Below are 288,358 nucleotides of genomic sequence, written 5' to 3' on the forward strand. Positions count from 1 at the left end.
CGATAAAGTAGGACTTAAGCATCCTCTTAATATATAAACTCGTACTCAAGATTCATCTACAGTGCATATAAAGTGTAGCTAGTGGCTTTATTAAGCTTATTAGTTTAATACAATAATCTGATACAATCCCCATAAAAGATTCAGAATATTAAACTGATTTTTGAAATTGAAAATCCGCCGCGAGTTGACCCGATATTGCAGTGATTTCGGGATTTGGCCTAATAAAGGACCCCGCACATTTTATATAAAAAAAGTAGCTTCGGTCAAATTGGCTGAAATTGAAATATGTTTTAGTTTAGGTGATGCTGATCAAAAGTTTCCTCTGGCAAAAAATCCGAAAATTAAAAGTATAAAAGATACAATGATTTGAAGTGAGTGCTATTGGAGTTTAAGAAATGCCTGTTTTTGAATACATAGATTAAGTTAATATATGAATGTTTGAAAATATACATATAAATGATGTACTTATGCCACTTCTACAATATTTAATGACTCCAAATTTTCTCTGGCTTAAGTGTGTGTATGTGTGAGTGCGCGCGCCTGATCTCTGCGTAACACACACACACGCACGACAGAAAGGGTTTGGAGTCATTAAGTACTGTAGAAGTGGCACACATTATATATGTGTATATTTTTTTAAACATTTATATATTAACCCATTAAGTCCCGAACGGACGTTTTTTCGTGGCTTTTTTTAGCGACTGTCTTTTCTATTAAACCGGTCCGGAAAAAATTTTAGAACAATTATTTCTGACGTAAAATTATTTGAACTTTCCGAATCTGTCTTTAGAATTTTTCCAAAATGTGATCCGAAAAAGTTACGTTTGTTTATTTAAAAAAAAGGGATTTTTTCGCATCGAAATCGGATGAGGATATCTCTGGGAAGTGAAAATCTTGCGTCCATGGACCCTAAGTTTCAAAATGTATGAATGAGTATTTTGAAATTTAAAATGGCGATGTCCAATATGGCGGTCCAAAGCCATAAATTTGACGCTTTTTTCGATTATTCTGAGCACAACAATTTCTTTTGATGAATTCTCAATGAAAATGGGTCTACTGAGGTAGATCCATTTTTGGGTCGCTGATTACAAATCTCTTATCAGATTTCCAGAATTCAAGATGGCGGATCCAACATGGCGGAAAATTCTCAAAATTGTTTAATTTTTATAAAAATTTGTATATAAGGGTTTTTTGGATCATTGATTACAAATCTGTTATCAGATTTCCCAAATTCAAGATGGCGGACGAAAATTTTCAAAATGGTTTAATTTTAATACAAATTTGTATATAGGGGTTTTTTGGGTCGCTGATTACGAATCTGTTATTATTTTTTTCCGAACTCAAGATGGCAGATCCAACATGACGGACGGAAATTCTCAAAATTTTTAAATTTTTATAAAAATTTGTATATAGGGCGTTTTTCGGTTGCTGACATTCTTCTTTTTACTTGGAATAAAAATCGCTGAGTTATTGCTTTTCTTGCTTTTCTTGGTCCGAAAACTACACATTGGCTCTTATGGGAAGGCTCTCTCCAGTATGTTATAGATGGCACACAGCGACAATTTGGTACGCGATTGGTTGCCTTTGTCAAAGAAGACGGTGATTGGCTCAGCGCTAGCTGATGCAACAGGCTGATGCCAGAGAGAAGACGATTTCCGCAAGGAAGGTTCTTGGTCGTAGTCATGGACGTAAGAATATATGAACGGAGCGATAGCGTGAGGGGTTGAAACTAGAAAGGCAAGGGGAAAACTAGCCAACTAAAATGGCCGCTACGGGTAACTAATGAGCGTGAAATTTATAATATATAAATATTATTTATAATTATAATATATAAATACATAAAAGTAGAGGTAATAAGTTCAAATCTTCAAATTGCTCGGTTTTCTATAAGCCATGTGAACGCGATCGCCAAGTCAAGGTTAGATTAGATTACTAACACCGCCATTTTTCTAATCAACCAACATACTGCTGCATGATTTCCTCCTGCCGCTCAGGCTTCATCCCCCTCGCCTTTTAGACCACTTATCATTCCATCCAGGTATTCATACATTTATGATTGTAGCGCAGTATATACAGTAGAGCACTAAAGATGTAGGTATTCTCACGTTTGAGCCATTTTTGGCCCATTTCCCCACTCCTTGCCCTCTCGCCCATTTACTGCTGAGCTAAGAAGTTACTTCTTAGAGCTAAGAAGTTACTTCTTAGAGCTAAGAAGTTACTTCTTAGCTCAGCGGTAAATGGGCGAGAGAGCAAGGAGTGAAGGAATGGGCCAAAAATGGCGCAGACGTGAGAATACTCACGTTTATAGTGCCTTACCTGGTCCAAAAAACGGACCGGGTCACGCAAAGTAGGGGAGATGGAATAACTCCAGGGAGCTATGCCAGTCATTTGTCACATGGCGATGCCCCGGGCTCGCCCATCTCCCCTGGGTAAGAACAGGGTGCATTGGTAGACGCGCAAGGTCGGGAAGATCCCCCGTGATTGCATACACGCGCGCCGATATATCCGTGAACGTCACCGCGGAGCACGCGGCAACCCTACGAACTTTATGAGGGCTATCGCGCAAAGCGAGCAGCCCTCAAGCTAGTCATAAAAACGGCTAAGGCCAAGATCTGTGATAAGCTCTTGAGAATTCTGAGTAGGGACTCCTGGGGCGCTCATATAGGTTCGTGCTTAGCAAGATCCGCCAGTGACCGAGATCCTAGACCCCCAACCCTTGGAGGATGCAATGTCTGCTCTCTTCCCGGCAGGGGAGGGGGTGGTGTGTCCTTCGGAGGGTAAGGCAGAACATATCCATTGGTCCGCCGAGCTAGAGATCTCGGTTCAGGAGCTGGCCATCGCGATCAAATGGATGCGTGCCCGTAACGGCATCGGGACCGGACGACATCCCAGACCGCGCATGGGCCTTGGCCATGGGCATCCCCAGAGATCGGCTTAGGCTGCTGTTCAACAGCTACCTGAGATCTGGGGAATTTTCCCACTCATGAAAGATGGTGCGCTTGGTCCTACCAAAGGTGGACCGACCCGCAGAGTCTCCCTCTGCGCTCCGGCCGATTTCTTCCCTCGATGAGAGGGGCAAGCTATTTGAAAGTATAATAGTGGCTCGCCTCTCGAGCCACCTGTCCAATGTAGGCCCCGATCTTGCGGATGCACAGTTCGAGTTTTGCGAGGGCAAATCAACGACAGACGCGATCAGACACGTCCGCGCTCTTGCGGACTCGGCTGTGTCCTGGGAGAAGGGAAGAGAGGTAGCATTGGCGATAAGTCTCGACATCAACATTCTAATAGCGTTTTCGATTATACGGATTTTGATAGACCCAAGGTTGATTAATGACGTTATTGCATTGTCTCCACCAATAAAAGACGAAGATAAATTCATAGTAAAATAGTGATTGATCAACCTTGTATCGATCAAAATTCGTATAATCGAAAACGTTATAACAAAAGCAGCACGCATGGAGCACACGACGCACTCTGTTGAAAGTTTTGGATTACTTATAGATTTTTCATGCCTAATTTCGACGGTGCGTAAGGTAGTCGGCGATTAATTTCTTTATCGTTTCGTGCTTTGTTGCTCGCGAAGATGAATAATTGCTGCAGTGTTTCTATCGCTGTTGCAGTTCTGTATTTGCGTTCCGTTGCTTGCGGAACAGATGCTGCATCGGTTCGAAAACTCGAGCGCGCTTTCGTTGGAAATTTTGTGGCTCGCAAAAATTCACTGAAACTTGTAAATAACTGTGTAAAAAGTCTGTACATAATTTGTGATCGGTGTTGTTTTCGTTCTTTATTAAAAATTGTGCCATCAAATCAAAAGAGAGAAGTTTTTTTTTCTCCGAGCCTTTTCCTTTGAACCAATTCGCTTACGCGCTCGCTCGCGCAATTGTAATCTCGCAAACACTAGCAGAAGACCTTAACGCGAGAACCGGAAGAAAGGGTAGGGTTATGGAAGAAGAGGGAGAAAGAGTCGGGGGGGGGGGTGGGGGGGGGGGGGAGGGAAGACAAGGCAATTGGAGGATGGGAAAATGAATAAAAAGAGCAGTAGTTTAGTAGAATTTATTGAGGAAAATGGATGGAGTCTCTTTTTAACGAACATAAAGGGAGATGAAGAGAGGGAACACACATTCATAGGCAGAAAGGGGTTTATAGTACTATACTCTGTCCAGCGAAAAAAGGGCCCGCAATTTGCGCATAGGAGAAGTATAGCGGCCAAAGTGGGGAGAGCATTGGCATTGGCAACGCAGTATTGTATTGCACAAGCAGTTACAGTTCTGTAGAGTGGAGGGCTTTCTAAGCGTCCCATGAGGGGAGATCTGCGCGAAACGGACGAGTTTTCGTCCTATCCGCGGGTTCTTCTCTTGTTGGACAGAGTATGTTATGGGGGATGAAGAGGTGAAGAATAGGATAGAAAGCATGAGGATAAGAGATAATATAGATAATATAGACCATCAGCCTTATTGGAGGTTTGGGTTAAAGGGAACGTAGAGAGAAGAAAGGAGGGTAAGAAAGGGAGTGGGAAACTAAAGAAGAGTGTGAAATGAGAAGGGGAATAACGTTTAGGGAGTAGGGAGTAGAGTTTAATAAAAGAATAGGGAGGATTATACTGGGGGGAAAAGAAGTAAGAGAAGAATAGAAAAGAATGAAAGCGTTGGCGAGAATAGTGAAAGAAGCCTTAAAAGAGACAGAGAAGGAGGGTGGGGCAGGAAGGAGGAAAGCAGGATGGTGGGATGAGGAGTGTGTGTGGAGAAGAAGAAGGAGGTTAGAAGGGAATTGCGGGATTGAAGGCGTGAGAAGGACAATGGGCAGAGAAAAAAGAAGCAGGTATATAAGGAATATAGGCTATAAGGCTATAAGGCTATAAGGAACTGTAAGAAGGAAAAAAGAGGGAGAAGAATGAGAAATGAGAAAGGCTGGCGGCAAAGGCTAAGAGAGAATATGAAGTGTGGGAAATAGTTAATAAAGAAAGAGGATAAACAAGAACAAAAAAATAAAAAAATGGAAGGAAAATTTCATGAGGCTGTTGAAGGGAGTGGAAGATAGGGTAGTTAGGGGTGGAAGGGTAGGAAGATAGGATGAAAATACAGAAAAAGAAATTAGTAGAGATGAAATAAAAAAGACAATAAGGGGACTGAAGGATGGGAAGTCAGAAATAGACGGGATTCCGAATAAGTTAGGAGATTAAGGAAAAAGTAGAGAAAAAGAAGATTGTACCACATAATCAGATTTAGAATCGGATTTAGAAAAAGCATAGAAACAATGGACAACATTTACGTAATTAATTATTTAATTAATAGGCAGCTAGAGAGAAAAGGGGGAAAATTGACAGCCATGTTTATAGATTTAAAAGCTGCGTTTGACTCGGTAGAGAGAAGAGTACTGATAAAGGCAATGAGGGAACGGGGAATCAGGGAAGAGTTAATTGGGAGGGTGGGAGAATTGAAAAATTCAATCGCACAAAATGCATCCATGGAACAATTTTTTATGTTATGCCATTACATTTTTTCCTTTACTACTTTTTTTATCTTTAACGGGACAAGTGCTATTATATATAAAGAGTTTAAGACTGAACATTCTAGACCGCAAATAATATAAGTGATAAATTTAGATGCGTATAAAAATGTTATTTGAGTTCTCAAGTTATGTTAAATAAATTTTTTGCAATGTCTAAAATTGACAATTTTAAGTTGTTCATGATAAATCGTTCTTGTACTATTTTGAAATAAAAAAGCTTGTACTATTTCGAAATAAAGAAATAAAGAACCAAAAAATTTTAAACATGAAATATCTATAAAAGTTTTTATAAGAGAATGTTTTTGTTAAGATTATTGAACAAACAAACAGACAGATTTCACGGAAAGGCTTATTAACTTTATTGCACAAAAGTAAAGAAGAACGAACGTATAATTATTCACGTGTGTAGAGAGCGCTCTTAGTCAATCAACTGACTAGACGAACTAGAACTAAAAACAAGGATAAAGGAACATAGTAACTTTACAAGTAACTTTACAAGTACGGTAGTTGCATCGCAAAACATAATAATTCAACTAAATTTAACTTAAAAATTGCAATCAAAATATGTCAAGAAAAATTACAATATATACATTTATATACATTTACAATTTTCCAGACATTTGTTTTATAGCTGCAACCTATTCATAATTACATACATAGCACTCTCTATGATAGTTCAGTTGACAACTTGCATTTCCAACAGTTTTTATAAAAGTTGTTTTGTTTAACAATCAATTTGTTCTATTTGAAAATTTCTATAATTTTTAATTTTCTTGTTATAATTGTATACAGAAAGTACACTGTAAGTAAAAGTAAAAAAAGTTAAAAGTAAGGATAAAGGGGATAAAAATAATCCCATAATTAAATCCAATAATAAAATTTATTTCAAATTTGCATCGCAAAACATAATAATTCAACTAAATTTAACTTAAAAATTGCAATCAAAATATGTCAAGAAAAATTACAATATATACATTTATATACATTTACAATTTTCCAGACATTTGTTTTATAGCTGCAACCTATTCATAATTACATTTTTCTTATTAATGCCTGTATTTTGTCTTCCTTCATGTAAAATATTTTGTGTAACATTTTCGTGTGAAGATGAAGGAATTGTGACAACAATCATTTCATCTCTTCGTAGTGTGCAAATATTGTGTGAATCACGCAACATGATATAATATATTCTGCCATTAAATCTATTCTTGACATGGGTAACCGATCCAATAAACTTCTCATTTGTCTTTTCAGCAAACTAATACATCTTTCTACAGCTACCCTGGCTGCTGAATGGCGGTAGTTGTAACTTCTTTGCCTCTCAGTTAAATGGCCATTGTCCCGGAAAGAAGTAAGCAAGTGTTGATGCAGCTCATATGCAGCATCACCCAGAATATGGCTGCTATTTGCAGAAAACTTTTCTGTATCATTTAAGAAATCTGCCACTTCCGACTGCCGAAAAACTTTCTGGTCATGAACAGAACCAGGATGTCCAGTGTAGCAATGCGTGATTAGAGTCCTGTGATCGCATACCAACTGCAAATAAATGTATGCAAATGTATGATATATGCCAACGTTTATAATATTACTTTATTGTGATTCGATATTACATTTACTTACCTGCAATTGAATGGAATGGTATCCTTTGCGGTTTATGTAATCTGCAGGGTTCTCTTTTGGAGTGTTGATATGAATATGAGTGCCATCAATGGCCCCGATGACTCTTGGAAATTCACTAGCTGTTTCAAAGCCTCGCATGACACTAACAACTTGATCACCACTGGGTCATTGAATGAATTGGGTACATCTTGAGAACAGAGCATAGGTGACTCTCCGCACAGCTCTAACAGCTGTAGCTCTCCCAAGCTCACATTAAACCGATCACAGATTGATCTGTAATAAAACAGAGTTGTATATCAAAGTAGAGCAAACATGAGAATCTTTTTTAATTATAATTTAATTATAATATTTAAATTTAATTATAATATTTAAATTAATAAATAATAATATTATTAAGAGAGAGGTCTGAAATAGCACTCACCAGCTGCTCACCTGTATGAATTCATAGTAGCCATTTTCCATAGCGCTATCATTAATTGTTGATGACAAGGAATAGTAGGGCAGCCTTTCACTTTCCTAAATTTTCACCAATAATTTCGAGAAGGTATTCAAATGTTGCCTTTGACATTCTGAAAAGAACGGAAGCATAGGCCAATATAAATTATATTTATTCTGAAGCTGTAAATGCGATCAAAAATAAAATGCATTCCATTCAGAAACAAGTACAAACCTACTGATATAAAAATTTGGAAAAAATTAAAGTTGTCATGCTCACTTACCTAAAATGACTTTTGAACTCATGATCCATAACGGTGGACAACATCGTCGTAGCCTACAATTCGTGGACGAAGTTTACGCTTTCCTCTCTTTCGCATAGCTATTTCCCACTTGCTTTCGGAGCTTGAGGAACTTTCTGACTCTTTTCTTCTTCGACGCATCAGCAACATACATAGTAGCTATTTCAGTAATTATGTTTGGTGTTGTCGACACGACACCGGCCATGTTGTTTCGCCTGTCTCCGTGGTCGTCTAATGCGTTCCATTAAAACTTCGCTCGTGACGTTTGCGAGCTAGTGGAACGCGCAATTTTGCGGTCGTAATCGCGGTCGTTGCAGGTGTTAAGTGGAACGCACCCCTGAAGTGTTGATATGTTGTAGATTTTGACTGGTTTTCAATGTTAGACTGGCACGTATCGTACTTTTGCACCGAAGATATTCGAAGCCTTCAGTAGGTACCCACACGTAACAAAAACCTCTAATGGATATCCACTAGATGTTCATCATGGAGATTCGAAACCTCTATTAGATGTCCATGTAATCTCCTGTAGATGTCTACTAGACATCTACAGTTCCGCATTACATACTTCCATTCGACATCCATTAAATATATTCATAGATATCATATGGAGCAATCATAGATGTTCCATAGATATTTCATAGAGCTTTGATGGATTGTAGTTTCAATTTGTCATTAATAAAATTATTTGGAAGTAAAGTCACAAATGTGATTGCGAGATAGTCTTGTTTATGTAGGTGTTAACAAGACTATCTCACAATCACATTTGTGACTTTACTTCCAAATAATTTTATTAATGACAAATTGAAACCACAATCTTTCTACTAAACAGATTTGTAACGTTAACACTGAAGATGGCTGAATGATCAGCCGAAACGTTTGACATCGACGATGTCCTAACAATATTCGTTACTATGGATACTGATATTTCTATTAAACAGATGTCTAATAGACATCTATGATGGACTTATATCGTCATTTATCATGGAAATAATATGGATTTCTAATAGAAATCTATCTAATATCCATCGTAGAGATAGATGTAGTATGGAGTTATGGAGATTATATGGACATCCATTGGATATTATGTTCCGTGTGGGTAGGCAACCCGTTACTTTGTATTTCTTGCAAGCAAAGTGCATCGGCCATATCTATATACGCCTGCCGTGTACGGGATCGAAAGCCTAATCCTATATCTATCTTTGCTCCACTTCGGTATCGTTATATTGCTGATTGCTTTATTATTATTTCTACGTTACTTTAGAATTGTCTTTCGATTCTTGCGAAATAACTTATATACGACAGGACTGCGATCATGGTCTTTAGGAATGTCCTGTTATGTATGTGATAGAGTGTTTCGTCCAGGTCTGATGTCGCGACTTTATGGTGACGATAATGTTAATAAACAGGAAATCGCTTTCACACGCCGTGAAGAAACTGGCAGATCACCAATTGCCATTGAGAACGTTACCAGATTGTGTATGAACTGCAATTGATCAATTAACAATGAAATAGCTATGATTGAAAATAATCCGTCTTGTTTGCGATTGAATGTTTTGACTCAAACATCCAGTCACACTTGTCTCATTTGTAATAGTCCCGTTAATGTAGAGCAGTTATCAATCAAATGTCAAGTTAATGTATTGTTACGTCCTGATAGAAGTACAATTTTTTCGTTGGGCTCGGCGATCAACGTAAACGGGCCTGACCGCACGAGCCAAGCGGCACGTTTAGAACTTGCAACGGGTCAGCGACTGGAAGAGTCATTTTTAGGGTGCCGTCACATACAGCCCGTAATCCGTAATCCGCACCAAAAGTCCGCAAAAGTTACTAGGTATTTCGTCCGTAACGTTACGTGTGTTTTTATCTCCTTGTGTCCCATGGAGCCGTAAATACAGTCGTAACGGTAGTACTATTTTTTATTTGACAAATTATAATTATTTATTTGTATTTTATTCATAAGAAAACTACGGAATATATTATAATTTTAACAAAAGTTTTAATTAAATCGTCAAATTTAGTTAAATAAATAAAATTAGAAAAAGCATTATTAGTAATAACTAGTAACTTGTAGTAACTTTTACGAAAATTTCATGGAATTACGGCTCCATGGGACACAAGAAGATAAAAACACACGTAACGTTACGGACGAAATACCTAGTAACTTTTGCGGACTTCCGGTGCGGATTACGGATTACGGGCTGTATGTGACGGCACCCTTACTCCGTCGACAGGTCAACCGCTCGTGGTTCCCTTTTTGGGTTAAGGAATTGAATCCCTTTTACCCGGGACGGAACCTTTGTGCGCAATTTGAGAGAGAAGATGTAAGGGGGTGACGAACGAGGAGGGTGTGGTTAAATAAAAAAGAACAAAAGTTTAATTTATTAAAGACTTAACATTTTAATTTAATTGAATTTTTAATTTGGATACAAAAACTTAACTCTTAATCGCATGTGTTTATAATTTTGTTTGTGTATTTCCTACAATAGTGTGTGTGTGTGTGTGTGAGTGTTTCATTCTTCCGGAAAGAGGACAGAGGAAATAATAAAATAAAGAAGAATGAACTGACTTACTCGTTGCAGAGTAGTTTCGGAGCGGGTTGAATAGGTTCGGTGGTTCTGAGCGGGCACCCTGCTGCGGGATGGTGTCGTCAGGGCGATGGACCCTCTACTCGAGATGCACCACTTGGTCGCTACAAAGTATCAACTAATTTTACTTTTTTAATTCGCGCCTCCGAACTACTCGAAAAACTGTTTCAAGAAACTGAGCTAAACGGAATAAACTGCGCAAAAACTGCTTGAAGAACTGTGTGTAATTGTGTGTGGAGCCACCAGAACACGGATTTTTATACCCTTTTCTTGAAATAGATCCCTTTGGAAAATCTTAGGCTTTTGAGGCGGGGATCGAATAGGAATTAGTCTTGCGAGAAGATTTTTAATGTGGGGGAGGATGGCGTCATTTTTAGCTAATAGGATTGGGTTTAGATAATTAGGTTACTTGAAATGGGGTAGGAAGAAAGGGGCCCTAACGAATAAGGAATAGCGTCGTTTCGGGTCCATATATGATGGGGGTAGGTTTTTGAGGTGGCGTAACCCGGTTGATGTTAATTAGTATAGGTGGGGTGCATCTCAGTGTCTTAAGATCTGGGTGGGCGTAGTCTTTAGACCATACGATGGAATGATGGGTGGTCTATAGAGGTGCTTGCCCCGATTCCCGGCTTTCGGATTGGATGGTTAAGAATCGGTATATAAGTTCGCAAAGCCTTGGGTCACTGATCTAATAAATTTGACAGTTTACGACTGTCGCGTGCCCTTGGTGTCGCGTGGAGAGTGCGACTAATGCATCTCGGTTTCCCAGACCTACTGAACACGTGCGCCGTATCAGGTATCGCGCCTTCTCGGCATGCGACTGCGGTCATTGCCCGATCGTTACTCGGTAAAACCCTATCTATTAGCTAGGGTTCCCGTAGGTGGAATTCAAGAATATGACTAGCTGATGCCAGTTTTTCTTTTTATCTCTTACTCTAACCGTCTAGAGTCGGTTAAGGACTCCAGCTACCGCAAAGTTTTGACTTTTACGGTTTTTCTGGCAACGATAGGCACGCTGAGCGGCCAAGGTATTTTGAAATATCCATGCCCCTTGCTATTTTTCTTTGTGAGAAGATTCGAGCTCCTGGTGTTTCATGAGAAAAACAGCTCTGGCGTTATAATATTCCTTAAGAGTTTTTGTTGGTCCCGCGTTTACTAGGTCTGGTATTTAATGAAAAGAAAAAAATCGTGAAGTTTGATCAGGACGTAACAGTATTTATAGTTTCGAATATATATTTCTTGAATAATGTAAGATCATGCAGGCATCACTTGAATGATCAAGGTCTTCTACAGTACTTACTCGGTGGATTACGGTTTGTTAATAGGCCATATGTGATAAAAAGATTAGAATTACACGCATTTCTACAGGAATTTCGAAACGTTGCAAATAGTCGATGGATTTATGAAGATGAGAACAGTTTCACGGATGATGAATTTAAAACAATGTTTCCTTTAAGCAAATCGCAATTTCAAGAGCTCTTTACATTCTATGATCCTGTACTGACAGAAGAAGGTCACAGATACATTGCTAAAAGAGATCTGTTAACTTTTTTGTGTAAGTTGCGACAAGGTAGCAGTTATCGGAGCAATAACTTTTTAAAAATTATATTTTAATTTTTGAGTACGCAAGCAGTAAGTATGGCCATCGCTACCTCTCATAAGCTGGCAGGACCAAATCAGCAGAATCGAATGCGACTTATCGGAAAATTTAGTACTCATTTTGTACTATTTTTTATCACAAAAAATAATTTTGTACCCCGTGCCATTTAAGAAAAAATCGTGGCGCTGCCAACTTCATATTAAGCTAGCAAAACCAAAAAAAAGAAAATATATATATAAATAAAAAACACAACGTATAAGTTAGCGTTGAATTTGTACCACCCAAAAAAAGTCAAAATATTTCCATTAACCTTTTAAAACAACCCTTATTTCGTTTATCCTAGAAAATAGGACATTTCTCTTCCGATCTTTTAAGAATTTAACTAGCAAAATTGAACTAAATTTATCTTATTATTTACCACTTGTCATGTACTATTTTGTACCACCAGAAAGAATTTTGTACCCCGTGTTATTTGAAAAAAATCGTGGTCCTGCCAACATAATGTGGAACTAATTGAATAAAATTTATTAAAAAATAATAAATAACGATAGATTCTATTAGTACTAAATACTAAACTAAACTAAACTAAACTAAATTATTATAAATGATATAAATGATATAAATTTTAATTTTAACAATTATACATATATACTGTATATCAATAAGGCAGGTGTTATTAAAGATTTTTCTTTAAGATTTTTTTCTTTTTTTTTTAGGTCATTATATTCGACCCATGTTTGTCCAACTCTTACGATAAGCGCATAGCTGTATAATGTCCGAGTGTTCGTATGCCTCTTGTTAAAATGGGTCTTTTATATGTTACAATGCCGAGTAACTTATGTATCATTCCATTCAATGGATTTTTGAATGACTTATTGATGTTGTTCAATTTTATTTGTGAATCAATGTCTGTGGTGGAGAAGATTTCAAAAACAACAATATCTCCTGGAAAATAAACAATTATTAAATCAAAAGAAAGTAAGTATAGTATACTTCTATAAAAAAAAGTACTAATAGAAGAAAGATTATAAGTAATAAAACGCAAAATATGTAACGAAACATAAAATAAAACTTTTTTATTATAAAAAAAAAAACAAAGTTAAAAATAATATTTTGGTTTAATTTCGAATCCTCCTCAGTTTAGCAATATTACTAGTAGTGTATTTTGTATCTCAACATCCGCGCTTTGATTCTTATAGTCTTTCTTTTAATATTTTTAAAGTTGATTAAAATTGATTAATTAAACGAACTTACGTGAAGTTCGATTACAATTATGCTGTCTCGTCCGGATGGATAATCGTAGTAGCGTTCCGCTGCGCTATCCTCAACAGGTTTTTAACTAAATTTAAAAAAGGCGCCGCTCTGTTACACTCAGGCGCGCCTAACTGCACTCACGAGCCTTCATTAGTTCAAAGCAAACAAATCTGAAATATATGGTGTGGGTGGGAGGGACTCTCCATCCGGACGAGACAGCATAATTGTAATCGAACTTCACGTAAGTTCGTTTAATTAATCAATTATGCAATGTCTCGTCCGGATGGATAATCGTAGATGTTTAAAGCTCAGATTTGTAATGGAGTTAAAAGTAAATAAAGTACAACTTTATTTGCCTTTTAAACTTCTTGTCTATTTTATTATAAATGAACATATGATCCAACATACATGTGTAAGTCCGAAACACAAACTATATTTTTTTTTTTTTTTTTTTACGAGAACTAGTATCTAGCCTTATGAAATATTCAGGATCTTAGCCTGAAAAGATGAGTCTGTAATTATTGGTCGATTATAAAATCGAGCAAAAACATCCGAGGACCTGCTCCAACCAGCCGTCCGTCTGATTTCATCTAAGCTAATGCCCCTACTTGCCGCGAGAGATGTTAAAGCATGGCGAGTAGAATGTGCTAAAAAAATACTTATGTCCACTTTCGCTGCGTCTAGTTCTGTCTTGACTCAACGACCTAGTGTCTGGGAAGAGACTGAATTGTGTGGCACACGAAAAGAGATAAAAAAAGAGTCGCAGCCTCTCTAACGGAGATTGCAAGTGACTTGAAGATAAAGTTTTATTAAGGAAACAATACAAAGTTCTGGTTTGTCCAGGAAGGGTTTGAATGTGAGTAAAGGCTGAACTTTCCCAACGCCGGAAGTTTTAAGCTTAGCCGGGATTTTTATGATTATGGAATCTGATATGATAACATTCGATAATTGAATAGCTGCAAGCGTTTGCATTCTTTGAGCCGTTGTGAGAGCAAGGAGTGTTACCAACTTCCTCGATATCTGTTCTAGCGAAAGATCTCCATGTGGATATAAAGTGGCCAAATGATCAATTACTGGAGATGGGTCCCAGATGAAATCATAACGAGGGCGTTGTGGTTATAAAGTTGCGACACCCTTGAAAAATCTCTTTATTAAAGGGTGAGACCCTATCTCTTCCGAAGAAATAAGAGATATGGCTGAACGATATGTATTTAAGGTAGCATAAGAGCCTACCTCCGAAAAGAAAGCGGATAAGAAATCTAGAAAAACGGGAACCGACGGGGCAAAGCAGCTGATCCCCTTCTGTTTACAGAAAGACCACCATAATCTAAGGGGTTTTGATTATTGCGCTATTGTAGCGTCCGAAACTGATGCAAGCGTTGCAGTCAGTACTGAGAACGGTGTCCCCTTGAGCAAAAAGGCTTGCCGGATAATTTCGCGGCTACCAGGGAAATCCTGTTCCAAGCTGGGTGAACGTCTCTGAAAGGAGATGATAACATGTTAATGTCCGGTTCAAATTGGATTGGTTGGTTGACTATAAGTTGATTGAATAAAGGAAACCATGGCTGGGCTGGCCACCAAGGAACAACGACAACTCCTTCAGCCTTATCAGTAATGATCTTCCGTAAGACCTTGAGAATCAAAATGAAAGGGGGGAATGCATAAAAATAAAATTTGCTCCAATTTAATGAAAACGCATCAACTGCTTGTGCTAAAGGATCCGGATGCCAAGAGACAAAGCGCTGGCACTTACTGTTAATCGATGTAGCGAACAAGTCAATATCGAAACGACCAAAATAACAATAAATAAGAAGTTAATTCTGTCAAAATACTCCTGTCCAAGAGCTCACTCTGTTTCTTCCGACACAACTCGTGATTCAGCGTCTGCCTCAATATTCTGAGCCGAAGGGATATATGAGGCATATATGAATATATCTCGCTTTGCGCACCAATACCAGATTTTACGGGCAAGTTCGGATAAAATGGGGAATTTGACCGAACCCATACGATTAATATACGAAAGAGCCGTGGAATTATCTACCCTTAAAAGAATGTTAGATCCTTGTAAGTGGGAGGCAAAGCATCTCAGTGCGTGAAATGTGGCTAAAAGTTCCAAATAATTAATATGATGTTGTTTGTCCTCTGGTGACCAAAATCTATGAGTCCGAGCTCCACCAGACGCGGCTCCCCATCCTGTTAAGGAAGCATCAGAGGAAATCTCAATATCGAAACGACCTGATCGAATATAATTGCGTTGTGACTTGTTTTTAAAAACAGCCTTCCACCATAAAAGATCCTCTCTGAGCGAAGCTGGGAGGGGCATCTGGGCTTCAAAATTATTGTTTGTTGCTTCAAGAGCTAGAAACTTTTTTCTTTCTAGAATTTTGGTATGCAGCATACCATACTGTACAGCCGGGCAAACAGATATCAGAGAACCAATATAACTTGCCAAAAAACGAATCTTGCAGCTGCTTTTACCTAACATGGTAAGAGTCATCTGTAGAAGATTATCTCTTTTGTCGGGCGGAATCGAGACCGCAAAATATTGGGTATCAAAAATAAAACCCAAAAATCGGCAAGAGTTCGTCGGCGTGAGTACACTCTTACGTCTGTTAATAATAAAGCCTAGAGAGGATAACAGGTTCATCGTTGTAGTGACATTTTTTGCACATTGATCATATGTGGGTGCGATGAGAAGAAAGTCGTCCAAGTAAACCACCGAGAAAAAACCCTCTTTCCTAAGGGAATATAAGACTGGTTTTAAGATCTTTGTGAAGATATACGGGGCTGAAACCAGTCCAAAAGGTAGGGCTTTAAACTGGAAGAGTTGATTCTGGAAACGAAATCGCAGAAATTTTCTATCATCCTGGTGAATAGATAAAAGAAGGTATGCATCCTCCAAATCAATTGAGGCCAAAAAATCATCTGCGGAGAGGAGGCGAATTACCGTTTTCCAGTCCTCTAGTTTGAAATGCGGAGCTAAAATAAATTGATTGAGACGTTTTAAATTGAGAATAAATCTCCAATCTCCCGATGATTTCTTAATAACAAAATATGGAGAAAGAAATTGATCCTTGCATTCCGTCACAATCTCGATTGCTCCTCTAACGAGAAGTCGAGAAATTTCCTGGGAGCAAATTTGCTCCTCAAACTTAGATAGGTGGATAGGAGGATCATTAACCTGAGAAGGCGGGTGTTGTGTGAACGGTAGTCTATAGCCAGCAATGGTCTGTAGGATTTTCTGGTCTGATGTAATTTCCTTCCACCGGGGAAGAAAATACGATAACCTGCCGGCAATATTTACCTCCTCCTGGCTTAGTGTTTCCTCGACCTGGAGCGATATGATGACCGGCGATTGTTGTTCGCCGCCCCTGTTTTCCTCGTCGCCGATCTCGGGTATCTCACAGGGGCGCGGGTGTTTCTCGATCTAACAGGGGCTACCTGCGTCGGTTGTTTGATCGGCTGCTGAACTCTCCGAGATATTGCTAACAGCGTTTTAATGATATCTTTGGATGATTTTTCTATAGAGGCCGCTTTCTTAATCTGTTCTCCGAAGGAAGAACCAAAAAGGAGATCGTCAGCTGGAATGGCATCCGCTATATTTTTAGCGATCAAATTAAGGGCGGGTGTGACCTGCGCCCTTCTAGTCAGAGAGAGCCGATAAAAAAGGTCCGCCAGAATCCTTGCTCCCTCATTGACCTTTGTAACCGCTATGCGAGCTTCAGGGCCGAGAGAATTTTGCGTAACTGGCCTAAGGAAGTCTGATATGACTTCGCCTAAGGCGCACAGTGCTATGCCCACCTGATCTTGGTTTTTACCTCCATATTCATCCCTCTTGACCATGGAGTTGTTTTTGAGTGCTATTTTACACTCTTGATTCAAGGTGGGGGCCTTAAGAAAAGCTGCTGTCTCGGGGGGGGGGGGGGGTATTTTCTTAACAAGAGCTTTTATTTTTAATACTTTTCTTAATTATTTATTCAAGTAATTACTATATTGCATATGTAAAAAATAAAATTATCATGACAATAAAATTCTTATATAGAATATTTCAATACCACTTTTTTATAATTTACCAAAACTAAATAAAACAAAAAAATCTATAGTTTTTCTCAAACATTTCATTTCTTCTTTTCATGTCGTTTTGTATTTTGATTTATCCGATCTCCAGCATGCTGTAGCCAGTTTTTAATTACAGTTTGGATGGAATGGGAAGAAATACTCTTTCCACTAATACTGATGATTACATCTGAAAAAATTCTGTTAATGAATTTTATATAATAAAAAGTTAAAATTATAAATTATTATAAAATTATTAAAATTATAAATTTTTATTTTTATTATATATTTACTATTTTCTAAAAAGATATTCAGAATATATTATATAAAAAATATATTCAGAATATATATTTCAGTATATTATACTCAGAAATTATTAATTAAGAAACGTAAAAATAAATAAATTAATTAACTAATTCTTGAACGTTAAAAATATGTAATAAATAGATGAAAAAAATTTAATTAATAATAATAATCTCTATAATAATAATAATGATTAAAATATTATGGAAAAATTACAACAAAAATATGTTATTAACTATTTCTTTTTTACATTTTATTAGATTACAGTACACAAAGTATCCAAAAAGTGACACAATTGGTGTGTAGTGGATGTCGGACGATAGAATTTAAATTTTAAAAAACTTGAGTTTTTTTTTACAATATTTAATAAAGGAGATGTTATTAATCATAGTTTAGCTAATCTGCGCAACTCTTTAGATGGATATTATCTCTGTAAGTCACACGTTTGTTAGAATGCATAGCAAAGCATTAAGTACACTACTAAGTGCATAGCTCATACGTAATGTCCACCTAAAAAATGGTGCAGATTGGTTAAACTATGTTTAATATCATTTATATGACAATTGCTTATTTCTGGAACTTTGTGTATCTCTTTATATATTTTAAAATGTAAAATAATTTAACTAATTAATAAAATAATTTAATAAATTAATTTTACTTTTACTTTGAATTAATTTTTTTCCAATTTTTAATAATTTTTATCAAAAATAATAATTATATAATAATTAGTTAAAAGTAATAAATAAAACTATAAGAAAACAAAAATACCGATAATGACGTCAACAAATTTCATGTCTCTCGTTTGTATAGTATTTTTTTGTCCGGTCCATGAGAGTTTGTAAGCTGGATGATCAGTTAGAGTAAGTTTTAATGCGTTTCTTACATGTTGTTCCGCATCTTTTCTTCCTATAATTCTAATTATCCTTTTCTGTAACAAAATTTATATAATTTAACTTTTATACATGTATTTTTATTTTTTAAATTTAATTGACAAAGAGTACTTACATATTGTGATAATGATACGGAGTCTTGTGTTATCAATTTATTAAATTCTTCTAGTGCCTCAGGTGTTCCAATCGGTAAATTCAAATTTATTGTGTTCTCTTGTGAAGAATATGGATGTATATCTAACAATAATTGTTAGATTGTAACCAATAATCGTGTAATTTTTTTAATGTCATTCTGACAAGCTCCTATTTAAGAAAAACATTGTGTGTGTGTGTGTGTGTGTGTGTGTGTGTGTGCGCGCGCGCGCGCGCGCGCGCGTGTGTGTGTGTGTGTGTGTGTGTGTGTGTGTGTGTGTGTGTGTGTGTGTGTGTGTGTGTGTACATATGTATATAATTATAAATATGTGTACATATATTATAATTAATTAATATATAGGAAGAGACAATAACTATTGCCACCTTGGATATTTTCAAAAGTATTAGAGTAGGAGAAAAATTTGCTTAACAGAAATTATATGATATAGAAGATATTCGAGAAACCAATAATTATTACTTTACCTTATATATAACTATAGTTAAATCATATTTATTGGAATATGAATTAATAAAAATTTATTTTTATACACTTACTACAACATAATTCATTATGAGATTCTTCTTTTCTTGTGATATTTTGTTCAATCTTTTGTTGATTGGTTTTATTAGGTGTTCCTAAATAACAATTCCTCCAAGTTTAGGTTATTTTACGTTTTATGGCTGGTTTATGCTTCGGTCTTAATCTTAATCTTAGTCTTAGTCTTAACTTAATCTTAAGGACTCGTTTATGCTTCCCTGGAAATTCGGACTACGCATGTGCAAATGTAACAAAACCTAACCACTAATTTATTTTTATAATTTGGATTTTTTTTATTCCAAACAACATCGAATTGTTGGACACATTCAATTAAATCAGCATCACTCATTTTCGTATTTTACAAAAATCGAAAACCATTATTTCGCGTGGTTTCGTGCTGCGTCGGACGTCAGACTTACCTCATTGGCCCGGCCTTAGGACATTAGGGACTAAAGTTAAAAGATGGGATCTTTCCAAGATTAAGATTAAGACTAAGATTAAGACTAGGGAAGTATAAACGCCCTTATGGCATTCTACGTTATCAACTCTTAAGATTAAGATTAAGACCGAAGCATAAACCGCGCGCGCGCGGCCAATACTTGGGCTATGTCACTTGGCGCGCACAACGCGAGCGTTTATTATTGTTTATTATCCTTGACGACCGTATCGAACTACCGGTTGTCATTGGTTCAAGAGCTTATTTACTAGAGACATCTATAAGTGGACATCATAAATTTTTTGAAAGACGTCTTATAAAAAGATAATTTATTGATATCATTTTTAAGAGATGTTAATGAGGTCTTCAAAAAGTCCTCTTAAAGAGCTCTTCCTCTTAATAATGCTCACTGGGTTTACATTTATTTATATTTATATCTTTATACATTTATATTTTTATTTATATCTTTAAAATTACAATCTAGAACAAATATAAATGGAAGTAAAAATTACCAAAATCTATTAATAATAAATTTAACAGAATAAATTTAACGAAAACAAATTCTATTAACAATCAACTTACCATTAATAACGCCAGATTTAGCATCTGCAGAAATGTAATGATTTTTAAATTGAAACTCACATTTTATGTGTGTAGCTTTCAAAAATTTGTCAGTTATCATTTCTTGCCACATGCCAGGTTGTAAAACTTTACGCAAACGATAATATGTTTTTCCTACATTATTAATGTTACGTTTATATACTTTTTCCGTCAGAAGATTTGTAAATTCCTCTCTCAGTAAAGAAATGACATAAAAATGCTGTTTCATGTTGTTATCATCTGACGAAATATTTACAGAACTTTCAATCCAGTTCAAGTCACTTAATGCACTTTCATTTGCGTTTTTGTCATTGCACACTTTATCAAAAATAATATCTTTTATATTATATCGATTGCACATTGTAAATACATATAAATTATTTGTTGTCACTTTATTTTCTAAGTCTTTTGCTATAACATTCCACACATCATGCGTTTTCGAAACAATATTCCCACACAGCACAGAAAGTTGAAATAACGTCGCTGAGACGTTGCAATGTTGAATGTTGAAGTATAAAGGTTTTTTCAACATTGAATCTATGTTGATTTTGCTATATTGATTGTTAAATGTTGCTATAACGTAGAAACAACATTTAACAATTATTATCTTTTGAAATAATATAATAATTATTACAATAATTATTAATAAGAAATAATAATATAATTATATATATATATATATATATATATATATATATATATATATATATATATATTTAAATAAAAATTAATTTTAAACATTTATTTCGTTCAATTTTTCAAAACATTATTATAATGCATAATATATATAAATTCTGCATTGAATAAATGTTGAATCAATATTGAATTAATGTTTCTTGTCTTGCAGACATTGCAATTCAGCGGACATTAGACATTTCTTCAATATTTTTTCAACATTGAATCTATATTTTGCAACGTTGCTGAAACATTTATAATGTTACAATTCTACGTTTTTTAGATATTGATTCAACGTTTGTGTGCTGTATGGGATTGCTATTGTTTTTTACTATATCTTTATATTTTAATATAGCTGATTTTATTTTTTCGGGATCTACTTTTCCCGGTCTACCACGTACTGGAGGCATGATAAAAATTACGTATTGCTCATGAGTTGTTAGACACTAAAGAACGAACAATGTCGCGTTGATCCTGTATGAGCTGCACTGATCGTCTAAACTGTTCTTAGTCGTTTGATACCAACACTAGAAATACACTTGAAACAAATGCCAAGCAGCAGGATCGCGCTTCATTTGTCTTATGCATTGAGTAAAAAGAAACAGGAGGGAGCGTTTGGTCGTAAAAGTGCGGACGGAAGTGACTATATAAAGTGGTCGCTCAAGATGGCCGCTCAAGGGCGCCAATATTGAATGACTTGTTATGTTTAATTAGGAAATAATGTACAATTAAAAGAAAATAACTATAATATGCAACAATAATACCAAATTTTAATGGCGTTTTTCATTGGGATTGCACTCGTGCAGTATTTCCATAAGAGCAATGTTAAAATCTAAAATCTAAATTTATATTAAATCCTTCGTCCTTACAAAAATTTATCTATGCATTTCTTTGATCCGGATTTTTCGGAAACCTGTTTGTGAGTGAAAATTATTTAGTAATTATTGTGAATCTACAATTTCACAATACTATACATATGATTATAATCTCCAAAATAAAAATCTCATTATTGTTGATAATACTAACCGATGAAACGTCATTCCATGATTTCGAGCTGCTGCTGTTATGCCACAAGCTCTACAGTATACCATTTTGATCGTTTATTTCCATACACTGTTGCATAAAAGACTATACACTGCATATTAATGCGTACGGCGTACGGTATGCTGCTTGCCGCTATGCTCGAGCATTCCCTCTCACTTTCAAAAAGTGGTCGCTCAAGATGGCTGCCATGACGTACATCCGTCCGCGGATTTACCTAGTCCTGGCTAGTATATGCTCCCTCCTGTTTCTTTTTACTCAATGGTCTTATGTCGATCCAACAACGCAAACGCACAACGCGATCGCGCTTCCACTGTTTTATGACGAAAACAGCTAAGTAGCGCGATATTATAAAATTAATTTTGATTTAATATAGTAAGATTTTGTATAGTATAGTATAGTATGATATTACAAATAATTCCATAATTTTAATGATATAATGTATGTATTATAATGTATGTCAGGGCTCGGAATTATTTCATCTTTTCGGCCGATTCTCGTGGTATACGCCTCCTTTCTTCTCCTTACCGCGCGTGCGGCAGCCAGCGCCGCCGAGCGTTAGGAACGGCGCTATTCGATAAATGTTGGGTTCTTCTCTTTGATCATTAAAAGTTAAAAAAATTATCAAAAATATTTTTTTTATTTTAAAATTTATTATGTGGAAATATTTTAATAGATTTCCACGTCACCCATGAGGTACTATTGCTATTAAAAAAAAAAATATTTTTAATAAAATTTTTAACATTAATTAAATAGCGCCGCTCCTAACGCTCGGCGGCGCTGGCTGCCGCGCGCGCGGTAAGGAGAAGAAAGGAGGCGTATACCACGAGAATCGGCCGAAAAGATGAAATAACTCCGAGCCCTAATGTATGTTATAATATAATTATTTCGAATGTAATTCATATCAATTATGCAAATACATATTTATTTTATCTATATATTATTTATCATATTTATTTTATTATTAAATAAAATCATAAAACAATATTAATTATTAAACATCGTACAAATACGAACATTTTTCAGAAAAATTAGTACAAATTCAGTACTAATAGAATCTATCGTTATTTGTCATTTTTTAATAATTTTTATTCGGTTAGTTCCACATCATGTTGGCAGGACCACGATTTTTTTCAAATAACACGGGGTACAAAATTCTTTCTGGTGACACAAAATAGTACATGACAAGTGGTAAATAATAAGATAAATTTAGTTCAATTTTGCTAATTAAATTCTTAAAAGATCGGAAGAGAAATGTCCTATTTTCTAGGATAGACGAAATAAGGGTTGTTTTAAGAGGTTAATGGAAATATTTTGACTTTTTTTGAGTGGTACAAATTAGTACAAATTCAGCGCTAACTTATACGTTGTGTTTTTTATATATATATATATATATATATATATATATATATATATTTTTTTTTTTTGGTTTTGATAGCTTAATATAAAGTTAGCAGCGCCACGATGTTTTCTTAAATGGCACGGGGTACAAAATTATTTTTTGTGGTACAAAATAGTACAAAATGAATACTAAATTTTCCGATAAGTTGCATTCGATTCTGTTGATTTGGTCCTGCCAGCTTATGAGAGGTGCCATCGTTATAGTTAGACAACCTTTAATGCAAAAATTCGTACCAGCAAACATTGAATTTGAATCGATTTCTAGATAAGAATATATTGCAAGACATGTTACAGATTTTGGAAATGAATTATATAACCTTTAACCTGATATTCGCAGAGCTATAGCTTACTCTGGAACTTACTCTTACATAGGTAAGAGCAGCAACTTTCGTGCGTTAAGACAGTCTTATAGTATGCATAAAAATCGACACTTGGTAAAACCGCTTTAATTGTAGCTCCAGATGGCTATATTCTAGCAATTCAAGGAGCGTACTTTGACTCGTACTCAGACTCCCGTGACAATGATGCAGAAATGCTACGTCATAAGTTTGATCGAGATGTTGCTGGTATGAGAGCGTAGTTTCATGATGGTGATATCTTGATAGTTGACAGGGGATATAGAGATGCTCTTCCTCTCTTTGAACGCTTAGGTATTGAATTTAAAATGCCAGCACTTCTTGAATGTGGACAGCATCAATTATTAACAGAAGACGCCAATAAATCGCGGATCATTATTAAAACACGATGGATTGTAGAAGTACGAAATGGACATATCAAATCAATGTTTAAATTCTTTGCTCAAATCATTGCCATGCCCCATGTACCTAGCATTGGCGATTTCTATCGCATTGCTGGCGCAATTATAAATCGATATCATCCTCCTATTTCAATGAAAGGAGCTAACGCTGATCTAGCAAAACAATTATTGGATAGGTCATAGAATGTTAATGTTGTACAAGCGCTTGTTGAAGAAAAAAATCTTCGAGCTAGGTTTGGTCAATGGCTGCAGTTAAACCAGCAACATGTGCCGCACTTTCCACGTCTTACGTTAGATTATCTGCGAGATCTCATCATTGACATTTATCAAGTTAATTTTGCTCCTTTTTACGTACAAGACAAACTTGAACGAGAAGCAAATGAAGAGTTAGACATTAACAACAATAAACCTGGTTTGTTGAGAGTCCGAGTTTTTTCTCGTTTTCGGAATGCCACAAAACACCAGTTGTGGATCTGTTTGAGCGAAGTGAACAAGCTATCTCTTCTTCGAACTTTGGAAAGCGGAAGATATTTGAGTATGTGCTTCCGTTCATGGGATCTGTATAAATTTCCTATGCTGCAAAACACGACCAAGCATTCTTGGGCGGTCAAAGCCGCGACGCAATTAGAAAAACTGCGATACGTAATCCTTGTTCTTCAAACCGATCGAAAAAATGTGCTCTCTGAAAACGCTACTCAATTTGATGCTTGTAAACTCATCAATGTGAGACTGCATCTAAATTCAGATTTTTATCCGTACGACGATATGAACTTGGATTTCGACAGGAATCGATACGCTATACTGTATAACATGTATGCGCGTTTCCGCAAAGCTTATTACGAATGCGATAATACGTATTTGGATATTGACGAATTCTTGAAAGCCGGTCTGTTTGTAGTCATAGATTGTTTGCGACAAAACGACTCTGAGTCAAAAGAGCCACCGTCGACGTGCGAATAGAATTTGATTGTAAAGAAAATATACCGGCCAACACCACCGCCTATTGTCTCATTATACACGATCGAATAGTAAAATATAACCCGTTAGTTAAACAACATTGTACGCAAAATATGTCGTATAAAAAGGTATAAATTTGACGTGTAAGAATGGGAACGTTAGTTTTCCGATGATCGACAACGATGTCGGACGTATCAAACGACGATTTCGTCGACTTGCAAAGTTTGCGTTCAACATTTTTATTGTGAAAGAAGCAGCGGTACTTCGTGATCGATGTGAATTATGAGGATATTGCATGACTTGGACGTAATCGAAACCTTGCGTTGTGGATATCACATGAGACATTGCGTTATGCAGAATGTTTGCAAATTGTACAAGTGGTGGTTCGAGCGTAACAAACTTGTAAAATAATTATGCTTTATATTAATAAAAATATGTATATTGCACTCGTATGACTTTTATTTCACCTTTTACCCGTTACATGATCCTTCATGTAATATAACCTATCGTTTATCCCACGAGGTATAATAGATTATACGTAGAAAGAACATCTTTCAACGTCTATCGAACATCCATCGAACATCCATCGAACATCCATCGAACATCTATTGAACGTCTATGGAACATCCATCGAACATCTATCAAACGTCTTTCGAACGACTATGGAACATCTATGAAACATCCATTGAACATCCATCGAACATCTATTGAATGTCTATGGAACATCTATCGAACGTCTTTGAATGTCTATCGTACGTCTACTGAATATTTATCGTAAGTTAATTGAACATCTTTGACCGTCTATCGAACATCTATCGAACGACTTTTAACATTTTTTGTTCTTTTATCAAATTACATATGATGGAATATTCTTCTAGAATGTTTTTCAAGAGAGGAATTACATTTTGAGATTGCAATAAAAATTAGGAGTGCGTGCCTTTGTCATTTTATGTTGAGTTTGAAAAGATGACTCTCCGTAGAGTAGCCATATAGATTTACAACACATCTATGGGATGCGTTATATTCCTCCTCCTTCTCAAAGAAGAATTAATATTATGTTACATTTTAAGATTACGTTAGAACTTAAGAGTATATCTTTACATATTATTCAACTATATCTTTTGTTTTATGCTGAGTTTGGAAAAGATAACCTCCATAGGGTACCCACATAGATTTGCAACACATCTAAGGGATGCGTTATAAAAGACATCGGAGGCTGGGACAATCACAAGTTCTCCTATAGATCACGAGAAAAAATGGAGTTATAGAACCTTGAAATTGGGCAAATCGCAACATTGGCAGCAACTGTAGCCGAAAGAGTTACCACCCACACGGAAGATAATATCCAATAGACGTCCATATAATCTCCATAACTCCATACTACATCTATCTCTACGATGGATATTGGATAGGTTTCTATTAAAAATCCATATTATTTCTATGATAAATGACGATATAAATCCATCATAAATGTCTATTAGACATCTGTTATCGATGTTTGATAGAAGTATCAGTATCCATAGCAGTGATGCGATCTTTCCCACAGCGGTCCCGGCTCGGCTGTGCTCGGCTGCCTCACACAACCTTACAGAAGCGCTACGTCACGTATCTGTGTGCACACGGATACGTGACGTAGCGCTTCTGTAAGGTTGTGTGAGGCAGCCGAGCACAGCCGAGCCGGGACCGCTGTGGGAAAGATCGCATCACTGATCCATAGTAACGAATATTGTTAGGGCATCGTTGATGTCAAACATTTCGGCTGATCATTCAGCCATTTTCAGTGCTAACGTTACAAATCTGTTTAGTAGAAAGATTGTGGTTTCAATTCGTCATTAATAAAATTATTTGGAAAAATCACAAATGTGATTGCGAGATAGTCTTGTTTATGTAGGTGTTAACAGAATGTCATCATGTTCTCGACTGTCTCACAGTTCTCGACTGTCTCACAGTCGTGACATTCTGTTAACACCTATATAAACAAGACTATTTCGCAATCATATTTGTGACTTTACTTCCAAATAATTTTTTTAATGACGAATTGAAACTACAATCTATCAGCTCTATGAAATATCTATGGAACATTATGATTGCTCCATATGATATCTATGAACATATTTAATGGATGTCGAATGGAGGTATGTAATGCGGAACTGTGGATGTCTAGTAGACATTTATAGGAGATTACATAGACATCTAATAGAGGTTTCGAATCTCCATGATGGACATCTAGTGGATATCCATTAGAGCTTTTTGTTCCGTGTGGACACTTTGATTAACACAATGCACCGCTTTCAAACTTTGGTGCAAGAAATGCAACGCTATGTCCCCGGATCGTTCCAGATCACATATGATGTGGATGAAAATGGACATGGAACAATAATACTCTCCGTGTAAGTATAATATTATTATATTCAATTACTGATCCCATATTATTAACACACGCACGCACGCACGCACGCACGCACGCACGCACGCACGCACGCACGCACGCACGCACGCACGCCTTTAACTTTTTAAATAAAAAACAAATTTTTTAATAATGTATCAAATAAAATAAGTTAACCCAGGGAGAAACGTAAAGTCGAATAGATGTCTAGTTGACGTCTATTCGATAGATCTAAAATAAGTTGATTTTTGCATCTCGGTAGACGTCAAAATGGTTTCTATTAGACACATCTATTAGACGTCTTGTAGATGTCTTATAAATGTTGATTAGACGCCATATATAAAGCTTATATAAAGCTCGTATCAAACCATGCATTAACAATTAAAATTGAAATTTGACTAAACAGAACAAAGAAATTTTAGTCTTCTGTCCTGATTAATTAAATTCCAATCTTCAATCTTTAATACGTAGTCTGATATGGGCTTAACCCAACGGATTGTTAATATATATTAATGAACTGTCAAAATTATAGCCTCGTGTAATGTAATGTCAGATTTATTTATATGTAGTACATAAGTACATTGTTTTATTATAATATGCAATATTGTTTTAAGGATCACTGAAACATATACTGAGAAAAAATACAGCATTGTAGGATGCTTGCGCATTTATATCTTTAATATCATTTGACGCATACACTACAATGCTGTATTTTTTCTTAGTATATGTTTCACTGAGCCTTAAAACAATACTGCATAATATACATTTAACACAGTACATAATTGTAATATAATAATATAATATAATATAATAATATTTATAAGATTTCTAAAGTAGGTACTTATATTACTACAGTAGAATATATTATACGATACATTTCTACATTATTCAAATTTCTTTGCGAATACATACACAATATTTAATTATATTTATTATAAAATTTGTTAAGTTCAATTTTACTAATACTCTAAGATAAAAAATAATCTAATATTTTCTAGATCTAAAATTTTAATAAGACAAAGTTGACAAAATCTTTAAAGAAGTATAATCTAAAAATTGAGTTTATACATTATTAGAAGTAAAACAAACAAAAGGTTTGTTATTGTTGCGTTGCTATTTTGTACACTTGTATACAATTCGCACTTAAAATGAGAAGAACGTTATATTCAGGCGTTGGAGAGAAAAAAGAACTAAAGAGTGTACAATGCGATGCAACGCGAACTTTTGCAAATGCGAACTAACCTAAAAGCGTAATATTTTACTTTAAAGTACACAAAGATATTAAATCACAAGATAAAGCACAATCAATTTTTCCTTGGGAAAAAAATCGTGCACTTACCGGTTTCTTTTCATTATCCATTTTTCACTGTTTTATAGCAGCACACACGAGACACAAGACAGCACAGCACGTGAACACGTGAATAGGTTACGGCATTCGCGCGGCAATACTTGTTGAGCCTGAGCGGTATGAAAGGCAACGTAACCAATCATATAAATGATCGATATTGATTGGTCAATATAGCACCCGCAAAAATCAAAATTACTAAAACAATTTTTCCGTAAAAATATTATATATATATATAATATTAATATAATATAATATTAAAGAACAATTTATAATCGATTATAATTATACAGGGTGAGTCATTTTAATCTATGGATTCGAATATCTTCCAAATTACGGTATCTACAAAAAAATGGTTTAGATAAAAGTTGACCAGGACAGAGGGGGTTATTTAATTGTATATGCTGCTGACAGCCTCGGGTAAAAGAGGACAGACATAATGCTATCTCTTTCTTTTTGCAGGTATAGCTATCGACCATATATGTAGACATCATTATTAATTTTATAATCTCCAAAATCATGACAGACAGAAATTAATTCGCGCAAATACAAAGTAAATATTAATATTAGAAAATACATTTTATGAGATTATTTTTTTAACCACAAAATTTTTGTGTTTTTATCCTGATGAGGCTATATTGCATTAATATATTTACTTATTGTTAGAAGTCTATTAGACATCTATTAGATGCCCAAAGGTAATTTGTAATCTAAACAGTGTTTGATAAACAATACATCGCTATTGTGTAAATATTAAGTTTTAATTTTGTATAAGGAAATAAATGACACAAAATTACATGGCATCTAATTTAGATATTTCTAGACATTATTTTAGACTAGATGGCTCCGACATCTAATAGACGTATATTCGATCTTGTGTTTCTCCCTGGGAATCTTGAAAAAATTTTTTAAAAATATTTTAAATATAGTCCCAGGAATTATAGACTTTAGTTTTATTATGAAATAAATATTAAACAATTTTTAAAATAATACATTAACTTTCTCTAATTTAAAAACCCACAGATTGCACGGGTTCCGTCCCAAGTAATTGAGATCGCTATCTCATTATAAGTTAAAATAATTTATAGCTATTTTTACTATTATTATACATTTCTTGTAATTTTGTATGCACTAATTCAAATTTTCCGTCAAAAAATGTAAACACAGCCACAAACTATAATGGTGCTTGGTTTGGAACTATAATTGGCTGGCTCACATTTGTCTATACTATATTTTGACTGCAAACATTGGTCTTTACTATTACAAAGCTTTATTCAATCTTCTTGTATAAGTTCTCTACAATTTAGATATTATCAAAAATGAGCCTTTTAATGTTTGATTTCTTTACAGTAAATTATATTAACAATAATTTTGAAAAAATTTAAAAAGGTTTATAAACACAATTCCAATAATTTGATGTTTTAGCTTGAATAGTACAACATTAGAAAAAGACAGATTAATATTTATTTTTTGTCCCTAATATTCGGGCCTGTTCCATTTGAGTGAGCGTTCCAGTATAATATGAAATTAATTGATTTTTGCTGAATGCGACCAATGTAAATATTCACAAAAAGTTTTAACATTTTTTTCATGAATTCAAGAATGCGCAAAAATTATAAAACCATCTTTAGTACGCATTTAAATATTTGTGAGATAATTTTATTATTATTTTTAAAAATGACAAATTATGTATACAGATTAAGGTCACGTTAGCACGGCTAAATTAAAAAAATAACGGATTCTAGTTTACTTAACATAACTTAACATAAATGAGATGTCGTTAGTCTAGTTGTTTAAATATTTATGTATTTGCCATATTTGTTGTGTATTTTTTTAATCTTGCAAAATTAAGACATACAAATTTTTAGTTTTTCTTTATTTTAACATATGTATTTCGCGTCGCATCTATCATCTATACTGTCTATAGATGTATAGATGTATTTTTACGTTACCAACGCAAAAATTGTTAAACGTGTTTTTTCGCAAGTGCTAATAAAACGAAAAAGTAAAAAAGAAGAAAGACGAACAGTGAAAAAGTGATAAACTTAAATAAGTTTTTTATTCTGCATTTCGAAATTTCTTATCTTTATCAAGGATTAAAAAGTAGATGGTTGCAATATGCATAATAATCAGTTCATTCGGAACGATTCATGTTTATTTCGTCAATAATTATATATTATATCTTATCGATTTGATTTCGCCACTTGCGTCATTTTATCAGTTTAAATTGATTTCTAACGTTCACATTTCTTTCTACTATCTAAAAATATGATATATTAGCGCTAATAGTTTTTTTTTCTTTTGTTATTAGTGTTCCCTCGACAGAAATTCGACAAGTGAAATATTCAAGTAATTCGGTCCCCATTTTATATGTCGTTGGACTAGAGGAACGCAGAAATAATCGAATCACGCTAATTCCGAGAAACAACGATTCTCCACGAGAGTACATTTTGCCAAAGTTTTGGACAATAGTTGTTTTTCGAAGAGGTAAGATTCGAATTGATTATTATTCTATGCGACGACACATCGACAAGTAGTTTATGATTTGCACTAGTGTTTTCGACTTAGTATTCATACGATCGGTTTTTTGGTACAACAGTTACAGTTATTCTAAGATTAATGGTTTTTTAAAATTTTTTATTAAATAACGATTCGACCGACTCACCCGATCGTAATTGATATGTAAACCGTATAAGCATCATTAAAGCCTTACAATTCTGGTCAAGCATTTTCAGATCACACTTATTGTATTTGAATATTTGCATATAATGATTGTTGACCTAAAACTAAAGCAGTCTAAAGTCTTTTGTTAAGAATTGTTTAAAAAATTCAAAGTTAATTTCGAAACAACAAATTTTGAAACCAGAAATGTAAAACGTTAATGACACTTAGCATATTTTTAATTTTGTATAACTTTAAACAAAAAAAGAGTAAAATACAATAATCTGTGCATATTTCATGACGAAAACTGCGTATGCAATGTTCATATTTTATAAAATAGTCGCTTTGTTGTACAAGTATATCTTTAATCTTAATCTTAATTCATATATGTAAGAACTCAATTGAATAACTGCGAAACGCTCAAAATATCACACATCATTCTTTGTGAGCTTAATAATTAATATAGAAAGAAATCAAGTGTGCGATTGTATTGTTTTTTAAAAATATGCAAAAATATTCAACGAGAGAGAAAAGGCAACAAAACGTCTCGTATCATTTATGTTGCATATTATTACGGTTGTGTGTGTCACACACGTTACAATGCTTTCAAAGTATTGATCTTATCTTTTTTTCTTCATGGATGCCTATTGAGTTGGTCACACTTTATCGTTCTTAACTCGAAACAGCAGCATTTTGTTTGGGAACATACAAAAATATCTTTTATAGGCTTTTTGCATTAGGATATCATATTTATATTTATTGAAAAAAATAAATGAAAATATATCAAAGACAAGCGCATTTAAAATAAAAATTGACAATTACAGTTTCGTAAAATCTCTTACATACTCCGTTATTTTTGTAAGATACTGTTGATACTGTTTAGGGTTAAAGTCACGATATAACAACACAATAGCATTTCTGGTTGCATAATTTATGTGCAAGAGATGTATGCGACTAGAGGTCTATTCGTTTATAACACATGCACATCTCTGCATATACGTTTCTATGTAACTCTGGTGTGTATATGTGTGTATTGCTTTATAGTAGATAATCTCTATATATACGCGACGCGAAACGCGCATACTATAACTACAATGCGTGCGCGCGCTTGCCCATCGCGCATTATAAATAGATCGAGGTTGGTCCACTCACTTGTAAATACGCTAGGATTATAATTGCTCCACAATGTGCATCTATTTGCTTTGACATAGACGCGTCGCTCCGACGACATAATTCAACGTTACGATGAATTGTCTAGGTTTCGTAGTATTTTTCAAGATCCAAATTTGATTACAAACTAGTTTTGATTATGCAAACAATGTTTCATTGAAATGTTCAATTAAATTTGAAATTAATACATAAAATCTTAAATATAATAAAGCAAGAGAATTAACACGCTAATTCTTTCAAGAAATATGATTTTGGGAGATAGATTCGAGTTATTAATATCGGAGCAATCGTGATAAGATTAGAGAAACGATTCTAGCGAACTTGTGCAAAGGGCTTCGCGCCAGTCCTTTTGTCCACCACTTGAAAATTTAATGGGCCAGCAAATTCTTAGGAGAGAATAAAAGAAGGGCGTCCGAAAAAATGGAAGGAGTATATCGAGTGCCACTAGAATTCTTGCTGAGAAGTGTAAAAAGTGCTGAAATTCCTTTTTTTTTTCACCCGTGCCCATTGTCTGTTACTCGTATCCATCGTGCGGCGCGATTTCTTAACAAGTTTCGGTATCAGTTTCGAGCTACTTTGATTGTCACCAACTATATGTTAAAGATTTGTGTTCCAAGAATAACTCTCGCGAGTAGGACAGGTTTAGGCCTCGATTAGGCCTCGCGATGTGTTTCCCGACGTTATCGTTGCAACGTTTGGTACCCGCTATTTTCCAAGTTTAAAGTGTATTTTATCAGATACATTAATGAAACATTAATGAAAAGTCAGTTGAAAAGTTACGATAAATAAAGATATTAACGTGATATTAAAACGTGAGAAAAACAACTTTAAATTCTATCTGCACTAAATTTCGGTATATTTCTTAAATAGAATTTTCCTTCGTAACCCTCGAACTGTTTACGAGAGCTGAAAGCCATTAATTTCTATTAAATTTATTTTAGTAAATCGGAATTGCGGCGAAAATATTGGTGCGTATTAATTATTTGCGTAATCGAAAATATACCTTTTAATGAGATAGAAATGGCTTATACATTAAACGTAATTCGTACTCGCGGCGCAGCACAGAAATCTGAAGCCGCTGCGAAAATAGGACGATTGTCGATCCCTGTTACTGTTCCATCGGTTCATCCTCCGTGTTCCATTGTTCCGATTGATTTTGTTCCCAGGATTGTGAAGAGCCACGGGTTTCTCTGGGGAGAATCAGAAAAGAAAATTTTACGGCTTAAGTTATTACTTTGCTGCGACGCGGCTGTGCGCGTAAAGATAAATGGGAAAACCCTAAACTTTCCGAAATCACATCGCGAATTTTGAAAAGTATCAAAAATATAAAAATTACAGTACAATAAAAACCATATAATTAATTTTCAGATTCTTTTTTCTTAAAAATAGATAGATAATATGTTTCTCACAAAAAGCGTAAAAAATGGCAGAGAGAAGGTCGCGCGCGCGCATCTGTCTTTTCCTCTTTTAAACCCTGTTGAAAAGACAACTTAATTCCGCTAACGTGATCCGACAATCACTATAAATCGCAATACCATTGGAGTCTCCTCCGGATAACGTCAGTCGCGACAGGAATATGAAATTTTGCGAGAGATTGAGAGCGTACAAGGATAATGTCACGAGGTTTGACGTTAACGCGTACGAGAAAGATGTCGGACCGCTTGCGTTAATCTTAAACAATATAATATATTCCGCTTATTTTTAGACAAATTCTCTCTCTCTCTCCGTTTTTCTCTTTTCTCTCCTTCTCTCTCTCTCTCTCTTTCTCTCTCTCTCTCTCTTTTTCCTTTTCTTTCTCTCCTTCGTCCGCCCAATTAATGACTATATTTCTATCTATTCCAATAATATGTAATTAATTTCACTTCCCCAGCGATTTTGACTTTTATGATACGCGAAGTGGGTTCGAGTAAAATAACATGTAATCACAGAAATTTCAACAAATCGCAAATTTATTAAAAATTTTTCTAGGAGTCAAAATTTATTAAAAATTTTCTTTACTACTCCCACTATTCTTTATACTATGTATTATTCCTAAATGCTGTCGACAGAGGAAAACTTGAAATATTCGAGGCACTGATAAAACCAAACGATAAATAACAATCTTGTTCGGTTTCATGTTGCGATAAAATTGGATTAATTGTGTGCCTCAACAAAGCATATTGTATTAGCTAGTGCTAAATTAATCGGACGTGGCTGTATTGCAAAAGTGAGAAAGAGAGAGAGGGGCTGATAAAGAGGAAGGGGGAGGGGGAGGAAGAGGGAGAGAGAGGGAGAGGGAGAGGGGGGGGGGAGAGAGAGAGAGAGAGAGAGAGAGAGAGAGGGAGGGAAGGGAGAAAGAGACTGGGCAAAAGAGATATAGAAGGTAGTAATTCCTTCTCTGCATCATATTTTGGGCGAAAATATTTATGGATATTCAATTCTCGTTTCATAGCGGCGGGGCAATAGGATTGTTTTACAAATGTACGAGATTTGCCAATTGATCTCGCAAAGTATTGTATATTGCTCGCTAAGTTGTAGTTCTTTTTAAAGAAAATTTGTATGCGTAATACAGTGTGCTTTTATATCTTGATGTTTTTCGCCGCACTTTGTCGGCCGCTGTGTTTTGTGCTTTTCCAGTATTTTCCGGAATTTTCGCGTTTCTCGCGAGCAAAAACTCGATTTCGCGACTTGTTACCTTGACCCGTATCCTGTATTTTGTGTCACAAACGTTGTTCCTCTCTTGATAACCGAGCCATGTCCGCGCGGACTCGTTGCGCCATTTGACGCGCATCGAAAGCCGAATCCATCGGCTGCGACCTTGCTGCGGAATTACGGCGCGCACGGTTTCAACCCTCACTGACCGTTAATTACTAATTTAACCGCGAATACGTTTGCAAAATAAGCTCTCTCCCCGCGCTGCGGTGCGCATTAAAATCGATTAAAATTCAGCCGTCGAGTGAAAACCATTACACGGCCGGAATCAGGTGAAACGAGCTCGTTTGCGTATTTAATTGTGACATTTAGCAAACCTGTGAAATGATTAAAATTTTTTGTGCCAAAAGCCACGCTCCTTTTAACCATGAAAAAATATAACGATTGTCGTTTCTCGGCCACTGACAAATTCACAACTGGAATGCAGATAATCGCGATATATGAAAACTCTTCGATATTGTTTCCATAAATTCTGGATTGCGTCGCATGTGCAGTTTTCTCCTCTCGCATTCGTTAGTCTGGTTTTTGTCATTGTTCTTTTTTCCCCAATTTGCCAAAAATTTTCGTATTTACGTCCGCAATATCATAACGCATTGCGCTGATTGCCATGTTGGCGCCAAAATAAGATTTATGCGATTGTAGTTTGTAATCTTATGATGAAAATATCACACCTATCGGAGGTATGAATTATTCTTGTATGATAATTGTTTTATTAAGCATGCTTGCGCGCTCGTGTGTGTATGTGTGCAGGTGTATAAAAAAGATCGGGACCCCAGAATATCTCGAAAAATATAAGTTTCATAAAAAATGTTTCAGATAAAAGTTGTAGGGCTTAAAAAGATCTGTTTGCTGACTTTATCAATTTGATTTTGGGTGGCGTCATCAAGGTTAGAGCAAAGTCACTTTGAATTTTTAATATGGAATCCTCTATTTTTTATTGCATATTCTTATAGCCCTTCTTGGAACCTTTCCAAAACACTAATTTTATCCACTTTGGGTCAGTCGTTTCAAAGTTATCGAGGTTTTGATATCTAGATGGTAAGATGTCCAGCCAACGAAGACAAGATCGAAGGATGATCCAGCAATGAAGGCAAGATCGCGATGGTTATGAAGACGTCAAAATAAAAACTGATCCTTGTTCAGGATATGACAATTATAGCCTAGCAAACACATTCCGCTGATGCTTAAGTATCATAATAATTCGATATACAGGGTAAGTCAGTTAAAGTGTTACAAATTTATATCTCGGAAACAAAGCATTTTAGAGAAAAATGTTTCATATAAAAGTTTTGTGACTTCGAGGGGGACATAAGATGGTGTCATTGGTTTGACCTTGGATAGTCGTTTGAAGATCACATGAAGGTCACCTTCAATTTCTTAAATGAAAACTCCCATTTTTTATTGCATATTTTTGTAGCTTATCTCAAAAGCTTTTCAAAACACTATAATAAAATATTTTTTCATTAAGTACTTTTCGAGTTATGAGGCTTGAAAGTTACGGTAGAGTGAGAAAGAGAATGAGGCAACGCGCTTCTTTAAATAACATATATATAATATATAACACTCGGGAATAAATAAAAGTAATGTCGTTTATTATAAACGTACGAAGAGAAAATACAAATAGGCGGTTGAAGTTTTTTCAAGATAATACTTGGATAAATTAATACACACATGAACAAAAAGTCATAACAAAAAATGGAAATTATTTTCGATTAAATAATAAATTTTATGTCGACTATTTGTATCTTTTCTGATCACGTGATTATTCTTTAATATTTCTAATATTTATTATTTATATATAACTTGACATTCAGACTTGAAAACGTTTACAGAATATTCCGGATCTGCCAAATGTATTAATAATACGGTCATCTCTCAAGTATAATTTTGTCATTGTTTCTCGCCACATTGATTTATGAAAGAGAAACACAATCTAATTCGAGCTTAAACCACCCTTTCGTTTCCATCGTCTCCCGCTTCCTCGCTCGCCTCCCCGGTTCTGCGCTTAAGTCAACTCCTGACAGCACAATAGAAAGTAATATTTATCGAACAGCCGGGGCGAGATTGTTTTACAAACGGCAAGAGCGTAGATTTGTTGACCGACGAACAGTTTTTTAACAGCGTCCTCTTTTTCCTCTTTTTCTTCTTTTCTCGTTTTCTGCTCATTTTTTTGCCCTTTGGCATTTACCACTTTCGCTCGTCATGCTTTCTTTCACGGACCGGAGGAATGCAGGTCGGGCAAACGGATTTTACGGAACAAATTGTCCTTGACCCAATGTATTATCAGGGTCTAAGGTCGCGCGAACGGCGTTCTCTCGCGCGCACTTAGTCCACCATTCGCGCGACGTGTTTGCAGTGTACGCACTAACGATACGGTGCTCAGAGCTAGCCCACACAAATTTGCTTTGCTATTCTATACATTATATTGACCAAGCTTATTTCATATCTCGTTTTCTCGTTTAAAAAAATCAAGTCTTACAGATCTTTTCCGATCTATTTATTTCATCCCTCGACTTCTTTAATCTCGTCCCACCCGAAACAAGTCGCAAAATTTTAACTTTTATTAGTCATCCGACAAAAATATACTGAAATAAAATTAAAAAATTATTTTGGGGAATACAGACTTTTCCTCTCGCTATAAGTTACCGGATAAATTTAAACGATGATAAATTTGACTCTTTCGCTGTTATTTCACAGTATTTGGAAGACCTTTTGTGCTATAAAACAAGAAAAACATACATATATATATATAGTTGTACTGATTTATCTATAGAAAAAAACTATGCTTAGTAAATTGTCATTTATTAAAATATTTCCTATTTTGTTTAATATGTCGCTCCATGTCACGTGGCCCGTATACATATACGGGCAAGCACAATACTGATCTTTATCGATCCCGTATACGTATACGGGTTAACAGCAAAAGAGTTAGAAACCATAATTGATACATTTGCGGGAGAATCGTTCGATTACGCAAATATCTTAAAGTGATTCCGGAGTCGTCTGTTTGACCGATTTCTTTTAAATAGACTACTTTTTTTTGGCTGTGTAGAATGAAAAATCCTTTTTTGTAATTAAAGTACATATGCTAATACAGGGTGGACGGTCAATTTTAAAGAATTTTTCATTCCATGCAGCCAAAAAAAAAGAATTTTACGAAAAATAGAAGGTAAAACAAGTACGATCTGTTCCACCCTGTATTAGCATATGTACTTTAATTACAGAAAAGAATTTTTCATTCTACACAGCCAGAAAAAAGTAAAGTCTATTTAAAAGAAATCGGTAAAACAAACGACTCCGGGATCCTCTTAAGCGCAACGTAAATGAAGATATTGACATAATTGTACCCGTGTCAGCTTCGGATTGGGGCATGAATTCTTGTAACTCTGCTATCAGCCGGCCGATCTCCTCCGAGTCCTTACGGATGCTGCACAGCTCCTCCTCGTTAAAGTCCGGCCTAATCTGTTTGCACAGAAGGATCTGCGAGACCACGTTGCCGATATACGAAGGCCCGGCGCGGCTTTCTGTAACGCAACAATGCAAACATCGTGTTTTTAGATTTTTTTAGATTTCCATTCAATGTCGACATTGTCAGAAAGTATTATGCTGACCTCTTTCTTGTTTTCGAATTCGCGAATATTTTAAACGAAACAGGAGAGGTGGATAATAATTGCAGGTTTTATTATCATAATATATAACGCTCTGTTTAGCTAGGCTTTAAGGTAAAAGTGCATAGGGTATTTTATACTCTTTTTTTTTCACCACAAGATTTGAGAAAAAAAGCTTTTATAAACGTGCAGCCAAGAAAGAAGTAGACGAGGAAATGTCAAGGATCAAATAGTTATAAATTATTCGGGGCATAAGTTTTACTTGTAAGAGGTGCGCTCAATATCGCAGTTTACTCGTAGCAAATACTGTTAAAAGTTACAAAAACACGTATTAACGTGACAGATTTTTCCTCCACGCACGTACGTCGTGCACAATTCGTAGAGAATTCGACTCGATTGACGGAAGTGATATCTAGTTGAAAATTGCGATCTGTTGAATACATAGCCAGCCTACAACCGTGTACACGATAGTTTTGCGAGTTATGGTCCGTTGGGATGCACCGCCGTAAATCAGTCTATCCTGCTGGGCTCTCAAAGCGACCGCAGAAACTGATTTAACGTTGCGCTTCGATGCGAGCCGATAACGTGCCGACTCGATCCCGATGAGGACGCCTTTACACTTACTCGTTTGCTTACTATTTTTTCACGTACAAAATGTGAAATTAAAATCAATTGAAAATATTATTCAAAAAAAAAGAAGAAGAAGAAAAGAAAAGAAAAACCGAGTGTAAGCAATGTAAATTAAATTCTGTTTCGATCGACGAATATTCCTTCGTCTCTCGAGATTAAAATCGTCCGCGATCGTGTTGTAATAGTTCATAAAAAAAGTTATACTCGGTGGTGTGCCCCAGATTTCTCGGCACTTCCCCACGTTTACACACACAGACTGTTCGTGCAATTTAGAAACTATTATTGTAACACTACCGATTAAAACTCCGCCGCGAACGTGCGCGACTTACCGTAATATCCGGACATGTCCATGGGTACGATTTGTATAAGGTTTTTGCTTTTGTGCAGTTCGCGTAGGAAGAGTTGCACCACGTAGAATAACAAGACCAGATTCGGACTGTCCACCGGTATTCCGACATCCATGGCGCTGTAACGAAATGCATTTCCAAAAGATTTACAGTCATCTAAGAAATTAATCCAATAAGATTATAGTAATATATACGTACAGCAAAGCCCACTTTGGACGATCTACAATTCGTTTCAGAATTTGAAGAAAATCTACGATTCTACACTTTTATTTATTTATATATTTTCAATTTTATTTACAATTATTTTTATCTACAATGTTATATAAGAAGAAATATTTGGAAAATTGCATTGTACACGTACCAAACACAAATTACTGATATATATTTTCTAAATGTGTATTTTAAATGTGTTCTTAAATACTTTCTATATTACAGAGTACAAAATTGTACATAGATAACGTAGATCGTTCAAATCGTGAGATTAACGTTGAATATTTTATTTCCATTTTTCATTAATTAAAACAATAGAAAATAATACAGAAAAAGGGCATGAGAATATAGGATGTAATGCTGATAATGAGAAGCCATGATGTAAAACTCTTGTTATCGTTACCGAATCGCCAGCGCGATAAAGCTTGCGTTATCGCGCAAGGGGATACGAATCGCTTTAACGACTTTCTTGGGTCGGAGAGACTGATTTTACTTGAAAGTCCATAAATCCGATTTCCTTCGCTCCGTCTCTGGCCGCAGTACCCCGAGTTAATTACATTAAAAACATAATTACCGTTGCTTACGCGAAGGAGCCTATACCGCGCGGCACTAGTACTGACCTCATTAACACGCGCGCGCCTTTCGCAAACGTGTTCAAGTGTTGACGCGCTGCTCGCGTTCCACGGACATTTCGCTACTGTTGTTGGCACAATCCTGTTCCTTCAGCGGTATTCGTGAGTAAAAATGTCATGTAGATTATGTAGAGTTTTCAAAAACGAAGGGAGACTTTTGGGATGATCTCATGGCACGTCTTCTAGTCCTAGATGACGTATTATCTCGAATGAAGAATAAAAGGGGGCGAAAAACGTGCAGCGGATCTCGTGTAAAAATTATCATCTGTAAATTTCTACAGTAACCGAGGATATCTTGCCGCGAAACCATAATCTGATAAGGGAAAACTAGCGACGGGACAGCTAGTAAAAAAAGCCGTGAAGGAAGAGCCCGAGTACTCCGATTAACCTGTTTTACGTCAATTACCTCATCGGTCGAGCGATGAACCAAGTCCTTGCGCGGGAAGCATTTCGGTTGGCTTTCGGTTAATGAGATTCCGATTAACGTGCGAAATAGATTGGCACGGCCGAGGGCGACCGACCTCAATCTGCGAATATTTCACCCGTGACTGCTTCTGGCCGCTGCTAAGATGGCTATTTATCGAGGTTCTCCGCGAAATTTTTTCCTCTTTCTTTTACATTAGCTATAGTCCTTTATCATCCATCTATTATCATATGATCAATAGCCGTGCTCTCCAATGAAACATTCGAGTTGTATTATAGTGAAAAATGCAAATGAGTGATTTGGAAATGAGTTTACTTTCGGCTTCCGTAATTCGTAGCGACTACGGACGATTCGGACGTTTCGACACGTCGAGATTTTTAAATTCTTTTGTGCGCAAACCCGCCCGCTATGCTGCATAGCATTTGCACAGGGGGAAAAAGAAAGCTATTGATTTCACAGATTGGTTCCTCACAAAAAGTTAAGCGAAGTGAGCCAAAGGCAGAAGTGGGTTTCGCAAAAAAGATTAGACTGCTACTCGCAATTACTGATTTTCTCTCTCTCTTCTTTTTCCCCTTTTCTTTCGCATCTCTTCCTCCCCCTCCCCCTCTCCTTTCTTTCCTTCTTCTCTCCTCCCCTCTTTCTTTCCCCCCTTTTCCGCCCTGTTTTTCCCTCCCGTTTCTTCCACTTCCCCCTCTCCCCCTCATCTCACTCAGTCGCCTTTGAATAATTCTTTCCGGGGCTTTGCACATCTTGATGAAAATATAAATGTTTCACGACTTCGTTTCTTTCGAAATTTCTTTCATACACTCTCACGTTGGAGCGAAGAGACAAGAGCGTACAATACACTCGCGGATATCGTATCGCAGCTTAAGTACGGTCGCTGGCACGAGGCATTATTCCAAATTTTTGGACTTGCTCCGCCGAACAATGAATTCCAAGTTTAGTCTTATCGAACTATTTAATGCGGCAAAAATAAACTTGCTTTAGACGAGTTGAGGGCTGGGCGATGTGGATAGACAACGGAATTTCATTTTCTCTCATTAATCTACAGCAAACTTCTCCTCAACTGAAAGTTGACCAACTACGTTAGCATTATGTCGTGCTTGTGTATATACGTGCAACAACATCCGGTATCCGAAAAATTCAAGTCGAAATTTAAGGCAAATAATTACGCTAAGTATCCAAAATATGTTTCCCAAGTTAAAAATAATTATTTGCGTTGAACGAGGAAATTAGTTTAGCATCACTGAAATATGTAACCATGACGGGATTTTCAATGAGCGGCGTTTAATTAGATACTGCTTCGAATAGCATATCGCACCGCAAATGCCCGACGCACACGCACCTCATTTTATCTACTTCGCTTAAGCTGGATCACCGTCGGCCGTCACGAGACGATCATTATTGCATTGCCCCGTTGTACAGTATTGTTTCTCTCTTGTCCGCAATAATATTGCCACGTGACCAGTGTATGCGTTTCCTCCGTTTCATTACATTAATAGCACGTACTGCGGCGATGTGATGCAACAGTTCAATTATTCGAGACATTATTGTAATAAATTGATTACAATTACATTATTTCTGAGCCTGTCTCTCTCCGTTATCGACTGTTATCACTCGTTTGCATGCACCGTTATTCTTTAATTGTTCCCTTTATTTTGATCTGTATTATTTCTATAATGTAAAGTTTTTTATTTCTCTTGTATATAATTATGCACAGTATTCTCGGGACGCAATCTACAATCAATCGATCATTTTCATATGTACGTTCGATTACACGTATAGCATTGCTCGATTCATGTTCTCGCGTAGACGTCGCCGAGCACTTTGTGCGCCGTATCGCCGCGAAACACGCAAACCGCTGCATCGATTATGCAAAATACACACCGGTGCTTTATTCGAACAGCTTTTTTTAGAGATCAACAATGGCCGCCCGCCGCCATTCGCTCATCTACGTTAATCTGTGATTACGAGAAACTCCGGTAGTTTTTCGAGTTCAACGAACTACCGGGTTCGAACTCGCGACTTTTACATGTTAAAACAAATTTCAAATTTCATATTGTACAGAGTATATCTCGAAAATCTTTTCGTGACGATTAAATTATTGATACAAGATTATTCCGCAAACACACACACACACACGCGCGCGCGCGCGCGCCGGCATTCAAATATGTCGTCTCGAGTGCTTTTTCTATTTATTCCAAATTTATATTACTTGTTTATTGTGCAATTTTTATTATTTTATTTTATCTCTAAAAATTATTCTAAAATTGTTGTACTTTAAAGCATCGTTTTCACTTTATTGACTATTTCTGTTCAATGTTGTTCGATATCTTGCCAAGAGCCGCGTCTATCTAGTCTAGAATCTCGTAGTCGAGAGCGTATCAAGTAAGCTGTTCACCAAGTTTAGAGTCTCGAATCGCGAACAAATCATTCAATTTTCACTCACGGAGCGATACTTTACACGATGTCGCAAGCGTCGCAAACTTTTGCACAGGAAATTTGCATTCTTGCGACAAAGTCACGCTATGCACAAACGACGTAAAAGCAAACAAAGAAAAACACAATCCGCCGTCATTAATACTTGATCGACGCTCAAGTAAGCTCGCAGCTTTGCGAGTGCGGAACTTTCCGTGAGCGAGTGTTACCGCGATCCGGATTAAACGAGATCGACGAAACACCAGCCGCGCATGTATGTATATACGCGATACAACAGCACGTATATATATTTGACTTCATGTAAATCCTCGCATTATGCTGACACTACGATGATATTTTCATGTCAGGTTTTTTCTCGCGGCTGTGTCACCGTTACAATGTGTCCAAAATGGACGACGTGCTGAAATTTTCCTGCGAGTTTGAATAACTATAAGGGTAAATTATTCTAAAAGATCTTTATGTTGCAAACAATCGGAAGCTTTTTTGGGATAAAAAGCTGTTTTTCTGCCAAAAGAAATTCGTTAAAAAATACGATCATTACGTAGGGAAAGAAATTTTTATAATAAATCTATATTTATATTTATTAATAGCTATTTTCTGAAAACACATTTTGACTCATTCTCAAATATTTAAAAAATATGTTACCAGCACTAACTCATTATTATATTAATAATATGTTATATTAATTATATTAATAATAACAATATATTAATAATAATTGACGCGTAAATTAGATTGTATTGGAGATAAATAAGATGATTAAATCCGTTGATTGAAGTTACGTCATGGAAGTGCATTTTATTAAATTCTTGTCGGTTAGATGAGGGCTGTCGAGAGGTGATTGTAAAGTCAATCGAAAGTCTCCCGGACGGCGGAAATCCCGCCTAAACCGGGTGATAAAGGGCACGGTGGAACGCGCGCCCAGCAAACTTACGGAATGAAAGTTATTGCAAGTGCTTGGCGACGGCACGTGACGCTTTTCTCACGATCATGATTCTTCAGACGGCGGAGTCGTCGTATTTGTCGTCTCTCCGCGACCTGCATTGTGCGAAACGCGCGAGGGGAATGATGGAAACGATGTAGTAAGAAGTCAAGGAAAAAGTTTTTTCTTTCCGCTCATTTTCATCCCTCCCTCTCTCTCCCTCTCTTTCTTCACTCCCTCCCTCTTTATCGTTATTAAGCTAACAAACTAACTTGAATCTGGAGTTTAGGATGATGAAACCTTGTTCTATATGCACAACGCTCCTCGTTAATTTCGCGGTTTACATTCGCACATCTTTCCGTCATCATCACGCAAAGAAACATCACTCGTGCGACCATTGCGCATAGGTCAAAAAACCGTCCTTGTTATCGTTATCGGAAAATTACCGGAGTAATCTCGAAAGTACGTAGAACGTCTGAAAAAAGAGTGTACCATCTTGACTGCATTAATTTTTTTATTATGCGCAATAGGCGAGTAATTGGTTTACCGAATTAACACATTGATCGAACGCACAAATTTTAAGAATCAGTGGATCGAATCAGTGGATTAATTCGGTCGATGATGACAAAGTAATGCTCAAACTGTGTTTAAATGTAAGTTTCAATTTTGTTGAACGAAAATTCAAGTAATATAAAATTAATATTTTTAATTCTTACATTAGCTCTTTGCGATACACGTTAAATGCATGATAGATGAGTGGATCGGTCACATCAGATGAATTATAGTTGGAGTGAAATCAGAGTAGAATAAAAGCGGATATACACGAACGAACACCGAACGAATAGCGCATGTGTATGTTCGTTGTCAAAGTTCGAAAGATGTAGAGTGGAACGAAAAAGTGAAGTTTGAGATATCGTTTTACAACTTATGTTAAGGAAAAGTTGCCTCTTGTATACAGTAAACTACGTGCAAAATTTGAACGAAATCGAACAACATTTTCTCTCGCCTTTAAAACGGTAAAAGTTTTATATTATATATATGTCTCCCTCGAAGTCATAAAACTTTTGTACGAAACATTTTCTTCTAAAATCCCGTGATTTCCAGATATTTGACTGTTTAAAATAAAATGGCACGCCCTATATAAGGGTAAATCACTAAAGGTATTACAGGCTAATATTTCAGAAACTGAACGAGATATGAAATTCTTATTTTCCAACTGTTTAGAATCGAAACATTGTGTGATAAAGTTAATCTTTTTTAAACGAAGTCGTTAAGATCGTTTCAAAGACACCTTGATTTTTTTATAACTTAACTTTTATAATTTAACTAAAAACATATACTTTTTATTGTGTACAATTGTAGCCTATCCCTTGACGAATAAAATGACCATACATAGTCATATCAAGGTCATACTAAGGTTACAATGAAAAAACATTGTAAAAAGGAGTGAAAGTGTTCAGTTTTTGTGAACAGTTTTCCAAACAAATGCTCGACATCACTGTCATTCGCAAATAAACATACGTAAAAATTAACTTCATCACGCAATGCCCGCTTCAATACCAAACAGTCACTGGAAAATAAGAATTTCATACCTCATTCAGTTTCAGAAATATTAACCTATAACACCTTTAGTGATCCACACTGTATATAATATAAAACTTTGATCGTTTTAGGGACAAGAGAAGATGTTGTTCGATTTTGCTCAAATTTTGCATGTAATTTATTGCATATGAGAGGCAACTATGTGCAAAATTAGAACAACATCTTCTCTCGCTCCAAAACAGTCAAAGTTTATATTATACAGAGTGAAGCATCTCTAAAATAGGCCACCTGAATAACTCGTCTGCTTTTGGCGATAAAAAAAATGCATCAGACCAATCTTGCTTGGTTTCAAGAGGGACATAATCTGATGTCAATAATTTTCTTGTAGGCGGAGGTGCAGAGGCGATGCAAAAGTCAACTTCGTTTTTTTAAATGGAGTGATGTTTTTTACTTACTTTCTAAGAGCATTTTAAGACGCATATAATGACCTATAAAGGTCATTCAAGGTCGTTAAAGGTCAACTGTGATGATGAATAATTTACTTGAAGGAACCAATCGAACACTTTCGTATTTTCTTTGGTTGTTGACATATCGCTCTTGTAATCGCTATCTGTATAGCTCTGTTAGAAGATGAGTAAAAAAACATAGCATTCCATTTAAAAAAACAAAGTTGACTTTCAGATTTACACCTCTTGTGTGTGTGTGTGTATGTGTGTCACAGCAAAGATGAGAAGTGAGTTTTAGTGATTAGTCACTTTATCGTTAAAAAGAACGCGACTCCAATCTGCGTAAGTCCAATTACAACAATGTTATATATAGAAACAATCAAATTTGCTAGCATACACGCATCCACTCAGATGCTTCACACAGTTCCATACGTGTATGTGTGTATTCAGATAGAGCAGAGCTTGACAAAATGTATGTACAATTCCGCCGTTCCCGTAATCACGTAGTCTACTATCTCTCTCTTATCTTTCGCATCTTTAGCAACAAGCGTGCGGTACTTCGCCACACATCACTATCGCGTAGCTCGACTTAATTTTGCAACTGTGCAATAGTAATTGGACTTGCGCAGGCTGGAGTCGCGTTCTTTTTAGTGATAAATCTCGTTTTTGTCTTTGTTTTGCCGATGGACGAGAACGTATTTACCGACGCGTTTTGCAGACTGTACTGTGAGTGAAAGATACAGCTACAACGGAGGATCTGTCATGGTTTGGGCAGGGATTTCTGCAAATGCTCACACAGACCTTCATTTCTTTGAACGTACCATGAATGCAGATGTACATGTGGAAGGTGTACTGATACCGCATGTTGCACCTTATGCCCACTTCATCGGGGAAAATTTCTTGTTTATGCAAGACAATGCTCGACCCTATGTCGAACCCGATTGAAAACCTGTGGGACAATTTTGGTAGGAAAGTACGGAATCACCAACTCCACAAACACTGCGAAAACTTAGAGGAGTTCTTGAAAGAGCGTGGAATGAGATCAAGTGGAAATAAAAGCACTGATTACAAGTATGTCTCGTCGTATGGAAGAGATAATCCGGGTCCGTGGAAGTCACACTCATTACTAAACACACAAACACACAGCAGAGAAAATTTGGAATCATAAAATACTGCGGGAGTGACGAATCGTGGGGTCCTCTCTCATCTCTGCTGTAACACACGCACACACACACACACACGCGCGCGCGCGCGATATATCTTGGACAGAATTGCAATGGTTTGAATTAATAACGACAACATTTTAAATCACAATTTATCATTATTAAAATCCATATTTCTTTAGATTGACATAACTCAGCGAGAAATTATCATATCAAGGTCTGCTATAGGGCATTTTGAAGGCGAGAATTTGAGCTTTCACGCGCTTTTTATTCCATTGAGCAATTAATTCACTCCGTTCAACTCAGGAAACTGGACTTTCTATTAATCAATTTTGCAGGTCTTTACTGTGTCATCCGTCATTGGAAAACTAATCATTCCACGCAATCGACATTAAAAGTATATATATGTATATAAAGGATATAAAACTGATCATTTTGAGAGGAGAGATGATTCCGATTTTGTTCAAATTTACACGTAGTTTATTGCATATGAGAAGTAGCTTTTCGCCAAGTTGCAAAAACGATATCTCGAAATTTTTCTTTGTTTCACCCTAATGTAACGAATCTGAATATTGAGATGCATATGTACTGTGCGAACAAACAATAAATGAATAAAGAATGCAAATACTTGTTGTTAAAGTCGGAAAATGTATATGTCATAACAAATGCGAACAAAATGTTCGATTCGCTTACAAGACGGTACATCGCAGACAATTCATTGAACGTTTCGCATTCGTTACGATGTATACATCTTACGATTTAAAAAATAAACATTCGCATACGTTCGTTGTTCGTTTGCGCAATAAATACGCATCTGAACGTTCTGTTCAGATTCATTACTACGTATACACCTTCCGAACTTTATCAACGAACATACATATTCGCTGTTCGTTCGCCTAGTATATATCCGCCTAAACGAACGAATATACCAAATCTAACTGAATGCGACTGATCAGTGCAAACGTTTAAAGAAACGAGCAAATACAAACACGAACATTCGAACATTCGTATTTACTGTTCGTTCGATGTTTGTTCGCCTAGTGTACATCCACCTTAACTCAATTTGCGTGTCAGACAAACTCAGACAGACACGCCCAAATGCGCTTTCATTTTCTTTCGGAAAATTCGAATAACACAATATTCTTTTAATTCTTATGCCGGCGCCATACTGTGCGTATTCGTAATTTATGATTCGTCATTCGCGATTCGTAGCAATTTATGAAAAATCTTTGTTCAATAGTATGGATCCGCCACACTATTCGCGATTCGTAATTAATCATTTGTGATTCGTGATTCGTCATTGTATTGATTCTCTTTCTCGCATCTTTCGAAGTACCTAACCTAGTAACCTCGAACGTGAGCACGAAGATGCACGAATAACTACGAATTATCGCTCATAGTGTAGCGCTATACACGAATGGGTTGATTCGTTATGACTCGCTCTTTGATTTCGTGGAAAAACCGCTCCGCTGCTGATGAATCAGCACGAATGACGAATCACGAATGTGAATTTTACGAATTCTCTCTCCACACTATTCGCGAATTACATACGAACCACGAATTACGAATGCGCGCATAGTCTGGCGCCAGCATTACAATTACGTATCTCGATTCATGTACCGAGTTGAGTTGAGACGCTTGAAAAAATTTTGGAAGTTTGAGATGAAATTTGTTTTTTTATTGTACATTGAACACTCACCTTTGCACATGCGGCAGTACCAGTTGAGATGTGTTCTTGCAAGCATCCACGCAGTTACGACGCAACTTCCGTATTTTCTCTCGTAGCTCCGGAGAGTCGCGCGGTTGTCCAATATTAATGAGCAGATCTCGAAACTGCGCTACTTGGCTGTTTATGTCCTGAATTTGCTAAAATGCACGCACGAAAAATGAAACTCGCGATTGGCTCCATCGATTATTCGATGCGAAATAACGGAAACGGCCGGATATGTGCTTCAACGTGGAATATATTGTTCTCTCGTTTATATATATTCGCTGTTATTATATTTCTCCCGTGGAGCAATTTTCCTCGTTCACGCTTGTCTAAACATTGCGAGCAATGATATGTTTGTGCGCGCGGTGAGCTGAGCTCGCCACATAATTCGACATTCGAAGAACATTATTAAATAATTGAGAGTGACAGAGTGATAATGGCTGTGTTGCTGATAATTTATGAATCGATTGCGTTACGAATAATTATTAATGTCCAGTATACGATCCACGAGGAGCATGGCTCAAAAATTGAAAAATAACATTACGTTAATCACATACACGTACACACTTACACTTGTAATTTATGCAAAATCTGATTACGTATTATTCCTACCGGTTAATTATTAACCACGAATAATAAACCTCCAGTATTAATTGCATTCATGCATGTGTAAAAATTGAAATGGAAAGATAACAACGGCGAGAGAAATTTGAAAGAAATGAATTAAGGAGAAATATGCATATCAGATTAAAGATTTTAACGATGCGATAACATGAAAAATAGTGTGAGTTGGTCGCGAAAACTCATTAACTGATTTTTCGACTCTAGATTAGTCTCATGTCAGTTTTTTTCCCACAAATATTATTTTAACGTATATTTAACACATATATATGTGTAGCACATTTCATTAAATTTAAACGTAAAAAATTATTTATAAATGTTCTTATGTTACACAAAAGCAAGGGTTATAAAATAAATTTACATGCAAAGCATTCATTATTAATAAAATTTCTCAATTTTAAAAAAGAAAAGTGAGCGTACATTTATAGCCTAAATAAAAACTTTACATTTCTATATTCGTCGCAGATGCAAATTAAACATTCTGACTTTAAAATTAAAAAAGTTTGCGTTTCACACGGTTTCTAAAGATTAAAATTAGATAAACGGGAGGTAGTTTCGTTATCGCGAACTCGGTCGCGAATTTGAATACGAATCAAGATTAAAATTACGCTTACCAGTAACACTGACTTGTCGGATCTTTCGTGCTTGTCGCATTTATCGTCGTGATGTCTACTGCTCGATGGTGTCGGCGAATCCGTCATCATCTGGATCTTGTGTGTTACGGACAATACGCGCGCCAATCGTCATCCGCCGGCGTCAGAGTAACGAATCCCGCCAACATTTCCGTAATTGCAAGATGCGGGATACACACCTGTCAGCGGTGATACGCAAGATACAATTGCCGCCCGTGACCGGAAGTCACCCTCATGCACGCGCACGGTGTTGACGATCGCGTAACGCGCACCAATACAGTCGCCGCCGCCGTAGGATGCACTTCGCGCGCATTCCCGCCACGTGATTCTCTCTCTTTTTTTTGTGCCGCGCGTCGGTTATTTTTACGCGATCAATCTCGCTTCACTTAAAGCTGCCTGATAATAGGCTTATCGCTCTCGGCGACCTGATGGTATAGTCATCTCTCGGGTACCACCGGAGCGGTGCTGCAGTCACCGAAGCGACGTGCTCGACCTTTTCCTCTCGTGTGCTTTTTAAAGACTCACGCGACATTATTTTAATCGGACGTCGGCGCGAATAGAATTGTGCGTTGAAATTCGTTACAAATCAGATCAATGGTGACTTTTCGGCGTGATTTTTCAATCTCAGTCTCTCGGGACTGGATCGACGAGGATCGGCGTTCGTCTTCCCATCGAGTCGCGGATCTCCCGCGGGATCAATTCCACGTCTGCTACATACAAACTGCGATTTTTATCTCGCGTGTCAGGTTTGCCATGCCTCGCGTATCATTTCGCGGAAACGTTCCCGTAAATTTCCGGCGGCTCTCAGTATCAAACGAGATCGGACGTCGATGTCGCGCGAACAGAAATTTCCACGAAGCTGGGATTTACGCGCGAGGAACGGTGATTTCCGAATGACGACGACAATGTCGCACGATGCTCCGTCGGGACATCATCTTGCGTCCTGACGTGGAGATGATCCGCGTGGGATTTGCGCACCTTCTCTCTCTCTCTTGCTCTGTCTCTCTCTCTCTCTCTCTCTCTCTCTCTCTCTCTCTTTCTCGGTCGCGTATATATAACGTGACTCTTGCGAACGTTCCGCTTCTGTCACGGCATCGCGTTATCACCACCGCGATTCGAGAGCATCAGGAGAGTTGCAGCAGCTACAGCGGCAGCAGCAGCAACAACGAGTGGTATATATCCTATATGCGCCGTAGCAACACACGCGACAGACTGAAACTCGTGGGTTTCGCCCCCGAGCTCTTTCACTGCCGCGCGCCACCCTGCGCCATACGCGCATGCCTGACTCGCGCTACGGCGTTCCACTGCCGCCACTGCGACCGTCTTCTGACATGAGTTTCGCGGAGCCTGCGAAAAGTAGGCAATTTGTCTCTTCGCCTCGACGAACGTTACCGCCAAGCAATGAGATCAGAATGGGCAGGGATTCGATTTCGCCTCACTCGGCCGTTGATGATCCGTTTCCGACCGCGATAAGGCAACGCGATACTCTCGATATATTCATATCAGCGCCAACTTAATTCAATATTGGCAAAGTCCGACAATCTCGGCATTCATAATCGCATACATTCGACAGAAAGAGCGGCAACTATTGCGAGCGTGATGACTGGACTGTAATAATCGCGTCCTGAATGTTGTCAATTTGTATAATTATACAATGCAGCTGCGGATACTGTCGCGTGCACACGTCCATGAATCACGAAACGTGTATACGCTATTGAATGCAACTTGATACAAGCTGATGCGCGCTGCTAATACAACTGGCAACTAAATTATTATTATGCAAAAGTTTGTGAATGTGTCGCACGTGTAAATTTGTCGGCGTAAATGCTACATGCACATTTATCGTGTAATTTATTGCAACTTAATATATTGTAATATTTTTACACGTTATATCTGTTAATATATTTTGTGAGGATTTTCGTTTTGCACATTTCTAATCAGATTTTATCGATCTGCGCTATTTACTGGTCTTTCCTATGTAGTCTTGAAATTCCCGATTCAAAATTCAATCTCCTTTTAACATCCTAAAGCCATAAGAAATAACGGAGGAGAAACGAGAACTCTTGAACATTGAAAGAAAATTTCAAAGACTTTATAATCATACGCGCAAAGGCTACATTTAATATTTATTTCATAAAAAAATTTATATAAATGCCTTGATTTTTCCTAACTGTAAAAAGTGATGATGACATCACTGAAAGTTTGTCGGGACGAAATGGTTCAAGGCACGTCTCGTGCGGTTTGGATGGCGAAAATATCGTCGACGTGCAACGGGATGCAATGACGTCGATTAATGCATCAAAATTGCGTTATGCTGATATATATATATATGTATATATATATATATACCTTTACGGCATACCAAGTATCTGCTTCGCGTAAAGTGCCTCAGCGAGACGCGGCACAGCGGAACGGGGAATTGTATATGTTTCCTTGGCTAAAAGTGTGTTTGCGGCTGTGATGTAACGCGATGGAGTGCACCAGTGCACCAGTTGTGCACGCCAAAACTAGCACGGAGCTCTCCTTACTCAATTAACTTGCTATACTTGTAGACAGTATTATTTACATTATATTTTTATATTGCATTATTTTATGTTATTATTTTAATTATACGTAAAGTTGTTTTCGCACATAATTATTTCTCCATGGCGTTCGATCCAGAAACGACTAGTTGATTTAAATCAAGGACCTTTTCATCCACTTCTCGCGTCTTTCTTATTCATCCCGCGCTTCTCATGCCACTCTTGCCGCGACTTTTCCATCCTCCCGAAGAGGGCCCTTCAAGCTGCCCTTTCCCTTGTATCATCATTCCTCCAGGATCGGAAACATCGATTATCTTGATAGAAAATAAATTTAACGCTCGATTGTGCGAATGCTTAACGTTGAAAATTAACAGCCTCTAAAATAGACAACAGTCGCCTTCTCCTGCATCTGGCTCGATAAACTTTTCGTTAGAATTTACTTCCAAGTTTGTCATAGAATTCGAAAAAGCATTCCGTGCACGTCTTCTGTGTGTGCCGCATGATACATGATTCGCAGGATGCACGCATCCGCGGCGGTTTCCAGGACTGCCAGCGGTCCTTTGGGAGAAGCGGATAAAGTGGGTTCCGCGGGAACTGTGGCTTTCGCCGAGACCGACGAAGCAGTCCTCGAACAAAGGGGTGACGTGGCGTATACGGCAACAACGCGACGGCTAATGGTCGCAAAATAGCTGAGCGACCCCCATGGGAGCTGCGGCCCGATCGAATCGACTTCCACTCGTTTCACTCGGCTAGCTCGGTCGCTGTACACTATGCATACATGTAGGTATTCGTAAGAACGATCGAAATTTCGTGAAAAATTCCAAACTTTCCTGGAACCGTCGCGGTTCTCTCTTTTCTCCCCTCTCTCTCTTTCTCTCTCTCCCCCTTTCTCTCCGCTCTCTCTCCCTCTTCGCGTTTCTCTCCGAGCTATTGTCGACGAGTACCGAGCGGTAGTTCGCGGTAGCTTCCGTTCCTGGTACGATCGATAGCGCCTTCTCGAATTACTTCCTGACAATGGCACCCAGGTACGATCACCGGACGATTCAATTTGCCGGGACGTCCCGTGAAAGAATCATCCGGGAGCGGTGTAAGAACGAGGTTCTCGAATGGCCACGGATAATGCGTTGTCGAGTAGTGAGATAGACCTGGTGATTTTCCTTTGGAGATGAGGAACAAATTATTATATAATATAAAGCTTCTTATATAATATTAAACAGATTAAAATAAAATTAGAGATATAATATGTGATCTTTCACAAGATACAACTGATTAATTTCTTATGATAACAATAATTGCATTTTGTACATTTGTTCCATTTCAGACAAGCGTTGTTCCCCTCTTAAGCTCGTTTAATTAAAAGAACCATGATTACACGAAGCTTCTGACATTGAATCGAATTAAAAGAATTGAATGCAATGAGTGATATTTTTTGCGGGACGTAACTATTTAATTTCTCATTACATACAACAATAATCGTCCCGGCTTAGTCACTCGCGCCCTGATACTTTTTTCTCTTCTTTTTTTCTTTTCTTTCAATAATAATTTTCCATTTAATTCATACATTCTGACTCTCCAAAGTGAGATCAATGTACTTGATTTTCGTACACTTTAAGTATTTTGAATCTGAGATTGGTGAACACTTTAATATGTCTCGAAAGGTTTCTATATGAAACATAAGAAAATTTCCGCATCAACAATCAGCGATGGCTCGGTAAGCCATTATGATATTACATTAACAATAATTGCGTTTCTCGGTAGTTTTCTTGTTTCCCAAGTCACTCTATTAAGAAGGCTTTATCCAATTACAAGAGCAATGGATATACGTTAATCCAGCTATCGCAAACCGGTGTGTTCGTGACAACTCTTAACTGCCTTTTTAATGATTCTGTCGTCGTTTGAGAAATCGTTAGTTTCTGCGGCGAATTGGGGGCGCCGGCACACAACGCGAATTGCGAATGTCGGCGGTTTCCTATAAACGGATTACAAATGCGTCGCGCCCCTTTAGTCTCTCGCGGAAAATTATTAGCTCCGTAAATTTCAGTTTTACACCGTTACAGCTTTTCACGTACGGGACGCGCAAAGGGCGACGGCTACAGTTGATTTTTACGCGCGCGGCGAGGGTCGGCCCTTCCCTACATTTTTACTACGCCGCGCACTCCCTTTATTCCGCACAGGTTAGAGTTCATTATACGCGATCGTAATTGTAGATTTGCGTATGTATCGCGTGACACTCGCGTGAAACCACAATGAGATCTTGGAATGACCGCGAGATCGACGCTCGGAGGTCACATTTCGAGAGACCGACGTTGTGCGCACGAAAGCATAACGTCGAGGCGGTACAATCGTTATTATCACAAATTCCAAAACGCTGCACATAAGTATCGGCTTGCAGATTACATGTACATAGCCGCCAGCGGAATTGCATTATGCTATTTGGCACGATGGCACTACGCGGTAGCTTCGCACACGTCATTAACATGCGGAGGATAAGCGACATGACGAAGATGTTCAAGACGTGTCTTCACAGTTATCTTACTTCTCGCGGAAGCACGTACATGTACACCTACATATGCGTATCCATCTCTGTACATTGCGCCCTTAGTGTGCTATTTCCATTCCCATTCTCTTAATTAAAGATAGAGATTTTGCTCCAGATACAATATAAATTTGCGCGATATATTGTAATACAATCTGCGACTCTTTCTAGCGACAATTTATTATTTATCAAGGAAAATTTTATTTTTTTTTATCAATTTTCCGTTCTTTCGAAACTGCGTCCGCCGCTAAGCCTTCGTCGGGACGAGATGGAAAAGCGCAAAAGGTAGAATTATAAGCTTCAAAGTATATTAAACGATTATCCGGTATTAATTACTGAATGCGAACGTGTTCGATTACGGCCGAGAGAACGTCAGCCCGGAGGGATGCAGGCAGGGAATGGTTATCGACCATTCCTGCTACATGCCACAAATTATCTCATTGGCCATATACGGCCTTGGCCGCAGATTCTGTTCGCGTTACTTTCGCACTCCGCAATCTAAGCTTCGGCGCCAAAACGATATCGATATTTGATATTGCACGAAACCACAAACGAGATCGAGAGAAAAGAGGGAGGGGGGAGGGGGGAGGGAGGGAGGGAGGGAGAGAGAGAGGGGGGGGAGAGAGAGAGGGAGAGAAGGAGAGAGAGAGAGAGAGAGAGATTTCTATTATATCTATTATTTGATCCAGTTACACTTATCGACAAGAGTTGAGACACTGATGAGCCAAAACATTATGGCCACCTACATATTATTGCGTTGATCCTCCATGTGCTGTCAAAACCGTTATTATACTGGGCATCAAACCACTCCGCAAGACCTCTAATTATGTATGTCCACTGAGATGTGATTAGACCAAGACATTAACAGCAGTTCCTTTAATTACTGTAAATTACGAAGGAGTTGTGCGAAGCGAGCTTGTTGGTCCAACACATTTTGCAAATACTTAATGGGATTAAGATCGGATGAATTTGGTGTGGCCAGAACAGAACTGTGAAGTCTCCCTCACGTACCTCAAATTCATTTTCGAACAATCCGTGCAGTGTGGCAGGACGCATTGTCCCGCAGAAAGATACCACTGCCATCGTAGAAAACCGTTGGGCCATGAAGGGGTCATACCTCGTTTTCAATGAGGTACGTGGTACGCGTCAGATCGGATCTACAATAAGTGCAGTAAGTTTTAAGTCGTAAGAAATTGTCCAATCACAGACGAATGTGTAAAGAATAATTGACTATGATTGGTCAATATCTTACGGTTTAAAGCTTACTACACCTATTGTAGATCCGGCCGAAAAGTACCTTCCACACGAATAATAGGACGCAGGATAAGAGCAGTTTCAGTAGCACATGGAGGATCAACACGATATTAGATAGGTGATCATAATGTTTTGGTTCATCGATATAAGATTGTAAGATTTTCGGAAAATTACAGGCCGGCGTTGCTTTCGAAATAATCAACTTCGAACCTGCAATTTAATCATTTGCAAGTTTGATATGTGTGTTTATTGTGCAATAAAAATACGTGTGCATGTTTTCCCGTATATTGTATGTATATTCAAGTGAATTTTATCACGTTACCTCTCACGCAATTGAAAATTCCAAATATTTTTAATATTATTTCCATCTGGATTTTATTTACCTTCTCCATTTCTTTCTGACAAATTTCAAAACAATGCAGAACACGAGCAATTCCTCGCTTTCCGCTTTGATCCATCCACCTGATTTCTGCTCAAAGAGCTCCTCTCTCTTTCTCTCTCTCTCTCTCTCTTTCTCTCACTCCTTCTCTCACGTTTACTCTCTGCCTTTTCACCTCTCCACTTATTTGCTGCGAGGGTAATTCGTCGTGTAAACGTACTTGGAAAAATCCAATCGCAGACCACATTCGACTTGAAACTTTACCGATGTTTCCACCGGGAGTGCATTTTCTCAAAGAGAGCACGATTGCGCCTAACGACATCTTTTTTATGATCGTTTAACAGCAGTACGCTCGGAATATAATGTATTTGGCTACAAATTCGCGAGAAAAAGTTCTCGTAGAGTCATCGATCAATCAAATTGACCCGCTTTTGCGAAAGAAAGGGAAATCACGTATATCATTTGCAAATAATGAGATATCCCTTGTAATAAGAAAATAGAATCTCTGTTAAGGAAAAGCCGTTCCTTCGAAGTGGAATCGCGAAAGTGCTCGCGCAGAATCGGTAAACCAACCGCGAAGCGCGCTGAACAGATACGATAAATGAGACGAAAGAATTGTAACAAAAAATCCTTCCATTTCCCGAAACCAAATTGTTTCTCGCGTGTGGAATTGTTATGGCGCTCGGTAATTGGATCTCACCACTAGAGCCATACGCGATCCGTCAGAATTTCACTTTGGAGAAAAATAAAACCTCGACAATAAAATTGCGAAACGCACAAATGAGGCGCACTCTATAACTATCAATATTTTTCTCATCGTCAGTTTTGTCTCAGAGATTCGAATAATTTCGTGGAATATTGGCTGTATCTTTATCACGATGAATAAAGACAGAAAATATATCTCGTCGAACAAATAAACATGTGAAAACAAATAAATATGTTGCAGTAGCAAAAATAATTGCCGAGCACTTTCTCGGTATGTAATTACAGAAGCTTTTCTCTTATTTGCGAAAAAAAAAACATGAAAAATGTGCAATTCATCGCACAGTTGTTATCGTTACAAGCGGCGATGTTGGCGAGCTTCAAATGAAACTAATAACACGCTATCACTCCGTACCACGATGATAGAATGCAAAGTTCGTCAACATTCGGGGTAGGGGGTTATTTCGCGGAACGTTTAATCAGGCTGCGTGTACGTGTGTATGTGTAACGCAGTTTACAATGCGGTATTATCCCACCAAATTATCCCGAACTATCAGCTCGGCCGGGAATAACGGGCGAACGAAATCGCCTGCCATCAAATGTGCATCGTGCGACAGCAGCGAGAATAATTATATTTTATTAGTCGACTCGGCTCGCTTTTTGTTTGCGTGCAATTATCGCGGATACGGTCAATACGGCGTGTTGCCGACAATCAAATTGAAACGTGCGAGTGAAAGGAGCAATACGCTTTTAGCGAAACGTATAATCAAAAGTGCGCGCATTCGAGGCGAGTGCAAAGGCAGATCTTCTTCTTCGCAAATAACTCTCTTGTTTTCAATACAAAGACTCGACTTGGTGATTTGAAGCATCAGTTTGTAAAGAGTTTCTTTCCGTCCGTCTTTGAGCTCGCGGTCTGTAGACAATCAAAGGCCTCCTCCGCTTCTCGGAGGAGCGGATCTCAAAGCGACGCCAGAAACTGAGGTAAACTTTACGGATAACCATAGTCGCGGGTCGATACTTCCTCGTCCTTAATCCACCCCAACGTCTCCCAGAAGACGACCGCGGCAGCCTGACTCCCGCGACCGTATATTATACCCTAAACTAATCATCATTCTCGCATCCAAGGACCGGCTTAGACATTCAGACATGTCTTACGTTTATGACAGCGACGGATTTCTCCCCCATCTTGCCGAATAAGCCTCATCTCTTCTTCTCTTGGGTCTATCGTCGGGACCAGGATTACTTCGAATATCCCAGAAACGTCCCGCTTGAAAAAATTCAATAAATTGTGTATGTATGTCGTTGAATATGGAAACAAATGCTTTTTCATATGAAAATAATACCCCCTCTCCTCTCTCTCTTTCTCTCTCTTAATGCGCCCTGTGACGTAACCTTCTAATAAACAAGTACATCAAGATAATATTTATTTATTTATTTAATTTTATTTTATTATAAAATTTTTGTATATTTTTTTATATAAAGTCTATATATAAATTTATATACGTTGTTGTTTTACTTCCTGAGGCAATAAAAAGAGTTAAATAACCGATGACGTGCTGAGATCCGGCAAATTAGCGCGAGAAATAAAGTTTTTGAAAGAAGTATTAATTACGACTTCCGCCCGCGCGGGCAGTAGCTATTCCCTTATGAGACCTACGTAAACACCATTTAATCGAGGTGGAAGGCGCGATCACACACACATCGGACCGGCGGAGACCGGTACTTCGGTAAATTAGTGCCAATTAAGCCGCAACTTTTTAGCTAGCGCGCCGCGTAAATACCGCCACTCTCGCCACATAATTTTCTTTCTTCGTGTGAGAGAAAACTAGTGTGCCATAGGTCGTCGTTTCCCCTTTCACCTTTCTTGTATATGGAATTTATTATATTATATTTTACAAGGCGTACTCAAATGTCCTTTTTTGGCAAAACTTGATTTTTCTTCTTGTGTGAGTAAAAAACAAGGTGACTTTAAAATTAATTATTTGTGTGTGCTTTGCGAGGAATTTTCGCTCTAATAAATCACGCTAAACTTTCGTCGATACTTCAAGATATCGCAAGGACACAAATACCGGTTATAAGCACGAATCAAGATGCGTTATAGACGAGCGAAAAAATTTATCGACAATCCGTCACTCTGCAGAGCTCGTTGAAAACTCGAAACTATCTCGGCAGATTTCTTCCAAGATCCATTTAAGAGGATCTTCGTCGGCACTTTAATGGATGCATCGGATAATTGAGGACCGTTTTGGAGCGCCTTCTTCTCGACTTGGATTAAGTTATATTCACATAGATTCGCACCACCACGCGCGCGCGTGCACTCGAGGAGGATTACTTTCCCTTCGAGCGGCATCTTCATCCTGCTGAATCCTCTCTTTCTCATCCTTTGTATCTCCGTCATTGAAATTAAAAGACTCAGGCGAGAACCGGCAATAAATAATACGATGTCGTCTTATATGTTTATCTTCCTGAACGCTTAATCAGTTGTGTTACATTATGGTAATTTTATGTGCCTTATAAATACACTGTGTGGAGAATGTGTTGAATTAAACAGAAATGTTGCAAATATGTAACATTTGTTTTTCAGTAATATGTCCGATACATAATTGTCTGCTTATTGCTGAATTTAAGCATTGAAAATAAAGATAATAAAAAAATCCTTTATTTATCTCCATAATAAATATATTATGATACGTTTATCTGATTATACATCCGGCGAGTCGTCATTCAGCTTGTCCCCTCTGATTTACAAGTGAGAGAAGCCACAGCTGATCGAGCGAATATAATGTACGGGTGCAAACGCCTGTGAAAAGATCAGCTCGCGCATAAAAGTTTCATAGCGTTGCATAAAATATCGCCATTTTTGAATTGTAGATACCCGCCAACGGTATCGGGAAAAAAGTTAAAAGCCAGCGATAAAGCGTTAACCGATTATTGCTACTCACGCCTCGAGGATAAACGATGATTGTCAGGAGAATAACTCAACAATAACGAACGAGAATTTGTACCTTTTCACAAATTTCATAAATTAATACGGAGATATATAGAGTGACACCCGATACATGACTTGCAAAGTGGAATTAATTGCGACAGCAGAAATAATTCAAGAATGTAAAATACATAAAGTGAAAGCAAAACAGTAAAGAAGTTTAAAGAGCGGGTAAAAAATTTTTTTTTTTTTAACTTAGAATATATTTCTAAAGGACATGTAAGAAAACTGTTGCGATGACCTAAGAATACATCGAAGCGGTGAATCGCTTATTGGATTAACGGTCTAATGGATTACTCCGATGAATGGCTCTATACACGCTGCGTGTCCGTGCGTAAATTGAACAAATTATAGAAGAATGCCTTTGGTGTTCGTGGGTGAACACCCCTATGTCCCCATAGCAGTAGCGGCTTTGCGATAGAAGACGGTGGTTCTCAATCCGGCTTATGGAAACGTCATGGAGCGTGAAACACCATCGATCATTCTGTAAAATCTTTTCGTTCGCATAAAAGTATCTTAAATAAAATCGAATTGATTGATTTGAACACATAACATGTATAATTTATTTATTTGTATACCTTATATTTTTTCGAAGGTAAGTAATTAATTCTTAATTTTAGTCGCAAGATAAAAGTATAAATATCTGAAGTATAAAAGTATTATATTTTGTGATATTTAATGGACATTTCGTAAAGATGAAATGAGATTGGCGAAAAATGATCGATCGGGCTTCTATCATGCTGCCCAATATGAGTATCCCTGAGTCTGCTGACAACTGCTCATTATTTCGAGCGATGATACATACGTGTGCGTCTTGATGCGATGATACGTGCGTGTGTATGCCTTGGTGCGTGTGCGTATGTCAAGATCGTACAGACCACGAATCACATCTTAAAGCGAGATCAGTGTCTCGTGAAAACCCGAGGAAATCGCGCGCACGAAAAGAAACGGTTGAGTACTATTTTTCGGTGTAATTTCGATGCAAAGTTCGTGTGTACCGACAGTTTCAGTGTAACGCATATATAATTACAAGAAATGGTGCTCTACATTTGGATATTTTACATCTGCACGATTGGTAATATACGAAATATACTAGTGAATATCGAAATTATGAGGCGTATACTTTTAGGGAATGACGTGTTTTGTTGGAGCTGTTTTACGAATTTCGGTGTATTATTTTTACAAATATTTACGCTCGTAGAAGAATTAAAACACAAGAATGAGAAACAACTTACGTGAGAATATGTTGTCAAAATTACTTTTCTGACGTCAGAATCTGCAACAGAGAAAAATATAACAAAATTACGGACATTATTTTTGAGAAGTGAGGAAAATGTTTATTTCATAACAGTTTTTTTTTCGTGCACAAATATAATCTCATGCGGCGTATACAAATGATTGATTCAGTTTTCCACTTTATTGTTTTCTTACTTTAGATAATCATCGCGTGATAACAAGGAACACATTCGAGCAATTCACTCTCTCTCATAATTGAGATAGCACGGAAATTGGACTATAATATCTACATCACAAAGTTGTATAATTATTGTCGCATTTTCGTGTATCAATCGATGTTCTTTTGAGCAGAAAAACTGTTGCGGAGGTATAAATAAAACTTTGCGCCACATCGTTTGTTCGCTAGCGCACGCAACTTCGGCAATCGATTCTGTTCCGGCCGGCCGACGAGAGTTTCCAGAAGTGCGTGAGGTGCGAGATAATCGCGCTAGGTGGTTTCATTTTTGTATACCACGCGAAGGTTGCCTAGTGTGTTATGCACGCCGCTGGTGTAATGTATAGTAATCGATCATAAAAAAAGAAAAGGGAAAAAGAATCTCCGCGCGCGTGCACGTCCGAGATTACTGTGGAAATAAATTTTGCGCGGTCACGCACGCGTGCGGGACAAACGCGAGAATTTTTATTCGAATTAAAACAAATAAGGAAGAAAGAGAAGAAAAAAAAAATGCAGAGCGCGAATGTTTTGCGGCGATTCGCTTGGCGCAGGGTTGCCGTTAAATGCTGCAATTTAATTATTATTATATTATTATATTTCTTGACATTGTGTGTTGTAGGCTCTTATGCTGCGACGAACAACGTGAGCAGCTTTCAAAATCACCCAATAAAAATCATGGAGAACGAAACGACATTGCTGCCGTGTAACGTGGAGAATCAGGGTACGAGTGTGTCGTTGTTAACGATCAGTTATGCGTTCAGTTTCGCGTTCTTTTCGTTTCTTCCCTTTTGTACCGACTAATGATTAACACGTGAAACCGGGGTCATCCGTGACGGGCGGTTTTCATAAAATAATAATTGAGGCCTGGTGGATAAGACATATAAAAGCGTGGCATTCAACGTGTTAATTACTCAGTTTCTCTACATCTCTCTTCTCCATGTGGTTTTCTCATTTTGTCAACTCTATCTATACTTTTTGCATTCTACCTTTGTAAAAAATTGCCTGACACTCTGCCCAAACCGTAATCGCATCACCGTGATAACGCGAGAGTGTCTTTTGAAACATCGTTATTTTTACCTATGCGGGCGTGCAAAATCAGGATAAAGTGGCACGGGTGAGTGAAAAAGAGGGTACAGATATTTCCGCTCACACAGCCACACTAGTATGTTTCATCTCGCTACAAAGCGTCAATGTTTCGTCATGAGTCTTTTGTGTGCGGTGAAGCTTTACTTAGGACGGTATTTATAGTCCGTTCTTATATTTAATTGTGATTGTCTTAAGTAATCTTAAGATGCTACGAACCAATCAGAAAGCTATATTAATATCTTAAGACAGTACTTAGGATAATCTTGGAATAAGAACGGACTATGAATACCGACCTTAATTAAGATAAAACGTTACTATTTACAAATTTGCAAGTTTGTTTTCTTTTCTCGTTCTCTCTTTGCATTATTTTAAACGGGATGGAAAAAGCTCCACCGACGATCCGCTTTCCTCTCGACTTGTCAGTAGATAATAACTATCCCGCGTCGAATGTCGGCCTTAGGATGTAAGTTTTAGGACGATATTTGTCGGAGCGTACGGAAACGGTTGTTATTTCTGTAGACGCGGAAAAGCCCAGGGTGAAGTGGTGGCGAGAGGGGAACCTGCTGGTCGACAGCTACGACCAGAAGCTATCGAACGATAAGGTCACCCTGTATGGCAACGGTAGCCTGCAGATCCGCAACGTGCAACAGGAAGACAGTGGCCAGTATGTGTGTCAGACGATCCGGCCGATTCCCTGGGGATACGTTACGCAAGTACACGAGATCGAAGTGATGTGTGAGTACGCCTCCGTCACGATGTGAACCGAGATAGGCGTTTCTCCCTCTTGCACCGCGTCCCAACAGGGAATCCATCTCTATACATCCCGAGACAAATCGACGCGTCGAAAGGGGATTCTCCGAGAGCCTCGTATTCGCGCATCCAAACCGGACATTCGTCCATCGATCTTCTTTCGGCTCTTATCTAGAATCGCTTCCCCGCTTAGAGTCAGTAAAAAATGCATTTACACGCGACATTTTTTTCGAAATTACTTTTGCGCAAAGACGAAAAATGTTTGGCCGCAAAGTGTTTCATTTTAATGCAAATAAAAACAACTTATTTCGATAAAAACATCTGGAAGTGATATTTTTTCGTGCAAAATTATTCCAAAAAAGGTGAGATATGCAAATGTTTTTTTTTTATCCATTTTGTACCTTTCTCAGAATTCTTATCTGTCGAATGTGGCGAAGGTCTGAATTTTACATAAGTGCAAGACAACGTAAAGCCGGCTGATAATATAACGAGAAATTTATTCATCCGTTTTTTTTTTTCTTTCTAGATCCATCGAGTGTGAAGACAGTGCCAGAGTCCGGCCAGTTGGAAGTCAATTTCGGCGAGACGGTGGACATGCAATGCGTGGCGGAGGGAGTACCGAGCCCCGTCATAACTTGGATGACCAAGGTAATCGATATCCTCCGTCACATTATCGTCCATGCCGATGATATTAAATGATTAGTGCGAAAGAGTAACAACGAGAAGTGTTTTCGGTAAAAAAAAAGAGGAAGAAAGAGAAAAAAACAGAAAAGTAGGAAAAAAGAAAAAAAGTAGCGCAAGCCTCCGTTTCTCGCGCAGCGAAAACGCCTGCCTCGTACAATAAGCCAATTATATTGAAGTGGATCGTGTGTTTTACGAAAGGTAAAGCGCATCGCGTCGTCTTTCTCTTCTTCGCAGGACGAAGTGATCCCGTTGTTGGACGCCAGACCGCAATTGAGATTTCACGCTGACAATCGGAATCTTTCCGGCAAATACACTTGCATTGCCGATAACAAAATCGGCGATCCCGCCATGGCGCACATAGATCTGCGTATTAGATGTGAGTCGATTTGTCAATTCGAACGTATATTCTTAAATACGTAAAAAGAATTTGCGCAAATTCTTCTACGGAACATCCCCTTTAAACTGCTATATACCTTTCGCATTTTATTAAATAATGAAAAATACTTAATAATCTTCTGATTTTTCTGTATACTTTATTTACGCTTTAAAAGAAATTTAGCCAGCAAGTTTTCCGCTCATATCACAATTTTCCTTATATTTCCCGGAGATTTGTAACTTTACTTTTCTTTTTTTCGTGAAATTTTCTTATTTTTTACCTCGGAATTGTTTACCCTTTTTATCTCGAGTTTGTGTCCTTCGCGCTCATCTCACTACAATTTTCTTTGCATGTGAATGTTCGCATTTGTTCATTTATTACAGTTGTAACACAAGTTTCGCAAAATTGCATCGAGTGCACTTATAATTAATCGGCAGTTTAATTACGATCACCCACATCAAAACGATCATGTAAATCGCACTTTATCCTTTCTGCACTGTGCAACAACATAATTAAGAAATTGTTGCAGATTGGTCTCTTTAGTATTCTAATCCAACACACACGAGTGAGTCCATTATGTTCATTGCGCATTCGCAGCGAGTGTTTTGCAGACATTAATCAACCTTCATAACGTTACAATCTAACAATCCGCTCTCGTGGTATCAAAAAGATTTTATATGCGTTTCAAAAACAACTTCAAAGCTACAAAGTACAAAATTGCATGCATCTTTGATTAAACGATTGAATATATAACAATAAATATTTCTTTTCTCACCGTGTCATTTTTTCCCTCTTTACAATTTCATTGTTCTGTCTGAATATTGACGTGGTGAAATCGGTGCAGACAAACCGGAGATCTACGCGGAGAAGCAATGGGTACACGCATATCCGGGAATACGAGTACAGCTAACTTGCAGAGTGATCGCTTGGCCTGAGGCTAAGGTGAGGAACTATCTCTCTCTAAGACTGTCAACACCAAGTGTAATTGCCGCGTGGTTAATTAACAGTTCGAACAGTAATTAACGCAACGGCGATGCACGTGCGCTTCAACGGCGCAGCTTGGACTTTTAATTACTTTCGCAAATGCAGAAGCGGACTTTAGCAGCGGAGACGCCTGCACTGTGGAGTATAAAAGCCGTATTTTAGTGCGCCCTTTTTTTTTAGAGCGCAGCTCTTAAATCCCGCTCAGAATCCTCCGTGAAAAATATACAAGTCGAAATGGGCGAAAGGGATTTATTTTCCCGAGAATAAATAGTTAATTCACCTCTCTTTTGCAAAAGGCCAATGAGAAATTGTATCCGCGTGATTACTCGCGCCGGTTGAATAATCTCGACAGCTTCATTAAACTCCTAAACGACGTGAAATACTTTGAAAGATGAAAAAGGGACCTAAAAAAAGGGACAGGGGCTTCGAATCCCGCATAGGTATATATTGTAAAAATAAATTCACGCTCGCGTTCCGAAAACGGATTACAAAGCTGCGATTAAAAACTTGATCTCTTACGTCATACGGTATCGGAGTGCACGATGCAATCGATCGACGGCTCTCCCTCGAACGTCTAATACAAATACGAAATATTTTCCTGGTGTGTACGAGAAATCGTCTCTCTTCAAGATTTCAACGAGTCCTTCGCTCGGTAACTAAATGAAACCTGCCTCTCCTATCTGCCGAGCAATTTCTCACTGTGATCCCTTAAAGCCAGTCGCACGTGACAAATCGATTCGCTGGGGCACGTGACTTATGATGTTCTTTTTTTTTATTTTCCCGCAAAAAAAAGTACCAAGTGAGCCAGGCAGAGTTATGTTGCCGCAATACTGTCTCTTTATAAAAAAGATTAGATAAGCGTATATTAAGTTAAATTAATGTAGGGATATAAATTACGGAAATTACAACTTGTCCTTACGTCTTATTTCGTTAATTGCCGTTTTTCCAGGTTGAATGGTACCTGAAGAACAAAACATTGACATACACGTCGCGAATAGTGAAGCACAACGTCGGAAGCGATCACAATCTCTTGATAAGAGTAGTGCAATCGAGCGATTACGGTTCCTACCGCTGCAAAGCATCGAATTCCTTAGGAACTACGGAGAAGAACATAGAGCTGTCGGGAATCGCGAATCCGGCGGTATTCAAGAAGGCCGGTCTTCGAGAAGAAGACGGCACGTCCAGAACGTCGTACAATTTTATCTGGCAAGTCGACAGTTACAGTCCCGTCATCGAATATCAGTTCTGGTTTCGTAAATACAAGGTGAGATTTCATGAAAAACAGTTGATTCATCAATCATTAAAAAAGCACAGCCTCCCACGTGTAATGTCGAGAAAATCAACGTAAAGTAAACCAACCATCTGATTTCTCAGAATAAAGAATCTATTTCGTGCGTCGCTCACGTTATGATTTCGATGGTTGCTGTACATGCAAAGGCAATTGTAGAAACACAATTGAACGAAAGGGTAATTTTGGTGCCGTTATTATTAGAATCTTCCACCATATAATATTGTGAATTTTGTACTCTTTTTATTCTTTTTATTCGAATCTTGTAGTTCTTTTTATTTTGATCGGTCCGCGAAAAGACGGCAAAAAAGAAAGCTGAAGAAAAGGTATAAATGCTAACATGTGAAATTACATGAAAATCGAAAGTTAGAAAAAAAGGTGACAAAATGTAGAATTAGAACACATTAACTTCAAATATAATGAAATATTTGATAAAAAATAAATCTTCTGCGACCTGCGCTTGCTTGGCTCTTTAAAAACAGATTTTGGTATTTTATTAATGAAATTTAAATACTCATTTTTAACTGCCACACATTATTTATGCGTGATAATCATATCGTCGTTACAATCCTATTAGATTGAAAAGGGAATTCGAAATTGAGATTGAAACGTTTCGATAACTGTATCGTCGCTTTGTACTGATTGATGAAGCAATTTTTTTTTTTTTTTTGCGCTTTGGTTCTTGTAGTCTTTTTTATGTTAATTTATGTTAATGTATAATAGAGAGGTAATGGCGGCGAATGGCGCAAATTATTTATACCCGGTAACAACGACAACTGGTATATACCCGGCATCAGCTCGGTGCACGTTCGCTCCTTTAATCTGACGGGCCTGGACGCGGCGACCCATTACGAGGCGGTCGTTTTGTCCAGAAATCATTACGGATGGAGCCATCCCTCGGAGATAGTGCGCTTCCACACTGAAGGAGCCCGTAAGTAATAAAGATAAGTCGTTCGCGCATACATTCGCTATATATCGCTGTCCTTCTTATCACAATATACTCAATATCGCAGAGATATATCGCGCTTTATTTTGCACGTTGCAGTTGTCGATTCCAGCGAAAATTTTGAGACAAATGACGGTCAAGAGCAGGACAAATTGCCAGGTAAATATGGCGATTTAATTTGAAATTAATCTTCATCTGGTTAATCGCTAACCATCTTTAAAAATAAGAACCAAAGTAACGAAAGAATTCTTGAGATATAAAATAATAAAAGTTGATAATTTTTTGACGTGTTGTTTGTAAATGAATAGTTTGATGTGTTGTTTGTTTGCTGTAAGTTAACAGTGTGCATGTTGTTTATTTGTGTGAATTAATAGTTTACGTTGCTTGTTTGTTGCTATAGTAATATCCATGACGAAGCCCCATCTCTTGAAAGCGGATGCAAATCGGTCAATGTATAATCAAGCGAGAGCCTTATTGTTGATATTAAATACGTTATGTACCTTAATTATAACATTCAACAATAGATTTTAAGATTATGTAAAGTGCGAAAAAATGTAAAATGAACCATATTAATTTATGCCTAAAGGTACGGACTGTCATTGAACGTGTCGTCCTTATCAGTCGCATCATTCGTTCAGTAAATTCCATTCTTGAAGACGACGCAACCCAAAAAAAATTTGATACAAATTTTTTATATAAACGTTTTGTGATTTTATCTAAAAAATTAGTCGCGCAATTATAGACAATTTATGTAATTTACGATAAACAAAATGGACACCAACAAGACTTGAAATATATCTGTGAACTGAATTCGTTGATAAGCTCTTTTACTGCACAGTTTAGAAGAAAATTCTTTACCATTTAAAGAACCAGTACCGTCAGTTGAATCCAGTTGGCGCGACTTTGCTTTGCGCAGAATCTCATTCCGGTAAACCGCAGTGACCTCCATGACAAGATTGAAGTCTGCATTATCAATTAATATTTTTTTACATATTTTATTTGTCTCACCACACCTTTTGTATCTTCTAATTTTGTGCGAAATACTTGATGAAAAACATGCGAATGTGGGGAATATAATGGATATCGCCGAATCATAATAAAATGAATTTAATTTAAACGTCGTACAGCCTGTGAGAAAAAAAATGTAATAATTCCGTTCTTTTACTGCTTGACTGGTTGTAAATTGTCTTGTATTCTTGTACAATTATCTTATATAATAATAGTATAATATTAATATTATATCAGATAGATTCACATAATGTCCGCGATTATGAAAAAGAGTGCTTATCTCCCGCTGTTTATTCTTTTTTTCTCATTCTTGTTCACTTTTGCTAATAATGCTTCCACTCCCCTGATGACTAACATATGTAGCATAAAATACTTGATAAACGGTCTCGTTTAAAAGTGAAAAATGTGTAAAAACGTGAACCCTCGATGCAACGACAGTATAGAGAATTACTGTTTTTTTTTTCTGTTTTTGGGAAGTTAATTCGCGATGTATCGTATTCCACTTGGCTTTCTTTTTCTTATCTCGTAATAGTAGTTTTGGGATTCGCTGGAATACTCCTAATTTCTGTCGGTGGCTCGAAGTTTCTCCTCGACAGCCTCCTCGGAAGCCTCCGACAGATCTGTCGCCTGTATGTACTTTTGTACACCGACCAACGACTTTTTCAGAGCATCGAAGGAACTCGAGTACAACATCTTCTTCTTGACCTTGGCCGTGTCAGGACACCACGACATCAGGAATAATTTTTGTTTCTTGGATGCCTGTAAAAAAAAAAAAAAGAACAGTAATGATGATACATCCAAGACTTTCTGTTGGGAGAAGGCTTTCGTTGCACTTGAAATATGTATATCACAGAGAATACTATTAATAATTACCTCGGAAGTACCCTGACACTGATGAGTATACTCAAAGTCGAACAGACCATAACGGCACTCCCCGCTACCGCCTTTTTGCAGATCTTCGAGGAAGGCGTCGTAAGCCGCATCACGAGGTCCGATGACTTCCACATCTATCTGTCTCTCGTCTTTAATGTAGAAGATCACATACCGGTGCTTTTTGTCTTTCTTTATCTCCTCGTACGTTGTCTTACAAACGTCTGCGACCGTCACGCCAGATGCCTAATGAAACATCGATAGATATCATTTATTATGGATAATGAGAAAGAAGCGAGATATGAGTTCGCGATGACTCAGCTGATGCTTGTCGGTGTTTTCTAGAAATACCAAGTGACATATCGATGCAGTTATCGTCGTATATATATTTCAAGATATTTTCTTTTCAATTTACAAAATATTTTTTAAATCTCGACATTTTATCTCGTCCAAGTTTCATTTTACTTTATTAAAAAGACTAAATATGTACAGAACCGTGAATTCATTTTTCTCGGTATATCCATGCTGTGATGAAAAAAAAATGGTGCGAATTTCTGCTGAGTGACTATCGCGTTCTGCCACGGCTAAGTTAATTGATACAGATATTGCGACATCTCGCGTCAATTTGATACGTCGAGATTTGGCAATCGGCACGCCGTGTTTGCCGTGTCAATTGAGGGGCCCCCGTTTGAACTTATTTCGCGGACAAAATTATATGGACTACGCTACCGAAATAAATTCTTCCCACGCGCGAATCCCGAGCTAAAAGAGATCTGACGATCCACTTCTAAAGTTATCCCCTGATTCGCGAGCACGTGCCACGCGATACGAGCTTTCGACTCCGTTCGTCTCCGCGCCGTGGAAATTAGCGAAATACAACTAATGGATGTTTTTGTAGCCGGATACAAACGGAGCGAATACCTACAATTAAAAATGGCGAAAATACTTGCGAAATTTTCTCGAGTCTAAAAATTTAAAAATTTTCAATATTATCCTTTTTAAAAAAATCCAATGTTCTACATTATTGCGAATCATTTTCCCAACTTCTGGCACATGCATGAAGGTAAAATTGGCACTCGAAGAGTAAACAAGTGGCACTCAAACTGCCACGTCACGCGTACACGGATAACGCCTGTATTTTCTTGAGAATTATAACATTCGCGTGTATGATATTATTTCCAACTTCAAAATAAGATACTTAATTATATTCGAGACGATAGTCAAACCGTTGAGCCGTAATCCGCAACGACAGTGCAGGCATCGGTTCGGATTTCACAAAAGCGAACGAATAAAGATTCGCAATGTAGATTTATGATCGACAATTCCGGCGAGAGAAGGATGCTCAAATATGGATGCGCTCAATAGCCGATACTAACACCAACGTATCGCCCTGACTGTTCTACATGACTGAAGGACTGCGGGTCGGATGAGAATCGGGGTGCGAAGGGGTCCTGCGAGAAGTGCGACGGTTGGGGGAGCGGCCGGCAAACGCCGAGGATGCAACTTCTGGGTCGATATCCTGACGGGGCGGCGGCGGCGACAAGGGACACCGGTTAAAGGGATGATAGCGGAGAGTACTGCTCCCTCTTCTGGGGCGTGTTGTAGGCCTTCTCGAGCTCAAATCGCGCACACAAGGTCAAGCGAAAAATGATTCATCGGGCTCAGCTAACTTCGTGTAACATTCCGAGCGATAAATCAACTCGTTCTAACTACATTTTGTATAATTGTAGTTTCTACATTTGAAATAACAAATATTTAGCGTATTTCAGCTTACGCGTAAACAAGTGCGAATAAGAGAAAAGAAACAAAATTATAATTGATTATTATCGATTTAAGGAATATTTGTCGCACGCAGCTTTTATTTTACATCTCTTATCGATGAAATTCGACCGCGGGGAAACGTCACTATAAATCTGTCGCGCGATTTTTAAACGCGGCGTTAAAACCGTCGTAATGGCGAAAGGTTAATCAACTGGCGGTTCGCCGCGTTCGCGTAAGAGACGTCAGTGAACTTCGAGAGTCGCTGGCCCGCAAGAAAATAACCGACCTCCTTACAGGCTCATTGAATTTTTCCCTCTCTTCTCGCGCTACCGGCACACCGGCGCTGCAGCGTGCACTGTTCCTCTCTCTAGTTCACTGTCATCCACCAAGTGCCGGCAGAAGCGAAAGAATATCAGAGGAGAGAAAGGGAACAATTTCGCAATCAGAGTCAACTCTCAGAAGACAGATATGAATATATTCAATAAAAAACGATGAAAAATTGACGAGAAAAAATGTTGAAAATTGCACACCTAGAAATATATATTTTTCACAAGAATCTCACTAAGTTTCAAGACGCGATTCTTCGCGTTCCATTGTGAAGTTTGTTATTATCGAGTTATCTTAACATGAAGTATGCGTTTTGTCGCGAGGTTTCCAGCTGAAACAAGTACCCGATGTTTCCGCGACGAGTCGTATTTGGACAGTGAAGTTTTGCTCGGAGTTGAGATACCATCACACCACTGTATAAACTATTTCACGGCGGTAAGGTCGACGGCGAAAAGGTAGTGCCGTAGTCGCGAAAGAGTTAAGGTCGTGTTTGATCGCGCGGATGGGAAACAACGCGGCAGCAATGCGCCGCATGATAGCGCGCGACTCTCCGCTCTGAGTCGTACTCTTATTTATATCCACGCGAGCCGCAAGTGGTTTTGATAAAGGAAACACAATCGTCGTTGAACAACGCAATTGCAATTTTTCGCGATAAACTACTTAGACGTCTCACTTATCGCACATTCATTTATTTTTGTTTTGCAATTTTGCGTAAGCGCTCTCTCTCTCTCTCTCTCTCTCTCTCTCTCTCTCTCTCTCTCTCTTCCCATCGCATCAGTCACGCTTACCGGAGTCGTGTCGTCAGTGGTTTGAATTTTGCAGGGTGACATTCGAGAAAGTGTCAATATGTCAAAAGAAGCTGATAAAAGAACAACTAACTACAACATAAAATTATAATATTCGGTTAAACATTATTTTTGCGACAAACTTTGAATATTGTTAAAAATAAAATCAAACTTTTTAATAATAAAATAAAACATGTTCTTTCAATTATCGTATAATATTTGTTATTCTTTAAAAGTAAAACTCTTGCAAATTATTATCTCTATTATATCCATCATAAAAAAATCGAAAGGTAAATTAAATTAATAGAGAGAAATTAATACATGATTCTTCCTTCGCACACAAATTTGTTAATCGAGAGATACTGAAAATCTTTGTTTCTTCGATTCTGGATGTTTATTTATAAGTTAGTATTTTACAAATCGTAAGGGTTAATCGATATATGGCAAAATCGGTTTGAAACTCGATTCGCTTTATGCACTTGTGAGATTTTTCATAAATTGTGACGCGTTTCAAGCTAATTATAATAACATGCACCGCATATGCTTGATGTATTCGATGCGATGGTGTGATAATAGAAATCGATTAACAGCTCGAAAGCTTTCTCGATTATCTTAACATAAATTTTGACACATTTTTTATGGCAATCAAAATAATACAAAACACTTTTCATGTATTTATCCGATTTTCATTGATCAGAAATTGACTTTTCCAACTATTCTTTCTTTTTTTCCTCAAATGTCTGAACATGTGCTTATTTGGAATTAAAAAGTGCAATTAAAAAGAATAGGTTTACTGTCTTGTTAACAACGGTAATCTACAGCATGTCTCATCGCAAATTACTAATAGATCGCAATACGCTTCAGCGAATCGAGATAATGCGTGAGCTCGTTGACGATTTCTCTCTCTCTCTCTCTCTCTCTCTCCTCCCCTCGCTCTCTCTCTCTCTCAGTGGCACGGAACGAGTGAATATTCGAATAGAAATAGACAGCGACAACATGACACGCGCGACTTGAAACACCGACCGAAATAAATACGTGATGCTTCCTTCTCACACGAATTTATTAATCAACAGAGTCCCAAAGTCTTGTTTCTTCAATCCTGGAATTTTATTTATTATTAGTGTTATTCGATATTTCACAAATCGTGATGTGCCTCGAGCTTACACGAAATTTTAGTGTACGTGTTATATTTATATATTTTATGTGTTATAAAATTTTTTAAACATTCTTTAAATGCACATACGAAACAAATTTCAATAAATCTGCCCGAAAAACTGAAGAAAATCGCTTTTGAATACGTCTCAGGATAAAAATAATACACCATGACACCCCTCCTCCCCCCCCACTCCTATCTAAGTGGAGCTTGATAGTAGGCGATATCTTCGATACAACGAAGCCGGGCGTGCCGCGTGCGAGCAGTCAACTTTTTTTTTTTAACGACAGATAGTAGACCGGCCGATAAACATATTGTCGCTGTCTATTCTACTGGATTTGTACAGATGCACAGCATCAACAATATTATGATTGTACGATGAATCAAGGACGGAGCTGCCGAGGACGATTCTTTACTCGAACAACATATCGCGATATATTTTTGGAATGTCCTGAAGCAACTTCAACAAGTGTAGAGGTGTTTTCGATGCAGCATCGAAATAAATTCTGTCACTAGTGACTTTCTCTTTTCAAGACAGAGTTAAGCAGAACGAAAATTGTAATGTTAATTAGTTACGAAACGAATCACGATTAAGGCGCGAGTCGTGTATCTCTTCTTGGCAACACACTGAAAAGTTAAACGGAAAGTCGTACCGGTTACAATCGGATGCACCGCTCGGAAAGGCGAAAGAGATAGGAATCGAGAGAGAAGGAGAGCGAGAAAGCATGAGACAAAGAGCAAGAGAAAACGCAATCGCACCCAGCACAAAAGCACGATCTCACATCGGTGCACGGTGACGCGCGATTTTAGACGATCGGTCAATCGGCTTGCCAGAGCGGAGATGAATCATACGCTTCCTGGAAGTAACGGCGAGACTGCGCGCATTATCGCAAGTATCGCCGCCAAGGAATTTGCACTCGAAGGGGGGCAAACATGTACGCAAATGAAAAAGACGAGGAATCGAGTATAACGACCGGTCGAGGAGCAAAGATCGTTGCTCATCATCGTCGTCAAACGAGAAACGCAACACGACGATGCCGAATTCCTCTTCCGGTCTCGCGAGGAAAGGAGGCGTATCTCCGTCGTGCCGGGGCCTGCACAGGCAGAAATGGCGACCGGCGCGTCTGCTGGCGGCCATAACCACAAAAAAGTACCGTCGTCGAGATGCCGGGCGGCCTCGCCCGTTGCGCACGGAGCGCGCCGCCGTCACCGTCGCGCGTTTAGAGACGTCGCCGGGCGGCTGATACGCGGATACGTCGCGCAATACATTTTCGCATTTGCCGGATATTTACCATTTTCCGTAGGTAGCCGTGTAGCCGGTGGGCAGAGTCACGTGAATGAGCACTTTAACCGACACTTTACCGGAGTATCTCGGCCGTGATGGAACTGGATAGCGGCGTAGTGTCCAGTCGAAGGGGTCGCGCGGCTGGCTTACGGGCGAAACGGGAAGGGAGGCTCCTCTCTCACGACCAGCCGGCTCTCTCTTAACACTCCGTCCCTCTCTCTCGCTCCCCGTGAATCCTGTATCCCTACGCCTGCGCGCGCAGCGCCATCGCGATCGGCCGCGCTGATTGGCCCGCGTGCCGGCCCCTCATCCTATGCACGCGTCATCGAAAAATTCGCGGTTGCGCGCCGACTGTACATTACGTTACAATAAACGCTCGCGAAGACAGAAAATTGCACAACTTTGCAAATGCCTTCGGCATTCACGAGAGACGCTGGCCACCAAGACAGCGAGTGCGATGAATGGATAAATGGAGAGGCGGGCAGACAGGTGGACACGTCGCGTACTACGCACATGTTCACGAGGCATTGCGCGACGCGACCATACAATGCGTGGCGGTATACATCGATATGATATCGATAAGCGGATCGCACGATATTAGATGATAAGGAACAATTGACTGCCGGCGCTCTCGAGCCAGTCTTCCCATATACGTACGCAAAATCGATTTACAGACACGCGTTTCGAGCGGAATTAGTCATTGACGCGGGACATGCAGTCGCGTGGCCCAATCGCCGCCAGGGACGTGGGGAAATTACCTTATATGGGCAGCCAGCGTGCGAACGATCTGTCGGGGCGCACACATGTCGCGACTGCGCGCCGTGAATCTTCACATTTTGAAATGCGCGACTGCGTCGCGTTCGAGTGCACCGCTCAGTCGATAAAATAGAATGCATCAAGAACGTATTGAAATTTTTGGCACCAATCGCGCTGATAAAAAAATTTAATACATTTTTACATTTGAACCTTATTCGGATAAATTACACACACAAGTAAAAAGATGATAGGAAATACTGATTAGACTGAAACATTTGGTACAAAAGCATCGAATAATAAAAAAGTATAACAACTTAATGTACAATCTTGAATATAACATGGTATGCCCATCTTTTGGATTTAACATATCTAATAGAATAAGCGAAGAATGCGAGTATACGTACGCAGTTTTGTGTATGTATGTTTTCTTTTTAATACTGTTAGTAATTATACACTTTATAATAAACGCGTTATCTTCGTAGGCAAGAATGACAAATGCAGTTACATGTTCATTATAAAAAAATTAAAAATTAATGTTTTCTAAATAAACACTCTTTACAATTTGCAGTAAATATAATCGTCAGTAGTAATGATTTATACATGCTTTTAATTTGTTGTTTAATATATTGTAGCGATAAAACCTATTACAATATGATAGAAGAGGAAACACATGATAGAATATATAATAATGAAATCCACGTTAGATATATTACAATAATAACGTATCATCGAATAAAAAGCTATTGCTACATTAGAAATATCAAGTCTTACATGTATTTCGATATATCTAAAAAAAAATATATTTAATATATAAGAGAGCTTAATTTTTTTGTAATCTTACTCATTCCTCGTTTTTGAGTATTACAAATAGTGTTATGTTTACTCTACGTTAATGTTCCGGCGCCCTAATCTCTACGTAAATATTTCATACAAATAATATATTACAGAAATACATTGATTGCTCTCTACAATTATAATGCACTCAGAATTCTTTTCACGATTACGATCTCTTTGAAACAATTTTTCAATAAAAAACATAGCAATCAAACGATGAAAAGAAAGATGTTCCTAAAATACTACATGTACATCTATCTTAAAACAAAAATATATTTCTAAATACATGTATATACAATTTCAACAGTACAAAACAAAAAATCTATGGATAATGAAAGTATCTTGTTGCAATAAAGTACACAATTTTCATTTTTCACGTAGATATTTTCTACATATCAAAATCATAAATAGAAATTACAAACTCATAATGTATTGTATCGTTTTTAAATTCGTAAAAAAATAATCTAATCAAATGAATGATACATATTAGCCTATTTTATTATATTAGTTAATATCAGCTAGTTTCTTTTAACTTAGATGACATAATTAATATTGATAAAAAAAATTCCTAACAATTTCATTGTCCTATATAATAATATTACAATGTTAATATTTAAGACTTCAAATTATAAAAAATCATAATTTGACAATATTCAAATATTTATGTACAATTTCGTTTTGCAATAGAAAATATTGAAATGATATTGGCAGTATAAATTGCGAAACATGTTAAAAAATAATAACGTACTGTACATCAGTGAACTATATCAGCAGTGGAATATACATATAGACTATGTGCAATTTAGAAATATAAACTAATTGATATCGATATAGCGTTAGTATCTATGTTAACTACATGTATCCCATTTTCTGACAAAGTGGCTTTTCACTGAAATTTTTTTCTATCATATACAACATAAAATCGCCATCTGTGTCATTGTACTATAATTGGAATCGTTTTTCATACAAATGATATTTCTATTTATAAGAAGTTTAATTATTTGGCAAATGTGATTTTGTCATTATAGGTACAAATACATCTTTCTTCCTCCTTATGGTTTCTTATTCATGTATAAAATACATGAACGTGTTATAGCATTGGAAGATGTAAAACAAAGCGTTGTATTCTTCTCGATATCCATAAAACATCTCGTCCGTTAAGTACCGTAACGCTCAAAGCTTCAATCATTGTTTGTGATATAATTGTTTCTCGTAACATAGTTCGTAATATATTCACTGGCAATTTTATGCAATAGGAACCGCTTGGTCGTAATTGGAACCATATTTAATATGTTGAGTGTGATTTATGAACGGATGCTGGTAGCACCTATTGATACTCTATGGATGGAAAACTGTGATACCAAGTCTAAACTTCTAATTATAAATCTCTAAAAACCACCAGGCATCTGTGTATTTCGTTAACGTTCCTTTATTTATTACGTAATCACAGTACAGCTATTCAGCGCATAAAATGAGCAAACCATCATCAGCACTCAACATATTAAACAGATGGAGTCGTTAGTAATAATATAATGCTACAAATGTTATAAATAAACTTCTCAGTCAATCAGTACAACTCTATCAATCGGAACATTCAGTAAACGAGGGGATATCGTTAATTATTACAAGACTACCTCGGCAACTTAACCTTATCATGTCTTTACGTTGTCTAAGACATATGAACTGTTAGATAAGACCGCGTTTCTTTTTGTAATCTTCTAGATTTAACGATCGGCGAGGTCCTGTGTCTTTGATGTTGTTAATAGGCTTTGGTAGGACACTAACAGGATTATCTAAAAATAAAATGCACAGTTATATAAATATATACTCTGTGCAGTACCTTTGTATAAATATTGATTTCTTTTTGTAGACTAATTTTCAGATTTCAGAAAGTTTATAATTATGATATTTGTCGCGCAACTTACTTGGAATAGGAACTTCCAAATCGATTGTTATATCGAAATCATGCGCGTTGAACAGGTCTTGCGTACTTTGCTTTTTCTTAGACTCCTGTCCATTTTCCTTATCAATAGCAGTTGATACAGAATCGCCAGCTGGATGAGAATTCAACTTATCGTTTACCGTGACTGTTGTCACTATCTCGGGTTCATCATCTGGCTTATAAACCATCCTGGGTTTAGTGCTTCGTCTAGTGAACGGATCGTCGATCTTCTTGCCTTTGTTAGCCTTCAATTCTTCCTGTTATAATTATTTCAATTAATGAATTGACATTAATTCAAAACAAACAATATGTCCTAACAATTACCATTATAGCCTTTTCAGCCTCTTCCACATTCTTTTTTCTGTTGCGATCATTTATATACGATATACTGGAAATGGTTGCTGTGCGCATTTTATCTAATTCGGATGCACGTTCCTCCAGTTCACTCAATTCTTGATTAAGACGACTAGCAGTCTCGTCATCTCCTCTGCAGTTAGCTGCGTCGCGTTCCCTCATAAGTTGGGCTTTCTTCATCGCATAATTATAGGGAGTTTGCTTGAATCTCTCTTTCTCTCGGACTATCTTTTCTATGTCTTCCTCTTTAAATTCATACACCAACGCCTCTTTAATATCCTTTAACTTCTGTTCTACTTCGTCGAACGTAGGCATGGAAATTCCTTGCAGCGCGCACGTCTCTTTCCACTTAAAGAATTCAGAGTCTGTAAATTCCTGATTCGAAACAAACTCCAACCTGAATACACGTTCCTGTGCGCCGTGACGCAATTTTAGTCCCTTATTCGTTCTCGTGCCGCCAAGCTGATAAATCTTTCCCGTCTCGCATACACCGCTTATCTCAGCTACTCTATAAACGGGTTTACCATTATTATTGCCGATTCCGATTCTAACAAAGCAGCCTTGCACTACTCTATCAAAGAAAGGCAAATGAACGAATCTCTCCATCTTGTGGCGGGACAGTCGGATTTTGTTTAGGTCTTCCTTCGTACTGATGTATACAGGTTTTTTCGGCTTAACTTTACTATTAGTAACCGATCTGAAATATTATTAAACATAAGTAAAATTAATCGAGAAAAAGAGATCAAAGATTTCACCTGCAAAAAGCAAAAGATCAACTGACTTTTTATCATTATCGGAATCTGAATCGCGGCTCTCGCTCGAAGACGATCTGCGTTGAGACGCCGGTTTAGTCACTTCTTCTTCTTCTGCGCTGTCTGATGAGCCGCTATCATCTGAATATATATCGGACGCTTTAAGTTTTGTCTTATTTCCGCTGCCTTTATGATCATCGTCCAATTCTTCTTCCTCCATAACCTTCGATTGTTGTTGTTGCTGCTCTATCCTCTGTTTCTCTTTTTCCTCTAATTAAAAGCGGCATTTAAAAAGCATCAAGTGTATATAGGAAATTTTAATCTACAGATAATGTTCTTACCTCGTTCTTTCTTTTCTTCACGTCTGGCTTTAAGCAATGACATTGCATGGAACTTTTTGTCTTGCTTTTCTTCAATCGTCTTTTTACGATCCTTACTTCTCTCTTTAGGATCTGGCGCTCTATCCACTTTCTGTTTCTCTTCAATGCCTTTTTCTTTCTTTTTCGATTCCTTTTGTTTCTTTAATTCCTGTTTCTTGGCCATCCTCAGTTTCTTCTCAATTTCAAATCTTGTCTTCATAATTTCACGTTGTTCAATCCGCTTAAAAATTTCCTGTTCACGCTCTTTCTCAGTCATTTGAGCAAGTCTAGCTTGATCCTCAGCATCTCCCATGAGTTTATCATCGTAACCATCATTGAATTCTTCTTGACTGGAGTCGGAAACACTTGCATCAGAATCAGATACTTCACCTATTACAAATGTATAATTATTAATCATTATCACAATATTAGAAAGATTTATAAGAACCATATACATTTAAACTGCAAAACATTTATAAAGTATATTTAATTTTTAAATACCTTCTTCTGGCTCTGAATGTTGTTTAGCTGGTTCCTTTTCACTGGCACTATCCTCTGTGCTAGATTTTGTCATCTTTCGTTTGCTTCTTTTCGCTGACACTTTCTTTTTCTTTGTTTTTCCAGTCTTATTGGCCCAGTTGTTTTCAGATTCTGAGTCTGTGTTTGAGTCATGTTTAGCTTCTTTCTTAATGGATCCATTATCTTCGTTTGATTGAGAATCATCTTGGGAAATTCCTTTTTTTTTCTTTGCCAGTGATAATAAATCCTGATAAAGTATAGATAAAAAAATATATAATCAGTTTTGAATTACCATAATAAAATTGCTAAAGAAATTCCAATGGCAGCTGTGTTAAGGAAAAGTTTCAAAAAATTGTTTTAGAATATGATAAATCCATTTGTCTAACAAATAAACGTTATTTACGATAAGAACTAAAAGTGCATTAATTTATTAGGTATTGCCATAGATTATGAAAAGTTACTTCAAACACTTAAACATACTTCGAAGTTTGTCGTGCATCAAAGCCCAATCTACAATGAGTTTTTTAATTTTTGTTTTCTGCCTTTTTGCCTTTATGTAAAGGCATATTTTTCTTCAGAAATTTTGAAAGGAGAAATTATAAATTACAGTGTTTCTTGACTCCATGCGACAAACACGCAAAAAGCAAAAATACGATAGGCAAGGAGTAAGAAACAATACGCAAGAAGCACCTTATAGTTCAGGCCTAAAAATCTGCGAATGTTAAAGAACCGCGAAAATGAATGACTATAGGTTTTTTATGCTGGAAAGGTTAGGCTATTTACATTATCCAAGTCTGAGCCGCTTTCCGATGCGCTCCCGCTACTGTCGGAATCTATGAGTGTCTGATTCTTCCTCTTCGGCATCCTGGCAGAGTATATCTCTCGATGAGGAATGTGAATAGCGCACAGCCCCGCGACAAAATTTCACCGGACGTCATACGAGAGACACAAACACGAATAATTGACCACCAACAGAAAATTAGAAACTACATGAACTACGATCACAACCATCAACGAACCGTTTACGTAGTAATCTCTGATCATAGCTATTCCCGCGCATGCGCATACTTTAAGGCATATTCATACAATCCGCACAAAGATAAGGCCATCGAATATTTAATATAAAATAGAAATTAAATATTTCAAACTGTTTGACAAATTTTGTTTGCAGAAAAATCGATGCTTGGGTTTATGCAATCGGCTTACTTTATAAATTTGTAAAAAAGTAATCAATATTTATTTCTATTCCTATTATTTTCTCCATTGTGAACTAAACTTTTTCTATTGTAAATACTTTCTTTTGTTATTTCTTTCTTCCATGATTTTGCTGGATATTGATGTAGTGTCAATTTTTATTATACATTATATAAGAATTTATATACATTGGACGAGACTATAAAAAAATTATTTTATTCAGTAAACTTTATACATACTGGAATGAGCACCGAGTAGAGATTTGCCTGGCTCCGAGCCGAGAGAGTAACAAGTAATGTTTATATTCTGTCTCGTACGTTTATCTAAATGGAAAAATAATAATAATCTTCATAGCAGCACTAAAATATAAGTATACTGGAAGAGGCACTGACATAAACAACCCGTGGATGGAAAACGTGGTTGAGATAGATAAAGTTTCGAGGCAAGCTGTCTCACTTTATCCGTCGCTGCGCCTGCGCAGAACGCAGCAAAACTTTTGGACTTGACATTAGGTTTGTTCTTTATTGCTGCACTGAGTTCACACTGCACTGAACTGAATTGAAATAGTGCAAGCGGGGACAAGTTAGTAGGTCTGTTATTTGGTAGTTTTCCACCAAGAGACACAAGCGACACAAAAGTATTATTCTCTCTGTTGCTCATTGAATATCGAACAAAGACAGAGTAATGCTTGTGTCGATTTGTGTCAACTTGTGTCCTTTGCTGGAAAACATACTTTATAGCTGAACTGGCTGCACTAGTTCAGAGTTTATCTTTCTCCTTCCAATGTAAAGGGAAAAAGATAAACTCTGAACTAGTGCAGCCAGTTTAGCTATAAAGAACAGACCTAGTGTAAGTAAGTATAAAGAACGTTTTAGTGCAGTAATCAACATGACGCACCGCGTAATTATTAAATGAATTATTAAAGTGCCGTCACATACAGCCCGTCACATACAGTAATCCGTAATCCGCACCTGAAGTCCGCAAAAGTTACTAGGTATTTCGTCCGTAACGTTACGTGTGTTTTTATCTCTTTGTGTCCCATGGAGCCGTAAATACAGACATAACGGTAGTACTATTTCTTATTTAACAGATTATAATGGTTTATTTGTATTTTATTCAAAAAAAAAAAAAACTACAGAATATATTATGATTTTAACAAAAGTTTTAATTAAATCGTCAAATTTAGTTAACTAAATAAAATTAGAAAAAGCATTACTAGCAGAGAGAAACCTGAGAGGGGCCACGCTGCCGTTTTTCGTACGACGCTTTTACTAGGCCGTACACTAGCGGCGCGTACATCCATTTTACAGCCTGCCTAGAACTACATGGCCACATCCATTTTCCGAGATGGTAAAAAAGCCCTGGTTGGTTCATGTCCGTGTTACATCCATTTTCCGGAATGGTAAAAAAGAAATGCGAACTCGAGCTCCGTGCAACAAACAACTGCAAACAACGTGAAAGGCAGGGCCCCCACCATACGAGCACCACACAAGCGAGAACGTCACGCGTCCGTGTGTATTCGGCCGTTCAGTCGACACAGCGTACGATAAATGTTAAGAACCAAGCGTTTCTAATCGAGTAAGGCAAGTCGCGCTAGAATATTAAACATTCAAGACCTGCTTTTTGCAACTTTTTTCCGCATTTCCGCTTTTCTTTCTAACTGTGCACAATCAAATAAATGATTAGATAATGTTTTTCTTGCTAAAAAATATTATTTTATATTTATTAAAAATAATCGCATATGTTAAATTAATAACTCTAGAAAGAAATACTGAATACTCGTAATTGTCAATAGAAAAATAAAAAATAATTTTACAATTTTGCAATAAAATGCAAGTTTGACATATACGAATATTATAAATAAATATAAAATAATATTATTTGGTCGAAAATATTATTTAATAATTTAATCGATTACTGTTAGAAACTAATGTGTAAAAACGGTAAAAAAGTTGTAAGAAGCAATTTTCAAATACGATACCTTCAATATTCTAGCGACTCGTCTTACTTGGCATTTACCTCTATCAACTAAAAATAGAAAGATTTACGAATAATTAATTAGTAATAACTAATAGTGGTCTTCCACGCTATCCATGAGGTGCCACTAATAGCGCGCTAAATTTTTTAAAAGTGGATCTTTGCCTGTAGCCCTATTATATCACATTTTATTATATTCTATGTTTACAAAAAAGAGATATATAAGATAGATACAAGGTGTAAGGATGAAAGAAAGTCTTATGAACGTGGCTCCGGAAATGCTTCCTTTCCAAGTTATAAACGCTTTTTAATAAAATTTCTGTTAACGTAGAACGCATGTTAAAAATAATTCTGAATATTGTATTAACAATTGAGGGCCCGGATCAAAGAACTCGTCCAGCGCTCGAAATCCTGTAAAAGTATTGTCTCAGAGCATGAAAATTTTGAAAGTCGCAAAATTTTTTTTTTTTTTAAATAAGCTTATAGAGAATGACAAAACGGAACTTTTTCTATTTGCCGTTTTTTTGTTTAATGCTTATTTTTAATAATAAAAATAAAAAACTGAAAAATTTTTATCCCCAAATTCAATAAGATTTTAAGATATAAATCGTCGTAATTTGGCCAAATTTTGTTGAAATTGTTTGAAATTTGGTATACGCATGCAATATAGTTTAGCAATGCCTACAAAACAATAAAGAAGCTGAAAATCGCCTATTGTTTAATAATAATTAATTGCAAATTGAGGCCAGTCGGTACCACGTTTTTTTAGCTTCGCCGACAAAAAGTATCGAGGGAACTTGAAATTTGAAACAACCTCCAGTGAAACATTTGTTCATCACTATAGAAAGAAGGTTTCTGGAAATTTTCAGATCGATTCATTGAAAATTCGCAGAAATATGCATTTATAAGAAAACACGTGACGCCGCCAATGACAGCTCCGTGAGCGCTGAGCACCATCAGGCAGCGTACTCACCATTCGGCTTTCCAGGACTCCATTTTACGATGATTTTATTTTATTATACACATAATAATATAATGTGGAGAAGAATATAAAAATGAGTAAGTCATTTTATTTATAAACATTTATGTATTTTATGTTTACATACAAAATATATTTTTTTTTTCATATATATCCTTCAATATATTATTTGTTACAGTATTTTAAAAATAAATTAAATAGAACTATACACTGCGAAAACAAAATAGTTACAATTACCATAATTACACTATAATTTATAGTGTGTAAAAGAAACAACCACATTTTTATAATTATTTCAACCATACGGATTATAGCTGATTCAATCATATTTTTATAGTTAATTCAACCATAATGGATTATGGTTGGGCCAACCATAATTTTATAGTTGAATAATTGGTATAATGAAAACAAATTGGTATAAAGAAAACACATTGGTTTTCAAAAAAAGTATGCAGTTGCATGTCGCAAATTACATATTTTTTCTTGAAAGCAACTATGTGTTTTCTTTATACCAATTGATTCGTCTCATTATTTTGTGCATAAAAGTATTAAGGTAAGATTTCCGAAAACTGAATGTTTTACAAGATATTTTGTATTTTATGTCAAAATGCTGTAACTTTCAAGCCTCATAACTCGAAAAGTACTTAATAAAAAATAACTTCATTATAGTGTTTTGAAAAGCTCTTGATACCAGCTATTAGATTTTGGAATCAAAAATAGGGGTTTCTATTTAAAAAATTTGATTTGACCTTGAAATGACCTTGAAGGTCACGGGCAAGGCCAAATCTAAGGTCACCATCGGATTGCCCGAAAAAAATCCTACAACTTTTGTCGAGGTCATTTTCCTCTGTGATGCGTATTTTTCAAATTATCCAGCCGTCCCGGAACTTTTGACACACGCTGTATATTATTACACTTGATAATTTTACGATTATCGTTATATGTGAATGTTATCGACAAAATGTTGTGTAATCAAATCATCTATACTGTTCATATCTTTGTGTCTTACTAAGAAACATTTTTTACATAATATGCTATTCCCCACACAGCACAATGCTCCGATAAAGCACTCAGGGAGTTTATTTTGCTGAGCTCCGGGGGAGCTTACAAAATTCGACAAAATAAGCTCCCCGGAAGTTTATATCCTTAAGCTTCCTGGGAGTAAGCACCTAGGGAGCTCATTTTGCTGAGCTCCGGAAGAGCTTATAAAATTCGATAAAATAAACTCTTAGGCAGCTTATTTTGTTGAGCTGGAATACCTGTAAGATTTTTATAGAATAAAAATTTTGTTTCAATTTGACTATTTAACTTTATTCAGCATTTTTTGACATATTGAATTGTATAATATGCAATCCAATGTGTTAAATATTGCGCCGCTGGAATTAATTGTATGCGTTGCGCATACGCGAAAGAAGACGTCCTGTCTAGTAACACTGCTCGCCGCCGCCATTTCGCAATCCCACGAGCCGCAAGCACGTGTTAGATATTCGATAATTCATCATAATTTATTTCCAAATTATATATTTACCTGTGTGTGAAATCTGCGTGAGGCAAGACGTGCAAGAGGTACAAGGATTTTGGCAGGGATTTTCAAAAGGTGAGTACTATAACTATAATATTTTCATCATTTGTTAGTTTTTTAAGGTTAGAGAGCTTTATATATTGCAAAAAGATGAAAGATATCGGTGCAAGGTCTCTTTATGCAATAATTGATGTATTGAAATATATTTTTTTCAAAGCAACATTGTAGCATTAAAGCAATGGACGAACGTAAACCTTTTTTACAATTGTCTGAGAGACAGCAACGTAGACGACTTGCAGCCGTAGTTGTACATGTTAATAATGCTGCTTCGGTATCTGAGGTTGACGTTACAAATAATGACATAAATGTTGAAAGCCGTAGTGTCGAAAACGAATTAATCGCGGAATCTGAGAATGAGAGTATTGGAGAAACATGTACAAGTTGTTCTTCACAAGAAAGAATGGATGAGATAGAAGATAATATAGATATAGACGACAATATTAATATGGATGTAGATGAGGAAGATGTTATTGGTAACGAAGAATGTTTGGCCGCAAAACTGTGCGATTGGGCACTTTTATTTGGAATAAGCCATGTGGCTTTATCAGCTTTGCTAATAATATTAAGAATTTATTTACCCATGGAACAATTACCAAAGGATGCACGCACTTTACTGTGTACTCCTAGAAAAACTGTAATACGGAAGGTTGCACGTCTGTGTTGGTGGCCACCAAAAACCGTTAATTTATCAAAAGCAATTGCTAAAGGTATAGCGCATGAAGACCATTGGGACATACATCCTTTTCACAAATTGTGGGGACCATACGGTAAATCGATTTCTATACAATAGTGAAAAAATATGATATAAAATTTGGATTTTTATAACAACTATTTAGGTTGAAATTAATTAATGCATATCGCGTATTATTATCCACTCTTTAAAAATGAGTACAAATAATATACGTTATGTATATTACGAAGCTCAATAAATTCTAATTGTCAATGATATCTATGGGCAATAACAGTAATTAATTAAAGCGTCTCCGCCGAGAAATTTAGCTTAAATGTTTTATTTCATCAATAAGAGTCAAGAAGTTTGCATTATTATTATCAATCGATTTATTTGTTGATTGGCAACAATTAATAAAATAAATAGATAAAATAAATAGATTACCATTATTCGATAGATATAAGATTACCATTATAAGATAAATATAAAAAATCGATGAATTATGTGTAATAAACGTACACTTATCGTACATTTATTGTTGTAAACATTATTAGATATTTTTGGTATATAATTATGTAGAGACATATACTATTGCGAAACAAGCGGAGAAGGATTCCGTAGAGTGGTCGACAGGAGATGAAAACGTTATCACGACACCAAAACCCCTTGGAAAAAGAATAATCACAAAGTCTTGCAAAGTTCTTTCAAATGAAAGTAACGACGAAGAAAGTAGTTCCTCAGGTATCCTTATACCTATGGGCGGAATTTATAGTCCGTTTTTGTTTCAAGATCATTTTAAGTATTGTCTTAAGGTACTAATATGGCTTTCTGATTGGTACAAAGTATTTTAAGATCATACTTAAGACAATCATAAATGTAAGAACAGACTATGAATACCAATAACCCTTAGTTTTGTCCATTTTCTGACATATATAGACTATGTTTACACCGATCATTTGGTACATGTACCAAATACAAAATCTATTTCAACAATTGGTATAAATCGTTTAGGGTAAAATCTACACCAATCAAAGAAACAGATTTAATACTTGGTACACGTACCAAACAATTGGTATAAATTAAGTCATAATCCTTATTACCTAGTTCTTATATTTCTAAACTGTAAAACGCTGAGAAAAAAATTAAAAATTAAGAAATACGTAGATCCAATTGTTATATATAGAAATACTTATTATTAATATTTTATATAATATTAATATCGTAATTGGTAATTACGTAATTAGTTAATGAAATGAACATATTCTTTTTCAAATATTGGTTGACTATAAAGTAATTTATATTTTTTTTCAGATAAGCAAAAACGCTATAAGCAAAAACTGAATACTCTGCCTCCGTCAGGTTATATAAATGATACAAACAAGAAAAAAAGGTTTAAACAATTAGGTAAAATACAAATTTATTTTCCACTTTGCCTTTATGTGCAACTTTTCACATGCATAAGCTTTTCACGTTACATAAATATATCATACAACAAATTATAAGTATATCATACAACAAATTATTTTCAACCACTATTTTTTAATATTACAATTATTACATATTTATCATTATAATCTATTTAAATTCCATAATTATACCTAAATTTAGACATTTTAACAACATTCCTGTATTTGTTTTTATTAACTTTTGAATGGTACTCTTGTACTAATATTACATTCGTATTATTTCAATTAACATACTTTCTGAATTTTGTTTATTTCAATTTAAATCCAAATATTATCGTTTCACTCCCCTTGTATTATTTTGTTGTTATATTTTTATAACTACTTATCATTTGTACTTTTATTATTTTTATACGATTCACGATTCTAACAATTTTTAAATTCAAATAAAAATAATTTTAAGAATCACGCTAAAGTTTGAAAATAAAAATTATATATAAATTTTTCTGAACATAAACATGGTTCAAAAAAGAAACATTGTTAACTAATTAAAATTGCAAAAACAAATCGATTTATTTACCGACGTTTGTAAATAATATGCATATTTTTTTATCACTATGAACATACATGCATGCGTGCGGATACGCGTAAATGTGTCAATGTGATTATAGATGTAGTATAGTGAAAATTCTCTTTTTGCAGATTCAAATAGTAAGTCAAGCGTCAAGGATAACTCCAACGAATCAGGTAGTTTTACTTTTTATTTTAACAAACGTTATTTATTTTTCAATTTTATTAATTAGACATGTTATATGTGTAAATAATAAAAATATTTTTTTAATAGTGACAACTGAAGAATATACAGCAGATACAGATACAGATGATCAGAAAGAAAAAGAACTCTTTGAGGAAACATTATATGATGGAAACACATCATTCAAAGATCGCCGACCGGTTCAAGTGCAGGCAAGCCTGAGCAAAAACAAAGGTATATGTTACTATATAATATTGTGGTAATGTATGTGGCTATCCGGTGTAGCTATTTATGTCTTTTTTGGCAAATTATTGAAATTGCAGTCAGTTGAGAAATGTATAGTTTTGATACTTTGCAGCTTAAGGGGCCTGGATCACTATTATTTATTTATTTTATATACTTTCCTCTGAAATTAGGCATACATTTTTTTTACTATTAGTACTACATATGCTGCATGAAAAGTATTTTTAAGAAGTATACTTTTTTGGTATTAACATTGTGATGTGTATGAAAGAAAATGTGACAAAATTTTAGCTGTTTCGACGGTTGGCGCATACACAGGTCTGACCATAAGATTAATTATGACGTGTGACAATTTATTCTCTTTGTAAAGAAAAGAATTATAAAACATTCAGCCATTTTTTTTAAATTTTGTTTAAAAGTTATAACTAAATATACGTTACAATTTTTTAATAAAATGACAAATTTTAATACAAATTAAAAAAAAAGAGAAAATAAAAAAACGACGTATAAAGAAAAAAAATTAAATTTACCATTAGGGAATTATATCTGTAATTATAGTTAAAATTATTATCTAAAACTATCTAAAACTATAGTACATTGACAATGAAATATGAAGAAAAATGTACGATTACTATTAATACTTGATAATTGCTAATATAATTTCAAATTACCAGTAATTCCGTTATTAATAAAACCGTAATTCAAGATTGTAATTTTAATTATAATTATCTATGGTCCCTTTTTTCCATTATTAGCACATAATTAATGTTTTTTTCTTCTCTGTGTGCTTTTTTCTCAGACTCATTAATTCAGCCCTGGATAAACTGTTATTAACATTTTAAATATATATATTTTTCCCCTTTCAGTGTCATTTAACAATTTGCCTCAGAAAATTATCCAGAAGGAAATAGCCAAGTGTTCCTGCTGTGGTAAGAATATCTGCTTTTCCTCCAATTTTCTACAGCATTTTTGATACATATAATTATACGCTATTTTGGATTACACGCTATTTACAGAATATTGCCGACAGGAGCATAGGGAACGCTTCTTGAAATTGGAAAAGAAAATTAATTACCTCATTGAAGTGGCTCGGTCGGAAAGTAAAACTCGCAACCTGTCACAAAGACAGACTGAAATAGATGCAATGCCGGACTTCTACCTTGAATCGAAAAATGCAGTAGATGCATTCGAAAGCCAACTAATATCATGTAATGCTGTTTGTGAACAATTTGTGAGTATATCTTAAGTATTTCAGTCGATATGTTATAGTCAGCTAAAAATTAAAATTATATATTAACGATCTTATTAATACTTATTTTATTATGTTGTAGAAACACTTTATAATACGAATTGGTGGTACAACTGCAACCAAACACGTGAATAACATTTTGAGTGCCATATTTTCGGATGAGTTGGCACGTGATTATTCATGGACAGGACGGAAAAATACATTTGCCTTCCAAGGGATGAGAATGGCAAAAATTCTCATTGGTATATAATTTATCTATACATGTGTTATGCATATATATTCTCATTATTGTGTATATATTTCATTAAAGAATGATATATTATAATTTTACAGAGACGGTTCTAAAAGAATATCCCAATACGACGAAGAATGAGATACAAAAAAAAATTATGGTATGGTTTCACCATGCTGGTGATAGATGGAAAAGAAAACATATCATCCATGTGGGATCCACGGCTGTTACGTCTCAAGAAAAGAACTGAATCCACATAATGTGCAATTTATTAACTCACTCTCTCTCTCTCTCTCTCTCTCTCTCTCTCTCTCTCTCTTTCATGAAACAAGCAATATATATATGTATTGATTTATTTTTTTTATTATTATAATTTATTATCATTAAAATGCGATGTTTCAAAATGTTGTTCAAAATGTTCCTTTTATTTTATGTTATAAATTTTTGTAATAAAAATAAATTTATATTGTAATAAAAATTTATTGGAAATCTATTCATTATTCTTATAATATTTATAATTCTTAATAATAATAATTGTTATTATTATTTATAATTATTATTTGGAAGTTGCCCGGGAACTACTTTAAAGCTCGCTGGGAGCTCTTAAAACATGATTTTTGAGCTTCCTTTGAGCTTAAATAAAGCTTCCAGTGAGCTCTTAAAAGCGGACATAGGAGCTCCCAGAAAGCTCCATGCAAGTTCTTTTGAAGGTTAATTTAAGCTTACAAAAAATTTTATGAGCTCCCCGGGAGTTTCCCGGGAGTTCCTCGTGCTGTGTGGGTCATTAATCTGCAAATGTACATAATTTGACTTGCCTAATGAACTGGTGCACCATAAAAGAGTATTGCCGAGTAATATGAGCGGCGGTGGTCCTGGTATTTGATCGATAAGTTGCCAAAATCTTCCATGATAAATAAGGTAATGGCACAGTAAAATGAGAAAGATGCATAAAAGCAGTGAAATGATAATCATTTTTTGTTGAACAAACTACAGTTTTCTTAATTTTGCTTTTATCTCTTTTGTGGGTTCCTTAATTGCTCCTAAATGTCAATACGTTATATAATACTTAAAAACGTTATATAATACTTATTACGTTATATTATGCTTAAAAAAGGTAAATAATTTAGTAATTTTTTAACCCCTTTGGCACGGCGGACATGTACCACGTAGTGTTTATCTGACAGCCAAGAGCAACTTCATGAGAGAGGATTTATCGCTACGCGGATATTTTTGTGTAATACGTGTCTTCTAATAATGTATTATTGATTTGTATAAAATTTTCTATTTGTTGCAATTGGTGGCTGTCGACTATAGTCAACGCTCGTATTAAAAAGGTTAACGTAAAAAAATACATTTAATAAATTACATAAATACCCAGTAAACATTTTTGCTGGTGGAAGTTCTAAAAGATATCTAAAAGATATCTTTAGCAAGATATCTTGAAGGCACTTTGAAAAGAACTCTAAACGGTATCGCAAAGACGTCGTGTTGCACGACGCGACTGCTTGATGGCGCGGCAGTCGTTTTCGCCTATAAGTATTTGGCACGGTACGTGTGTTAAAGATATTGATTGTTTGTTTGTTTGATCGATGCAACTAAGGGTGCGTTCGGGGAGCTCGCTACCGCACTATCAACGCTAACGCTACTAGCTCTGTTCACGAAGCCAAGATAGCGCTAGCGAATGCGAGCTGCGTGAACAGCAATAGCGTAGCGTGGTAGCGTGCGTTAAAACAGCTACAGTTGCTTAGCAATCGAAAAAAAATAAGTGTATAAAAATAAAATTTAAAATAATTACAATTTATAAAAATAAAAATCTCCAATAACAGATAAAGCCACATATATTCGTACCTTATCAGTTAGAATCTAACTGATAAAATTGATTTCTAAAACGCTTGCAATATATTATATTTTATATTTATATTTCAATTTTTAATCAATTATATGATGATAAATCTTTTAATCTAAATTACTTTTTAGAATAAAACAAAAATCTTCTTTATAAGAAAACTAAACTGAAAAATTAAAATTATTATAAAATAAAGTTTTTATAAATTTCACATAAAATTATTGCAATTTTAATACTGTTGATTTTATATAATATGACACATAGAAGTATAAAAGATATTGTTTTTATTTTTATGTTGCATATCAATACATTGAATATGAGAGTTAATTTGGCATTTCATATAAAACTGTAACTTTCAAGACAAGTCCTTTAGCAAATGTAATAATACATTAAACGCGCACATATTGAATAAAATATCATTTTACACTACACAAATCCTTTTCAAAATCCTAAAAAAAATCACATAATAGATGACATAATTACAACATATAATTATATTGAGAATGTAACAGTTTAATATCAATAGTATTTAACATCAAAAACTGACATATTCTAAATGTGGATTGATATTGTTTTATGAATTTTGAATTTTTCTTTGTAATTACTGTGAAATATAAGTCCTGTATATTAATTAATATACATACAAATTCAATACAATTCAATTAATATCGGTTTTATAAAAATTTAACACAAAATACATACATAATTTTTATTTACAAGTTTAAAGATTTCTCAAAATTAAAAACCATAAAAAAAAGTTGTCTTATATAACAATTAATCAATCCATAATTATTGTTGTAATCATCATGTGCACAGTAAATCACAAATTTCACCCACTGCTACATGAGATCATTTCTTTCCAGATTTCTTTATACCACCAGTAACTAATGGGCCTTTTTGACTGGCTTTCTTCGCTGCTTCTGCTAATGCTTTTTGCTGTTCCTTCTGCTTTTGTTTAAATGCTACATCCTGATCATCTAAAACTTTCGATTCCTTCTTTGGTGCCTTCAAGGGCTTCTTTTTACCTCCATCCCAACCAGACATTCTAAAATACATAAAAATGGTCAGATATTACAAATAAATAATAATTGCTTAAGAAAAATACATATTTTTAACAATGAATATAACATATTAAATCAATATAACCTCTAACAAAACAGAAAATAATTAGATAAATTGCTTAACAAACAAACATAAAAATAAAATTTAAAATGATTACAATTCATATTGTAAAATTTCCTTACTTTCTTTGTTTTCAAACAATGAATCTTCTCTCATTTCCTCTTTCATTTCTCTTTGAGATTGTTCCTGAGAAGGTAACATATATATATCATCTACAAAAACAATACATATAATTAATTACCAAATTACCTTACAATGTTAAGAAGAAATTAAATTAATCACATACCAGAATCTGGTAACCAGATGCTTCCTCCAACGGAGTATCATATGATATTGTAGTCTGCATATGCTCAGTTTCTAAAAAATAATCATTTTTTTTTTAATACAAAGAAAGACAGATACAGTTAGCACAGATTGTTTCATACATGCATCAAGCAATAGATATAAACTATATTATTACTATGAGTGACGATTGTTAAAACAATTCTTACCAGAACATGCACTGTTTTGACCAAAGCATGCACCTTGATGTGCAACATTCAATAATGTAGTCGCAAAATTCAAATCTGCATGTAAAATAATTAAAGCACATAAAAAAACGTTCTCTTTATTCTGTAACTTATAATGACAATTTCGTTATTTTTCCTACTTATTGCATAGCTACTTTATGATATATTTTGTCTACATAAAAATATTTGTAATGTATGCATTAAAAGTTACAAAATAGATTTGCAGAAAATGACAAAGAAGATAAAGGATTAATATTTTAAAATTAAATTAACATTGTGATAAAAGCCAAAACCCCATATATTAAATTAATTACAACTATATAAAATTATATAAAAATATGTAAAAATATGTAATTATATAAAAAAAACTAAAAATAAGAATAATAATACTAAAACAAATAAGTAAAATCACAATCATCAAACAACCATAACCTAATAGTTACGTAGAAATACTTACCGGTTTCTGCTTTAAAAGCATTAGTCGGTGAAAGTCGTAACTTGAATTCTTCTTCAGTTTCAGCATCTTTTAGAGTTATTTCGATGGAATTATCCATTGTACATATGTAATAAATATTAATATATCGCTGCCGTTCAATAGATTTCAAATAATGGTTAGACAATTTTACACAATTTACAGCGTTCACGGAGCTCGTAAACGCTAACGCTACCAACACACTACCTCGGAAGGAATAGCGTTGATAGCGCGCAGTTATGACGTCACACACCACCATTGATGACGTCATGATAGCGTTTGCTAGCGCTACCATCTAGCTCCGCGAACAGTTCGTAGCGCTAAATAGCGCTAATAGCGTCTCCCCGAACGCACCCTAAGTGCTACTGTAATCTGCGATTTTTATTGTTTTTAACAAGTGAGTGCAAAAACAGTGACTATTTTTTTAAACAATTTGTGTCTTTGAACTCAATCTGAAAAAAAATTACAAAAGTTTAGTCAGTATTTTTTTATAAAGCCTTTAATTCTTTTATGTATGATTAGCACGTGATATTTCAATAGGTTATGTATTCCTATTAAGCGAAGATTAATCTGATATGATAAATAATATATACCTTTACAAATTTACAAACAGCTAAACATTATTTAATCAAATTTCTTTTGTTACGAAGATTTTTTGAAATAACTAAATCTGTACATTTTCTAATCTTTAAGCTCCTCAGGATATAACCATCAAAGAGTATTGTCCATCTGCGACAACAATATATATTTCTTACATGTTAACGTAGACAATTTTTCAATTTACAATTAAACAATTCAGCAAAATAAAGTAATGTTAACAAGTTAATAATATGGATCTCTAAGTAAATGTCGTTCAAGATAAACAGTTTAAGAACAATAAATATAATATATACAATAAAATATAATACATAAAAATATAATACTTACTTTTTGGCATCTAATCTACATATTAGCGAGCTATAGTTTGTTTCTCAATTGGTTACATACTTAGATAATTAAAAACAGTAAATATTTATAAAAATTAATCAAATTTATATTAATCGTTAGATGTCCGGCTATTGAAACATTTACCTTAAATAAATATTGATGATAAATATTAGATTTATGCAATAAATAACATGTTATATTAATAATATCAAATGTCACAATAAGCTAACTTAATTTTTTTACTCTACTGTTTTGGCATGATTTTGGCATTCAATATTTATTGGCGATTATTCCTTCAGTTAGAAAAATTTTAAATACATAAGTTTATATAACGTTAATATATTAAGCTTTATTTTAGCGCTATAGTCTTTCGCATGACACTTTGTGTGTTTCAAACCATACGTTTTAAAAGAAAACAATTCTGTTTAAAAAACGAGAAAATATTTTTAAAAAGTCTTATTTACATTAAACTTTATTTTGGTTTTCTAAAATATTTGCTATTATAAATTTATTAACATTGAAGTTATTGAATCGATAATAGCAAATATTTAAAAAAAATTTACATTTAGTTTTATTTTTGTTTTTTAAAATATTTGCTTATCAATAATCGATGATGTTAACATTAAAGTTTTAACATTGTTAACATTAAAGTTTTAGAACGGCCAAAATTATGCCAAAGCGTAAAAAATATATTGATCTTTCTCGATCTCAACAATGGCGTTGACGAAAGGAAATATCAGACTTTGATAAAAATAAAATTTTCAATCATACGAAAGAGAAACATTGTGAAAAAATTGATGTTTCTTAAGCATCCGAGGCAAACGACGATAATGGGTGTTTACGATAATTCAAGTTCGAGTTAGTTTCACTAGAACCGAAAAATGAGATATACATAACCATCTAAAACCTTTATGATTCATGACAACTCGACGCTGTCTTGTATTGCTTGAGTTAAATTCATTGAATTTGTTGAGTTTCATAAATATAATTATATACATATATATATAATTATATCTATTAAAGAGGTATACCAACATACATACCAACATTATTTGTTTCTTTCATAGACTGATTTGCAGTTGACATTTTTTTATTACAATAAAATTTGCTCTATAAATTCAACAAATTCAATTAATTTAACTCAAGCAATACAAGACAGCGTCGAGTTGTCATAAATCATAAAGGTTCTAGATGGTTATGTCTATCTCATTTTTCGGTCCTAGTGAAACTAACTCGAACTTGAATTATCGTAAACACCCAATGTCAATGCATTGAATATATGTTTAAAACATGTCAAATATATATATGTGAACGGTGTATGTGTAACGGTAACATTGAGTGACATATACATACATGTCACTCATCAATGTCACCGTTACACACACCGTTCACACATATATATTTGACATATTTTAAACATATATTTTTAAAATATTTTAACGATACCTCGAAATTGTCTGAAAGATATCTTTATGAAGATCGTAAAGAATAATTCAAGATATCTTTAAAATTTCTTAAAGAAGTCTAAAAGTGTTGCATGAGACATCTATTAGATTTCTTTTCAAGGTCTTTTGGGCAATTTCTAAGATATCTAAAAGACATGCAAGACATCTTTTAGGCATCTAAAAGATATCTTTTTGTTTACTGGGTAGTATGTTTAAAATTTTCGAGACCTTTTAAATAACATATAATGCATTCCCATTCGCGATTAACATTTCGTACTTTGCTCTTCTAAATTAAATATAAAAATTGTACATAATTTTAAAAAATATTAAGAAAAGATTAACAAGTTGCATTGTGTTACTGCAATTTTGCAATTTTCCTTATATCACAGCTTTTTTTAGTAGAATTATATTTAAAATCATTTATCTTGTAATAAATATTTATAACAAATTGTTATGTAGTTTACGAATTGTAACAATGAATAATATTCTTCATAAAAAATATGTTATTGTAACAAATAAATATCTTACAATCGAATAAAAATGTCATTTTTCGAATGGATACAAATAATTTATATAAAATATACATTTTAGTTATGCATGAATTATGTTTTACAAAAAGATTAAAAACTTTTTTTAATACCCAGGTACAATGATATAACTAATTCTCTAATGTTATGCATTATTGTTAATATAAGAGTTTACTTTGTTAAGAATTATTTTAATACGTTTCTTTTCTAAAGGTCTCAGCATAAAAGATGTTGCTTTATTTCTAAGCAAACTTGTAAATCCTTCAATATTAATTCTTCTAAAACCACCAACCACTTCTAACACAACTTCTAATATTTTTATAACAATCTCAATGTAGCGACTTAAACACTGTCACTGCCATCAAGTTTCTGTTTGACGGCAATATAAGACAGATTCTATATAGACGTAGCAAATAATACATTAAATAAAAAAACATTATCTGAACACATATTGAATATAACGTTTACTAACAATGAGTGAAGTGAATAAAACGTATTGAATAAAGTGTTGTGCAAGGGTCCTTTCGAGATGCGATGTCTCTAAGCGCGCGAAATTCTGACAAGCTGATTGGTAAGCTTTAAACCTTTCCTATTCAAATACTATAGTAGCCTCGACATTTTGGCATTAAGATTTTCGTCTCCAAATGACCTCAGGAATCTGCCATTAACGGGTGATACGGTAAGTCTGGGACACCCTGTATAATAAGTATATACATACATACATATATACAGGATGTCCGGTAATTACTGAATCACCTTTCGGGGGCAGGTAGAGCGGGTTAAACCGAGTAGAAAAGTCCTCTACCGTTTTGCGATTTTCGCAATAATTAATGAGAAATTAATTAAAGAAGATCGGCTAATTTGCGCGAATCTACCCCGAGTAGAAAATGGTTACGGTTTGCCTGAATTTTATTCCGGGCGCTATCAGGTAATGTTCCGGCATGCCTTATTGTGGAAAGCCTGATCCGGCTCTGTCAACGCCGGATAATGGCTGCTCTATTAGCGCCAAATTCAGGCAATTCTAACAGTGCCCTGATCAGGTTTTCTCTAAAATTCTTTATCGAATGTGCGCATGACCATTTTATGAACCTAACCTAACCATTATATGATAGTTAAGCTCATTGAGTAAAAAGAAACAGGAGGGAGCATATACTAGCCAGGACTAGGTAAATCCGCGGACGGATGTACGTCATGGCAGCCATCTTGAGCGACCACTTTTTGAAAGTAAGAGGAAATGCTCGAGCATTGCGGCAAGCGGCATACCGTACGCCGTACGCATTAATATGCAGTGTATAGTCTTTTATGCAACAGTGTATGGAAATAAACGATCAAAATGGTATACTGTAGAGCTTGTGTCATAACAGCAGCAGCTCGAAATCATGGAATAACGTTTCATCGGTTAGTATTATCAACAATAATGAGATTTTTATTTTGGAGATTATAATCATATGTATAGTATTGTGAAATTGTAGATTCACAATAATTACTAAATAATTTTCACTCACAAACAGGTTTCCGAAAAATCCGGATCAAAGAAATGCATGGATAAATTTTTGTAAGGACGAAGAATTTAATATAAATTTAGATTTTAGATTTTAACATTGCTCTTATGGAAATACTGCACGAGTGCAATCTCAATGAAAAACGCCATTAAAATTTGGTATTATTGTTGCATATTATAGTTATTTTCTTTTAATTGTACATTATTTCCTAATTAAACATAACAAGTCATTCAATATTGGCGCCCTTGAGCGGCCATCTTGAGCGACCACTTTATATAGTCACTTCCGTCCGCACTTTTAAGACCAAACGCTCCCTCCTGTTTCTTTTTACTCAATGGTTAAGCTAGTTGACATCAAGAGTTTAATAAACAGTTTAATTTACAGTTACGTTACAATATTGTGTAGTGCGTATCGTGTATATTGTGTTTGAAATAAAGTAATAATCATACAGAATGGATCATACAGAAAGAAATCGGAAATTAACACGAATGCGTGTTAAAAGATTTCGTGCAATTCGGAAACAAGGTACGTACATATACTATATTATTATTTGTAGATAAAGTTACTATTTTTTTATAAATGTTCTGAAGCTGTAAACTTGTTCTCAAATCTAGAAACATATATTCGAATATTTCGAACCCGTTTTATTGGATCTGAATGTAAATTATAATAGTTAAATTTGAGAAATAATTTTGAACAATTTAGGTTAACCGCAAAGATCATTTAAAGGATTATTTATACAAAAATTGATTTTAGATAAAAATTATTCAATATCAAAACCATCGACATCTACGGTTAGTAAAAAACGCTGTTTATCGATGGAAAATTTTGATACAAATAAAAGCTCTGATAAAAATCAAGAGAACTGTCAGATGCCTTATATAAGTAGAAGTGCTAACGAAGAAAATATAAATGAAGTTGACAGCAGCGTTGGGTAAGTTAATATATATATATCTTCATTTTTCAGCTTTTTTCATTCTACGTGTGTTAAAGATGGCACTTATGTGTTATATCTTATAAAAGCTCGTTTTAATACTGGTAGATAATCTTTTATATTATCATATTTATTGCTATAAAGGTAATTTTTAATAATCGAAAATATACTATTAGACTGTGCTATGTAAAAGTTCTTCGTCCTGATTAGTCAAATTTTAATCTTTAATCTTCAATTTCAATTTTTATATTTAAAATTAACATATAATTAAAAGGCCTTATAAAAAAAGGTTTTTCAATTATATGTTAATTTAAAAAAAAATTAATTTTGGAAAAAAAGTTTATAAGTTAAAATTAAAAAATAACTAATTAAAGTTATAAATTAATATTTAAAATTTAACTAAATTGAGTTAAAAGTTATTAACTTTTTAACTTTTTCTTCAACTTTTTATTTTTTAATTAGTTATTATCCAAACATGGACATTAGCAATGACAATAATGATGATGACATTAGCAATAACAATAATGATGATGACATTAGCAACGACAATAATGATGATGACATTAACAATGACAATAATGACAATGATGAAGATGATGTTGAAATAAACTGCAGTGAACATGATCAGCATAGTGATGATGATCAGTATAGTAATGATAATCAGTATAGTGATGAAGATATTGAGGATTTTAATGAGATTGAAGCGCTTAGAGAATGGGCTATAAAATATAATATTAAGCACACACATTTAGATTCTCTACTGCAAATTCTTAGGAAAAAAATGCTACCAGAGTTGCCAAAATCACCCAAAACTTTTTTAAAAACAACATCTGCTGAATATGAAATAAAACAATTAAAAGTATTCAAAAAAGTCTCTAATGTTAAAACAATTAAAAAAAAAGGAGAATCCAAAGCCCGAAACGTGGATATTTTATTTCGTAAAAATTTTTTATTTTTGAATCGTATATGTTTCGGTCAATATTATGATCATCCTCAGTACATATAATCTGAATAAATTAATTAAATTACATAATTGGAAAAACAATTGTTCAAATTTACGATCATTAATGTTTATGACTTATTTGCTGAAAAATTATAATTCTATAATTTTATTTTTGACGTCTGAAATTGTGAGAGTGGTTAGTTATTAAAACTGCAAGTATCTGTCAAGACTGTTAGTGGAAGACTGCTTTGTAACAGTTTTGGACGTCATAAAATAATAAAATTATAATTTTGTAGCTTATAAGTCGTAAACATTAATGATTGTAAATTTGAAAAACTGTTTTTCCAATTATATATTTTAATCAATTTATTCAAATTATATGTACTGAGGATATAGTTATGTATTGACCGAAATGATTGAAAAATAAAAAAAAGACTTTTACGAAATAATATCCACGTTTCATGCTTTGAATTCCACATTTTTTTTTAATTGTTTTATTTATATTGAATTATTAAATTTGTGAGGGGCCTGGTTAATGATATATGTTATGTTAGTATTATCAAAAAGATGTCATTTTGTCATCAACGATGACTGATATATATTTATAAGTTTAATTCCAGATATTATAGTTGCTGAATACAAAAATAACCATTCACAAGCTTCGCCAGTCACTGAGAAATGTATTTGCAAAAGCGTGGCCGCGATAATTAATAGCGCAAAGATTGGGAGGGCCATCGGCTATTTAGAGCCAAAAAAGGCAGTACAACAAAAAACACGGAGGATACTTTATCAGATAAAGACAACTAGATGTCTTAGCAGGTTTTTATCATATTTTATTGTCCAAATTTTTATTTTATTTTTTATTATACTTAAATTTCGATAATTTTTTTTTCAGTTAGTAATTGTTGCTAAATTATTTTTATATTTTTATTTTGGATTATTTTTATATTTTTAATATAAAATTAGATATATTTAAAATTTTTTAAATATTTTTTAAATATACTTTTAATAAATATAAATACTTTTAATAAATTGGACAAAGCAATATGTTTAAAAAGTAAGAACTTTTTATATCTTTTTATTTAAATATTATATTTTTTTCGTTAATTTTCTTTGGTTATTTTTGTTAACGTATATTGCCGCTTATATATTATACAGTTAATATATGTTATATATATTATATTTAATACATTTTTTTTATCATATGTGTGTCATACTTGTTTGTGATTTTAAAACTTACACACATTTTATATATTATATAAATAAATAAATATATTATGTAAATAAAAAAAATCTAAAAATCAATTCTTTAACCTTCTTCTCCTTTTCCTTCACAGGCCCTGATCAGGGCCTTAATAAATGCCTGATCAGGGCCATATAGAACGTATCGTTACATTTTGGATCAGGCGCCTTATCAGGCTGCCTTAATAGAGCCTGATGAGGCAATAAGGCAAAAGCTAACAGGCCCGTACTAGGGCCGTATTTCATTTTCTACTCGGGTACGCTGTTAAATGTAAAGAATTAAATTTAAACCAATTTCTTGAGTAACATTTTTTTAACTAAATGTTTAGTTAAATGTGTGTCAAAGTTATTATTTTAACATAAAATATATAGTTAAAAAATAACTACCTCTATTCTGTGGTTAAATTGCTTACTTTCAAAGAAAGCAATTGAGTCGTTGAGTCCGAATAGTAAACGCCATCACACACAAAATTCCGTAGCGACGTAAGATGCATTCATACTCAATTATAATTAATCGATTTCCTTACGGTTACATCGCTACGGAATTCTCTGTGTGATGGCGTTTGTACATGTTTGTAACAATTTAAACATGAATTGTGAGTTTCATCTTGGCATTGATCTAAATGTATATCAGATACAAGAGTACATCGTGCTTTTGGATGCACCCAATAACATGAATAATGGTTTCTGCACACAGGATAATGCTTGCCGCGCGGCAAGACGCGACGCGGTAGCCAATCAACTTATAACTTTTCTATAAGAGCAGAAAATTGATTGGTTACCGCGTCGCATCTTGCCGCGCGGCAAGCATTACCGCGTTCTGTGTGCAGAAGCTATAATGGCTGCAATGAGTAATAACAAGCGCGTTATCAACGCGATCTGCGTATGGCAAGATTTTAGATTCAACGCGCATTAATCATACATTTATTGTCGGTTTCAATAAGGTATACAATACGGTACGTCTTATCAAATTAAAAAGTGTTTTAAAACTATAATTGTGAAAAAGCAAATAACATATTGTACTAGATAAAATATAAAATATCCATATTATCCATAACCATAAATATTTATAATACATGTGACAACTGAGTTAATAACTCTTTTAATGATGTAACAAATTATTTGTTTACTTTTTTAAAATTTGACTAAATAATTAAAAATGACTTTATTTAAGACTTAAAAAGTATATTATAATTTAAAAATGACAGTAATTAGTCCTGCATTGAAATTAAGATTCCACATCTTACAATTATGTGTACTTAAATACAGAATTTAGAATACAGAATACGGAATTTATATAAATATAAAAAAATAAAAAATACAATTTTTATAAACTTGAATTTTTTATAAACGACAATTTTTATACATTTTTGATTCGAAATATTATACATATTAGAAATGAGAATTATGTTACCTTCACTAGTAAGTAGTATAAATAAGAGTAATATGAGGAAGATGCATAATAGCAGTAAAGTAATAACTATTTTTTGTCAAATAAATTACAATTTAAAAAATTCTTTTTTTATTACTTCTTTGGGTTCTTTAATTGGTCTTGAATGTTAATACGTTATATAATATTTAAAAAAGGTAAAAGATTTAGTAATTTTTTTAACCTCTTCGACATGGCAAACATGCGCCATGTGGTGTTTATCTGACGGTTGAAAGCAACTCGGCGCGAGAAGATTTATCCCTACGCGAATACTTTTGTGTAATACATGTCTTCTAATAATATATTCACAATAATATGTTATCAGATTTGTATAAAATTTTCTATTTGTTGCATCTGATTTGTAATTCTATTTGTTGAAAGAAGCACTTGTGTATTTAGATATCATATGTACTTTAGATATCTGTTATCTAAAATGTTCTTATCATGGAAATTTTATTTATAATATTTATCGATACATTTAGTATATCTATTATGTATGACACGCACAAGTTAATTTATAATTTTCTTTTTTATTACGACAATTTATATTCGTAGATATGTACTCTAAATCTAAATTAAATGTAATGTTTTCACACATACATTCTGTTTTATTCATAGCATTAGTTAGTCTGTTACCTTGCTAGAATTTGTTGTTGCTTCACATAATTTAATGCGGTCAATTGGGATGAATTATAAGAAGATTTATAATTGGACTGGATCTTTTGTCCAGCATTTAACGTGTTGAAAATAATAACACCTAATTTTGTTACAAACATTCATCTGATAATTCAACGGAAAATGTGAGAAATGCCGATATTTTAATTTTTAATGTTGAGACATAGTACATGTTTTCTTACATTTATACTCTATTCTATCATTTTTCATTCTTCACCATTATCACTATCAGACGATGAATCTATTAATTCTTGCATTATAAGTGCTACTGCTGTTAATATTGCTTTTTTACGATCTTGTTCCATTTTTATTAGCAGAAGCGTGCTACCACGCTATGCTATTGCTGTTCACGGAGCTCGCAAACACTACCAACACATTACCTCGGAATAGCGTTGATAGCGCGCAGTTATGACGTATCACACTACCATTAATGACGTCATAATTGCGTTTGGTAGCACTACCAGCTAGCTCCGTGAACAGTCGATAGCGCTAAATAGCGCTAATAGCGTCTCTCCGAACGCACCCTAGGTATACTATAGGGCAGTGCTCGGAATTAGTTGAACAATTCAGCCGATTTCCGCGCTATACGCCTCCTTTCCTCTCCTTACCGCGCGCGCCGCAGTCGCTAGGGCCAGCGCCGCCGAGCGCTAGGAGCGGCACTATCTGATTATGGGTGCCGTCACATACAGCCCGTAATCCGTAATCCGCACGGGAAGTCCGCAAAAGTTACTAGGTATTTCGTCCGTAACGTTACGTGTGTTTTTATCTCCTTGTGTCCCATGGAGCCGTAAATACAGACGTAACGGTAGTACTATTTTTTATTTAACAGATTATAATTGTTTATTTGTATTTTATTCATAAAAAAACTACAGAATATATTATGATTTTAACAAAAGTTTTAATTAAATCATCAAATTTAGTTAATTAAATAAAATTAGAAAAAGCATTACTAGTAATAACTAGTAATTTGTAGTAACTTTTACGGAAATTTCATGGAAGTACGGCTCCATGGGACACAAGGAGATAAAAACACAAGATCTATAGAGAGAAGGTTACCTCACGCGCAAAGAGGGACGCGCGGCAAGAGGGGCACATGCCGAGCGGGGTGAGCGGCAAGAGGGGCACATGCTGAGCGGGGTGAGCGGCAAGAGGGGCAATGATGATCTCATCGACTAACAGTAGCTGTCTCTCTCGCACGCTTTAGTGTTTTCTCTCTCGCTCCTTTAATATAGAAATGCTTTGTGAATGCAAATGCAAATGTGAATATTTATATGATAAAATTTACAGTGTTAATAATTTTCAAATATTTGCTAATAAAATATTATTGAAATGTTTCTGTTGAAATCTTAAAATAATTCTTTAAAACAAATATGGGATATATATTAGGGATCATTAAATATGCGGCAATATTGTGATTATAAAATTATATAATTATCTATAATAAAAATTAAGTATAATAAATATAATAAGTATAATAAGTATAATAATAATAAGTATAATAGCATAATATAATAATAATAAAAGTATAATAATAAAATTTTTATAAGTATCTATAATTATAAAAATACATATATATTATATTAATCTGTTAATATAAAGAAATTTATTAGCGTTAAATTAATTAATAATTTTTTTATATTTATTAGCGACTCTTCTTTCATTATCATCTGCTTTTCTCTTATTACCTACGTGCTTGCGATTTTTTTTGGCAGTATTATAAAATTTAATACGTACATAGGTTCTTTGGAGAATAAATGCACGTACTAGCTCCTCAGGTATGTCGATATTTTTCTTCTTTACTATTGCCATAGTTAAGTTTTTAACAACGGCAGGTCCTTTTTGTAAACCATCTTTATGAAATTTACAAAAATATTTATCCATTTTTTTAACTTGGTTCAGCCATTCTGTAGATGGCTGTGTCAGTCCACCATAAGAAATGTGTTGCAACCAATTCGGGAATACATAATTATGTTCAATATTTGACTCATATGTATAGCACCCCAAAGTTGGATATTTTGTTTTATATTTTCTGGCCAACCAACCTGCTAAATAAAGTAGACCATCTGCTTCACTATCACATTTTATATTTACTGTCATAACGTTATAATCGCAATGTGTAATGGAGGAAATAGTCGATAAACTCTGGACTTCGAATGGTTTTTCTTCGTAATCTGAAGGTTCATCAGTTTTTTCATCACATTCAGGTATTGGAATACCTGAAGCTTTAATAACGGACGAAGACATATATTCGTCATGCACTGCTTCATGCACGTTGCGGTTTTTTTGGACTACACCTGGATTCTTACCAAGGATAATCATACGTATTCTATATTGAGCATCTAATGGGGTAGGGTGTTCATTAGAACCACCTTTTCCACGTACTTGCGAAAAAAAATTTTCAAGACCATCCTGATTTAATTTATAAGTAGCAATATACGATATGCCATATTTAAGTTTCATTTCAACATATAACTGTTTTAATGAAGCAATTGATATAAGAAGTCCTTTTTGAAATATTTGAAGAACTTTTTTCGATTGACAACGCATTGCATTTATCATGTTGTAGACCGTATCGAGAACTTCATTTTGGACGTTGATATTGAGACCATATGGTTTTTTACAATCTACCTTTCCTCCAGTAACATACGAATTCATAAGGTCCCACCACTGGCTGATCTGTTCAATGAAGTTTGCAGTATCGATTGCCACTTTATTATCCAAACCTGGACGATATTGTTTCAGAGCAGTTGCAGTCGTATGCGACAATAATTGAGCTGCTAATGCAACATTTTGTCGTTTAATTTTTTCACAATAAACGTGACCATTTGTTAATTTATGGCAAGAATTAATCTCAGAATTAGTTTCGGCGATTAAACATCGTAATGGTTCTGCTGTTATTATAGTTTTATCTGCTAATACAAAACCAGTATCCAATAGCCAATTTCTAATTAATTTTAGAATGTGTGGTGCATCTGCGAACACATAAACATTTTCTTTGGTTATCGGATGCGGAAAATATGTTTTTCCAGTAGATATTCCTAAAGTTTTCCATAGACCGACGTTGCCACCACCACAGTCTGATACAATTGCTACAACTGAATACGCGAAATATCATTCAATTCTTTTATTATTTGATATATAATTGTTTCAGTCATTTTTGTATCGAATTGGACGTATACTGGTTGCTTCCAATTTCCGAACAAGCTCCGAACCATTGCTATATGCATGTATTGATGTGGTCCAATAATTTCGTCGTATTTCCGATCATACTCGTATAAAGCGTTGACTTTCATTTCACCGAAATTTAATACCGTAACTTTCTCAATTTCGGACAAAGATTCTCCTTTTATTTTCATTAAATGTAACACATCTTTCAAAATACCTTGCCGCATATTAATAGTAGAGGCCCATCTCTGTAGTGAAGAAATTCCAGGCAAAGGGTAATGTAATTTTTCTTTTAAATATCTGTAACCTTGTTGACTATAATACCGTAAAGCAAATGCCCGTGATATATCATCTTTTGACCAAATTACGTATTTTTTTTTGTTTAGTGCTATATCAATTTGACATTGCGTTAATAATTTATTTAAACAACTATTCAGTCGATTATTATTATTTTTAAGTTCTATTATTTCTGAATTTGTCGCATTCAATTCGGTAATCGCTGCTTCGTACTTAGCTTTGAATTCATTTAATTCTATTTCTAAATTCTTACGAGATTCTTCACTCTCCTCGAATTTTTTGGTTACGCAGTTGAGTCTTATATTAATAATATCACAGAAATGTTCTTCTGTTTGAGTTATTGCATCTTCATAACATCTTAATTGATTATTATTATTTTTAAGTTCTATTATTTCTGAATTTGTCGCATTCAATTCGGTAATCGCTGCTTCGTACTTAGCTTTGAATTCATTTAATTCTATTTCTAAATTCTTACGAGATTCTTCACTCTCCTCGAATTTTTTGGTTACGCAGTTGAGTCTTATATTAATAATATCACAGAAATGTTCTTCTGTTTGAGTTATTGCATCTTTATAACATCTTAATTGATTATTATTATTTTTAAGTTCTATTATTTCTGAATTTGTTGCATTCAATTCGGTAATCGCTGCTTCGTACTTAACTTTGAATTTATTTAATTCTATTTCTAAATTCTTACGAGATTCTTCACTCTCCTCGAATTTTTTGGTTACGCAGTTGAGTCTCATATTAATAATATCACAGAAATGTTCTTCTGTTTGAGTTATTGCATTTTTATAACATGTATTTAGCAATGGATTTTCATCATGTGTTGGTGAGGACTGTTTGAAAATTGTGTGACCTGATTCAATGTTCTCCTTATCTAATGAAGATTGCGTGAAGATTATGTCACTTAATTCAGTGTTCTCCTTGTTTGCATTTAAATCATCAGATATTGGTAAATGCAATGATGGCATTGCTGCAATAAAAGAATCAGAAAAAGAGATTAATAGAGTGCGATTATATATAAACATTCAAAAAATTAGTGTAATACCTTAATACAAAACAAATTAATTTTTCAGCATTACCTGTACACTTTAATCGAGGTTTTGATGATTCGCCCAGTGCTTCTGCAAGACCTCTCTCGTAATCATTTTTTTAAAAATGATTTGAGCAGATAAAACCGGTAAACTTTTCAAGACTTTTCCCACATACATGTGCCCACTGTTCTTTTAATTGGATGTTCTTGGGCACTTTATGAAATCGAATATGTGGATTCTTTACAATTGCTTTGCAATAAACATTGCCACATCCTGGTACAATGCACTTTGACCGTGCTCCACAACTTGACATCCTTGCTAAAAAGAATAATAATACACAATACAATATTTGTAAAGGAATTGTGATTTCAGTCATTACAATAATAATACCAGATCGACTTAAAAATTATAAAAATTGTATGTATTTTAGATAAAAGAAATATTGTTTAGGTTTAGGTTATATGGGTTAAATATTTATAATTATATATAATTATTTATAAATATATATAATTATTTCTTCGGTTTTGTTCATTTGAATATGTTAGGGGAAATAACAGACAAAATAATTAATATACGTACCTTCGATTTTTACTATATAACCTCTTCAACTTGAACTTGACACATGAAAGTCAATAATGAGAGCGAGTGACAGAGTTAGAAAAGTAAGAACTTTGAAAGAGAGAGACAGCTATTGTTTGTCGATGAGATCATCATGCTCCCCCCTTACTTCGTGTCCCCTCGCCTACAAGCTGTATCTAGCTCCCCCCTTACTTCGTCGCCCCTCGCCTACAAGCTGCTTCTAGCTCCCCCCTTACTTCTTCGTCCCTCGCCCATAACCGGTTTGCCTGAGGTAACCTTCTCTCTATAGATCTTGATAAAAACACACGTAACGTTACGGACGAAATACCTAGTAACTTTTGCGGACTTCCGGTGCGGATTACGGATTACGGCTGTATGTGATGGCACCCTAAGAGTGGGTTTTTCTCCCTATTTATTAAAATTTAAAAAAACTTATTAAAATTTATTAAAAATAAATTTTTTATTTTTAAATTTATTAAGTGGAAATATTTCAATAAATTTCCACGTCACTCATGAGGTACTAATGCTGACGCGTTTTTTTTTAAGTGGTTTTCTCAGTAGGTCTATTCCACTAAAGATAAAAATAACAAATTCTTAATTAAAAAAAAAAAAAATATATAAAAGAGATTTTCTTAATTACATTTTCTTGGCCTTTTATGAGAATGAACAATTGATGCAATATAATGTAGATAGAAACCACTATTTTTAAAAAACCGCGTCAGCATTAGTACCTCATGGGTGACGTAGAAATCTATTGAAATATTTCCACTTAATAAATTTAAAAATAAAAATTTATTTTTAATAAATTTTAATAAATGTTTTTAAATTTTAATAAATAGGGAAAAGAACCTACTTATAATCAGATAGTGCCGCTCCTAACGCTCGGCGGCGCTGGCCCTAGCGGCTGCAGCGCGCGCGATAAGGAGAGGAAAGGAGGCGTATACTGCGGAAATCGGCTGAAATGTTCAACTAATTCCGAGCACTGCTATAAGGGATATGATAGTTTTCCCGCGTTTTTAGTGACACACGACATATTGTAGTGCATTATAATCAATTACAATTGAAATCAGCTGATATTGTGAAAGAAGAGGGTGAATTACTGAGGGTTCAAAGCGTTTGCTTATGGCCGGTTTATGCTTCGGTCTTAATCTTAATCTTAAGAGTTGATAACGTAGAATGCCATAAGGGCGTTTACACTTCCCTAGTCTTATGGCCGGTTTATGCTTCGGTCTTAATCTTAATCTTAAGAGTTGATAACGTAGAATGCCATAAGGGCGTTTATACTTCCCTAGTCTTAATCTTAGTCTTAATCTTAATCTTGGAAAGATCCCATCTTTTAACTTTAGTCCCTAATGTCCTAAGGCCGGGCCAATGAGGTAAGTCTGACGTCCGACGCAGCACGAAACCGCGCGAAATAATGGTTTTCGATTCTTGTAAAATACAAAAATGAGTGATGCTGATTTAATTGAATGTGTCCAACAATTCGATGTTGTTTGGAATAAAAAAAATCCAAATTATAAAAATAAATTAATGGTTAGGTTTTGTTACATTTGCACATGCGTAGTCCGAATTTCCAGGGAAGCATAAACGAGTCCTTAAGATTAAGTTAAGATTAAGACTAAGATTAAGATTAAGACCGAAGCATAAACCAGCCATTAATCTTAGTCTTAATCTTAATCTTGGAAAGATCCCATCTTTTAACTTTAGTCCCTAATGTCCTAAGGCCGGGCCAATGAGGCCCTTGAAGGGCCCTTGAAGGAATGAGTAAGTCTGACGTCCGACCAGCACGAAACCGCGCGAAATAATGGTTTTCGATTCTTGTAAAATACAAAAATGAGTGATGCTGATTTAATTGAATGTGTCCAACAATTCGATGTTGTTTGGAATAAAAAAAATCCAAATTATAAAAATAAATTAGTGGTTAGGTTTTGTTACATTTGCACATGCGTAGTCCGAATTTCCAGGGAAGCATAAACGAGTCCTTAAGATTAAGTTAAGACTAAGACTAAGATTAAGATTAAGACCGAAGCATAAACCAGCCATTAGTGCGCAGACGCAACTTTATTCCCACAACAGCGCATCACTGATTACATATCTTATATAATAAAGATAATTGATATGAAGAAACATAAAACTGACCTATATAAGGAGTCACAGAGAATATTGCGACGCATTACATTGAATATACAGAAACACTGACCGAGTTGTGAAGCAAGTTAAAGTTGCAATTGTTAAAGTTGTAAATATGGTAAACTCAAGAGATTATGCTTCATCTGACAATATTCAAAGATACAATGTATCACGTTTAATCGATAAATTTGCTGATGATTTAAAGAAAATCTCCGGAAAATGTATGGATATCGGTTGTGGACCGGGAGATGTAACGAATGATATTCTTTTGTCATCTCTTGACCCAAATGCAGTAATAATTGGTAAGTAAACAAATAAATTGTTTATATATAACTACAAATTGTCGTGCATTATTATTACTTATTGTTAATCTGATTATTGTATATCATGCAGGTACGGATATTTTACAAAGCATGATCGAATATGCAAATATGACGTACAGTGACGAGAAACGACTTGGATTCGAAGTATTAGATATCCAAACTAAAAATTTGCCTGAGAAATATGTATTGGAATTTAACCACATTTTTTCATTTCACACTTTGCATTGGTGCAAAGACATTCGGTAAGTAAGATTATTAAGCAGATATAAATTAATAAATTTCTTATAAAAATATAATTTTTTCTTATAGGAAAATTTGGTATTTATTAAATAAAAAATTTCTATTAACAAAATTTAAAACTGGTCTAAATAAATAATTTCTGTGTAATTTTTAATTTGAAATAATTGGTTTTAGTAACATCTTTTGCGTGATTTGTCATAATACTATAAACACAATTTTAATTCACAAATATTATAATGATGTATACTTCAAAAATTATTTACATTTATCTTCTTTATTCAACAGACAAGCGTTTGAAAACATTTATCGCATGCTTCGACCTGGTGGAACTATGGTTACATTATTTGTAGCATCTTATGATGCATATAATGTTTTTGAACTAATGGCACAAGATAATCACTTTGCATCGTACAAGGAAGTAATTATTATATATAATGTATTTGTTTCTAATTTTTTAACTACAAGTTGCTAATTATTATTTTTACGTAGGACGTAAAAACAAATGTGGATATGGACATTATCCCAGCTGTTAAAGTAATCAATAATTAAAATTAAAATTTTTAATGTATTAATATATTAATAATGCAAAAGATTTATAACACGGATAATAATTATGCAAAAAATTTATAATTTTAATAAGTTCTTAATAAGACTTACATAAAAACTTGTTTGAATCTTTAGCGAAAAATGTCGCTTCTCGATGACTGCAATGGCAAACTTCAAATCTAATATTTTTAAGTAACTCTTTTACTCCTTCGCGAAGATTTTTTGAATAAAAATACGGTGAAATGTACCTTTTTACGTAGTTCTTTTTACGTAAAAATTTTTTTTTAATAAGTTCTTAATATGACTTACATAAAAACTTGTTTGAATCTTTAGCGGAAAATGTCGCTTCTCGATGACTGCAATGGCAAACTTCAAGTCTAATATTTTTAAGTAACTCTTTTACTTCTTCGCGAGGATTTTTTGAATAAAAATACGGTGAAATGCACCTTTTTACGTAGTTCTTTCTACGTAAAAATTTTTTTTTATAAGTTCTTAATAAGACTTACATAAAAACTTGTTTGAATCTTTAGCGGAAAATGTCGCTTCTTGATGACTGCAATGGCAAACTTCAAATCTAATATTTTTAAGTAACTCTTTTACTCCTTCGCGAAGATTTTTTGAATAAAAATACGGTGAAATGTACCTTTTTACGTAGTTCTTTTTACGTAAAAATTTTTTTTTAATAAGTTCTTAATATGACTTACATAAAAACTTGTTTGAATCTTTAGCGGAAAATGTCGCTTCTCGATGACTGCAATGGCAAACTTCAAGTCTAATATTTTTAAGTAACTCTTTTACTTCTTCGCGAGGATTTTTTGAATAAAAATACGGTGAAATGCACCTTTTTACGTAGTTCTTTTTACGTAAAAATTTTTTTTAATAAGTTTTTAATAAGACTTACATTAAAACTTGTTTGAATCTTTAGCGGAAAATGTCGCTTCTCGATGACTGCAATGGCAAACTTCAAATCTAATATTTTTAAGTAACTCTTTTACTTCTTCGCGAGGATATTTTGAATAAAAATACGGTGAAATGCACCTTTTTACGTAGTTCTTTCTACGTAAAAATTTTTTTTTAATAAGTTCTTAATAAGACTTACATAAAAACTTGTTTGAATCTTTAGCGGAAAATGTCGTTTCGCGATGACTGCAATGGCAAACTTCAAATCTAATATTTTTAAGTAACTCTTTTACTTCTTCGCGAGGATATTTTGAATAAAAATACGGTGAAATGCACCTTTTTACGTAGTTCTTTCTACGTAAAAATTTTTTTTTAATAAGTTCTTAATAAGACTTACATAAAAACTTGTTTGAATCTTTAGCGGAAAATGTCGCTTCTCGATGACTGCAATGGCAAACTTCAAATCTAATATTTTTAAGTAACTCTTTTACTCCTTCGCGAGGATTTTTTGAATAAAAATACGGTGAAATGCACCTTTTTACGTAGTTCTTCCTACGTAAAAATTTTTTTTTAATAAGATCTTAATAAGACTTACATAAAAACTTGTTTGAATCTTTACCGGAAAATGTCGCTTCTCGATGACTGCAATGGCAAACTTCAAATCTAATATTTTTAAGTAACTCTTTTACTTCTTCGCGAGGATTTTTTGAATAAAAATACGGTGAAATGCAGCTTTTTACGTAGTTCTTTCTACGTAAAAATTTTTTTTTAATAAGTTCTTAATAAGACTTACATAAAAACTTGTTTAAATTTTTAGCGGAAAATGTCGCTTTTCGATGACTGCAATGGCAAACTTTAAATCTAATATTTTTAAGTAACTCTTTTACTCCTTCGCGAGGATTTTTTGAATAAAAATACGGTGAAATGCATCTTTTTACGTAGTCCTTTCTACGTAAAAATTTTTTAATAAGTTCTTAATAAGACGAAGAAAGAAGTTTGCTATTGCAGTCATCCAGAAGCGACATTTTCCGCTAAAGATTCAAACAAGTTTTTATGTAAGTCTTATTAAAAACTTATTAAAGTTATAAATTTTATGCCTAATTATTATCCGTGTTATAAATCTTTTGCATTATTTATATATTGATACATTAAAAATTTTAATTTTAATTATTGATTACTTTAACAGCTGGGATAATGTCCATATCCACATTTGTTTTTACGTCCTACGTAGAAATAATAATTAGTAACTTGTAGTTGAAAAATTAGAAACAAATACATTATATATAATAATTACTTCCTTGTACGATGCAAAGTGATTATCTTGTACCATTAGTTCAAAAACATTATATGCATCATAAGATGCTACAAATAATGTAACCATAGTTCCACCAGGTCGAAGCATGCGATAAATGTTTTCAAACGCTTGTCTGTTGAATAAAGAAGATAAATGTAAATAATTTTTAAAGTATACATCATTATAATATTTGTGAATTAAAATTGTGTTTATAGTATTATGTCAAATCACGCAAAAGATGTTACTAAAACTAATTATTTCAAATTAAAAATTACACAAAAATTATTTATTTAGACCAGTTTTAAATTTTGTTAATAGAAATTTTTCATTTAATAAATACCAAATTTTCCTATAAGAAAAAATTATATTTTTATAAGAAATTTATTAATTTATATCTGCTTAATAATCTTACTTACCGAATGTCTTTGCACCAATGCAAAATGTGAAATAAAAAAATGTGGTTAAATTCCAATACATATTTCTCAGGCAAATTTTTAGTTTGGATATCTAATACTTTTAATCCAAGTCGTTTCTCGTCACTGTACGTCATATTTGCATATTCGATCATGCTTTGTGAAATATCCGTACCTGCATGATATATAATAATTGGATTAACAATAAGTAATAATGCACGACAATTGGTAGTTATATATAAACAATTTATTTGTTTATTTACCAATTATTACTGCATTTGGGTCAAGAGATGACAAAAGAATATCATTCGTTACATCTCCCGGTCCACAACCGATATCCATACGTTTTCCGAAGATTTTCTTTAAATCATCAGCAAATTCATTGATTAAACGTGATACATTGTATTTTTGGATATTGTCAGATGAAGCATAATCCCTTGAGTTTACCCCATATTTACAACTTTAACAATTGCAACTTTAACTTGCTTCACAACTCGGTCAGTGTTTCTGTATATTCAATGTAATGCGTCACAGGGTGCGTTCGGGAAGCGCACTTTTGGCGCTATGAGCGCGCTTTGGTCATTCGTGGAGCCGCTTTATAGCACCAATAAAGTGATGTTGACGTCATTGTTTTTGCCTTGTGACGTCATCACTCATGCTAACTCGTGCTCAGGATTTCGAGGTGAGGCACGACATGCTAATAGCTCTCATAGCGCCAAAATGTGTTCCCTGAACGCTGTTCGAATGTTTTCTGCTTCTGTCTCGCTCAATTTGAACAAGTGTACGTATTACTTATTTATTTATTTTCAATATTTGTTGAAAATGAATCAGGGCGTACTAGTCACCTTAGAAGACATCAACACCGGTCTAGTTTATACAACGCGTCTCTCACCAAAGGATGCGCACAGAGTAGAAACCGGTAAGTAATGGAAGGTTATGTTTCTGTGTTGTGTTATTTATTTTATTTATTTATGTTATTTTCAGATACTGTTTTTGCTTCTGAAGTTCTGTCTGTATTAAAGAAAAGCCAAGGGGAGTCAAGTTCATCAAGCTCCATGATCTCAACGGCATCAACTTTAGATGCCGAAATTCCTGAATCAGAACCAGATTCGGTCTTCAAATGGTCGCATCAGGCTGTTCTCCTTCTAATTGAGGAGTATCGGAAGAGAGAGGAAGATGTCATATCAGGTAAGATAATGATGTCATTCATTATAATGATCTGTGCATGATCCTCGGTTTTCTCACAGATTTCATGTTTCTGTAGGCAAAATATCGCAAAAGCGAGTGTGGAAGTCGATCAGTGAAGTTCTTTGTAGGCATGGACATGATGTTACTGGCCCACAATGCCAAAGCAAATTTAACGGGATGAAGAGAACATTTAAATCCATCAAAGATCACAATTCTAAATCAGGAAATAATCCTCGGTCCTGGCCTTATACTGAGGTGATGGAATCTTTGTTAGGAGAGAAACCTTTTATGAATCCTGTTGCTCTGGCTTCCTCTTCAAATCGAGCTCACATAGAGAATGAGAGTAGTGACGTCTCTTCAGTCGACAGTGACACCTCTGTTGGCTCTTCAAACTCACGCAAGAGGAAGACCTCTCAAATTGCAGAGGTCATTATGAAAAGCCGAAGGATGGCCGAAGAAAATAAATTAAAACGCCATCAGCAGACAATGGATCAGCGGACTGAAATTTTAAATGCTTTAAATAAGCTTATTGATAAATTGCAAGTATGTAATATTCTCTTGATCAAATTATTAACCTTTAAGCCAAATCTACAATCTATTTTTTGAATTTTTGTTTTCTGCCTTTTTGGCTCTATATAAAGTAATATTTTTCTTTGAAAATTCAGAAAGGACTAATTGTAAAAGACTATATTTACATACGCAAAATTGCAATCCGTTGCGGTGCAAGGTTAATATGGTTATTTTCATCCATGTTCGCCATGTGCTCACGCTCACAATGCAACAAAAGTCGTTCATGGAGCTTGCAACTGTGAGCGCCACAATAGCTCCCCGAACGACTGAATTGGCGTTGGCGTCTCGTAGCGCGTAAGCGTGCTCCCCGAACGACATTTTGCGTGGGATCGCAACAATTTTAATGGAGTTTATTGATTTTAACTCATCATCAGAAAGTGAAGAAGATGAAGATGAATTAGAACATGTTATGTGCGTGGTAGAAAGAAGAAAGTTGCCAAGATTGAAAAACTATGTGGAGAACATTGTGCCTGCCTATAGTGATCAACAATTCAAGTCACATTTTAGGTAATTTAAAAATTGTGAATTGTACATCGTATATCTTCTATTACATGAGTTATATACACAAAACCTTAGCTATTTTTGTATGTGCACTAATGCATTTACTTACTAAAAGATTTATTTGTCTTGTGCTTCTATTTTATGGCGCAGAATATCTAGAGGTACATTCAAGTTCATACTTGCTATTATCGCCTCGAGATTGAAGAGAATACGTACGGGACTGGCAATGATTTCTCCTCAGAAGCAATTTCTTATTGCAATATGGCGCATGGCAACTCCTGATTCTTATAGGTGAATGTTACTTGTGAAATTAATATTTTTGGGTGTCACAACTGTAGTAGTTCTTGCCTATGATCGCTAATTGTTTTTTTTTTTTTTTTCAGATCCATATGTGAGAAGTTTGATGTCAGTAAAGCTACTGCTCTCAATGCCACACGAAGAGTGGTAAGGGCTCTGTATAATTTGGCACCAACTGTTATCAAATGGCCATCAGGCAACAATGTCAATGAAGTTTGGACTGGATTCGAAGCTGTCAGCGATTTCCCGAAAATTATTGGCGCTATAGACGGTACACATATAAATATTCCAGCTCCTCGTGTTGAACCAGCATCATATGTAAATCGTAAAGGACACCATTCAATTCAATTGCAGGTATGTCATGTTTGTCTGAACATGAAAGTATGACAGCTTATTGTGTGCTTAAACTAAAGTTCTAAATCTGTATCAATATAATGTAGATTAATGTAAGTTATTTTTTGTTTTCTCAGGCAGTGTGTAATCATAAAGCACACTTTATTCATTGCTTCGCAGGACATCCAGGGTCTGTGCATGACCAGCGAGTATTTCGATTATCAGAATTGCAAGAGTGATTAGGAAATCCTGAGAAATTTCCCGATGATTGTCACATCCTCGAAGATGCTGCGTATAAACTACATCAGAATGTCATTGTTCCCTATCGTGACAATGGATATCTCACTCCTAGACAGAAAAACTTCAATTTCTGTCATTCCTCTGCCAGAATAGCGATTGAAAGGGCTTTTGGACTTTTGAAGACAAGATTTCGTAGTATAAGGACCGTTCTTGCAATGGATAGATGTGATTTAATCCCAATGTTCATAATTGCATGTTGTGCGATGCATAATATTTGCCTATTAAGAGGGGATGAGATCGATCTTGATGCAATTAATGAGGCAGAAGCTGACAATTATCTTTATCAAGATGCTGCACCACTTGAACTGGCAGGTGCTGCCAAAAGAGATTTAATTTGTGAGAGATTTCCTATGCGAAATGTTTAGTGCACAATGTGTAGCTTTGTGATAAATGCGCTTTATTCATATAATAAAATATAAATGTAACACTTACTCTCTCTATACGCTCTTATTGGAAATAAGTATTCTATTTGATGTTAATGTAAAATATAGTATTTATTTCACACATATGTCAATCGACAACAGATCATAAATCTTTATATAATTATTTAATAATAAACCTTTTGAAATAAAGAAATATTTTATATAATCTTTAAAAATAAAGAAATATCTTATTATTAAATATCTTATTCACAGAAATAAAGATATTATATCTTATCTTATTTTACTTTTTATTACAGAAATAAAAATATCTTATTTTATCTTACTTTAAAATACTGATTTTCAGTGGATCATCATAGAAGTAAAAATATCTTATCTTACTTTTCATTACAAAAATAAAAATATTATCTTATCTCACTTTTCATTACAAAAATTAAAATATCTTATCTTACTTTTTATTACAAAAATAAAAATATTATCTTATATTACTTTTAAAACACTGAGATTTGGTAAATCATCACAGAAATGAAATTTGGTGTATCATCAGATTCTTGCTGCATAGTATGCCTCTATCTTACCTACTAAGAAAAACAAAGTCAAAATCAGTCTAAAAATAGAAGAATTAAGGCCTGATCTACAATGTACTTCTTGTATACTTTTTCTTGCTTTTTTATCTTTCGTATTTTTGCTTTTTATATGTTTATCGCATGGAGTCAAGAAATATAGTCTTTTACAATTAGTCCTTTCTGAATTTTCAAAGAAAAATATTACTTTATATAGAGCCAAAAAGGCAGAAAACAAAAATTCAAAAAATAGATTGTAGATTTGGCTTAAAGGTTAATAATTTGATCAAGAGGATATTACATACTTGCAATTTATTAATAAGCTTATTTAAAGCATTTAAAATTTCAGTCCGCTGATCCATTGTCTGCTGATGGCGTTTTAATATATTTTCTTCGGCCATCCTTCGGCTTTTCATAATGACCTCTGCAATTTGAGAGGTCTTCCTCTTGCGTGAGTTTGAAGAGCCAACAGAGGTGTCACTGTCGACTGAAGAGACGTCACTACTCTCATTCTCTATGTGAGCTCGATTTGAAGAGGAAGCCAGAGCAACAGGATTCATAAAAGGTTTCTCTCCTAACAAAGATTCCATCACCTCAGTATAAGGCCAGGACCGAGGATTATTTCCTGATTTAGAATTGTGATCTTTGATGGATTTAAATGTTCTCTTCATCCCGTTAAATTTGCTTTGGCATTGTGGGCCAGTAACATCATGTCCATGCCTACAAAGAACTTCACTGATCGACTTCCACACTCGCTTTTGCGATATTTTGCCTACAGAAACATGAAATCTGTGAGAAAACCGAGGATCATGCACAGATCATTATAATGAATGACATCATTATCTTACCTGATATGACATCTTCCTCTCTCTTCCGATACTCCTCAATTAGAAGGAGAACAGCCTGATGCGACCATTTGAAGACCGAATCTGGTTCTGATTCAGGAATTTCGGCATCTAAAGTTGATGCCGTTGAGATCATGGAGCTTGATGAACTTGACTCCCCTTGGCTTTTCTTTAATACAGACAGAACTTCAGAAGCAAAAACAGTATCTGAAAATAACATAAATAAATAAAATAAATAACACAACACAGAAACATAACCTTCCATTACTTACCGGTTTCTACTCTGTGCGCATCTTTTGGTGAGAGACGCGTTGTATAAACTAGACCGGTGTTGATGTCTTCTAAGGTGACTAGTACGCCCTGATTCATTTTCAACAAATATTGAAAATAAATAAATAAGTAATACGTACACTTGTTCAAATTGAGCGAGACAGAAGCAGAAAACATTCGAACAGCGTTCAGGGAACACATTTTGGCGCTATGAGAGCTATTAGCATGTCGTGCCTCACCTCGAAATCCTGAGCACGAGTTAGCATGAGTGATGACGTCACAAGGCAAAAACAATGACGTCAACATCACTTTATTGGTGCTATAAAGCGGCTCCACGAATGACCAAAGCGCGCTCATAGCGCCAAAAGTGCGCTTCCCGAACGCACCCAGTGTGTGACGTGACATTTTGATGTCCGTCACAAGGGCGCATAGGCCCGGTCGAGGAGGGAGAAAAACTTAGGTCGTGAATCCCACCGTGGGGGGGCGATGACCTCTCCCTTTTTGTGTATACTTTAGCGATTTTGCGGAGCGGAGTGAGTGGCCAAAAACCAATGTTGTGTGAATAACGAGGAGCAGCCTTCGTGGGACCTGCGGGGGACTCTGCAGACGGGACGACGGAGGCCCGGACATCGCGTGGACAGATCCATAAGGTCACGTAAGAATATTCCATCATGTTCAATAAGATCCATAGAATATGTCGCTACCGAGAATAACGTTTCAGACTTGAAACGGATCAGAGCCAGTGGACGCATTGAGAGGATTGACGCCCGAAGGGAAAGAGAGCTCTCGCACTCCCGAAAGCCCGGGGTGGAGTACCACAGTAAATGGAGCTGCCGTAACGAGCCGGGAGAAAAGAATCAGGTCGGAACCTGGCCAGTTCACGGCCGATTCAAAAGACGGTCTGGATCCGGAATGGAAAAGGCCGCGAAGAACGTTCGAGACAGCTACCACAAATAAGACCGGGGTCGCCACGGAAAAGCGCCACAGAGGGCCGAAAGATCGAGGAGCGTCAGGAAGGATCGAGTAACAACTCATCGATACCGCAGGATCTACGTGCGCAATACGATGCGCGGATTGTCACCGATGTCCGGCGGGCCTCACTGTCGTCACTGTTCGGCGAGTCGGCAACCCGAGCGGAATCTCGAGGACCACAACGGGCGTATCGACGATTTTATAAGGCCACCACTTCGACTTCGCGGTAAGAGCGGTACCAGCAGGCGGCCCGAGCCTCGCGGAAACAACATCTCGCGTAATGTACTTGAGAAATATCGTATGTATTGAGACTTCTCGCGATACCGTGTGAGGTTAGATTACGGCCGGGCCCCGCTGGTTACCGCTATATAGAATTAGATTCTGCCACACTCTTCCCTTCGGGGCTGCCGAGCCGACAGTCGCCATTTCGCGTTTCGTCATGTTAAACTAGTATTTTTGCGTCTATAATTGTTTCCTGCGTACCGCGTATTTGTGTCCGGTAAATGTAATTATGCCACGTCTTTTGTCGCTGTATTATTTGAGGGCTCGCCTCGGCCTTCTGCCGAGAGCGTTAATTGAGAACTTTTAATAGCGAGGTCAAGAGAACCAATGCTGTACGTTATTAACGATATCGAGAAAGAGCGAAGTAGGATAAGTCGTAATAACCGTACTCAATGATCATTGCAAGATTAGACCAAGCTTTGTATACCGAGTGAGAATATAGTACGCGAACCGAACATCCGTAAGATAATAAGTTCCATCTCACCGGTACGGGTTGTATCTTTGCAGAGCGAATCCTTCGAATACACGCAACACCCTGTGTCACCCTCTATAATACCATTGTTATAAATATGCTTGTTATTTGTTATACGATTTAATGTGTTTTCTATAATAGCCTTGTTTCAGACTCCTCTCTCCAAGTTTTTGTTTGCATCTCTAAAGAACCTCGCCCCTCTGCCATTTGGTGTGAGCGGGCTAGTCGCGCTTATCGCCGTTGCTCGTTATTAACGATATACTTGTTCTGACCTATTTATTTGTGCGGCGCGTTAATCCGTGCCTGGCGTCCAATTCTAAGTATTGCCGTGTGGTTAATGTATAGAATAGAGAGAGCAACGAGATTTTGCACGTCTTTCGGATTGTGTGCTTCTAACGAGAAGGAAAAGTCGTCGCAAGTGATAATGGTGAAGAATGATAGAATAGAGTATAAATGTAAGAAAACATGTACTATGTCTCAACATTAAAAATTAAAATATCGGCATTTCTCACATTTTCCGTTGAATTATCAGATGAATGTTTGTAACAAAATTAGGTGTTATTATTTTCAACACGTTAAATGCTGGACAAAAGATCCAGTCCAATTATAAATCTTCTTATAATTCATCCCAATTGACCGCATTAAATTATGTGAAGCAACAACAAATTCTAGCAAGGTAACAGACTAACTAATGCTATGAATAAAACAGAATGTATGTGTGAAAACATTACATTTAATTTAGATTTAGAGTACATATCTACGAATATAAATTGTCGTAATAAAAAAGAAAATTATAAATTAACTTGTGCGTGTCATACATAATAGATATACTAAATGTATCGATAAATATTATAAATAAAATTTCCATGATAAGAACATTTTAGATAACAGATATCTAAAGTACATATGATATCTAAATACACAAGTGCTTCTTTCAACAAATAGAATTACAAATCAGATGCAACAAATAGAAAATTTTATACAAATCTGATAACATATTATTGTGAATATATTATTAGAAGACATGTATTACACAAAAGTATTCGCGTAGGGATAAATCTTCTCGCGCCGAGTTGCTTTCAACCGTCAGATAAACACCACATGGCGCATGTTTGCCATGTCGAAGAGGTTAAAAAAATTACTAAATCTTTTACCTTTTTTAAATATTATATAACGTATTAACATTCAAGACCAATTAAAGAACCCAAAGAAGTAATAAAAAAAGAATTTTTTAAATTGTAATTTATTCAACAAAAAATAGTTATTACTTTACTGCTATTATGCATCTTCCTCATATTACTCTTATTTATACTACTTACTAGTGAAGGTAACATAATTCTCATTTCTAATATGTATAATATTTTGAATTGAAAATGTATAAAAATTGTATTTTTTATTATTTTATATTTATTTTTAATTAAAAATATCTTTCTAATCTTATATATTAGCTTTAAAATTGTTCAAATTGCGCGCCTTTTATCTCTGTCGTTCGACATCAGTTGCGTTCAACAAAGATTGCGTTCGTCTTGCTCGCATTACATAGTGAAATATGTAGTGTGTGCTGTACAGCGAAGTATTAAGTGAGAAAAAAAGTATTTATTGAAGATCTTAAAGCTTCGATTTATCCATTTTTAAGTGTACAGTTCTTCAATTACCTCTTACTTTTAATAAAAACCAGGTAATGTAGAAACGATTAATATTTAATTGTAGGTTAGCATATTAAAAGGTTAGTTCAACGTTCTTTGTTTTACTGTTTTTAATAGCAACAAAACCATTATGAGTGGGATACGCAAATTAAAAATTTATTTTAAGAGTTATCTTAGACGTTTGGCTAGATTTGAAGCAGATTCATATTCTTATAATAGAAAGTTACTGCTGGCACAACAAACCTCGCCTTATAGTAGTGTTCATTCAATAAATATAGAATGCAATAAGGAAAGTACTGTAAAGACGAGAAATGTACTAGATGATAACGTTGCTCATCACTAGAGCTCGGATTTTCCGCCGGCCGACGTACCATTTCGAGTCGACCGTAGCGAGTTCCTCACAGCTCGCTTCACTTCGACACGCTCGACGAGCGCGACATGGTGGGGAGAACTAGCTACGGTTGCTCGATCTGAGAACTTAAATCCGGGCTCTACTCATCACATATTACCAAATCAAAACAATGAAGTTGATGATGACACATCACAATCGAATTCCATTGAACATGATGGTGCATTATTGACAGAGTTTGTAGAAACAATAAATACAAATGATGATAATTATTTTTATTCTAAAACAAGTAATAAGTCTTTAAATGAAAACGCAGATAAAATTTAAAAAAAAACTGTGGCTGCATGGGCAATACAATATGGAATTACACATTCTGCACTGAAAGAACTTTTGAAAATTTTAAATACTTTTACAAATACTACATTTCCAAAGGATTCTAGAACCTTCTTAGAAACTCCCAGAAATACAGATGTTATTGGAAGCATCAAGCATTATGCGGCATAATAATCAAGAAACATATGATTTTATAGAGTTTACAGAATATGATCTGCCATTGATAAATATGAATGCATTAAAACGGTTAGAAGAAGTATTAAAAGATAGCTCGTTTGCAAACAAAATGATAAAAATGTTGTGGTATACACAATATACAGCGTGTGTCAAAAGTTCCGGGACGGCTGGATAATTTGAAAAATACGCATCACAGAGGAAAATGACCTCGACAAAAGTTGTAGGATTTTTTTCGGGCAATCCGATGGTTACCTTAGATTTGGCCTTGCTCGTGACCTTCAAGGTCATTTCAAGGTCAAATCAAATTTTTTAAATAGAAACCCCTATTTTTGATTCCAAAATCTAATAGCTGGTATCAAGAGCTTTTCAAAACACTATAATGAAGTTATTTTTCATTAAGTACTTTTCGAGTTATGAGGCTTGAAAGTTACAGCATTTTGATATAAAATACAAAATATCTTGTAAAACATTCAATTTTCGGAAATCTTACCTTAATACTTTTATGCACAAAATAATGAGACGAATCAATTGGTATAAAGAAAACACATAGTTGCTTTAAAAAAAAAATATGTAATTTGCGACATGCAACTGCATACTTTTTTTTAAAACCAATGTGTTTTCTTTATACCAATTTGTTTTCATTATACCAATTATTTAACTATAAAATTATGGTTGGCCCAACCATAATCCATTATGGTTGAATTAACTATAAAAACATGATTAAATCAGCTATAATCCGTATGGTTGAAATAACTATAAAAATGTGGTTGTTTCTTTTACACACTATAAATTATAGTGTAATTATGGTAATTGTAACTATTTTGTTTTCGCAGTGTATAGTTCTATTTAATTTATTTTTAAAATACTGTAACAAATAATATATTGAAGGATATATATGAAAAAAGAAATATATTTTGTATGTAAACATAAAATACATAAATGTTTATAAATAAAATGACTTACTCATTTTTATATTCTTCTCCACATTATATTATTATGTGTATAATAAAATAAAATCATCGTAAAATGGAGTCCTGGAAAGCCGAATGGCGAGTACGCTGCCTGATGGTGCTCAGCGCTCAAGGAGCTGTCATTGGCGGCGTCACGTGTTTTCTTATAAATGCATATTTCTGCGAATTTTCAATGAATCGATCTGAAAATTTCCAGAAACCTTCTTTCTATAGTGATGAACAAATGTTTCACTGGAGGTTGTTTCAAATTTCAAGTTCCCTCGATATTTTTTGTCGGCGAAGCTAAAAAAACGTGGTACCGACTGGCCTCAATTTGCAATTAATTATTATTAAACAATAGGCGATTTTCAGTTTCTTTATTGTTTTGTAGGCATTGCTAAACTATATTGCATGCGTATACCAAATTTCAAACAATTTCAACAAAATTTGGCCAAATTACGACGATTTATATCTTAAAATCTTATTGAATTTGGGGATAAAAATTTTTCAATTTTTTATTTTTATTATTAAAAATAAGCATTGAACAAAAAAACGGCAAATAGAAAAAGTTCCGTTTCGTCATTTTCTATAAGCCTATTTAAAAAAAAAAAAAAACTTTTGCGACTTTCAAAATTTTCATGCTCTGAGACAATACTTTTACAGGATTTCGAGCGCTGAACGAGTTCTTTGATCCGGGCCCTCAATTGTTAATACAATATTCAGAATTATTTTTAACATGCGTTCTACGTTAACAGAAATTTTATTAAAAAGCGTTTATAACTTGGAAAGGAAGCATTTCCGGAGCCACGTTTATAAGACTTTCTTTCATCCTTACACCTTGTATCTATCTTATATATCTCTTTTTTGTAAACATAGAATATAATAAAATGTGATATAATAGGGCTACAGGCGAAGATCCACTTTTAAAAAATCTAGCGCGCTATTAGTGGCACCTCATGGGTAGCGTGGAAGACCACTATTAGTTATTACTAATTAATTATTCGTAAATCTTTCTATTTTCAGTTGATAGAGGTAAATGCCAAGTAAGACGAGTCGCTAGAATATTAAAGGTATCGTATTTGAAAATTGCTTCTTACAACTTTTTTACCGTTTTTACACATTAGTTTCTAACAGTAATCGATTAAATTATTAAATAATATTTTCGACCAAATAATATTATTTTATATTTATTTATAATATTCGTATATGTCAAACTTGCATTTTATTGCAAAATTGTAAAATTATTTTTTATTTTTCTTTTGACAATTGCGAGTATTCACACTGGAAAAAAAGTTTTGTGATATAAGAAATTCTGGTTGATTCTACTAGTACGTTTGTTCAAAAATGGACGAAACAAATTTGTTGTTGGAATTACCAGAAGATTCTGTTAAATTTCATCCTGTTTAAATCTATCAGAATTTCTTGTAAACCTTACTACATCGTGTTGTTAGATTTACAAAACTCTATCAGAATTTCTTGTAAACCTTACCACATTGTGTTGTTAGATTTACAAAACTCTACCAGAATTTCTTGTTAACTTTACTATATCGTTTTGTTAGGTTAACACAACTTTGTAGTTAAAAAACAAGTTCGGATAGGTGTGGTTTTTGTAAAATACTAACAATATATTTTGGTTTAAAGTATACTCAGTGATATGATGTTTCCTACCAGGCTCCCGGCTCCCGAGCCCGGTAGAAAACATTATATCACTGGTATACATATATTTCATTAAAAAAAAAAAAACACCACGTGATCATAAAACTTTTCGGATGTAAGGCTGATGGCAGAGATCGAGACGTAAGAACTTATGTATGTCGTAGTCGTTTCCACACGTATCCACACAATAACCTTTCACGACTTACGTTTTTCTCTGCTTTACCATATACCATATAGCTTACGTCCACGATAGACGTCTACGACAGACATAAGTGTTTACTTCTCGTTCTCTGCCATCGGCCTAATTAATATTCCGTAATGGATTCCACGACGCGACGTAAAACTTTAGCGAGCTCAATTGAGACTGTTCCGACTGCTTAGCGCCATTGCTTCGCGAAAGATCTAATGCGCGCGATACACGCCGCGAGTAGCGAGGGCGCAGTAGCAGTGTAACAAATGAATGCGGCGAACAGTTGATCAACCGTTTAGTGAGTGATGACGAAACTGTTGCAGAGCGCTGCGATTTATGTAAATACCCAGATAGGAAAATGTATGCATTTTGAGATCATATTGTACTCATATATTTCACAAACATGAGGACAAGAATAGACACAGATGCGGGCTCATATGCTGCTCAGAACGCAGACATGTCATGATATCCATAAAAGTGCACAAAAGAATAATGAATAGATGGATGAGGTTCAAGCTAATATTGCATTTTGTATGTCATATGTAGTTCACAACATGACGACAATGTATGTTCACATTTATTGTGATTTATGAGTTTATTTTACGATTATGTTTTTTTAATATTTAGGTTAGATTAGGTTAGGTTATAATAAAATTAGATGTTTTCTTTTCGTTATTAAATATTAATTATGCCAGGTCTCGTCCGGATGGATATAATTGTAGTAGCGTTCCGCTGCGCTATCCTCAACAGGTTTTGAAGCCAGATTCAAAAAACGCGCCGTCTGCCTGCACGCAGGCCGCGCCGTACTATCGCCACGGCCATCATTGTTTTCCTGTTGTGCGATTCCTCAACTCGTGCTTTTTTCTCATTTTTCAGTACTACGAATTCTTGCCTTTTCAGGAATGGGAAAGACGTCTCACACATCCAGAAAGAGAAGGAGATCACCGTCGGCAGATAGGATTGCGGGTTTAGAGGAAAAGATGTCACATTTGATTGACATCCTCTCACAGAGTGAGGTTATGGCGCCCCGTCGCCTTTCCCCGCAACGGTCTGTTCTCTCTGCTTCCCCGCAGACGAGTCAAGGGTCACGCATTCATTCGAGATCCGACTCGGAGGTCGGTCTCGAGGCACCTCTTGTGCCAGCGGACCCATCAGGTGTGTATGAATACTGCTGGATCTGTATTTGCGAAATACAGGCGGCATGACGACACAACCTGCTTTTACAGACAGTCTCATCAACTTCGTACATCTGTTGCAGTGGTAAGTGATGCAGACGAGGATGACTTTCCTCCTCCAGGCCCTGAGCAAGGTTTGCTTCAGGCTAGCTCTCTCCCGGATATCTCTGTCTCCGGCGAGGTCACCGCCGTTTCTCTGGCCAAACAATTGTTTGGAGAGCGAGACATTGAGAAGGTCTCTTTCTGGGACGAAATAGTAACCCAGACGTGGCAGGATCTCACACGTTCTGGTCTTGTCACGGATCAACGTGATCAACTTTTCAAAAAATACTCTCCGCCGGACGCAGCGGCTTTTCTCAAAGCCCCGGCATTAAACCAGGAATGTCGAGTGGCTCTCAAGGGAAACTCTGTTATCAAGAGGGATGATTTTGCCTGCAAAAATCAGGATCAACTTGGCAAGGCCCTTTGCGCCCTTGGCGAGGCCATTTCGGATTTTCTCTGCCCGGCCACTCAATCATCTCTCACGTCGGAGGCACGTTTAGCAGTGGCTAAGGTTAACGATGGTGCCAGAATCCTGGCTGACCTTTTCCATCAGCTTTCCAAATCTAGACGGGCACAAATCATGCCCGCACTCAATCTTGCAGCCAAGGACACTGCAAATGCTATCCCTTCGGATAAGCTTCTCTTCGGGACCTCCTTTGGAGACCAAATAAAGAAGGTAGCAGCAATGCAGAAATCGTCTAAGGAAATCATCAGAGTTCCGGTACAGATATCCAGACAACGCCAGTACGTACAGCTGCATCTAGTTCGGGAAATGCCCGAGCCCCTGCGCCCCGCCCGAGGACGGCATCCAAGAGGCCAGGGGCGAACACAAATCGCCGTCCGTACTATCCCAGGTCCCACTCGAGGTCGAGGAGACACTAGTTAACACTGAGGTAATAGTGGGCGGCAGATTAGCCCTTTTTCGGTCCCAATGAGAAATAATTACTTCGGATCCAAGGATCCTACAAGCCATTTCGGGGTATAGGCTACCCCACATCCGGCAACCACTCTCTCAGGCCAGAGAACCTTCAGTTCTCTTATCCTGCTTCGAGGAGCAGCGCTGTTTCCAGGAGATTGCCAGACTTTTAACTAAGGGAGCAATAGAGCCAGCCGTGGACTGTGAGGGTCAATATCTGTCCTCATATTTCTTGATTGAAAAACCCTCAGGAGATTTATTCTCAACCTGAAAAACCTCAATCGGTTTATTCGTGCGCCGCATTTCAAAATGGAGGACTAGAAAACCGTTATTCGCCTTATTTCTCCAGGAGATTATCTCGCCTCCATTGACCTGGAGGACGCATATCTCCTTGTTCCGGTACACCAGAACGATAGGAAATTTCTTCGTTTTCGTTTCCTCGGTCATCTATACCAATTCCGTGTCTTACCTTTTGGCCTGGCTTCGGCACCTTACATTTTTACTAAGATTTTAAGGCCAGTAGCATATTTCCTCAGGGTTAAAGGCTTCTCTTCGGTGATTTACCTGGACGATTTTCTCTTCATAGCGCCATCGCATAATCAGTGCCGGAAGAATATCAAGGCAACAAGACAGTTGCTGTTATCTTTAGGATTTCTCATTAACGAACGCAAGAGCGTTTCCACCCCGACAAGTTCTTGTCGCTTCCTTGGTTTTATTTTTAACACATCATCTTTTACAGTTTCCATCCCCCCTGACAGGAGGGAGAAATTATTCCAGAGATCCTTGGATATCCTTGCCAGAAGCAGTTGCAAAATTCGCTATTTAGCCAGTTTTATAGGCTCTTTGATCTCGGTTTGCCCAGCCGTCCAGTATGGCATGTTACACACAAAAATCTTAGAAAGAATAAAATTTTTGGCTCTTACATCTACAGAAGGCGACTTCGAGGCTCAAATGTCTCTTCCTTCATCGATCAGGGAGGATCTCCACTGGTGGAAGAACATTTTTGCGGACAAATCTCAAGAAAATCCCATCAGATCAGGTCTCTTCGACCTTGAGATCTTCTCAGACGCCTTCCTTACAGGCTGGGGCGCTGTTTGTAGCAAGGGGCGTTCACACGGGTTTTGGTCACCGGAAGAGAAGCATTTCCACATTAATTATCTAGAACTACTAGCGGTTTTCCACGCTCTTCGCTGTTTTGCCGCTCATCTTTCGAACTCCAGCGTTCTTCTCAGGGTAGATAACTCTACAGCCCTGTCTTACATTAATCGCATGGGCTCCATAAGATTTCCACTCTTATCTAATTTAGCTAGGGAAATCTGGATGTGGTGTGCAGACCGGAATATCTTTATCTATGCTGCATATATTCCTTCAGCTCAAAATTGCGAAGCAGACGCCGAGTCTAGGGTAGTCTCCGAGGGAACTGAATGGACCCTAGATCATCGATATTTTAGTATAATCAATCATCGTTTTGGGCAGTTCGATATTGACTTATTCGCATCATCCATCAATAACAAATGCGTTAGATTTGTTTCTTGGCTTCCAGATCCTCTCGCGGAGGCAGTCGATGCCTTTTCGTTACACTGGGGTAGCTTTTATTTCTATGCATTCCCCCCTTTTATCCTAATTTTAAAGGTTCTGCGTAAAATTATCTCCGACGAAGCGGAGGGGGTGGTTGTCGTGCCGTGGTGGCCAGTCCAACCATGGTTCCCCTTATTTAACCGCATTATAGTCAGTCGCCCTATCTGCTTCAATCCCAACATTAACATGTTATCATCTCCTTTCAGAAAATTTCACCCAGCTTGGGACAGGATTACCCTGATTGCCGCGAGGTTATCCGGCAAGCCTTTGTCTACAGGGGAACTCCATCCCAAGCAGTAGCTACAATGCTCGCTTCTCTCTCAGAGGCTACTATAGCCCAATATGCGAAACCTATCAAGCTGTGGTGGAATTTCTGCAGAGAAAAGGACATCAACTACTTTACTCCGTCAGTGCCCGCCTTTTTGGACTTTTTATCGTCACAGTTTTTAGGGATGCGCTCCTACGCCACCCTAAACTCATACCGTTCTGCTATATCGCTGGTTTCGACGAATGAAGTAGGTTCTCACCCTCTCATTAAGAGATTCTTTCGAGGAGTTGCGGCTTTGAAGCCTCAACGCCCTCGTTACGACTACGTATGGGCTCCAGCTCCAGTTCTTAACTATCTGGCCTCCCTATACTCTTATGAGAACCTCTCTCTAGAATGCTTGTCTAAAAAGCTCATTACACTCCTTGCTCTTACTACCGCGCAGAGGATGCAGACGCTTGCAGCCATCCAGATCTCTAATATTCAATTCGCGGATTTCTTAATCATTAAAATTTCTTCGCGTTTAAAGACCTCGGGAATCGGCAGAGCTCAACCCTTGCTCTCGTTCAAGCCCTTCCAAAGTAAGCCAGAGCTTTGTTTTTTTTCTTTATTAAAGTTTTATTTACAATTCACATCCATCTTGCGCAGCGAAAGCTGTTCACCTCTTTTCATTTCTCTTCGGGCCCCGCATAGGCCGGTGGCAGCTCAGACATTAGGTTTGTTTTTTATTCCTGCACTGGCTGCACTAGTTCAAAAAGTGTACACTGAAGCGTTCTTTATTGCAGAACTGTTGTTACCGACGCTGTTCGTTATTGCAGTGTAGCAGAATTTAGTGCAAGAGTTTACGGAACTGGCTGCCCTAGGTCTGGAGCTAGTGCAAGCAGTACAGGACAACAGTGCAACCGGGAATTTGAAAATAAACGTGGAAAAGGTTAAATTGTTAAGTATATAAAAATTAGAGCTATTAATTCAAACAACGGATGTAATAATTGTAATTCATTATGTTCTAAAAAGTTATTTAATAAATAAATAGGTTATGTTGTACGTATATTACAATATTATTAATAATACTAAGTCTGAATATAATAATATTTCTTACTATCATTATCTTCAATTAATGGCGCTTGTAATAGTGGAATTGCTATTAATAAATCATTTTCATCAGATGAATCTAACATTTCCATAGGTACCACGTAATGCGCCATAATGCTTTTGCATTGTAGCGTTCTTTATTCCTGCTTGTACTCTCAGTCCTCGCTCGCACTACTCGGTTCAGTTCACTGCACTAGTTCAACTCAGTGCAGGAATAAAAAACAAACCTATTAGCTCGCTGGGTTAAGGAGGTGCTTGGCTCAGCCGGAATTAATACTAGGATCTTCTCTGCACACTCTACTCGTCACGCTTCAACTTCTCTCGCTGCTAGTAGAGGTGTTAGTTTGGACGAGATCAGGCGTACTGCTGGCTGGAGCAGTTCCTCAAATGTCTTTGCCCGTTTCTACAATCGCCCGTTGCTTAGAGGCGCATCTTTTCAGGACACAGTCTTGAATAGTACTTAAGAGTTTTTATAAACATATAGATTTTCAGATTTATTTCTTTTCCTACATAATCAAATGTATAATCCAAATAAAAAACGTTTTATTTTGTACCGTACGGAATCTACAACAAATCTGTGCTTTGAATATCTACAATTATATCCATCCGGACGAGACCTGGCATAATTTAATAATCAAACGAACTTACCGTGAAGTTCGATTATAATTATGCTGTCTCGTCCGGATGGAGTATCCCTCCTCCCTCTTTTTTCTTTTTGTTCTATCCCAATTTTGCCAGATTTGTTACCTTTAAACTAATGATGGCCGTGGCGATAGTACGGCGCGGCCTGCGTGCAGGCAGGCGGCGCGTTTTTTGAATCTGGCTTCAAAACCTGTTGAGGATAGCGCAGCGGAACGCTACTACAATTATATCCATCCGGACGAGACAGCATAATTATAATCGAACTTCATGGTAAGTTCGTTTGATTATTAAAGTATATTCTATTTATTTTAATTGTACACTCAATATAAGCGCATTAGAGCGACATAAACAAGTTTATGAAACAGAAATATTTATAAAACTGTCGAGTTTCACTCACTGTCGAGGACACATGTCACACTTTTAATTTCTCTTTACACAATTTTGATGGGCCGTTCAAGATGATCCATGGCTTCACACATATATAATAAGACTAACTACAAAAAATGTACGAACCGTAGTATCAGAGGATGCGTTTCCTAAATCATAACCACGTTCGGAGAGCGTTTGTATATTAATTGTTCTTATCAACGCTTCTCTTCTTATGTACTAAATTATTTTTATTATATGCGTTTTTAAATTATTTTTGTTGTCTATTTTACACTGAAGATGGCTACATTCCTTGGAAACGTATGTAACAATTTTTAATAAAATAAACTTTTGAGCAACTCGATCCGACTCCTGCTCTATTAGCTTGATGTCAACACGATCATTATTTTAATAAGGAAGAGCAATATCCTAATATTATTTGTATTTTTATATTATTAATTATTATTAATATATATTAATCATTGAAAATTTTGTAATATTTATTAAAATATTATTTCATATTTAAAAATGTAAACACATAAAACACATTTTATCATGCAAAATGGGTCACGAAGATCATGTGCTTGAATTCTATAATGATGACGAAAATATTGAATGTACAAAATTTATAACACATAATAATTAATTATTGCAATCAGTTTGTGATTATCATGAGTTGACAATTTAACATCAATATGTGAGCTCACATTTTTCCTCATGTGCATGTTAACTTGTGCTCATGATATGTATCATCATAATATGATTACAAAATATACATAATTTTGCGGTAAATATCTGAAGATCATGACGTGATGAAATCTGATCATCAGGCATTGCTATCTGGGTATAACAAGAAGTGTTGTAGATCCAACAAGAAAACACTTATTGAAATCCTTATAGTAAAGTTAACCAAACGGTGTTGATATAAGGTGTAAAATTTTGTGACAATAACCAAAAATTCTGTTTCGTTTGACTAAAATGCGGTAAACCAGAAGAATTTTGTCAATATAATAAAACCATTTTTCTCAGTGTGTACATAGTAATTTTTGATAAAATTTTCTCCGTGTATACATACTCGGCATGAGATGTTACTGTGTGTTTTGATCGTTGTTAGCTAGATTTGACCGACAAATTAGTATTTACATTCAAGTGGAAAATAATTATGCGTCTTCTTTCGTTCTCTACTATACTCATCGACAGAAAGATTCTTGTATCAGTTCGTGTTAGTTCATCGTATTCAGTTACACGCGTCTAGTCACTTCAAACGGACATGTCTACATCACTAAATATTGCAAATAAAAAACATGTGTGGAAATATTATGTGAAACTATCGGATTTTGAAGCACAGTGCAAGTTTTGCGAAAATAAACTTATATATTTAAAAGATGCAAACTTAAAAACACACACATATGGCAAAGCAACATATAGAAATATGGAAATACGAAAAAGAGAAAACAGTTATAAAAGGACCATGGGTGTATTTCAAATATTTAAACAAATCATATTCACAATGCGTTATCTGTAATGCAAACGTTCTGTCTACATTCAAATTTGTAGAAAATCACTTAAGTTCACATTCTGAAAAACAACGGAATAATCATATATTTTGCAGTTGGACATGGAAATATATGACAAAGAAAGATGATTTTGTAGCGGAGTGTAATATTTGTAATAAAAATGCATTACTTACGGGAACGTTCACAAGTGTCCCCTCCCCCCCCGATTTGATTCTTCTTGAAATATGTTGTAAAACATACAATTTGAGGAGACACGTATTTTTTTATAGCGGCCCTAACTCAAATTTAAGGAGTGAAACACACCTTTGAAAAAAAACGGTTTTTTTCTTTGTGTGTAACTATCACCAAACCGTAGGAGATATAAAAAAATGTTTCAAATAGAAGTTGTATGACTTGTAATGGGCTTTATAACTGTGTAGTTGGATTTTCAAAAAATGTAATTTTTTTTAATTTACCCTTACCCTTTGTTATTATTTTTTTGAATTTCAAAATTTTTGTAATGACAAAAGTTGTAGCATTTTTTACGCTGAATTCAACCATATATGATTTTATTATGTCCCGAAATCGCATCTTTCAAAAATGAGTCATTAGTATCACATTATATGCCTCGCGCTGCATGACGCATCGTTTATACCGCACTTGTGTTGTGCATAGTCGCAAAATAAATATAAAAATGACATGTTATTACATATTTGAGAAAGAAAAGTTAACTAAAATTGTTGCTAAAGCATCCCTTCCACATTACACTCTTATAGATAATTGCTGCATTTTGTGCGCAGCGCGTTGTCATATGCAAGTTAGCTATCAGCGCATATTACACTTTGAAGTTTTGCTTGTAGTGACCACGGGAAAATAATTTATGAAGCGAAAACAGTGAATGAATCAATCTATTCAACATATATCTACCTTGGCTCTATCTTCTTGGCCCGACTTGACTGACAATGAAATAAAATATAAAATTCTGTACAGTTTACTCTTTTTTAATAATTTTAATATACTGCGATTCTACATAGTATTACATTCCACTAAATTACTACGATACTTTTAAACTATAAGGTATATAAAATGTATATTATAAGTATAATTATAATATATATAAATAAGCTTATATATATGTAAATATAATTATATATATATATATATATATATATATATATATATATATATATATAAGCTTATTTATATATATTATAATTATACTTATAATATACATTTTATATACCTTATAGTTTAAAAGTATCGTAGTAATTTAGTGGAAAGTAATACTATGTATATATATACATAGTATTACTTTCCACTAAATTACTACGATACTTTTATATATATATATATATTATATATATATATATATATATATATATATATATAAAAGGTTATTTATTGTATATATTATAATTATACTTATGATATACATTTTATATTTCAAGATTTTATATACCATAGTTTAAAAAAATCGTAGTAATTTAATAGAATGTAATAGTATGTAGAATATATTGCAGTATATTAAAATTATTGAAAAAGAGTAAACTGTACAGAATTTTATATTTCAATTCATTGTTAGTCAAGTCGGGCCAAGAGGGTAGAGTCAGAGTGGATATATGTTGAATAGATTGATTCATTCACTGTTTTCGTTTCAAAAATAAATTATTTTCCTGTAGTCACTACAAGCGAAATTTCAAAGTGTAATATGCGCTGATAGCAAACTTGTATATGACAACGCGCTGCGCACAAAATGCAGCGATTATCTATAAAGGTGTAATGTAGAAGAGATGCTTTAGCAACAATTTTAGTTAACTTTTCTTCCTCAAATATGTGATAACATGTTATTTTCATATTTATTTAACGACTATTGCGCAATATAAGTGCGGTATAAACGATGCGTCATGCAGCGCAACGCATATAGTGTGATACTGATGATTCATTTTTGAAAGATGCGATTTCCGAACATAATAAAATCATATATGGTTGAATTCAGCGTAAAAAATGCTACAACTTTTGTCATTACAAAAATTTTGAAATTTGAAAAAATAATAAGAGGTGGGGGTAAATTAAAAAAATTATTAGGACCTTGAATAAGTTCTCGCTGTTTTTTTTGTTAAAAAAAAACATTAATTTAAAATATAAGGCTTACAATAACTTTACTCAAAGTATTGTCCATCATTAGAGACCACTTTCTCCCATCTTTCTGGCAGTAATTGAATCCCCCGTCGAAAAAACGATTCATCTTTTGACGCAATCCATGAATCGACCCATTTTTCGGTTTCTTCGAAAGAATGGAAGCGCTGCTCGCTCAAACCATGCGCCATCGACCGAAACAAGTGGTAATCCGAGGGGGCTATGTCCGGTGAATACGGCGGGTGAGGTAGAACTTCCCATTGAAGCGTTTCCAGGTAAGTTTTGACTGGTTTTGCCACATGTGGCCGAGCATTGTCATGTAACAAAATGACTTTTGGATCATTCCTAACGCTTTTGAAACTGTTGACGCATCTACTTGCAATGTTTTCCCGAGCTCTACTAGCGTCTGACATGGATCTAGATCAAGCAATGCCTCCAATTCTTCGTCTTCAAACTTTGTCGGTGCTCCAGAACGTTCTTTATCTTCAAGGTCAAAGTCATTATTTTTAAAGCGCCTAAACCAGTCTCTGCATGTCGTATTCGACAGAGCATTGTCACCATATGTTTCAACAAGAATTCTGTGTGCTTCAGCTGCAGATTTCTTTTGAATAAAGCAGTGCAATAAAATTCCCCGCAAAAACACTTTATTTGGCACAAAAGTAGACATTTTCGCAATAGGTAATTAAACACGTGGTTGACACTGTGGTAAACTGTATCTACTAGAATTTGAGGTTACATATAGTACTACTTAGCTGATGCGTTTCCGTACGAAATTCCATGCACAGAGTGCCGCTACGCCATCTTTTAAGAAACAGCGAGAACTTATTCAAGGACCTAATACATTTTTTGAAAATCCAACTACACAGTTATAAAGCCCATTACAAGCCATACAACTTCTATTTGAAACATTTTTTTATATCTCCTACGGTTTTGGCGATAGTTACACACAAAGAAAAAAACCGTTTTTTTTCAAAGGGGTGTTTCACCCCTTAAATTTGAGTTAGGGCCGCTAAAAAAATACGTGTCTCCTCAAATTGTATGTTTTACAACATATTTCAAGAAGAATCAAATCGGGAGGGGACACTTGTGAACGGTCTCTTGTTAGTGTTTCAGTTTATCTGGATGTTCATATAAAAGTGAAACATTGGGACCAATTGAAAAATACGCAAGAAATACGTGACGCAGTTGGTTCGTCAGAACGTGTTTCATCACTTCAAAAGGACACAACGTCGAAGTCATTAAGGATTGTAACTAAAAAGCATCTGTGGAAATATTTTGTTAAACTGCCGGATTTTAAAACGCAGTGCATGTTTTGTGAAAACATATATTATTATATAACCAATGGAAATTTCTCTAATCATATGGAAAGATATCATAAAAAAACTTTGATATACGAGCAAGAAAGAAAATTAATAAAATTTCCATGGATGTATTTCAAGTATTTAAACAAATCACATTCACAGTGCGTTATTTGTGACGCAAATGTTCTGTCTACATCCGAATCTGTAGAAAATCATTTGAGTTTACATTTTGAAAAACAACAAAAGAATCATATTATTTGGAATCGGCCATATAAATATTGAACAAAAAGAGATAATTTTGTGGTGGAATGTACTTTTTTCTATTTATAATCATCTGGACGCTCATATAAAATAGAAACATTGGGACAAATTGAAAAATATGCAAGAAACACATGACACGGTTGGTTCATCAGAATGCGTTTCATCACTTCAAACGGTCACAACGTCTAAATCATTAACTGTTGTAACTAAAAAGCATGTGTGGAAATGTTTTGTGAAATTGCCAAATTTTAAAGCGCAGTGTATGTTTTGCGAAAAAAAGTATTATTATATATGCGTTAAAACTTTCCGAATGTATTTTGTTAAACATCATAGAAAAATTTGGAAATACGAACAAAAGAAAAAACTAATATAATTGCCATGGATGTATTTCAAGTATTCAAACAAATTATATTCACAATGTATTATCTGTAATGCAAATGTTCGATCTACGTTTGAATCTATAGAAAATCACTTGAGTTCGCATTCTGAAAAACAACGAAAGAATCATATCCTTCGCAGTTGGTCATATAAATATTTGACAAAAAGAGATGATTTTGTAGTGGAGTGTAATATTTGTCACAAGAATTACGCTCTTGATGTTCAACACCAACTAATTTCTCATATGAAAATGACACATTCAGATCAATTGAAAAATACAAATTAAGGAAACTCATAACATAGTTGGTTCGTCTCTCTCTCTCTCTCTCTCTCTCTCAGAATGCGTTTCATCACTTCAAACGGACTGTCTATACCATTGAAAGATTGTTATATATTGTTAACGAAATATCCACCTTATTTTTTACATATAAAAAAATGCATGTAGAAATTTTTAGTCTGGATCAAAAATACCAAAGTTTACATGGATCATCAAGATATATTTTATATTATTCAACTCATTAATATTGTGATGAAAACATTTTATCTGAAAGTTTAGAAGATTACTCGCATTCTAAAGACCAGTTACAAAAACATACATTTCAGAGTTGGTTATGGAAATACTGTACCGAAAGTGAAGTGTTGAAGTAGAATGTAATATTTGTCACTGATCTGTCACATGTTTGTTGCTATTAAAATTAATTTAAATGACTATATTAAAAATAAATATCATTTGGCAAGCAAACTAAATTGAATGAAAAAATGTCCGTAAGTTTCATTAATATTATTGTTAATATCATTATGTATAATTAACTTTATATTACATTAATTATTATGTATAATTATTGTTTATATAGATTTATCCGGAAGTTGACAATGGGAAATGATGGTAACGGCATCCAAGTAACATCACAATCAGCAATAATGGCAGTCTTAATTTTAACGATTTTAATTTATTAACTATAATTATAAATTTTACTATGTTTTAAATTTAAAAACTATATTCTTAATTTTATTAATTAAAACGATTTAATAAAGTAATCATCGACTTCTCCGTAAAGAAAAGAATACCGACAATTTACAGTATAATTTAATTTCAAATATTTAAGTTTTATATAATTTGTGTATTTTGACGCATGTTTAAAATTTTTTATATTATTTTATTATTTTTTGTACTTTATAGAGTGCCAATTTCTTATCATAACTTTTGTAAAAGTCTCCGAATGTATAATACATTTAATTGTCAATAAAATATATCAGTTTAATTTTTAAAATTATGTTTGTTCGAGAAATGTTTATGTTATACATGTTGCATTCATCACCAATAAATCACCATATAAATCAAATAAATTCATCATAAGAGTGTCAATTTATTAATTAAAGGTATCATTTTTACATATGATTTGTACGGTTTGCAGTAAATGCAGGTTGTTTTATTTTTTATTTTATTTATTATTTTATCGGAAGGCGTCAATTTTTCTGTCAATGTTATTCACAAAAACACGAATAGGATTATAATCGAAAACTCATTGATCAAAAACTGTCCGTTTGAAATTTTCAATATTATATAGTAGGTGCTGCTGAATTAATTTGTTATTTTTGTCCCAATTTTTCTGAAATATCAGATATTAGTAAAAATTTATTCATAAATTTTAAAAAATTATTAATATTATTAAACAGCAATGTCTTGCGGTTAAGATGCAGTTCGTAATAACATTTTAAAATTACATTAATGTTAATTTCTCATCACGTTGGAGATCCAATACTCTTTAACGTCTTTTTTATATTCCAACCGTTTCACGAATTATCGTATTTTATTTCACTGAATGGAATACACAATATGTTTCAAAACTAATTTAAAAGCTGAAGTCTGAAAATGAAAATTGGAAATTTCTCTGGTAGAAACGTCCGTGTTTTTTGCTAAGAAAATTGCAAAGCGGAAGATTTTAAAGATGTTAAGTAGATAATCGCTCCGAGTAGAGGCAATATGCGTAATTGCATCGGTATTAGAATGATAATAATTTAGGATAAAAAATGACTTAATAATTATCGTTGGAAATATTTAGAATGTCAGAGCACGAAAACTGTAATCAAGCAGCATTATTATTTTGACATTGTGAATGTTTCATTCATTAGCATTGAAATGTGACAATGTACTTTAAATTATACGAGTGCACTATTATGAGATTTATTACCGAAATTATTGCGTATATTATTACATGTAGATAACAGCGGAATAGATAAGTTTGTTGATGAAATTAATTGCAGTGTTTATCAATATCTTATCTAAAAAAGGCATGGAAGATTTTCATTCTTCCTTTCTTTCGCGATATTAATCTTTTTGCTTAAACATTAATTTTTACATATGATTTATACGGTATGCGGTTATTGTTTTGTGTTTTATAAAAAATATTCAAAATGTCTTCTCTGATACATTTCCGAATTCTTTGCTTAAATCTTTTCTGAAATCAAAGACGTAATGGTTTAATATTAGTTTAATATAAATGCTCACTAAAAATTCGGTCCGATTATTTATTTTCCAATTATTTTATATTATACATTTATGTAATAAACTAATTACAAATTTATGTAATTTTAATATATTTTTACACATAAGTAACAGGACTTGTGTTCAATAGTAGTACAAATTGCGACAATGATGATATAATAATATATAAATAATGGTGATAAAATATTATTTTTATTAAACATAGTTATAATAAATAATTCTTTGCAACTAAAAAAATTAATGGCGCGTATAGTGCGCGCTAGTGTGTCCAGTTTAATAAAATTACTTAGTTTATTTGTCTACCATGAAACTTATCATAACTTTAGCCTTTACTCGATATATTTAAAATTATTAAAAAATGCTGAAATTATTTTTGCACACAGACGAATAACTCTGTCAAAGTGTGTGTTAACAAAAATATTCAAACAAAATAAAATATTAAATAAAATATTTATAAAATCTTTATTTTAGTACGAGTATTTAAGATTAAAATAAAGCAAATTAAAGCACATTAAATACTGCTATTATTGAACAAATAAGAATAGAATAGTGTAATACGAAATTTAAACCAATAAATCGGGCTATTTTTGTAAAGAAAATCGACGATAATGCCATATTTGAAAATAAATCAGGTGGTTAAATGCATACACGTAATATAATATGCAAGACGTATTTCTGTTCAATAAATTGTGGATGTAACACGGACATGAACCAACCATGACTCTTTTACCATCCCGGAAAATGGATGTATCATGGACATGAACCAACCAGGGTTCTTGTACCATCTCGGAAAATGGATGTGGCCATGTAGTTCCAGGCAGGCTGTAAAATGGATGTACGCACCGCTAGTGTACGGCCTAGAAAAAGCGTCTTACGAAAAACGACAGCGTGGCGCCTCTCAGGTTTCTCTCTGATTATAGTTTAGTGTATTATGCAATGTAATTGAAAATTACAAAAGTGAGTAAATTTATTGAAACATTTATGATCTTATTGGTCGATAACCTAGTAAATTTGCTAATTTTTGTAATTTTCACTACATTGTAGGTTTGTTCGCGTTGCTCCAATACGCTTCAATCTATAGTGTATGTAACATAATACTATAGATTGGAGCATATTGGAGCGAATAGGAGCATGTTGGAGCTTGCAACGCGAACAAACTTTGGGCTTGTTCGTTTTAGCTGCACTGGGGCAGCTCTGGGTCTGCTCTAAACAAGATAATACAGGACAAACTATTTATCTGTCCTGTATTATCCTGTGTAGAGCAGAACCAGAGCAGCCCCAGTGTAGCTAAAACGAACAAGCCCTTTGTATGATACACAAGCGATGCCCTGATCAGGATAGAATTTCCCTAGAGACTAGAGACGCCGCAGTGTTTTCAATTCAGTGAATCGCTGCAATTACTACGGAATGTGGTAGCCCGGCTGGTTGGAGCCGGACGGAGGGGGTGGGAATAATAAAACGTTAGGCGTGTCGGCGTCTGTTTTTTACGCGTACAACGTTATTTTACCGATCACGGTGCCGATCTCGCTTCTCGCATACATCGGTACCCACTTTCCCGGTGGATCGGCTCCGATCGGAGCGGAATGTCAAGGGTGCACGTGGTGATTGCAACGCCGCGACGTTCCAGGGATGCTTGGATCGTCGCATCCGCGACGATAGCATAGCATAACACGACGAGACAGTGGATATCACTGAGGCGACAGATCGCGTCGTGTTGCATATACATGTTCTCGTCGTTCGTCCGCGTGCGACAGTGGGTATGCTCTTATGGGGTAGCGAGCGGGCGGTAGCCTTTGCCGTGGAATGGAGACGGAGAGCGTAAAGTCTGGGGCTAGCGAGCATAGCCATAGCCACCACAGTAGGAGCTCCCAGAAGCATCATCGGTCCCACAGCTCGAAGCAGCACCACCGACAACATTCTCATCGTACTGCCAGGTAAATTCTATATCAATTTTTAATCGTGCTTAGAAAAGTCGGCGTATTAATTTCCTGTTGAGTACGCTTGTATAATATATACATAGCTGTTTATACGTCAAAAGCAAGTTATACTTTTAATATTGCTACAACTGTTGTAAAAGGTCTCTTGCATTTTCCTTTTTTGTTTTTTTTTTTTTTTTCTAAATATTGATTTTCCACAACAGGAGCAATCGAAATCAAAGGAAAGAAAGGCCAAATTTGGACATTAACGAAATGGCTCCATTTCAAACAACTGTGAATGTGCGGAGAGACAGTGTAGATAATTTAGGCCAAGAAGTGATTGAGGTGCAGATACTGCCGCAGGATGAGAATTGGGGAGAAAATACCACTGCCGTCACTGGCAATACCTCTGACAGATCAGAATCGACTGAAGATGTAAGCCATTGGCCAAACGAGACCGAAGGCACATTTGGCTATGGCTGCAATCGCTATGTTGCTTCAATTGTGGCCATAATACTTGGAACAAGCGCCTTTCTTAGTCCTATAGCCATGGTTATCTTGCCTAAACTGGGATTCTTTCCCGACTCAATAACAGTATTGACGATGCAGCAGAAGCTACAGCTATTGTCATGCAACGCCGAATGCAAAGGCCAACTGCTGGGATTAGCCTTCAAACTGGTGCTACTGGGCATCGGCAGCTGGGGAGTATTCCTGCGTCCTCGAACAGCTACCATGCCACGTATATTTTTATTCAGGGCAGGGGTGCTGCTGCTTACCACACTGTGCATTTGTACTTATTGGCTTTTTTACGTTGTACAGGTCTGTGATCTAAATGTGATTCGCACATATTTCTTTTTGCAAGTGCAACATATGCTTATGAAAATGCTTAACACTTTTCAGGTCACTGAGAGTGCTAAGACTGCTGCCAATGGCGAAATAACAGAGTACAAAAGTTTAGTAAATTACGCGGGTACCCTTGCAGATACGCTGCTGTTTATACATTATGTCGCTGTGCTCCTTATTGAAGTTCGTCATTTACAGCCTACATTCTACATTAAGGTGTGTAGATGTCTTATACTTGTACTAATAATATCTGATTGTAATGTTTGCTGTAAATAGTAGATATTGTTGGTATTTTCATTCGCAGGTCGTTAGATCACCAGACGGTGAATCCAGGTCTTACGCAATCGGTCAATTATCAATACAGAGAGCAGCTGTGTGGGTTTTAGAGAGGTACTATACGGAGTTTCCGATCTATAACCCATATTTGGAAAGATTACCGGTTTCTAAATCAGGTAGGAAACAGTCGAGCTTTAAGTTCTACGAGGTCGACGGTGGAGTGACCAGTGCCGTGCAATCACGCGGCGGTAGCGGCGACCGGGCGGTTCTGGCGGCGCAAGCGCGTCGTCGCGACTCCAGCCACAACGAGCGCTTCTACGAGGAGCACGATTACGAGCGACGTGTGCGGAAACGCCGCGCCAGACTAATCACTGCCGCCGAAGAGGCATTCGCGCACATCAAACGCTTGCATTCCGAGGTGGAGTCCACGCCGAATCCGGGACCGATGGATCCCATGGAAGCCGCGCAAGCGGTGTTCCCCTCTATGGCGAGAGCATTGCAGAAATACTTGAGAATCACCCGGCAACAACCGCGCCACTCCGTAGAATCCATTCTGAATCGTCTGGCTCGGTGTCTGGCTCAGGACGCGGCGCCGCGCGCATTCTTGGAACCGTTTTTCACCACAAGCCCGGTGCTGTCGAATGAGAAGGAAAGACAGAAGCGATCGCATCATTGGGCCTTGGTGTGCGAGGGCGAGTTACCCTCACGTCCGATCGCTAACGGTTGTGAGTTTCAATTGAGACAGGGTGAGGTGGCACTTCTGTGTACAGCGTACAGGTTACCTCACTTTAATCTCACCGAACAATTAGCGCATCCTAAATCGAACAAGTTTCTTTTGCGATTAAATTCGGAAACCTCTGTCTAAAATTTTGAATGCAGGTACACTTTCACAAAATTTTTATGAAATTGGCTGATAGAGGTTTTTGAAACTTCACTCAACATTTCTCCCGTTCACTGAGACATGGATTGTTGTAAAATAGCATAACAATAACTTGAACTTTCCAACGTGATAGACTGAAAGAAGCGTAATGCTTGGAGAAGTAATTTGACATTAACTAACGTTCATGACATTGTTTTCTTTTTTTAGAAAGAGAACTGCAAAGATATTAATAATTAATCTATATTCCCGAACGTGCATTCAAGTAATTATTGCGAAGAAATAATTAGTTCGTACTGTAATACGAAATACTCAGTTTTTTTATCTTTAAGACATGCGTACGTATTTATTTATTCCATTATATTACATATCATGAACACAGAATATACAGTGTCCCAGACTTACCGTATCACTCGTTAATAGCTGATTCCTGAGATCATTTGGAGACGAAAATCCTAATTCCAAAATGTTGAGGCTGCAATAGTTTTTAAATAGGGTTTAAAGTTTCTATCAACTTGTGTCAAAACTTTGCGCACTCAGGGACATCATATGTTGAAAGTGCCCTTAGATATTACTTTTATTATTCGATATTAATATAATTTAATGATTTTATAAACTTATCTTCTTCATTACACGGTTAATAATTCCGACAAATATTGTTATAACAATAGCTTAAAAATGGTTTAGAATATTGAGACGTTAGAACGCAATGCGCATCGAAAATGTCAAAACTCTCTCACGTGAAGCATGTCATAAATAAATAACGTTTCTCATATGATAAAAATATAAAAATCAATATTCGTGCCTGAGTGCGCAAAGTTTTGACGCAAGTTGATTGAAAAACTTTAAACCCTTCCCATTTAAAGACTATTGTAGCCTCAACATTTTGGTGTTAGGATTTTCGTCTTTAAATGACTTCAGGAATCTATCATCATAATATGTGATATGGTAAATCTTTATATAACCTGTATACACAGTATATACACATGTCTGAAGAATAACGAGATTAATTTTTTTTTTAATTTTTTACGTAAACGCTGTCTATTGACAATTAGTGACGTTTTGAAGCTCCATGTTTGTTCTAACAGATATCGATGAGCTGAAACATAGATCATGAAATATAGCAATCAAAGTGGCAATTCCTTAGTACACCTCGTCTCGAAATGTGTACAATAAAACAACGCTAATATAAAATTCTGTTTTAAAATCTCGGTAAAAACGCGATGAAAACCTATGAGATGTTGAAATAAAGGAAGATGGGTAAAATGGGCGATTTTGATCCCCGGAGCGGCAAATAAAAACGGTATGTTTTTTTGTAGAGCTGCTGAATCTGATTCTGACCTTTAAAAATTTTTAATTTGTCGGGAAAGTATTAAGATCAGCATATATGAAGCTAAAATATCTATACTCTGTTCAGCGATAGAATATCCACGGTCTGTACATAGGAGAAGCATGGCGAGCAAAGTGGGGAGAGCGTTGGCATTGGCAAGCTGTACGAGCAGTACAGTTTTGTGGAGTGGGGAGTTTTCTAAGCGTTCCGTGAGGGAAAACTTACACCGAACGGACGAGTTTTCGTCCGATCCGTGGGTGTTCTCTCGCTGGACAGTGTATAGTACCGTAAATTATTATTGTTGAGCTTTACGAACGTATTGTGAATTTGTGATTTTCTACTAGTAAAACATGATAATACTCTCATCTCGAATAGTTCATGTTCTGCTTGATAAAAAAAGTAAAAATTATTAATATCTAAAAGAGGCATTATCGATGGAAATCATTTTAAATCTTGACTACAGCACCTGAGAGCATTGTTGTTTATTACTCCTTTTAAGGACTTTCTCTTTTTTACACATATTCTTCTGTGTTCTGTTCATTAAAAATATTTTACTATTGTATTTTTACTACAATAGTTATAGTATTTTGCCATTGGAAATTGTATGATTCATGCAAAACATATTTTAAGCATCAAGATTTGCTTTGGCCAAATAAGACCTTCATTTATTAATTTGTATCGTTAATATATCTGTCGATTTTTACTTAATATTGTTTATTTCACTATAATTTTACAGTTTCATCAACATACCATTCTCACAATAGCTTCTTATATGTTTAATAGCTTTATATGCTGATCTTAATACTTTTCCGACAAATTAAAAATTTTTAAAGAATCAGAATCAGATTCAGCAGCTCAAAAACTACAAGAAAACATACCGTTTTTACTTGTCGCTTGGGGAGCCAAAATTGGCCCATTTTCCTTTACAGAAACGATTGTTTCTATCTCATACACGAATTTTTAAGAGTGATTGTCAACATTTAAAGACGCAAGGAAAATCTGTGTGATGAACAATTGGGCGAACATGATTTTGATGGAAGATCTCGTGGAAAGGATTAAACATTAGCAGTCGAATGCTGATATTCAGTCAAAAGTGGCAAAATTTACGATTCACAATATTTTACGTAACGATTTGAACAAGTGGAAGATCTGTTTTTGCTTTGTGTCGCATTTGCTAACAGAGGACTGCGGTCATACATAAATTTGTGACCAAAAAACAAATAGTAGTGATTGACATCTGTACTTGATTTAATTTCCTGTGATTACTTTCTATTTCAAGAACTAAATTTCGAAAACACAAGATCAGTATTTGAACTTATATAGTGTCAATCCCGTTATTTTTTAAACATACTGTAACAAATATATATGTACCTACTTTGAAAATATTAGAGATATGCAAAAGTTTCTGTCGTTTGTGTAGATACTTCTATAGATAACGTTATGAGCTATTTAAGTTAAAGTAGCGGCATATTTTTGTTTTGTTATTTAAATGTTAGTCAACCTGCATAAAAAATTATGCCTAACAAGTCATATCTATTGACATAATCATATTTTTTATTCGAAAATGGAAATCAATAAAACGCATATTTTTTATTGTATGCTTTTCTTATTTAAACAGCACAAATCAGCTGCTAAAACGACCAAAATAATTTGTGAAACGTATAGTGAAGGGATAATAGCCGAAAATTCGTGTCGCGAGTGATTTCGACGTTTCAAAAGTGATTTCGATTTGAAAGACAAGGAGCGTTCTTCGGAGACAAGATTCGGCTCAATTGTAAATGCGATTCCTTAAAAATGATGGAAACTTTTACATATCTCTAAATTTTTTGTGTGCACGCATACACACACACACACACACACACACACACACACACACACACACACACACACACACACACACACACGCACACACTCGTTTGAAAGAAAATGTAGGTAGGTTAAAGAGCGCACGAGCAATGGAATATTCATACTGATTGTGAGATATTTACATTAATTAATATGCATTCCCGAATTTATGAATTATATTTTTAGTACCTTACATATGCTTTAAAACTTATACGTATGTGTTCATATGCATATGCGCACATATAGCAGCACAAAACACACGCGATTTATATCTTGCATTTCACTATTAAAAAGAAGATATGAAACTTGCATCTTGTTATCCTGCGCCTTGCATTGTGACGGTACGCACAGCTAATACTCGAATTATAGTTTTAATTTTCCTATGTTAACGTTTTTATATCATTTTTACTTTGATACAGTATTTATATTAAGTATACACGAATGGTAAACTATAATTGCTAGATGATAGGAACTTCCGATACAATCCTCTGTTGAATTTATTTTTCTCAATTTTTTTTCCTATTATTAAATTACTATTCTATATATTGCGTTGTGATTAGGTAAGAATTATACTCTCTTGATAATTTATATGTACGCGCATAATGTGTGCGCTTAAATTAAATATTTTTTTCGTTTACTCTTAAATGCTTGCTACTGAATAATATAAAAGAAAATATTTCGAAGAAAATTGGAAAATAATTTATTATACTAGAGCTAGTCAGATTTTCTTTATTCGACATTTTATACAGTCTTCCTCTATAATTTTTAGTCATTATGGGAATTGCTTGACACAAACATTTACGAGTAAACCATCAGAATAATTTTAAATATGTGACATGATTAATTATATACGTGCATTATATACATAATATTATAAGTTAATAATTAAATCATTAATTACATATCTTAGCGCATATGTGATTTAAGCGCATATTCCATATTATTTGATCGCGAGATGAATACAAATTTGCGCGTTCTCTGGTATATGTATATAGTGAACAGAAATTCTATATGATTAAATTACATGTACATATTCGTACAAATCTCTTATTCGATAAATTAAAGAACGATAGTTTGAATTATAAGCCTAATGGGCCAGAAGAAGCGTGATTTTTATATCGAATTAAATTATTGCATTTTTTTGTCGCATTTTAAAATAAAGTCTCGGTCGTCGTAATGAAATTGACAAATGTAAAAGCGTAAGTTTTCTAAGACGACATAAATTTTCAAAGAAAGTATGCAATGTGCACATGCCTTGACTACTTTTTTCACTGATATCATATGCTTCGCTACGTTTGTGAATCGTATAATCTGTTAAGATAAAAATGCTTGGAAAATACTCGAAACTTTTTTAATCTGCGTTAGTTTGAGGAATCTTGATTTAAGAAATATCGGAATAAGATTGAAGATACCGAAAATAATTTCTTTATAACTTGATATTATTATGAGTATGCATTTTTTTACGAATAGCGCTTGCTATGGATGTTTTTCTTTTTTTTTTTTTTTTATTTATGTGTGCCCGTGATAATTGTGTACTATTTGAAAAATGAAATATACATTTAATGTATAAAAACAAATCTTGTTTCTCCTAACTTTCTTTTGATACACAAAGAGAACTTATCCAAAAAAATCCATTCCAATCCCTCCAGTTTACTTATACTACAATAAGTAATAAGTTACAATAACAAAATACTTGAGCATCAAAATTTTTAAGAGAATAAAATTTTTAAAGAGAATAAAATTCAAATATTTTATTATATAAAACATTTCTTTTACTGCGCTTTAAAACAAATGTAAATATGAAGGCTAAATTTTAAAAACTGGCAAATTTAACAATGCAAAATATTATATTAATTACTATCATATTAACATTTCTTTTGAAAAAATTAATATCCAATGTAAATAAATAAAATCATAAACATAACAATATCAAAATCATACGAGAATGCTTGAAAGGTTGTTGATCAGCGTTTGGTACAATCATTAAAAGATCTTTCGTCGAATTGATACAAATTATTACACAAAAAGATGGTTTTTTGTTATTAATGGTGTATATAATTCAGTCAATTATGAAATCTTGATTATTTTAATGATATGTAAATTAAAGTAGACATGAGTGCGAACATCTTTTGTGTTGATTTAGCTGTTATGATAACATAATCTTCCATTTTGTAAAGAGTGAGATACAATTTACATATTGTACACCTGGAATTAAGTATTAAACAGAGGATGTCATTAATTTATAACGTGCCCCAGATCTACCATAACACCCGTTAATGGCAGATTTCTGAAATTATTTGGAGACGAAAGTCTTAATACTAAATTGTCGAGATTGCAATAGTTTTTAAATGGAAAGTGTTTAAAGTTGACCAATCAAGTTGTCAAAAAGTCGCGGTAGGTCTGGGATAGCCTGTAAAAACTAAGATTAAAAATGGAATGAAAGAGTTAGGATAATATTTAAATTGAAATAAAATATGGATTGTTAGCAAAATGATTTTTCGATGGGGGTAATTTAAATCTTGTACGCGATAGTTGACTCGCAGCGACTTAATTAATTAATCGAGTTTCTATCAAAATCAAAATTTTTATTCATGTACATATAATTCATACGCATTTATTTGCTGCAAATATATAAAATACGTCAAACATGTGTAATATTTGGACAAGTGTTTTACCGTATTATTTCACTTGAGTATTTCGACACAAAACTCTTGATTGTATCATTCGTAACCGTATGTGCGGTGCACGTCTTATCACATTACGGGGTGCAATTTTTCCATTACTATATATACATATATATATATATAAAGATTTCGTCCCGTGTTTTGCCATTTCCAAGAAGATAGCTTTGGCTATCATCGAGATAGTACAGTTTTGGTGAACAAGTGCCATTAACTACTTCCTTTGAAACGCTGAAACACAGTCAAAATATGCAAACGTATTGCTTTATGTAAGATTGGAAATTTTATTTTTAATATAATATAATAATATAATGCGTATATAAATATGTATTAGCATTAGTATTTCAATGTATTTATGTAGTTATTAATAGTTTGACAAATTTATGAAAATTTTATGTGTTGACACCAATCACACATATCGGTTTATTAAACAAATTGTTGAAATTAAATTTTTAACATAAATTCAGTTTGGAAAGATTTCTGATAAAAGAGAACAACAACCTGCATTTAATTGAAGATAGCAATCACTATTTACTTATTCTGAATTAATTGTATTTTTTTTTATTCAAATTTTTGTAGATTTTTTTTGGTAGCATATACGCGCTTTGCGTTCGCAGCTCCAAAAAACAATTATGCAAATAACGATTACACATTGTGCACCACGCAAGATTGTATGGACACAGGTACGTATTTTATTATTTCTCATTGTTATATAAATCTCTATCTCATTGTTATATAAATTATTTTTATTTTTGTATATTTGTACAATATACTTCATATGTATATTTTATAAAAGATTTTATAAAATCTTTTTTTATATTAAACTTTTTGTAGCATCGAAAATCTCAGCTATGCTGGATCGTTCAGTTAATCCTTGCGACAACTTTTACAAATTCGCTTGCGGCGGATGGGTAAAAAATCATCCAGTAAATATATCCTATTCGAGTATTAGCTCGCTATCGTCTATCAGTGAGCAAACGACAGAGCAACTTAGAGGTTTGATACCATTTTATTATTAGCATTTGTTAGAAATATCAACATTATTAGGATAAATCGATATGTTAATTAAAATTTCCGTTGTAATTTACAAATTTGTGGTCATTTTGTTATTTACAGAAATCTTAGAAGATACTCCTAAATCAGACGACACGCTGTCTTTACAAAAAGCAAGGAGGATGTACGCCATGTGTATGGACTCCAGTATGTATGCTTATATTACAAAATAAATTAATTAAAATGCGAAAATTAAAATTCTGCGAATATGTAAAATTCAAAAGAAGAAGACTGACTTCAATTCCTACAATTTTCAGAGAAACTGAAATTGATCGGAATAAACGCTCTTAGCAATCTTGTGCGAAAGAATGGTGGATGGCCGATAACTATGTCTTTTAAGGAGTGGAGCAGGAAAGGATATAAAAAGTGGCAACAAGTTAGCAACATTATGCAATATAATTTATTTGACAATGGTCTTTATCAAATAGGCGTGACGGTGGACGACAAGAAATCCGACAGTAACGTTATTATTGTAGGTATATTATTTATACTTGACATAATTATTTATATTTTAAATATACAATATAAATTTATAGTTAGAATATTATTGTTTATAGTTAGAATATTATTTAGATTATTACAGGAATATTTAGGAGCGTTGTCTAAAGACGATTTTCTCCGAACTAATTTGAAATTGATAAAAACGAATGATATCTACCCTCTTCTCCCCCCCCCCCCTTGCCTCTCTAAATCGACTAACTGGAGTTAAAAAAAATATTTCCGAGCCTTTTTCTCAATTCTCCTTTGGGAATTTTTGGGGTGGCATATCTGTTTTTCGAAATTTTTTAATGGTAGATGTGTTTTGACTTTAGATTCGAAAAGAAGACAGAAAAATAAGACTTTTTTTGAAACTTTCAAGTTATGGGGGATTAAATTCTTTTAAGGCTTGCGGGAAGACTCGTGAAATTTTGCGCGCACAATTATTAATGAGTAAAACTGAAAACTGGGAAAAAGTTCTAAAGAGATGAATAATAAATGCTCATTCCCTTACAATAAAAAAATTTTGACAAACAAGCATGCCCCCCAAAAACCTCCCAAAGGGAGTAAAAAAATTTGTTTTTTAATTCTAAGGAATCAATCTAGAGGAAATAAGCACCATTTGTTTTTATTAATTCCAAATCAATTCGGAAAAAATTCCAATGAGAAGGCGCTCTTAAACACCTTGCATATACTTATGTAAATATATTATTATTATTAAGAAATATACAATACGTTGCTACTGTTATATTATATTAGAATTTCTTATTTACAAGAATAATTATAATTATCCATAGTTTGAATGGGTGAATAGAAGAAAAACGGATAACTTTGTAGCATACATTTTTGTGCATTTTACAGATCGCGGAACCTGCTTTCTTTGCACCGCGTGATATCGTGATTAGTCTCGGTGAGGACCCTGAGCAAAAAATGTTGTACAAGTCCTACATCGAGAAAGTCGCAAAGATCTTTGTGGAAGACAGGGGCGCATACGTCCAAGATACGACCATTGCACAAGATGCATTGAACGTGGTCAATTTCGAGATTGAATTGGCTAAGGTTGTTATTATTCATACTTTTTAATCATTAGATTTATCTTATTTCAAAGCAGCAATTATTTTGTTGTTGAAACTTTCTTTTTTTATTCATCAATACATTCAATATTTTAGTTTTATTGAAAATGTTTTTCACGATTTGTTAGATAAATTTTTTTTTGTTTAATTGAAGTGAAAGCTATTTAAATCAATTTAATATAGATACATTAGCCAATTGTGTGAATTTTTAATTTTATTTTGCTTATTTCAATTTTTGCAGCTAACATTGAGCAACGAAGACAGTAGAGATATTGATAAAGTCTATAACCCGTTAACAATCGAAGAATTACAACAGGCATATGACACGCAACATCCGAAAAGGGGTAAGGTTAGCTTCAAAATTTAATATTCTAATACGTATATTATAAATTACATATAAATTATTTATGTCATTTAATTTCTGTATATTTACATTATAGATAAACTGGTTCGAACGCATTCAAAAATTGTTTGCGCCACTAGGAATCAAGATCGACCCGTCTGAAAAACTTGTCGTTCACGCGTACAAATATCTTACCAGTTTGGTATCGCTGCTGGAACAAACATCCTCTCGTACTATCGGTAAGATGTTCAGAATGTTTAATGGAAAGGTTGCAAAATGACAACAAAAATTCTTAGAGAAAGATTTCCAACATCACGGAGATTTATCTACCTACAAATACAATCTATAAATTACAATTACAGTTAACTATATGCAATGGAATCTTGTCAGAAATCTGTTACCTTACACCGAACGTACGGAAACAATTGCTATCGCACTTGCCACACAATTCCAAGGCAAGGAGGCAGACAATTCGAGGTATGTACTAGTCGATAATTATAACCATGTATTTGAACAATTCGATGCACAGTATAAAGTTCAAAATTAGTAGTATTTGTTCAAAGATATGATCACTCTTACAACTATAAATCATAAATATTACATTTAATTATTTGTCTATGGATAAATCTGACTCTTAATATATATTTGTCATAGAATTGTTTGTTTTCCAACTTTTTCAAAATACCAGTATACAATTCGTGCTATTATAGCATCTAATTCTTTAGTTTAGAGCAGCATAGGTAAAACTAATATTAACTAAATGGAATTCATTAAGGTGGAAGAGTTGCGTGAAGAAAACCAACTTAGACTCGGCTATTTCGTACGAATACGCCAAGCGATACGTACAGCACGAAAATAAAGAAGATGTAAGTTATCAATGCATATATAAAAGCAAGGACGAATAAAACTCATCAAATAACATTCATGCTGACAAGTTATATAAATCATTTAACTTTAGATCAGTAATATGATCACGAATATTGCAAATGTTGTCCGTGAACAAATCAAAGAATCTACTTGGATGGACCAGCCTACGAAGAAGGCATCTCTTGAGAAATTAGCCCTTATGAGAAAACAAGTTCTCACACCTGATTGGTATAGCAACAAAGCTATTGACAAATATTATAATGGTGTAAGTATATAGATAGTAATGTTTCGTAAATAATATACAATGGATAAAAAGAGAAATAGTCATATGTTTTTTATTATTTTTTTTAATTTTAGAGAGATAATTTTATATGAAAAAGATAATTTTTCTAGAAAGTATGTTTATAAAATATATATTGTTTTTATCTGTATTAGTACATTGAAAAAAAAATAGATAGAGTTTTAACAATATATATATATTTTTTTCATGAAAAAATTTTTATAAAATAAATAAGTATAAATATATTTTTGTTCATTGTATAGAAATAGGTATTTATTAAAGAAGAGAGTATGTTGAAAGACATAACGATAACTATCGTACATACACGTGTGTTTTAGTTAACTATCACTTCGGAATATCTTGAAAGTGTAACAAATCTGTTTAAATTCGAGGCAAAAAGAATGTTACGCAAGCTGAGACAACCCGTCGACAAAAACGAGTAAGAGAGAAAGACTCATAATTTTTTCTATTTTATTTAATATTTTATATCACGATAAACTCGTGAAATCATTGAAAAAGGACGTGCGAAATATCCAAATATCTAAAAGCATATATACATGACTATTTTTTATATAACAGATGGCTTATGGAACCAACAATAGTAAATGCTTATCATAATCCATCTGGCAACGAAATTGGTAATTTTTGAGAATTCTTAGATGTATTTTTTTATGGTAATTTAATAACTTAAATCTTATTAATTTGTTTTATTACCTTTTGTTTTTAGTTATTACTGCTGCAATATCACAAGATCCCGTATACAGTAAACATCGTCCTGAGTGAGTATTTATAATTTATAATATATATATATATAAAATACAATAATGTTTAATAATATATAATATAATTTCTAAGTACGTACAACGTACTTAGAAAAAAATATATTCTTTTGACAATTTAATAGAAAACGATATTTCTTTCACAATCTTTTCAATTTATTATTTTGTCTATAACTTGTATTCTTCTTTTAATTTATCAACTTCTTATCAGATTCATGAACTACGGAGCGCTGGGAACCGTCATTGGACATGAAATAAATCATGGCTTTGATAACCTTGGTAAATAGTTTTTCACGAATAGTTTAAAATCTTGTGACATATAATACATATAACTTTTTCGCAACATATAATTTTTTTATAGGTCGTAAGTATGATAAAAACGGCAATTCCATACAATGGTGGACGCAGGAAACTATCGATAAATACGAACAATTAACACAATGTTTCGTCGATCAATATAACGGTTATCTAGTACCAAGCTTGGAAGAGTCGAAAATTTACGTAAGTAATCACACATGAAGAAATTTGATCTTATCGAACGTCTAAAAAACATCCTAATATTTTCGATGCTTTTCAACGTTTCATAATCTTTTAAATGTTTTCAATGCGTTTCAATGTTTAAAGAACATTTTTTTTATTCTCTCTGCTATTTATGGATTTTATACTCTTTTCTACACCGATTTTCTTCAGATGTAAGAATATAGAAATTTCATAGGTAAATGGACGATTGACATTAGGAGAGAACATTGGTGATTCCGCTGGCGTTGTAGTTGCATATTATGCGTATAAGGACAGAAAAGCGAAACTGAACGAACCCGAGCTGCGACTGAAGGGACTAGAAGAGTACAGCGACGATCAAATTTTCTTTACGAGTTTTGCACAGGTAAGTAGAATGCATCGTTACATGCACGAAGATGTTAGAACAAAAAATATTTGTTCGATGAACAGTTGACAAAAGTGGAATTAGAGAAATGAAATTAATATTGATTTAATTTTTTTTCAGGCGTTCTGCGAAAATTTTACGCCGCAACGATTGCAAGTACTCATTCTTGATGAGCATCCCAGAGGGGAAACGAGAATACGCGGCAGTTTATCGAATTTCCCTGAATTCTCTAAGGCTTATAATTGCCCAGCAGGAAAAGGAATGAATCCGGATAAGAAGTGTACTCTTTGGTAATAAAGCAATGAATGATGAACCAGTGCATGAAATGTTTAATAACTGCAATTTTACAATTTTATTATATCATAATAAATGATAATAGTATATGATATGTGAAATATATATGTATAATGAAATATATATAAATGGTAATAATAAATGATCATAAATGATTTATTTGTAAAATATATTATAAATATATAAATAGCATATGTGTATACATTAATCTGTTATCAAAAAACCGAGTGTAAGAATATTAGTGCCATTCAAGTTTTCATCAGATAAACGTTGAAAATCGAAAATGCATATTTATTATTAAATATAAATAATATAATATAATAATAATATAAAAGTAATATTAATTTATCATTATAGTGCATATTTAATAATAAATATGCACTATAATGATAAATTAATATTACTTTTTATACTTGTAATGCAGTTTTGCTTGGGGTAAATGTTTATAACTATTTATATCTCATTACATCTAATATCGTATTTTTATCATTTTATTAAAAATTAAATGTAGTCTCACTAATAATAATCAAATTTAAAAAATCAAAATTCGTGCAACTTTAAAATTAATTCGTATTACATTTGTCAAATCATGTTTACTTAATATCAAAATTTAGCTGCTAAATTTAAATACTTAATGTATCCTACATGATAAGAATTTTTCATTTTGTAATATTTTTTTCAATAAAGCGGGATATATTGGGTTGTGTAATAAGTAATTCCAATAATAAGAAATATAGTAATAAGAATTTTTCAATAGATGATAATTTTTTTACGTAGGACACTTTTACGCAACGTCAAAAAATTATAATACAGGCGGGGCTTTATTACAATTTGAACAAACAAATATTTAATTTACGTGTTGTATCCAACAAAAAAATGTTTTATTGGCACTAAAATGTGAGTACATCTGTGAAATATCTACTTATTCATGGATAATATGTAGATTTCTTAATTGCGCATCTAATTTCTCTCTAATTTTGACTACATTGTTATATTGTAAATATTTCTTTCGCAACGCCACTTTTTGTTATCTTTTTCATATTATAAAATACTATTTATAACTACTAAAGTTTATGTTACTTAAACATTAAGATACCATTTCGAGCAATCTAGCATATTTAATTCTTGTAATATTCTGTTTTAGAGTGATACAGCGCTTTCATAGCCATATATGTTCTATTATCAATTGATCCAGCATTCTGATTTCTTTTGGTCACAGGAGTAACTTTTTTTTGAAAATGCATCATACACAATTGATTGAAATTAGTTAGATTTTGATGAGTTTCAGTTTCGCTTTGTGCGCCTTTATCGAGAATAAATGTATTTTTTATACGATCTAATGCTTCCCCTAAAACAGTAATATTATACTTCATAATCTGCACATAAAGTATGGATATATAAAATTCCCTAGATCCTCAGTTAAATACATTGATACTTACTCTCGTTTTCATGAAGTATTAAATCATCAAAGAAAGCAATGTTTCGTATAAATAAGTGGAACGAATCTTCAATGTCGGATAACCGCATAACAAAATCAGAATCACAAACTGCGAGATGGCATAAAAATCTGATGCCTTGCTTCAATATTTTATGCTGAATCCTTTTTATATCGGACCAAAAATTTCGATCCAAGCTTTCCGGATACGTTGAATGCTCCTCTGCATCTTGCCGAGTACATTTCGTTCGACACGTGTGATTTTTATAATTAATTCTTTTTAAGATATAATATTTTTTGGTAGTCTGAAGTGGATCCTGCCACCGGGTGTCGATTATATCTAATTTTGTTTCAGAACATTTCCTCAACATAATAATTGTAAATCGTAATAATTTCACATAACAATTACATGATTTCCAGTTCTCAATTTTCAATAAATTATTATTTGCTTGTAAGGCATTCCATATGGATGATATTAATGCATCTGTCAGGTTTACTGTAGTGAGAAAGTCTGGATGAAAGAATTCCATTTGCGTCATAAGAATTTGTAAAACACAAGCATCTGAAATATCCAATATGTATGTCATTAGACATGTTTCAAAAAAGAAAAGGAGAGAGCGAGAGCGAGAGAGAATGATAAAAAATAAATTCGGAAATTATTACTTCCGAGTGTCATAATACCTGGTGTAAAGTATAAAGCGCCTTTCCACATCTTTATCGCCATTGACTCTGTTAAAATAATGAGAATATTGAAAAATGCAAACTTTTCACTAGAACCAATATACTTACGTGAACTTCTGCAGAGTTTAGACATAAACGTGCTGCATTTACTAAAGACCATAATAAATTGTGCTAATGAAACGTAACATAGTGACAGTGGTCTTGAGAATACGAGTTCTTTGAATATAGAAGAAATATATTCTAATCTGCAATAACATCGCATTTATATAAAATCTACAAACATTCAAATGATCATAAAGATAATATTGTTATACCCTTTCTCACAGTAGCCCACTTTCCGTTGTACACTGCATAATATTTTTACAATTGCACTTATAAGACCTGTAAATTGATGAGCTCTTCTCTGCAAATAATAATATTTATTAACTATAAAAAATTTGAAAAATCGTAAAAATTAGAATAGCGTTTACTTACAACGCGGCCTATTAAAGTGACACATTCCAAGATGATTTCGAGCATTTCAAATTGATGACCTTTCTTCGGCCACGCGTTATAACGCGTCATTTGTTGCAAGTAATGATTGTAACATTCGTCATTACGTGTTAGTAATTGAGACTTTCCGGTCAAATAATTACTTAGATATGATGATTCCAAACTAATTTGCGAAAGTGTACCAAGCAATCTTCTCGCCTCGATACCGCGTTCTCCTTCGTGCCAAGCATCTGCTTCGCATTCAGATTTAATACAGATATTATGAACCTTATAAACCGTAGAAAAATATAAATCGTTCATGTCTCGAATATCATCATTTGTCATAGCTTGAAAAATGGTTTGCAGAACAATGTTGACATTCAGCATTAGCTCTCTCGCGGTTAAGATTAACTAAAAAAATATAAATATATAAATATATATTTTATTCTTATAATTAATTCCATATAAACGCATTCTAATGTTGTACTTTAGTAGCTTCTAATATGGACATTTATTTATATACCTTATTAATTATCGGTATACATCTTTCTGATTCAATTTCTGAATCAATTTTTCTTTCCATAGCTGCAATCTCAAGTAAAACAAATTCTGTTGTCAATCTTTTATCGTCTATCATTGTAACCACTGGTTTTACCAAGTCAGGATTTTCTGCAATATATAGAAAGCACAACTGTGCTAACATATATTTGTAATAAAATTGTGTATAGAATAATTTTAAATAACACTTACCAAAAATCCTGAACGTTTCTTCTTCTTGCAAAATAGGCAAATTTCTTTTTCCAGTTTTTTCTATGACCTTAATATTAATAAGAGGTTTTTCTGGCAATGATCCTCTAAACATTAACTCCGAAATTCTGGCAAGAGGAAAATCTAAAAAATATTTAAAACATTATAAAAGGATAGAATTATATTAAAAATGTTTTTCAGTATACTCACAAATGTTACATGTTTTAAGTTGATAATCATTTTTCTTATATGTATTACTAGTTTGTACACATACTTCTTTCATTGAGTTCTTCTTTATATTTATTGGCCTATTAAAAATAAGTATTAATGTTATGTATATATGTTATGTATATATTTTTCATTATGTCTTCAAAAATTTAAATTTAGTTTTACATAATAATGTTTAAGAGCATTAACTTACCGATTTGTTGGACTACATCTGCTTTTATTAAGAGAATTGTTCATATATAATGCTTGTGGTTCTTTTAATTTAACATTTCCAGATTCTAATAATTTACAACGTTCCAGTAGATTTTTTATTTCTAAAGACTGTACATGTGTTAATAGATGATGTTATTATTTGTAATAATATAAATAAATAAAAAATATATACTCACTTGTAATCCTAATTGTGTCTTCAATTGTTCTTTTTCTTTGCAAATTTTGTTGATCTCTGATCTATGACAATTAGCTTGCTCCTCATCAAGACGCACCTTTTCTAATTTCTCATTTTCAGCTCGCAATTGATTTTGCTGCAGTTGCTGCCGTAAAAATACAGTTTCACCATCTTTCATTATAAAGTCATCCAATAGTTTTTTATTTTCCTTCTTTAATTTTTCCAATTCCTTAACGTCTACAAGTGTGTATGCAAAGAAATAATGAATGAGACAGAAATAAACAGAATGTTTTTACATTTATTTTTTTACTTCTGTATTAATATTACCTGGAACAATGATATTATTTGTTTTCTGAAAAGTTGAGTTGTGATCTTTTCCATCCATTAACTTATTTCTGAACTGGGAATAATTAATTTCTGTTATATTCTGACTATCCCGACTTGTGCCTTGCATATCTTTTCTCATCATACATAAATTAGAACTTTCGGTAGATAGTGGAAACTTTAATTGTAACATTTTGTTATAGGTAGAAGTAACTGGTTTCTCTGAAAAATTTGATTTTATCGAATACAAACCAGTTTCAGATTCAGGTTTTGAATTGCCTAACATATTGCCATCCTTGAAAATAAAATATAAAATTATTGTTAAACTTTATATTACACATACTTTTGAACTAGATAATACCTTAACGTAGCATACCTGTAAGCACGCTTGAGACGCAATTAGATCCATTTCTTCGATGTCTTCCTCGGCGAAATCATCGCCCCAGACATCATCACATGTGTTTCTGCTCTTGGGGATTTCTTCCTCCCATATCCTGCCTTGCTGATCTTTCCCGGCAGTGTCAAACTTTGCTCGTTTCGCGGGCACATGATAATCATTGTCTATCATCACTTTCTCGGATCGTTTAAACATCGTGACACAAAATTGCACAGGATGTTTAAATGCGATGAATTATAACCCTCTCTAATAATCGGAATAACCTTTTATCAAACGTCACGATACGTAGTTCATCGTTGCGACGTTTATGTATTATTTTATTATCATTTGAGCCGCATTCCTCTCCTCGATGATAAAAATTATGGGCATTGAGAGAGTTTTATCAGTTTTACGCCTGCTACGATGGACAACTGTAACGATACAGGTTACGTTCAGAAATTCACAGCCAATACTGAAAATCTACAATATACGTAACGTAAACTATAGATTTTTAGTACTGGTAGTGAATTTCGGAGCACAGCCAGAATTATGCAAAGCAAACCATGTTTTAAAACAACAAGCACATATTTTTTGACGATTCACCCGGCAACTTGCCGGTATATCGACATAGGCCCGTTTGAAGGCCATCACACACAAAATGACATAACTGCATATGCATAGCATAAGACCGTCTCGACCAATGAGCATGCTATCAATAAATGCTAAATCAATATGGCGCCTTTATGCTAGATGTTCATTGGTCGAGACGGTCTTATGCTATGCATATGTAGTTATGTCATTTTGTGTGTGATGGACTTTACAATACATTGTATTGTAAGATAACTTCCAGAATCGAACGCGGGAGAGCGCCACCTTCTGGCAGCTCAAAAAACGCTTGGCGCCTCGAGCGCAATCGATTATCGCGCAGGAACAATCGACCGGATTTAGCGGGTCCTTTGCGGAAATCCGCCCCTTAATGGAACATGCTCGAAGAATCGAGAACCTGCGTACGAAGGGAATAGTTTCCGCGCGAGACCATGCGAGATACTCGTTAAGTAGTCGTCGAAGAAGCCAGTCGAGTCGGGAAAAACCACTGGCGAGCCGTTTAAGAATATTCGGAGCGGATCGAGTCGTGTTGGCTGCCGAAAGCGAAGTTGTAATTCGGAGCCAGCAATAATACGTATTCTCTTTTTAATAAAGTGATTTCTCAAGTACATGAGTACAGTCGTCTTATTTCGGCCGGTTAAGTTCGGAGTCGCTCGCGCACGCGAGACCGAAAACACGTTGTCGTGAAGGACCGTCGACGTGGCGAAAGATCTCTTCGCTTATAGAGAAAAATAGCTCAAAAGAACACTTCCACCGGGTGAAATTTGAAAAGTTCCCTAGTGGCTTTATCCATATTCTTCAGTACACCAGGTCATACAAATGCCTTGACATATGGGGTGTTTACGATAATTCAAGTTCGAGTTAGTTTCACTAGGACCGAAAAATAAGATAGACATAACCATCTAGAACCTTTATGATTTATGACAACTCGACGCTGTCTTGTATTGCTTGAGTTAAATTCATTGAATTTGTTGAGTTTATTGAGCAAATTTTATTGTAATAGAAAAATGTCATTTATTATTATTATTAATTATATTATTATTATAAAATTATATTATATTTATATTATTATTATATTATATTATTATATTATATTATATGTTATTATATTATATTATATTATTATTATATTAATTATATTATTATTAATTTATTAAAGAGGTATACCAACAAACATACCAACATTATTTGTTTCTTTCATAGACTGATTTGCAGTTGACATTTTTCTATTACAATAAAATTTGCTCAATAAACTCAATAAATTCAATGAATTTAACTCAAGCAATACAAGACAGCGTCGAGTTGTCATGAATCATAAAGGTTCTAGATGGTTATGTCTATCTCATTTTTCGGTCCTAGTGAAACTAACTCGAACTTGAATTATCGTAAACACCCATGAAGTTGCACGGGTGTCAAGGCATATCGAGTCGGCGTGTTCCGACTCTACATATTTTTACATCATGACTATGGTTATGAACACAGCGGCAAAGCTGTTTTGACTGTTCCAAAGCAACTGGAGCAATTGACAAATAAAGGTTAATATTTATAATATCAATCAATTGCTCCAGTTGCTTTGAAATAACCAAAACAGCATTACCGTTATGTTCATAACCAGTCATGATGTAAAAATATGTAAAGTCGGAACACGCCGACTCGATATGCCTTGACACCCGTGCAGCTTCATATGTTAAGGCATTTGTGTGACCTGGGCTACGTTCGGAAACCTCACACTCTGTGTAGTGTGGTGATTTTCAGTGGAGAAGTAGTGAGGATATCGTGTACCTTCGGGTGTAGAGTGTTTCCGAACAGTTGGTTGTGCGTTGATGGATATTTTGATTTCGATCGTGTCATTCGGACAATCTATAGTGACACTAAAATCTAATTGTCTTCGCGTTTCGATCTCCTTGTCCCACGATCAATCTTTTTAATTTCAATCTAGGAATCTCAGGAATTTTTTGGCGCACGCACTTCTAAGTATTATATAATTACAAAATATGTACTCATATCAGTCGCTACATTATACGACAAATGCAAATTTATAAATGTATGTAGGTTCATATATCGCGATTTGTATATAATTTTCAAAGCTAAGCAGTTTTATTTTTCCTAGTGAATATCTTTGCCATTCTAAGGTTACGTTCGAAAACGTTACTCTTGAATCACACTGACTCCCCTTGCTTTTTCGGCGAGTGGTTTCGTGGCACACTGGTGGTACTCGTTCAACGTTTTCGAACGATTCACCCGAATGCACATTAAGTACCAGTGGTACTTAATGAAAACTAAAAAGAAAAAAAATGTTACAAAAGCAGTTTTCAAACACAAGATTTTCAATATTCCTGCCACTCGCCTTAATCGATTAGCCACGCTTCTTAACATTTATCTCTATCGAAAGATTACACACCTGGAAAATTTTTAACTATTTATTTTAAATTACTGCATATTAGCAAGAGTTACTGTACTGTGGAGATTAGTGGAGAAACGGTAACATACAATGCAGTCAAATACATCTTACAAATGCAGTCAAATAGATCAAAGATTCATTGCACTCTTGTGATGGACCATCATCTGCAATATGTAACGTTGTATTCCTTTTTATTTTCCCAGGACTACTGGCGTACAGTGTCTTTGCCGACATCAAAGACAAATGCCTCTCATTAATGTTCATATTTAGCACTGTTTCCTTACGCGATTTTAATACTGATTTTAAAACACAAAGAGCGTTAACATTAGTGACCGAAAGTTTGTTGCGTTTTTTGGTTTTTAAATCAGATAAAACTGAAAACATCCTTTCAGGATCTGCATTAGAATTAGGCAGTGTTTGAATAGCATTCATCAAAGATTTTATATTAGGATATTTTATAGTGTTGTTACTTCGTAAAATTTTTTTTCACATATCATCAAAATTTAAATTAGAAAAATTTATTTTGTCTGTCTCAGTAAAATCTTCATATAATTTTAACCATTCTTCCCGCAAACCGTTTTCGTCAAATCCGCCTATAGTTTTGGCAATAAAAGAAACATCGTTAAATGATATTTCTTTATCATTATCTGATAAAGCTACATTTACTTCTAAAACTGTTAATGTGGACAAAAATTTGTCATTAATTGGTAATCTTTTACTAATTTCTTCAGCAGCGGTGACGTAAAATTGTAAACAATTTTCTCGTATATTTGTAATTATGTTACATTTGTAATTGTACATCGTGTCTGTAGGTCCTTCTTTTATAAATTCATCGAGATATTCCTCGCATTCGGATCCCAAATTTATTTCTTGTAAAGATTTTTGATTTTATTTTTGAGAAAATTCAATATTATTACATACGGTTTTCAATAATTCTGGCTTCAAGAAGTATTTGCATATTGTTGTTAAAAATTTTACTGACTTTGGTTGCAATAAATGAATTCTTGTTTCTGTTGCTTGGAAAAATGCATTAAATGAATTAAAATGATCTAAAATATGCTCTAAAAATAAAAAATATGCTTTTACATCGTAACTTCCCATTACAGACATTAAATCTTTTGCAGACTTTGATTTGTCTGCCAACGCCATATCAGTCAGAAAAAGCTTGATAGCATCCCAAGACTCAAGAATTCTTTCAATACATGAATGGCGAGAAAGCCATCGCGTATGAGACAATTTTAAAATGTTGTGACTTGTTTCCAAAAAGCAATCACTAAAGTCTCTATAAATAGCTGAACGCTTAGGACTACTATTAATATAATTTAAAATTTCTTTCAAAAATTCTTCGCCATACTCTGGTATTTTTGCACATGCAGAATGTGCAATCAATGCAGCGAAATGGCATGGACACGCAAATGTTAGTAAATGTTTACAAGTTTCTTTTAATTTTCTTTTAAATGACGTATATTTTTCTATCATGACAGGCGCATTGTCACATGATAAAGCAATAATATTTGTAAATGGAATCTGCAATCTCCACATCTCATTTTGAAATGCATGAAATATTTTGTCCGCACTGCTACTTTTTGCGTCAATATTAATTAATTTTACTAATTGCGTGCGAATATCTAATGTTTCAGAATCAACAAATCGAACAAGAAACGTCATCCACTTTTCATTAGAAATATCAGACGTTTTGTCTATAAAAATAGAAAATTTGGTATTTTGAATGCTTTCAACTACACGATCTGTTTCTATTGGGCATAGTACATTTGAAATAATGTTTGTACATTTCTTTCGGCTCATACTCATTTTTTGTAATACGTCCGAATCCTTTCCTATCTCTTGGAAAAAATTGAGAATATCTTTCGCAGTTTGGAAAGGAATATTTCTATCTGCGATCAACGCTGCATATCGAATTTCTGCCAATTTCCTTCGCTCTTTAAATGAAATCGATTCCTCTATCATATCGACATCTTCGTCTGTTTCTTGTTGTTTGTTTTGTTCCACGTGTTTTTTAGAAAATGCGTGACGATATACGTTTGATAAATCTCCAATAAACGATTTGTTGCAAAATGTGCAAAAAAATGCACGCTTGTCATTTGACACTTCGCGTAACCATGGCTTAAATAATGCTATATCCAACCATTTTTTTTGAAATTTAATGTTATATTTTGAAATTTTGGTTCTTGGACTTATATCGTCATCTGATATATTTTGTTTCATCTTGTCCTTATAACTCGCAGAATTTGCATGTCTTGCAACATGCGATGAATAGCAAGACATTTCTTTATTGCATATAATACAATAAAAAAGACTTTCGTCCAATGATACTTTACGAATCCAAGGTTTGAAACGATCATCTTGAAGCCAAGATTCCGAAAAACTTCGTTTACGTGTATTTTTTGCCTTGTCACTCATTTTTAAAGTAAAAAATAGAAGTCAGAGAATAATATATGGAGTAATTCGAAATGCACGATCGCAGTCGGAATCCCTGCGATACGAGTTAACTGTCTGAACACGAAAATATTACAAATGCATATAAAATATAAAATATAAATAAAATATTTACTTGCAAGTATAAAGTGACAGGACTTTAAGACTCCAGTTTCGTTTGCCAATGCGCCAATAATTAAAAAACTATACAATAATAAAACATTAAAAAAAATATAATAAAAGAGAAAAGAAATATAATTTATATCTCACTAGTTACGGCTATAGTATCTCCTTCAAACAGCAACACGCAGCGAAACAATGTCTCGTAAAATATTAAATTATAATTATTATAATAATTATAGCACTGGGAAAATAAATATACGTATTCAACAAAGATTTTCAAAGATTTTCACTGGTCTGTAACCGACGGTAACAACCAAGAAAGTGAGCATTGTGTTTTGATATTAGGAATTATATTTTATAGATGTATACAGAATTGACCGCGAGACGTGCGAGTGAATAAATGCAAAATCTTGAAACAGACGAAGACGGAAGAAGTGTGTTAAGATTGCTGTTTTCGTATTCAGCTGTTGTTGTATTCAGCTGTTTTAATAGAAAAATAAAATATATACAGAAATTGTTGAAAATTAAATTACATATAACACTAAACTTTCATACATTTATTTTCAATAATTTCTTTATATATTTTATTTCTCTATATGTACTTTATACTACTCTATAACAATCTTCAAACCATAAAAGAATTTTTTAATAGACGGTCGAGAATTTAGAGAAATTTACTTTTATTTTAACTTTAATTATTTATTTTATTTTTGCACAAGATATGGTCCATCAACATCAAAACAATAAAAATTACTTTTACCTTAAATTATAATTTTAAAAAAGTGGTACGATAGGGCTCCAGGCGACGATTCACTTAAAAAAAATCGAACGTGCCTAGTTAGTGGAACCTCAAAGGTGGTGTGGAAGACCACTATTATAAACACTTAAAATTACTAATGAACTAATAATACGCTACACATACTTTAACATGCTAACAAGAGTGCAATAAATCTTTGATCTATTTGACTGCATTTGTAAGATGTATTTGACTGCATTGTATGTTACCGTTTCTCCACTAATCTCCACAGTACAGTAACTCTTGCTAATATGCAGTAATTTAAAATAAATAGTTAAAAATTTTCCAGGTGTGTAATCTTTCGATAGAGATAAATGTTAAGAAGCGTGGCTAATCGATTAAGGCGAGTGGCAGGAATATTGAAAATCTTGTGTTTGAAAACTGCTTTTGTAACATTTTTTTTCTTTTTTGATATTTGTTTTTAGCACTGTACCATCAAGTGAATCATTAGATAATGCTTTTGGCTAAAAAATATTATTTTATATTTATTAACAATAATTGCACATGTTAAATTGCACTTTGTTGCAATATGTATGTTGTAAAATGACTTCATTTTTCTATTTATAATAGCAAATCAGTATTCTTTTTAAAATAATTAGTTATTAATTTAACATATGCAAATATATTATTAATATACGAAATAATATTTTTTAGCCAAAAAAACATTATTAACTAACTTACACTGTTAGAAACAAATGTGGAAAAAAGAAAAAAAAAAGTTGCAAAAATCAAGTCTCGAATACGGGATTTCGAATTTGCTAGGCCTTACTCGCCTTACTCGATTAAAAGCGCTTGTTTCTGAGCATTTGCCGTCCGTAATGTGTTTACGTCGGCTTGATGGTAGCAAGACAGAGACGTCCGCTCTCTCTCTATAGCCGAACGGCCGAGCGCACACAGACGCGTGACGTAAGCGCTTCTTACTTGTGTTGGGGCTCGAGAGCCGCGAGCCCGGTAGTAGATATCGCATCACTGAGTACCACTAATGTGTTTCCGAACGGTTATTGTGTGTTGGTGTGCACACAGTGTGTGTTTCCGAACGCAGCCCTGGTGTACGTCGCAGTGAGAAGTGAGACGCATGTGCACTCGATTGTCGGCTCCCATACAACAATTCGACGTTCGATGGATGTCTATAGGACGTCCCACTCGACATATACGGACGTCCAGATGACGTACCAGACATGTTCCGAGAACGTTCAGTAGATGTCATTTGTACGTACAATGTACCGCCCTTAGACGTCCTCTGTACGTCCTTAGTACATCCTTTGTACATCTTTAGGACGCCGTCGTATGTCGTTGGTACGTCGTTAGTACGTCATTATCGTGACATTACTACGTCTTCTATACGTCCTTAGTACGTTATTGTTGTATTTTATTTAGTAAAATATATTTTCATGTCAGTAAAAATAGTGTAATTAAAAGTAAACAAATATTTTATAATAATGACAAAAACAAAATTAAAACGCGCATATTTGTTTACATTTTATACTATTTTTACTGACATAAATCCTTTTTCAAAAAAAACGTCCGTAAGAAATCCATTATGTTACGTTGCAACGATGCACTAATGCCGTACTACGAAAATATGTTGTTTAAGTATGGGTATATACTTGTACTTAAATGCATACAAGTATAAATAACGGACACCAATGCAATTAAACTATAAAATACTTTTTTTATTTTAATTGAAACACAATAAAATTTTTTACAACACACCTGTAAACTTTAAACAAAATTTTGGTTTGTTTTAATAACATCTCTTCGCAGACTCTTTGCAATAATAAGGAAATTAAGTGGTTGCTAATCAAATATTCTCTTCAAGCAAGTAAAACTTATAAAGCACCTGTTGTATTCACTACGTATACATTTCAACGTAAAACGTGTGTGGTCGCAATGATATCGATTATTGACCAAAAAGAGAAGTGCTCACAGATGGTAGCGGCTAAACCCTTCACGGAGCAAGCGCAAATCACAATGGATTGAAACAATCGTGAAGAAACGATTCAGTCAAACGATAATTTTCGCTCCGCGAACTTAAATAGAATTTAAATTTTTTATTATGAAACGCATTACACATTCTTCTCCTGTTTTTTTAGGCGATCTGTCGCTCGCCGGAACCAATCAATTATTGTTGTTTCGATCGCCCGATCGTCGATCTTTTTGTATCGGTGTTTCACAGCCTCTGTAAAAGGAATAGTGACTATATTACAATTACGTACAATTATGTACCCGGACATAATAATATTGCACGTTAAAATAATTTCTTATGCGTAAATAAGAGGTTCTCTTTTTTTTGGAAGGACTTTTTTAATGTAAAAATAATAAATCCAGTTTCATGACGGTAGCACGTAAATGGAACTATAAAGATATTTACCAAATAATGCACGAACGAAAATCGTTCCTTCTAGCCGTTCGTTATTTTTCCGCCCCAACCATGAAACTCTGACTGCTAATTCGGGAGCAAATACATGCAAAAGCATTCGTCGTGTACAATCAGCAGCATCTTTACCACCTCGCATAAGCAGCATTTTTTCCTTATATAAAAATAAACAAAAATCAAGTAAAAGATCGATTTTTAGCGCTTTCGTACATATATTATAGATTTTAAAAAATCAATTATATTAATAGTCTCTGCTTGAACCTGCCTCACATAGACCAGATGAGATAACGAGAGCAAATAAAATATAAAATTCTACCAAACATGGAGGAATTTTCTACAAAAGAGATGCAAATTATTTTTTTAACAAATTTTAAACAAATCAAGTTTTACCTATAATTAAATAATAAAATATAATTGTACACTAGAAGCTGCAAAGAATGTATATTATATTTATATTTCGTAATTAATATTTATATTTATATTTCGCAATTTATGTATGTACATATTTAGCAATTTGTTACACGAGAAAAAATCTTAATTAAACACGTTTCAGTCCATGGCTATTCTGGCCTTTGTTTATTACTTTTTACAATAAATATAATTTTAGAAATGTAAAGATAATTCATTCTCTTATAATTTTATATAAAAAATTTTGTAATTAAATTTTTCTCCAAGTAAAAAATTAGTTTATTAATATTATAATTAATTTAATTTTATATTTAACAATCTTGTTAGTGTAATTTATAATAAAAGTTAATTTTTTATGTAATTAAAACTTTAATTTATTGATAAATATAATAATTCATTTAATTTTAGCAGAGTCAAATCAATTTTTGCGCAGAATTAAAAAACATAATTAATTATTCCGCAAAAGTAATTATTTTTTTGTTTATTTGTTTCGGAAACGTATTATTTTTTAAAATCTTTTTGAACACAGGGTTATGTTTTGCAATAATAAAACTTACTAATATTAATAGAAGACTTACAAGTTGTCTACTAGCGACGGTATTTGTGTGAAGCAAATTTTCCATTTCGCAGAATTGTTCCCAATTCTTCAACGGAAACGCTGGTAACACATTATCCTCCGGTTGTTCGTCCTTTTCTTTAATAGGATGAATGATTTCTTTAGGCGCATCAGTAGATAAGTTCTGGGTTAATTGGCTGATCATATCCACAATTGTACGCAAGTCAAATTTTATCATTGTTAAATCTCTTACAACATGTTTCTCGAATTCTGTTCAAGACATTTGAAACTATATTAATTTCCGAAATTATCAACAATATTTATAATTGTTAGTTGCGACAATAAGATAATACCTGATATTCCAATATATTGTTTTTTTTTCTCGGAATTTTGTACTTGTTGAAATCGTTCAGTAATCTCATCAGCCAATTTCTTAATTTCTCCTACTGGTGCATCTTTCGAAGTGCGCTGTGATCCACATGTAATTTCACGTGAAGTAGCTAAAAAATTATAATATTATATTGATGATATTAATGATATTAATAGCAGATTCTGCATCAAAAGAGACGCAAGTAATGGTCAAGTGATAAATTACGGATATTCACATTTCAAACACAAGAAATGCGAAATTATGTCTCATTTTATCTCCTGACTTTTAATGAATTGCTTCTTTATCTAATGAACTTTAATCTGACATAATATTTATTTAGTTTGACTAACATTTTAAATAATGTTAAATAATAAATATAATACACACATTTACACTTTTTATTGTATAAATTTTTAATATTTTTAAAATATAACAAAATAACTACTTCGATTTACAGATTGTGCAGGAAAGCAATTACCTAAAATTCGAAAATTGCGATTTTTGCAGAAATTATTAACGCTCAATTACATTAAAAGATTCCACAGACCCTATCGAAAATTGAATTTGTAAGTTTTTTCTAAATTTGTAACATGTTTGGATCCTTATATTATGAAAATTTTTTTTCATGCACGGATATTAATTCTAGACAGTTCGGTGTTTGAAATGGAAAAAAAGTAAAAATCTATCAAGATTTGTTGAAAATAAAGGGAAGAGAAGTTTAGAATCCAAAAGACCCTTAGATGTACATTACGCTGATTTTTTAAGAATATGCAGTTAAGGGTTAAAGACTTCATGTGTAACCGAACTACCAATACGAAATAATAACAAAAGATTACCTTTCGTAGATTTATTATCACCGCTATGGTCATGCAGCGATCGCTGAGAAAGTCCAGCGGTACTTTTTGTTGAATATGAATGACTAACTTTTTGTAAAATCTTCTTTGATTTTTGATGCAGACTATTTGGCACTTGCAACTGGGAACTGCCAACATCTTTCGCCATTAAATGAGATGTCTCATTTGCTTCGCTGTCCGTTGAATTTGAACTAACTTCAATAGACTTCGAGATGCACTCCTTTTTACTTCATTTTTTGTTACTTTTTGAAATTCGAACGCTGCTTTTTTTAAATCTATCGTTGTCTTCGCTTGAATCAGATGAGCTAGTATATTTTTTATTAGGTTTATGGATTCGTTTACTAACAACCTCTGCCTCACTAGCAAAGTCTGAAGTTATTTCAGCTTTTCCTAAATTTCGACGAGCTGTTTTATATTCATCTGAAAAAAACAAGAGTGTATTATATATATTGTGTGTGTAAACGCACGCGCGCGCGCGCACACACACACACACACACACACGCGCGCGCGCGCGCGCGCGCGCGCACACACACACACACACACACATACACACCGTCTCCCGGAATTAGTAATCCACTAAAAACTTGTGATCTGTCTTTTCATAAAATAAAAATATACATATTACATATATAAAATAAGGAAGTTATGAAAAAAAATTATCAAATTTCTTTACACCAACCGAAAATTGGAATTTTAATCCCTTATTTAATTTATTTTATTTTATTTTATATATTATGATCCGCTATTTTAACCCGTTGTAATATACAAAGTATAAAACTTAAAAAATTACAGTTTTTGAGGTAAATACGTCAACCCTGACAATATGATCAATTTAATATTAAAAAATAGTAGAAATTTTTGAAAATTAATATTTTCGACGCATCTTATCTTGTATGCGCGCAGGTGTATACGTGCGTGCGTGCATCGTGTGTGTGCATACACGAGTACTACATACCAAAAGTACTAAGGATCCTGCATTTGAAGGTTGGCCAATTGTCATTCGGCACCGCCCTATTTTTTACATATTTTGTAGGAAAAATAGTATCGCGTGGCGGCCATGAACAGTATTCGTCACAAATCCAGAATTCAGGAACGACTTCCACAGCATTTTCTTCAATAAAATCTACGATGCAATATTTGGCAGACATCCTGGATTCATACAGGCTAAGATGTCGAAAGTTAACAGTTACCATGAATGAGTGGAAACAAAACAACATTTTTGTGGTTGTTAGATTCGTTAAATAATGTATCAAAAATCGGAAGTACGACGGCTTTATTTTTAATGTTATTAATTGGAAATGCTTGCAAGGTGCCATATTCCTCGGAAAATTGAACAATGCCAAAGCATGTTGACAGTGCTGGTGAATGAAAAAACGGTTTTCCGTTCTTTAACACTCTACCAATAATTGCCACGGAATTATTATAATGACAAATATTTTCTACGATTACAATACATTCGTCGTACATGATGCAGTAATTGTTTGGTTTCTTCGTTGTGATTTTAAAATTATTGAATTGTATATCTTTATACATTGGAGAGGTACATCCGCTTATCAAATTTCCATTATAACATTCTCTTCCCAGTCTATATGTGCTGATGGCTTCATTAAAAAGTTTAACAGAGTAATTATTTCTCATTTCGTACACCCGGTTACTCAGTTGCTCAAGGGGTTTATCGTTACCCTTGATCAATTTCTTTATAGATTGTAAGTAATTTTCGAAAGTGAACGCAGAAAATTCATCCAGTGATCCCCATCGTAACGCATCGTCTGCTAAATGTAACATTCCATGTGTGTTATACGTTGCATTTTCTTCACCATATAATTGAAGATATTCAACGAAATATTCTTCTAGTAAATTTTTCGCATATTTATTTTGTTCAAAATCAATACCAGGTGTTGCAAGAAGGCGCATAGCCACAGAAAGTTTTATAAAATGATTATATACACTCGATCTTACTATCTTGCGCAACACAACAAGTCCACTATAAAACAAATATTGCCTAAATTCCGTTGCTTTCATCCGATCAAGTTCGTCTAAAGCTCGTGGTTTACGGGCAAATTCAAGTGGAATATATCGTTGTAGATTAAGCTGTCGTTGAGAAATATCGGAAACCTGTTGTACACCCAATTTCATAGGATGCAACTTTCCAGTCATTATTTTCAGTCCTTTTTTGACATGACCTAATAATACTAAATGCATATAATCATATGGTACTTGTGACACCATATCGATCTCGAGTCTCAGCAAAGGGCTTATTCCATTATGATGTCCTGGTTGAGATTGTGTTGCAAATGATTCTGCCGTTCGCAGGGGAGCATCTTTTTCTGGATACACTACTTTTCCAACGTATTTTCCTTTAGTTTCGCATTTAGCACATGCATAGTATCCTCCGTGATATTTTATGCAGCAGATATATGCTCTTGCAGGAGCATCGCAGATAAAACAGTCAATAATAAATTTTCTGTTAATGCCATTCCAGGTATAACCAGTCTCTTTAAGGCTCTCAGCTTCCTCGATAAAGTATTTCAAAAAAATCTCAGCATCTGGAGGTTTATTACGTCCATGAAAAGCTCCAATAATGAAGGGCGATTTGTTTTCAAAATTTCTAATACTTCCCAGAATTAGCCATAATTGGCTTTTAGAACTTTTTGTAAGGGGTAAACCGTCATATTAAAAGATAAATGAATCTCTGGAGGTATACACGTAACAGTGCCGCTTGATTGAATAATGTGATCTAAACCTTCCTGAATACCAAAATGAACATATAGTCCATGTGCCATTGGAATGGTGTCTGCCTTTCTCGGCGTTTTTAAAAGGGTTCGAGCATCTGCAGGAAGAAATTTCATGGCATCTTCTACTTTTAATACATTTTTCAATAGATCGGTAACTGCGGATCTACATATATTATAATTATGGGTCCACTTCACCAAATTTAGTCGTAATCGATTGATGTTTACACCAGTATTTTCATCTTCTGATTCTGATGAATGATCACTGTTGTATTCATCAGATGATATAAATTCTTCTCTGCATATTTCTTCTTGCAAGGCTTCTGGGATGACTTCCTCATTTTGTAAGACTTCGTAGATAATTTCTTCTTGAGCACTTTCTGGCAAAAAGTCTGCTCTTTCATCGTTTTCCTCAGAAAAAGAACTATCGCAATTATCACGATTATCTGGCAGTGGTATTTCGTCGTTTGCATGAGCCTGCAGATGATTTTCTGAATCCTGCACGGCACTTTGTGCCAGTCTTCGCCAATATTTCCTACTGTACTGCTTTCGTTTTTGCTTTAACATGATTTGTAGTCTTGAAAGCTGCAAAGAAAATGCCATTGTCGGTATGTACCGATATTGGTTACGTCATTATTGCATGCACCCATGCCATTCGCTTATATGACAATAGAAAGCGGTTTACAAAAGCAAGCTTGCTGCAGACCTAATATAAAATCACACAAAACTTAACCATTTTTTAACTACTTATTAATTATTAATTACTTTTGTAAAAGTAAATAAAATTTCTATAATTTTTAATTACCTTTTTAATATGTAATTAAATAAAACTTAAGAATTACTTACTTTTACAAAATAATTAAATCCAATTTAATTAATAATTGCATTTATAATGACAATAAAAGTTAGTTATTTCGAATATCCTTTAAAATTGGGAAAATGTATACAATACTCAGAAATTTGTTTTAAAAATCTCTCTCTGAAATGTATCTTATATTAATATACGTATAAAGTTTAAAAAATCGGAATTTTGCGCTACAAAAGTTAAAAAATTCATTTAAAAAACTTTATTTTTGTTTAACATACTGCAATTACATTAAAAAATATTAAAAACTTAAAAAACAAATAAAAACATTCAAATTTGATTAACATTATCTGCAAAATATTTTCAAATTTCAAAATTTATTAAAATATTTTGAAATATAAAAATATCAGAAATGTCTTTAAAAAAATAAAATGTTTCAAAATTCTGAAAAATACTTCAAAAGCTGAAAACAATAAAATTTTTTGTTATGGCTTTCATATTTCAAAAATTGACATAAAAATTCAATTACCAAAATTTATTAATAAATATTCAAAAATTATTACTAGATGTCGCCTGCAGATAGTAAAAAAGCGAATGGTTGTGAAATTAACTTGGGATGGAATGAATAATATGCACTTATTTTTTTATTATTAGTGTATCTTATTGACTACTATATCTACAACAATGTAATGTGACAATTGTTCTCGCATTTCAAATTTGTGCCAGAAGTAGAGTCAAACTACAAGGATATAAGGCATAAGGGATAAAAGGATCCTTCATAAATATTAACAGCGAGTCTGACATTTTTTTCGATTGATCCAATAATATTTATATTAATTTGAAAAGCTTAGTTTTAGGAGTACATGTTAGGAAAATTTGAATTTTGGTGGTTGAAATAGAAATGTACGATAGTCGTTGATTAACAGGAATGATATTTTAATTTCAGGTACACTCAAAAAAATGATCTTGCAATAATAGCTAAAATTTTCTAGGTGTAAAAAATTAACTAAAACAGATAAATGATTAGCAACTGTTGTGATATTGCATATGTAATTACTTAATCAGTTTAGATGACAGAAACAGAATATATATCTGTATTGTTTGTGAACTTTAAAAAGAAAGTTTCTCTAAAGCGCCTATCTATATAAGATCAATCACGTGTTAGATCATGCAATGAATAACATTTAGCAATGGTACCTAAATTTTTCAGAAGCTATTGCTAGAACATTACTGCTATAAATTCTATATGTGACAAACAATGTTTTCACAGATACGAAAAATAGCGATACATTCTTGTTGCGATATCTAGAAATCTAACTACATCAGCGAAATATTTTTTTGAGTGTATGATTTGAGGCATAATTAGAGAGGAGAATCGATGTCAATTTTGTTCAAGAATTGTTGAAGGGGTTAACGTATTAACAGTTTTAGGAAAACTCAATCCTTATTAATTTGTGAGTGCAGTTAGAGAATTTTTATTTTAAAAAAATATTTTTTTTTTTGGAGGTTTTTTCTATTACAAAGTATATTTAAAAAAATGGTAATATAACCTAATCTAAGGTTTGATTATAGAAAGGAATTATTACATAAGTCAATAGAGTTGTTATCTTAAAAAAGTTAAAAAATATCGTAAACTTTTGTATTTATATTTAATGTTGAGTACGTGAAAAAAATTAAATTAATTGATTTTTTAAATAATTACTAGGTAAAACATTTTTTGCTCAAAATGGTAAAAAACTATACGTTTACGCACGAAAAAGTACACGAAAAGACACTTTATTAGGTGTTTGCTTCTTTCGATTGCAGCATAAACAATTACGAATGGGAAGTATAAGTAAATAATTTTTTAATTTTAATTATATAAAATTTCTAGAACCCAAAAAAATGACTCAAAAAAATCTGGAAAAAAATTCAATCTAATATCTCATATAGTACTATCAAGTATTTAGTACTGTAAGATTCTAATTGCACTTAACCGCAGTGTGTCAGGATAGGAAGCGGTAAGGTACCGGATAATAAACCGTTGAAAAGTTTCTAAGTCCACTCAGCCTTTTATTCGAGATCACGATTATAATTTAAATGTTACTTGTTCGAGAGTTCGCGGAGATCTCTTTTGGAGCAATTCTTTACGTACGAGCTCAGCTCGTATTACAGTGTTGTCACATCTCGGACACTTATATTAATAGCGTTTTCGATTATACAGGATTTGAACGACCCAGGGTTGATCAATCACTATTTTACTATAAATGCAAGTCTTTCATTGGTGGAGAGGTTGCAATGACGTCATTAACCAACCCTGGGTCGTTCAAATCCTGTATAATCGAAAACGCTATAAGTGTCTATCCAATAGGTGGCAGGAGCAGGTCTTATATTTTAACGAAATTTCTTACAGTTCGACCATCCTGCACAAACGTTCGTCTCGAATGTTTAATATTTCAATACAATTGATTATGTAAATCTGTAGATCTAAGGCCAGTCTTTGGTTTTATTACAATTATGTTTTATAAATGTAGGTTTTAATCTAAACACTTGTATTGGATTAAACTTAATGTTATTCGCCGCAAGAGAATTTTCTTAATATTTTAATATGCAACGCAAGCAATTTTTAAAATAATAATAAGTAACTTAAATTAACAGTATTCAGCGCAGTAAATTGAGTTCTTTTATGTAATACAGTAACTTAAATTAATAATCTTTAACGCAGTAAATTGAGTTCTTTTATTTTACTCAATAACTTAAATTAATAATCTTTAACGCAGTAAATTGAGTTCTTTTTCTTTTGATCGATTCTATGAAGCATCGTTTAGTGGTTTGACCCATGGTTTCATTTTATCAGGCGAGAGAATTGAATTGTATGGCCGTTGTGTGATGTTGAAGCCCGGTATGTCCGTGACAACGTACCGGTTTTTGTTTAATATTTTCTTGACCACATACGGGCCTTTGTAATTTGACTTTAGTTTATTATTTATTCCGACTTTCTGGTGAAGGTCTCTAATCAAAACATATTGGCCTTTTGTGTAAACCGTTGGCTTTTTATGTTGACGATCGTAATAAAGTTTATTATATTCTTTGAGTCGTTCGTTCGTCCTGACCGCTACTTCACGAGTATTGTCTCGCTGTTGATCAAAAGAAAGAGAATCGTTAGCTTGTTTTTCCAACTCGTTCCTGAGCTGTTTGTCTATGTGACCTCGCTGGTCGAATCCAAAAAGGATCTTCGAGGGCGAGCACCTGAGAGCCGTATGAAACGTGTTATTTATCACGTACTGCAGCGTTTGCAGTTTTTCCTTCCACTCATCTGGCGATTTTACTAATTTTGCAAGAGAGCTTTTAATGAATCTGTTTACGCGCTCGACTTTTCCGTTTGCCCAGGGAGAGGCGACAGCAACTTTGCGTAACTTTATTCTTCTTTCCGCGAGGAAATTAGAAAATTCGGCCGAAGTAAATGCCGATCCACGGTCAGTTACCACCTTTTCCGGTATTCCGAAAAAGTTAAATAACGTTGATAGATGTATGCAAACTTCTTTTGAACTGGTAGATTTTACCGGGAAAAGAGACGTAAATCGCGTAAACGCGTCGATAGTGATCAGAACATGTTTATAGCCATCGGCCGTCGTTTGTAACGGTCCGAAATGATCTACGTGTATAATCGTAAAAGGCTCGTTAGGTGCTTCCTCGATTTGTAGCTCGCCTTCGAGTCGGTGCGTTGATGCATCCGCACTCAGGCAAACAATACAATTATAAATGTAATCGCGCACGCGTTTTCGCAATGCAGGAAACCAATACGTTTGTTGGATTCCTTGAACGGTTTTTTCATAACCACAGTGCGCTAATTCATCGTGATAAGTTTTAAGAATGGCGTTCACCATAGATTCCGGGACGGCGAAACGGTCGCGATCGTCCCCTTTTCGATAAACTAATCCTTCGATTAATTTGAACTTTTTATTATCTCTATATTCGAGATCTAACGCAATCTGTTTTAGCGTAGGATCTTGCAATTGCTGGAATTCTAATATCCTTTCTAACGGTAGCGTCGAGACGTACATCGTCTGTTTGCTTAATGCATCGACGTGTGCCATACGGCTGCCCGGGCGATGAGTTATTTTGAACGAGTAATTTTGCAAAGCGAGCGTCCAGCGAGCGATTCGCGGATTCAAATTTGCCTTGCTAACTGCATATACAAGCGCGTTACAGTCAGTAACTATGGTGAACGTTATTCCATAAAGATATATGTGGAAGCGCTCCACCGCTCGAACTATTGCTAACATCTCGAGTTCGAAACTATGATAGCGTGATTCGGCCTGATTTGTCGTTTGGCTATAATACGCTATCGGTGACCATTGGCCCTCCTCTTGTTTTTGCAAGAGGATCGCTCCTAAGCCGTGTGCACTTGCGTCTGTGTGCAACTGCGTTTCCTTTGCTGGATTGTAAATTGCGAGGATCGGATAAGAAGTTAAAAATCGTTTAAGCGCGTCGTACGCTTGCCGGCATTCCGGACTGAAAACGTATTTTGAATCCTTTTTTAGTAGATTATAGAGAGGCTTGGCAATTATTGAATAACTTTTTATAAACCGCCGGAAATAATTCGTTAATCCGAGAAATCGTTGCAATTGCAGAACGGTTTTCGGTTGCGGAAATTTGGAGATTGATTCGGTGTGTCTATCCGAAATAGTTATCGAATTGCGAGCAATTATGTATCCGAGATATTCAATTTTCCGTTTGAGGAACTGACATTTTTTGATATTTAATTCAAAACCGTACTTTTTAAATTCAACCAGTGTTTGTTTAAGCACTTGTAAATTCGAGTCTACTGTATCGGTAGCGATGAGTATATCATCGATATAAACGATCAATTTGTCCGTTCTGATCAACGGTTGTAAAATTTGAACTATTCTTTTTTGGAATTCTGCCGGTGAGTCCGCGAAGCCAAAAGGTAGCTTCGTGTATTCGAATTGCCCGTCGGGCGTGGCAAACGAAAAATACTTTGTGTCCGACGGATGCACCGATATTTGATGAAAGCCGTCTTTCATGTCTAATAACGTGAAAATTGATTTATCACCGAGTCGCGAGATGCAGTCTTCGATGACCGGAAAAGGGTATTTCTGTTTCGCGATCCGTGCATTCAGTGGACGCAAGTCTACACACAGACGCAGTTCACCGTTTTTCTTTTTAACCGGGACTATACGCGCGCAATATGGCGAAACGCTTGTCTTTATTATACCGCGCGCAATCAAGTCGTCCGTAATATTTCTTAATTGTATGCGTTCAGAATACGCGAACTTTCGCGGCGCATATGCGTAAGTTGACGTGTCCTTTATATTCACTCGCACGCAGTAGTCGTCTTCGACGCGGCTGACCTTTAACTCAGCAATTTCTTTGAACAGATTTATCAATTTTATTCCCTCCACGGGATCCATTTCTTTCGCTAATTCTTTGAGATATTCGTCCCCGCGCTGCGGCTCATAACACGCGTGCACTTTTAAGAGCTCTTCCGGAAATGTGCTTGAAATGTCCGCGTCGCTGCTCTGAGCTTTGCTCCGCGACGGGCGATAAATTGCAAAAAGTGAGTGATTATTGAGAAAATCTCTGCCGATTATTATCTGCGTCGCCAGACTGCGCGTATCGAGTACAAAAAGACTAATAATAAAAGTTCTTTCTGGGTGTTGCGCGAACACTATTTCAGTATTAATCGCGCCGGTGATTTTGATAAGAGAATTATTAATTGCGGTCAAAGCCGGAGCTTGATTGACCTCCTGAATTCTTAATCCGTAACCGCCGCTTAATAGGTCAGCTCGCGCGAAGGAGACCGGACTCCCTGTATCGATTAACGCGGTTACATCGGACTTTACATTGTTAATTCTACTAATAATAATAGGGTCATGCCCAAAAGTTATTCGCTTACAGTGGTGTTGCACCAAGGCCACGGTGTTCTCCGTGTCCTGTTGTACGGCTGCGACGGCTGAAGTCGGCGTTGCTGGTGGCTGCGTTTCCCGCTTCCTTATTTTGAGGCAGTCCTTGCGGAGATGTCCGGGTGTCTTGCAGTACACGCAGAAGAGTTTCTGCTTCGCTGAACTTGCCGCTTTCTCGCCACCGCTCGACGTCTCTGTCTTGAAGTTCTTTGTCGGAGCGCTTTTACGTTCTTGATCCGGGTTGGCGTTGACCACTCGCTCCATCCGGTCAAGGAACTCGTCCATTGAGTGGACGTCCATAGCTGCTGCCGCTGCTCGAACAGCCGGACTGTTAATTCCGGACAGGAGTAATTGAACTTTCTCTTGCATCGGCAGTTGCATGCCGTGCATCAATGCGATGCGATCCATCGCGTATTCTTGGAAAGCTTCTTTAGCTGAGTTCCATTTCCGCGCTTCTATGCGCTGTAGTGTCACGTGGTACGGAGCCGTTCTTTTAAATCGGCTTGTAAGGGCTTGACTGAAGGCAGTCCAGGACTCTATTATTGAGCCTGTGCTCAAATCGTACCATTTTCGTGCTACTTTTATTAATTTACTGGACGCGGCCAGCAATTTGACATCGTCAGGGACGTTGTGCACCCTTGCCACTTGATCGACCCTTGTGAGCCACACCTGTGGATTTTCCGTGACGGCGCCCCCAAATTCTGGAATCTGAGTGGCGAGTATGCTCACCGCGTGTCCCAAATTTGCTGTGCCGACAGAGGAAGGTCGTGGTGAGAGCGCGCCCGATCCTGAGCTCGGCGGTGCCGTGCTTGATTCCAAATTAGCCGGTCCTGCCGGAGGGTGGTTCAGCTGACGAACCACCCTCTCGAGCAACGACTCCTGTCGTTGCATCTGTGAGGTTAATGAGGTGAGGCACCTGGCGAGAGCGTCCCAGGGCGGCTGGGTGCTCCCTTGTGCCTCTGAGGCTGACGCCGATGTCGATCCTATGCGAGCCGGTCGGAGAGTTGCCGACGGCAGCATTTCAATCGGCTGTGCGCCCGGATCTGTCGCGGGCCCTTCCTCGAGAGCCGCGCGAAACCGCTCAAAATGCTGAACGAGAGCCTCGGTGTAGGCTTCTCGTGTTTCAGCGTTCGGAGAGAGCCGGTATTTAGTTACTTGTTGTCGGAGCTCCTCCGGAGACAAGTTTTCCAAGGATGCCCGATCCATCTCGATGAGGGCGAAAACTAATGTCTAATACGGGGTAGCGACAATGATGTACACTATACACTGATTTGACTCACGCTCCGAAATCGGTTTCGTGTCTCGAACGATTTAATAACACTTGAGAAATTGACCGAACGCTCGCGTGCTTTCTTAAAAATGTCCGGCACGCGACCACGTTGCGTTTTAATCGCGTAGCGACCGAAGGAAATGAGTGTATCCCACTTCTGAAATTCTGTAGCTGTAAGATTCTAATTGCACTTAACCGCAGTGTGTCAGGATAGGAAGCGGTAAGGTACCGGATAATAAACCGTTGAAAAGTTTCTAAGTCCACTCAGCCTTTTATTCGAGATCACGATTATAATTTAAATGTTACTTGTTCGAGAGTTCGCGGAGATCTCTTTTGGAGCAATTCTTTACGTACAAGCTCAGCTCGTATTACAGTGTTGTCACATCTCGGACACTTATATTAAGTGTCTATCCAATAGGTGGCAGGAGCAGGTCTTATATTTTAACGAAATTTCTTACAGTACTATCAATTTGTTTTTTAAATGAAAAAATAAATGATCAGTTCGAGAAACATTCAAAATAATAATTAAATATTGCACACTACATATTGAGTTAAAATATTCAGATATTTCTCTTTCAGCGAAGAAAAGCATCATTCTTTGCTGAAACGTATAATCAACAGAATACTTTATAATACAAAATTGGAAAAGCAAAATAAACATTCCTTATGAGAATATGTATATTACTTGGGAATACGATAATACGATGTATAATTATTTTAACCCTTAGTCCCGACGGTTCTTTTCGGCACCTTTAATCCCGACTCATGGGTCGTTTGCGTCTTTGCGTTATTTGGATCAGTAAAAACGCTTTAAAAAATCTGGAAAAATTCATGGAGCTTCTTTCAACCTTTAATTTGAAGTCCCAATCATAATATTTCGATAAAAATTATTTTTTTATATAGTTTGTTATTAAGAAATGGAGGTACCTACAGCACTTTAAAATTTCGCTTGGGTCGAAAACGACCCATGAGTCGGGACTAAGGGTTAAAAAAAATACACAATTTTACATATCGAAAGTATACGAGAACTCATTTTAACAGTTCTAAAAGTTATTATTTCTTGTTAGTTAATGTTGCAATGGCTTGAAGTGGATCGGATACTAAACATGAGTAATATGAATAAATTATAATTTCAATTCACGTTTATATTATATTAGTGATATCTTTCTTCTTTCTTCTTCATTAAAATGGTTCTTACATTTTGTCGATTACTCGCATTTAATCTGATCCACTGCAAACCATTGCAACATTAACTAACGATATATATAGTCAAAGAATATCAATATAAAATAATGAAAACACGAATTAAAATGGCAACACTATAAATTATGGCATTCATAATATTAAATAAGCCGATCCATCGCAAACTGTTTTAATGTGATAATAAATAAAAATGCATGCATAATAAGACACGAAACAATTAAAACCACAGATCCATTTCTTTGCTATGAACTCTAATATTAAAACATATAATAAAAGTTAATTTAAATATATACTTACCTCCAATTCTGAGTCGACAATATATCATATCCCGACACGAAGAAGTTAGCCTTTCGGCGGTAACGTCCTGCGGTATATTGATGCGCCGATCCACCAAAACAGCGACTTCGAGGTTAGGTTAGAGTTAGAAATCGACAGCGACAATTGTCCTGCAATATAGTCAGTATAAGTCCTTTTCGCAGTATACCTTGGCTTTCTCTCCACTCTCCTATCTCTAGGTACACATAATACTTACTGTTCGTTCTCGTGCAATTCACGTTTTCGTTCGTAATCTCAAAACTCACTTGCACGTTGTACCACGTTGCACGACACAAGGTATTTTCACTCAAGTCAGTATATGCAGAGAGGGAAAGGCGAGCAAGCGCTTCGTTGTGAGTGGCTGACGGAATATTACGCGCGACCCGCGCGACCATGACGAATTCAAATTTTCAGATAACGACAGAAGTACATTAGTTTGTATGTATATCTGTTTGTGTGAAATTATTATTGCAAATATCCCAGTTTTCTTCTCATAATTGCAACTATTGGTTTTCTTCTCATAATTGAAACTATTTGTTCAATCGCAGGTCCGATAAAAATCTATTTCCAACAATAATAGAGTAGAAAAAAAATAAAATTAATAAATTTTCAATAATAAATAATTAGAAACTAACTTGCTAAAATAAAAATTGCCGATAAAATTATCATTTATTTTACATTCTTTTGAATAATATGTACACTCACCCGAAAAAAAAGCGGTACACTGAAAATGTGGGAAAAATTCATCAAATTTCAACTGACGATAACTTCGTAAATAATAAAGATAGAAAGTTCTATAAAATATGGAAATGAAGCTAAAAATCTCTACTTTAAGAATCAATTTATTTCAATGTTGCAAAATAAATTTATTGAAAATGGCGGATGACAAAGCGCGAGCATGCAAAATTGAAAAATAATGGTTCGAGTTTGCGACGGTGCACGGTATAAACAAAAAATTGTAGCTTATTGGGATCAAAAGCGTACGAAAGTACAGAGTCTCCTCTTTAAAATGCTTTTTTATGCATCTTGATACGATGATTTTTCGCCGAGAGATTCGCATTTGAAGAAAAAGGCAGATTCTTACTTCAAATGCGAATCTCTCGGCGAAAAATCATCGTATCAAGATGCATAAAAAAGCATTTTAAAGAGGAGACTCTGTACTTTCGTACGCTTTTGATCCCAATAAGCTACAATTTTTTGTTTATACCGCGCACTGTCGCAAACTCGAACCATTATTTTTCAATTTCGCATGCTTTTGCTTTGTCATCCGCCATTTTGGAGAAAGTTATCACACATTATTGCGTTATGAATTTTCGAACACTAGACATCCAAACTTTTAAAATGGTTTTTAAAAAATCCTGCTAGCTGTATTACGTGCCGAGATATTCAATTTTGAACCAGACCGAATTGCAAGAATAAGAATTCTGTGGTTATCAGCTCCGCGGTATTTTAAAACTCCAAACTCTCCTTACGGTTATAAGTGTCAATTCTGCTCTTGGCGTTACCCAGGATCAACGGCGTGGACGTGGCAGAAATCTGATCCCGTGTGCACATGTTGGCACGTGTGTATGTGTGTGTGTGTGTGTGTGTGTGCGTGCGTGTGTCTGTGCGTCCGTGTGTGTGTATGTGTGTGTGCGTGCGCGTGCGTGCGTGCGTGCGTGCGTGCGTGCGCGTGCATGCGTGTGTGTGCGCGTGCACCACTGGGATAAGGACCTCATGGCTCGTTAGATCCACGATATTTTACGACTCCAAACCCTCCCGGTGGTGCGTGTACAATTGTGTGTGCGCGCGCGTATATTAATAATGGGTATGACCTTCTCGTGCGCGTATTACCTCATTCATGCGACGAGGCATACTTCTTATTAGTGTTCTAATTTCAGTCTGCGTAATGTCATTCCACTCTATTTCAAGAACTCTTCGAAGTTCTGGCAATGACTGAGGAGCAGGTATATGATTTCGTACTTTTCTGTTAATATTGTCCCATAGGTGTTCAATGGGATTTAAATCTGGACTCATTGCTGGCCATTCGAGTCGATTTATGCCAACTTCATCACAGAAATCAAGCACTTTTCTCGCAACGTGCGGTCGAGCATTGTCTTGCATAAACAAAAAGTCCTCTCCGATGAAGTGCGCATACGGAACAACGTACGGTATGAGTACGTCTTCCACGTATACATCTGCGTTCATGTTTGCGTCAAAAAAGTGGAGATCTGTGTGAGCATTCGCAGAAATTCCTGCCCAAACCATTACAGAGCCACCATTGTAGCTAGGCCTCTCACTTACAGTACAGTCTGCAAATCGTTCTCCAACGCGACGGTATACTCGTTCTCGTCCGTCTGAAGAATACAGACAAAAACGAGATTCGTCGCTAAAAAGAACGGTACTCCATTCTGCATATGTCCAGCCTGCATGCTCGACAGCAAAATTGAGTCGAGTTACGCGATGGCGACGCATAAGCGAAGGTACATTGGCTGGCCTGCGCGGAAAAAGACCGTGTTCCGCTAATCTGTTTCGAATAGTGTCAACGGATACATTACATTCGCGGACATCTCTTAAATTGTTTCGAATTTGAACAGCCGTTCGATGTCTGTCTCTTAATGAATTTAAAACAATAAATCGTTTTCATTCGTACAACGAGGACGTCCCGAACCAGGTCTTCTTTGGACAGAATTAGTCTCCAAGTACCTAGCATAAGCACGTTGCACGGTTGACACTGATAAATCAAGTGCCTCAGCAACGTACCTTCGACTTCTCCCATCTTCAATTAACGCTACAACTTGAGCAGCTTTTTCAGGACTTATCGTCGCCATAATTGACCAATAATTTCAATGCGAAAAGATTAATTATTGTTTACTTTGACGAAGTCGTACGAATAAGTAACGCGTCTCGAAAGAAAAAGATCAAGAGAAATCAAGCACTCTTCTCGCAATGTGCGGTCGAGCATAAACAAAAAGTCAGGGCGGAGAAATCACAAAAGATCTGCAGACATCTCCTTCGGATGCAAAACAATTGATTGAAAAATAATGGTTCGAGTTTGCGACGGTGCACGGTATAAACAAAAAATTGTAGCTTATTGGGATCAAAAGCGTACGAAAGTACAGAGTCTCCTCTTTAAAATGCTTTTTTATGCATCTCGATACGATGATTTTTCGCCGAGAGATTCGCATTTGAAGTAAGAATCTGCCTTTTTCTTCAAATGCGAATCTCTCGGCGAAAAATCATCGTATCGAGATGCATAAAAAAGCATTTTAAAGAGGAGACTCTGTACTTTCGTACGCTTTTGATCCCAATAAGCTACAATTTTTTGTTTATACCGTGCACCGTCGCAAACTCAAACCATTATTTTTCAATTTTGCATGCTCGCGCTTTGTCATCCGCCATTTTCAATAAATTTATTTTGCAACATTGAAATAAATTGATTCTTAAAGTAGAGATTTTTAGCTTCATTTCCATATTTTATAGAACTTTCTATCTTTATTATTTACGAAGTTATCGTCAGTTGAAATTTGATGAATTTTTCCCACATTTTCAGTGTACCGCTTTTTTTTCGGGTGAGTGTATATTGCACGTTATACATTATATATATATATGTATATATTTTTTCATTTTATGAATATATTTAATAATCATATATACATATATTTTGTAATTGCATGTAAATTAAATTATGATTAGTCAAAAATTAATTTTGATTATAAAAAATAAAAAATTTTGAAAAAACTGAATTTTTATTTATTTTATTTAATTTAATTATTATAAATTTCACTTACATCTATTTGTTAAAATGTATTAATTTTTGATTGTTTATTTAAAAAAAACAAATTGTTAATAAATTCAACATTTTTGTATAATGCATTTAATTTTTACGGAATGAATTGTAAAGTATTGTAAAATATTAATAAATTATTACTAAAAATGTTTTTATACAATAAATTTTCATGTATTTAAATAAAATATATGATATATTTATTACTTAATTAAAAATGTACAGTTTATTTTTAAAATATAATGTAATCAATGTAATTTGTTATTATTTTAATTTATTTAATTATTTACTATTTACAAAACTTTAATTTATTTGAATAAATTAGATTATATTTTCATTACATGATTTAAAACGTACAATTTATTTTTTATTGACATATTTTTAATAAATCCAATTAAAAATCGATTTAATTTTTATAAAAATAATTTCTATTTTTTCAATTTTCTTAAATAAAATATATAATATTTAAATAGCTGATTTTTAAACCTCAATAAAACATAAATAGAAATTCTTATATAATTAATTAAATTTAGTTTATTTTTATATAATTAATTTCAATTTATTTAAATAAAATTTATGACATTTATAATTGATTATTATTGTTATGTATTTAATTTTTATTAAAATAAATTTGCAATTTTTAAGCAATCCAATTTTTGTATTTTTAATTGATTATTTTAAAATGTTAAAAATATTATATTAAAAATTTTTTGTATTATTAAATTATTTATTTTCAACTTTTTATTAAGTATATATATATATTAAATATTTTTATTATATATGATTATATATATGTATAATACACTAATAATATAATATAGTATATATAATATAAATATGTGTAAGTTCGCACGAATTACATTATTCTCTGGGAACGGATGTCTTTTGAGACATTATTATGGACGTCTTCGGGTCATACCACAGATGTCCTCGGGCCATATTACAGACGTCCTGGGGACATTTTATGGATGTTCCCAGGACATCTTCAAAACATTCTTTATCTCTTATAAATAAGTCGTGTACGATATTGTGGAACGTCCATAAAACGTCTTCGGGTTATACCACAGATGTCCTCGGGCCGTACCACAGACGTCCTGGGGACATTTTATGGATGTTCTCAGGACATCTTCAAAACATCTTATCTCTCATAAAGACGTAGACAATATTTTGGAACGTCCATAAAACGTTCTCTGGACGTCCTTTGGACGTCCAAAAACTGACGTCATAAAATGGACATCTGAGGACATATGTGGTACGTCCCGAAGACGTCCATGTGTTGTGTGGGCTATCGCATGAAGTTGTCGCAAGTCGGCTGTCGTTGGCGTAAGGAGCGACGGTCATTTTTTATCTTTTCCGGCTTGCAATTTACGTTTGTGACACAAGTTACATGGTATTTTTTATTTAGAATGGAGTACATCTGTGTTGAAGAAATTATCATCGATTTTGTACGTGAAAATAAATGTTTATATGATAAATCCGACCCCAATTTTAAAAATATTATTAAGAAAAAAGAAATATATTATGGTCAACAATAAGTAAAAATTTGACAAATTTGTATAAATATGTCAGGTAAATATTTTTTTTCTTTAAATTATTGCTATATTTATAATAAAAACAAATCATAATTTAATGTTTTTTACAGCTGAAGCAATTGAGAAGCGTAGGTCCTCATTAAGAAATATAGAAATATAAGTAAAGAGAATAGAAAACAAAAGTTACAACCGTTAGGATCTGGTTATGAATGTGCAAAAGAATGAGAACTATATCGAAACATATTATTTTTACTTCTTCACATAGCACCTCATCGACGATGAGGGTTATGTGAATTTTTTCTCTCGTTCTTCCTTACAAATAATTTCCTTTCCTTTAATTTGTACATTCAGATTTTCGATATTGAGATCGATGCATGTACTTTTTGTACATTTTAGTATCTCGAATTCAAAATCAGTGTACACTTTATTAATGTCTCGATAAAATAGTAATTGCAACATGTAAAGTTAAAAAATTGAGATACTTCTCATGACAAAGTACTGATTTCAAAACTACCGGTCCTGTATAAAGTAAGAACTGCCTGAACTCAGTTGCCTTCCATTTTTTGCATTCATCTAATGATCTTGGTTTGCGATTAAAGTCACACGGTATATTTTTAATCTGGTTCATCAATAATATACTAATTTCTGATACTTGACTATAAGGTAATTTCGCTTTTGGTTTACCATCGCACCACATACGGACGATTAATGTTTTCGTGACTCCTAGATCGATTAAATGCATTGGATCTGATACAAAATCATTTATCATGTTTATTTTTGGGACTAACGCAAGGTTTGATGATTTAGAACGTAAGTGATGCTCCTCGTTTAATTTTATTCTAAAATTTGCATCTGTTCTTGCTGGACACTTGTTCAAATTTGGAAAACAAACTCTGCCACTTATATACTCTCCTTCGATGGTACATTTCGAACATGAATGAAAACCTGTATGACCCTTGGTATACTTAATAAATGCTTTTACCGGTGTATCGCTGAAACCGTGTGAGCTTCGGCGGACGCGGATTAGCTCGCCGGAATCCAGGTTCGGTCGGTTGGGGGTATGTCAAATAAACCAAATACTCGTTTATCAGAAAAATAATGAAACAGTGTTTATTGAGAAAGATGTTGATACGATTTGCCTCGAATGATCTGCTACAATGCTTGTGCATACATGCGAAGCGTGTGCAAGATGAATTTGAAATAGTATATAAATTAGCCAAATATCGGTGAAGTAATTAACAAGTGATAGCGGAATAGTTCTTTAAAGCGGCGTGAAACGAATACAGAGTAGCGTGAAGATAAATGCGGAGTTTCGTTACTGGTAAAATAATTATTTGAGCAACGGTGGAATAATTATTTTAAAGCGGCGCAAAATATAAGTGAAAGCAACGTGAAAATAAATGCAAGATATCGGCAAAGGCGAAATAATTATTTAAGCAATGGTGAAATAATTATTTTAAAGCGGCGCAAAATATAAGTGAAAGCAACGTGAAAATAAATGCAAGATATCGGCAAAGGCGAAATAATTATTTAAGCAATGGTGAAATAATTATTTTAAAGCGGCGCAAAATATAAGAGCGAAAGCACGTGGAAATACATGCAAGATATCGGCAAAATGAAATAATTATTCGAGCGGCGGCGAAATAATTATTTAAGGCGGCGTAAAATAAATGCGAAGTATACGTGAAAGTCAATGCGGCGTATCGTAATAATGAAATAATTATTTGAGGCGACGGTGGAATAATTATTTAGTATGACGTGAGGCGTGCCTGGTGCGGTCGGCGGAGGCGCAAGCGCGGGCGATCGTGTCGCAACGGTTGGTACGAGACGGAGCGCTCGTCGGTGAGTGCGTTCGTAGTATCGCAGAGTCCTGTTCGATCGTAGATCGATGCGGACTATTCGGCGGCGCGGATTGGTCGACGCGGTGTTGCTTGCCGGACGGATTATCGTTATGAAATCCCGGCGAATAAACGCGGTGTGCGGACTTAGGCTGCCGATTACGTTCGGCGGGAGTACGAGGATGCTCGTACGAAGACGGAATTTAGAATAGCGACCTGGCTAGGTATGCGGAAATGCCCGCAATACAGAGTTCGGTGGCCTGGAGGAACCAAGTACGCTTGGCGGGTATACGAATATATTCGTATCCTGGAATCAAAGAATACCGAGGACGCTCGGCGGTACACGAGGATTCTCGTGTGCTGGTAAAGGCATAGAGTCCGAGTATGCTCGGTCGGGACTACGAGGACACTCGTAGCAGGTTTGTTCGCTGTCGATCAGCGAACGGAGTCTGGTGAGAAGACGTTCAGCCGGGCCTCTTTTATACCCGGCTGGCGGCCGAATGATTTCGAATCGGCAAGCATCGGCGGTTTCGGCGGCGAGTCCCCCACAATACGGAATTTCGGAACGGTCGGGTGTGGGGGATTTTCGGCGGTTGACCGCCGCTGTTTTTGATGCGAAATTTATCGGCGCGCGATGCGCCCTTGGTGGGCTACGGACGATGTACGGTCCGTAGCCGTAACGATGCAGCGGGCTGCATCGTTACATCGCAAATAAAAGCTTTGATTTTAAAGGGATAAGTAATACCATTAATTATAATTCCGTGGGTACATAAATGAACAGCATCGTTAATAAAATCTTGCAAATATGCATTCGCATCTTCTGGTTTTTTGCTTCCATAATATATCCCTATAATATCGACAATTTTTCGATTTATTGTTAAGCTACATAATATGGGCCATACTTGTTTATTAGAGCTTTTAAATAACGGTAAACCATCGATATTTACATATAGCTCAACAATTTGTATATTTTTAAATTTTTGTTTTGAGCATAATTTTTCTACGCATTTTTGTAATCCGAAATGATAATATCCCGGTGCCACAACTTTTAATATTTTTTTATCTCGGGGGGATTTTAGTAGAACCCGCGCATTTATAGATAATTCCGGATATTTCGGCTCTAAAATATTCAGTAATTCATTTATAGCAAAATAAGAAATTTTATTTTTTAAAGCCCATGTGGCGAGTTTTGATGTAAAGGATTCTGTATATTCTGTGGCATCTTCATGTACAGAAGTATCTGAATCACTAATGTCAGTTGATTTTATCTGGTCCGATGAATTATCGTTGTTTATTATATCATTATCATTCATATTGTTATCTGAGTTACTTTCATTTAAATAAAAATCATTGGTCAAATCATCATTATAATCACAATCGATAAGTGCAGCGTTTATATTCAATTTCTCTGTAAATTGTTCAAGGTTTGTCTCGCTTAGTAAATTAACAGCAGCATTACTTGTATTTATAATCGTTTCTTTACTGCTTGTACTTGTACTCGGTTCTTGATGAGGAAATCGGTGCGCGGATTGAAGAAAGGATATAATAGAAATTGTATCATCTTTTGCTCGTTGATAATATTTACTACGTACTTTCGGCATACTTAACTTATCACTATGTGGTTTGAACTTGGAGATGAAATTAGTAACGGGATGATATTAATATTTTTCGTGTCTTCTGATGAGCTAGGCTAGACAATTGAAAATGCGTTTTAGTATAAGGGCTCAGAAAAAAGTTTGATTTTACAATAAAAGCATTATTTAATTATATTAATTTTTTGACAACAATATATGATATATTTGTAAATAAATATAAAAATTTACTTCAATAAATACAGAATATATCTTTAACTACATATTGGCAACTGACGATTCCCGACTGATCAGGTAGTGAAATTCGTGAATATGTATTTCGTGTAAAAAATTTATCGTTGCGGGTTATGGGCGGAAATCATTAATTGATCGAATGCAAGAATAAATGTGATTTTAGAAGACCTGGAGATTATAAATCAACTATATAGAGCAAGAAATAAGAGATATATTATTTGATAAGTTTAACTTTTATATTTAAATAAAAGTATAATCAGAAGTATAATCATGATGCTTTGTGAAATAATCATTTTATGTTTCAGATTATTTATTTAGATTATAAATGGGGGATACGGAGTAACCGACTGCAAACGTATAAAAAAATATACTTACTTGCACAATCTTTATTACTTGAAGAATTGGAAAATCTCTGTTGCCCTCCTTCTCTGCGATTAAGTATATATTTCCATGCAGATTTTGCTGTTTTCTTTCTACGGTATTTCTTGCTATGGTCACACCTTGTTAATGAATCACACATAGAATGACAGTCACTCTTATTAACAAATGACAGTCGTGCACATAAGACAACGCACGTCCAGACGCGAACGTCCATAGTTTGAAATAATTCTCACATCCATCAGACGTACTACTCACGTCCATATATGATCCGTTCAAGGCGGATCTATGACGTACTTGAAATGGACATCCATAAAATATCCGTAATCGAATATCCACTAATCGTTCATGAATGTATATTCATAGGATATAATTTATATGTCCATGGACGTGAAGACTTAAAATGGATATAAACTGTATGTCCATAGGATGTTTTGTGCTTATTGGGACTCTACTGTGGTGAGTGCGAGAATAAATAAAGACTAAAGACTCAAACTTTATAGAATATACAACTTTAATCTTTCGTAATGTCAGGATCTTTTTCTCGACTTCTCAAGGTGATGTTTTCGAACGCTTCTACTAAGTCAGCCGCATCTTTGAATCGTTCTAACCTTGCTTGGTCACGCAGCCGTGAAGCGGGTACTCCATCAATAACATAATCGATAACTTCATTTGTTTCTATCGATATCTGATTTGCCATAATTATTTTGTCATGGTAATACTCGTTGAAAATTTCCCCCATTTGCCATGTTCGACGTTTGAACTCTCTTCTCAGGGCCAATCTACTTGACCGATGATCGAACATTCGTCTTATCTCTTCTAAAAGATCTGTTGCACTTAACGTGATATGTTCAGATTTAGAGTGAAACCAATTCAAGGCTTTTCCTTTTAATCTCGAACTAATTAATATTTTTGTGATGTTGTCGTCGAGATTATATGCGTCTCGCAGCAATTCGACTTGCTGCTTCCAATTCCGGAAAGCGTTACTTGAGCCATCGAACTCATTCAATAGATCCTTGAGTCCCTTCACGTTGTTAGTCTCACCCTCATTTATGGCAGGGCTTCTAGTATTGGCAGCCGATGTATGTGCCCTCAGGTCTGCTTCACGTATTACTAACTCGAGTTCACGTCCTTCTGATAAATTTGTAGAAGCCTAAATACGGTAGCGCTTCTCTTCTGTAGGGACTGAACTAAATCAATCCCGCTTTTAATAAAATTGTAGCAGTAGCTTAAATACGATAGCGCTACTCTACTGTGGTGAGTGCGAGAATAAATAAAGACTAAAGACTCAAACTTTATAGAATATACAACTTTAATCTTTATTAGTGTCAGGATCTTTTTCTCGACTGCTTGACTTCGTCGGGATCCCGGTTTATATACCTTTACATCAAAGATGCCGCTAGATCTTATTATAATAACTATTCGCCGCTAGCTAACAATCGTATCAATATCCACCGTTAGTTTACAATAATATAATTCTTTATAATATGCCGATGACGAGATGACTCGCTCGACAGTCGCATTTCCTTTCGAGGAATAGTAATCGCAGGTCTAAGGTTTCATTAGGTCAGTAGGCACTAGGCCAGCGTATGATATTTCACCGCATGATCAAAGCCGCTGCCGCCACATAATAAAAGCGCTAATTCTAAGAAACAAATTTTGAATCAAGTATAATACTACAGTTTCGGCCATTCTGACTCTAGATCGACCTCGATCTTTTTATATAAAGTATTACAAACAAAACTCATTAAATCTAATTTCTTACTTAATCTACAATCGCTCGCAATTAATAATGTAACATAGTGTTTACTGACTATCGTTTTCAGGATTCGGTTTCAACCATAATCGCATGTTTTTTTATTCCAATACTCCTTGATAATTTTTCTGAGTATTTTGAAACCCTTCTATATCGGAAATCAGATAGCGACTATTTCGCAATACTTTTTTAACAACGTAAGGTCCTTTAAATTGTGGAATCAATTTTTTCGACATTCCGGCTGTGCTATCGAAATTACGTAACATCACAAAATCTCCTTCTTTATAGCTAACAGGTTCCTTGTGCTTTTTATTAAAGTATTTCTCGTTATACTCTTGCGTAACGGTTATCTTTTTTGCTGCTTTATTTCTTAGTTTTTCCAAATCCCTCGATTTAACATTAACATTCGCATTTATATATTCTTTTATCTCGTCGCTAATCGTTGATCTATGCCAAAAAGTAATCTGCTGGGAGTTTCACCTGTACTTCGATTCTTAGAATTATTTATAGCATACTCGGCCAGAGATCGGCAAAAAAGTAATAATAAATTAATATTATTTAATTATTTAATTAATTATTTATCACAGAAAAATATTTTCCGATTACTCGATTAACCAATAATCAAACTCGAAAATTATTTGATTACTTTATCAATCAGTAATCAGAAAATAAAATTTTTGATTACTCGATTAATCGGTAATCAAACTCGAAAATTATTTGATTACTTTATCAATCGGTAATCAGAAAATAAAATTTTTGATTACTCGATTAATCGGTAATCAAACTCGAAAATTATTTGATTACTTTATCAATCGGTAATCAGAAAATAAAATTTTTGATTACTCGATTAATCGGTAATCAAACTCGAAAATTATTTGATTACTTTATCAATCGGTAATCAGAAAATAAAATTTTTGATTACTCGATTAATCGGTAATCAAACTCAAAAATTATTTGATTACTTTATCAATCGGTAATCAGAAAATAAAATTTTTTATTACTCGATTAATCGGTAATCAAACTCGAAAATTATTTGATTACTTTATCAATCGGTAATCAGAAAATAAAATTTTTGATTACTCGATTAATCGGTAATCAAACTCGAAAATTATTTGATTACTTTATCAATCAGTAATTAGAAAATAAAATTTTTGATTACTCGATTAATCGGTAATCAAACTCGAAAATTATTTGATTACTTTATCAATCAGTAATCAGAAAATAAAATTTTTGATTACTTGAATAATTGGTAATCAGAAGGAAATAATTTCAATTACTTGATTACTCAATAATCGAGGTCTGATGTTTCTTGATTATTTTAGTTAATTAATAATCAGCGCAAGGCAGCAATTACGTAGAGAAATAAGGAATAAATTCAACGAAATATTTTTGTAATAAAATTAATTGAATTAATTAGAACTTTTTGTGACTGATAAAGAAATAGTTCAATTAACAAAATAATTTCTCCGTTTTCAATAAACTAATATGTTTAATGTGAATAAAAGTCTGCGTTTATTTAAAAAAAAAAATTTGCAAGATCCAGTGATTGCTTCTCTCAGTGCAATATCTAAAGTAAATTAGTGAATGATATATAAAGAAATATATTAAATTGATAAGAATTGACAGAGGCACAATATTAATGTAAGTATATTTTTAGTATAAGTAATTTTTATTTTTTACGTTCTCCCAAAGATACAATTTGCTTTTGACAGTACTCTTTTTTCAAAATTGTCATCTGTCAGCCGATTAAATTCTGCAGCATCAAACATGGTGGCAAAACTGAACCTTTTTTTCGACTGGAGCCGAAGATGGCAACAGAGTATTATATTTTAAAAATGCCGATTTAATAATTGGATATGCATGCAAAATTGATATATCGTTTTTCTGCTCTTGGCACAAACGTTGAAATTCAATCTCACATGCACGGGGTTAAACTCGAAGCAGGGATCCAAGAATCAAACTTGCTGGAATAACAACGCCAGCTAACCAGCACCTGTTTATTATTACCGCGACTCCGACTTCTTATCACACGATTGACGATAAACTCCTCCTCCTGCAAGTTTTTCTCAACCCGAGCCAATTCTTGTTCGTAAAAAATGCCGTCTGACTTCTCCCGCTAAATCGCTCAGCTCGTACACACGTGGTTTTCGCCAATCGAGTATGCGGTGAATTCGAAATATCTCCTCACTCCACCGTGCCTCGTATCCTTTCTCGAAGATGACTTTTGCTCTACTGATACGAACGAGATCACCGACGTGGTATTTAGCCTTTCGGCGTTTTTCGTTCGCTTCGTTGTTGCTCCTCCATTGGCGCATTATATTTTCACGCGCGATACGTGCATTTTCTCTCGTAACGACATACGGTTGCATTCTGGTGCTCGAATGACAGGTGTGATTATAGGCGTTTACGATATTCTGTAAAACATCGATGTAGCGTCGTGTATTTTTATGCGTAAAATAACGCCACATTCGTTCTTTCAACGTTCTGTTGAAGCGCTCGACGATGGCGGCTTTGACATCCGGATTGCGGGCTACGCGAAAACGAATGTCATTTTCTTTTAAAAGCTTTTGTAGCGGTCGCCCGACAAATTCTTTACTCTTGTCCGTTTGTAGGTATACGGGCGCACGACCGTTACTTCTCGAGAGCACGCTCGCTCTGGAAAGCTCTCATTACGGAATTACTCGTTTTGTTGCGCAAGGGTGCGTTTCGTATTAACGTCCGGACGACAACTTTTCGTCTAATTACCGTTCTGGTTACCAAAGTGTGACGTCATAACCGCGTTCCGTTTCACTATTTCCAAACGCCTGGGTGACAACTTTTCGTCGTGCTCGGGACTTTGATGAAAAACGTCTCGCATGCGCAGAACAGCGTCGGTTGCGTTCCGTTTTGCGCATAGCACGCATTGTTCGCATCGCTAATGCTTAGCGCATTGGCTGCGTTTCGTTTCATTATGCGCATGATACATGCTTTGAAACGGAACGATATTGAACGCATTAGAAGCGGAAAATCAAAATGGATTCCACAATAAATTGCGCTATCAATGTGACAATGTTTTTAATTGATGAAATGAGTGACAGTAATAGTAGTGAATCATCAATGACTCTTCCATTATGACTCTTCCTATTTTTACACTTTTTACAATATCGCTATCAATCGCCATATGCAATTACGCAATCGCATGGAACGCATAGATTGCGTTCCGTTTCGCACATTATGCGCACGAATTACATAGAAAACGTTCCGTTTCACTCAATGCGCGCATGAACAGCGCTTAGAATTCCCTAGATCCCCACCACCTGCAGCGCATAATACACGCATCAGCTACCTCAAGTTTGAGTTGCAGCAGCTTATGCGTTCCATGCGATTGCGTAATTGCATATGGCGATTGATAGTGATATTGTAAAAAGTGTCAAAATAGGAAGAGTCATAATGGAAGAGTCATTGATGATTCACTACTATTACTGTCACTCATTTCATCAATTAAAAACATTGTCACATTGATAGCGCAATTTATTGTGGAATCCATTTTGAGCCGGTATTCATAGTCCGTTTTTATATTCAAGATCGTCTTAAGCACGAACTTATATTCGCTCTCTTCGTCAGACACAATCTATATTTGACGAAGAGAGCGAATATAAGTCCGTGCTTAAGACGATTTTGAATATAAGAAGGGACTATGAATACCGCCCTTGATTTTCCGCTTCTAATGCGTTCAATATCGTTCCGTTTCAAAGCATGTATCATGCGCATAATGAAACAAAACGCAGCCAATGCGCTAAGCATTAGCGATGCGAACGATGCGTGCTATGCGCAAAACGGAACGCAACCATAAGCTGCTGCAACTCAAACTTGAGGTAGCTGATGCGTGTATTATGCGCTGCAGGTGGTGGGGATCTAGGGAATTCTAAGCGCTGTTCATGCGCGCATTGAGTGAAACGGAACGTTCTCTATGTAATTCGTGCGCATAATGGGCTTGTTCGTTTTAGCTGCACTGGGGCAGCTCTGGGTCTGCTCTAAACAAGATAATACAGGACAAACTATTTATCTGTCCTGTATTATCTTGTGTAGAGCAGACTCAGAGCAGCCCCAGTGTAGCTAAAACGAACAAGCCCAATGTGCGAAACGGAACGCAACCGTAGTGTAATAAAGCGCGACGGTCAAATATATGCAGATTATCGTTGTAGGTTATGTTTATGTTCTGTCAGTTTTGTGTTTGAATATAAAAACGAAGAATATGTTATATTTGAAGTTTTATATCTGAGTTTAATGTTATTTACTTTTAGGTAGAATCTGTTATTTACTTTTAGGTAAAATGAATAATGTAAAGGTAGCTGGTTTAGTTGTGATCATCAGTTATTTAAGCAAATTAATATTCTTTGATCAAAGCATTGACAACAATGATGAAGAAGATAGCGACGAAGAAATAGAATTGTATTTGCACAGATTAAAAGTCCGCATTAATAATCCAGCTACCAGGCCTCATCGCATTAAAGGTTTTATCGAAAGAGTTGTCGATATGTCTACTGCTTCCGAATTTCAAAGTCACTTCAGAATAACTATGACAAGTTTTCAGTGGCTTCTAAATCGAATAGCCTCTCTATTACAAAGTGCTCGAAAAGCTGGACATCAAACTACAGATCCGAAACGACAATTACTCGCCTTTTTGTGGCTATTAGCAACACCAGACAGTTTTCGGTAACTAAACAAGTTATGAAAAGTACAAAATATTAATTTAGTAGTTAACATTTTTATTATTCTGTAGATCAGTTGGTTGTCGTTTTGACCTAGGAAAGTCTACACTATCTGCTATTTTTATGCGGATTGTGATTGCTTTAAATAAGATTTCTTCAGAAATAATATTTTGGCCAAATATTGAGCAACGCCAATGCATAGCACAATCTTTTCAAGCTTCTGCTGGAATAGAAAACATAGTTGGTGCTATCGATGGAACGTATATTCCTATCAAGGCTCCAAGTGTAAATCCGGATGTCTATATTAACAGAAAATGTTTTCATGCTATAACTCTGCAAGTAATATGCGATAATAAAATGTCAATTCTAGATTGTTTTGCGGGTTATCCTAGCAGAGTATCAAATATAAGGATTTTTCGAAATTCGCCAATATATGAAGATTTTATGAATCATCCAAATAATTATTTTGATAAAAATCAATTTATTATCGGGGATAAAGCATATCCCGTTTTGCAATGGTGCATACCTCCCTACATTGAGAGAAGAAATGTTACCGAAAGGCAAAAACATTTCAATAATTGCCACGCCAAGTCTCGCCAAGTAGTTGAACGTTGTTTTGCCCTTTTATTTGGACGATTTAGGCGACTGAAATATCTTGATATGAATCGAACAGACTTCATAGCACCAACAATAATTGCTGCATGCGTTTTACATAACATATGCTTAAATAATCAAGAAAATCAAGAAATACGAGACATGTTTATAGCTGAAGAGCTTCAGACAGTGGTGAATAATGCTGGCAATGTTAATCACGAAGCAGTTAATTATGACAATATAAATGCACAAGATTTGGGAAGAGAAGGTCACGCATTGCGGGACAGGATCGCAGAAAATTTGTATCCATTTCTATAAAAGTTACAAATTTCATGAATTATTGGTTTCATTTTATATCCAATCTAACGATGTCACTTTTTACATTTACAATTTATTATTCTGTATTTTCAATCTTTTTCAAAAATATAGTTTTATTTAAAAACTTTATTCATTGTAAAAAAATTACATTGAAAAACTATGTAATATGTAATAAATATAATTAGTTTTCCTTAAAAGCTACTTCAACACAAATTATCTCAACTCAAATAATTTTACTTACAAGCTACTTTAATGTTAATTATATTCGAAATGTAATATGTTAAGTTTCTTCGCAATACTTATAGGTAATAAAAGTAGTATCATATAAATTTCAGTCTTACTTTTTACAACAGAAAAAGAAAATAAAATAAAAATAACAAAGCTCGATCAAAAATTCTATTCCAGAGTTGCCACAACTTTGGCTCCATAAGAGTGATAATTGCACTTTTAAAAAATTACATAATTTAGATTTCTTTGTACTACATATATGACAGCTCTGGAACAATGTTTTCGATATACTTCTGTTTTATAATTCAATATATAACAAAAAACTTAAGCTGTTGTAAAAAGATGTTAAATATTTCATTTCTTTGGTATAACAATTTCCATTATTTTAGTGATCTAGCTTGCAATACATGTCATAAATTTATGACCCTTAGGAAGTAATAGAACTATAAACTGATTAAGAATCTCATATTAAAAACAAAAAATATTTTATACCTTTTAAGTTTGATTACTGTAATCGCTTAAAACAAAATGTCATTAGCAATTTTTAAAAATAACAAAACAAAAGAAAATATAATATTAACCTTATCGGAATAATTAACTTTTCATATTTGATAAGTTTGCAAATGAATTTGCAATATTTTCTAAAATTTTTAGAGCTGCATCTTGTCGAGCTAGTAACTCATCATGACGTTTTTCTTTCTTAGTCTCTCTTTGTTTAAAATTTTGTTCGTATGTACTTAGATGTTTTGCTAATTCACTTTTTTTTTCTTCGGCTTTTCATTTTTTATTTTTGTAATCTCTTCATCGTCACTGGAATTCGTCACTAAATTTTCTTCAGTTTCAACCGATGACGTCTTCGAAGCACGTTGAATCCCTCGTGAAGAAGATGCAGTTGACACTGGCTGCACGTCAGGATCCTGACTAAATATTTCATCCATTTCAAAGAAATAATTGAATTTAATCGTACCTGCGCCACTGCTCTTTTGACCCATGTTATCTTTTTTTTCCATATATTTTTGTTTTAAATACTTAAATTTGTTTTTTATTTTCTCAGTTGTGTGCATTGGTAACTGTTGAGCTATCATATCCCATACTTTATCATTTTTTATTGTCGTGCTTTTAAATAAATGTTCATGGGACTTATATAAGCCTATTAGCTCTATAATCTCTTTTCGATTCCAAGAAGTTCTGCTTGTAGTATTATTATTTTCTTGTTCACTATCTGTAATAAGGTCAGGTCTGGAGATCTCAATTTGAGTTTCAATTCCAGCGTTTGAAAATAATGTAGTAGCTTCGGAAGAGCTAATAAACATTAATGTATTCCCTGTAATAAAACAATATTGAAATTTTAAATATTTATAGGCATCCTCAAAATTTTTGTGCGAATAATGAACAAAAATATTTTTACATATAACCTATAAAAATATATATTTGCATAATATACAAGTAAAAGAGTACTTACCAGGTTTTTATTGAACCAGAATATTTCCTGATGGATCCGTGATGACATTTCCGTTCGGCTCAGTTACAAGCACGTATTCCATGTTTTTTATATTAAAATATACAACCGCAAAGCAAGAAATATGTCGTATGCACAAGCGCATAAACATTCCAAGAATCGTTCCGTTTCACGAGACAATCTCGGTGTGTGACGTCACACTTCGTCTGGACAAACACTCCGGCATACGGAACGCACCCCAATGGTTCTACCCAGACGTATTTACTAAGTATATCGATAATCACGAGTAAATACGAATATCCCTCGTTGTAACTTTTGAGATTTCGGAGTTCGATCAAATCAGCCTCCCACAGATCGTCGATATTCGTTACGTTGTAATGCATTCGTGGAAATTTCCGTCGCAATGGACGATGCAGTGTGTAAGCGTCTTGCGCTTTGAGCCATCGCACGACATTGTTACAGGATAAATTCGCCGCGCGAAGATTATCGACAGTCGAATAGCCCGCATAATGCGCAGGATCGTAGTACAATTTTTCAAGAATCGTCATTCCAATTTACTCCATTTGGGCGTCTCGCTGCCGGAGAATCCGTGTTTCTCTTCGGAGTGGAACTCGCCGCAGGATCGGTAAGTTTCGCGATATTTCGCGAAGAACCGGCTGTTAATAATTTTTTATTTCTCACTAGTGCGGAGGGAATGTTCAAGTAATCGTGCGAACTGAACTCTTCCCGCAGCTTTCATGGTTTTTCTATCGCGCATCGCCTCGTTTATCAGGTCATTAATATTTGAATTTTTTACGACGTTACCGTCTATAGTCACGACTCCATGCTCATCCCAACTAATTCTAGTCGAAGATGCTTTATCGAGCAAGTGTTTTGCCAATAAGCGAGTTTCGCCACGGTAAGATTTCGGTACGTTTTCCACTATTCTTTCGACGCTTTTCAACACCTCGAGACTTATGTCGTGTTCTTTCGGGAGGCTTCTCGTACGACTAGAACCCGGAGCGAATGGGCCCGTGAGATCGTGCACCGGTACTCCTTTACGAGTGTCCATCGCATTTTCGTCTTTTTCCTCTTCTTCTTCTTTTTCCTCGGTGTTACGCGTGTCGTCCTCTTGATGTCGTCGTCCTCGTGCTACTCGTACAAAGTGAAGATATCGCCAAAGAACCTTTTTGTACATCTTCCATCTCTCGGCTTCGTCGTTCGGATAGGGCGAATTCGACTCATCTCCGTATCGAGTCTGGATAGAGGGGTTCCGGGTGTTTGCACGGAATTATTATTATTATTATTATTATTATTATTATTATTATTATTATTAGCGCTTTCGTTGTTTTCCGGTGCGTTTTCCACTAGCGGTACGCCGTCGGTAGTCGGCTGCGGTTGATGTAATTGACGCTGCATTTTCTCGAGATTTTCCGTAGAAATTAAAACCATTTTTTTCACCCTTTCCATAACACTTGATATTATTTTCTCTCTTGTGTTTTAATCCGTCTATAATTCGCGAAAATAAGACCTCTAATAGAGAAACGATAATATAGGATAAGAATCCACCTCGTTGAACCAATAGCTTTCTTTTATTCTTCCAATTTCCTCGTTTTGACGCGATATGACGCAGCGTCGTTTTGTATTTGCTCAAACAATTTTTTTCGCGTCGTTCGAGCGCTACGTTACCATTGAGTGGGTTGAAAACGCATTCGCAAATACAGCGAATAAATTTTTCGTCCGCGGTCGCAGGAAGGAGGTGCGTTGATTTTTGTTCAGATGACACAACGCCTCTAAAAGACAAACGTTTCTCTTTCCGATCGAACGTCTAGCGGTTTTCGTTGCACTGCCTGACGCTGCTACCGTTTCTTTCATCGTGAGAAAGTCTCTCGCAACTGCCGTCTCGCGCATGGTGTAAGAAACAAGGTGTGCTCATTCCTCGAATGCATTTTCGTCACGTTCTGCGCAGGGAAGGGAAGGGGAAGCGTGACAAGATTCCGCCATCTTGAAAATCACCAATAGAAACGCGACAGGTTTCGAAGTGCCACGATAAAGAGGTTATACGTGCAGTTTTTGTAGTGCTTTATAGCGTTTTTATTATTTACGTTCGAGAAATAATATTTTAAAATGCCGTCGTGTGCGGTAAAAAATTGCAAAAACAATTCACGAAATACCAAAAATACCGGTATAAGGTATTTTTCATTTCCAAAAAACAAAAATATTAAAATACCACGGGAGGTATTATTATGTTTAATTCGTACGCGCACTTATATTAGAGTGCGAATTATTAATAAACAAATTTCGGCCGAAAACCATAAAAGAAAGTATAATAAAAAAATATCAAAATTTACTAACTGTACAGTTACTAAGTAATTTAAATGTATTAATATTTTTTTGTATTTATTGCCTCTTACATTTGTCATTTAATTTATGTTAAAATATATTTACAATAAATATTTATATTTATATACATTTTTCAAAAACTTGTTCAACTTGCTTCAAATACCATTTAAATTCTACAAGATGGCGGAAACTTGTCACGCTCTTTTATTGGCTAATAAAAATGCCTGCGCACGAGCACACCTTGTTTCTTACACCATGGTCTCGCGAGCCCTAGTACATACTTTTTATACGCTGGAGAATGATCTGCACGGTACGTAGATGTAATGCAACGCATCGGGAAAGATGCTTGTTCGAAATCGATATTTGTCCGGAATCGATTGTTTCAGATCGAGTAATAAATATTCGTAAGGGCGTGAGGTTGCGTCAAAGTATGCTTCTTCTAGAAACTTTGGGTCATCGGGGTACACCTGTTGCGCGAGATGGCAAATTTGAGCGCAATCAAGCGGGTTCTTGAAGACGACGATGTAATTGGTATTAAGCGATATATCGCGCTGACAGCGTCTCTGGTGAAATAGATTTTGCGTGATCAAGAGACACGGTAGTGTCTCGCGCCAAGTTCACGCGCAGCGCAAGACCGACCGTGTATCTTTACGCGAGCACATGAGCTGATAGGAGTCGAGATTTTCATATCTCAATAATGCGTGGACCGATCGAATTTATAATAGGCTCAATCGATAGAGCACATGCGATTTACATAATAAAAATATCTTTACTTTTTTTGTACATGCTTTCTAAAAAAATATATTAATTGCCAAAGTTTGCCAAAGTCGAATAATGCCGAAATCTATGTAAGTCTTGGTCGTCGTCGTCTGTTCGTCATCCTTCTCTAATATATAAGTTTTTCCTTTGTCAACTAGAAGCATCAAAATGCGACATGGTTGTCCTTTTCTACATCCCGTGAAATGTCAATTCCCGCATAAGAGCGTCTTTTTTCTTTCCTTTCTTTTTCTAAAAGATGTCTGTCCTTTTTCAACATGGCGGCGCTCAGACCTGTCAGCTTGCAGCTTTGATGACACTAATCACATTGATATAATTAATATCGGTCGTAAAATGTATATGTAACGTGTTGTGGAGACGAATAGAGATAGTGTATATCAAAATAATAGTATTCTTTATAAAAAAAATTTTTCTCGTCTTGAAGTGCAGAAGTGTAGCAACACACATGCTGACAACACTCTTAAAGGGAACGTTCACAAGTGTCCCCTCCCGATTTGATTCTCCTTGAAATATGTTGTAAAACATACAATTTGAGAAGACACGTATTTTTTTATAGCGGCCCTAACTCAAATTTAAAGGGTTGTTGTGGGTCCAAAGAACCACAACCAATTATTAATAATAAAATATATATATATTAATAAAATATAAGAAAATATCTATTGCATATCAGATTAAGATATCTAATATTCAGTTTCCGGCTCATGCGAGACACCGGATAAATCGCGCAGCGAAAATTAAAACCTAATTCACTTTTTACGCGACAATGCTGACGAACGATCGAATTTCGTCAGCAAGTTAGATCGTTAAAACTGCAATCAAGTGCAGTTTCACATATATAAAATCGCCGTCGCGAGATCACGACGGCGGGTCTAAAACTATCAGTCACAAGAAACGGACGTATGTCCGTTGGGACCACAAATCTAGAAGAACGCGAATTATAACAATTCGCTAAAAGCGAATAAGAATAACTTGGGACTCCGTGATACCACATTAAGACAAGGATTCCTGACGGAACCTAGACTAACTAGAAGTAAGGGAATTTGTAATAGAACAAGAAACCAATAAATATATGGGAGACTGTTTTTTATTGAAAAAACGTCAAAGGATTATTCCCGGATTCCCGGCCTAACTCCTTGGCAGATCCCGAACCCGTGCCCTATCACCAAGGGCACAACAGGGTGAAACACCCTTTTGAAAAAAACGATTTTTTTCTTTGTGTGTAACTATCGCCAAAACCGTAGGAGATAAAAAAATATTTCAAATAGAAGTTGTATGGCTTGTAATGGACTTTATAACTGTGTAGTTAAATTTTCAAAAAATGAAATTTTTTTAATTTACCCCCACCCCTTGTTATTATTTTTTCGAATTTCAAAATTTTTGTAATGACAAAAGTTGTAGCATTTTTTACGCTGAATTCAACCATATATGATTTTATTATGTTTCGAAATCACATCTTTCAAAAATGAGTCATCAGTATCACATTATATGCGTCGCGCTGCATGACCGTTTATACCGCACTTGTGTTGTGCATAGTCGCAAAACAAATATAAAAATGACATGTTATTATATATTTGAGAAAGAAAAGTTAACTAAAATTGTTGCTAAAGCATCTCTTTCACATTACACTCTTATAGATAATCGCTGCATTTCGTGCGCAGCGCGTTGTTATATGCAAGTTAGCTATCAGCGCATATTACACTTTGAAGTTTTGCTTGCAGTGACCACGGGAAAATAATTTATGAAACGAAAACAGTGAATGAATCAATCTATTCAACATATATCTACCCTGACTCTACCTTCTTGGCCCGACTTGACTGAGAATGAAATAAAATATAAAATTCTGTACAGTTTACTCTTTTTCAATAATTTTAATATACTGTGATTCTACATGCTATTACATTCCACTAAATTACTACGATTTTTTTAAACTATGGTATATAAAATGTATATTATAAGTATAATTATAATATATATAAATAAGCTTATATATATATATATAAGCTTATTTATTGTAGCAATATATTATAATTATACTTATAATATACATTTTATATTTTAAGATTTTATATACCATAGTTTAAAAAAATCGTAATAATTTAATAGAATGTAATAGTATGTAGAATATATCGCAGTATATTAAAATTATTGAAAAAGAGTATGTACAGAATTTTATTCATTGTCAGTCAAGTCGGGCCAAGAGAGTAGAGTCAGGGTGGATATATGTTGAATAGATTGATTCATTCACTGTTTTCGTTTCATAAATTATTTTCCCGTGGTCACTGCAAGCAAAACTTCAAAGTGTAATATGCGCTGATAGCTAACTTGTATATGACAACGCGCTGCATACGAAATGCAGCGATTATCTATAAGAGTGTAATGTGGAAGGGATGCTTTAGCAACAATTTTAGTTAACTTTTCTTCCTTAAATATATGATAACATGTCATTTTTATATTTATTTAACGACTATTGCGCAACACAAGTGCGGTATAAACAATGCGTCATGCAGCGCGACGCATATAATATGATACTGATGACTTATTTTTGAAAGATGCGATTTCGGAACATAATAAAATCATATATGGTTGAATTCAGCGTAAAAAATGCTACAACTTTTGTCATTACAAAAATTTTGAAATTCGAAAAAATAATACCAAGGGGTAAAAGTAAATTAAAAAAAATTACATTTTTGAAAATCCAACTACACAGTTATAAAGCCCATTACAAGCCATACAACTTCTACTTGAAACATTTTTTTATATCTCCTACGGTTTTGGCGATAATTACACACAAAGAAAAAACTCGTTTTTTTCAAAAGGGTGTTTCACCCTTTAAATTTGAGTTAGGGCCGCTATAAAAAAATACGTGTCTTCTCAAATTGTATGTTTTACAACATATTTCAAGGAGAATCAAATCGGGAGGGGACACTTGTGAACGTTCCCTTTAAGAGTGTTGTCAGCATGTGTGTTGCTACACTTCTGCACTTCAAGACGAGAAAAATTTTTTTTATAAAGAATACTATTATTTTGATATACACTATCTCTATTCGTCTCCACAACACGTTACATATACATTTTACGACCGATATTAATTATATCAATGTGATTAGTATCATCAAAGCTGCGAGCTCACAGGTCTGAGCGCCGCCATGTTGGAAAAGGACAGACATCTTTTAGAAAAAGAAAGGAAAGAAAAAAGACGCTCTTATGCGGGAATCGACATTTCACGGGATGTAGAAAAGGACAACCATGTCGCATTTTGATGCTTCTAGTTGACAAAGGAAAAACTTATATATTAGAGAAGGATGACGAACAGACGACGACGACGACGACGACCAAGACTTACATAGATTTCGGCATATTTCGACTTTGGCAAACTTTGGCAATTAATATATTTTTTTAGAAAGCATGTACAAAAAAAGTAAAGATACTTTTATTATGTAAATCGCATGTGCTCTATCGATTGAGCCTATTATAAATTCGATCGGTCCACGCATTATTGAGATATGAAAATCTCGACTCCTATCAGCTCATGTGCTCGCGTAAAGATACACGGTCGGTCTTGCGCTGCGCGTGAACTTGGCGCGAGACACTACCGTGTCTCTTGATATATGCATAACGCATCGTTTGTGCCGCTTGTGTAATCGATGTTTGTCGCGCATGTGTAATTGATAAGATGAGTAAAATTAGAAATAAAGATTAGCATGTTATGAAGTATTCGGAAAAATGTTCTGATCAAAGAACAAAGTTCACTAAAGTTGTTGCCAAGGCATCTCCTCTATATTACACTTTTATAGTTATACTAGAACAATACAAGCGCGCGCTGCGCCCGTGCACTTATTATAATAATTTAATAATTATGAAATCTAAATATTTTAATAAAATTTTTAAAATTTTAAATAACCGTCAAAATAATCTTTGCTCTTAAACTATCAAACTGTCAGAATAATCGAGATAACCAATCAGCGTCGCGGATAAGCGTCAACAATACTTTTGATACATTCGAGTATCGATTTTTCATGCCTTTTTTAAGAGTGGATTATATCGAAAGAGAAATAAATAAATAAAAATCTTACAATTAAAATGCAATTTATTGTTTTTCAATGGTAATGCAAAAAAATCCAATTAATTTCAAGTTTTTCTATTAATCATAACTAGAAACATTTGTTTGTTTATTATTTTATTTCTTTTATAATAATATATGTCGAAACAATTACAACTTTACCTTCAACAATAACATACTACATATATTGAATATAATACATATATTAACATATATTAAAAACAGATGAATTTATGGAACAAACGTATCACAAAGGTGATGTTCGTGAAAAAAGTGATTTATACAAAGTGACTTTTTGCACCATGCGCAAGTAATTATTGCAGGTGCGCCACAAATATCGCATGTTGGTTTTGACTGTTTATGGAAACAAAATTCCACTGGTGTTTCGCATTCTTCGGGCTTATTTATTACGTACCCGCTTTTATACCATGCGTATTTCAATAAATTTCTGAATCTTGGCGATGAAAATTGAGTCAATGACTGTAATTTTAAAATGGTGTTTCTTGCATGCAGATTGACTTCCAGACTTAAAAGCATTACAGTATCAGAAAAGTGTCTAATAAAATTCTTCCACAAACGAAAACCATATACATCCAATGGTTGTATTTTTCCTGTTGTTCCAGCTGGTATAGTCAACAAAATAATATCTTCTGTGGATTCTGGTTTAGATTCTTGAATAATATTTGGACAATGACCAAAGTTTAGTCCATGAATCTAGTAGTAAAACAGATTTTGGACCTACATTTGGAAAAAGTACGTCTTGCAACCAAATTTTAAAATGATGCGCTGTTAATTTTCCGGATTTCGAAGCCGTAACAAAAATATTAGGTGCCTTAAACATTGTTTCTTGCACTCTGGGACCAAATGTTCCACTAACTTCTTTCAGTACAATAAAAAAAGGCGATAATAATCTACCATCGGCTGAAACAGTAGGTTGTATAGTATAGCTATGCGTAGTTGCCGATACGGATTGTACTGCAGATTCAATCTTTTTTGTTCTTTTATATGCCAATGTACGACCGGCATGAAGTTCTAATTGGAATCCACTTTGATCACTGTTGTAAATATTTTCAACTTCATATTCTATTATTTGATATTTAACGTTTTTAATAAATGTGTTACATTTTTCTTCAAAATCAACGTTAGACAATATAGATGTTTTTCTTATAAATTTTGTTATTTTACAAGATACAATATTATGTATTATTTTAAATTTTTGTATCCATCGCGATGAAGCTGTAAATTCTGGTACATTTAAATTTTCCTGTGCCCGAATAGCCCATCGAGCTAAATCAGCGTCGTGAACAATAATTCTATTTTTAAGAGCTGTATGAAAATTATTTAATGTATATTCCGAAATTTGTTTTAATTTTTCGAATCTACTGCCACCTTGATTCACTTGAATTTCCCATCGTAGTAATTGACGTAATGAATATACTTTCCGAAATCTTTGTTTTACTCCTTCTAATGTTCTTGGCCTTGTTGTACTGCTTTTCCAAAATTCGACTGCATTTTTTTTATATTCATACGGAATACGTCCATCTGTAGTACATATAACTTTAGGATTTGCATCCATAGCTCACCTTCTTCCTCTTTATCTCCTAGTTCGAATTGCTCTGCTGTTGGAATATCGTTATCGTTTTCATAATCTAAAGATTCTTCTACTTCCATTTTGTATCTCTCATCGCGCATTTCTTTCAGCATAGATTCTATTTTATGTGCCATTTCTCGTTCTTCAGATGTTATCGGACTTGTTGATAGATTAAGGGCCAAAAAAGTTACGTATACTAACATTATTACGTTAAATGGATTTAATTGAACCATTCTGAAAAATATAACAATTAAATATTTCTCCTTATTTGTGTACAAAAAAGTAATACTTACTTTATAGTGAATTTGCTGTTCTTTTTTTTATGCTGTTTTATATATTGTTTTTTCGTAATCACTAACAAGCGCACAACTTTAAAGCGTAATATGCACTGACGGGATATGACAACGCGCTGCGCTATAAATGCACTCGAAATGCGACTATAAAAGTGTAAAATAGAGGGGATGTTTTGGCAACAACTTTAGTGAACTTTGTTCTTTGATCAGAACATTTTTCCGAATGTTTCATAACATGCTAATCTTTATTTCTAATTTTATTTGTCTTATCAATTACACATGCACGACAAACATCGATTACACAAGCGGCACAAACAATGCGTTATGCATATATATGCATATATCGCAGCGCGACGCATATAGTGCGACATTGACAGCTCATTTCTGAAAAATGCGATTTCAAAATATAATAAAATCATATATGGTTGTATTTAGCGTAAAAAATGCTACAACTTTTGTCATAACAAAAATTTTGAAATTTGTAAAAATAATAAGAAGGGGTGAGGGTAAATTAAAAAATATAAAATTTTTTAAAAATCGAGCTACGCGGTTATAAAGCTCATAAAAGACCATGCCACTTTTATTCGAAACATTTTTTGATATCTCTTACAGTTTTGACGATATTCAGTCAAAACCAAAAAAACCGTTTTAGCTTGTAGGGGTTGTTTCAACCCTAAACGTGCGAGAAAGTACATAAAAAAAAATACGTGTCTCTTATTTTGAGCTACTTTACAACATATTTAAAGCTCGTCAAAATCGGAGGGGGACACTTGGGTCCCTTTCCTTGTTAGCACCGTCTTTCTACTATGATTTATATAGTCTATGTTCTCTTATGTTTTCTACGTTAATCCTTATTTATTTTATGGTGTCTAAACGTTTGTTACAAGAGTGACGCTGAATAAAGTCTATCTGAAACTTATTCCTAACTTTCTTATTACTAAGGGTTCCTACAGGTTATGGGCCCAGAGCGTGTGATGTCACGTCGCAACTTTTACGGTAGGTATTTATTAATTTTTAGGAGATTCTGGAAGGCAAATCCCACCGCTGCCACTACTTTATATGTTATGTTGGTGACACTTTCGTTACGAACGTTACACGTCCGCCGTTGGCATGTTCCGGGTGGTTCGTACCAACGCGTTATCGTCTATCCTCTGGAACGAGAGGCCCTTGTCGTTTAACGATGGTTACCTGTTTCCTGAGGACCATTAATGTGGATATCTTCACTCGCGGATAGGCCGCTGTCACCAGTTTTTTAGCATGGTATGCTCCACAGGTGGTCGCTGGAAACCGCGGAGCTGCCGTCTCGAGTTTGGACGTCGCAGTTGGTTTTCTCAGGATATGTGAGTATTTTCTACGTAAAATGAAGTAATAAACTAATTCTTTGGTTTTGATTGTATTTAAATCATTTATTTGTTCCTTGTCCTAATGGTAGGTATATGAACATAATAGACTTAATTTAATACACAAATGTGGAAACACTATTTACTTATATTAGCATCCTAATGCTATTCCTAAGAGATTCGAGTTTTAAATAGGAGTCGCTATAATTATCGGACATTGATATGGTCCGGTTGTTATATCTAGTTACCAAAATTGGATGTTCTCTTAGTTCTTCATATGTTATTCTTAATTGCGAATCTCCTTTATTCCTGGTGTATTGGTTAAACAAGCTTTTACACAGGTAACACTCCGTATTTGTCTGATATAACTCATAGTATCGTTACAAATGGAACACCTGTATTTACACGCTAATCTATCTAGGTCGATACTAAATATTAGCTTATGCCTTAATTTCAATCTTAAGTCTTATCTGTTGTCATTTGACAACCAAGCCAAGCAATCATAACAAATTTTATTTGATTCTCTATCGCGGTCTTGAAAGTAATATAATCTGACACAATATATGAATCTTTGGATAAATAGATCTTTGATATCTAATTTATAACGCGGGAATAGTTCGATGGACGGGCGATGTCTTTCATTTATAAACAATCGGTGAGACATCTAAGGGAAAAATCATCATTTTTTAATATTTGGATAATGAAAAGAGAAATAACAAAAGATATATCCCACACAGCACAATGCTCCGATAAAGCACTCAGGGAGTTTATTTTGCTGAGCTCCGGGGGAGCTTACAAAATTCGACAAAATAAGCTTCCCGGAAGTTTATATCCTTAAGCTTCCTGGGAGTAAGCACCTAGGGAGCTTATTTTGCTGAGCTCCGGAAGAGCTTATAAAATTCGATAAAATAAACTCTTAGGCAGCTTATTTTGTTGAGCTGGAATACCTGTAAGATTTTTATAGAATAAAAATTTTGTTTCAATTTGACTATTTAACTTTATTCAGCATTTTTTGACATATTGAATTGTATAATATGCAACCCAATGTGTTAAATATTGCGCCGCTGGAATTAATTGTATGCGTTGCGCATACGCGAAAGAAGACGTCCTGTCTAGTAACACTGCTCGCCGCCGCCATTTCGCAATCCCACGAGCCGTAAGGACGTGTTAGATATTCGATAATTCATCATAAATTATTTCTAAATTATATATTTACCTGTGTGTGAAATCTGCGTGAGGCAAGACGTGCAAGAGGTACAAGGATTTTGGCAGGGATTTTCAAAAGGTGAGTACTATAACTATAATATTTTCATCATTTGTTAGTTTTAGGTTAGTTTTTTAAGGTTAGAAAGCTTTATATATTGCAAAAAAATGAAAGATATCGGTGCAAGGTCTTTTTATGCAATAATTGATGTATTGAAATATATTTTTTTCAAAGCAACATTGTAGCATTAAAGCAATGGACGAACGTAAACCTGTTTTACAATTGTCTGAGAGACAGCAACGTAGACGACTTGCAGCCGTAGTTGTACATGTTAATAATGCTGCTTCGGTATCTGAGGTTGACGTTACAAATAATGACATAAATGTTGAAAGCCGTAGTGTCGAAAACGAATTAATCGCGGAATCTGAGAATGAGGCCGGCGTGACATAGAACCCGTAATCCGTAATCCGCACCGGAAGTCCGCAAAAGTTACTAGGGATTGCGTCCGTAACGTTACGTGTGTTTTTTCTCCTTGTGTCCCATGGAGCCGTAAATACACACGTAACGGTATTACTATTTTTTATTTAACAGATTATAATTGTTTATTTGTATTTTATTCATAAGAAAACTACAGAATTATTATAATTTTAACAAAAATTTTAATTAAATTGTCAAATTTAGTTAAATAAATAAAATTAAAAAAAGGATTACTAGTAATAACTAGTAACTTTTAGTAACTTTTACGGAAATTTCATGGAATTACGGCTCCATGGGACACAAGGAGATAAAACACACGTAACGTTACGGACGCAATCCCTAGTAACTTTTGCGGACTTCCGGTGCGGATTACGGATTACGGGTTCTATGTGACGCCGACCTGAGGCTGGCGTCACATAGAACCCGTAATCCGTAATCCGCACCGGAAGTCCGCAAAAGTTACTAGGGATTGCGTCCGTAACGTTACGTATGTTTTTTCTCCTTGTGTCCCATGGAGCCGTAAATACACACGTAACGGTATTACTATTTTTTATTTAACAAATTATAATTGTTTATTTGTATTTTATTCATAAGAAAACTACAGAATATATTATAATTTTAACAAAAATTTTAATTAAATCGTCAAATTTAGTTAAATAAATAAAATTAAAAAAAGCATTACTAGTAATAACTAGTAACTTTTAGTAACTTTTACGGAAATTTCATGGAATTACGGCTCCATGGGACACAAGGAGATAAAACACACGTAACGTTACGGACGCAATCCCTAGTAACTTTTGCGGACTTTCGGTGCGGATTACGGATTACGGGTTCTATGTGACGCCGGCCTGAGAGTATTGGAGAAACATGTACAAGTTGTTCTTCACAAGAAAGAATGGATGAGATAGAAGATAATATAGATATAGACGACAATATTAATATGGATGTAGATGAAGAAGATGTTATTGGTAACGAAATACATTTGCCTTCCAAGGGATGAGAATGGCAAAAATTCTCATTGGTATATAATTTATCTATACATGTGTTATGCATATATATTCTCATTATTGTGTATATATTTCATTAAAGAATGATATATTATAATTTTACAGAGACGGTTCTAAAAGAATATCCCAATACGACGAAGAATGAGATACAAAAAAAAATTATGGTATGGTTTCACCATGCTGGTGATAGATGAAAAAGAAAACATATCATCCATGTGGGATCCACGGCTGTTACGTCTCAAGAAATATAATTTTACAGAGACGGTTCTAAAAGAATATCCCAATACGACGAAGAATGAGATACAAAAAAAAATTATGGTATGGTTTCACCATGCTGGTGATAGATGGAAAAGAAAACATCATCCATGTGGGATCCACGGCTGTTACGTCTCAAGAAATATAATTTTACAGAGACGGTTCTAAAAGAATATCCCAATACGACGAAGAATGAGATACAAAAAAAAATTATGGTATGGTTTCACCATGCTGGTGATAGATGGAAAAGAAAACATATCATCCATGTGGGATCCACGGCTGTTACGTCTCAAGAAAAGAACTGAATCCACATAATGTGCAATTTATTAACTCTCTCTCTCTCTCTCTCTCTCTCTCTCTCTCTCTCTCTCTCTCTCTCTCTCTCTCTCTCTCTCTCTCTCTTTCATGAAACAAGCAATATATATATATGTATTGATTTATTTTTTTTATTATTATAATTTATTATCATTAAAATGCGATGTTTCAAAATGTTGTTCAAAATGTTCCTTATATTTTATGTTATAAATTTTTGTAATAAAAATAAATTTATATTGTAATAAAAATTTATTGGAAATTTATTCATTATTCTTATAATATTTATAATTCTTAATAATAATAATTGTTATTATTATTTATAATTATTATTTGGAAGTTGCCCGGGAACTACTTTAAAGCTCGCTGGAAGCTCTTAAAACATAATTTTTGAGCTTCCTTTGAGCTTAAATAAAGCTTCCAGTGAGCTCTTAAAAGCGGACATAGGAGCTCCCAGAAAGCTCCATGCAAGTTCTTTTGAAGGTTAATTTAAGCTTACAAAAAATTTTATGAGCTCCCCGGGAGTTTCCCGGGAGTTCCTTGTGCTGTGTGGGATTATATTAAGGCACTAGATACGTAGGTATTCTTATCCGCCATTTTGGTTCCTACTAGATGGAGAATTATAGCGTATATAGTATAGCTTAGTATAGCTTAGTATAGCAGTATGGCGTACGCCATATTATACTAAGCTATACTATATACGCTATAATTCTCCATCTAGTAGGAACCAAAATGGCGGATAAGAATACCTACATATCTAGTGCCTTAATTATATAGAATAATATCTTTGTCTTACCTTAATGTTGATTGTTTATTTTCCTTTAAATAAGGCTTAGTATTATATTTGCCTTGAGTGGCGATAAAATTCCTTCCTCGAAGAAATTCTCTAAGAGAATTATAATTACAGTTAAATAAATTCAGTAGTAAAGAATTATAATTTCTTGTCTCTGTGTCTTATGACAGTATCTGATTGTAAGAATATTATGTAAGTTACATATATGTATGTATATGTGAGTATATGAATGTTGAGTAAAAATAAACTAAAAGTATTTTTTAATTAAGTAAGACCTTTAACGCGGACGGTCCTTCACGTTATTTGTTCTGGTCTCGTTGTATAGACTTGATAGAATAAGGGCTTGATTTAAACAACGATTCGTATTCAAAATTGTACAAACGATCAACCCCGAGATTCTCAATACAACATATATTAGCAAGAGCAATACGGTACTCTCTTAATGCTTTACGCGCGCGGTATTTAATTCCACTTCGTCGTGTCTTGGATTTAGGCATGGGAGTGGATTATCAAAGGATGATGTTGGTCGATATGATCCGTTAATAAATGTGCGGCTGACCGCACTAGATACCACAGATCTGTGTCTTGATAGGCTGTGTGCGGCTGACCGCACAACAGGTTCTCTAAACACGTGCTTACTTCCAACGGAAAGTAAAAGGAATTCGTGAAATGTCAGGCAAGTATTGGATGATTGGAAAATTTTGACACTGACTGTACTCTATGGTCACGAAAACTTTTGACACGGACTGTACTATAGTAGGATGGATAGAGAAATTGACAAATTGACCGGTAACTGTAATCTCTATTCACGATAGCAAAAGAATTTTTAATAAAATAATCGCGCACTGACTCGATGTCGATCTTCAATCACAAAGATCATAAAATTATTAAAAGTAATATTCTTATTCTTATTATTTAAACAAATAATAATTTTATTGAAACAATTATAATATATATATTAATACAAATAAGTGTAGCAAACACAACATAGATTTTATACATCTATGCTCATGAATAATTATAAAATATTTATTGAATAATGGTTTATATGTAAATAAAGAATGAGTACATATGAGTATATATATCGTATAATATAAAATATCAATGCAATTATAATAATGTTAATAATATAATTATTAATAATATTAACAAAATGCAAAAATAGTAATATGATTTACTGTTTCCTTCAATCGTATTCTTAAATCTTTTTCAATTTCCTTTGGTTATGCCTTAAATCTGTTTCGTTTCAATGTATTTTGTTTAAACTTTACTTCTTTAATTAATTGATTCTTTGTATGACTTACGTTCTCTTTTCCTTCCTCAAAATTGATTTTTTAGTACCCTTCCGTACTATATATTTGAACACATAGTTCACAACTAATTCACGAGCACTGACTTTTGAAATTCTGTCACGTACTGACTGCCAACTATTAACTGACTGTAACTTAATACTGCCTTAATACTGCTACAAATTCACGAGTTACTAGTTTTTTGTCTGAAAATCTACCTAGCACTGCACGCAATGCGTCGGAGCACGCGTATATATGGGCTTTTGCCCACTCGTTCAGTGGAGGGGTTAGGTTAGGTTACGCTTGGTTCATAATGATTGGATTATAGGTTTAGTGATGGGAGTATCTCCGCCTACGTCCTCGTTGAGATTCTCCAATGAGCGGATGGAGAACGTTGGAAGGGGCTCCATCGTCTTATCTCGATATTAGTTACATAGGCAATTGTTATCTCGCGGGTCACTGATAGGGGCACTTGCACCGCCTCCGATGACTGCATGTTCTAATCTTCCTCGGTACTTTCCCTGTCATATCTTATCCTCTTACTATTATCTTTATCAGCTCTGATAAATTTATCTTCTAATAACTTTCCTCGTCTTATCCTTATCTCGCTGATAAGTTTATCTCCTAATAACTTTCCTCGTCTTATCTTTATCTCTTGTAATACAATCCTATCCTTGACGATAAGTGAGTGGAGTGGGACGATGAGTTGCCATCGTGTCGCCATCATGTCGCCTCCTACGTCATCTTCTAATAACTTTCCTCTTCGTATCTTTTCTGATGTTTTACTTATGATTCGCCTTTGGCGGTAGGTGAGTGGAGTGAGGCTGTCGCCTATGCGTCGCCTCTTAATCATCTTCCTCCTCATATCGCTGTCTCGGATATCGTATGTTTCTTCTGGCAGCGTACGAATGGAATGTGTTGATGCGTCAGTTCTTGATATCTCCTGACGATTTTTATATTATATTTCCTGCCTTAGTGGCATTCAAGTGGAGTGGGTTCATGTGTCATCTCCACTTTATCTTCCTTAGCTTTACTTTCTCTTTTTAATTATTATTTCCGTCTTTAGCTACTTCTCATTTTTACTTTTATTATTTCCGTTCTTAGCTACTTCTCATTTTTACTTTTATTATTTCCGTCCTTAGCTACTTCTCAATTTAACTATAGAGGCCTCGGGCCCAATATGTAAGTACCTGTCGGCGTTTCTCGCCACTGATTGATACTCAACTTTTGGAACCAAATACTTTTCAGTGTTTCTCGCCACCGATTGATATCCGGTCTTATCAATGCCTGTTACTCATTGATAGATTTCGAATGCCTGCCACACACCCGTCAATAGGTAACTTGCCAGCGTTTCTCGCCACTGGCTTGTAAATATCTTTCAGCGTTTCTCGCCACCGATTGATATCCACAGCTACCTTTTTATAGCAAATATCTGCCAGTGTTTCTCGCCACTGGTGAATATTCACTTGTAACTTGACTACTGCTACCAAGTAAATTCCTAAGCAATTTAACTGTTGTCATTAGTCAAGTATTACCTTTTATCGATATACTTTATATCAATGTCTTCTTCTTATTGATTTATCGACTGTTTGATACATTGTTACCGATTGTTCTTTATATAAATCTCCTTTAATTTTCTTTGATAAGTTTTAAGGTTTTATGCCTATTGCAAATAAGCGTTTTCCTTTCGAGAGCGTACCTCCTCTGAACGAGTATTATTTTTAAATATTTAACTGAATATGCCCTAATGAATTTAATATAATAAGTCATAGAAAGAATAAATGATGAGTTTAACAGTGATCATATTACTTTACAAGAATTTTACGTGCTTAAATCTTCCTTTAAGATTTTTTCGAAAAATTTTTGTAATTAATTGGTTAATATATATATATGAAAATTAGCGGGACGTTACAGTGACCGACAAGAGTGACGCATAATTGCACTGGATGAAAACCTTTTTATTTACAAATTATTCTGCTAAAGAAGTACGATTTTGAACGGCAATATGACGGAATCTGCATCCAATGTTACAGTAAGTTTTCAAAAACTTAAAGGACGAGACAATTACATAAATTAAAAATTTTAGATGAAAAATTACTTGCGACACGATAATTTATGATGCGCCATTATTGGCTACTAAGAAGGTGATAATACATCTGCACAAGAGAAGGCTCGACGAGATGAAAAAGCCCTATCTAAAATAAATCTTATGGTGGAACAATGTTGTTTCTCGTATCTCATGACATGTGAAACGGCAAAAGATGCATGGGACACCCTCAAAAAGGCCTTCGAAGACAAAGGTCTTAATCGACGACTAGGATTGCTTCGCAGTTTATGCTCAGTAAGATTGCAAGGTTTCTCTACTATGGAGGCATACCTCAATGAGGTTATGTCTATTTCGGAGAAACTTCGTGCAATGGACAAGCCTGTGGACGATGAATTCCTCGGTGCAGTATTGCTGCAAGGACTTACTGAAGAGTGTCAACCTATGTGTATGGCTCTCGAGCATTCGGCTGCAGCAATTACGAGTGATTTAGTTAAGACAAAATTGTTGCAAGACACCAAATGGAAACAAGAAGCAAAACAAGTTGCTTTGTATTCCAATTCGAAAAAGAAAACGGCTAAGGATAAATCCAAACCAAAGAAGCCATGGTGTTTCAACTGTCGCATCGTCGGACATCACACAAGAGACTGTTTAAAACCGAAACGCATTCAAGAGGCTAATTCCAAAAAAGATTCCAAAGAATTATTGGAGAAGAAAACTAGCGAAAAGGGACTATTTTCAGCTCTCAGCGCTCATTATAGCAGAAGTGACCCGACTAGCTGGTACATTGACTCTTGTTGCTCAAAGAATATGAGTTCAATTAAAAAACAAATGTCAAATTATTCTGAGCAGATTGATGCAAATATGGAGGTAACAGTTGCAAATAATGAAAAATTATACAGCAAAGGCATTGATGATATAGCTATAAAAATAAAAAGTCAATCTGGCAATTGTGATAAAACTATTCACAATGTAATGCATGTTCCTAACTTATCTGTCAATTTATTGTCAGTAAGCGAGACAGTAAAAAAGGGTTATATAATTACTTTTGACTCTGGCGGATGTAAAATCTACGATGATGACGACTATTTAGTTCAAGGTAAAATACAAATAATAGGTTCTGAAATCGGAGGAATATATAGACTTGACGTTGCTAATGATACCACAAATATTAATGCATTCAATAAAACTGAAACTGCAAATATCAGTATAGCATCAGAACAGCTTTGGCATAGAAGACTAGGTCATCTAAACTATGGAAGTTTAAACCAGCTTAAGAAAAATGTTGATACAGGGATAAAGTTCACTAGCAAATTTACATTTAATCGATCCCCATGTATACAATGTCTTAAAGGCAAACATTCAAGGAAACCATTTTCAGAAAACGAAAATAAGCAGTTGGCAGCAAACAAATTGGATCTAATTCACACCTACTTATGTGGTTCTATGCCTACGGAATCGTGGAGTGGTAAGCGATATATGTTAACATTTATTGATGACCATTCAAGAAAAATATTTGTATATTTCCTTAAAAATAAGAGCCAAGTTAAAACGATCGTTCAGGAATTTATAGCGATGGTAGAAAATGTATGTGATACCAAAGTCAAAGTAATTCAGTCTGACAATGGGACTGAATATTGCAATAATACACTAACAAATTTTCTTAAAGAAAAGGGTATTAAACATCAATTTACAGTACCATACAGCCCTCAGAACGGCCTTGCAGAACGATACAATCGAACCATAATGGACAAGGTCAGATCCATGCTGCAAGATTCACGCAGTGATCCAAGGATGTGGGCAGAAGTAGCGAATACAGCGATTTACCTGATAAATCGTTCTCCTACGAGAAAACTTTCTGGGACAGTACCACAACAAGTCTGGAAAAATAAATGTATCAATTTAAAGCATCTAAGAGTATTTGGATGCGAAGCCTACGCTCACATACCGGATGAGAAAAGATTAAAGCTGGATCCCAAGAGCAAAAAGTACATCTTTGTGGGATATTGTGAGGACAGTAAAGCATACAGACTATTTGACCCCGTGACTCACAATATAACTAAATCAAGAGATGTTGTATTTCTCAAGAATAAAGCAGGAGGAAATTTATCAAGAAATGATCAATTTGAAGATCAATCGCAACAAATTTTATTTTTCTCAAAAGAAGAAGAAAAAGATGCGGAGTCAGATGCAGGGAGTGACGTCCAATACCTTCAAAATCAGAACGAGGAAGAAGATGCACATCAATCTTCAGAGGAGGATGTATATCAATCTCTGGAAAAAGATGAAGCTGAGGATGAGCAGCATCAACGCAGATATCCTCTGCGAGAACGCAGACCCAAAAACTATCTAGATCACGTAATGTATTACACTACTTGTAAAACCCTTGAGCCACTAACCGTAAATAAAGCTCTCTCAAGTGATGACAATTTAGAATGGAAAAAGGCAATGCAAGCCGAGATTAATTCATTTCAAGAAAATAATGTATGGCTTATACACAAACCTACCGGTGTAAATATCATAAAAAACAAATGGGTTTTTAAAGTAAAGCACAATGCCGATGGTGATGTTATACGGTATAGAGCTAGATTAGTGGCCAAAGGATTTACCCAAAAATACGGGATTGATTTTACAGAAACTTTTTTCCCCGTAGTTAAACATAGTTCCGTTAGAATATTAATTGCTCTCACTGCTCAATTAGATTTAGAAGCAGATCATTTAGATGTTCAGTCAGCTTTTTTACACGGTAATCTAAAAGAAAAAATTTACATGACTCAACCTAAAAATTTTATTAAACCTGGAGAAGAAAATAAAGTTTATCTTTTAAAGAAAGCAATTTATGGATTAAAACAATCTTCCCGTGTTTGGAATAGTAAAGCTAGAGATATACTTATTAAACTAGGCTATAAACAATGCAAACATGAATCATGCGTATTTGTAAAGAAAGGAAACAATGATTCTATAGTTATTATAGCACTCTATGTAGATGATTTCTTCATATTCTACAATGATGTTAATGCGGTAAAACTACTAAAAGCATCTTTGAAAAGTAATTTTAATATTAAAGATCTAGGTCCGATTACTCATGCACTAGGCATAAAAATTGAGCGCAATAGAGAGAAAAACGAAATAAAAATAAGTCAAAAGCAATATATAATTTCGTTGTTGACAAAATTTGGAATGTTAGAATGCAATCTTGTTGGAACTCCTCTAGAGTCCAATGTCAAATTATCTACTGTAAAAGGAGAAATTGTTAAAGATGAAGTGCTTTACCAACAGCTCATAGGATCTTTACTATACTTAAGCGTAACTAGACCAGACATTAGCTTTGCGATATCTTATTTAAGGCCGGTATTCATAGTCCGTTCTTATATTTAAGATTGCTTAAGCACGGACTTATATTCGCTCTCTTCGTCACACATAGATTGTGTCTGACAAAGAGAGCGAATATAAGTTCGTGCTTAAGACGATCTTGAATATAAGAACGGACTATGAATACCGCCCTAAGTCAATTTAATATAAATCATACTCAAGAACACTGGCTAGCGGCTAAACGAATACTTCGCTATCTTAAAGGTTCAATGGATCTTGGACTAATATATTCAAAAATTGAAGATTGTAAATTGAAAGGATACGTTGACGCCGATTGGGCTAACGATCCCATAGACAGAAAGTCATTTACAGGCTACATCTTCACTTATGCAAATGCTGCTGTGTCCTGGGAGTGTCATAAACAAGCTAGTGTTGCATTATCATCTACCGAGGCTAAGTATATGGCCCTCAGCGAGGCAACCAAAGAATCAGTTCACTTAAGAGCATTTTTAAGTGAAATATTGGAACAAAATAGCTTTGTCACGCTATATGATAATAATGATTGCGTAGACTTGTATAACGATAATCAATCTGCTCAAAAGATTGCACAAAACCCTATTTATCATCGATGTACAAAGCATATTGATACTCGTTATCATTTTGTAAGAGAGAAAATTGATGAAGGCAAAATTAAGTTAGTATACATACCGACTACAACAATGATAGCGGACATTTTCACCAAACCGTTACATGGTCCAAAACACAAATTATGTACGACTGGCTTAGGACTTTCGAAGTGATCAACAAATATGATTATAATTTACGTTATTCATTATAACAATATTATTTATAGTATTAAAGAAGTGTGTTGGAATCACGGACTAAGGAATAGAGGAACGGAGCACAAGCTGTACCGGGGGAGCAACATTTGCGGCGGGGGGGGGGGGGCCGCCATATTCGTTTAGTAATCACCACACATAGAACTCACTATTTGCGTATGTGTGAGAAATGAAAGTCAGATCCTGCGCACAATAAACAAAATAGGAAATAGAAATAGGAATAATTATTAAATATTAGAAATAAGAAATTGGAATTATTTATTTTAAAAATAAAAAGAATAGAAAAAATTAATGCATGAATTAAGAAATAAGAATTGGAACTAATTAATATATTTTATTCTCTTGCTAGATGTAAAATAATTTCTCTTTTTAATATTAAATGATTATTGCTATTTCTAATATTTTGTCTACTGTATGCAGAGCCTCAGAGTAATAAAAGTTAAAGTATTTTATAAAATTTATAGTACAACAATAATAAAACCGCCTAATCTCTTTACGCTTGTCACTCGTTATGTCTAGTAGCACCACTACACGAGTGTAACCATGTCACAGACACAGAATCTCTGTGTGAGAATCGCTACATCAATATGGCGGAAAGCAGTCCCCCCCGCACGCTTAAATTACCATCCCCTCTCGCCTAAACTAGGACTTTAGACTCAGTCCACGGTGTAAGAATATAAGGTGGTTTCACGACCATTGTATTCTATCAAAAAATCTGTGATCAAGATGTCATAGTTAAGGCATGTCACACAAGATGTTGCGTTGGTGCAAGATCCCAAGTAAAAAAGGATAGAAGATGTTAATCTTGTCGAAAACGTCGAAAAAAACAAGACAATTTTTTGTATTAATACTGATATTTTTTGTATTGATATTCTGTTAATCATGCCAAAAACGTGTATAATTCCCAATTGTTTAAAAAAATGTAAAAAGTCAGTTTTTAAAGTACCTCATGATGCAAAATGTCGTGAAACCTGGATTCTTGCAATTCTAAATCAGTTTTCTAATCTTCAATTACCACAAATTTTTTATGTATGTGAAAATTATTTCAAAGAAGATGATATTTTAACTAAAAAAATTATTACAAGCAACGATGGAACAATAATATTTGAGGTATGATATTGGTCAATCAAGTATAGAATATAATACATTATATTTTCAAAATTAATATTTTAAAATTTTTTTAGCGAGATTTTTCAAAGAAAATATTAACAAAAAATGCTAGTCCTTATTTTTCTGTATCAACAATAATAGAAAATAATGTGACTGATAAAAGTAATGAAATTGTTATGAATGACAATGAAAATATAAAAAATTTAGAGGAAAATATATCAGAGGAACAAGAACAGATTATTTATGAGTCACTATTAACTCAGCCAACAAGTCCATCTATTTCTATATCAAAAAAAGAAGGTATTTTTAAAAAATTATATTAGAATTAGTGAATTTTTATAAAAATACTTTATTTTTTCAGATAATTATTTAATAGAAAAACAACGTTTTTCAAAAAATATTACATGGTAAAAAGAATATTAGCTTGCCAGAAGTATAATGGGGATTTCACCGTATTTTTAAATCTCCACCTCTACTAATATTCTCTTATGCAGATAAATTTGTCACACAAAATTGTGTAATCAGCAAACAGGTAAATTTATATAAATTTTACAACATAAATTATTTTTTTTTTACTGAAAAATTCTAATCAATTTTTAGATTATAATACATGATGATTTACAATATAATGTATATTTTCTTGGACAAGAAGCATTATCAAACCAACATATATTAGAAAATATTGATAACATTAATTTATTACTTGAGCATGCCAATAGCATTGTTTTATGTCAAGGAGGTCCATCAATTTTATGCTTTGAAAACATTCAACCTTTGTGTGCCAAAAAAGATTTAAATTTTCTTATATTTATACTATATTTCTTGAAAATTGTTTTTAGCGAAAATTTAGTTAGATACCATTTTTTGTTATTAGCATTATTGGACACACAAACACGCGCTGTTTATTTTTTTTATCTTTTCAAGAAATGTATTGTAATAAAGAAATATATATTTTATCTAAGAAGACTGAATATTTTCTATAAAACCTACCTAAATCTGCGCTAATCTTCTAAATATATATTCTAAACTTTCAAAGTATATAATTTTTAACGCGCATTGAAATGATCAATTTCATATTTCAATTACTCGTTATATAATGTTTTTGTTTATTATTTGTTTGATTTTTTGAGATGTTTTTAATTCACTATATGAAAAAATTGTCTAAGATAAATAACATATTGACAAAGTTATTTATAATTCGTTTTTAAATAAATTATAAAATTATAAAATTTTTGTTTTTAATTCAATCTCTAAAGCACATCTATATATAATTATAATCCTAAATAATACAAATTTTTTAAAAATAAAACTTTTAACATTGTGTATAAAAATATATATTACTGACAAAATATTTTTTTATTTATTTATAACAAATTATTCTTAGTTAAATTTACAAAAAAAAATAATTAATAATGTATTCCAGTCTTTATAGAAAATTAAGTTTTTCTAAGAAAATGAATATTTATAATTAAGTTCCGCAGGACAATAAAATTTTAATAAAATTTCTATATATGTATATATATATATATATATATATATATATATATATATATTTCAAGTCCCTCAACACGTAGCCACCTAGCGGTTTAATGTGGAACAATGACAGGAAAATCACAAAAATTTGTTGCCGTGCAACCACCTTATATTCTTACACCGTGACTCAGTCCCTCTATTCCTTAGTCCGTGGTTGGAATATAATACTACCAGAGAGAAACCTGAGAGAGGCCACGCTGCCGTTTTCCGTACGACGCTTTCTCTAGGCTGTACGCTAGTGACGCACGTCCATTTCCGGCCGGCTTAAGAACTAAATAGCCACGTTTATTTTCCATGCCGATAAAAAAGTCACGTCCATTTTCAGTGTCGATGAAAGAGCTGCATCCATTTTCGATGTCGGTAAAAGAATAACATCTACTTTCAATGCCGATAAAAAGTTGATTGTATTCGTGCTATAGCCACAATTTATTAAACAGAAATACATTCCGCATATAGATATGTGTGTTATATAATTTTACAATTCTGCAATAAAAGCTTGTTAAATATTACTTTCATATTAACATTATTTTAACATTATTTTATTATTAAACTTTATTTAAATTTATTAATTTGATTATATACAGTTGAAAAAAAATGCAAAAAAAGGAAAAAAAAGTTGCAAAAAGCAGGTCTCGAATATGAAATCTTTAATATTCAAGCGATTCGCCTTACTCGATTAAAAAACGCTTGATTCTTTGTTGTACGCTGCTGTTAATCAAACAGTCTAACGCACGGCAAGGACGCGTGACGTAAATAGCTTTGCTTGTGGATATAACATGGACATGAACCATCTCAGAAAATAGACGTGACTTTTTGACCGATGCGGAAAATGGACGTGGCTATTTAGTTCCTAAGCTGGCCGGAAATGGACGTGCGTCACTAGCGTACGGCCTAGACCAGTGCTCGGAATTAGTCTGAACATTTCAGCCGATTTCCGTGGTATACGCCTCCTTTCCTCTCTTTACCGCGCGCGCCGCAGCCGCTAGGGCCAGCGCCGCCGAGCGTTAGAACACTATCTGATTATCAGTGGGTTCTCCCCCCTATTTATTAAAATTTTTAAAAATGTATTAAAATTTATTAAAATAAATTTTTTATTTTTAAATTTATTAAGTGGAAATATTTCAATAGATTTCCACGTCACCCATAAGATACTAATGCTGACGCGTTTTTTTTAAAGTAGTTTCCCCCGTAGACCTATTCCACTAAAGATAAAAATAAATTCTTAATTTAAAAAAAAATATATATAAGAGATTTTCTTAATTAGATTTTCTTGACCTTTTATGAGAATGAACAATTGATGCAATAATGTAGATAGAAACCACTTTTTGAAAAACGTGTCAGTATTAGTACCTCATGGGTGACGTAGAAATCTATTGAAATATTTCCACTTAATAAATTTAAAAATAAAAATTTATTTTTAATAAATTTTAATAAATTTTAAAAAATTTTAATAAATAGGGAGAAGAACCTACTCCAGAACCTAATCAGATAGTGCCGCTCCTAACGCTCGGCGGCGCTGGCCCTAGCGGCTGCGGCGCGCGCGGTAAAGAGAGGAAAAGAGGCGTATACCACGGAAATCGGCTGAAATGTTCAGACTAATAGCGTTTTCGATTATACAGGATTTGAACGACCCAAGATTGGTTAATGACGTCATTGCAACCTCTCCACCAATGAAAGACTTGCATTTATAGTAAAATAGTGATTGATCAATCCTAGATCGTTCAAACCCCGTTTATTCGAAAACGCTATAATTCCGAGCACTGGCCTAGAGAAAGCGTCGTACGGAAAACGGCAGCGTGGCCTCTCTCAGGTTTCTCTCTGATACTACAAACTGCAAAACTAGCGCCTCTAGTGACACAGTCAAGAAATTTTTCTTAGCACCGTCTTTCTACTATGATTTATATAGTCTATGTTCTTTTATGTTTTCTACGTTAATTCTTATTTATTTTATGGTGTCTAAACGTTTGTTACAAGAGTGACGCTGAATAAAGTCTATCTGAAACTTATTCCTAACTTTCTTATTACTAAGGGTTCCTACAGACTACATTTTATTCCGATATCTCAAAGCGAAATAGATAATGCTAAAATACTAAATGGTCAAAAATTAATTAAACAAAATCAACCGGATTATTCTACTCATTATCGAGATAATTGTTTAAGCAACATACTTACTAAACATAGCGATGAGTCGTGTGAAAGAAAATATGCAACTATTCAAAACACAGTATGGATTCAATTACAGTCGGGTAATCAATAGATCGGAATAACTCCCAAAATTGAAACTCATATACTCTGTAAAGATAATATTTCAAGGCACAAAGATATACCGGGTGTTTTGGACCACCCGTCTCATCCTTTTAAAACGTAGGGATGTGCTTGTACAAAAAAATGGCTCAGACGAAATTTGCATGATTTCGAGGGATCTATCTGAGGGTGACCTTGACTTTGACTTCGCAGTTGATTTTCAAGGTCATTTAAAGGTCAGAGTAATTTTTTAAAATGGAAACCCCTATTTTTTAGTCCAAAATCTAATAGCTGGTGTCAAGAGCTTTTCAAAACACTATAATAAAGTTATTTTTCATTAAGTACTTTTCGAGTTATGAGGCTTGTAAATTACAGTATTTTGACATAAAATACAAAATATCTTGTAAAACATTCAATTTTTGGGAATCTTACCTTAATACTTTTATGCATAAAATAATGAGACGAATCAATTGGTATAAAGAAAACACATAGTTGCTTTCAAGAAAAAATATGTAGTTTGCAACATGCAACTGCATACTTTTTTTTAAAACCAATGTGTTTTCTTTATACCAATTGATTCGTCTCATTATTTTATGCATAAAAGTATTAAGGTAAGATTCCCAAAAATTGAATGTTTTGCAAGATATTTTGTATTTTATGTCAAAATACTGTAATTTACAAGCCTTATAACTCGAAAAGTACTTAATGAAAAATAACTTCATTATAGTGTTTTGAAAAGCTCTTGACACCAGCTATTAGATTTTGGAATAAAAAATAGGGGTTTCCATTTAAAAAAATTACTCTGACCTTCAAATGACCTTGAAAATCAACTGCGAGGTCAAAGTCAAGGTCACCCTCAGATAGATCCCTCGAAATCATGCAAATTTTGTCTGAGCCATTTTTTTGTACAAGCACATCCCTACGTTTTAAAAGGGTGGGACGGGTGGTCTGAAACACCCGGTATACGGAAATATCATATTAACAATAGCCCCTGACTGTGAAGGAATATCACTTTCAGCTACAATGAGACCGAGCAATATAAAAAATAACAATTCGAAATCTTATGAGATAATCAATGCTAGAATTAATCTGCCAAATTTAACTATTCAAGAAACTGATATTCCTAAAGATTTACTTACCGTGAATATATTAGATAAAGAAAGTATGCAGCATATGGGTAAGACACTCGGAGAGTTGCAAGATATAGTTGATAAGATATTGCATCACCAAAGAATAAAAACATGGAAAGAAAAATTTTATAAATACCTAGCATATGCTAGATACATCGCCCTTGCGGGCATGCTAATTGTATTTCTGTATAAAATAGGGTTATTTAAAGTAATTGTTAAAATACTACGATCATTATGCGGACACTGTTATCACAATTGTAGCTTTGGAAATAACGCACCTACGCAATATGTAACATATACTCATAAGCCAAGCGGCTCCCAAGCAGAACCAGATTGTCTTCTGTTCAAACTCAATAAAATTTGAGACGACTGTTTTGTTTAACCCGGGGAGGTGTCGGTCAACCGTCGACGCTCCCACCCGCTACTGCGCATGGCGCGCACGCATGAGTCATTTAGATTCCGCATACTTACCGATAATAAATCGAGCCGGCGTCATTAGCATACTGGCGGTTTAAGAAATAAGATCATACCATTGTATCATTCAGAAATCAAAGTTTTTATTCTTTAATCGGAACCTTGCATTACGCCTCAAGGCGATGCTGAAGTCCTATTTTACCGACCTGTTTTTTCAATTTTGTAAATGCAAAGGATTTTTTTATTGCTTTAACAGAATCACAAATACTTTTATGTGATTGAAGTACATATGCTAATACATTGGCCAGTATAAGATTCTAAACAAAAAAAGAAAAAAAATGTGGAAATTTTACCGACAAGTTGTCGGTGTATACAAATATTAGTTTTATACGAAAATTATACAGTTTGCAGATGCAAAACTATCGTTGCGGCCGAAGAAGAGTACATCAAAGATTGCTAGGAAACCATTAAAATTAAGTTCAGAGATGTAGTCTTAAAAAACCATTGCATTTAGAACTTATGCCAGACATGCGTGCAATATAGACGATAATGAGGTAAAAAAGGGCAATAGATTAGTTCCTGGATTTTGAAATAGAGGCGCTATACAGTTCTCAGTGCTATCTGTCATATACAGAATCTTTTAGGTTAGTTGTGTGTGTGTGTGCGCGCGCGCGCGCGTGTGTGTGTGTGTGTGTGTGTTTCTGTTCTGTGCTACGAAACCCGGCTGAAAAAAATGGGTTGAAGGCACTCTGAAGGATAAAAAAGTGTATGTATTATACATAAATTTTGCAACATTTTTGCAAATATTTATATTATTTAGTTACATACATTCATATTCTAATTTCTGTAAAATACTTTTATTCATGTGCTTCATGTGTTTATATTATATATATTATGTGCTCCATATTATGTATATTCACATCAAAGTATCTATGTAAAAAGTTAATATTATTTTGTATATTGTATATATTTTTATAATAAATGTATATGTCATATAACTTATTTATAAAGCATGAAATATAAAGGTATTTTTAGTTTCTTGTATGTATCACTTGTAAAAAAATTTGGATAAAAAAAACATTAATTTTGTGACTTGCAATAATCTGTTTCAATATATACTTCTTTTAAATACTTACAATTAGCCTTATTTTATGCGTTTACCTTGGTATCTAAAATACACATCAAAATGTAAAATTAATTTCTAGTTCAGTAGAAAAAAAACATTGTAGTCTTACACCAGAGAGGAATGATAAAATATCATGTATATGTAATAACAAATAAATCACTTTTCCACTGACATTATACACAACTTTGCAGAAATAATTTTATTCTGTGAATTTTGAATGTGTGGTGCGGTTTAAAACACACAGTCGAAATATGTTTATATTTTTTAAATAATAGTTCTGATTTTTCATGAATCACAGTGGTTTTATAAAATGTTCAATTTTAACAGTTTTTGTTAGACTGTACTTTAGACAATATTATATTTTGCCATTTCTCTCTGTTGTAAGACAAGAATGTTTCTTTTCTACTGTAATAGAAATACATTTTCGATTTTGATACGTATTTTAAATACCAAGTTAATCACGTAAAATAAGGCTAATTGTAAGTATTTAAAAGAAGCATATATTGAAACAGATTATTGCAAGTCGCAAAATTAATGTTGTTTCTTTTATCAAGATTTTTTTACAAATGATAGACACAAGAAATTAAAAATATCTTTATATTTCATGCTTTAGAAATAAAAAATATGGCATACATCATATACATTTATTGTAAAAAGAGTCATAAAATGATGTCAATTTTTTAGAAAGATATTTTGATATGAATATAGATAATATGGAGCACATAATATATATTATATATATTGTAAGAATTTCAATAAAAGATAAGTCCTGCTCCTGCCACCTGTTGGTTAGACACTAATATAAGTGCCCAAGATTTGGCAACCCTGTAATACGAGCTGAGCTCGTACGAGAAAGATTGCTCCGAAAGAGATCTCCGCGAACTCTCGAACAGTTAATATTATAATTTGTATACTTGTGGTCGCGAATAAAGACTGTGTAGACTTAGAATATTTCTACCAAGTTTGTTACCCGGTGCCCTACCGTTTCCTATCCTGACGATTCTCGGTGCGAAACCGAATATCTTATAATATATATAAAGCATATGATGTAATAAAAATATCTTACAATAAAGAATATGACAAGCCAGAGGCGGTTTTCTTGTGGACTGGCAATATAAAATACGACAAGCCAGAGGCGGTTTTCTCGTGGACTGGTAATATAAAATACGACAAGCCAGAAACGGTTTTCTCGTGGACTGGCATTAGAGAATTCTTATTCTTCTCTTCAAGCCAGAGGTGATTTTCTCGTGGACTGGCAATACAGAACAAAACAAGCCAGAGGCGGTTTTCTCGTGGACTGGCATTAGAGAATTCTTGTTCTTCTCTTCAAGCCAGAGGCGGTTTTCTCGTGGACTGGCAATATAGAATAAGACAAGCCAAAGGCGGTTTTCTCGTGAACTGGCAATATAAAATAAGACAAACCAGAGGCGGTTTTATCGTGGACTGGCAATTTAGAATTACAAAAGCCAGAGGCGATCTAACGTCAGCTGACAGTTTAGAAAAAAAAGAGCTAAAGACGATTTATTCGTGAACTGGCAGATTTTAAGAAATGTTGTCAGAGGCGATCTAACGTCAGCTATCAATTTTTAATAAATATTGTCAGAGGCGATCTAACGTCAGCAGACAGTTTAGAAAAAAAGAGCTAAAGACGATTTATTCGTGAACTGGCAGATTTTAAGAAATATTGTCAGAGGCGATCTAACGTCAGCTGATAGTTTAGAAAAAAGAAAGCTAAAGAGGATTTATTCGTGAACTGGCAGATTTTAAGAAATATTGTCAGAGGCGATCTAACGTCAGCTGATAGTTTAGAAAAAAGAAAGCTAAAGAGGATTTATTCGTTAACTGGCAGATTTTAAGAAATACGTATTTCTTTTAGTTAGTAATTTACTACACGTGTGGTCTGTTTATGTTTTGTCGGATAATTTATAAGGTCATTTAACCTTTTTTCTCGCAATTAAAATTCTATCGTATGGCTGTATGATGTACATGCAAGACGAAATAGACTTATACAAGGTGTCTAATAGATATAAATTAGATATGATAAAATATTTTATTTGAAAAATGTATGTATAATACTATATACCTAATTGGAAAAATATGTTATATGCTTTCCCTATTTTTATTTTTATGTAATTAATACAAAATAAATAAATAAGTTAATTAATTATTCAATACATACATATACATATTGAATATAGTTATCTTTATTTTGTATTTTATATAACTGAAATGATATATACTCTCATTATTTCAGACTCATACTTTCATTATCATATAAAATACAAAATAAAGATAACTATTTATTCAATATATGTGTATATGTATATATTAATTAATTAATTAGTTAGTTATTTACTACATAAAGATAAAAATAAGAAAAGTATATGACATTTTTCTTCAGTGATATATCCCAAATAACACAAATACATTCTATAAACATTCTATAAATATTTGTTGAAAATATTAGAATATTCTTTTAATGTACTAAAAGATGTTCTTTAAATCTTTATAAAACGTTCAAATAAAACCAATTTTAATATTCCAAATAGGTTAAAAAAATATTCTTTATTATGTTTCAAGAATATTTAAAGAAGATGTTTAATACCATGTAAAAAACATTCACTGAATATTCTATTAAATTATTTTTAGTATTCTAAACATTTATGCAATTACATTGATATAAAAAAAAGGTTTAATCAACTTTACCAATATTAAATGCTAAATAAAAGTTTATATTGTTTTAATTTTTTATTCCAATATTATGTTTTAAAAATAAAAATTGATATTTTTAACAAAATAATTACATCTGTAAAATTGCACACATTCTTACAATAAAATATATAATTCTAAGCATGCTGTGGTTCCTCTTTTAATGTTTCTATAAAAAGTCGCTTTACTACGTTTTATATTATTTTCGAAAAAATTTTCGAAGATAAACTCGAAAAGCCAGAAGTCTTGCTCGGCTTTCTAAAACGTAAAATTATTTGTTATAAGAAAGTACTTTTAAGGTTATGTTAGGGTTAAGTTAAAAAATCTATTATTTTAAGCTATATTTTTACTAAAAAAAAACTTTTAAAATCTAAACTTATCTTTGGATTAATTGAATCTTTGCATTAATTATAATTACGGCTTGAATTGTACAGACTAATCAAGACTAACTGCATAACTATTAATGCACGTGCTGATCGGAAGTGGAACGGAAATGAAATTGACAGAAGTTGAATCTTGATTTATTTTCTGCTATACATTCTGAACGTCATCAATGTACATCTTCAGTACATTTGAATATTCAGTAAACATTTATGGAATATGTAAACAATATGTTCCTATATTCCTACTGTTGATTTTGACATATTCTGGGCAGGTTTATAGAATATTTTTTATAAACAAGGAAATTCTACAGACATATATAAATGATTTCTTCGAGAATATTCTCGTAAAAATATATTTGATGCAACATAGAATATTCATACAATATTGTGTGTTATCTGGGATATAGTATTATATGTATATTTTTCATTTATTATTTTGTCATATTTAGTTCATATTTATTTGACACCTTGTATACGCCTATGTCTTCTCGAACATTATATTGCAGCCTTGCGACGAAATTTCAGTCGAGGAAACAAGCGCAAGCATCGTTTGTTTACAAACCATCCGATCACACATACACATACCACACGTCACTGTAGTGAGTTACCACTACAAACAAATGCGTACACACGGACCTACGCGGCGTAGGCTACGCCGATCATTGAGTAAAAAGAAACAGGAGGAAGCGCTTGGTCTTAAAAGTGCGGACGGAAATGACTATATAAAGTGGTCGCTCAAGATGGCCGCTCAAGGGCGCCAATATTGAATGACTTGTTATGTTTAATTAGGAAATAATGTACAATTAAAAGAAAATAACTAAAATATGTAACAATAATACCAAATTTTAATGGCGTTTTTCATTGGGATTGCACTCGTGCAGTATTTCCATAAGAGCAATGTTAAAATCTAAAATCTAAATTTATATTAAATCCTTTATTTCTTTTATTAAGTCCTTACAAAAATTTATCCATGCATTTCTTTGATCCGGATTTTTCGGAAACCTGTTTGTGAGTGAAAATTATTTAGTAATTATTGTGAATCTACAATTTCACAATACTATACATATGATTATAATCTCCAAAATAAAAATCTCATTATTGTTGATAATACTAACCGATGAAACGTTATTCCATGATTTCGAGCTGCTGCTATTATGCCACAAAGCTCTACAGTATACCATTTTGATCGTTTATTTCCATACACTGTTGCATAAAAGACTATACACTGCATATTAATGTGTACGGCGTACGGTATGCCGCTTGCCGCTATGCTCGAGCATTCTCTCTCACTTTCAAAAAGTGGTCGCTCAAGATGGCTGCCATGACGTAATCCGTCCGCGGATTTACCTAGTCCTGGCTAGTATATGCTCCCTCCTGTTTCTTTTTACTCAATGACGCCGATAATGGTTGCGTTCCGAAATTCACTGCCAGTACTGAAAATCTACAGTTTACGTAACGTATATTGTAGATTTTCAGTACTGGCAGTGAATTTCGGAACACAGCCAATGTCATTTCATTTTTAATACCATCGAAATGATGGCTCTTTCGCGTCGGAGTTCGGCTGCCACTCCAGCATTACTTCAAGAAATTTTCAAAAATTCCAATTATGGTGCATGTAATTTCTTGAATCATTTTTATAGTATTCTTTTTTGAATTCCTAAAGAATTACAATTTAAAAAAAAAAAAATACTTTGCGAATTTACTATGCTATCTGGATTTATGTCTATGCGTGGGCTGAATACAATTAACACAGCCTGAACAAAAAATTATTAAAAATCGATTCGGCGTGTTAAAAAAATTCTAAAATAAATTGAAATACAAATAAAACTTAAGCTTTATTTAAAACCCTAACAGCACATGTAGATACTGAGAACAATCTGAGAATATCGCAAAAGTATAATTGTAATATTCTCAGAACATTCTCAAATGTACTGCGATGTACGTAGTACGTTCTAGAAATCATCGTATGTCCGCGGTACCATCTTCCATAGAATTTCGCAGGAAGGTCTATAGTTTAAAGACAGTATCAAGATAGGATAAAAATGGGAATGTTGCAGTAGATCACATATACATGCACACATTTACACAGCCAAGCGCTGAAACGCGCGCGCGTTCATATATTGTATAGGATAATTTAGATTAGGTTAATTAATCAGTCAATTTCTTATTAATTGATATTTGTATTTCAAAATTACAACCGTAAGCGTAAAAATATTTACATAAAACTTACAATATAAAATAAAGTTCTAGAAGCCTAAGCTAGAGAACTTCAAAGGAACGATACTGCGAACTGAAAACAGTTTTATGTTAAATCATCTTTTTAAGACATTGTTTAAAAAATAATTAAGAAAATATATTGTATATTTAACCAAAGAGGTGAGAGGCAATTATAATGCAAGTTTACGAACATAACCTTAAAATATTTTAAGCAAAATAATTTAACAAATACATAAAAAATAATAAAAATATTACAAAAATTATATACAAACACTATCTAGCTCTTACACTTTATTCACTATTTGGTGAAATAAAACTTAAAGGAAAAAAGAATTACCTTCGATATCAGTAAAACCTCGGATACGTGGTGTTGCGTGGTGTCACTTGATGCCGGGCAAGCGGGAAAAGGAATTACGTATGTAAATGGCGCAGGTTAGTGCTGGTCAAGATCTATAGAGAGAAGGTTACCTCACGCGCAAAGAGGGATGAGCGACAAGAGGGGCAAATGCTGAGCGGGGCGAGCGGCAAGAAAGGCAATGATGATTTTATTGGCAAACAGAAGCTATCTCAGACAGCTACTGTTTGTCGATGAGATCATCATGCTCTCCCCTTCCTTCATCGCCCCTCGCCACCAAGCTGTTTCTAGCTCCCCCCTTACTTCATCATCCCTCGCCCACAACCGGTTTTCCTGAGGTAACCTTCTCTCTATAAATCTTGAGTGCTGGTCTCGTCAAACCTGAGATTATACGCGCGCGATAGAAGTGCGTACGTATCACTTCCGTACGTTTGAGTCAAACCTGAGATTATACGTGTGCGAATAATACTGCAAAAGATATTATAGGATTGATCTCAGTATTTAACGGATAATCACAGTAGAATGAGTATGAAAATGGGATGATACGCAGAATATCGTGTGCTATTAGAGAACTTACCTTTCACGAAATTTTTTCGACGTCTGATTCGTGACAAGCAACAAGTTAGTTTTTTATTTAATATTATACTTGATAAACGACAAAATCTTTTGCATACCATACTAATTTGAAATAAAGTATATACATCACACAAATCGAAAATTATTAACAGTATTGGCCGGAGCACAGACTTTTGCATAAAGCATAACGCATAAGCATAAGGAAATTGATTGGTCCATTTCCTTATGCATTTGCTTATGCTTATATATAGACCAATCAATTTCCTTATGCTTATGCGTTATGCTTTATGTAAAAGCTTGTGCTCTCGGCTTATCTCATCTGGTGTATGCAATGAGTGAAAAAGACATATTTATCTTAATTGAGCGTTACACGTGTGAATATGGATATAACAGTATAGCCGGTATGTTCACCCCACTGAACACTTGGACTAAGGCACTATAAACGTGAGTATTCTCGTCTGCGCCATTTTTATCCCCCACTCCTTGCCCTCTCGCCCCTTTGTCGCTGAGCTGAGAAGTTTATGATGATTAGAAGTTATGATGATTAGGTTATTGGCCGGAGCACAGACTTTTGCATAAAGCATAACGCATAAGCATAAGGAAATTGATTGGTCCATTTCCTTATGCATTTGCTTATGCTTATATATAGACCAATCAATTTCCTTATGCTTATGCGTTATGCTTTATGTAAAAGCTTGTGCTCTCGGCTTATGTCTTCTAAGCTGCTCAAATCAAACTTTGTAGCTCCGTTAGAACAAGAAGGGAATGGGATAAAAATGACGCAGACGAGAATACCTGTATCTTTAGTGCTCTACTTGAACAAGAGTAGTCAGGGCATCGATCATGTAATTTTTTCCTAAGAGCGGAAACTAAGGCACTAGATATGTAGGTATTCTCATCCGCCATTTTGGTTCCTACTAGATGGAGAATTATAGCGTATATAGTATAGTATAGCGTACATGTGTAACACGTCAATTATTAAAAATGATTCAGGACTTTTTTCGACTCATTTTTTGGCAAGGAATAACGCTATGTACTTAGTGGGCAGTCTTTAAGTGTCACCCTGTATACGCTATAATTCTCCATCTAATAGGAACCAAAATGGCGAATAAGAATACCTACATATCTAGTGCCTTACGGAAACGTAAAAAATGAAAACTTTTAGGGTGACGTCCCATGGCACGTATTTTTCGCGTATCACGTAACCCGCGTAACCAATCAGTAGCATAGTATAAATGAAATGATGTTTCGTTATGCTTATATGAAGCTTTTGATTGGTTACGCTTACGCGATACGCGTTCTGCGAAAAATACATGCCATGGGACGTCACCCTTATGTAAATTCGACAATTCTATTCGTCGAATTTACATGAAATTTTCACTTTTCACATTTCCGCTCCTAGGAAAAAATGAAAACTTTTATGTAAATTCAACAATTCTATTCGTCGAATTCATGTGAAAATTTTCACTGAGCAAATTTACTAGGTTGTTGACCAATAAGATTATATGTTTTATGGAGGATTCACACTGCGTCCGATGTCCGACATACGACATCCGATATCCAATAATAGAGCTTGTTTTCTAGACGATAAAATATTTCTAGCTAGAATTTCTAGAAAACAAGCTCTATTATTGGAAATCGGACGTCGTACGTCGGACATCGGACGCAGTATGAATCCTCCATTAGTAAATTTGCTCACTTTTTTAATTTTTAATACATTGCATGATACACAATCGATGTTCAGGCAGCATGAAAGCGAGTAAAGCCGAGAGCACAAGCTTTTACATAAAGCATAACGCATAAGCATAAGGAAATTGATTGGTCTATATATAAGCATAAGCAAATGCATAAGGAAATGGACCAATCAATTTCCTTATGCTTATGCGTTATGCTTTATGCAAAAGTCTGTGCTCCGGCCATAAAGGTGCAGTCCCATTGAGCACGGATTGGAATGACGGATCGGATTTCTCACCAGAATTCTAGTAAATTTTTGATCCTGCTATTTCTTCCGATCGGAACGCGTATTTTTGTCTGTTTAGAACCAAGATCTATAGAGAGAAGGTTACCTCAAGAAAACCGGTTGTGAGCGAGGGACGATGAAGTAAGGAGGGAGCTAGAAACAGCTTGAAGGCGAGGGGCGATGAAGGAAGGGGAAAGCATGATGATCTCATCGACAAACAGTAGCTGTCTGAGATAGCTTCTGTTTGCCGATGAAATCATCATTGCCCCTCTTGCCGCTCGCCCCGCTCAGCATTTGCGCCTCTTGCCGCTCGTCCCTCTTTGCGCGTGAGGTAACCTTCTCTCTATAGATTTTGGTTTAGAACATCCGGAACTGTCCGGAACGATGTTAGTGTTAGTAACAAGCCAAAATAAGTGCCAAATATGACTAATAAAACTGTTTTTTATCCATCTCTGAATTTAGGATATTTTTAGTCGCATTGAGGTTAAAACTGTCTAATATAAAACTGTCTGTTACAAAATATACAAGGTGTCCCAGACTTACCGTATCACCCATTAATGGCACATTGCTGAGGTCATTTGGAGACGAAAATCTTAATACCAAAATGTCGAGGCTACTATAGTATTTGAATGGGAAAGGCTTAAAGTTTACCAATCAGCTTGTCAGAATTTCGCGCGCTCAGGGACATCGCATCTCGAAAGGACCCTTGCACAATACTTTATGTAGCAGATCATACTTCGTATCAATAGTATTGATTTTCTCTTATGACATGAGAAACGTCATTTGTCAATGGCACGACTGCTTTGACAGTTCGACGCGCATCGTGTTTTAATACAATTTAGAAATTATTATCGTTAGTAAATTCGTCAGTATTGCAAACAATGTAAATAAAGTAAATAAAGTGAATAATAGCTGAGTGAAGTGAATAAAACGTATTGAATAAAGTGTTGTGCAAGGGTCCTTTCGAGATGCGATGTCCTTGAGCGCGCGAAATTCTGACAAGCTGATTGGTAAACTTTAAGCTTTTCCCATTCAAATACCATAGTAGCCTCGACATTTTAGTATTAAGATTTTCGTCTCCAAATGACCTCAGGAATCTGCCATTAATGGGTGATACGGTAAGTCTGGGACACCCTGTAGTTTACGTTTCTTGACACATGTGTCCGTTCCGTTCCGTAAAAAATTTCTCTACCAGTCCTATGTAGCAAAAACGGAACGGAAATATAGTTACAAAATATATTTCACTCTAATAATTCAGTATTTTTAAGTACTCATAGGGTGCATTTGTTTATGCAGCGGTTAGCGCATCCACTGCGTTTAAGGTCATCACACACAAATAGCGTTTTCGATTATACAGGATTTGAACGACCCAAGATTGGTTAATGACGTCATTGCAACCTCTCCACCAATGAAAGACTTGCATTTATAGTAAAATAGTGATTGATCAACCCTATAGCGTTTTCGATTATACAGGATTTGAACGACCCAGGGTTGGTTAATGACGTCATTGCAACCTCTCCACCAATGAAAGACTTGCATTTATAGTAAAATAGTGATTGATCAACCCTGGGTCGTTCAAATCCTGTATAATCGAAAACGCTACTAGATCGTTCAAACCCCGTTTATTCGAAAACGCTAAAAATGACATAACTACATATCCATAGCATAAGACCGTCTCGACCAATGAACATCTAGCATAAAGGCGCCATATTGATTTACATAGCATGCTCATTGGTCGAGACGGTCTTATGCTATGCATATGCAGTTATGTCATTTTGTGTGTGATGGCCTTAAACGCAGTGGATGCGCTAACCGCTGAATAAACGAATGCACCCATAGCAATGTAATTTGCAAGAAAATTGCAGAAATTATGTATATAATTGCTTCAACCATATTTAAATAACGAAATATTAACGTAATTAAGTACATTTACTTGTGGTCGAGGCGACATTCCGTTCCGTTTTTGCTACATGGGACTGGTAGAGAAATTTTTTATGGAACGGAACGTGAACGGAACACTCAATTCTAGTGAGAAATCCGATCCGTCATTCCAATCCGTGCTCAATGGGACTCATTGAGTAAAAAGAAATAGGAGGGAGCGTTTGGTCTTAAAAGTGCGGACGGAAGTGACTATATAAAGTGGTCGCTCAAGATGGCCGCTCAAGGGCGCCAATATTGAATGACTTGTTATGTTTAATTAGGAAATAATGTACAATTAAAAAAAAATAACTATAATATGCAACAATAATACCAAATTTTAATGGCGTTTTTCATTGGGATTGCACTCGTGCAGTATTTCCATAAGAGCAATGTTAAAATCTAAAATCTAAATTTATATTAAATCCTTCGTCCTTACAAAAATTTATCCATGCATTTCTTTGATCCGGATTTTTCGGAAACCTGTTTGTGAGTGAAAATTATTTAGTAATTATTGTGAATCTACAATTTCACAATACTATACATATGATTATAATCTCCAAAATAAAAATCTCATTATTGTTGATAATACTAACCGATGAAACGTTATTCCATGATTTCGAGCTGCTGCTGTTATGCCACAAAGCTCTACAGTATACCATTTTGATCGTTTATTTCCATACACTGTTGCATAAAAGACTATACACTGCATATTAATGCGTATGGCGTACGGTATGCCGCTTGCCGCTATGCTCGAGCATTCCCTCTTACTTTCAAAAAGTGGTCGCTCAAGATGGCTGCCATGACGTACATCCGTCCGCGGATTTACCTAGTCCTGGCTAGTATATGCTCCCTCCCGTTTCTTTTTACTCAATGATGGGACTGCACCCTAAGAAGAACGCACTCTATGCTCACTGTTCAGTGTACAGTGTCTACACTAGTACAGTCAGTGCAGTTAAAAAGTACATACGTAACAAACCTTATATAATAGTGGTTGTAAAAATTTTATTCTTGCTGCTTTAATTTTTGTAGATTACTGTGAAATCGTAAAAATGTCTGTTAGCAGAATAATTGTGAGTAAATATTATAATATTAAAATATCCTAAGGTAACTGTAGTATTAAAATCCTCCAGTCTTTGCAATATATGATTGAATTATATGAATGTATTTATTGTTTGTATTGATATTTTACTTACTCTGATTATTTGTCATTGATATGAATAACTTTTATTTTAGGCACGATCTTTTTCCTCGTCGGTTATCACGCAGCAACTGGTGAAGGTATTTAATTTTTGCAATTGACAAGTGATTGTATATATCTGTGCAATGTCTCTGCTCTGATATCCTATTGATTCTGACAAATCTTCTGCATTGTATTGCACACTATAAACTATATTTATTTTTACAATATTTCTTAATACTTGTAAATTAAACAATCATTTATTCATATTAATTATTTCCATGTATCAATATAGCCTCCAATTCAAGTTTTTGGGTTAGAAGGCAGATATGCAACAGCTCTTTTTTCAGCTGCATCAAAACAGAAAGCTTTGGATGCAGTGGAAAAGGATTTGGTCACCTTTCAGGTATGATAAGTATATAAATAGAAAATTGCATTGACACATCAAGCATTTATTTTATCTTCTAATGTTAATTTACGATTGTGTCTTTAGGGTCTCTTGAAAACAGATGCTAAATTAGCAGATTTTGTAAAGGATCCATCAATAAAACGGAAAGATAAAGCAGAAGCTTTTAAAACTATTGGATCTAAAGTCAGCATGAATCCAGCTACTGCAAATCTGTTGACATTACTTGCAGAAAACGGTCGATTGACAAAAATCAATCAAGTCATCAATTTATACAAATTAATTATGGCTGCTAATAGAGGAGAGGTAGTATGTGAAGTTGTTACTGCAAAACCACTTGATGCGGATACAAAGAGTAAACTTGAATCAGCTTTGAAGGGTTTTTTGAAAAAAGGTCAAACAATCTTGCTCACTACGAAAGTAGATCCTTCCATTATTGGTGGAATGTTAGTATCAATAGGCGATAAATATGTAGACATGAGTGTTGCTAGCAAAGTTAAAAGATATACTGACCTTATTCAAGCTGCAGCATAATAAAGTTCTGCAATATGAAGTAATGAAATAAATAACTCACATAGACATATTTAAATATCATGTAAAATGTTGAACAATAAATAAAATTATATAATTAATTAAATGGTATGATTTAAATACAATTGTTTTTTGTATTGTATAATTTACTGACAGGAAAATATAACTGCAATCCAACTTTGAATTGTGATTTTATTTTTTACAATTGATAAAGCATATAGTTATTTTATGCAGTTACACAAGTGATTTGTTACTCATTATTAACATAATTTGTATTTAATTTTTCATGTTTTAGTATACTTATAATGCATGATAAAGCGATGCACTTGAAATTTTACACAATGTAGACTTGTCGTATATTATATATTATTTTTGCTCTTTTAATCTCTCCTATCTACAAACAGAAATTTATACAAACTAGAAATAAACAGTTATATTTAAAATAGGTTGATTATAGTGCAAAAACATACAGTTAAGCCTAGTATCAAGGTCACTGTTAGTCATCTGATAAATTTATAATACAAGAATAATATCAATGATTACACAAAAACTTGCACAAAAACTTTTGGTTAAAAATTTACAAGATAAGAATGGGTAGTATATGTCGGAATGTTTCATAAGTATAGAACATTATGTAAAAATATTATTTGACTGTGCAAAATGTTGAATATAACATTATACACCTGAGAATTGCATTATGCGCAGATTTTCCAAAATAAAATAATTGTGTGTATGTGTCATATCTCATGCTAAGTGAAAACTTAGACAATATTTAATTAGATTAAATAACACAACAACGTGATTATATTCTATAAAATATTCAATTGGTAAAAGATATTTCTTAATTATAAACATATTAATAACATTAATTGTTATGCTAAAATTGAGACAATGACTAGTATTACCTTTAAATGTGAATAATTTTACGCGACATACAATTTTATCTGCTAATGAGAATCATTCCAATTGCATATTTTCCTAGATAAAATGCGTATTATTTCATAATTATTCATTTCAATATGTCTGATACTGTGTTCGTAATATTCCAAGTCGTGAAATATTTCACACACAAACAATATTTTTATCTTATTCAATAATTTATACATTTGATAGTAGAAATTTAATCCTTTCACCACCAATATATAGAAAAAAAGTGATTGATAGTGAAAGAGTTAATGAAGTCACTGTCGTGCATATCACGTAATTGTCTATTATTTCTGAAAAATAATATACTGATCGGCATATATACAAGAAGTGAGACAACTTCAGCATACAATTTCTCTCTTAAAATATTGAGACCGATGGTATATCATCTTTGACTAAAACCCAATCTTCCTCTTCCTCGAGAATAGCGGACGTAGCAATTTCTTTTGCCAAAGCTGTAGGCACAAGATATTCTAATATTCATAGCTGATCGTGTTGCATAAAACTATACGCGTTTTTCATAATTAATTACCTACCGTTAAATTGGTGTTCCAATCTCTCGCGATCCATCGGTGGCACTTGTCGAACGTCAACAAAATTATTACCAGCTGATGAAGGATCGTCCAATTTACTTTGCAAAAGAGTTTTTCTGCATTCTCCGAGATCTTCCAACCGTTTCAGTTCGGTACGATAACTGACATCTTCCTCTCCCGACTCGGTTTCTGTATGATCGCTCTGTTCGATATTCTCGTTCTCCTCGTTTGCATCCAACTCTCCAGCTATTGTATCATTGGAATGTACATTGCAACTGATGCACGCTGTGATATCTACATGATTGGATATATTCGAGTCATCTTCCTCGATTCGACTACTCGTCATATACTTAGACAAATCAAAGTCAAGAACATCTGCTAGCAGTTTCTCCTTGTTCTCCACATCCCGTTGAATTGTTTCTAAATCTCGATCCAACTTTAATATAAAGTCATCATCGAAACTCAATTGCATCAAAGAAGAATGAGTTGTCGTTGTTTTATTGGCATTTATGTGATCAGCGCCTAAGCTGCTCGACAAACGGTCAGTGTTGCTGAACAGTGAGATAACATTTTCGTTTTCATTTGTTTTATTCCGTGATTTCTTCTGTTTTCTTTCGGGTGTGAAAACAACGTCCTCAAATTCTTGCTGGCCAATTTTTTGAAATATCTCACGGCGATCATTATTTTTTGCATCTTCCGAATTTCGTCTAGTATCGTTATGTTCTGGTATTTTGTTTATATCCGTGATGAGCGGAGTGTTTAATTCTATCGGAATTATTGGTGGTATTTCCACAGCTTCTTCCGCGTTCGCAATTACATTGGCGTCGGTGCCAACAGCAACAGTCGGTACAATCCTGCAATATAAGTCGTTATTTTTACATATCGATTAATTTTAATTAGAATTTTAACTAGAATTTTTTTTTCAAATATTAAAAAAATTATTTTTTTTGCTTACCCTACAGATTGAATAATGTTGGTCGGATTAATTTTGGGAAAAGGAATAGCTGGTACTATACTGCTTTCTTTTAATTTCGATGTTAATTCTAGTATGCCATTAGCAACAGGTTTACTATATTCAGCAAATGATGATAGAGGATCTAGTGTATTTTTTGTGTTTCCTATAAACAGATTCAGATAATTCATCATTAACTTTTTATTTAATTAAATCTTAGAAATACAATAATTATACTCACCCAATGTAAGAATGTTACTTTCAGGATAATAGGCAATACGCAAAATATTTCTTTCTCCTTCTAATATAAATATTTCGTCTTTAGTACAAGCCACATCAGTAACGCGGCGTAGATCATTTATAATCGATGTTATTGCAATAGTGTTTGGATTTACTACATAAACTACATCATCACAGTACGTCACTAACAAATCATCACAAAATGGCAATATGATGCCGAACGAAGGTTCACCGCGATTTTTTCTCGAACCTTCGGGTGCGGGATTTAATAACGCCACTTCCGTATGACTCGATCTAACTGCATCCTTTTTTAGAAAATATTCATATTATATTCAATTTAATAAATGAAAAAGATTATCAATGATCACATTAATTGTTACATGTTACCTTCATACCTTAAATATAAGTGTTTTCAGTACAGTCCCAACCTTATCAGCTTGCCATAGGCGCAATCCTGGTCTACTTGCATAAATTATGGGTTCTTGTACATAATTTTGACGAGAACCAAATACAGCACCTAGCTTACCTAATCTAAAGCACCGACACGTTATTTTATATTTCATTAATGTTTATGCCGTAATAATACTTAAAAATACTAACGTTTTACGTTCTTTCTGGCCAACTTGTGTTACCTTCCCATTTTCATTTCTGTTCACCAAAATTGTACGTAATGTAGTTGAAACCAACAATAAACCTTGTTGATAGCTTAATTGCACTACAGAATATTTTTCATTCAATAATTTTGATGATTTAGATAAATGCTACAAAAGATTAATACAAAATGTTTATGCCTATTGAAGGAGGGAAAAATGCATCAATAGATTTTTAATAATACTACTTACCATATAAAAATCAATCTCTGTTAAGACCACTAGACCATTTTTATCTCCGCTAAATAATTTCATACCATTCTTAGACCATTCTACTGCTGTCACTGTGGCATTATGTAAACCGCTTATACTGTACCTTTCCACCTAAAATAATAACAGCTATTGTAAAAGTATTGATTTTGTGTAACAAGAGTCTGTATCTCTATAGTTTACCTGTTTTTTCTGTTTTGGTTTTAAACTATCCGGCAATGAGTCTGGTGGATTTTTAGGAATTTGAAAGACTGTAACAACACCATGTTCATTGCCAGCGGCAACCATATAATCAACTGTAGATATTATTTGTACACTTGTGATTTTGGAGTTTACATTCTGTAATGAAAAGAAAAGCATTATTTTATCAAATTAATTAAAAAATTTTTTGCAGAGAAATATGCCTGAAAAATTTTGCAACTACCTCGCAACGCAACCTTTGAAGATCCTGCTTTTCTCTGTTGAACCAGTAGATAAGCCCATGATTAGTTCCAATGGCTATAAATTCAGTCAAGGCAGCAACGCAGGTGAAACTGATATCTTGTGTAAAAATACCATTTTGTATTTTGGCAGGTATTTGTTGCAAGAGGACAGCAAGTGGTGCCCATTCCCTTAATGGTCCACCATCTTCGCACATTGGCGTAGTCATTGTTACAACTGCATCATAATAACGTTGTCATTGTAAAAATAAATTGTACGAACAAATTGTATAAAAGATTATAATATATAAAAAGTTACATATATATAACATTTAAAAATCTTTAATATACAAAAAGCGTTATGATTTAATCTTTAAGCAAATATTTAATACCATGTTATTGCAAATAATTATAAACATTTTTACATTAAATAAGTTATTTTAATACAGAAAATACCTTTGCTTCAAGGCAAGTAACAGAAAAACAAAGATGAGCCAGTTAAACGTTTTTCACTATCTTCTTCCTTTTCCTTTTTAACACTGCATGAAATTCTCATTGCGGCTAAGCATTTACGGCTGCGATGTACATACAGCATTGCATAATGCTGCGAATACATACGTGCCTATCGACATTTGCGATGGAGCGAATGCGAAAAACACACGCGCCCTCCATTCGAATTCTTTGCCGTCTTGTGTATTATGACCGGTATGTATTAGTTACGTGGTGGTTACAGCTGCACCTGAAGCGCTTACAGATTGTTCGCAGGTTTCTATTGACTACGTCTACAGTTGTTTATGCACTTGCAACACGTCAATAAACTTTGCGATAATATTATCAGGAAAAACTTCACTTCAACGTGTATCAACACAAATAATAAAAAAAAAATAGGTGATCATGCAGTGATTCCAAGTGGAAGGATACGTTAACGTATATATCTAGACAGCATTAAATAGAGATTTTTCCTGTAATAATATTTTTGTAAAATTTGCAGTAAACTCTATGGCTTAGTTTACACCGATTATTTAGTACGCGTACCAAGTACTAAATCAGCTTCTTTGATTGGTGTAGATTTTACACTAAACGATTTATACCTATCGCAGAAGCAGATTTAGTATTTGGTATGCGTACTAAACAATCGGTGTAAACTAAGCCTATGGCTGAAGGATTGACAAGAGTGAAACTAGCACCTCTGTCGGAATAGAAGTAAAACACGGAAAAATAATTCCAATATTTCAGACACAATTACAAGAAAAACGCATAATAATTATGATCTTCATATTCAGGAGAAGTATACCGAACGACGTACAGAGTGCTTTTTTTGGAAAAATCGCAAAAAAAATTTCTTCTGTAAAAACGTGCACTTTAATTTTTTATAAAATTTTGAGAACTAGATTACACAAAATCGGATTCTATATGTCGCTATATAATTATGGTTGTTTTCCAGCAAAGGACACAAGTTGACACCAGAGAGAAGTCTGAGAGACCACGGCCAGGTTTTACGTGATCCGCGAAAGCGATACGCCACCTGTGGACTTAAAATCTGCACATTAGAACTACGTAGCTATGTGCACAATTTTTGGTTTCGTTCCGTGCTATGTCCACGAAGGATCGATAATATAGAGTAATGTGCACATTGATGTATAATATACATGTATAATATACATCAATGTGCACATTACTCTGTATTATCGATCCTTCGTGGACATAGCACGGAACGAAACCAAAAATCGTGCACATGGCTACGTAGTTCCAATGTGCAGATTTTAAGTCCACAGGTGGCGTATCGCTTTCGCGGATCATGTAAAACCACGGACTAATGGCTGGTTTATGCTTCGGTCTTAGGCCGGCGTCACATAGAACCCGTAATCCGTAATCCGCACCGAAAGTCCGCAAAAGTTACTAGGGATTGCGTCCGTAACGTTACGTGTGTTTTATCTCCTTGTGTCCCATGGAGCCGTAATTCCATGAAATTTCCGTAAAAGTTACTAAAAGTTACTAGTTATTACTAGTAATGCTTTTTTTAATTTTATTTATTTAACTAAATTTGACGATTTAATTAAAATTTTTGTTAAAATTATAATATATTCTGTAGTTTTCTTATGAATAAAATACAAATAAACAATTATAATCTGTTAAATAAAAAATAGTAATACCGTTACGTGTGTATTTACGGCTCCATGGGACACAAGGAGAAAAAACACACGTAACGTTACGGACGCAATCCCTAGTAACTTTTGCGGACTTCCGGTGCGGATTACGGATTACGGGTTCTATGTGACGCCGGCCTTAATCTTATAGCGTTTTCGATTATACAGGATTTGAACGACCCAGGGTTGATCAATCACTATTTTACTATAAATGCAAGTCTTTCATTGGTGGAGAGGTTGCAATGACGTCATTAACCAACCCTGGGTCGTTCAAATCCTGTATAATCGAAAACGCTATTAATCTTATAGCGTTTTCGATTATACAGGATTTGAACGACCCAGGGTTGGTTAATGACGTCATTGCAACCTCTCCACCAATGAAAGACTTGCATTTATAGTAAAATAGTGATTGATCAACCCTGGGTCGTTCAAATCCTGTATAATCGAAAACGCTATTAGTCTTATAGCGTTTTCGAGTAAACGGGGTTTGAACGACCCAAGATTGGTTAATGACGTCATTGCAACCTCTCCACCAATGAAAGACTTGCATTTATAGTAAAATAGTGATTGATCAACCCTAGATCGTTCAAACCCCGTTTATTCGAAAACGCTATTAATCTTGGAAAGATCCCATCTTTTAACTTTAGTCCCTAATGTCCTAAGGCCGGGCCAATGAGGTAAGTCTGACGTCCGACGCAGCACGAAACCGCGCGAAATAATGGTTTTCGATTCTTGTAAAATACAAAAATGAGTGATGCTGATTTAATTGAATGTGTCCAACAATTCGATGTTGTTTGGAATAAAAAAAATCCAAATTATAAAAATAAATTAATGGTTAGGTTTTGTTACATTTGCACATGCGTAGTCCGAATTTCCAGGGAAGCATAAACGAGTCCTTAAGATTAAGTTAAGACTAAGGGCGGTATTCATAGTCCGTTCTTATATTTAAAATCGTCTTAAGCACGGACTTATATTCGCTCTCTTCGTCACACATAGATTGTGTCTGACGAAGAGAGCGAATATAAGTTCGTTCTGGGCTTGTTCGTTTTAGCTGCACTGGGGCAGCTCTGGGTCTGCTCTAAACAAGATAATACAGGACAAACTATTTATCTGTCCTGTATTATCCTGTGTAGAGCAGACCCAGAGCAGCCCCAGTGTAGCTAAAACGAACAAGCCCTCTTAAGACGATCTTGAATATAAGAACGGACTATGAATACCGCCCTAAGACTAAGATTAAGATTAAGATCGAAGCATAAACCAGCCATGGGATCTTTCCAAGATTAAGATTAAGACTAATAGCGTTTTCGATTATACAGGATTTGAACGACCCAGGGTTGGTTAATGACGTCATTGCAACCTCTCCACCAATGAAAGACTTGCATTTATAGTAAAATAGTGATTGATCAACCCTGGGTCGTTCAAATCCTGTATAATCGAAAACGCTATAAGATTAAGACTAGGGAAGTATAAACGCCCTTATGGCATTCTACGTTATCAACTCTTAATATTAAGATTAAGACCGAAGCATAAACCGGCCATAAGGAATAGAGGGACTGAGTCTAAAGTCCTAGTTTAGGCGAGAGGGGATGGTAACTCACAAGATCTATAGAGAGAAGGTTACCTCATGCGCAAAGAGGGACGAGGGGCAAGAGGGGCTAATGCTGTGCGGGGCGAGCGGCAAGAGGGGCAAATGCTGAGCGGAGCGAGCGGCAAGAGGGGCAATGATGATCTCATCGTCAAACAGTAGCTGTCTCTCTCGCACGCTTTAGTGTTTTTTCTCTCGCTCCTTTAATATAGAAATGCTTTGAGTTTTTATCGAAAAAATACTTTTATTTTGTAAAATATTGATAGCACTGGAAATTGCATAATAAAAATTGAAAAGTAAATTAGAAAGGCGCTATAAATTACATATATTGCAAATTATAGCGGTAGATATTTAACGTTTATAATGTTAAATATTGCTGCAACAGATGCATTTGTAATACAAATTGCTTTGTACTCGTATTTAGACTGTAATATCAATGAAAATAAAATATAATTTGGGGATATACACAAAAAACATTATTTGTAAAGTAGTAAAATAAAAGAAAAAATAGTACATATTTAAAAATTATTTTTAAAATAATATTTACTGTTTATATGCATTATTTACAAAAAAAATACTATAAAAAGATTTATTTTTTATATTTAATTGTAAAAACCTCAAAAATTGTCAAGAAATTGTAACTGTGAAATTCATAAATGTAAGTACAATTCTAGGGTAATATAAAAAGCATTATACACAAATTTATTATGATACAAACTTAAATAATGAAATTGTAATATATGTTTCAACATTGTAAATGTGAATATTTATATGATAAAATTTACAAAGTGTTAACAATTTTCAAATATTTACTAATAAAATATTATTGAAATGTTTCTGTTGAAATCTTAAAATAATTCTTTAAAACAAATATGATGGGGTATATATTAGGGATCATTAAATATGCGGCAATATTGTGATTATAAAATTTTATAAGTATCTATAATAATAAAAATACATCTATATATATATGTTGTATTAATCTGTGAATTGCGTTAAATTAATTAATAATTTTTTTATATTAATTGGCGACTCTTCTTTGATTATCTTTATCTTTCCTCTTATCACCTACGTGCTTGTGATTTTTTTTGGCAATATTATAAAATTTAATGCGTACAGAGTTAGAAACAGTTAGAAAAGGAAGAACTTTGAAAGAGAGAGACAGCTACTGTTTGTCGATGAGATCATCATGCACTCCCCTTCCTTCGTCGCCCCTCGCCTACAAGCTGTTTCTAGCTCCCCCTTACTTCGTCGCCCCTCGCCGTCAAGCTGTTTCTAGCTCCCCCCTTACTTCATCGTCCCTCGTCCACAACCGGTTTGCCTGAGGTAACCTTCTCTCTATAGATCTTGGGTAACTCAAGCGTGCGGGGGGGACTGCTTTCCGCCATATTGATGTAGCGATTCTTACACAGAGATTCTGTGTCTGTGACATGGTTACACTCGTGTAGTGGTGCCACTAGACATAACGAGTGACAAGCATAAAGAGATTAGGCGATTTTATTATTGTTGTATTATAAATTTTATAAAATACTTTAACTTTTATTACTCTGAGGCTCTGCATACAGTAGACAAAATATTAGAAATAGCAATAAACATTTAATATTAAAAAGAAAAATTATTTTACATCTAACAAGAGAATAAAATATATTAATTAGTTCCAATTCTTATTTCTTAATTTATGCATTAATTTTTTCTATTCTTTTTATTTTTAAAATAAATAATTCCAATTTTTTATTTCTAATATTTAATAATTATTCCTATTTCTATTTCCTATTTTGTTTATTGTGCGCAGGATCTGACTTTCATTTCTCACATATACGCAAATAGTGAGTTCTATGTGTGGTGATTACTAAACGAATATGGCGGCCCCCCCCCCCGCCGCAAACGTGCTCCCCCGGTACAGCTTGTGCACATTCCCTCTATTCCTTATAGCGTTTTCGAATAAACGGGGTTTGAACGATCTAGGGTTGATCAATCACTATTTTACTATAAATGCAAGTCTTTCATTGGTGGAGAGGTTGCAATGACGTCATTAACCAATCTTGGGTCGTTCAAACCCCGTTTACTCGAAAACGCTATTAGGCTGCGTACGGGGAGCGCGTTATTAGCGCTATTTGCATCTTTTATCTTTGTTTTATGTCTAATGAGCGATAAAGATAGAAGACGCAAATAGCGCTAATAGCGCGCTCCCCGAACGCAGCCTTAGTCCGTGTGTAAAACCATGGACATAGGAATATAGGGACGGAGTGTAAGGGGCTGAGCACAATGAAAAGCACAGGCAATAGGAACAGGAAATAACATAAAAGAGAAAGAGAAAAAAGCTATTTCTCTCTATTTCTTTCCTATATTATTCCCTGTTCCTATTGCCTGTGCTTTTCATTGTGCTCAGCCCCTAACGTCGCGAGAGGAAAACCACTGAAGGAAGGGGACGAGGTAAACTGTGCACATTTTTGATTGGCTACTATTTGACGCAAGTGCAGTTCGTCATTATTCGACGCAAAAATATTATGCAATTTGGGCAGATATAATGAGCATTTGAAGTTATATCAAGAAAAAACATTAATTAAAATTGTTATTTTAAATATATTTTGTGAATATAAAAAATGGTGCAGTGTTTTGTACAGTCTTGTAAAAATAGATCCGACTATCAAAATTGGAAACAAAGTAATAGCGGAAATAATGTAAAAATAACATTTCACAGGTATTGAAATTATTTATTCATATTAAAGTTAATATTATATGTTTAAAGTAATATTATATATTTTATTTTAAGAGTATAAATTGTTAAAAATATTGTTTTTTTTTCTTAGTTTTCCCAAAGATCCTAAAACTCGTACATTGTGGTTAGATATTTTGGAAATAAGTTCATCATCTATCCCAAGTACAGCTCGTATTTGCTCTGTCCACTTTGAAGAGAAATTCTTTGACAGAACATGTTTGATAACTCGACTTAGACGAAATGCATTACCTAGTGTATAATAACAACAGCATACGTATAACGATAACCAATCAGATTCAGGCACAGTATCATGGCGGACCCCCCCGCATTTTGGCTTCACTCCCCTCGTCTATCAACCAAGTTTACGCTCCGTCCCTATATTCCTATGTCCATTCGTAAAACCTGGCCGTGGCGCAAGATCTATAGAGAGAAGGTTACCTCAGGAAAACCGGTTGTGGGCGAGGGACGATGAAGTAAGGGGGGAGCTAGAAACAGCTTGGTGGCGAGGGGCGATGAAGGAAGGGGAGAGCATGATGATCTCCATGGTGGAAAGAAACAAGGTGAGTTATTGCGCATAATGGCGGCAAAGAGTTGGGGGACTTGCTTGTCAACCAATCACAGGGGACCCATTTTATGCGCGCAAAATTCAAACGTTCACAGCTGATTAAAAAATCAAAACAGTATTGTAAATAAATAAATACTGCGACTATTACAATTTTTAATGCAACAGGTCGGCATACTGTCTACAAAGATAAAGTCACATAATATTACATATTACACCAAACTCTAAACAAATCTTCATATTATATATTCATTTATTACTTACACGACGGTCACATCGGTCTTTTCCAAATTTAAGAAAACTCTCTGCACGAACACTATATATTTTTTTAAGAGGAACACTGTATACACTTTATATACGTTAATAAAGCATGTCATCAGCCATCAGCCATACTGAATTTTCATGAAATGGGCCCCCTATGATTGGTTGTCCGCTCCTCACTACCTTTAGACTACTGCGCAACCACGAGAATAACTCACCTTGTTTCTTTCCACCATGATGATCTCATCGACAAACAGTAGCTGTCTCTCTCTTTCAAAGTTCTTCCTTTTTTAACTGTTTCTACTCTCTGTCACTCGCTTGCATTTATTCTCCAAAGAACTTATGTACGCATTAAATTTTATAATACTGCCAAAAAAAATTGCAAGCACGTAGGTAATAAGAGGAAAGCTGAAGATAATCAAAGAAGAGTCGCCAATAAATATAAAAAAATTATCAATTAATTTAACGCAATTAACAGATTAATACAACATATATGTATTTTTATTATTATAGATACTTATAAAAATTTTATTATTATACTTGTATACTTATTATATTTATTATACTTAATTTTTATTATAGATACTTATAAAATTTTATAATCACAATGTTGCCGCATATTTAATGATCCCTAATATATACCCCATCATATTTGCTTTAAAGAATTATTTTAAGATTTCAACAGAAACATTTCAATAATATTTCATTAGCAAATATTTGAAAATTGTTAACACTTTGTGAATTTTATCATATAAATATTCACATTTGCAATGTTGAAACATATATTACAATTTTATTATTTAAGTTTGTATCATAATAAATTTGTGTATGATGCTTTTTATATTACCCTAGAATAGTACTTACATTTATGATTTTTAGTTACAATTTCTTGACAATTTTTGAGGTTTTTACAATTAAATATAAAAAATAAATTTCTTTATAGTATTTCTTTTGTAAATAATGCATATAAACAGTAAATATTATTTTAAAAATAATTTTTAAATATGTACTATTTTTTCATTTATTTTACTACTTTACAAATGATGTTTTTTGTATATATCTCCAAATTATATTTTATTTTCATTGATATTACAGTCTAAATACGAGTACAAAACAATTTGTATTACAAATGCATCTGTTGCAGCGATATTTAACATTATAAACGTTAAATATCTAGCGCTATAATTTGCAATATATGTAATTTATAGCGCCTTTCTAATTTACTTTTCAATTATTATTTCGCAATTTTCAGTACTATCAATATTTTACAAAATAAAAGTATTTTTTTGATAAAAACTCAAAGCATTTCTATATTAAAGGAGCGAGAGAGAAAACACTAAAGCGTGCGAGAGAGACAGCTACTGTTTGTCGATGAGATCATCATTGCCCCTCTCGCCGCTCACCCCGCTCAGCATTTGCCCCTCTTGCCGCTCGTCCCTCTTTGCGCGTGAGGTAACCTTCTCTCTGTAGATCTTGGCCGTGGCGTCTCTCAGGGTGTTTACGATAATTCAAGTTCGAGTTAGTTTCACTAGGACCGAAAAATGAGATAGACATAACCATCTAGAACCTTTATGATTCATGACAACTCGACGCTGTCTTGTATTGCTTGAGTTAAATTCATTGAATTTGTTGAGTTTATTGAGCAAATTTTATTGTAATAGAAAAATGTCAACTGCAAATCAATCTATGAAAGAAACAAATAATGTTGGTATGTATGTTGGTATACCTCTTTAATAAATTAATAATAATATAATTAATAATAATAATAAATGACATTTTTCTATTACAATAAAATTTGCTCAATAAACTCAATAAATTCAATGAATATAACTCAAGCAATACAAGGGTGTTTACGATAATTCAAGTTCGAGTTAGTTTCACTAGGATCGACAATAAGATATACATAACAATCTAGAACCTTTATGATTCATGACAACTCGACGCTGTCTTGTATTGCTTGAGTTAAATTCATTGAATTTGTTGAGTTTAATAAATATAATTATATACACATATATATAATTATATCTATTAAAGAGGTATACCAACATACATACCAACATTATTTGTTTCTTTCATAGACTGATTTGCAGTTGACATTTTTTTATTACAATAAAATTTGCTCTATAAACTCAACAAATTCAATTAATTTAACTCAAGCAATACAAGACAGCGTCGAGTTGTCATAAATCATAAAGATTCTAGATGGTTATGTCTATCTCATTTTTCGGTCCTAGTGAAACTAACTCGAACTTGAATTATCGTAAACACCCCAAGACAGCGTCGAGTTGTCATGAATCATAAAGGTTCTAGATGGTTATGTCTATCTCATTTTTTGGCCCTAGTAAAACTAACTCGAATTTGAATTATCGTAAACACCCTCAGGCATCTCTCTGTTGACACAAATCGACACAAGTATCACTCTGTCTTTGTTTGATATTCAATGAGCAACAGAGAGAATAATACTTTTGTGTCGCTTGTGGCCAAGATCTATAGAGAGAAGGTTACCTCAGTAAAACCGGTTGAGGGCGAGGGACGATAAAGTAAGGGGGGAGCTAGAAACAGCTTGAAGACGAGGGGCGATGAAGGAAGGGGAGAGCATGATGATCTCATCGACAAACAGTAGCTGTCTGAGACACAGATGTCTATACTAGTACTAGATCGCTAACTTTAGGCTTTGACGTATGGAAAAACTGAGGCTGGCAAGATTTCCGGTTTCGGCCATGACACCCTACAACAAAATGGCCGCTCAACAACTGCTCAACAACTGCTCAACAACTGCTCAACAACTGCTCGGCATCTTTCAAGAATTTTTACAATATTATCAATTTGTATCACCACGCCGGGTATTACATGTGCATACGCACGTACAGATATACCTTAGAACATATAATACTGGAAGGAGCATAGTTTCTTGAAAGTGTCGGCGAGTAGATTGACAGAGATAGATAGATGATGATCCTAGTTTGTAATGCGCATGACCTTAAGCCTTGTGTCCACGATGCTAGAACTCAATCCGAGATCTCGGTCCGAGTCCTCGAACAATAATATTTATACTTGGTTGAATATAGTTAGCGTTGTAATCGAGTTACGATTCTTTACGATGATTTTCTGATCTATGTTATATTGCCAAGTTGGTTTATAGATATCATCAAGTGATGCACCGCTTGATTTCGAATGTTTTATTTTATTTAGATGGTCCAGATATTGTGATCTTAAATTATTAATTTTTTTTTGCAATTTCAGTTGTTAGTGGTTGTCCTGTTAATTCTTTGTACTGATTACAGATTATCTGTAAAGCTTGATCTCGTTTCATACGATTATGATAATCAACACTTTTTGTAACATATAAACAAGAATGTTGTTGATATAACATTAATAAAATTTTAACATTTTCCTTATTATCCATTTTTTATTATAAAAGAAGTTTTTTCTGAAAATCAATTTTATATATTATTATACTTTTCTTGAAAAATAATATGTATATATAGGTTATAATATATTTCTAATGTCTAATTTAATCTGCATTAAAACTAATAATAACTACTTACGTAAATCTTATTAATTATTAATCTTATTAATTTATTTTATTTAAGAATTATATTTTTCTTATTTTTTCAATTCTATAATTACTTACTAAAATATTATTTATATTGTTCACAGTATCTCGTATCACTATAAGTATCTTATATTTTGTCTTGACAGATAGTAAAAGAAACTAGTAAAATCTAATAACTCTCGCAATAACTCGTACCGAAAAATGGGACACAACGCATTTTTTCGTTTGAGCTTCTTATTCGAGTTTTGCATCCAAATTCAGTGTGTACATGATCCGAGTTCTAGTAATTTTCCCTCAGTCCGAGATCTCGGACCGAGTTCTAGTATCGTGGACACAAGGCTTTAGAACATGTATTATATGTTCTAAGCGCACGCATCTGTTTATATGGAGCATGCGCATTACAAGTTAAGATCATCATCTCTCCATCTTTGTCAATCTAGGATCATTATTTCTCCATTCTTGTCAATCTATTCTCGGACAATCAAATACACGGGGCTAATAGGCCTATGCTCCTTCCAGTATTATATGTTCTAAGAGATATAAGCCGAGAGCACAAGCTTTTACATAAAGCATAACGCATAAGCATAAGGAAATTGATTGGTCTATATATAAGCATAAGCAAATGCATAAGGAAATGGACCAATCAATTTCCTTATGCTTATGCGTTATGCTTTATGCAAAAGTCTGTGCTCCGGCCAATAAGCCGAGAGCACAAGCTTTTACATAAAGCATAACGCATAAGCATAAGGAAATTGATTGGTCTATATATAAGCATAAGCAAATGCATAAGGAAATGGACCAATCAATTTCCTTATGCTTATGCGTTATGCTTTATGTAAAAGTCTGTGCTCCGGCCAATACACATAACACACGCATTGTCGCCATTTTGTTGTAGGGTGTCATGGCCGAAACCGGAAATCCTGCCAACCTCAGCTCTTTTGACGAAGTTAGCGATCTAGTACTAGTATAGACATCTGTGGTTGAGATAGCTTCTATTCGCCGATGCTAATTTTAAATCGAAGCTTCTGGCAATGGAGTTGAAGTCTTTGTAGAAGGATGAAATGTACGGAATAGTAAAAAAAGTCTTAAAGCCATTGTTATCACAGTTATTATTTGAAATATTACCTGTAGAATTAATATCACTAGTCTTTTGGATTAAAAATTTAAGTCTTTTATGTATCGTCGAAAAAATAAAATCAATTGGATAACAATTTTTTAAGAGAATGTTGATAGCCAATGTAAAATTCTTGTTCTCCCCTCCCTTCCTCTCAATTTCTTTACCTTTACTTTAATTTGGCTTAGTTCTAAGAATTAGAAAAAGGTGAAGAGTAAGTTGAACCGAGATTAAAGTTAATCTACGTTGGTGGAATCGGGCATTAGCGGAATGCACCTCATTTGAATGTATTGTCGCCTTCATTTTCATTTACAGCTTTTCAATTTCTACTATAAACAATAACCTATGAAAATGCTGACATTGAAATCGCTAGCGATTTGTCGTCACATAAATATGTAGCGGAAGAAAAGCGACGGATACTTGTCGCTAACGTCATTTTTCCCCCACTTCTCCCAAGTCGCCAGCAATTTTTCGCTGCATGAATCCGCACCTTTAGGTGTTAAAATTAGTTTCCGTTTCTCACAAGTAGATGGTGCTAACTACAGACAAAATGTGGGGACTTGTGACTTAATCCGTGTCCCACTTTCTATAGACGTGTCAGGATAAAGATCGAAGCACTCGTGATCAAGAACAACATTTTTATTGCGTTGACTACAGGACGAAAGTCAAGATTGTAGAAGTGATTGTGTGTTCGCTCGCTTGGTAGTGCCGCGCTCATAGCGTACAAATATGGCGGACATAAATTCCCCACAGAAATAAGTTTTGATGTTTGAAGTTGCTTGTTTTATAAAGGATAAACATTGGTCAATACAATTTAGTGTGCAAAGATTGATTATTGTGTAAACAGAGAGATTTTTTAATCGATGAAGAATGAATCGCAATAAAGTATTTTTTTGACATGTACTTCTCCACTATTTTGACATGAAGAAAACTGCAGCTGAAACCATAGACTTATATAAATAGACCCAGCGTTCTGTGAGAGGAGTTGTCCGCGTCTTCTAAAGGACAGAATGATACGCAGTAAGGTGCTGTCTCCGTCACTTGCTGGTCTGGAGGGGGAACGTCGACAACGTTGAGGGGAACTTAAAAGCGCATAATACGTATCGTACGGTTACCTAGCGTTTTATCTGTTGATCTGTGGTGTATTATAAAAAATAAAATGTCTTATTGCTGCATTTGCAAATCGCATTCTGGCTCTCATGCAGATATTACATTTCATACGTACGTATATAACTTTGAATTGCTGTAGAAATAGTTTATATCTACCTACAATAATGTGTATAACCTATACAATATATGTATAATAGCAATTTGTGCTATAAGACTCGAAGAATCACTTCAACCAATTCCGGCTAATTTGTTTTTCTTTTCCTTCTTATGGATTTCCGTCCTTAGAAGAAAAAGGAAAAGAAACTACCTGGAATTTGGTCAAAGTAATCCTAAAGAAGAGTTGAAGGCACGTTGTTTAAAGACCCACGACACAATTTCCTTCATTTGGAGGATACACTATTAAGAAAAAAAAGATATATATATATATATATATATATATATATATATATATATATATAATAATAGAAACATTTTTTTTAAGCATACCACGGTCAGAAGAATTGCGAGCAAAGTGGATTGCTGTAATCGGAAAACATGTTTCTAATTACAGCAAAGTGTGCAACGATCATTTTAAGCCAAATGATTTTCAGTACAAAACTAATAAATTAGGTCAGATACAAAGACATTTAATAAAAGGAGCAATTCCTACAGTAGAAAAATGCCAGGATTTGCACGATACAAGGTAAATTCATCATAAGCTATTTATGTGATAAAATTGTTGTGATAAAGCTATTTATGAAATAAAATTGTTATCTTTAGAATATTGAAGTTGCCAACAAATGAAAAGTCATCTTTTTGTGAATCGCAATCAGATTCGTACGAACAACAGCCCGGAGTAATTGAAGATGTTCTATCTCCTGTACTTATAAATAATGCTGATAATAGTCAGAATGATTCAATGTCAACAAGGTAAGTCACAACATGTGGTAAGAAAAATATGAAATTTTTAACAACAGCATCATATTAATATTTCTTTTCGTTTTTACAGAAAAAGAAAGCAATCTGTGGACGAAACTGCCACATGCAATAAGATACGAACTGTCAAATTTATTGGAGATCTTTGTCCTGAAGATTTTACTTCGCCCGAATGTTATGAAGTGGTTAAGAAATACCTTAAAAAGCACAACACCCGAGTAAATAGTCTTCAAAAGCAAGTTGGCCGACTAACAAATAAAGTCAAATGCCTTAAAGATTTGCTGTCACAGTTACACAACAAGGGTCTTTTGTCAAGTAATGCCGTCGATACTTTGAAGGTAAGGCTTTCCAACGACTCACTTTTCTCACTATTTTTAGCAAATTCCGACGAAAAAGCAGTTGAAAGATTATGAACACATAAAAAAGTGATTAATTCTTAAACATAGTGAATGATCAGCTCACACAGAAGAAGTTATAAGCCGACTGTGGTACAAAATTAAGAAAAGAAAATTCGGGCTCGTTATTTCCTTCCTCAAACTCAAATCATAAAAAGTACTACGTTTGGAATAAATGTTATATGTTCTGTTTTTTAATTCTGTTGTATGCTTTTGCTATTTAGAAGAATATTTTAATCTTTCTCCGTTTTATGTAGTTTAAGAATTTTTTGAAGTATTGATCATTTATAAATCAAAATACATCGATTTTAGTACATATTTTCTTTATATTGCACACTTTTATATGTTTTCAAACTTATGAAGAGTACTGTATGTTATACATAATAAGCCATCATTATAAATTTTTACATTATGCCTTATACATTTTTAGTGATATTTACATATAATTTACATTGTATTTTATTAACTTGAAAATAACAATAAAAAGCATAAAAGTCTAATACAATATAACGTGTATTTCTTTCTATTTTTTTCTAACAGTGTTCAATAAGTCCCGCATTGACCGAAATCCTTAAAAATGTCATGTCCACAAAAAAAATAATTATCCTAATGAATTAAAAGAATTTGCGGCTAGTTTGATGTTTTATTCGACAGCTGCCTATGAGTATACAAGACAAGTGATAAGTGGCTTGCCACATCCGGAGACTGTACGTCGATGGTATAGAAAATTCGACTTCAGCCCTGGTATAAATGCAGATATTTTAAAAAGTTTACAGCACTTAGTTGAAGAATATAAGAAAGAAGGTAAACAGTTGCAATTTGGTTTGCAAGCAGATGAAATGCATATAAAAAAATATATTGAATTTGACGGTAAAACTTCATACGGATTTGTTGATCTCGGAACTGGGGTGTCAAATGATTCAGATGAAGCAACCTCAGCATTGGTTTATATGTTAGTGGCATTAAATGGTCACTTTAAAACTCCTGTGGCTTATTATTTAATAAATGGTCTCGCAGCTGAGGAAAGGGCTAATATTACAAGAGTAATTTTACGCACTTTGCATGATTTTGCTATTGATAGCATATGCACCTTTACATTCGATGGCACAAGCGTTAATATTTCTACAGCTGAATGTCTTGGAGCTAACTTTGACGACATTGATAAAGAAATATTTTTTAGACATCCCATTAATAATAATCCCATTTATATTGTGTTTGATCCTTGTCATATGATGAAACTTGCAAGAACCGTATTATCAGATTTTAATCTTCTTGATGACAACGGTAATGAGATTAAATGGAAATATCTTGATAATTTGGTTACTCTTCAAGAAACAGAAGGTTTACATTGCGGAACGAAAATTCGAAGAAGGCACATAGACTTCAAAAGAGAAAAAATGAAAGTAAATTTGGCCGTGCAAGTTCTTAGCAGAAGCACATCTGATGCGTTATCTTTCTTAGAAGATGATTTGAAATTACTAAACTTTCAGGGTGCCAATGGAACATCCATATTTTGTCGAAATTTAAACGATATATTCGATTTTCTAAATGTCAGAACAAATTTTTGTTATAATGAATTTCAGCACTCCATTCGTCCTGAAAATATTGAAAATTGGGAAAGAAAGGTAGAAGAATATATTACATACATTAAGGGATTAATTATTACTATGAGAAATGTCTTACAATTAGCAAAAGACTTATTTAGAAAAGAAATTGTGGCATACTTTTTAACATATAAACTTTCTCAAGACCACTTGGAGACATATTTTTCAGTCCTCAGAAGAATGGGCGGGTTTAATAATAATCCGAGCTGTCGTCAATTTCAAGCAGCATATAAAAAAATAGCGACGCATGTACATTCGCTCGTTCCAAAGTCTGCAAACTGCAGATTACAAGACCAAACAGCTTTACTTAAAGTTAAATTAAATGATACAAGCACAAATATTATTAACGAAAATGACCAAATTGAAATCGAAGAGATTTTCAGTCAAAGTTTTGATCACGATTATAATATCGATAATTTTTTGTTTTGGAGTGAGTATAAAGATAGTGTCATTGCTTATATTGCTGGTTTTGTGGTCAAAAAATTAAAAGAACAAATAAAGAAAAAAGATAATTGTCAAACGTGCTTAGAAGCTTTAGAGAGTGATGGCCCTCCTTGTTTATTGCAAATAAGGAAGAATAGAGGGTTATCAAAAAATTTATTAACAACTCCAAGTGAAGATGTCATTAAAATTTGCGTTTGTGCAGAACGGATAATAAGGAATGAGCCAAACCTTTTAAAGATGAATAATGTAATTGCTAGACTAAGTTATCGAACAAAGTTGATACTTCCCACAAACTTATTTAATAATCTTGAAACAGGTATATTTCCACTAGATGTTGAATCAAATCATAAATACGATTTAATCAACCGAATTCTAGAAAAATATTTAAAATTAAGAATTCATCATGAAACTACATCATTTAAAGATAAAATTGTCCGATTTAGATCATTTTGTAATCGATCAGTTATATTTAGAAACCAGTAAATGTAAAGTATGACTAATAAAAATAATTAACTTTTTTTGTAAAAAAAATTTTGCTTTTTTTGGAGATATTATACCTTCTTATTACTCTTATTACATATATAAAATACTTATTACATATATAAAATTACGTATATAAAATATAATACGCGTATAAGTATAAATGCGGTACGCGCGCCTTTTAATTCCCCTCAACGTTGTCGACGTTCCCCCTCCAGACCAGCAAGTGACGGAGACAGCACCTTACTGCGTATCATTCTGTCCTTTAGAAGACGCGGACAACTCCTCTCACAGAACGCTGGGTCTATTTATATAAGTCTATGGCTGAAACGCATCGCTTACTGTCCGAGACTTATGGTGAAGAAGCTCCATTAAAAACAATGTGTATAGAGTGCTTTCAACGTTTTCGAAGAGGTGATTCTAGCGTGGAAAACAAAAAACAGTTGAACAGCTGAACAGCCTTTCAGGAACAGCCGAAAAAGTTTGAGGATGTCGAACTTCAAGCTTTATTGGATGAAAATCCATCTCAAACGCTTTTAGAATTATCGAAAGTGTTAGATGTTACTTAATTGGCTGTTTACAAACGCTTACATGCCTTCGGAAAAATTCAAGGCAGGAAGGAAAATGGCTGCCACATGAGTTGTCCGAAAATGCCATCTTAAACCGTTTGTCCATCGCAACTTCTTTGCTGGCCAAGCAACATAAAAAGAGTTTTTTGTGGCGTATTGTAACCGGAGATGAAAAGTGGATCTACTTCGATAATCCCAAACGGAGAAAATCATGGGTGGATCCCCCGGGCAACCATCCACTTCGACATCAAAACGAAATATTCATGGACATAAGGCTCTGCTGTGTGTTTGGTGGGACCAAGAAGACGTACTTTATTATGAGCTGTTGCATCTAAATCAAACTGTTACCGCTGATCGCTACCGACAACAACTGCATCGATTGAATGATGCATTTATGCAAAAAAGGCCATCCGTAGCTAGTAATCGACGCAAAGTGATCCTTTTGTACGACAATGCGCGACCGCATGTTGCAAAAATCGTGAAAGACACACTTTTGGAGCTCAAATGGAAAGTTCTTCCACACCCAGCGTACTCTCCAGACTTGGCTCCATCGGATTATCACCTTTTCCGATCGATGCAACACGCGCTCGAAGACACACACTTCTCCAGTTATGAAGAAATTCAGAAGTGGGTGGATGAATGGTTTGCTTCGAAAAATAGCTCACTCACAATATATGCTCACTCTACTGTAACTTTCAAGGCTTATAACTCGGAAAGTACTTAATGAAAAATAACTTTATTATAATGTTTTAAAAAGCTCTCGAAATAAGCTACAAGAATGTGCAATAAAAAATAGGGAGTTTTATTTGAAAAAACAAAGTTGACCTTCACCTGACCTTGACAACGCCACCTATGATCAAGCCTATACTGCCATTGAATGCGTCTTTTTAAATCTTATAACTTTTATCTAAAATATTTTTTTCCAAAATGCATTGTTTATGAGATATTCGACCGTTTCCGGACTTTTCAAAAACCCTGTATATACGTATATGTATATGGCTGGTTCATATTCAACCTCGCCCATATTCAAGCGCGCTTTACACGTGCCTACAGTCTTTATCAGAAATGGGATTTGGATCAGGATATGGACATTGCGCCCAGCTCTATAAATTTCGTTGAGTGAGGTAAGCCTTTTTCAATTTTTCGGCGCGAACTGTCGGAGACGCGGAGTGTACGAATGCAGGCAGATAGCGGTTTTCAGTGAGAAAACGTTCATGTACGTCGGATATCGAGTTCTGTGAACAAGTATCAAGTTCCGTGTGAGTGCGAATGACGCGACAGTTTAATTTTTAATTAAGAAAGACACTGAGCGAGAACGAATATGACGTCTTGCCCAGGAAGTGAATTTACGGTTGTCGAACTGAAAGAGGCCCTTCGTGAGAGAGGACTAGCTACCGGAGGGACGAAAGCTGAGCTTATTCAGCGATAAAATGAACGCGATTCTGGCGAATGGAAGATCGATGAGCGACGAAAAAGAGAGGCGCGTGCGGCGGATCTCGTCGATGTGCATTTGCCTGAGGAGGATGGCGATGGTGACGGAGAGGAGAAAGTTGACGAGGATGCGTGGATGCGGGAAGAACGCTTGAATGTTGCAGTATTGGAGTCGGAAAAAAATGACGCGTTACGGAAAGAGTTTAACCTACTGCGTCGAGAACGGTAATGTATGTAAAGAGAGCATACGTGCCTACATAATAAATAAAATTATTAAGAAAAAGTATTTTAGCTCAAATATGAGTCTTTGATTTTAATAGTGTTAGAGTGGAGTGATAAGTAATTAATAATAATTAGAATTACAATATAAATGGTCTTTATTTGATTTCTAAAATGAAACAAGAATTACAGAAATAGAATATACAGATAGCCTCAACTGAAAAAAAGAGAGGAAAAGTAACACGCGTATTGAAAACGAGAAATACATAAGTAACTAGTGCGCATGAAATTTCGGAAAAACAATCAAACTTATTAAAATGAATAATCAATGAACAAATATGATCAATATGACCAAACTTATAAATTCGTCATATTTAAAAAATAATCTATCCCAATATAAGAGACCCGTATCTTGTGACTTGTTTTTGGTGTTCCATTTTTCGTTTTCTTATTTTTTTGTCAGTCGCATTTATTAACTTCGTAAAATTATTTGTCACAAAAGAATTTATCTAAAACAAATTATTTTGACAATATTATTAAATGCAAATTTTTCTCGCACTACAGATTAAGAGATCACAATTTGCTGTATTAACCCATACAGCACAGAACATTGCAATTACATTGCAGCAATGTTACAATCTTGCAAGTTGCAATGTAATATTGTTGAGACATTATTGGAACATGTAATTGTAATATTTCATGAAAACGTGACAGCAACATTCCAAAAAGCAATATTCGGTAATTGCTAATTCGTTCGTTTATCGCTATGCGACGCGCGTTGCACAATCTATCTCTCAATCTATCTCAAAAGTTTTAGTCATAATGATTATATAAAACTTGCAAAGAGTGGCTAGTAAGATTAAAGACATAGTAATTATTTTTATCAGTTTAATTTTTCTGATACGACCTCAACACAGGGAATTCAGATATTAAACTGATTGTTTAGAAATCGGACAGATAAATGTCTGAATGAATAAAAATTGTCCTTTTATTGTATTACTTAGGACAGCGCTCGGAATTAGTTGCACATTTCGGGCCGATTTCCGAGACGACGCCTTCTGTTCCCCCACTACCGCCCGGCCGCTGGCGGCCGAGCCGCCGATAGCTCTGGCGCAGGAGCGTTTTATATAAGAAATAGGCTGGGTTGTTGAGGTACCTCTCAGAAAATAGTAATATTTTCTTTGTTACATAAATAATGTTTATTTTCATTAATAATTAAATATATATATATTATGTATTAATAAAAATAAACATTATTTATGTAGTGAAGAAAATGTTACGATTTCTTGAAAGATGCCTAAACAATCCAGCCTATTTTTAATATAAAACGCTCCTGAGCCAGAGCTATCGGCGGCTCGGCCGCCAGCGGCCGGGCGGTGGTGGGGAAACAGTAGGCGTCGTCTCGGAAATCGGCCCGAAATGTGCAACTAATTCCGAGCGCTGACTTAGGATGTAGAGTCAAATTTCCATATAAATAAAATTTTATAATATAAATTATTTAAATTTAATTATCTGATTATTTAATTTTTATTATTTAATTACATTAGACTAACAAGGGAAACATCAGAGATTGTCCTCTCCAATTTGGTTGACTTATATACCGGGTGTTTCAGACCACCCGTCCCACCCTTTTAAAACGTAGGGATGTGCTTGTACAAAAAAATGGCTCAGACGAAATTTGCATGATTTCGAGGGATCTATCTGATGGTGACCTTGACTTTGACCTCGCAGTTAATTTTCAAGGTCATATAAAGGTCAGAGTTATTTTTTAAAATGGAAATCCCTATTTTTGATTCCAAAATCTAATAGCTGGTGTCAAGAGCTTTTCAAAACACTATAATGAAGTTATTTTTCATTAAGTACTTTTCGAGTTATGAGGCTTGTAAATTACAGTATTTTGACATAAAATACAAAATATCTTGTAAAACATTCAATTTTTGGGAATTTTACCTTAATACTTTTATGCGTAAAATAATGAGGCGAATCAATTGGTATAAAGAAAACACATAGTTGCTTTCAAGAAAAAATATGTAGTTTGCAACATGCAACTGCATACTCTGACCTTCAAATAACCTTGAAAAACAACTGCGAGGTCAAAGTCAAGGTCACCATCAGATAGATCCCTCGAAATCATGCAAATTTTGTCTGAGCCATTTTTTTGTACAAGCACATCCCTACGTTTTAAAAGAGTGGGACGGGTGGTCTGAAACACCCGGTATATATATGAAATTTCAGTTCTCCCACTGATTCATGGTAAAGTAATACGACCCACCTCTCAAGCATTCGCGAGAAAAACGCGTTTAAAGATTTTCGAAATTGTAATGTACCAACCGGTGAGAGTAAGTTGGCAAGCAGCGGCGTGGCGTAGTGAGCAAGGCGTCTGACTGGAACGCTGCATATCGTTGGTTAAAATCTTATTTTACATTTTTTTTTTTATTTGTATTGCAGTGCATTATTGCATGTGTTTAATTTTTAATATTTTATCATAAAACTTAATGCTTTTAGTTGTAACATTTTAATTGTTATATTTTAATTACAGTATTCAAAAAGTGTTCATTTAATATGCTGTAAATATTATGTTATTAAAATTTATTGTAATTGTAGGTTGTGTTGTGCAATTGAAATTTTATAATACAATTGAAAAAGAAAGGAAAAGGGATGACAATAAGAAAATTGAATTTTTTATTCTGTTTTACAATTCAAGATTTTTATTTATATAATTAATTTTTATTTAATTAATAGAATCAATCTAGGCCCAGCGTAAAATTAACAGTTATGGAATAAGAGGATCAAAGACCGCAGCAGGATCTTGATTGCCAAACAAAAATTATTTTTTTATTTCCTTTCTTTAATCAGGAATGAAAATTAAACGTTTCGATCGGCATTTCCGATCATCTTCAGTATAAATTTAACGTATATAATCTTTGCACAGCCTCATAATGTTACCGGTGACCAATTTGTACTAATGATAATTCATGTCTCACCAATGAATCCCAGCACGCGGAATTAGATTTATACTGAAGATGATCGGAAATGCCGATCGAAACGTTTAATTTTCATTCCTGATTAAAGAAGGAAAATAAAAAAATAATTTTTGTTTGGCAATCAAGATCCTGCTGCGGCCTTTGATTCTCTTATTCCATAACTGTTAATTTTTATTTATATTAATTGCAAAACATAATAAAAGATTCAATTTTCTTATTGTCATCTCTTTTCCTTTCTTTTTCAATTGTATTATAAAATTTCAATTGCACAACACAACCTACAATTACAATAAATTTTAACCCTTAATCCCGACTGTTCTTTTCGGCACCTTTAATCCCGACTCATGGGTCGTTTGCGTCTTTGCGTTATTTGGATCAGTAAAAACACTTTAAAAAATCTGAAAAAATTCATGGAGCTTCTTTCAACCTTCAACTTAAAGTCCCAATCATAATATTTCGATAAAAATTATTTTTTTATATAGTTTGTTATTAAGAAATAGAGGTACGTAAGGAAATATCACTTGTTCACTTAAAAAATCATAACTTTAAGCCAAATGAAGATATCGACAAAAATAAAAAAGAAATTAAAGGTAGGAGAAACACCTTTCATAAAAAAAATAGTACAAAAAATTGTATTAAAAAAAAAAGTTTAATTTTTGAACCTCAAAATGGCGAAAATTTGGGTACTAAAATTGCGTGTAAAAATGACTAAAATCGCGTGTAAAAATAATTTTAATGAATAAATTTGTTGTAAAGTGGGTAAAAATTAATAACAGAACAATGTTTTAGTGTGTGCTGATACGTTTAATTGTGATAACAAGATATACAGCATGAAATGCGTATATCATATATATATATATATATATATATATATATATATATATATATATGATATACGATATATATATATATATATATATATATATATATATATATCGTATATATGAGTCGTCAGATCTAAAATACAGGACATTTTTCCAAGGCCGCAGAATATTCAGAACTTCTTCTGACGTTCTCGATGCCATTTTTTCAAAAAACTACATAAAAAAATTTTTTCAATTTTTTTTTGCGTATGCAGACCTTTTTTTTTACGATTTTTTGATGATATTAAACGCATAAAAACAAAAAGTAAAAAAAAATTTATCTGCTAATTTGGGCAACGTAATCCCGACTCATGGGTCGTTTGCGTCCGCGGTGAGATTGTTATGCTCACTGTGACGACCTGAGGGGGACTGGCGCGCTGCTATTCCGTAGGCGGGTCCTCGGGGGGCATAACTTTTTTTAGGTATGGCGCGTTCCGTACCCGTTTTCAAAAATTACAGCACTTTGAAATTTTGCTTGGGTCGAAAACGACCCATGAGTCGGGATTAAGGGTTAATAACATAATATTTACAGCATATTAAATGAACACTTTTTAAATACTGTAATTAAAATATAACAATTAAAATGTTACAACTAAAAGCATTAAGTTTTATGATAAAATATTAAAAGTTAAACACATGCAATAATGCACTGCAATACAAATAAAAAAAAAATGTAAAGTAAGATTTGAACCAACAATATGCAGCGTTCCAGTCAGACGCCTTGCTCACTACGTCACGCCGCTGCTTGCCAACTTACTCTCACCGGTTGGTACATTACAATTTCGAAAATCTTTAAACGCGTTTTTCTCGCGAATGCTTGAGAGATGGGTCGCATTACTTTACCATAAATTAGTGGGAGAACTGAACTTTCATATATATAAAAGTCAGCCAAATCAGAGAGGACAATCTCTGGTGTTCCCCTTGTTAGTGTTTTACATACATACATACATACATACGTATATACATACATATATATACCGGTGACGCGCATATCCAAGTTTTGGATGCAAAAAGATTGTGAACTTACACAATTGCAACGAGTTTTTTCTTATCTCTTTTGAAAGTCTTTATATATTTTTTAAAGTTTATCTATTAAAATCTGAAGTATTCTGCATATTTGTAGTAAGGCGTTTCAATATTACAAATAGATTGCACTGTAACATTACTGTAGTCTTACATTGTAATATTTCCAAGGGCGGACATTTTAACGTTGCCGTAAGCTTGCAGTTACATTGCAGAAACATTTCGCAACTTCCATGCAATGTTACAATGTTTCAATGTAAGGTTTATGTAATGTTTCTGCAATCTTTTGGTGCTGTATGGGAAGCGTTATTCGAATTAAATATGTCATACATGACAAATCAGATACAAATAAAAGCATATTATCAAGAAGAAATAAAAGTGTTATTTAAATTTAAAAAATACCTTTTTCAATTGAAGTACGTCCTCCACATTCGTAATCATAACAATTATTGTAGAAATTTTCTCTTGCCTATAAAAACAACGTAATAAATTTAATATACATGATAAATACTAATAAATGTACAAGTATAAATGTATTTAAAAAATGTCATTACTCTATTAAATTAAATTTAAAAAAATTTTGCAATATAAAATCCAATATTATTTTGTTCCTTGCATGCCTCGCAATAATAAGAAGAAATATATTAGCACGTTTAGCGTGTTGTATTTTAGCAACAAATTTATTCTGTCTTGTTTGTGTTAAATAATTGGTGATAATAACAGAATCTTTGCTGCAAGTCAAGTATTCTAAAAATCTATTATTAAGTGTATTCTCCCATTCAATCAATATATCGTTCCAAATAGAAGATTTTCCTTCTATCAAACCAGTACAATACATCCATTCTTTCCATGCGTTAGAAGAATAATTTTTTTTTCTGCGTTACCAAAAAAAATAAATATTTTATATAAAAATTTATCAAATTTTAAATTATAGTAGTAAAATAATTTACCTAGTATAACGCAATAATGCCACATAGTTTGTGTATACAAACATCGTAATTGTTTCCAAATACAACTTACCTGTTTTGTACAGAATGATGACGATCTAAATTGGAAGTGACTGTTAGTCTGCACAAAGGAACATTAAAAATACATGCCCATCTTATAGCTTCTTCTCTTAAATATTTAGTAAGATCGCTTTCGACAAGTTTTTCATTGTATCCTATATTTTGCAGAAGATCACCCAATATTTTTTTCACTTTGATCTAAAAATTGTTAAATAATATAACCCATACAGCACACAAAGATTGCATACACATTGCATCAATCTTTCATCGCAATGTTGCAATATTGCAAATTCACTGCAAAATGTTGTTGCATCATTGCTGTGGGATTGCAGCAACGTTAAAATGTCCGCTTTTAGGAAGATTGTAACGAAATATTACAGTAATATTGCAATGTAATGAATTTGCAATAATGCATTGTTATTGCAATCTTAGAATAATGTTGCATATATTTTTATTTATTCGGACATTTATCTGTCCAATTTTTGAACAATCAGTTCAATATCTGAATTCCCTGTGTTGAGGTCGTATCAGAAAAATTAAACTGATAAAAATAATTACTATGTCTTTAATCTTACTAGCCACTCTTTGCAAGTTTCATATAATCATCATGACTAAAACTTAAATACGAGATAGATTTTGCAACGCGCGTCGCATAGCGGTAAACGAACGAACTAGTGATTACCGAATATTGCAATGTTATTGGAATGTTGCTGTCACATTCTCATGAAATATTACAATTACAGGTTGCAATAATGTCTCAACAATATTACATTGCAACTTGCAAGATTGTAACATTGCTGCAATGTAATTGCAATGTTCTGTGCTGTATGGGAAACTTTAAATTTTTTTATTGTTATTTATGAAAAATATACGTGTATATGCTACATTTATTTAAACTTATTTTTATTTAAAGTGCATTCGCTTTAAAAGCTTACGTGCTATGAGCATCAACTATTTCATGTGTTCGTAATTTGCATGTATCTATAAAATATATATTGTTGATTTTATTTCCCAACAATGAATGAGAGTGTGGACATGAAAGAGAGGAAAAATATATCTTTTTCTCTTTCTCATTATGGAAGCATCTGTCGTTATGCGATTGTGTTGTTGTTGTGTATATATGCATATCGCTCAATGCTTCTATGCCGAGAGAGAAAATATGATATGTCTGCACCGTGATTTTGCACCACGGCTTTTCAGGCAATATCAGCAGTACATACTTTATAGGTATACTTTATAGGTATATTATATGGTATACTGTGATATAACTATACTCTGTCCAGCGAGAGAGTAGTTTCGGTCTGCGCATAGGAGAAGTATAGCGGGCAAAGTGGAGGGAGCGTTGGCATTGATAAGCTGCACGAGTAATACAGTTCTGTGGAGTGGTGGGGTTTTCTGAGCGTTCTGTGTGAGGCAGCGTTACCAATTCTTGTCTTGGGTGCGTGGAAACCCAGAACGAGAATTGATAACGCTGATGTGGGGCAACCTCCTCATCGCCGAACGATGAGTTGTCGTCCGATCCGAAACTACCCTCTCGCTGGACAGAGTATAGTATCCCGAGCAGACGCGGATTTATGTATTTGCCGCTTGGGGCTAAAAAGTAGCTGCCGCTCCTTATGTAAAGGTCTATGTCTACGATGTTGGAAATCGGTCCGAGAAATGTATAATCAACTTGCAGTTTTCATGGAAAAACGGCAATTTTATTGGCTATATGTCAGGGTTGGGAAGTAACTCGTTACTTGTAACGAAGTTACAGTTAGTTTTTTTTTTCGGTAACTATAACTTAACTTCGTTCCTTTTTCTTCATCTATAACTGTAACTTAATTTAGTTACACATTTATGGTAACTAGTAACTAATTTAACAGTTAATTTAATATTCTATATACGGTTGTATTAATTGTAAGAATTAGGGCCTATCCAGACAAACTTGCATAGTCGCATAAACATATGCATAAGGAATGGAACAAAATTGTCATAGAATTTGTCATATTAAGTGTAGATTCGATATTTGTTACATAAATAGACGAATAAACGTCTAGATATTAACAGGGTTGGGAAGTAACGCGTTACTTGTAACGCCGTTACCGTTACAATTACTTTTTTTCGGTAACTGTAACGATAATGGCGTTACAAATTTTTTTTGTAACGAAAAAAGTAACTTTGTTACATTTTTCGGTAACGAGTAACGAATTTAACAGTTACTTTTATCGTTACATTTTTCAAATTTACTGTATATATATCTACGAATTTATAGAAAAATTAACAATAAGAAAACTTTTTAATTTATATTTACAGCATCTAAAAATTTTTAAGAAAGCTTGTTTACAACTTATTAAAAAATTTTTCTTATTTAAAATATCTTATTATCAAAATTATTATACTGAGGCTGGCGTCACATAGAACCCGTAATCCGTAATCCGCACCGGAAGTCCGCAAAAGTTACTAGGGATTGCGTCCGTAACGTTACGTATGTTTTTTCTCCTTGTGTCCCATGGAGCCGTAAATACACACGTAACGGTATTACTATTTTTTATTTAACAAATTATAATTGTTTATTTGTATTTTATTCATAAGAAAACTACAGAATATATTATAATTTTAACAAAAATTTTAATTAAATCGTCAAATTTAGTTAAATAAATAAAATTAAAAAAAGCATTACTAGTAATAACTAGTAACTTTTAGTAACTTTTACGGAAATTTCATGGAATTACGGCTCCATGGGACACAAGGAGATAAAACACACGTAACGTTACGGACGCAATCCCTAGTAACTTTTGCGGACTTTCGGTGCGGATTACGGATTACGGGTTCTATGTGACGCCGGCCTGACTGTCTCACAGTCGAGAACATGGTGACATTCTGTTAACACCTATATAAACAAGACTATCTCGCAATCACATTTGTGACTTTACTTCCAAATAATTTTATTAATGACGAATTGAAATTACAATCCATCAAAGCTCTATGAAATATCTATGGAACATTTATGATTGTTCCATACATTGAACTATATACCATACTGGAACGAGCACAGGCTACCCCCTCCATTCGACAAAACGGTCAGACAAGGCAGTGACTCGGTACCGGATTTCTCTTTCTATCTCGTCTACTCTCGACTAATAGTAAGGCACTAGATATGTATTCTTAAGGCACTAGATATGTAGGTATTCTCATCCGCCATTTTGGTTCCTATTAGATGGAGAATTATAGCGTATACAGGGTGACACTTAAAGACTGCCCACTAAGTACATAGCGTTATTCCCACAGACTTCTATATATTACTAGACTGCTAACTCCTTATGTATAAGGCGTCTTCATTTCTTATGTACGAAACGATACATAAAGTATTCCTTTCTGCGCATGCGCTTTGTGATGTATGTCCCTACATGCTACACATTCACATATAAACACACATACATAATACAATTAACTAATATCTCGTCCAAAAAACAGAAATCTATTAAAAAAATAATAATATTATTAAATAATATTATTAAGCTAAGTTAATTTAAATGAATCAAGCTTTATAAAATGTGTAGTATGCAAAACATTTTATATAAAAATACTAATGTATAACACTAAAATTGTATATAAGAAATATTATTTTTAATGTTTAATGTTTTTGTATATAAAATATATTATTTTTAATATTTTTATTAAATGATATTATAAAATGATTGATATATGTATATAAAATATTTTAAGGATAAATAAAAAATACACACATTTTACATTTATATTTTATTTTTATATTATTTTAATTAATTACATATAAAAATATAAAATTATTACAAAATAAATCAAAATAAAATTCATATATTAAATAATTTTCTGATTTTTATATAATATATATTATAATTTATTATTTTTGTACCTAGCTGTATCGTATTGTATGTTGTATCAGCAGTATCATATTGTGCAGTAATATCTGTTTCACTTAAAGTTTGGACATCCAAATTCTCGCTATTACATTCATTTGAATCTAGATAAATCAAAATAAAATTCATATATTAAATAATTTTCTGATTTTTATATGTGCAATTGTTGATATACTTACTTGAATCTTTATCAGAACTTTGATCATATAAATTTTGAGTGGGTATAATATCTGCTTTTAATCTTCTCACTTTTGATGTATTTGCAAAATCACTATCAGTAAAATGAAATTGGCAAATACGGCTTGATGATGTTGGTATCCAATTTGTTCTATTAATTGCTATTATCCATTGTTCCAATAAATAAGGTATACTTATAGGAAATCTAAATTATTTAACAATTTATTAACATTGATACTAAATATATTTAGAATTTCTTTTAATGATCAAAAAACAGCAGTGTCACGACAATATAATTCTACCACATATTTTTATTAAATAATACTTACTTAAAGAAAGAGATTTTGTCATTTTTCTTTCTGTATGCTGCTGTGCTTTTGCAATTTAAAACAGCACATTTAAATGGCATTGTTGACTTCTTTTTATGACGTTTTTATCACGTATCGCGGATCACTTTTCTCATGTAAAAAGATTAGAATTATAGGTTAGAAGAACCGTATTATGGAGAATATATTGACTATATATATCTTTTTGCTTCTGCGCATGTGCACAATGAGACACTTTAACACATGCTTTTTGGGGCCATAGCACATAAGCGAAATTTGGGAAGTTAGCAGTCTAGTAATATATAGAAGTCTGTGGTTATTCCTTGCCAAAAAATGAGTCGAAAAAAGTCCTGAATCATTTTTAATAATTGACGTGTTACACATGTACGCTATACTATACTATATACGCTATAATTCTCCATCTAGTAGGAACCAAAATGGCGGATGAGAATACCTACATATCTAGTGCCTTAGTATTCTCATCCGCCATTTTGGTTCCTACTAGATGGAGAATTATAGCGTATATAGTATAGTATAGCGTACATGTGTAACACGTCAATTATTAAAAATGATTCAGGACTTTTTTCGACTCATTTTTTGGCAAGGAATAACGCTATGTACTTAGTGGGCAGTCTTTAAGTGTCACCCTGTATACGCTATAATTCTCCATCTAATAGGAACCAAAATGGCGGATGAGAATACCTACATATCTAGTGCCTTACTAATAGTAGCTGTGAACACGTGACCAAAACTGTTAGTTAGATAGAGAGATCCGGGTCCGAACAGCTATCTCCATCTGACCGGTCGAGAACAAAGGCGTGCTCGTTCCAGTATGGTATATATTTCAATGGCTTCATATGATATCTATGAATATATCTAATGGATGTCGAATGGAGGTATGTAATGCGGAACTGTGGATGTCTAGTAGACATCTATAAGAGATTACATGGACATCTAATAGAGGTTTCGAATCTCCATGATGGACATCTAGTCGATATCCATTAGAGGTTTTTGTTCCGTGTGGGAGGAGATTTAGTTTTAGTTAAAATTTTGTAAAATTAAAGTGGGTGTTATAAAATTGGTGTTCAAATATATAAGGCTATCAAATTAAGAAGACTTTCAATAAAAATTGCTATGTGATGACAGACATTTCCGATTATAATCTTACGCAAAAACTATTAACGATTCTAACCTACGAATCTCACCTTTAGATACAGACACGGATTTTTAGTTTATAGATATTAAAAATAATGTATTTATAGGTATTAAAAATAATTTATAGGTGTCTTTTTTGTTCTTAAACTTATGCGTTAGTATATAAGAGATTATGTTTATTTTGTTAATTTCAATTGATATAGTTAAATATGTTATGTATAAGAATTATTTGTATTTTTGTTTCTTTTTATTTTAATTATGAATCTAACACATTTTTTTTCGAACAAATTTATATGTCAAGAAGGCCAAAACTGTAAGAAGGCCACCTGATTATATTTGGTGCCGGTAATATAGGTCATATTTCCTGATATTTATTGATCAAATGGATGGTCATACTATTTGATGATAGAGAATAGATAATAATTAAGCTTTTTCGTAGAATAATAACAAGCTTTCTCCGAGAACAGAGATAAGTATGCCTAGAAACTCCTAAAAAGAAAAGTCAAAATTGGAAGAAAGTGTTATTGAGAGAAGTAAAAAAAAAACTATTGAGCGGTGAGAAGATTGATTCGAGTGAGAACAGTCTATCTTCGAATTATTAGAAACAATTATTCTGTTTTTCCTAAATTAATTGTATGCGTTGGCGGTTACACCATTAATTATATCTTTTTTTTTTGTTTCATATAATAAATTTTTGTTAAAACATTAATAACACTTACACTGGTAACACTGTAATCTCGATGAAACCCCACCTCAATGAAATAAGCGTTTGTAAGCAGTATGACATAGCAGTGACATCATAAATGCTTCTTTGAACGCTTACAACGTCGATTAACTTTAACCAACAATTCAAACTTGTGGACAAAATTACCAATAAGAATGAAATATCATCATCAAAGAAGAAGAAGGTTTAAACTTTATTTCTCTTTTAATGATGATATTTTATTCTGCATGTTAAGAGGATGCTAAAGTCATATTGTTACCGACCGAACTTCTAATTTTCTGGAAAGTATGGCATTTTTTATTGCTTTGATAGAATTACAAATCCTTTGGTGTAAGTAAAGTGCACATGCTAATCTTTCGGTGGATAGTGAAATTTAAACCAAAAAATAAAAAAAATTTTTGAAAATTTATCGACAATGTTACCTCAAAGAATTATATCTTTTATATCAAAATTATACTGCTTCAATCTGCAAAACAAAGGTGTGTGCCGAAGAAGAGCGTATAAAACAATAATGGAAAACCAAAAAAATAGAGCTTAGAGACTTATTTTCAAAATGCCATACTTTTCCAGATTATGCAAAGCATGCGTGCAATATAAAAGAAAATGGTAAAAAAGAGCTATAGATTAGTTCCGCGATTTTGGGATAGAGGAGCTATACAGTTTTCAGTGCTATCTGTCATATACAGAATCTTTTAGGTTAGTTATGCGTGTTAGTTGTGCGTGTGTGTGTGTGTGTTTGTGTTATGTGCTACGAAACCCGGTTGAAAAAAATGGGTTGAAGGCACTCTGAAGGATAAAAAAGTGTATGTATTATACATAAATTTTGCAACATTTTTGCAAACATTTATAGCGTTTTCGAATAAACGGGGTTTGAACGATCTAGGATTGATCAATCACTATTTTACTATAAATGCAAGTCTTTCATTGGTGGAGAGGTTGCAATGACGTCATTAACTAATCTTGGGTCGTTCAAATCCTGTATAATCGAAAACGCTATTATATTATTTAGTTACATACATTCATATTCTAATTTCTGTAAAATACTTTTATTTATGTGCTTCATGTGTTTATATTATGTATATTATGTGCTCCATATTATGTATATTCACATCAAAGTATCTATGTAAAAAGTTAATATTATTTTGTATATTGTATATATTTTTATAATAAATGTATATGTCATATAACTTATTTATAAAGCATGAAACATAAAGGTATTTTTAGTTTCTTGTATGTATCACTTGTAAAAAAATTTTGATAAAAAAAATATTAATTTTGTAACTTGCAATAATCTGTTTCAATATATACTTCTTTTAAATACTTACAATTAGCCTTATTTTATGCGTTTACCTTAGTATCTAAAATACACATCAAAATATAAAATTAATTTCTAGTTCGGTAGAAAAAAAACATTGTAGTCTTACACCAGAGAGGAATGGTAAAATATCATGTATATGTAATAACAAATAAATCACTTTTCCACTGACATTATACACAACTTTGCAGAAATAATTTTATTCTGTGAATTTTGAATGTGTGCTGCAGTTTAAAACACACAGTCGAAATATGTTTATATTTTTTAAATAATAGTTCTGATTTTTCATGAATCACAGTGGTTTTATAAAATGTTCAATTTTAACAGTTTTTATTAGACTGTACTTTAGACAATATTATATTTTGTCGTTTCTCTCTGTTGTAAGACAAGAATGTTTTGTTTCTACTGTAATACAAATACATTTTCGATTTTGATACGTATTTTAAATACCAAGTTAATCACATAAAATAAGGCCAATTGTAAGTATTTAAAAGAAGCATATAATGAAACAGATTATTGCAAGTCGCAAAATTAATGTTGTTTCTTTTATCAAGATTATTTTACAAATAATAGACACAAAAAAATAAAAATATCTTTATATTTCATGCTTTAGAAATAAAAAATATGGCATATATCATATACATTTATTGTAAAAAAAGTATACAAAATAATGTCAATTTCTTAGAAAGATATTTTGATATGAATATAGATAATATGGAGCATATAATATACATTATATATATACATAGAGCATATGACGTAATAAAAGTATCTTACAATAAAGAATAAGACAAGCCAGAGGCGGTTTTCTCGTGGACTGGCATTAGAAAATTCTTATTCTTGTCTTCAAGCCAGAGGCGGTTTCCTCGTGGACTGGCAATATAGAATAAGACAAGACAGAAGCGGTTTTCTCGTGGACTGGCAATATAGAATAAGACAAGCCAGAGGCGGTTTTTTCGTGGACTGGCAATATAGAATAAGACAAGCCAGAGGCGGTTTTCTCGTGGACTGGCATTAGAAAATTCTTATTCTTGTTTTCAAGCCAGAGGCGGTTTTCTCGTGGACTGGCATTAGTAAATTCTTATTCTTGTCTTCAAGCCAGAGGCGGCTTTCACGTGGACTGGCAATATAGAATAAGACAAGCCAGAGGCGATCTAACGTCAGCTAACAATTTTTAATAAATATAGTCAGAGGCGATCTAACGTCAGCTGACAGTTTAGAAGAAAGAAAGCTAAAGGCGATTTATTCGTGAACTGGCAAATTGTAAGAAATATTGTCAGAGGCGATCTATCGTGAGCTGACAATTTTTAATAAATATAGCCAGAAGCGATCTAACGTCAGCTGACAGTTTAGAAAAAAGAGAGCTAAAGGCGATTTATTCGTGGACTGGCAAATTGTAAGAAATATTGTCAGAAACGATCTAACGTCAGCTAACAATTTTTAATAAATATTGTCAGAGGCGATCTAACGTCAGCTGACCGTTTAGAAAAAAAGAGAGCCAAAGACAATTTATTCGTGAACTGGCAGATTTTAAAAAATATTGTCATAGGCGATCTAACGTCAGCTGACAGATTTGAAAAAATACGTATTTATTTTAGTTAGCAATTTACTGCACGTGTGGTCTGTTTATATTTTATCAGATAATTTATAAGGTCATTTAACCTTTTTTCTCGCAATTAAAATTCTATCATATGGCTGAATGATGTACATACGAGACAAAATAGACTTATACAAGGTGTCTAATAGATATAAGTTAGATATGATAAAATATTTTATTTGAAAAATGTATGTATAATACTATATATCTAATTGGAAAAATATGTTATATGCTTTTCCTATTTTTATTCTTATGTAATTAATACAAAATAAATAAATAAGTTAATTAATTATTGAATACATACATATACATATTGAATATAGTTATCTTTATTTTGTATTTTATATAACTGAAATGATATATACTTCCATTATTTCAGTCATTATCATATAAAATACAAAATAAAGATAACTATTTATTGATATATGTGTACATGTATATATTAATTAATTGATTAATTAGTTATTTAGTATTTACTACATAAGGATAAAAATAAGAAAAGTATATGACATTTTTCTTCAGTGATATATATAGTATTATATGTATATTTTTCATTTATTATTTTGTCATATTTAGTTTGTATTTATTTGACACCTTGTATACGCCTATGTTTTCTCGGACATTATATTGCAGCCTTGCAACGAAATTTCAGTCGAGGAAACAAGCGCAAGCATCGTTTGTTTACAAACTTCCGATGACACACGTACACAGACCACACGTGAGTGTAGTGAGTCACCACTACAAACAAATGCGTACACACGGACCTACGCGGCATAGGTCCGTAGGCTGCGCCGATAATGTCATTTCATTTTTAATACCATCGAAATGATGGCGCTTTCGCGTCGGAGTTCGCCCGTCACTTCAGCATCCTCTTAATTATTCTATTAACAACCCAAACAACACGCATGTCTAAAAAAATATCTGAAAGACATCCAAAAGACGGCATTTTTTTTCCTGACGTCTTTTATGCCCACGTCTTTTCTACCAACGTAGTATAAGAAATTAATCCCTAGTAACATTCGATTATAACGAATCGTAAGCCAAGTTGAATCAAATAAACCGAGTGTTACTAGGGATTAATTTTTTAAAACTGTATTGGTATAAACGGACATTAGATGTTTTTAGAACATATGTGTTTTCTGGGAAGTAGAAACCGTCGGTTAAAGTTAACTAATGTTAAAAATGATCACCTTAAAGCGTGTAAGTGTTCAAAACAAACGCAGTCTCTTTGCGTTTATATTTCTTTAATACAAAACTTATTTTAGAAATTTGCCATTACCTACCATTAGTTCTTTTACTTCTGTAGCATCATAAAATGGAAAAGTACATGTTGTATATTCAAGAGCTTTAATCATAGGATACCATACTATATAATCCGTGTCTCGTGGTAGAAAGCTTACGAGATTCCAAAACATAGTAAAATTAAATTGTCCATGTATGAAGAAGTAAAACGCATCATCTACGATTTTGGCTCGCTTGAGGACATCTATTTTGGTATAATTCTCAGAGTTCAAGTAGCGCGTAAGTTTGATCCAGTTTGAAAAATCATAATGAACACGGTAATACTCTATTATACAAAATAAAAGTTTTTCATTATTAGAATCTTAATAGAATTTAACCGATGGAGTAGCAATAGCAGGAGGATCTCAAGCCAAAAAAGATTGTGGTTCTTAGAATCTTTTATTTTAACAAATGTTTTTCATAAGCAGCAAACGTTTCGGCTGATCATTCAGCCATCTTCAGTGCTAACGTTACAAATCTAAATAATTATATATCTTAGTAATTGAGGTCAAGTTGATAGAAATTACAAATTATATTATTAACATCCTATTGAACAATAATTACCCAGACAGCACAACATATCCAAAAGACGTCTAAAGGATATCCCGAAGACGGTTTTGGGACGACAGGACGTCCTCTGGATATCCTTTGGATGTATTTTGGACATGTGTGCTGTCTGGGTATCCTCTTCCTTTCATTTTTCACAACATCGAAGAAAGATTAAAATACCACTCCTTTGGTAACAGAAAAAGACAAGCGAGTGAGAGGGGTGATTCTGACAATCGAAGAACTAGGTTTTTTACAATTCCATACGTCAAAGGCGTCCGAAAAATTTACATCTATGACAAAGAAACATGGTTTTAAGATGTTATACGCAAGAGAATGCGACTTGAGGTGCTTCATAAAAAGACATAAGGACAACTTAGAAAAATTTTTACACAGTGGTATGGTATATAGAATTGCCTGTGCAGATTATGAGGCAACATACATAGGCCAGTCTAAGAGAAGGTTGGAAACCAGGATCAGAAAGCATAAAAACGACATAAAGAAAAGCGCTTTTCCTTCAGTCATCTCTCAACATCGGTTACAATTAAATCATCAAATGAATTGGGAAGGAGTTAACATCAGTGACAATGAAAGATCATACTTCAGAAGACTAACTTCAGAAATGATAAACATAAAAAGAGTCACACGGATTAATCAAACAAAGTGACACAGATTTGCTCTCTGATTCTTATATTCCGATTCTCAATTTATTGCCTACATTGTGAGAATTAGTGAAAAATAATATTTTTCTCCTTGCTGGTTGTGCCTTTTGGTTATTTCTTACCTTTTGCACCCCTCCCCCCCTATCCCCTTCCTGCCAATATGTCTTCTAGGTTTTCACATTTAAGAACTAGTATTAACTCACAGTCGAGAATATGGTGACATTCTGTTAACACCTACATAAACAAGACTATTTCGCAATCACATTTGTGACTTTATTTCTGTAGTATAAGTATGCGCTACTGACGCGTAATGTTGCGAGAAGCGAAATAAGCGAGCATGCGAGGATGCGCGTAAGTAGCGAGTAGCGAGTAGCGAACCGGCATGGTTACGAGTTGTACGGATCAGACATTGGGGATCAATAAAGATATTAAATAAGACACTACATTTGACGACAAGGATTAACTGGAAAAATGAATACGGAAACGAGCCTGCCGACATTCGACCCGAATGCCAAAACTGGAAGTGTGTATCAATGATGGACACATGGTGGCTAAGAGCGTTCAAATTACTAGTAATAAGCAAGAAAATAGAGGACGAAGAGAGGAAGAAAGCAATGTTATTGCACTACGGAGGATACGATTTGCAAGACATATTCTACTCTATATCAGATGCGAAAGTAACCACTGGCCGGGGACAGCCCATTCATTAAAACTGTACAGGTATTGGAAGCATATTTTAAGCCAAAAATAAATATGACGTACGAAAGACACGTTTTTTCGGAATCTAACGCAAAACGTCGAAGAAACGATGACGCAATACGTTACAAGACTGCGGCAACAAGCAAAAAACTGCAATTTTGAAGACGAAGACAGAAATTTGCGGTCAAGTAATTGAAAAATGTTCTTCGACGAAATTATGCCAACGCTTATTGGAAAAATGTAATGTTAAATTGGACGAAGTGTTAGAAATTGCAAAGACAATGGAAGCAGTTTCGCTACAAACCAAAGGAATGGAGGGGAGAGTTGTGGCTCGTGTGGTGGAAAAAAAGAAATACGTGAAGAAAGGAACGTCGAAAACAGTAGACGGTGTCGAATGTTTTCGTTGCGGATACAGAGGGCATAAATATACAGACGACAAATGCCTGGCGAGAGAGAAGACCTGTAATAAATGCGGGAAATCGAAACATTTCGCATGAGTGTGTAAGACAAAAGCGAAGACGATCAACAACTACGAAAAAAGGGGACAAAAAAAGGGAATTTGAAGACTCGATGAGAAGGACGAAGAAGAAAGTAATCACGCGTTTGGTTTGAAAACAAGGAAAGAAGTCAACGCCATGAAAGGAAAATGCGTCAACGCGGTAGTAGGTGGTATTATTCTGAATTTATTAATAGACTCAGGAGCGTCGTGCAATATTATAGATGCGGAGACATGGAAATGGTGTAAATCGCGAGATATTAAATGTAAATCGAAAAAAACGGATGACAAAAAGATATATGCATACAGACAAGATAAAGCGTTAAAACTGTTAGGAGAA

The 288,358-nt window shown here is 34.4% G+C and overlaps 23 protein-coding genes, 5 long non-coding RNA genes and 2 pseudogenes across 53 annotated transcripts in view; 14 read left to right on the plus strand and 16 right to left on the minus strand.

Annotated features, from left to right (window-relative positions):
• Nucleotides 1-5,733: 5,733 nt before the first annotated feature.
• On the minus strand, nt 5,734-8,975 carry LOC105678367 (putative nuclease HARBI1; annotated as a pseudogene).
• A 6,154-nt stretch (nt 8,976-15,129) lies between these two features.
• LOC136997416 (uncharacterized) lies at nt 15,130-20,890 on the minus strand. The gene is made up of 3 exons (XR_010888170.1): nt 18,669-20,890; nt 18,432-18,591; nt 15,130-17,550 (listed from the first exon to the last, which is right to left on the minus strand). It is a non-coding gene; the product is annotated as an uncharacterized lncRNA (long non-coding RNA).
• A 9,574-nt stretch (nt 20,891-30,464) lies between these two features.
• Nucleotides 30,465-51,900, minus strand: LOC105678376 (uncharacterized). Of its 2 annotated transcripts, XM_067348147.1 has the most exons (6): nt 50,653-51,900; nt 49,406-49,572; nt 39,911-40,047; nt 38,691-38,867; nt 33,656-33,842; nt 30,465-33,575 (listed from the first exon to the last, which is right to left on the minus strand). In XM_067348147.1, exons 1-5 carry the CDS (start codon nt 50,740-50,742, stop codon nt 33,685-33,687), a joined length of 729 nt encoding a protein of 242 aa, XP_067204248.1. In that variant the 5' UTR covers nt 50,743-51,900; the 3' UTR covers nt 30,465-33,575; nt 33,656-33,684. The 2 variants fall into 2 exon arrangements, with proteins under 2 accessions (XP_067204248.1, XP_012233091.1); XM_012377668.2 differs by having other exon boundaries at nt 30,465-33,842.
• A 10,029-nt stretch (nt 51,901-61,929) lies between these two features.
• LOC105678369 (neurotrimin-like) lies at nt 61,930-69,423 on the plus strand. Its single transcript, XM_012377660.2, has 10 exons — nt 61,930-62,124; nt 63,119-63,220; nt 64,105-64,320; nt 64,862-64,983; nt 65,254-65,395; nt 66,240-66,337; nt 67,329-67,643; nt 68,391-68,598; nt 68,713-68,772; nt 69,014-69,423. Exons 1-10 carry the CDS (start codon nt 62,085-62,087, stop codon nt 69,142-69,144), a joined length of 1,434 nt encoding a protein of 477 aa, XP_012233083.1. The 5' UTR covers nt 61,930-62,084; the 3' UTR covers nt 69,145-69,423.
• A 556-nt stretch (nt 69,424-69,979) lies between these two features.
• tsr (Cofilin/actin-depolymerizing factor homolog tsr) lies at nt 69,980-76,713 on the minus strand. Of its 3 annotated transcripts, none has more exons than XM_067347263.1 (3): nt 76,561-76,713; nt 70,495-70,737; nt 69,980-70,380 (listed from the first exon to the last, which is right to left on the minus strand). In XM_067347263.1, the coding sequence occupies exons 1-3, from the start codon at nt 76,696-76,698 to the stop codon at nt 70,180-70,182; spliced, it is 582 nt and encodes a 193-aa protein (XP_067203364.1). In that variant the 5' UTR covers nt 76,699-76,713; the 3' UTR covers nt 69,980-70,179. The 3 variants fall into 3 exon arrangements, with proteins under 3 accessions (XP_067203364.1, XP_012233084.1, XP_067203365.1); XM_012377661.2 differs by lacking the exon at nt 76,561-76,713 and adding an exon at nt 75,810-76,011; XM_067347264.1 differs by lacking the exon at nt 76,561-76,713 and adding an exon at nt 73,368-73,424.
• Nucleotides 76,714-76,966: 253 nt separating this feature from the next.
• Rtf1 (RNA polymerase-associated protein Rtf1) lies at nt 76,967-82,927 on the minus strand. 3 transcript variants are annotated; one of them, XM_067347252.1, is made up of 7 exons: nt 82,752-82,927; nt 81,301-81,565; nt 80,782-81,189; nt 80,470-80,710; nt 79,659-80,385; nt 79,318-79,591; nt 76,967-79,185 (listed from the first exon to the last, which is right to left on the minus strand). In XM_067347252.1, the coding sequence occupies exons 2-7, from the start codon at nt 81,371-81,373 to the stop codon at nt 79,079-79,081; spliced, it is 1,830 nt and encodes a 609-aa protein (XP_067203353.1). In that variant the 5' UTR covers nt 81,374-81,565; nt 82,752-82,927; the 3' UTR covers nt 76,967-79,078. The 3 variants fall into 3 exon arrangements, with proteins under 3 accessions (XP_067203353.1, XP_012233085.1, XP_067203352.1); XM_012377662.2 differs by lacking the exon at nt 82,752-82,927 and adding an exon at nt 82,102-82,396; XM_067347251.1 differs by lacking the exon at nt 82,752-82,927 and adding an exon at nt 82,102-82,399 and having other exon boundaries at nt 79,081-79,221.
• A 3,639-nt stretch (nt 82,928-86,566) lies between these two features.
• Nucleotides 86,567-92,094, plus strand: LOC136997067 (uncharacterized). 3 transcript variants are annotated; one of them, XM_067347253.1, is made up of 10 exons: nt 86,567-87,065; nt 87,208-87,817; nt 88,300-88,461; nt 89,032-89,124; nt 89,826-89,870; nt 89,968-90,111; nt 90,987-91,049; nt 91,137-91,351; nt 91,452-91,611; nt 91,703-92,094. In XM_067347253.1, exons 2-10 carry the CDS (start codon nt 87,229-87,231, stop codon nt 91,849-91,851), a joined length of 1,620 nt encoding a protein of 539 aa, XP_067203354.1. In that variant the 5' UTR covers nt 86,567-87,065; nt 87,208-87,228; the 3' UTR covers nt 91,852-92,094. The 3 variants fall into 3 exon arrangements, with proteins under 3 accessions (XP_067203354.1, XP_067203356.1, XP_067203355.1); XM_067347255.1 differs by having other exon boundaries at nt 86,577-87,065; nt 87,366-87,817; XM_067347254.1 differs by lacking the exon at nt 88,300-88,461 and having other exon boundaries at nt 86,578-87,065.
• LOC136997071 (uncharacterized) lies at nt 89,121-93,534 on the minus strand. Its single transcript, XR_010887885.1, has 2 exons — nt 92,976-93,534; nt 89,121-92,641 (listed from the first exon to the last, which is right to left on the minus strand). It is a non-coding gene; the product is annotated as an uncharacterized lncRNA (long non-coding RNA).
• A 180-nt stretch (nt 93,535-93,714) lies between these two features.
• On the minus strand, nt 93,715-95,932 carry LOC136997069 (translation machinery-associated protein 7 homolog). 3 transcript variants are annotated; one of them, XM_067347268.1, is made up of 5 exons: nt 95,536-95,892; nt 95,061-95,135; nt 94,856-94,926; nt 94,692-94,755; nt 93,715-94,492 (listed from the first exon to the last, which is right to left on the minus strand). In XM_067347268.1, exon 5 carries the CDS (start codon nt 94,489-94,491, stop codon nt 94,297-94,299), a length of 195 nt encoding a protein of 64 aa, XP_067203369.1. In that variant the 5' UTR covers nt 94,492; nt 94,692-94,755; nt 94,856-94,926; nt 95,061-95,135; nt 95,536-95,892; the 3' UTR covers nt 93,715-94,296. The 3 variants fall into 3 exon arrangements, with proteins under 3 accessions (XP_067203369.1, XP_067203368.1, XP_067203367.1); XM_067347267.1 differs by lacking the exon at nt 95,061-95,135 and having other exon boundaries at nt 94,692-94,781; nt 95,536-95,891; XM_067347266.1 differs by lacking the exon at nt 93,715-94,492 and having other exon boundaries at nt 94,692-94,781; nt 95,536-95,932.
• Nucleotides 95,933-98,816: 2,884 nt separating this feature from the next.
• On the plus strand, nt 98,817-118,098 carry LOC136996881 (uncharacterized). 2 transcript variants are annotated; one of them, XM_067347261.1, is made up of 5 exons: nt 98,817-99,020; nt 116,930-117,017; nt 117,083-117,286; nt 117,363-117,829; nt 117,952-118,098. In XM_067347261.1, the coding sequence occupies exons 3-5, from the start codon at nt 117,154-117,156 to the stop codon at nt 118,096-118,098; spliced, it is 747 nt and encodes a 248-aa protein (XP_067203362.1). In that variant the 5' UTR covers nt 98,817-99,020; nt 116,930-117,017; nt 117,083-117,153. The 2 variants fall into 2 exon arrangements, with proteins under 2 accessions (XP_067203362.1, XP_067203361.1); XM_067347260.1 differs by lacking the exon at nt 98,817-99,020 and adding an exon at nt 116,640-116,780.
• LOC105668568 (putative uncharacterized protein DDB_G0289963) lies at nt 99,360-103,015 on the plus strand. 2 transcript variants are annotated; one of them, XM_012361019.2, is made up of 3 exons: nt 99,360-100,476; nt 100,708-100,885; nt 101,348-103,015. In XM_012361019.2, the coding sequence occupies exons 1-3, from the start codon at nt 100,404-100,406 to the stop codon at nt 101,889-101,891; spliced, it is 795 nt and encodes a 264-aa protein (XP_012216442.1). In that variant the 5' UTR covers nt 99,360-100,403; the 3' UTR covers nt 101,892-103,015. The 2 variants fall into 2 exon arrangements, 1 of the variants encoding a protein (XP_012216442.1); XR_010887882.1 differs by having other exon boundaries at nt 100,130-100,476; nt 102,449-102,964.
• On the minus strand, nt 107,242-110,517 carry LOC136997068 (lamin-like protein). Of its 2 annotated transcripts, XM_067347257.1 has the most exons (3): nt 110,253-110,517; nt 109,722-109,991; nt 107,242-109,612 (listed from the first exon to the last, which is right to left on the minus strand). In XM_067347257.1, exon 3 carries the CDS (start codon nt 109,608-109,610, stop codon nt 108,264-108,266), a length of 1,347 nt encoding a protein of 448 aa, XP_067203358.1. In that variant the 5' UTR covers nt 109,611-109,612; nt 109,722-109,991; nt 110,253-110,517; the 3' UTR covers nt 107,242-108,263. The 2 variants fall into 2 exon arrangements, with proteins under 2 accessions (XP_067203358.1, XP_067203357.1); XM_067347256.1 differs by having other exon boundaries at nt 107,242-109,991.
• On the plus strand, nt 111,230-116,786 carry LOC105678373 (juvenile hormone acid O-methyltransferase-like). Its single transcript, XM_067347265.1, has 4 exons — nt 111,230-112,684; nt 112,776-112,947; nt 113,231-113,363; nt 113,435-116,786. Exons 1-4 carry the CDS (start codon nt 112,498-112,500, stop codon nt 113,492-113,494), a joined length of 552 nt encoding a protein of 183 aa, XP_067203366.1. The 5' UTR covers nt 111,230-112,497; the 3' UTR covers nt 113,495-116,786.
• LOC137001909 (juvenile hormone acid O-methyltransferase-like) lies at nt 114,973-116,755 on the minus strand. Its single transcript, XM_067361196.1, has 5 exons — nt 116,736-116,755; nt 116,362-116,534; nt 116,102-116,273; nt 115,686-115,818; nt 114,973-115,137 (listed from the first exon to the last, which is right to left on the minus strand). Exons 1-5 carry the CDS (start codon nt 116,753-116,755, stop codon nt 114,973-114,975), a joined length of 663 nt encoding a protein of 220 aa, XP_067217297.1.
• Nucleotides 118,099-118,199: 101 nt separating the features above from the next.
• LOC105678374 (uncharacterized) lies at nt 118,200-119,718 on the plus strand. The gene is made up of 4 exons (XM_012377664.2): nt 118,200-118,363; nt 118,508-118,648; nt 118,741-119,008; nt 119,125-119,718. Exons 1-4 carry the CDS (start codon nt 118,200-118,202, stop codon nt 119,224-119,226), a joined length of 675 nt encoding a protein of 224 aa, XP_012233087.2. The 3' UTR covers nt 119,227-119,718.
• Nucleotides 119,719-120,061: 343 nt separating this feature from the next.
• On the minus strand, nt 120,062-121,894 carry LOC105678375 (uncharacterized). Of its 3 annotated transcripts, none has more exons than XM_067347259.1 (4): nt 121,348-121,894; nt 121,079-121,282; nt 120,536-121,002; nt 120,062-120,248 (listed from the first exon to the last, which is right to left on the minus strand). In XM_067347259.1, exons 1-4 carry the CDS (start codon nt 121,748-121,750, stop codon nt 120,246-120,248), a joined length of 1,077 nt encoding a protein of 358 aa, XP_067203360.1. In that variant the 5' UTR covers nt 121,751-121,894; the 3' UTR covers nt 120,062-120,245. The 3 variants fall into 3 exon arrangements, with proteins under 3 accessions (XP_067203360.1, XP_067203359.1, XP_012233089.1); XM_012377666.2 differs by lacking the exon at nt 120,062-120,248 and having other exon boundaries at nt 120,285-121,002; nt 121,348-121,435; nt 121,585-121,764; XM_067347258.1 differs by lacking the exon at nt 120,062-120,248 and having other exon boundaries at nt 120,282-121,002.
• LOC136997072 (uncharacterized) lies at nt 121,862-123,575 on the plus strand. Its single transcript, XR_010887886.1, has 2 exons — nt 121,862-122,000; nt 122,067-123,575. It is a non-coding gene; the product is annotated as an uncharacterized lncRNA (long non-coding RNA).
• A 4,624-nt stretch (nt 123,576-128,199) lies between these two features.
• Nucleotides 128,200-132,383, plus strand: LOC137001910 (uncharacterized). The gene is made up of 3 exons (XM_067361202.1): nt 128,200-129,527; nt 129,631-130,431; nt 130,855-132,383. Exons 1-3 carry the CDS (start codon nt 129,275-129,277, stop codon nt 132,381-132,383), a joined length of 2,583 nt encoding a protein of 860 aa, XP_067217303.1. The 5' UTR covers nt 128,200-129,274.
• Nucleotides 132,384-141,357: 8,974 nt separating this feature from the next.
• On the plus strand, nt 141,358-151,190 carry Vang (Strabismus domain-containing protein Vang). The gene is made up of 4 exons (XM_012361936.2): nt 141,358-144,460; nt 144,667-145,261; nt 145,343-145,501; nt 145,590-151,190. The coding sequence occupies exons 1-4, from the start codon at nt 144,330-144,332 to the stop codon at nt 146,424-146,426; spliced, it is 1,722 nt and encodes a 573-aa protein (XP_012217359.1). The 5' UTR covers nt 141,358-144,329; the 3' UTR covers nt 146,427-151,190.
• A 2,710-nt stretch (nt 151,191-153,900) lies between these two features.
• Nucleotides 153,901-158,662, plus strand: LOC105669146 (neprilysin-1-like). Its single transcript, XM_067348010.1, has 13 exons — nt 153,901-154,883; nt 155,139-155,241; nt 155,338-155,479; nt 155,603-155,717; nt 156,016-156,106; nt 156,199-156,372; nt 156,726-156,826; nt 156,967-157,025; nt 157,115-157,166; nt 157,378-157,445; nt 157,528-157,667; nt 157,882-158,049; nt 158,170-158,662. Exons 2-13 carry the CDS (start codon nt 155,218-155,220, stop codon nt 158,341-158,343), a joined length of 1,308 nt encoding a protein of 435 aa, XP_067204111.1. The 5' UTR covers nt 153,901-154,883; nt 155,139-155,217; the 3' UTR covers nt 158,344-158,662.
• A 527-nt stretch (nt 158,663-159,189) lies between these two features.
• On the minus strand, nt 159,190-163,675 carry LOC105669149 (uncharacterized). 2 transcript variants are annotated; one of them, XM_012361939.2, is made up of 14 exons: nt 163,556-163,675; nt 162,994-163,424; nt 162,621-162,912; nt 162,295-162,530; nt 162,099-162,226; nt 161,888-161,985; nt 161,681-161,821; nt 161,454-161,599; nt 160,934-161,341; nt 160,774-160,862; nt 160,568-160,704; nt 160,460-160,507; nt 159,783-160,340; nt 159,190-159,691 (listed from the first exon to the last, which is right to left on the minus strand). In XM_012361939.2, the coding sequence occupies exons 2-14, from the start codon at nt 163,207-163,209 to the stop codon at nt 159,462-159,464; spliced, it is 2,727 nt and encodes a 908-aa protein (XP_012217362.1). In that variant the 5' UTR covers nt 163,210-163,424; nt 163,556-163,675; the 3' UTR covers nt 159,190-159,461. The 2 variants fall into 2 exon arrangements, with proteins under 2 accessions (XP_012217362.1, XP_012217360.1); XM_012361937.2 differs by having other exon boundaries at nt 163,512-163,660.
• A 7,332-nt stretch (nt 163,676-171,007) lies between these two features.
• LOC136997426 (uncharacterized) lies at nt 171,008-187,223 on the minus strand. Of its 5 annotated transcripts, XM_067348163.1 has the most exons (8): nt 186,369-186,663; nt 186,134-186,282; nt 174,876-177,237; nt 173,903-174,340; nt 173,050-173,196; nt 172,719-172,966; nt 171,727-171,886; nt 171,008-171,534 (listed from the first exon to the last, which is right to left on the minus strand). In XM_067348163.1, the coding sequence occupies exons 4-8, from the start codon at nt 174,066-174,068 to the stop codon at nt 171,422-171,424; spliced, it is 834 nt and encodes a 277-aa protein (XP_067204264.1). In that variant the 5' UTR covers nt 174,069-174,340; nt 174,876-177,237; nt 186,134-186,282; nt 186,369-186,663; the 3' UTR covers nt 171,008-171,421. The 5 variants fall into 5 exon arrangements, 3 of the variants coding, with proteins under 3 accessions (XP_067204264.1, XP_067204266.1, XP_067204265.1); XM_067348165.1 differs by lacking the exon at nt 171,727-171,886 and having other exon boundaries at nt 186,369-186,723; XM_067348164.1 differs by lacking the exon at nt 174,876-177,237.
• Nucleotides 187,224-200,392: 13,169 nt separating this feature from the next.
• On the plus strand, nt 200,393-202,850 carry LOC105672742 (putative nuclease HARBI1). The gene is made up of 3 exons (XM_012367874.2): nt 200,393-201,427; nt 201,531-201,942; nt 202,010-202,850. Exons 1-3 carry the CDS (start codon nt 201,361-201,363, stop codon nt 202,848-202,850), a joined length of 1,320 nt encoding a protein of 439 aa, XP_012223297.1. The 5' UTR covers nt 200,393-201,360.
• Nucleotides 202,851-211,796: 8,946 nt separating this feature from the next.
• Nucleotides 211,797-222,684, minus strand: LOC105672763 (uncharacterized; annotated as a pseudogene).
• On the plus strand, nt 215,945-218,426 carry LOC136997070 (uncharacterized). 2 transcript variants are annotated; one of them, XR_010887884.1, is made up of 4 exons: nt 215,945-216,205; nt 216,359-216,559; nt 217,455-217,622; nt 217,714-218,426. It is a non-coding gene; the product is annotated as an uncharacterized lncRNA (long non-coding RNA). The 2 variants fall into 2 exon arrangements; XR_010887883.1 differs by having other exon boundaries at nt 215,945-216,559.
• Nucleotides 222,685-245,039: 22,355 nt separating the features above from the next.
• Nucleotides 245,040-246,349, plus strand: ATPsynO (ATP synthase subunit O, mitochondrial). Its single transcript, XM_012365484.2, has 4 exons — nt 245,040-245,199; nt 245,363-245,407; nt 245,602-245,712; nt 245,800-246,349. The coding sequence occupies exons 1-4, from the start codon at nt 245,179-245,181 to the stop codon at nt 246,244-246,246; spliced, it is 624 nt and encodes a 207-aa protein (XP_012220907.1). The 5' UTR covers nt 245,040-245,178; the 3' UTR covers nt 246,247-246,349.
• A 68-nt stretch (nt 246,350-246,417) lies between these two features.
• Nucleotides 246,418-251,204, minus strand: LOC105671362 (WD repeat-containing protein CG11141). 2 transcript variants are annotated; one of them, XM_067347250.1, is made up of 11 exons: nt 251,093-251,204; nt 250,628-250,989; nt 250,177-250,409; nt 249,936-250,091; nt 249,735-249,866; nt 249,493-249,653; nt 249,288-249,423; nt 248,894-249,197; nt 248,656-248,818; nt 247,704-248,554; nt 246,418-247,622 (listed from the first exon to the last, which is right to left on the minus strand). In XM_067347250.1, the coding sequence occupies exons 3-11, from the start codon at nt 250,399-250,401 to the stop codon at nt 247,528-247,530; spliced, it is 2,223 nt and encodes a 740-aa protein (XP_067203351.1). In that variant the 5' UTR covers nt 250,402-250,409; nt 250,628-250,989; nt 251,093-251,204; the 3' UTR covers nt 246,418-247,527. The 2 variants fall into 2 exon arrangements, with proteins under 2 accessions (XP_067203351.1, XP_012220894.1); XM_012365471.2 differs by lacking the exon at nt 251,093-251,204 and having other exon boundaries at nt 250,628-251,086.
• Nucleotides 251,205-262,916: 11,712 nt separating this feature from the next.
• On the plus strand, nt 262,917-265,045 carry LOC136997103 (uncharacterized). 2 transcript variants are annotated; one of them, XM_067347401.1, is made up of 5 exons: nt 262,917-263,336; nt 263,707-263,907; nt 263,985-264,134; nt 264,214-264,478; nt 264,587-265,045. In XM_067347401.1, the coding sequence occupies exons 1-5, from the start codon at nt 263,275-263,277 to the stop codon at nt 264,587-264,589; spliced, it is 681 nt and encodes a 226-aa protein (XP_067203502.1). In that variant the 5' UTR covers nt 262,917-263,274; the 3' UTR covers nt 264,590-265,045. The 2 variants fall into 2 exon arrangements, with proteins under 2 accessions (XP_067203502.1, XP_067203501.1); XM_067347400.1 differs by having other exon boundaries at nt 262,922-263,336; nt 264,214-265,045.
• A 4,375-nt stretch (nt 265,046-269,420) lies between these two features.
• The window catches only part of LOC105670194 (aminopeptidase N-like), a 59,298-nt gene continuing 40,360 nt past the window's right edge, over nt 269,421-288,358 (minus strand). For 2 of the 4 annotated variants that reach the window (XM_067347405.1, XM_067347404.1), the window contains exons 8-12: nt 285,618-285,901; nt 275,173-275,357; nt 274,707-275,027; nt 274,555-274,621; nt 269,421-269,791 (exon numbers count right to left, since the gene is read on the minus strand). In XM_067347405.1, the coding sequence (XP_067203506.1) occupies nt 269,669-269,791; nt 274,555-274,621; nt 274,707-275,027; nt 275,173-275,357; nt 285,618-285,901 (980 nt within the window). In that variant the 3' untranslated portion in view covers nt 269,421-269,668. Of the gene's footprint in view, nt 269,792-274,554; nt 274,622-274,706; nt 275,028-275,172; nt 275,358-280,035; nt 281,188-285,617; nt 285,902-288,358 lie in introns of those variants that run through there. The other 2 variants (XM_067347406.1, XM_067347407.1) reach the window with 2 other exon arrangements.
• LOC136997106 (uncharacterized) lies at nt 278,889-279,826 on the minus strand. Its single transcript, XR_010887938.1, has 3 exons — nt 279,547-279,826; nt 279,220-279,422; nt 278,889-279,144 (listed from the first exon to the last, which is right to left on the minus strand). It is a non-coding gene; the product is annotated as an uncharacterized lncRNA (long non-coding RNA).

Source organism: Linepithema humile, chromosome 1, assembly GCF_040581485.1.
Source record: "Linepithema humile isolate Giens D197 chromosome 1, Lhum_UNIL_v1.0, whole genome shotgun sequence".
Taxonomy (NCBI): domain Eukaryota; kingdom Metazoa; phylum Arthropoda; class Insecta; order Hymenoptera; family Formicidae; genus Linepithema; species Linepithema humile.

Bases quoted from the DNA above. Each gene is read 5' to 3' on its own strand.
- LOC105678376 (XM_067348147.1), bottom strand. From the start codon at position 50,742: ATGATGACGGATTCGCCGACACCATCGAGCAGTAGACATCACGACGAT. The intron at 40,048-49,405 runs GTGAGTGTTCAA...ATTTCGTTACAG, and splicing joins GTACTGCCGCATGTGCAAAG to CGCCATGGATGTCGGAATAC. The intron at 38,868-39,910 runs GTAAGTCGCGCA...GTTGCGTTACAG, and splicing joins GGACATGTCCGGATATTACG to AAAGCCGCGCCGGGCCTTCG.
- LOC105678369 (XM_012377660.2), top strand. From the start codon at position 62,085: ATGGTGCTCTACATTTGGATATTTTACATCTGCACGATTG. The intron at 63,221-64,104 runs GTACGAGTGTGT...TTATTTCTGTAG, and splicing joins GTGTAACGTGGAGAATCAGG to ACGCGGAAAAGCCCAGGGTG. The intron at 67,644-68,390 runs GTGAGATTTCAT...AATGTATAATAG, and splicing joins TCTGGTTTCGTAAATACAAG to AGAGGTAATGGCGGCGAATG.
- tsr (XM_067347263.1), bottom strand. From the start codon at position 76,698: ATGCATTCTATTTTATCGACTGAGCGGTGCACTCGAACGCGACGCAGT. The intron at 70,738-76,560 runs GTAATTTCCCCA...ATGTTTCATTAG, and splicing joins ACGCTGGCTGCCCATATAAG to GCATCTGGCGTGACGGTCGC. The intron at 70,381-70,494 runs GTAATTATTAAT...TTTTTTTTACAG, and splicing joins AGTGTCAGGGTACTTCCGAG to GCATCCAAGAAACAAAAATT.
- Rtf1 (XM_012377662.2), bottom strand. From the start codon at position 82,182: ATGCCGAAGAGGAAGAATCAGACACTCATAGATTCCGACAGTAGCGGG. The intron at 81,190-81,300 runs GTATTTAAAAAT...CATTTGTAATAG, and splicing joins ACATTCAGAGCCAGAAGAAG to GTGAAGTATCTGATTCTGAT. The intron at 79,186-79,317 runs GTAAGTTGCGCG...TTTTATTTTTAG, and splicing joins TTTGGAAGTTCCTATTCCAA to ATAATCCTGTTAGTGTCCTA.
- LOC136997067 (XM_067347253.1), top strand. From the start codon at position 87,229: ATGGACGAACGTAAACCTTTTTTACAATTGTCTGAGAGACAGCAACGT. The intron at 90,112-90,986 runs GTATATGTTACT...TTCCCCTTTCAG, and splicing joins AAGCCTGAGCAAAAACAAAG to TGTCATTTAACAATTTGCCT. The intron at 91,352-91,451 runs GTGAGTATATCT...ATTATGTTGTAG, and splicing joins ATGCTGTTTGTGAACAATTT to AAACACTTTATAATACGAAT.
- LOC136997069 (XM_067347266.1), bottom strand. From the start codon at position 95,845: ATGGTAGCGCTAGCAAACGCTATCATGACGTCATCAATGGTGGTGTGT. The intron at 95,136-95,535 runs GTAAGTATTTCT...TTTTACATGCAG, and splicing joins TGCTTTTAAAGCAGAAACCG to ATTTGAATTTTGCGACTACA. The intron at 94,782-94,855 runs GTATGTGATTAA...TTGTTTTTGTAG, and splicing joins CATCTGGTTACCAGATTCTG to ATGATATATATATGTTACCT.
- LOC105668568 (XM_012361019.2), top strand. From the start codon at position 100,404: ATGGATCATACAGAAAGAAATCGGAAATTAACACGAATGCGTGTTAAA. The intron at 100,477-100,707 runs GTACGTACATAT...AATTGATTTTAG, and splicing joins TCGTGCAATTCGGAAACAAG to ATAAAAATTATTCAATATCA. The intron at 100,886-101,347 runs GTAAGTTAATAT...TTTTTTAATTAG, and splicing joins GAAGTTGACAGCAGCGTTGG to TTATTATCCAAACATGGACA.
- LOC136997068 (XM_067347256.1), bottom strand. From the start codon at position 109,667: ATGTTTATATATAATCGCACTCTATTAATCTCTTTTTCTGATTCTTTT.
- LOC105678373 (XM_067347265.1), top strand. From the start codon at position 112,498: ATGGTAAACTCAAGAGATTATGCTTCATCTGACAATATTCAAAGATAC. The intron at 112,948-113,230 runs GTAAGTAAGATT...TTTATTCAACAG, and splicing joins CATTGGTGCAAAGACATTCG to ACAAGCGTTTGAAAACATTT. The intron at 113,364-113,434 runs GTAATTATTATA...ATTTTTACGTAG, and splicing joins ACTTTGCATCGTACAAGGAA to GACGTAAAAACAAATGTGGA.
- LOC136996881 (XM_067347260.1), top strand. From the start codon at position 116,754: ATGCTAACTCGTGCTCAGGATTTCGAG. The intron at 116,781-116,929 runs GTGAGGCACGAC...AAAATGAATCAG, and splicing joins CTCGTGCTCAGGATTTCGAG to GGCGTACTAGTCACCTTAGA. The intron at 117,287-117,362 runs GTAAGATAATGA...ATGTTTCTGTAG, and splicing joins AGAGGAAGATGTCATATCAG to GCAAAATATCGCAAAAGCGA.
- LOC137001909 (XM_067361196.1), bottom strand. From the start codon at position 116,755: ATGAGTGATGACGTCACAAG. The intron at 116,274-116,361 runs GTAAATAAACAA...TATATCATGCAG, and splicing joins CCCAAATGCAGTAATAATTG to GTACGGATATTTCACAAAGC. The intron at 115,138-115,685 runs GTAATTATTATA...TTACGTAGAAAG, and splicing joins ACTTTGCATCGTACAAGGAA to AACTACGTAAAAAGCTGCAT.
- LOC105678374 (XM_012377664.2), top strand. From the start codon at position 118,200: ATGGAGTTTATTGATTTTAACTCATCATCAGAAAGTGAAGAAGATGAA. The intron at 118,649-118,740 runs GTGAATGTTACT...TTTTTTTTTCAG, and splicing joins GCAACTCCTGATTCTTATAG to ATCCATATGTGAGAAGTTTG. The intron at 119,009-119,124 runs GTATGTCATGTT...TTGTTTTCTCAG, and splicing joins ACCATTCAATTCAATTGCAG to GCAGTGTGTAATCATAAAGC.
- LOC105678375 (XM_067347258.1), bottom strand. From the start codon at position 121,750: ATGTCACGTCACACACTGGGTGCGTTCGGGAAGCGCACTTTTGGCGCT. The intron at 121,283-121,347 runs GTAAGTAATGGA...TGTTATTTTCAG, and splicing joins TGCGCACAGAGTAGAAACCG to ATACTGTTTTTGCTTCTGAA. The intron at 121,003-121,078 runs GTAAGATAATGA...ATGTTTCTGTAG, and splicing joins AGAGGAAGATGTCATATCAG to GCAAAATATCGCAAAAGCGA.
- LOC137001910 (XM_067361202.1), top strand. From the start codon at position 129,275: ATGGGAAAGACGTCTCACACATCCAGAAAGAGAAGGAGATCACCGTCG. The intron at 129,528-129,630 runs GTGTGTATGAAT...CATCTGTTGCAG, and splicing joins TGTGCCAGCGGACCCATCAG to TGGTAAGTGATGCAGACGAG. The intron at 130,432-130,854 runs GTACTATCCCAG...TTATTTCTCCAG, and splicing joins GCGAACACAAATCGCCGTCC to GAGATTATCTCGCCTCCATT.
- Vang (XM_012361936.2), top strand. From the start codon at position 144,330: ATGGAGACGGAGAGCGTAAAGTCTGGGGCTAGCGAGCATAGCCATAGC. The intron at 145,262-145,342 runs GTCTGTGATCTA...AACACTTTTCAG, and splicing joins GGCTTTTTTACGTTGTACAG to GTCACTGAGAGTGCTAAGAC. The intron at 145,502-145,589 runs GTGTGTAGATGT...TTTCATTCGCAG, and splicing joins AGCCTACATTCTACATTAAG to GTCGTTAGATCACCAGACGG.
- LOC105669146 (XM_067348010.1), top strand. From the start codon at position 155,218: ATGACACGCAACATCCGAAAAGGG. The intron at 155,480-155,602 runs GTAAGATGTTCA...TTACAATTACAG, and splicing joins AACATCCTCTCGTACTATCG to TTAACTATATGCAATGGAAT. The intron at 157,668-157,881 runs GTAAGTAATCAC...GAAATTTCATAG, and splicing joins TGGAAGAGTCGAAAATTTAC to GTAAATGGACGATTGACATT.
- LOC105669149 (XM_012361939.2), bottom strand. From the start codon at position 163,209: ATGTTTAAACGATCCGAGAAAGTGATGATAGACAATGATTATCATGTG. The intron at 162,913-162,993 runs GTATGCTACGTT...TTTATTTTCAAG, and splicing joins CGTCTCAAGCGTGCTTACAG to GATGGCAATATGTTAGGCAA. The intron at 161,822-161,887 runs GTGAGTATACTG...AATATTTTTTAG, and splicing joins ACTTAAAACATGTAACATTT to ATTTTCCTCTTGCCAGAATT.
- LOC136997426 (XM_067348164.1), bottom strand. From the start codon at position 174,068: ATGGCGAAAGATGTTGGCAGTTCCCAGTTGCAAGTGCCAAATAGTCTG. The intron at 172,967-173,049 runs GTATTATCTTAT...TGTCTTGAACAG, and splicing joins ACAATATATTGGAATATCAG to AATTCGAGAAACATGTTGTA. The intron at 171,887-172,718 runs GTAAGTCTTCTA...TTTTTATATAAG, and splicing joins CCGTCGCTAGTAGACAACTT to GAAAAAATGCTGCTTATGCG.
- LOC105672742 (XM_012367874.2), top strand. From the start codon at position 201,361: ATGTGCGAAACGGAACGCAACCGTAGTGTAATAAAGCGCGACGGTCAA. The intron at 201,428-201,530 runs GTAGGTTATGTT...ATTTACTTTTAG, and splicing joins AATATATGCAGATTATCGTT to GTAGAATCTGTTATTTACTT. The intron at 201,943-202,009 runs GTAACTAAACAA...ATTATTCTGTAG, and splicing joins GCAACACCAGACAGTTTTCG to ATCAGTTGGTTGTCGTTTTG.
- ATPsynO (XM_012365484.2), top strand. From the start codon at position 245,179: ATGTCTGTTAGCAGAATAATT. The intron at 245,408-245,601 runs GTATTTAATTTT...GTATCAATATAG, and splicing joins TCACGCAGCAACTGGTGAAG to CCTCCAATTCAAGTTTTTGG. The intron at 245,713-245,799 runs GTATGATAAGTA...TTGTGTCTTTAG, and splicing joins AGGATTTGGTCACCTTTCAG to GGTCTCTTGAAAACAGATGC.
- LOC105671362 (XM_067347250.1), bottom strand. From the start codon at position 250,401: ATGACTACGCCAATGTGCGAAGATGGTGGACCATTAAGGGAATGGGCA. The intron at 249,867-249,935 runs GTAAACTATAGA...TTATTATTTTAG, and splicing joins AACCAAAACAGAAAAAACAG to GTGGAAAGGTACAGTATAAG. The intron at 248,819-248,893 runs GTGAGTATAATT...ATCTGTTTATAG, and splicing joins AAGTAACATTCTTACATTGG to GAAACACAAAAAATACACTA.
- LOC136997103 (XM_067347400.1), top strand. From the start codon at position 263,275: ATGTCTTATTGCTGCATTTGCAAATCGCATTCTGGCTCTCATGCAGAT. The intron at 263,908-263,984 runs GTAAATTCATCA...TGTTATCTTTAG, and splicing joins CAGGATTTGCACGATACAAG to AATATTGAAGTTGCCAACAA. The intron at 264,135-264,213 runs GTAAGTCACAAC...TCGTTTTTACAG, and splicing joins AATGATTCAATGTCAACAAG to AAAAAGAAAGCAATCTGTGG.